This window comes from Lycorma delicatula, chromosome 1, assembly GCF_047948215.1.
Source record: "Lycorma delicatula isolate Av1 chromosome 1, ASM4794821v1, whole genome shotgun sequence".
Lineage (NCBI taxonomy): Eukaryota > Metazoa > Arthropoda > Insecta > Hemiptera > Fulgoridae > Lycorma > Lycorma delicatula.
Genome location: NC_134455.1, coordinates 333,778,730 through 333,986,146, shown reverse-complemented (window position 1 = coordinate 333,986,146; position 207,417 = coordinate 333,778,730). Strand labels below are relative to the sequence as shown.

Here is a 207,417-nt window from a genome sequence, read left to right as displayed (position 1 = left end):
GGGATCCTGAAGGTGATGATTTCATTTATCAGATCAAACCAACGGATAATAACACTTCTTACACTAAACGTTCGGTTTTATCAATTATTTCTTCGATCCTTTGGGTCTACTTGCTCCCGCAATCGTTTCCTTTAAGGTGTTCATCCAAAGTTATGGTGCGCTAACCTTCAATAGAATGAAGTTCTTCCTGCCCAACTAGCTGAAATATGGAATTCTCTGTATCCTCAACTCAAATCGTCAAGTGATTTTAGGATTCCTCGATTAGTTAAAATCAGTAGTTTCAGTATGAGTTATCAATTTTATGGATTTTGTGATGCAAGCAGCAGTGCATATGGTGCTTGTCTTTTCATCAGATCTGTTGATAGTAATGAAAACGTTGAAATCCTCCTGCTGTGTTCAAAATCTAGAGTTGCGGCTGTCAAACAAATCTCTTTTCCAAGGCTTGAGTTGAATGCTGCTCTTCTGTTATCTCATTTATCTAATAAGGTAAGTGTATTTTTGGTATAAGATTTGATTCAATTCATTTTTGGTCGGATTCTAAAGTAGTACTTTACTGGTGGTCTTCGCTTCCTAATAGATGGAAGATATTTGTCGCAAATAGAGTTTGCGAAATACAAGAGTTAACTAAAGAATGCTTATGGAAGCACGTTCCTTCAAAAGATAACCCTGCAGATGTCTTGTCACATGGTTGTGTACCAGATGTTTTAACCTCATTACCACTTTGGTGGAATGGTCCGTCGTTTCTGGAACAAAATGAGGATCCCTGGCCATCCAATCAGCCTATCATTTCTACGACTCCGTCAGATTCGCTCAAGGAAGAGAAGAAGCCTAGCAAAATGTTTTCAGCTGCTTTTTAAACAACAGAAACTTTAGAACTTTCAATACCATTTTCTTCGTTTGTACGAACATTAAACATATTTTCATATTGTCGTTTCATTTACAATTTAAAAAATAAAAATAATCGTATATTGTCAGATCTTTCACCGGAAGAAATCAATTTCACGTTGGAAATTCTTATTCGTCAAACTCAAGAATTGTATTTTGTTAAGGAATTAAGCGATTTAAAGAAAAATACGGCTGTATCGAAAAAAAGAAAATTAGTTTCTCTTAACTCATTTTTAGATCAAAATGGTGTTATTCGCGTTGGAGGTCGTTAAAATTTTTCAAATTTGTCGTTAAATTTATTATCGCATGTCGTTATCGATTATCGCATGGAGGATTACAAGTAATTCATTCGTCAGTTAGACAGAAATATTGGATTGTCAATTCTAAAATCATAGTTCGTTCAGTCATATATAAACGTTCATTAATAAAAACAGACTTACTAGGTAGCAGCTTATATAAAAAATATTGAAAGACTTTTGGAAAACATGGTCACACAAAAATTTATATTCCTTGCAGTAGAGGAATAAATGTAAAATTTCTAATAATAACATTTGTGTTGGCAATGTAGTTAGTTATAGTAAAAGAGAGTAATCTCCCTCCACTAATGTGGAAATTGGGAATAATTGTCAAGGTATAACCAGGTGATGATGGATTAGTTAGAGTAGCTGATGTAAAAACTAACAATACAATTATAAAAAGAACTATTAATAGATTAATTATTCTTCCAAAGTCAGATGTTTGTAATAACCTGAGTCATGCCAAATTTAATGAATAAAATTGTTTAATGTTTTGTCCATGTATTTGTTTATTTTTAATTTTCTTTTCTTTTGTAGTTTTTTGCCTTTGGCAATATTTGATTTATATTTAAGGTAGCTTCAATTTCTTATGCACTTTCAAGAAGTATAGTAAGATACATATAGTATAGTACAGTATGGTATAGTATAGTATAGTATAGTAAGATATAGTATTGTAAGAAGTATAGTAAGTAAGATTTTTATGTAATTATTTTTATATATTACTTTTCTTTTTTATATTACCTTTGCATTTTGTAATAATGTATCTTAGAATTATAATTTATTTTAATTATAATTAGTAGGCGGTGTGTTCCGGTCCTAGTTTGAGTCAGCTAGTGCTGCGCTCTAGTATCTAATAGCGCTGGCCTGCGAGTCAGTTTCATACTTTCATTCGAGTGACAAATCCCATCTGGCATGGTCATGTATTTCTTGGTCTAATGTGACTAGGATCCATTCAAGAGAAGAATCCCATCTGGCACGGTCATGCATTCTCTTAGTCTAATGTGACTTTTTTGTGTAGTATTTTAAGTGTGTAATGTGACAAAATTAAATTCAACTATTCTAGAAGAACATGGTTTCATCATTTCATCCAAATACCAATACAGTCCATACTAACTCTAAAGACTTAACACTGTTTTATCGTTTTTGGTACTGATTTTGTACTTAGGCCATTTTCCATCTAAATATCTGTGTCTTACCTCGAATCTGTGCTGGGTAGTTCATTGCTATTTCAGCTGGTCTGGAGCTGGTAACATTGCTCTGGTTTTTTCCAGTAGAGATAACCTTCTGGTTTTCTTCTCCTGCAGTACCACTAAAAGGACCATCATTTCTTGAGGTTTGATCTGCTAAAGCCTAAATTTCTTATTGTATATTTTCATCTTTCCCAATTGGTTTATAACTTTTTCCCCATTGGGTAGGTTGTGAGGTCAAACCTTTTTTTGATCCTCTTTCAGGTCAGGGAAGTGATTTCTTTTTTCTGCTGGCATTTGGCCAAAAACTATGTTTTTTGATTTTTCAGTTTTTGTTTCCCCCCTCCCCAGACACTATAATTACTTACACCACATAAAGATTTTATACCTGATGTCTACTCTGTAGTTAATTTTTAATTTTAGTTATTCTTAGATTACGTCTTTGGCTTCTTTATGAAACTTCAATATGTTTTAAGTGTCCGGAATGTAATAAGGGCTTTTACGGAAAGCAGAATCGGCTATACCTTGCGAAAACTGTGATGAAATGTTTCATGCATCTTGCATAGGTGTCAGGAATGAAGAGCTTGAATTCTTCTTCAGTGAAGATGGCAAGACGAACTACATGGGTGCAAATTGCAAAAAGAAGCCCAAAGATGATGGAATCCCTATATCAGGAAAAGAACTGTTATTAAAGAGATTGAAATGAAGAAAGTAGTTTATCCATTTTGATGAAGTGTAATTTCAATGACATTTTACCAATGCTTGTTGGCTTAAAAGAAGAGTTAAATAGGAAAGTAACGAATTTGACAACATTGTTGTCTGTTTGACAGTATAATCAAAGTTGAATAAGGAGAATAGTAGTTTGAAGATAAAGTGACTCAGCTGATGAATAGTAAATCAGCCATGATAAGTAATGAAGAAATTGGGTCTATGGTAGGTATTAATTGACAAGACAGGAAATGGAAGGCTAAGAGGAAAGAAAGACTTGAATTACCAGAAACAATATCTGGCTGCAGACATTTCTTCAGTATCGCTTGGTAATACTTCAGAGATTCATATTCCCAAGCTGGAGGGATTTTTTGCATTGGTATTTGGAACCGCATACAATGTAATACCTGTAACAGAGACAACATTTAATGAGAATTTGCTTACATCTGACTATTTTCCAAGTGGATGTAGTATATACTGTACATGATGCAGACAGGGATTTTGTGAGAACCAATAAAAAAACATAAGTGGTGGGCTTCGCAGGCAATTAGGATGTCGGTTTAGAGTTTCAGAAGGAAGAACTTCTTAGAACTTACTGCAGAATGTTTATGAGTGGAAATTAAAGCTAAGGAAGACTCTCATTTTTTAATTGAAAATTACTAAATCAGCCCAGATATCCATCCTGATATATTATTAAAATATTTTGATTTTCTGGAAGAAGCAATAGCTAACTCAATTATGGGTGATTTTAATTGGCAAATGGAAATCTGCTGAAGTACTGTACATCCTAATGCACCAAGCACACCTTACTACATTCAGTAAAAAAGTGGCAGTAATGTTTGATTTTATGGATAATCTGAACCTGTGCCAGTACAATGACTGTGAACCAAGAAGAGGGAAATCAATTCTTGACCTTCACCTTTTAAATTCAGATATCTTTGTGGATCTTGAAGACTGACTGGTAGCTATTATCATGCTCCCCATGATGCTCTGGTGATTATTGTACAATTTGAAGAAGTAGTAATTGACCATGCAAGAGAAATGTTGGATTATAAAAGAGTAGACTATTATGGGGGTTATATCAGATCATGAAGCATCTTGACTGGGCTGTGGTTTATAATGCTTCTTCTGTAAATGAGGCTGCAGACATTTTTTCTGTATCACTTGATAATGCGTTAGAGATTCATATTCCCAAGAGAAAGGTTTGACCAGGTGAATATCCTTCCTGCTTTCTGTAGAACTGATTAAATGCCTGAAGAAGAAAAAGAAAGCACATATGAAATGCAAGAGAAAAGCTTGGGAAAATGTTATGCGATTTTCGTGGAGTTGAGGAAGTAACTTAAGAGGTTGCTAAATACTGATCTTCAGAAGTGTGCTGATGAAGTAGAAAATAAAATTTGTATGAAGCCATCTAATATATTTAAATATGTCAACTTCTTTTTGAAAGAAGTAAGATGTGTCCGAAATTAAAAACAGACCATGAAATAATAACCAACAAGAAGAAAATAAGTTATGAATTTGAAGGATATTTTCAGTCAGTTTACCAAGCTGAAATATTGGATACTAACTCTGAGCATGACGGAATGCAGTGGGATATTGATTTACCAAGAGTCATTGTAATTGATGTGATTAAGGTAACTGGCAATTTGAGATTGCTTGCAGCTGCTGGTAATGATAATATTCTGCCTTATATAATTAAAGTTTTATGTAAGATAATAGCACCTGTTCCTTACACATATTTACAATAAGAGTCTAGAGAATGGAATTGATCCGGAAAGCTGGAAATTAGCAATAGCTTTTCCTGTCCTGAAGAAACGTGATTTGCAGTGTTAATAATTATCAACCAGTACCTATTCTGTGCATTACATCTAAAATACTTGAGAAGATCCACAGACATTTGTGTGACAAACTCAGTGGTACCATTAATAACAGGCAACATGGATTTATGGATAAAAAGGTCTACTACAACTAATTTGAATCAGTTGTTATCATTTTTTGCCCATGAACTTAAGAACAAAAACAGGTAGACACAGTTTCTGTAAGGCCTTTGATTCAGTTCTGCATAAGATATTGCTGGTTTTGGAATTCCTGGTAAAATGGATAAGAACTTACTTGTAAAGGAGAACATTTAGAATCAAGATGACTGGAGAGTTATTTGATGAATAAAATTCTATCTCTGGAGTGTCGCAAATCCAATTTAGGACCACTGTTTTTTATTTTATTTATCACTGATGTAACTATGAGTATTAAGAATAATATTCTTTTGTTTTCTGATGACATTAAGATTTATGGTTGTGTGAATAATACTGCAGACAAAAATAAATTACAGGAAAATATAGATTGAGTACACAAATGTTAATTGACAACAAGATGCCCTTAAACTTTGATGAAACAGTTGTAATGACATACTGATTGTTAAATATGGGTACTGGATTGCTAGTGAAAATACTAGAAGAACCATATAAGCAATCTGGATGTGCTTTTTGATACCAAATTGTTATTCACTGGCTATGTTGATAATATTGTCTATAAAGCCAGAAGAAATTTATAACTCCTTTGGATGGTAAGACAATTTTCCATAACAGATGATGATATTTGTGTAAGTCCATTGTCAGACCTGTGCTGGAGTATTACTTCACAGTGTGGAATTACAATAGTGACTACACTACAAACAAGATAGAAATAGTCCAGATGCTTGCTCTTAGCACTGCACCATCAAGGTTTGTATGAAAGGAGTCCATCGTATAAACAAAATTGTCAAACATTGGACATCTTCACTTACAAAACAGAAGGATTTCATATAACATAATGTTTACATACAAAATGTTTAACGATTATGTCAATGTTGATATTTCGAAGATTGGAATTCAAATTCCCAATGTAAATGTAAGAAGAAGGGACTTCTTTGTCTACAAAGATACAGGAAGGCAGAGTCCACTTGAGAAATGTGTCCAAGATTTTAAAAATAGATGTAAACAGAGTGACGTGGATTTTTTAATTCAAGACTTACTGAGTTCAAGAGGAGGCTGCTTGATGAAATTGTAAAAAGAAATTGCACAAAATAATTTATTTTTCATTATTTTTGTGTCTTTGAGGTTAGTAGTCTTTTTCTACTAGTTCGGTGTTTTTATAGAGTAGTTTATTTCTGTAATAGTTTTGTTGCTAATATCTCTTTCCCAATAGGTCAAGTGTAGTACTTTAAGGTTTTCAACTGTCCTACTGCACTTGCTTCTACATTAGTTACGTCACTCCACTTCTCTGTTTAGAGAAGAAACTCTTTCTTGGAGGTCGGGGAGACTATAATGGTTGATGTGGGGACCATCAAATTAAAGAAAAAAAAATGTAATATATTCTAATCTTTTGGTAAAAATGCTATTTCATTACACAAATGCAATTTCATTTGAGTTGATAAAACTCATTTGGACATCATGTTGGACTTAGGATTTACTTTTATACACCAAACATTAAAATGTATTAATTGTGCCATGTGAATATTGGTTTATTAATAAACGCTACAGAGGGTTTAGCCACATTGAATGTACAAATATAGTGTATATCTTTTTGATACAAGTCAGGTGAAGTCTTTATTATATTACCTGTAGAGATGTAACAAAAAATTCAAAAGTGATTTGTTTAAGTACTTGGATTTAAAGGCCTATGGTATGTTCAAATGGGATATCTGATAATTAGATTTACTGAATATGTCCTGAAGTATGCATCTTGTTGTTCAGTGAGCAATTACTTCATTCATTTACCTGAAAAGATTTGTTTGTGACCACCCTAATATTCTTTGTGTGTTAAATGTTGCTTGTTTTTACAATAAGTTCAAGCTATTATTTTGGTCAGGTATTCCAGAAAGCATTAATTATTCATTTAATTTACTTGTGTAGTTAGTCTCACTTTTAATAAATTTTTCTTCTGGACTCTGAAAACAGGTTTCTAACATATTTTTTTTCATAACATATAATTTTTCATGGTGTGATCTAACTGCATAAACACAAAAAGGTGCTCTTAATCCATTTTGGTCTCTAATGTTACAAATGGTGTAGTGGTTAAATTTATAGATCTTGATCTGGTGAAAGTGTGCAGCAAGGCAGTTGTGCTCTGTGTTATGGCAGTTGTGCCATTAGCCATTTTTAAATTGCAATGCTTTCGTTGTTTGTAGGAAGATGAAATGTTGGCATCTTGTACTTTGTTTTTTTATCAATCTTCTAACAGTACTGAATGTGAATGGTGTTTGTTAAGCTTATAGTATAGTACCTGAGGATATAATGGGGAAAATAGTTTTTTCACTTATTTTTGAAATTGATCAATCTGAAAATTCTCAAGCATTTACTCAAAATGTATATTTCATTTGATTAAAAAATAATTGCTTCTTTTCTGTTTCAGATGTATTGATGAGATTTTTCACAACCTAATGGAGACCATTTCTGGTCAAAATGATTCCATCTGATTTGGAACATTTTTTTTTTGGGAATTGTTTTAATAGAATTAGCAAGTTAAATAGGAGTCTTCAGGGACATCAGATTGAGAATTTCTTTGCTCATTTAGTCTGGAGAATATTTTTACCTCAATTAAAAAAAAAAATAGCAATATTTGTGTTCAGTGTAATCAGTAAATGGCCTGTATAAATTGAAGATAAAATACTGGACTTGTTTTTACACCTCCATAATTAACCATAAGCATTGCTTTGTGTGGTTTCTAAATGGTGATAATAGATTTTAGTCTTTCATTGACTTTGTTTATTATTTTTATTACATGATTTTTCCCAGGTAGTCTACAGTCCATGTATAACTTCCATACTTATGCACCCACTTTTTAATAAAATGAAGTAGATATAATCAGTTCATGACTGGTAGAGTCATTTTTAATTATTGTGTTAATTTTTATGTTGAAAATATGATTTTTGAGATATACTGAGAAGTATTGGTAAATACTTTTGGAGGAATAATTATATGCTAATAAACCCACTCCATAAAAAATGTAAGACCACATTCAGTTTTTTCTTTGGTTAAATGTTGTTTGGCACTGGTTTAAGCTGAAGTCTGTATGACTTCATATCTTTGGCAAAAAATCTGTATACTTTGGTAAAAATTCCTATCTTCTTTTCCAGCATGTCCAGAGAATGTATTCCAATTATAGTGTACTCACTATAGGCCCTGTTAAGAACTTCAGTACTGGTTGTAGTCAAATTTATGCCACAAACAAGTTGGGATCTCAACATGGAAAAATATGGGCACATATGAAATTGTCATTTTTATCTTCCATCTGTTGGTAAATAAATTTTTAAAGTAGTGTAAGATACAAATATGTAGAAAACAGTAATTACTATAAAATTGTATAATATAAATTGAGTTTATATATCCACAACAAAAGGTAAATCAGACTGAAAAAAGGAGTGAGATATGGTATGCTGTTAATAATTTCAGTTTTATGTGACACCAGAGTTGTGTCTAATGTTTGTCAACAGCATGTAATAAATGGCCATCCTATATTTTTTCAGCTGCAATAATAGTATCTTAAGTGAAAATTAAGATTTGCATAGAATCATATGCTTATGGATGAGTGACGTAGTTATGTTAAAAAGGCAAGAATAAAGACAGGATCATAGATGTCTGGGTCCTTATCTGTTTTGAAGACTGTATGACTGCTATTCAGTATCATGGGTACTACACCCTGACAGGCAAATGTGTACTTATCAGTCCTGGAAATCAGATTTACACAAAGTTATAGATTAAAGCTTTCTTGTTAAACAAACATTCATGTTTGGTGTAAATGCTTATTAAAACAGTTTATTTTATACTTTTCCTGTTGTAAACTGTTTCTAATTTTTGTAGTTGTTTTTGTTTTTTTTTTTTCAGTTTTCCTCTACTTAGTACTGTAGACTTGCACGCAGGCAAAATAATTGGTTAAAGTGAATAAAATAGTTAATTTATAATTTATTATTTTTGTTTAAATTATGACAACAAAATAGAATATAAAAAAATATTTATGAGGCAAATCTTTTATTCTTTGTGAATCGTGGTCAGCACAAGCTTCAACTCTCCCGCTAAATCTGATGCCATGCGTCGTCTGCTTCCAAGAGGTGTTTTAGTTATCAATATCATTACGGAAAGTAAAGTGATGTGAGTTATTTCATTAATGTTACAGAATCTGCTGTTACTGGAGTGTGATTTAAGTTGTTTTATACTCTTTACTTCGCTTACAAACGTAATAATCGTCAAGAAATTAGCATTTATAAGGTCAAAGTTTAATTGTTCCGTTTCGTGAGGAGTCAGGATTTTAAAAGCTGCTATTGACGTCAATAGAAGTGGGCGTGGCTAACCAAGCACGTCGATGTAGCTTGTTTTCAATGGAGATGTTCTGTGTTTTTTCGAAAATGGGTATTTTTCAAATTACATAACCCAAAAATTTTAGTGCCACGGTTAAAAGATAATTCAATTAACCGTATTACCTAATACAATCTGCATTTTACTTATCTACAAGAATGGCTCAAGAAAAAATTACACAAGTCCTGCTCGTCACCGCTAACGTTGGGTCAATTTTTGAAGATGTAAGTAGTATTCAGTGTTTCAACCGTTATTATAAAACTATAAACAGAAGTTAGAAATTTTGGTTTGGATCAATGAAAATGGTATTAATCCTTAATTTTTCTTTTTAATTAAACGTGAATATGTCTTTTTATTTTCCCTAACCTTAATGTGTTGATAAGATATATAAACATTTAATGTTTTAACTACAAACAACATTGATTTGCAATGACAGATTAGCTCAACATTAAAGGTTGCATGAGCTATATATTAAATTGTCGGAATTTTTATTATTATAAATCCATTACTAAGAAGGCAAAAATTAAATTAAAAGATTTTGTATGTATTCTCATGCTCGCGCACATGTATATGTGTACGCGTGTTATGAGTATCGACATTCTTAAATGAAATTCCTCTTTTAGGGAGTATTTATTTATTTATTGTCGCCGCCCTTTTGATGATCACGTTTAATTTATCATGTTTACGGAAGTGACCCCTTCAGATTTTATTTTCCGAAGTAATTATTTACAAATTTTCTGAAGAAAGAGAAGAAAAGTCTGATCATGTTTCAGTCATACAGCCATCAACTATTCGAACTGTTTTTATTCTTAAGTTAAAATTCTGATTACACAGGATGAGTGGAAATTATACATGCATATGAGAACATTTGGTTGGAGTATTAAAAATTGTAGTACTAAATTTTATATTAAGCTTACTTTTTATGATCATTTGTTTACTGATGTGATGCTGATTTTAAATTATTTTATTTTTATGTTAATTTAATTTTAAATATTTTTTCCTTTTAATAATTATAGCAAACCCGTTTTTGTTATAAAATTTATCAAAAGTGTTTGCTACTTTTGTGCAACAGCCCCATATATATATATATATATATATATATATATATATATATATATATATATATATATAGATAGACAGAGAGAGAGAGAATATTTACTGTTCAGACAATTATATATACCCTATATTCTCAATCTATTGCATTTGTTAAATTTTATGTATAATAGTTGTCCCTTGATTTACCCTGATTTACCCTAACCTCCCATTGATTTGCATTATAAAATTCCTTTAGTGTTGAGAGAAAAATTATCGATTCAAACTGGTTAAGAAGTTTATGATATTTTACTATCAAATAAAGTTTTATCTGATATATTTGTACAACTATAGTCTTTTTTAACTTGTTCAACATTATTCCACTGATAAGATGCTCTCGCTTTACAATATATGAATACATTTTTCTGTCCTGTAGTATGCTAAGGAGAGCTCAGTGTTATTTTTTTATAGGTTTATGTATGTATAACCCACCGGGTTGGTCTATTGGTGAACGTGTCTTCGCAAATCAGCTGATTTCGAAGTCGAGAGTTCCAACATTCAAATCCTAGTAAAGGTAGTTAGTTACTTTTATATGGATTTGAATATTAGATTGTGGATACCGGTGTTCTTTGGTGGTTGGGTTTCAATTAATCACACATCTCAGAAATGGTCGACCTGAGACTGTACAAGACTATACTTCATTTACACTCATACATATCCTCTGAATTAATACCTGACGGTAATTCCTGGAGGCCAAACAGGAAAATAAAAGCTTTATAAATGTAGGTGAGATAATTTGTACTTTTCAAGAACCTGAACTTTTGATCTGATTTTCTTAAATTTGCTATCAAAACATTTATATGAGAATGATGATTACTGGGTATTATAACTGTGAGTCTTGCTGAAGTAAAGTATTTTTAATTATAAAAATTAATATCTTTATGATCAGTGAACTCGGATTTTAATTCTGGAATTCTTTTAAAACAAAAAAAAAACACATTTACTTGCAACAGCCATTATTAATGATAGTTGTTGTTGTTGCATTGCTGTTACAAGATAACAGTCACTGTTATCTTTTATTAATAATTCTCGCAACCTTGGATAAACCTTTTACTTTTCAAATTAATTTATGTTAGGTAATTTATAACATAGTTATTTTTAAAAACACACATGTATTTCAATTAATGTTTATTGTAAACAAAATTATTTTCAGTTGAACTAATTTGGCTTTACAAAATTTGGCCTTAAGTAATTTTCAAATGAAACATGAATTTCAAGTGCTTGAAATTATATTCCCAGAAAATATATCATTGGTGTGATCCAGTTTCTTCTTTACTGGTTGTAAATAGTTTTATTTTTAAAAATTCTGTTGTTGAACTGATAAAAAACCGTCTTGGTTTGTGGTTAGATCATATGATTTAATACCATTCAGCTATTGATTTAGTGACATTTACATGCTTTAATAAAATGCCTACATATTTAAAAAATTTAATTTTTATTTTTTATATCTTAATACATATATCCATTTTATATAAAGTTGTTTTCTAATTGTTATGTACAATATGCTTGATTCTATGGGTGAATGTGTTGGTCAATTTTTTACTTGTAGTATTTAGTGCAGTTCTGTGTTTGATTTGTGCTGCTAGTTTTTGTGTGTTTATTGTTATATGCTTTGTTTAATATGTTATGTGGTCTTTTGTATTTTTTTGTGATTTATTGATGCTATTTTATAATATGTTTATTAATGCAGCAGCATTTGGTGTGCGAAAGAATGAAAGTATAGAATTATTGTTACTTTTATCTTTCATTTTGTTAGTATGTTTTTATGTGATTATATATAAGTGGTTCTCAGGTTTATGAATGGAATGATTTTGTTTAGGACATATAGCAACAAAACTTACATAATTCTAACATACATCAACATGAAAAATTGTCTCAAAAATTTACAAAACTTTCAGGAAAGAAGGTTACTTCCCTTCCTTGCGTTATCTTTTATCTACCGAAATAAAGTGTACTTTTATTTGTCTGCTGAAGTTCAAACTAATCTCATTCATCAAGTATTCAAAAAATCTGATCTTCTCTTGAAATGTGATGTGAATGCAAAATAGGACAGATTAATTTGATTATCGAATTGGGCAAACACCAAGATATTTGTTTTTTTTTGTGGGCGAAAAACGCCTGGGCGTTATCATCGCCCGGTAGTTATTATTAAAAGGGTAAAATAACTCCAAAATAATAAACCATAAAAGGTGTAAACGTAATATTAATCATATAATAAAAATGTACTAAAACAATATTTGTTGGGGCTCCATCAGAGGCCTTCCAACAGGCAAATCACAATTGGCCAGTAAGAACGTATTTTCACTTTACACCAGAGATGTAGGATATTTTTTAAAAATATGTATGTACAAAACTATTTTAAAGAAATATATATATATTTCTTTATTCCATAGTAGCTCAAGAATTATTGCCCCAGTTGTAAGTAAAAGTAAGTTATAATAAAACATTTTGAATACACAGGGTTCTATCATGACAATGATATTCATGCACAATTTAAAAAAAGTAAGATACAAAATATAAGGTATTAACCCTGCTCTTGTTCCTATTTATGACAATGAGCAATGTTATTTAATAGTCATGAAACCTCTATAGCTAGTTTAGTTTAGCTCTATTGCTATTTTAGAGAAGCTCATGATTAGAAATTGTATGACTTCTTCCTTCTTCATTTGTTATAAATACTTTATTTACATTTTCTGTAAACATGTTGATAAAATTATTGCATGCATTATTTCTCATGTACTACTACTCTGCCGTACACTAGATAACAATAAACCCAGATAACTGGAAACAATTTTGCAGGTTTTTTTTATAATTTGTTCAAAATTATATTTGTAATAATATATATTTGATTATGCTGTTGTAAATAGCTAAAGTGCTATAGTTCGCTATATGTTGTTAATGTAAATAATTTATATTTAATAAATTAAATAGTGTTTTCAATTAATGAAATTTTATAAAGCACTATATTTTATCATAATATGCTGATTCTGATTCATAATTCAGAAATTTTCATTTACGACTGTTTAATAATAATGATTCATTTAAAGTTGGATCATTAACTGTGTCGATCATTAGTTAGTTGATCATTAACTATATTTTTCTGTTAGAAAAACTTTTTTATGGTTTTTCTTTGATACTTTGTTCACATTAACCCTCAAACTCAACCCATACTATGGCACAGTAGAATTTCTGATAAGAAATCCAAGTCTTTCCAGGAAAACAGCATGTAACACCTTAATCATCCTGAGGAAAGAAAACAATTAAAATAATCTTTTAACCTTAACTACTGTGTTAATGAGAGACTTATTAATTATTTTAAACAATATCTGTTAAATATTAATCAGTAAGGTGAGAGTAAGATATTTTATCTTACTCACATGGGGTACATCTGTCATTATATGGTAATACACATTTGGCATTAGTGCTCTCAATGTTCCTAGAGTGATTGTGAAACTGCTGACAAAAGATAAGTAACAGAGTATCAGATTCCTGCATATGGAACCTGAAAATCAGTTAACTCGGTAGTCATATAGACATGTCTATGTATAATATAAATAAAGAGGACCTCACCCACTCTCCTGTGCATGCAGTAGTTTGAGCCTTGGACAGATTGAATGCAGAATATTAATTCTCCTTTCACAACAAAAACTCTCAAAGCTAGGATCCCAAGAAATTTCTTTCAAATATCCTCAATTTCATTTTTGTAACATATTGGTAGTTTCATACAACTGAACAGTATTTTAGAATAGGTTTAACCACAGTTGAGTTTAGCCACGCCAGTGATTTTGAAGTCAACCCACCGGGTTGGTCTAGTGGTGAACGCGTCTTCCCAAATCAGCTGATTTGGAAGCCGAGAGTTCCAGCGTTCAAGTGCTAGTAAAGCCAGTTATTTTTACATGGATTTGAATGCTAGATCGTGGATACCGGTGTTCTTTGGTGGTTGGGTTTTCAATTAACCACACATCTCAGGATTGGTCGAACTGAGAATGTACAAGACTACACTCATACATTTCATCCTCATTCATCCTCTGAAGTATTATCTAAACGGTAGTTACCAGAGGCTAAACAGGATAAAGAAGAAGAAGAAGAAGAAGTGATTTTGAAGTCTGGAAACCTTGAGTTAACCAAATTATTAATTCTAGATTTTCGCTTGGAACAAGATACCATTATTTAAGTTATTATTTTATTATTCAGGTAACCTGTCTATTACCTGAATAATAGCTTACTTTAAAAAAAAAAACCCTAATCATTAACTTTACTCTTATACATATTTTATGGACATGTGTTGGTGTGAGAAAAAACATTTTTTTTATGTGAAAATGTATCCATGTATTACTTGGATGAATTTTAAAAAAGGCGTTCAAATTGTCTCAGGATCTTCAAGGTATTGGCATTTTTTATGCTTCATGGTTGTAACTTGCATTGTAAACAGAGATATAAAAGTGAAATAAAAAATAAATTTGGTAGACTCTAAAAGTGTTAGAGTAGAAACATGAAGTCTTATCAGTGAAGTCTGATCAAAACATTTTCTATATTAGAGGTAACAGTCTTCCATTTAAATAGAGATCCATTTTCAAGCCCTGCAAATTAGTATAAAAAAATAATATCGGGGACTGTCAAATGCCTTTCCTGAAGTCAAAATATTCTTACCACTTATTTATTTCAATTTAAGTAACGAAGAAAAACAAAAAATTTTAACCAAATTTGTATTAGTTGACCAACTATTGATAAATACACTCTGGAAAGAAACAGTTAATATTAAAAGTTTTTTTTTTTAATGCTCGTCAGGACAGTAAGAACAGAAATAGGTTGTGTGCATATCATTCCTCACATTTGTTTAGGATAGGAAAAGCCAACTCTTCCATTATTTGAAAATTCACTTTTTTCAAACTTATCAGAAACATTTACTGGAATAGTTGCATATAATTCTCCATTTCTTTAACCATAAAAGTAGGATGTCATCTAACCCCATCACAGGTCTTTATCAAAGTGACTTAATTCCAATCTTCACCATCTTTCCCATGATATATGAAACACCAAACAATAAGTCACTAGATTTAAAATCATCAACAGGAATCGCAGATCTGTAGATAAAGCTAAAGTAATAACCAAAGCATTCACAAGTCTTTTCTCATTGTTGATTAGCTCAACATGAATATTGATGGCAGTGAACAGATGTCGTAGTACTTTTTGATTTTTTTTTTTTCTTACATTCTTAAGTTCATCAAACATTTTAATCTGATAGAGTTAACAGATTTTCCTTACAGTTAGTGCACCATAAAATACAGGCCGATTATTTACACCAGTATAACTTTTGTGGCCATTTAATTAAACAGTAATTCATAGATTCTCATTGATAATGATAAAAATAATAATGTTAATGAGTGAAGTTTAAAACTGTTGCTGTTCAAAATGTATGATAATCATCTGATTAATTTGCCTGTTTAACTGTCTCAACTTTTAAATTAATGTTTATTCAGTTCAGTTATTATATAAAAAATGATAATTAACAATCTTCAATGTCTGTGTAATGGTTGATATAGGTGTGAGTTCATAAATAATAAAAATATAAGTTAATATTATATGATATCTTTTAATGAATTTTAAGTTAACTGTTCTATCAATATTAATATCATTAAAAATTGATCCAACCAAAGTAATTAAGTTTGACCTAATTGAATTTGATTTAATTTAATCATTTAAATTAGATTGTATGTCAATCACCCTATTATCAAATGATATGCCAAACTTGCAATCTGATATTCACACTTAGGGCTGTTCAGACAGCCAAATCCTTACATATGATTTTAATCCATATTTTGAGATTATATTTTTAATTTAATTTAAGTATTCTTAGCTGTTACATTCATATAATTATGTTTGTATAAATTATTATTTTATTATTTCATACAATGCTGTTTTCTTATACTGAAAAATTATTTGTAGAGTATTGGAATGTAATAGAATTAGGATGTTTCTCCACTCCTGATGAATAATATATCATAAGATACTCCTGAAAAAGAGAAAATATTTGGTTTTATTTTAAAAACTTGTAAAGAATGATAGAAATTAACTATTAATACAATATCAGACTTGAAGTAATTTAATTATTTACCACTTAACATTTTGCAAGTTGCACTAGGAAAACATTCAGTTTGAAAATATTACATTGTAGGAGCCCACCTTAATAATTAGCAGTTCATGTAACTATATTATTTTTGAAATTAAAAGAATCTGTAACATTTGTGAAGTAGACTTCAGTTTATCACTGCATAACATGCTCCACATGAGTATGAAAAGACATTAAATGCAGACCTTTGAAGTGTTATATTAAAATTTATATATATATATATATATATATATGTGTGTATGTGTGTGTGTGTGTGTGTGTGTAATTACATTCATAATTTATGTAGTTTAATATTAGTTATGTATAGATTATGTAGTTTAAGTCCCACATTGGTGTTATAAATTCAAAATTTTTATCTTGTACATTGTGAAAATGTTCCCATTTACAAATCTACTTGATACAACTTCAGAAAACTTACACAAAAAAACATTGCACGGGCTTCATAAATAAACCAAGAAACTTCAACATAACATCATTCAATAGCAAATATTCTGGTATCAAAACTTTTTTCACCTTTCATAAAAGATTAATAATGAGCTCCTGAGACTAAAAATTTGGAATTGAAATAAAGTTAACATTTTTATCTTGAACTGTATATTCATGTGGCCTATTTAAAAAAAAAGTTGAATTACTACTGACGGGTCTTATGTGTAGATGGACCTATCCTTTATTCTTGTATTTTTCAGTGCAATTAATTTAAAAGACTGATGGATTGTAGAGAATAGAAAATGGATATCTTATTGATTGTTATGTTATGCAACTAAAAAGATTAACAGCTTTTTTTTCAGGCTGTTTTAAAAAAGAAATCTTTTTAAATTTATACATATGAGAGTATGTAAAACAAGTTTTTGTTTTTACATTTTTTTAAATATAGAGCTTTTTATTGGCATTAATGCTTAAAAATACGAGTTATTTTTAAAGTAATAATTTACACTAAAATTAAGTAGTTTTAATTACACATTATCTTAATCACTTAATTTATAGTTAACATTACCATAATCGTAACTTATCTACAACTTGTATGTATCGTTCTGTAAATGTTGTAAATTTAACTGCTTTGACTTCATAATTTAATTAAGTTTATACTGTCATTTATAAATATAGGTAAAAATTTAAGCTTTCTTAGTTATGAAAAGAATTTGCTATCATATAATTTGTTCAAAATAAAGGTGATAATAAAGAATTTTATTAATTGATGAATTATTGTATGAAAATGGCTACTTGAATTTGAAGGGAACAACTAATTTTATTTATGTGTTGTAAATAATATCTCAATTGATCACTGTTATTTATTAATTTTACTGGTATATTCTGTTTTGTTGTGAAGAACTATTGATTTGATTTTGTTAAGTTTAAATAAACTTTTGTAACTACTATGTTGCTCAATTAAATTTTTTTCATGGCATATTTGTCTGTAGATGTAAATTTGACACTTATTTTAATAGAATTATCTATCTGGCAATGAATTTGGCTGAAATTTAATTGACTATTACAATATGATGGATGTATTTTAATTTTCTTAAATCAATTTTTTCTGGCTTATACATCAATTTCTCTAGTGCATCATTAGATTTTGTAAAGCAGCCTCTGTTGTCATTGAAGAGGCAGTCAAGACTACAGTCTGATGACATTATGAACACAAAATTAATGAAGTCTGATAAAAAATGTGTGTAAATATTTTAATTGTTTATAATCTCGGGTTTTATTTATGTTTTTATGGTCATAAAATGCTTTTAACTAATTTTTATTTATTTCTTAATTTCTATTTTTGTTTTATAAAATTGTTAATTGAAATTATATTGTATGACAATACAGTATAATTAAATGTAGTGCGGTAGTTATACGTGGGGTTTTTGTTGTGAATACATTTATCATTGCGTGATAGGTTTTTTCATTAATTCATTTGTTTACACAGTTGTATGTAATGGATATTCTAGGTTTTTATAATCAGGTCCGGGTTTTGTCAGCATTACACATATCACAATCTGTTCTAATTTTGATTACTTTTTATTTATTGACTTCTTAGAGCACCTTATAAATCTACTATGAGAATCACATTGCAAACATAACATTTCTTAAAACTACTAATTCCAAAAAATATTTTGAGAGTATTGCTCTTTATTTTTTGTGAATGGAAAAACTTATTTTTTTAACTTTCTCTCTTCCCATAATTTCATGGTGTTATTTATTTAGTAGCTTGTTTAATATAAATCGCTTTTTTATAATTTCCATACAATGTGTGACAACAGTTATGATGATAAAACTTATTTATACATTGTTGTTATTATTTTTTTTTTGTTTCTTTATTTTCAGATTTTTTTAAATTATTTCTAAGTGAAAAACTACATCTCTACTTTTTATATTTGCATAATGGTTTGAAATTAATTTTACTAAAAGTCAGCTATAACTGATTTATCTTCTTAGGGGTAATTGACCATATAAAGTTATTCTTGTTGTTGCATTGTTGCTTGATCCTTTACAAAAAAAAAATTCTTGCTGTATTTATTACCTTTCATGTTAGAAGTTTAAATTAATTATTATTTTTTGTATATCAGCTGTATTTTTTACACAATGTTTTTTTTTTAAATTCAAAGGATTTATGGAATTATAATTAGCTCATCTTCAGTTTGTCCTGTTAACATGGGGTTAAAAGCAATTATTATTTTTTTTTTTTAAGAGAAGGCTATAAGAATGGTTGTGTGAAATCTTTACCTAAACCAAGGTGTTGGGGTGAAATTTGAACAAAAGAAATTGAGACTTTTTCCTCCAAAAATATTTTCATGCATTTCTTTTAAACAATTATACTCAAATATTTGTACTTTCATATCAAAATTTTCTCATAAAAAATTTTAAAGCATATCAAGTCATGCTCCTCATTCCTTAAAAAAATTTACATTTTGTAACAATCTCCCACCATAGCTCATGGTCCTCTGCCATTCAAATCAATCTGCCTAACCTTTGTCCAGTCGCCTCTTCAGTTTGGTTCAACCATTTTTTCAGCAATCTTCTGTGTGTGACCTACTGCCCTCGATTTTTTCCTGTATGATTACCTTCTCAAGATTTTTGCCAGGCCTACAGTCTGTATGGCCAAAAAAGCCGAGTATGTGCTGGAAGCATATTGCAGATAACCTCTGTATACCCAGCTCATTTATGAGTTGTTTGCCCTCTTTTTTGCCCATGTAATACAGAACATTCTTCTATAGACACTCATTTCAAATGCATCAATTCTTCTCCAGTCTTCCACCTTGATGTCTAGGTCTCAATACCATATTTGACTGCTGGGAAGACTAGTACCTGAAGCAGTCTCAACCTTGTACTCCTCATGATTGCCCTTGCCTTCCAAATAGCTGTCATAAGCACCTCGTTCACCCAGATAACTCTTCATATTTCAGCCAGTGAGCCCCCAGCTTTATCTTTTGTTTATCCTAAATATACAAAATGGGAACGCGGTCCGCCTTTTCAAAATCACACAGCATGTCATTGACTGGAATGATGTTGGCTGTGTCTACGATCATAACTTTTGTTTTTTGGACATTTAATTTCAGCCCTAGCACCTCACTTTCTTGCTGAACTCAGTCAAGGATATGTTTCATTTCAAATTCAGATCCTGCAAACAGGGTCATAACATCAGCAAAACCTTAAGTTGGTTATACACTGGCTTCCTATTCGTACACCACCATGTCTTTTTCAAGCTCTTCTGCATGATATATTCGCCTTAAATGTTGAATAACATCAGACTGAATACATCCCTGTTATACTCCTCTCGACGAGTAAAAGGGCTCCACTGTGTCATTTTCCAGTATAACTATCACTCTGTTCTTTACATATACTGTGTAGGTTCCGAATGAGGGTAAAGAGATGATCAGGGACATCCATCTCTTTCAATACTCACCACAGATTTTTCCTTCTGACTGAATCGAAAACCTTGGTGTAATTTAGGAAGCATATTACAAGAGGAGTATTGAACTCCGGCTTTTTCTGTCAGCTGCATAATATTTAGAAGTTGCTCACATGTACTCTTTTCTTAGACAAATCTGGCTTGCTTTGCAGTTATTTCTCTGTCCAGGTAGTATCATAGGTGTTCATGGAGTATATACAACAAAATTCTACTTGCATGTGAGATCACAGAAATAATTCTATAATTTTCACAGCACTGTGTGCAGCCTTTTTTATTTAAGGGTACAAGCCCTGAGGTTGCCCACTCATCCAACCATTTGCCAGTTAACCATATGTATTTACAAATCTGGTGTATAATCGTAACGCCAACTTCATCTATTCTTTTTATCATTTCCCGTGTGGCACTACCTGGGTCGGTGACTTGTCTCTCAATTTCTTTATTGCTTTCTCCTCTTTGAGAATTTCTGGTTCTGTCTCGGCCACTAAATCTACCTCTGTGAGCTCTGATCGGTCGTCATGGTATAGTTTGCTGCAGTACTCTATTCATTTTCCTTCAATCTTCCAATAGTCTATAAGAAGTTTACAATCTTCATCTTTCATAACCCAAGATTTTGGTTTGAAGTTGTTCATAAGTTTTTTATTTCTTTGATCATAAACCGCATTTCATTATTCTTCGTGAGCTCTTCAATTTATTGCAGGTTTCTTTGATATGAATAAAAATTATTATGTCATCATAGTAAAAATTATGAAGACACGCTCTTTGGATTTCAGCTGGCAATCTCCAGTAATGTATTTAAGGACTGAGGGATGGTGGCTTTCTCTTTATTCCTATACAAGTTGGATAGTTGTTTCATTGGACAACCAGTTTTGTTTGCTTCTAGACTGCCGTACTTCTTCAGCTATCTTCTCTGGTCTCCAGGAGCGTGTTTTTGAATACTCATTTCTTAAAAGGCGCTTGTTTGCTCTAGCCATATTTTTCACTGAATGTTATTTTAGTTTCTAAAGGTGTGACGTAGCTGTGATATTTAGTATATAGGTATTTAAATTATATGTCATACAAATCTCTATTATTGTTGCACCCTGGGCTCAAATATCTGTGAAGTTCTTTAGCTGTGATCTTTTTCAAAATGTTGTATTAAGATACTTGAATCTAGTGATACCTGATTTGGAAAGTTTTTTTCTACTATCAGATTTGGAATAAAATTGTATGTTAAATTGTTTCTTGTTTTATTTTATTTATTGAACAATATTGTGTTGCAAATATATTTTTTGTGTTATTTCATTTTATTGTTAGCTTAGGTCGTCTATGTTCTTTGCCATTGTTATTTTTATTAGATGTTTTTTTTTTCTTCAGTCGTTTGACTGGTGAAAGCAAATTTGACTGATGCAGCTGTCCAAGATTCCCTATCTAGTGCCAGTCATTTCATTTCAGTATATCCCATACATCCTACATCTCCAACAATTTGTTTTACATATTCCAAGCCTTGCTTACCTGCACAATTTTTCCTATCTATTTGTCCCTCCAGTATCAAAGCAACTATTCCAGGATGGCTTAATATGTGGCCTATAAGTCTCTGTTCTTTTGACTATATTTTTCCAAATGCTTCTTTTTTCATCGGTTTGCCCCAAAACCACTTCACTGTCCTCCCATCTGATTTTTAACATTCTTCCATAACACCACATTTCAAAAGCTTCTAATCTTTTCTTTTCAGGTACTCCAATTGTTCAAGTTTCACTTCCATATAAAGCTACGCTCCACATATACTTTCAAAAATGTTTTCCGACATTTAAATTAATTTTTGATATAAGCAAATTATGTTTCTAACGGAAAGCTTGTTTTGCCTGTGCTATTTGGCATTTTATATTGCTCCTACTTCATCCATCATTAGTAATTCTACTTCCCAAATAACAAAATTCTTCAACCTCCATAATGTTTTGCTTCCTATTTTTATATTCAGTGGTCCATCTACATTATTTCTACTACATTTCATTACTTTGGTTTTGTTCTTGTCTATTTTCATGCTCTTGCGTATGAGTTCATCTATGCCATTTGTTATTTCTTCTAAATCTTTTTTACTCTAAGCTAGAGTTACTGTAGCATCAGCAAATCATAGCATGTTTATCTTTTCACATTGCACTGTTACTCCGGATCTAAATTGTTCTTTAACATCATTAACTGCTAGTTCTATGTAAAGATTTTCTAAGTATAAATGCCAAGTATGTTGGTTTGTTTTTCTTTAATCTGACTTCTACTATTAATCTGAGCACTAAGATTGCTTTCTGTGTCCCTATACTTTTCCTGAAACCAGATTGACTTCTTCCATTTTCCTCTCAGTTCTTCTGTACAAAATTCTAGTTAAGATTCTTTTATGTACGAGTAGATAAGCTAATTGTTCTGTATTCTTCACAATTATCACCTCCTGCTTTCTTTGGTATCATGACAATAACACTCTTTTTGAAGTCTGATGGAACTTCCCCTTTTTTGTAAATACAAGGGTTATTTTTTTTTCAAGGTCCGATCGGTCACAAAATAAAAACCCGTGCAAAAATCGGATGAACCTTTACACATATGTGTTGCATAGTGTCTCTAGTATGGCCTTCAATCACGCCGCATCACTTCGTTTAGTTCTGAACACGCAGCTAGCACGTAAACATGTCTACAACAATAGCATCTCCCGCCAAGTGTGAAGTGCGTGCGGTAATTCGATTTCTTCAGGCTGCGAGGTGTAATGCAGCTGAAATTCATCGACGAATAAGTAATGTGTATGGTGAAACTTCAATGAGTGACAGCAAAGTGAGACAATGGTGCAGGAACTTTAAAGCAGGACATTCAGATGTTCATGATGCAGGCAGTCAGGGAAGGAAGCGAGTGTCAACCGATGATCTCGTTGAACGAGTGGATAAGGCAATTTGAGAAAATTGTCAGTTCACAATTTCTGTATTGAGTGATTCGTTTCCTGAAATTTCAAGGTCAGCTCTCTGCACCATTGTGAGTGAGACACTTCAGTACCGCAAACTGTGTGCGAGATGGGTTCCCAAGATGCTGTCCGACCATCACAAAACAACGAGAATGGACGCCTCCTTAACGTTTCTCCAGCGCTACAACACAGTGAAGGAGAAGATTTTTTGAACAAAATTGTCACAGGGGACGAGACATGGGTCCATTTCGAAACTGAAGAAACAAAAGAACAATCCAAACAGTGGATGCATTCTCATTCTCCCAGTAAACCATTGAAGTTCAAGTGAACCTTCTCCTACAGAACTTGGTGGAATTCATGGAACGTGGCACGACCATCATTGCAGCCTCATACTGCGTGACTCTTCAACGTCTATGAAGGGCAATTCAGAATAAGCAGAGAGGAATGTTGTCATCAGACATTGTCTTTCTCCATGACAATGCACACTGCAGCTGTAACAAAGAAGCTCCTGCAGTGTTTTCGTTGGGAAGTGTTTGATCACCCACCATACAACCCAGACTTGGCTCCATCACCTCTTTGCTCACATGAAACGCTGGCTAGGAGGACAATGTTTTGGCACAGACATCGAGCTGCAGATCAGCGTAGAAACAGGGCTTAAAACACAGGCGGCTCCGTTCTATGACGAGGGTATTGGAAAGTTGGTACCACGCTATGACAAATGTCTAAATCAGAGTGGCGACTATGTAGAGAAATAGCGTAACTATGTACGTACTTGTTACAAATAAAAAAATTTTTATTTTCACTGTGGTTTTAATTTCATGATCGATTGGACGTTGAAAAAAAATAACCCTCGTATTACGCACCAGTTTATAATCTATCTATCACTTCCTCACCTGCACTGCACAGTAATTCTGCAAGTATCCTGTCTACCATTAAAATATTTTAATGCTCTATTAAATTCAGATCTCAGCATTGTATCTCCCTTATTATCCTCTTCAACTTCCTCTTCTTCCTTTATAACACCAGTTTCTAATTCACTTCCTTCATGTAACTCTTCAATATATTCCACCCACCTATTGACCTTTTCTTTCATATTATAAATTGGTATACAATCTTTATTTAACACATTATTAGATTTTAATTTATGTACCACAAAATTCTCCATAACTTTCCTGTATGCTTCGTCTATTTTACCATTGTTTTCTACATTCATTCATCTGCTGCAATATTCTCTGATATCCAAGGTTTTCTACCAGTTCTCTTTGTTCCGCTTAAGTTCACTTCTGCTGATTTAAGAATTTCCTTTTTAACATTCTCCCATTCTTCTTCTATATTTTCTATCTTATCGTTTTTACTCAGACCTCTTGCAATGTCCTCAAAATTCTTCTTTACCTCCTCTTCCTCAAGCTTCTCTAAATATTACAGATTCATTTGACACCTTTTCTTCAGGTTTTTAAACTCTAATCTACATTTCATTATCACTAAATTATGGTCGCTATCAATGTGTGATATCATATCAGGATATGCTTTCTAAATTTTTGTTTAACCATGATATAATTATTCTGATACCTTGCAGTATCACCAAGCTTTTTCCATGTGTATATTTTAATAAATAAGTAAATAAAATTTAATGCCTGTTAAAACACTAATTGCCTTGTTAAACATATAAATTTTAATGGTGTGACTCTATCCTTTCCTAATTGTTAGAACTGCCAACCCCCATAGGGGAAGACACCGGCCTTGTGACGATTCCAGTCACCACACCACCAGGGCATGCAGGGCTAGGAATGGCAGGGCCTGCCGGGCCTAGTCCTGCTATTTGTTAAAACTGTAAAAAGTTAAGCAGAGCATAATAAATATGAAGAATTAGTGATTTAATGCACCATATATGATATCTTTTATTACCTAGCCTTAGCTATCTGATTTTTTATGAAGGGTATATTCTGCTACTAGTTTCTGTAGTGTACAAAATTGTGAAAGCCTAGTTCTTTTATTTTCCATTCATACTCTTGAACTATCGTTTTCTTTCTTCCTTTTCTTATTGCAGCATTATATCAGTCTCTTTTCTATCTGCTTTATTAAATCATCTTTATAGCCCTTACAAATATACGGTTTTGGTGAATTCTGGGTTTTAATATACTTTATGTTAATTTTCAATTTTAATAATAGTATCTTCTGACACAACATGATACCTATTCCTATTTTTCTATTTCTTAAATATCATGCAATCTTCTTGAAAAGAAAAAACAGTCTAGCTTTTTACTCACTAATTTCTACTATATCATATTCTCATCTATTCATTTGCTGTTTAATTATTACCTTCTTTTGTTTATTAAATCTTCTAACATAACTCCATAAACCACTCAAAGAATGTCATGGTTTTTGTCATGAATATTTTGCTTAAAAGATGTATTGATACTAGAGAGGAGGAAACATAATCTGTTTCCTTTGAAAATATAATTGCTGCTCATTAATAAAAAAAATGCTGCTATCCAGAGCCAAACAGTTCAGGATATTGATCTTAAGTCAGGTGAATGATGGCATGCAGTCAGTCCAAGTTCAAATGTAAATATTACTGAAATAAAATCTCCTACTAATGTTTTGTTGACAGATATAATTATAATTACAATCTATCAGCAGATAGGTTGTAGTTATAACCTATCCTACGCTTTTTTTTTATGACTAAATGATTATTAGTAATTTTGACATGACTAATAATTATTAGTCATGTCTTAATGAAATAATTTGTGAATTATTTAGCTTTAAACAATATTTTCAAACTGCATCCTATCTGTGTAAATATTTTCCCCTGGTTTTTAGTGAATAGTAAGAAATTAGGAGAAAACACATAACTTAGTTAATATATTGTTGATTGAAATCATAACTTTTTCTATTGTTTCAGTCATTTTTTCCAGCAATATTACATTCAGTATAGACAAACATTTTTTTTAATTACTACATTTAATTTTTATAGGGATGTAACATTAAGATTTGAGAACATTAAACACAGCTAGCAATCATTCAAATTATGTAGCTTTTCTTTTATTCTTTTAATGATCAAATTTAAAAAACACAACCTTTTTTTTCTCTGACTGGTTAAGTATTTTGCATCAAAGATGTAGTTTATCTGAAAAGGAATAAAAAGTAATGTTAGGGATTTGGTAGTCTGTAGATCATTTATTACAGCAGGTTATATTATATATTTTTAGGTAGATTTCATTTTAACCCACTGGGTTGGTCTAGTGATGAAAGCATCTTCGCAAATCAGCTGATCTCGAAGTCAAGAGTTCTAATCCTAGTAAAGGCAGTTACTTTTATATGGATTTGAATAGTAGATCGTGGATACCGGTGTTCTTTGGTGGTTGGGTTTCAATTAGCCACACATCTCAGAAATGGTCAACGTGAATCCATACAGGACTACATTTACATACATACATATCATCCTCATTCTTCCTCTGAAGTAATACCTTACGTGGTTCTGGAGGCTAAACAAAAAAAGAAAGAAAGAAGGTAGATTTCATTAGAAAGCTACCTATTGTAATGGATACCATGATTCAATTTCTGGAAAATTTTGACATATCTTTGCGTTTCACATCCCCCAGACCCCAAAACAACCGTCAGCTCAAAAGTTTATACATTTATATATACATTTCACGTTCTTGTGGACAAGATAACTGCCATAATTTTGCACCAATCACTTTCAAATTGTTCCTTAAAAATAGCTTGTTCCAAAATTTTAATCGAGTTCATTAATGGGCAAAATCGAACCATGGGGTGGAAATGAGGGGCTTTTTTGAAAAAAACAAAATATTGCTATAACTTCTTATTCAGTAAAATATCGAATTCATTTAAAGTTCCTACTATTCTTTGGATAAGGGCCTAAAACTTATGTAAGTAATGTTTTTTGATATCACCAACCATTGGCCCGGGGGGTGGAAAAAATGGAGTTTTGAAGACAAAAAAGAATCATACCACCCTTAATTGGCACAGTTAAGGAATCATTAGTCCTCTGAACATTACCAAAAACCTGTCTGAAACAATTTTTGATAAGACCAACCCTTATAGCGGGGATGACCAAAATGTTGCTGGAATTTTAAGATGGGGCTTATCATATGCTAAACATGTGAAACTTTTTTCACATGCAAAACATTGTCGTATTGAGTAAATTTGAAGTTTTTCTTAACTTTAAGGTGGATTTCTTTTTTATCCCCACCTTAGCAGTGGTGAAACCTACCTCCGCCTTCCGATGTGCTGAAAGGGATTTTTTTATCAGATTGCCATGCAGATTTTTCAAGTCAGCTTTTGTCACATTGTTGTTAACAATAGGATAGATAGGTTTATATACTAAACAGTGTAGCTTCTTTGCTGAAAGTGTTACTTGGTCATATTTAACATATTTTTTTCTATTAATGCAGACATTTAGTCTATTTTGTTTAATGTGTTGAAAGTTTTTCTCTGTATTGAAATATCTAAAATTAATCAAAAAAATTTAGTTGGCATTCCAGCATTCTTTGAACCAAATGAGAAAACTTATGTTTAAGTTTGTTTAATTCTATAAAATTTACCTATTTGGCTGGATTATGCAGTAATAGTGAAACTTCTTAAAACTTTAAATTGTTCTTTGGAATTTTTCTGAAACTGTTGATCCTGCTTAGAAAGTACTTAAGGCATTTGTTACAGAAAATAGCATTGCAAAAAAACCTTATACTCCAGTTAAAAAAAAACTAACATAAACACATAATTTCTGGTTGGTAATTTATTTTGTTTTTTTCTGAATAACAATATTTGAGAATGAGTCAGTAATTTCCTTTACATATGAGTTTATGAGTAAATAAAAATTGGAGTAATTCCTATGTTTTTAAGACTACACTTTTTATTTTCAAGTCACCATGTTTTCTACAAATCAATTTTAGTTTTTTTGTTGGATTTAATTGGTAGATCAGTTTTTATCATAATTTTTGAACTGTCATCTAGATAGATATATACAGGAGATTATCTCTGAAAACATTAGCTACATGTAGAAGGAGTTCATGCTCTACATCTGATACCCTGCTGTGTTTGAAGAATATAAATTACTCATGCATTTTGAACTACAGCCAAGCTTAATTCCTGGTAGAACAAAATTGGAGGTATTTTAAGTTTTTGAAATTAAAAACCTTGACTTTCAAGCCTGTTGATCGAGATCTAACCAGTCATAATTGATATTAATTTTATTTACGCTCATGTTTGGACTGTTTAATAGTAACTATTAAAGTTATTATTCACTTTTAATTTTAAGTTTTTATGTTATTTGAAATTAATGCAAATGTCATAAGATTATTTCCAGTGAAAATATAACATGAAAAAAGGCAAGTTTGAAATGTTAGTTGTTTTATGACCATACTTTTTATTGTAAAATTATCTATGTATTTTTTATTATACAGTACATTTTCCCTGGAGTTTAGACATATATTATGGCTTCATAAAAAAAATATATAGTCTGACCACCTTTACTTAACTGCAAACTGCCAAATTTTCTTGATATATGAAAAATAAGATCCTCTGTTGATAATAGAATATTTGAATCCAGATCACTGCTGTAGATCCAGGTTTTTATTTCACCAGTAGAATTATTAATTTTAAGAAAGTGTCACCAGATTTGACATTCTAGAAAATCAGTGGCAGTCTTCTTCAATTGTCCTTTCGATTTTCTGTCAGTGTCGTGGGAGAAACTTGACCACTATCCTTCTTGTATCCAGATCAGTGCCTCAGGATATTTTGAATTAGCTGATTAAAATATCAAACTAATTACTAATCACCATGATCATCAGATGGTAATTATCTGAGTTGCCATGTGAATTTCCCTGACATTTCATCATTGTGGATTTTGAAGGATGTCCTTCACTTCAGCATTCCAGTACTCATTTGACCCTCTTGCATCTTTGAAATTACTCAAAAACATATGTATGTGTCTTTACATAAGCCACTGTTTACATTCAACAGTTTTCTTGAGTTTTTGATAGAATTTGATGCATACATATTCCATATTTTTCTCAAAATAAAAACCGACTAGATTTCTCTCAGTTGGTTATAATGACTGACTGTGGAAGTTGGGTCAAATCTGTGATCAGTTAGTTATCTTTTATCCATACTTCAAAGGTCAGTAGCCGTAGTACAATTTCCGTACCTCAACTAGTTTGCTCGCAATAAAATCACAGCCCTTTTACTTGTTATTTTATTAGAAAACTGAAGCACTGGCCGTAAGATCACCAGATTTAACTGTGAATTTTTAATTTCAATAAATATGTATACCCTCATTGTCTGAAAAACTGACAAGCTTATTACGAAAAAAAGAAATTTTTAAAATCCTGAGTATTTTTCTGCAGTATACATTTATGTCATTTATTAAATCTGTGATTATCAGTTTGTAGCTTTTTTCTTTTACAGTTATGGTTAATTTTCAGCTATAGATATTACTACTGTCAGCTTATTTATCATTAATACCAATTATTTCTCTTTAAAAATTTTCTGAACTGTTAAAGACTGGAGTTTTATTTTAAAAATTGGCATTTAGTTTATAAGCAGCAAAAAAAGGTTTATGTTTTTTGTGATTTTTTTTAGTGTCCAAGCAAAGCATATAAATTTATCGTTTATTTCATTAAGTTTTATTATTATATTCATTTCACCTCTATTACACTGTTTCATTAATAAACTGATTGTTATTATTTTTTTAAATTACATTGTTTTGTAATCATAACTCAAGATAATAAATAATGATTATTATTCATGAATAGCAAGATTTGCAGTGATTTAAAACAGCTTCAGGCAGTTACATTAATATACTAAATGTATTTATGATAATTTAGTAGCATTTGTAATGATGTAGAATCATTTTTATGAAGTTAACAGTGTTGCTGTTTGTATATCATAATGTATAAAATTAATTTTTAAATGGAGTAAGCTATGTATGAAATAAATTTACATAAATATACTTAGAGATTTGATTCTGCAATAAAGTTACAGTTACAGGTTATCATTCCAATAATTTCCTACCATATCATCCTATAATTAAATTTAAAAATGCATTGATTCTCAGTGAATAGGTTACCGCCCATATATATATATATATATATATATATATATATATACACTGCAGAAGTATTACTTGCTCATTAATTTTATTTATTCATTGATTGAATTTTTACATTTACTTGGAGTTGGTGTTGATTATCTTTATTGTAATTAGAAAGCTATCCACCAAGCTTTTGTTCTCTTCTTTCTATTGATTTTATGTGAAGAAATTTTTTTATTTTATTGAATTACTCTGTCCAGTTATTTTTTACATATTAATTAAACTCATTTGAATAACCAAGAATGTCAGTGCTCAAAACTTTTAGTCGTACAGTTAAAATAGGTATTTTTTTGTATAATTGGTAGCAGCATCAGTCTTTGGTCAGAGAAGAGAAATGCTGCCAGTATTAATGTTCAAAATTAAAACTGTTAAACTTGAAATACTATGCTAAAAAATTCAGATGAAATCTTTTCTAAACTATAATTCTGTATGAAGAAGAGCTCTTAAAGAAAAATTAGCCGATTAGAAAACTTGTTTATTAATTAAAATATAATCATTATCAGAAATCTGAAAATAATATAATAAAATAAGCCTTAAAAAATAATTAAACAAACTTCACTAATCTGCAATCTTATAAATAATAGTAAGAGATGAAGCTCAAAAGCCAAATTAGTGTTCAAGAAAAATGTTGCTTCCTTCAGTAAGTGAACCGTTCTAGTTTTAATAGTAATTTTTCAAAAAATTTTGAACAGATAGATGAAAGGTCGACTGTCTGGAAGATGTGATTTGATCAAATTGTTTATCTGTTTTTAGAATTATTATATTTTAATGCCCATTGTATAGGAGTAGTTGATTTTAAAAATTGCTTTTGAAAATTTTTCGTAGGAATTCAAGGCCATTTTGAAGGAAGTTATTTAAGGATTTCAGAGGTAATAACGTCTTAACCAGTGATTTTTTATTTAGCTAAAATAAGCTTTGCCTTTTAGACATCATACAGATAAAAGAGAGTTAGAATAGACCGATTGAAAGAAGAGGATTTACCGTTTCTTTTACATAATCTTCTTGAATTAAGTTTGATATGTTATTAGGTTTAAATATAGAAGAAAGTCAGAGTCAAAAAGCATGCTTTTTCACGATCAAATTTTGCAGGGTATTATCAGGATCACATATTGGTGAAGAAGGGATGCTTAAATGAAGTAGTTTTGTGGTAAAACCATAATTTTCTTCTTCAAAATGGATAAAACAAAATTTTGAAATTGAATTTATACTTGTGGGATGTTTGATTATAGAGATGTTTATCATCTACAAGATATGTAATGGTGTGCTTCCCATATATGTCAATTGTTAAATATGCTTTAAGCATATTTAAATAATGCAAATAAATTAAATTAAGCATATGTAAATAATTATTTGTGTAAGTTGATATATCCGTATTGATTTTAATTCGTGGTTGACATCTGTACATGTTGATTTAAATTGTTATTTGATTACGTGACATTGTGGTTTCCTGTATGTTAGTTATAAAATTGTTCAATCACACCTCACATATTAATGGAGTAAGGAGAGGTGTTTAAAGATCTAATTTATTTTCAGGAATTTCTCTATATTTGAATGAATTATATTTGATGAAGCGAGTTTTAGGTAGGAGAACAACGTTTACTCCTTCAGAATGTAATACTATTTTAATTTCAGATTCCCTTTTCCAAAATCCATTACAGTTAAATAAAAAGTTAGTCAAATGATGTTTGAGAATTACAGCCGTATTGATTGTTAGGTTGGCCTTGTAAGTAATGCAGTTTGTGGGAATATGAATTTTTGCATTTCTATAATAAAGGTATTGAGTATGAAAATGTATGAATAATTTGAGGGTAGTTGTGATAGCATGTGTAAGCATTTAAATTTTGATTGTGAGTATTATATTCTGTACAAGATTGTGTCTGACCTAGTTTGCTTACGTAAAATAGTTTGAATTCTGAGAAATTGGAAAGATTATTGCTCATCTGTGAATTGTAATTGTTATTGTTATCCAGAAGCGTATTTGATTCAGTGTGTATTAGAGATAGCTTATAATGTTGAATATTTACTCTACTTTTAAATCTTATTGCATTTGAGTACTGAATCTGTTTCTGCACATTGCGGTCAAAGATTTGATATTGATTTAAATTTGAGTATTTATAAAAAGTTCATTGTGAATTTTGAGAGTTCTGGTTTGTCGATAAGTTTAGAGGTGTACCTTGCTGCAAACTGATCTTTTGCAAACTACAACCTCTGTAGTAGGCTGGGTTGTTTCCTTGATCCAGGTACACATGTTAATAGAGTTGAAATATCTTTAGTACATTCTGATGTTAAATGCATCCAGTTGTGATATTCGTAGTTCTTTTAGTAATTAAAATTCTGGCATCACATTTACCATAGTGAGGTTCTATTTGTAGGATACAGTTCAGTAAATTTTTATTATATGTGCCTGTTTTGTTGTCTGAAAATGGATCAAAAGCAACGAAAAACTGCAAAACTGGAATATATGGACGATGAAAAGTATGAGGAACTCTGTTCTTCATTATTTGTCTCTTTAATCGATAAATTTTGGTCATTCTTGGTTTGCTGTAACAAAGATAGAAAACAGAGTATAGATATTTGCTGTTAAGATTTATTACTAAATGATATTGTTTTATTAATTTTTTTAAACATCATTATTATTAGATCTTCTAAAATTCTAAATAATCTTCTGGATCATTTTTACCAATCGGTATTGAGAATGATTGAAGAGTAGCTGTTTTATTGCTTATGAATTTGTATTCTACCATGCATGTCATCGTCTGTTTCATCTGTACTGCTATTTAACATTTTCTGAAAACACATTATTTAACCTAACTGAAAAATAGAAATTGAAAACTAAGAAAAATAAATTTTATTACCTAAAACCAAGGTCCACACCTATTTAAAAATAAAAATACTTGTAGTGTAGTTTTAAACTTGCAGATATTAGTAATGGCACTGAATAAAAATAATTTTTTAAAATTGTAAGAAATTCACACCGAACAATTAAATTTACAGTAATGGAAACAGAATGACTTACAAACATTATACTTAATCTAATTTGTTTTCATTTTATATTTACAGCGCTTTTATATTTTATTCATAAATTGTTTTATTATAGGAATTAATTATAACTCGGTACAAAGAGTGATTCTTGTTATAAATAACTAGCTAAGGGAATTAAAGAAAGCAAAAAGGAAAATGACCACAGTGAGGAGACCTGAATGAGAATAAAAACCGCCATAGTAAAAACAGCAGTGGAAGAAGTAGGCTATTATGAACTAAGTAGAGCCAAGAAACCAAATGTACCATAAGAAATGCTAAAGAAATTGAAAGAAAGAAGGTAAGTAGAAGAATAAGACAATATAAAATGAAAGAGAAATTTTTCACAAATTAACTCAGAATAATGGGTTAAGGAAAGAAACATAAAAAGCTAAGGAAAGGTGGTATATTGGGAATGTAAAAAAGAAAGGGTAATATGATATTATGTGTAGGAAAGTGAAGCGCATTACATAGGATAAACGGATGGTAAATGGTAAAATGAAAGAAACTGAGGATAAGGATGGTAAAATGCTACACGAGGAGAAAGAGTTAAGAGAAGTGGAGGAGCTGCATATGACAAAAGAGAAACTTGAGTAACTGACCGTAAAAAAGGAGTGGAAGGTAGCTGAAGATGATAAAGCACCATTGATAATAAAAAATGAATTAAAAAAGTAATTAAACAAATGAAGAATAAAAAAATCGACTGGAATAGATGAAGTTTCCGTATAATATTATAATGCTTATATGAGAAAGGAGTAGAAGAAATTTTTAAACTATTAATAGGTTATACCGTATGGGAGAATGGCCTAAAAACTGAAAACGTTAATGATACTAGTTCCGAAAAAAACTGGTACCGGAAAATGTACAGACCACAAGGCAATAAGTTTAATAGTCCATAGTCGTTTACAGATTCCGTCTCACTAAATTTATCTGTTAGCGCTCTTACACTATGTAGATTAGGAACCAGTGTATCTGCAAATCTAACGGAAAAATTGTCTTATACTGTCTGGGTGTATGCATGCTGCTGGAACACATATTCATCTTGAAATATTCGCTGTTCTAAAGTTAACACTATTCTAACCGACAAGGAAAGACACGGTTTCAATCGCTCAAAGACGACGAACACGCTTTTAATGACAAAAAACCAGACACACCTCGTATTAAGGTCACCAGTCTGACAAGCTCGCGGAAATAAACTGCACACAACGCAGGATTACCGACTTTAAACCAACCCTAACAGAAGAAAAGTATAAATTATTAAGAATCAATTCTGGAAATTTCAAGAATCATTAGTCGGATTAAAATTCCAAAATATTTAAATTATTTTCTCAAAAATAGTATAATGTTATGTTTAGAATTAAATCCGGCGTAGATTGAATATATTAAATAATGCACGTATAATGATTCCCTAAATTTTTTTTTAAATCGAGTGCCAATAACAGCGCTACCGGTAATTCTACTGCACAGAGCTGGTACTCGTAATTAGCTCCAAAAGGTTCTTGGAAGAAAAAGTGCTTCAGAACTTCAGCAAGCGAAATCCAAATACGAATTTGAAACAAAGCTGAATAACAAACGAAATTTTTCATAAAAAACGATCAAAAACATTGATAGAGTAGATAGAATATATAAGAATATCCATAGGGTATCTTAACCCGGCTAAAGCGTGAACGTTAAGAAATTGAGAGGATACACGGTTTACGTGATTTTAATTTACATTAGAAGCTAAAGAAACCAACTGGAATATACGGATGAGATAGCTCTTTCAACCGTGACGGATAACAGAATACCTGTTGATGCCGAATAAAAAGATGAACTTTTGAGAAGATTGTATCAGAAAAATGTTTTCAATCGAAGATCGTCCGTTAAAGATGAAATCGGAGAGGATTCTAAAGCACGAAAGATCTGATCATAAAAGTTATAGTCTAATAATAAGGATATCAAAACAGGTGGCCGAAATTAAATTCCTTTAAAACTAATCAGACTTAGATGATAGAGAAACTATCCTTCATGAATTGTTTAACATTATCTACGATACCGGTTGTAACCCTTATAATTAATTTTAATTCTTATTCCTTTGCCTAAGAAAAGAAAAGAAATTATTGTTAGCGTTCATTACCCGTATTCAGATAATAACATTAAAATCATACTTCAGAGATTTCTAAAGAAATGTGAAAGGATTATCAACGTTTTCAGTGCTGGTTCCGTCAGGACGTGACAACTCCATTGAAATAATAAAAAAAGTAAAGTTACAAAATTGTATACTTAAGTTCATCTTGTTGGTATACACATATTGTCGAGAGATATAACAGGAGACTAGGTATAGTTTCTGAACTGTCGCGTTTTAAATGTCGAAAATAAAAATGCTTTAAAACTATGTTATACCTCAAAAGTAATAAACATTGCGGATTTCTTTTTCTTTTTTTAAAATTAAATATTGGAAATTTGCATAAAAAATGTTAAATCTAGTCAAAAATTGTGGAAAAGTTCCCGGTAGCTTTTTTGTTTACAAGATCCCAATGGTGGCAGTCTTAAAATGAACCTCTGTATAACAAGAAAAAATACATTTGAAAACGAAAAGAAAATTAATACATATTCAATTTGTATTAAAAAATTAATATCTCAAGATACAAGACTAAGATTTATCGTTTAAAATTTAAATTTAGAAAGGATTTTTCTTTTAAAGAAATAATTACTAAATTTTTGTTATAATATTCGTTTTGTCGTGGTATTTATATATATATATTCTAATTCACTTGTACTATTATTACATAAATTACCATAAACAAAAGGAAATAATGATTTTCGGAGATCACTAAAATTTCTGAATTCTGAGGAATTAGCGTCAATGAACAATTACCATTGTATGGTTTAAAAATGACATGGAAGTTGATGAGGGAGGTTGGCCGTGTGTGAGACAGCTAGCAGTGCAATCCTGTTCAGTTCTGTTACCTTACGAAAACTTCCTACAGGTCGTTACTGAACGACCTGCACCTGCCTAGCTTCAGTTCTGCGTGTTTGTAATCCCGTAACCTGTCCCTTCTCCTAAAACATACCTGCTACGACGGTACACAATCGCGCGTAGCGGCGAAAACTTCACGTCTCGGTTTTTTCATTCATTTAACAACTCGGTCCTTTGAATTCTGTTTTGTTGTAATCTCACGTACAAGATCTTGTGGTACAGTCTTATTGTTTTTAACGAACCTCAATTTATCGCTTACCGTTAATATCATCTTTTTATTTTAGTTATTTCCTTCATTAAATCGATGAGAATTTCTTTAGTAGTTATAAATCAAATTTTATTTATTTACTTAGTAAAATTTGGTTAATCTGTTAAAATGGAAATTAAAGAATTGATAATTTTAAAATGCGTTTTATTTAATCTCTTTATGTATGAATGTATTTTTAATCTATTATGTAGATTAAAAATTAAATCACTCGTATGTGAGCGATTTATAACCAGCGCCCAGCAAAAACTACGGAAGATAATTGATGAAAATACCTTATGGTTTAAGTGCACCCTAATAGAGGATTTTTTTTAAATCGCCTGTTTAAAGGTTAAACAGAAAAGGTTAAAGGATCTTTGAATTTTTTGAAACCCGGCTATTTTTTTTAATTTTTCGGTATAAATGAAGATACCAATTAAAAATTAAATCTTTGCTGTGAGTAATCTTCGTGTAAATATCTAAAAATCAATTTCTAGATTTCTCAAAATTCCACCTTGAAAGGAGTGAAGAAGCATAAAAAAATGTCGAACGGTGATTGCAAATTTTTCCCATTTCCGACTATATTATAAATGAGATTCACTCGATTTTAGCTTGCACATACTCTTCAGATAAATATCAAAAACCATTTTCGGAGTTTCTGACTTTTAATGTTTTAAGGGGTTAAAAAAACAAATTTTAATGTTTGACGTTTTATGCTACCGATATTGAATCAATCTTCATGAGATTTGGTAACATGGAGATGGGCGGTCAGAATCATCTTCCGAAACTTCTTGCGCTAGGTGTAGCGTGTGGGTGAAGAAATTTGTTTTAAGAATTTTTTGAACTGAAAAATAACTGTTGTGTTGGACAACAGCTTTCCCAATCAATGAAAGAGGGTTTTCAACAAAGGTCTGCAATACATCTAATGAGTTTCCATTAGTTGTGACAGTTCTTGGTCTACCGGAGCGAGGACAATTCTTTACAGTACCGGTTTCATCAAATCGCTGTACTGTCTTGATCATAGTTGATTTACTTACTGGTTCTCGTTTCAAAATCTATTATTAAATAAATCGCACACCTCTTGTAAAGGCTCCATACCCGTACATCATAAACAGTTATTCTTTCGGTTTCACTTAAAGAAGGCATTGCTATTTGGATATTTAACGTTTAATAAAACTAAATAAATGAACGGGCAAACTAATAATAAAAGTTACACCCAAAAAAAATTTGAACCGCTAGGCTAACAACTTAATTTTTACTATTGCTATCAAATTTTACCATTACAAGTATGTTAAACTAAAAAGGTGAAATACGGGGTTAATGAGTTACATTAATACTAACTGCATTGTTGTAGATTAACAGCCGATGTACCCGACGAAACTTTTAATAGATTTTTTAAGTATTTCCAGCTGATTTGTTTCATTTACGATAAGTAACAAATATCAACTGATATTAACGCTGTAAATTAATTTTTATTTAGAAAATATCAGTTGATATAGCCATTTAATTTGCTTCGTTGTTAATTATCAGTTATTTTTTATTATTATCAATATTGTAGCGCTGTTTAGAGTTCGTTATTTTATGCATTATGAATGTAAAATTCAATAAAATTGTTCATGCAGCGCGTTTTACCTCTTATTGATAACACGATTTTTCCGTCATTGCAACTTTGCATGCTTATAACTCGATAACGAAGGCATTAATAAAAAAACGGGATTCGCCATTGTTTTTCTTGTAAAATTGTAAATCAAAATCTTGTGTCATATGTCTACCTTTCTATTTTTAAAAAAATTAAGTGTAATTTAATATGGCGTACAAAAATTAAAAACCCACCATAATGTAGATTTTTTTTTAATTATGTAGAACCCCATTTCTTTCTTTCTTTCTCCAAATACCTCTCAGATATGCAGTATAAAGCAATTTCCAAGCTTAAACATCCCTCTCTCCACTCTCTCTCTCTCTCTCCCTCTTTCTTTCTTTCTCTGTATCTATCTCTATCTGTATGTGTGTGAGTTTGTGCGTAATTTTTTTTGAAAATACGATTTTATTATTTTGGAAATATATTTCTTCACTTATTATTTTATTGGGTGTATTATTTAAATTTTAATAAATTTAAAAGTAGTCCTGTTTTGGGAGTATGAAGTTACGATGTACTTTTGGAGTTATGCGGTTATAGGTACAACTTGTGCGTCAAATATTTGAACAAGATGTGCTAATATTTTATCTTCATATCGTTCTTATATAACGAATTGACTCTTAAATCGATTTTTGTCGCAAGTTAATATGTTCTTCGATCATCGCTATTTATTAACTGGCATTCGGCGACAGGTCTGTTTTGTGCTTGACATTTCAAACTATGAACGTTTTAATTTCTGTTTTAGGTTCTAATGCATTCTGTATGTTAATTAACTTTTATAATGAACCTGTAGTTCAGCCAAAAAACTTTAGTTTGTTCATTCGCGTACAGAAGAGTTCAATTTAAATAAAGCGTACCGATGGGTTTCATTTCAAATCGATTGTTAAATAGATCTTGTAAAACGTTCTTTTAGAAATCTTCAATTATGATTTAAAAGCTGGTGTAATCTCATAAAGGGAATTTAATGCAGTAACCCGTTCCCGTATAACGTAAGTTAATCTTAACAGCTTTAAGAATACGGATATTTTATTTCTGTACTTTTGTTATCTCTCGTTTCCTAATCTTACTAGAAATAATGTTGAATTTTTCATTTTTTTATTTTTAATTTGGCGAATTAACATATATTTTGTCCTCTGACGGGAATGAACCGAAGGTATACGTTAATCGACGAGTCGTTTTTTTTTACAGTAGCAAAACATTACCGGTATAATTTTATCTTTTATTATTAACAATATTTGATTAAAAGATTGGTTTTAGCGATTCTTTAAAACTTAAACGTGTATGTAATTTTCTTTTTTTTTTATTTATCTATTTAATCATTCGCATTAAAAAAATTCTGAATTGTTATCGTATATATTGTTCTTTCTTGCACACTTTCACGTATTCCTATACGGAAACACACACATATGTAGTTTTATTACATTTAAATCTACGTTTACGGTTTGTTTTTAAAAGTAAATAATCTGATCGCTCACTTAAATGTTTCGTAATACATAATCTCTGTCGTACAAAAATTCTGTTTATTTAATATATAATTTACATAATGTATAATTGTCATTACAATAGACTTCATAATCATAAAAATTCGAAGTCAGTTTATTTTCATTTCTAGCTCCTGCTAATTTAATATAATATTAAACAACATGTTTTAGGAAACAAAAAAAGTACCTTTTTCAATACATTTTTCGCCCGTGCGAAACGAACAGAAGATTTTCAAAATACACTGCTTTAGGCTCTAACTGCTTAATTTTTTATTATTGTTTTCACTCGAGTCGGACGGTTTTAGAACAACGGTTTTCCGGTTATCGCCTGTTTTCCAAATAATATCGTTACTTCATTCTATCAGGAACGGTTATTTTTGAAAATTATAGAAACCTTCATGTTTATTTTTATGATGGGATAAGGAAAACATTTATAATAATAAACATACATACATTTATAATTTATCTCTAATATGAAGAATACCTGATATTTAAGATAAAAAAATATTTTGAAACAACTGCAGAATTAAAGAGAGTAAAACGACTCTTTAGAAAACTAAACAAGTTACAATTCTATGTCTATAGTATGCACCGTATTTCAGAAATCCATTTTTGAAACCTTGTATTTTAATTAATACAAAAAAATTATTATTTTAATAAATGCGTGAAAATTGCTTGCTGATCGCGAAAATATACTTAAAAAAAGGCGATCTTTAACATAATGAAAGTACTCAAAGTGTATTTTAAAATATTGGTACGAATCATGATAATACTACTAGTACGACTATATTTGGTACGAATTATTTTTGAGAAATTATGATCTGAAATTTTCAACTCATTATATGGCGTGCGAGCGGGCGGTATCAGCAGTTAGTATAGGAACTGCAGGTTCCCGGTTCTTACTCGTTTTCGGGTATTTTTACTTGAGTATTCCGCCGTATCGGTGTAAGACGGCTATCGGGATCCGCTAATGTCTCAGGAACGATCGGAAAAGGACTTCCGAATTGTTACTTGACTCGCAGCTTGTTGTGGTGTGGGTCCCAAAGTTAAGAAAAAGTGAGTAAGAAAATTAAATTATACTCACTACAGATTGTAAAAATTAGTCTTTAGTACGGTACAAATAGATATTGTATACGGAAATAGAGGCCATCGGTTTTTTCTTTGTTTGACATGAGTAGTTTTACTTTTTACTTTCTTAACAAGTTTTTTTTACAACTATAAGTCAACCTATTGAATTTTTTGAGTGGAAAAAGGAAAGGAAATTAAATAAGGTTGTCAACAATTTTCATATTGTTTTTTTGCTGTCTCTTCAAAAGTGACCAACTTACGGATATGTGCAAGAAATCATTTCTTAAATGTATTTTTTCTGGATAACTCTGTTAGTAGAGTTCAAAAATACATTAATATTTTTAATCACTTTTTTGTTGTAATTAAATTATGTGAATGTGTTTGCTTGATTTTTAATTTTCCATTACACAATAAGATAAAAACGGAATTTTTTGGAGAGGGAAAAAATCACAATTTTTGTTCGTAATACCCAATGAATGTTCGATAAATATTTATTTACAAAACTATGTTTCACTCATGTTAATTCAAGCGATCACACTAGCAGTAGGATGTGTTTCATAAATACATTCGTTTGTCTAAAACAGTTGTTGATGTTCATTCTCATATACTGATGGAAGATCGTTTTTATATTACCACCAGGCCGTAGAAAATTTTTTTAAATAATCAACTCAATAAAAAATGTTGCATATTAACCTAGTAAATTATACCGTAAAATTAAATTAATGTACAGTAATTAATTTATATCTAAATATTTTACTTTTGTAAAGACATTTCATATTAATCTGTGAAAAATTAATTACAGCGACCAAATAAAATAAGTTAATGTCAATTAACTTATTAAGATATTCGACGTAAAACACAAAATTCGGTATCAAAAACAAGTTTTTTTTAGGTTTGTAGTAAAATAGCTTTGTTGACTAATAAATGCGAAACATTTATTGTCTATGCGTTTATTTATGTGAAACTTGTAGAGAATTTAATTCTGAGAAAGTTAATGTAAATACAGCCAATAAAAAGTATATAAAAACTTTTAAAAATAGTTTTTTTTTTTGTTTTTTTTTTTGTTTTTTTTTTTATTGAAGCTAAATGGACAGCAAATCGTATTATTCTTTCTGTACCTAATAAACATTCATTTTAAAAACAGAAATGCTAATTACTGAAAATAATTTTAAACGAAATACAGTATTTATAAAACAATATTTTAGCTATGTATATTCAATAATTTACACAGGTAAAACAAAATAATTACATAAAAAACTAAATTGAAATGTATATTACTTTAGAAATATAAAAAAAAAAAGATTGTATAGGTTGGCAGTAATAACAGCAACAATGAAAATTGTGTACTTCGTTTCAGTCCATCGTCATAAATTATAATATAGATAAAGGAAGTGTAGTGCTATATCATAGTATAAAAATGCTGTTTCAATTTTCTACGGAGGAGTATGCTGATATAGTTTTTGTTTATGGATTTTGTAATGGAAATTATGAAACTGCTCAATGTGAATATCAGGAGAAATTTTCTGGAAGGCAGATTCCAAACACGGAAATGTTTTCTTTGGTGCATCAGCATTTATAGCTTTGTGTTAATGATAAACATTGTGTGATTCAGCATACTCAGTGTAGCCCAGGCACTAGTACAAGGTGACTTTCATGTTGCACGGGCTTATCAAAAAACAAAGTGTGGTGCATCATTTCCGCCCACAGAAGGTTCAAAATTTGTGGCCAACAGGTTACCTCCAGCAGTTAAACTTCCTGTCATTGGCTTCTATACAACGTTGATGAGGTAAATTCAATTTTATATACTGATGAAGCCACTTTTACGAGAAACAGAGTCTTCAGTTGTAAAAATAGTCATTTATGGATTAAAGAATCCACATGGTATTGTGGAAACTAGTTTCCAACATAGATCTCATATTAATGTTTGGTGTGGCATTATTTATGACAAAATTCTGAGACCATTTGTTTTCAATGAAAACCTTACGAGAGATGCATACGTTCATTTCTTATAAAATAATTTGCTGGCTCTTTTGGAGGATGTACCTTTACACTAGATTCAGATGATTTTTCAACATGATGGTGCAATGTCACATTTTTCTTTAGTAGCTAGAAATTATTTGAATGCTAATTTCTTAAACTGGATTGAACGTTATGGAAATCACTTGACAGAACACCACTAGATTTCTTCATTTGAGGCCATATGAAAATGATAATATACCAACAAAAAGTTTAATACTAAAGAACTCATTAAAAAAAATTGAATTTATATGAAACGATCCTAAGATAATATGGAAAGCAACCGGAAATATTTTACATCGAGCAGAGTGCTGTATATGTTGTGAAGGAGGCAATTTCAAGTAATTACTGTAACTGAGGTTTGTTATTCTGTTACCGATTATTGTTTTATTTTTTTTGTTTTGCTACATTAAGAATAATGTTTATTAGGTGCAGAAAGAATAATATGATTTTCTGTCTGTTTTTTACGATTTTTTGTCTGTTTTGATTCAATAAAATACTAATTTTTAAAAGCTTTTATTGGTTGTATTTACATTAATATTCTTAGAATTAAATTCTCTACAAATGTTGTTAGTAAATCTTCTACATTTAACAAAGCTAAAAAAAAAACTTGTTTTTCGACACCAAATTTTATGTTTTCGTCTGATATTATAAAACCTACCAGAGTTAAAATTCTGGGACCTGTTTTATCCTATTTCCCAGCTCAAATTACGTAAGAAAACACCAACCTTACTACGTAGTTTGGGTCCCAAAAATTACAGTGGCGCTTTTTTTTATTAGAAGAGCTGAAATCCAAGCAAACTTTTTCACTAGCTATAACTGAAAAACAAAGTGTTTCTAGACCTATGTTTATATGAACTTTTTTTCATTATTTTCACCAGTAGAACATGTCCTGAAAATTTCTCCATTTCTTCATGGCACACTGAATGAGTGAGTAATTGAAATACCCACTTACTTTTTCAAAAATAAAAAATTAATCTTTAAATTAAAACTATAAAAATCTTTAAGGATTGGGATGTTACCAAAAGATTTAGTGTATAAGTATACATGCCAACAACAAATTATGAAGAAGTTATGAGAGTATTTTTGAAAATGTAAGAAAATAAGAAAAGACTGTAGAAAATCACTGATGAGAGAATGGAGTACTGTGGTCAAAGAAGAAGGTGAAAAAGGAATGCAATAGGAAAATTTGACTTAGGGGTAAGGAATAATGAAAGGGAGAACAAATTATTAGATTTTCGAAGAGAAAAGTTATTTATTACAAACACTTCAAAAACCATGAAAAAGGAGATGTACAAGGGTATACCGTGGAGACTATGCATGCTATGTGATAGACCATTTTCTAGTAGATAAAACGTTTAGGAATGCTGTTAAAAAAGCCAATGGATTACCAGGTGCAGATATCAGTAGTGATCATGTGCTACTTTTGATGGATTTGAGAAAGCAAAGTTAGTTAAGAAATGGAACGTAATAAAACTGAAGAAATTGGATGAGGAAACAATGAGAAAAACTAGCTTAGGCAATTAAAGAAAGCAAAAAGAAAAATTAGAACAGTGAGGAGACTTAATGAGAATAAAAAATGCCATAGTTAAAGCAGCAGAGGAACAAGTAGGCTATAATGAGGGAAATAGAATCAATAACCATGTATATCTACAGAAATCTCAAATAAAATTGAAGAAAAGGTGGTCCCATTGCTTACAAGACAAGGCAATATATGACAAACCTGAGAAAATAAATGTAGAAGAGGAATGGGAGATAGTTGAAGGGGATAAAAGAAAATCAGTATTAAAATGTGAAGTACTGAAAGCAGTTAAAGAAATGAATAATAAAAGAATCAACTGAAATAGATTTTCTTCTCAGAGCATTTTATAAATTCTTACAGGAAGGAGGGAAAGTAATAGTTTAACTGTGTAATAGGATATACAGTATGGAAGACTGGCCTGAAGACATTTTAAAAATATCAGTGATGTCTATTCTGAAGAAAGCTGATACCACAAAATGCATAGAATACAGGACAATAAGTTTAATAGTCCATGCCACCAAAATATTGTGTTAAGAGCCTTAAGTTAGTTAGAGGTTGCTTTGAGTAATGGAAGTGAGTGAAGTAGAGGAACAGTTTGGCCTCAGGAAATGGAAAGGAACCAAAAATGCTGCTAGTAGGATGGTTGGAGAGAGATATTTAGAGAGAGGAAGAGCAATGAGCCTGTATTTTGTAGTTTTAGAAAGGCATTTGAGTCAAATGGGAGGAAATTATGGAGATTCTTAAAGAGAAAAAAGCAAAATGAAAAAACAGAGTTAATTAAAGAATTTTATATGAGACAGCAGCAATGGAAGTAAATAAGAATATGACCGTTTGAGTGGGTCGAAGTCGAGGTGTTAGGCAAGGATGCTGCCTCTCATCAGTACTGCTCAATTGAAGATACAATAAGGAATATAGTGGAAGAAAGAGAAAATAAAGATTATAAAGAAAGAGAAATTCATAGAGTTTGAAAAAGAAGAAGAAGAAGGAATTAAAGAATTCATAGAGTTAAATTCATAGAGTTTGCGGATGATAATTCCAACCAATAGTACACACACGCTTCAAGGAATGTTAACAGCCTTAGAGAAAGGAATGAAAATAAATATAGGAAAAACTAAAATAATGAAGTAAATAAAAAAGAGAATTTAGTGAGTGGTAAGAACAAGTGAAGGAAGAATAGAAAAAATAGAAAGTTACTGATATTTGGAGGCTGTGGTGACAGAGGACTGGAAAAGCACAACGGAAATAAAAGGAAGATTGTGATGGCAAAGGAAGCCTTCAATAAAAAGAGAGTGTACTTACTGTGTAGTAAAAGTATGGAAGAGTTAAGGAAAAGGTTATGGATTGGCTTGTATGGAGATGAAGCATAGTCAATGAGGAAGTGAGAGAGGAACTGAATTGAAACTTTTAAGGTGTATATGGAGAAAGTAAGATGGATGGATACAGCAATGAGGAATGAAGAAGTAATGAACAGGATTAAAGAAGAGGATTAGTATGGGAATTACACAAAAGAAAAGGAAACTGGTTAGAATATGTGAATAGAGTAGAATCTTTATGATCACATTGGAAGGATCACTAAAAGGAGAAAGGATGTGAAGAAGAAGGATGAAGTTAAAAATGAGGTGAAGATAAGAAACTACTAAGGGACAAAGGAGAAGACTTGAGACAGAAATGGATGGAGACAGTGACAGCATTACGGATCTGCCGTCAGGCAGAACACCAGAGAATGATGAAGTAAATATAATTATGTCTTGAAATTTTCTGACCGCTAATTGAATTATTAGATATATATTCAGTGGTAATTCTTTAGTATCTCTTTAGATTATCTTAGTTTGTAATTGATCATACATTATATTTAAGGAAAACAAATTTGCGCGTACCTAATGAGAAATATTTATGTCCTTAAACTGTAGATAATGTGCTTAAGAAGTTAATTGACATATTCCTTTTTTTTTCATCAAAAGTGAAATGTTTTTATAATGGCTGTGCCCTTAACAAAATTTGATATTTGTATCAAAATCAAAGGTATTTAAAAAAATTTATTTTTTAAATAACTATTATTGTAGAAATTTTTTTTATATTTTAATTCACTAACGTAGAAATTTCTGCATAATACAGTATTATATGTATGTTCTTTGTGTCAGTTTAATTATTATAAAGCTTAATCACTTATCATTTTTTTGTTAAAGTTTAGTTTGCTTACTAAATTATATAACAAATGGTTTTTTAACAACTTTTACAATTTATCAGTAATCTCCGATTACCTTCATTGTGATTAATTTATAAAAATCAGATCTGTTCTGAAAAACATTTGTTTTTATTGCCTTAACAGAGGCTTAAACTTTTTATTTGGATTTTATTGTTTATTTTATTTATATTTAATATTGTGTTATTGATGATTTTATTTCATCTCATTTCAAGAGAGATGCAGAGAGAATAGGAGAAATTTAAAAAACTTTGTGGTGTCAGTTTTTACTTCCTTGTATGAAGTAAAGGAAGTATTGTGATCGTGAAAAATTTCAATTTTCAGATTTCAGTGGAAATATCCATTTTGACAATCCTTGAATGTACTTTGACTAGTTCAATGTGACATCTGTACGTACGTATCACGCATAGCCCAAAAACGATTAGCCATAGGATGTTGAAATTTTGAATTTAGGACTGTTGTAACATCTAGCGTGCACCTCCCCTTTTGAATGCAATCAACTGAACCAAAAGTATCCAAAAATGCCCAAAATCCCCAAAAAATTGGATTTTGGACTTTGTCTTAACTGTAACAGTAAGCCCTCTTTGAAAGCTTTTCAACGATATAGCATAAGTGTTATTTATTTTCATTGGTTCCGGAGTTATAGCTCAATGAAATTTTAATTAATTAAATATCTGGATCTTATAAGGGTAAGGCACATTAGTTCGAGTCAGACTTCCTTTTTTTTTTTTAAGTTAAATATATTAATTTATTAATAATTATTAACCTCTGATTGTAAAAAGAGTATTACAATAAATAATAATTCAGTAATAACAATAAAAATAAAAAAGTATCAGAAGTTATTAATGATAAGATTTTATGTACTTTACATTTTTTTTAAATGTGTATATGTAATTTAATAGGCATACAAGGAAGTCATGTGGTGTTCACATCAGATTTTTATTTTATTCGTGATAACTTTCTTGAAGCATGGGCAGTTTAATAAAAAAATGTTATAACATTTCATGTTGACCAAGTAAGAAATTACAACACCAAATGTGTTATCAACACATTTCTTGACATAGATGTATTTCTTTCCTGGTTTTTAAATTGTTGATGGTAAATGGATTTTACAAATGTACGATTTTTGAACAATACAGTGAATTCTTTTTATACTGGTTTACATCCTTTTGAAAATGTAATAAATTCCTAACAAAAGAATTATCAGTTTTAATAAAACTCCCTTTTAATTATAATTTCTTTAAGACAAATTTATTCATGAAAAATTTATTGCAGGTAGCTTTATAAATAATTTTTTGATGTTTTAATTATGCTGCAAATTAATAATACTTATTCAGTTAATTTCTATATATGTATTAAATACCTGAAATTTTTAAACTGAAAACATAATTTTTTTCTGTAATAAATAATTTTTTTACATGCTGAGAAACAGCACGTAAAAGCGGTGACTTATATAATATATAGTTATATGAATTCTAAATTGTCTACCCTAACACTTTTATTTAGGTTTCTAACATTTCACACCCTATTGCTGTTGATATATTTCATAAACAGTCCCCTCTTAGAAATCCAGTTGTGGTAGTTTTTTCTCAACCCCTACATTGATTTATAAATAAAAGAAAAGGAATAAGAAAGAATATTTTCTCTGAAAACAATTTGTAGTTTTCTGTGTTTTCATTTAAACACAACTGCTGTGGAGGATTGACACAGTGGCAGAATTATCCTGCTTCTCAAAGCCATGCAAAATAATTTGAGATAAAATCAAAACATTTATAACAAATAAAAAGAATTTGAAATCTTGTTATAAACCAGTTAACAAGGTTTAGGTTAATAAAAAGGAAACCTGATTTAGCTTATTTACTGGTGGTAAATACTTTTTTGTGTTAAAGTGACATTGTCAGTTTTTTGCATATTTTTAGGTATCCTCTCCCTTGCAGGTAATACCCCCACAGTATTACAGATACTGCCTCCCCATTTCTATGACTGTTTATTTAGATTGTTTCTTATTATATTTGACTAATATTATTTGCTTATTGTAACCCAGAAATGTGCCTCATTGTTTGAATAGGGTGGAGCAATTTATATATACAAAATAATTATTTGAATAGTTTATACAGATAGGACAAAGGACATGTACTTGATACAATTTAACTGTATAACCTTCAATATTTTATATAGTATGAGGATGTATTGTTGCTGATGAAGTAGCATACATTTCTTCAGCAACAAAAAAAAAATTTTAAAAAGTAATATGACAGTGGTGTGTAAGATAAGATATTAATTTATTACGTATAATATGTCTGTATTTTTTTATTGTTTCAGCCAAATGTTATGCTGAAGCTTTGGACTGAAGAATTTTTAAGTGTAAGTTAGAAATAATTTTTCCATTTTTAAAGTAAATATGATGAGGGCTATTGCAAAATTTACTTCCAATTGGCTGTTTAGAATAAACTAGTTGCTACAGCAACAAGACACTTGTGCATCACCTGTCTATAACATTAACTTGTTACATTCCCAACTGCTATCACTGCATTGAACTGCTAGTTCAATGTTGATAAAGCAGCAGTTACAGAAATAATGGAGACTTATTTTCATTCCTAGCACGAGTGGTTTTTTGCAAGTAGGTCTCAGTGCTGCAAGATCCATACAAGTCATGACATTTTTATTATAATTATGTAATGAATGGTGTGCTCTGAATAACTGGTCTGGGAAATTCAGATACACAAGTGCACAGGACAAGGGGGAAAGGAAACACTCAATCATAACAAACTTTTTAAAAGAAATTTAACAAATCAAGTATTATAAATGTTTCAGTCTCTGAACTTTTTAATGATTTTTTCTTTCATTTTAAAAAATAGCAGATGTTTGTCATGTCTTGAAAGTTTTCAAGAATTACTATGTGGATATTCTTAACAAACAGCCTGGCATGCTTACAATGTTTGGCCCTGTTTCACAAGTTGTACAAAGGCTTTATGTAAGGTTATTGGTTTGCTTGGCATTTCTCCCCCCACCACCCCATTCGGTCGCCCTAAAGCATAAGACCGAATATCTGTGCCACAAACAGCTACTCAGCCTCGAAACAGTTTAGCGACCAGTGTCCTAAACAGTTCCTAGAGTTTACCTATCAGCGTGAGCGGACTAAGCGCGGTGCCATACACCACCGACTTACGTGTCCCAACCGCTCACTTATCATATATTTACTAAAATGGGTAGGCGCACCCCGTCAACTACTAAAAATATATATGACATCCGTAAATTAAAATTTACTTTGTCTAGACAGCAATTCGCTGCCACGCCTAGGTTGCTGAATGCCAGCAAGTACCTGTCCAGCATATTAAAGCGCTTAGAGCCTTAATTGGCTAGGTTAGCTTCCCACAGCAGTACAGTAGGAGTCTTTTCCCCTTAGGTAAACTACTGATGTCGTTTAAACAAAGTAACTGCATCAAGGAACTCCCACACGGTCCGACAATGCGGCTCTCGCCACACTGACTCGCCGCTTGTGAGTGGCCGATTTTCCCCTTGACCTCTAAGTTCCAGGGTGGCTCCCCCCGAGAGCAGGGCAGTCAAACATCAGGTGTTCATTTGACTGGACCTCCCCACAGACGAACAGCTCATCAGCTGCCAGGCGGAACCGAAACAGATATTGGTTTAAATTAACATGGTTGGTGAGCACCTGGGCACTCGTTGCCCTTAAAAACGAGCTTGAGGCATATCATCCCTCCAGATCCTGTATAAATTTATACAAGGATCTTCCCTTGTATAAATTGTCGTGGTGTGCCATTCCAGCTGCCACGCATTCATCGCGAGGCTCTTCCGCAGAGATGGGCAACTGAACGATATTTAGATCCGGTGCATTGTGGTCGTCGTTCCGCTCCGGTTTTGGTCCGGCTCGAAACCGCATCCCAAATACCTCGGCCTCCCGACCTCTTCGCAATTTCCACATGGCTGCCCGAACTTTCACCACTAAATCGATTGGGAGAACCTTTCCCAATATGGTGGTAGCCTCGTAGGAGGTTGTTTTAAAAACACCAGTGCATACAATTAAGGCTCTGCGCTGGGCACTCCTTAAATTTTGAAGAAGTGCTCTATTCATATCCAACCTATGCGCCCAAACGGGCGCCGCGTAAGAAGTCATGGTTTCAAAGACACCTCGGTACATCATGTACATTTGACGGCCCGACAACCCTTAGTCTTTCGGAGCAATCCTCCTAAGTTTGTGCATTACTGAGACGGCGTCTGCCGCTACTTGCTTAATGTGGTTGGTAAAAAGCAACTTCTCATCAAAGAAAACACCTAGGTACTTATGAACTCTCACTCGGCTGATTACACAGCCTTTATAATTAATGTAGTGGTTACGACTGTATGATAATTTGTCTGCACCCTTGAGAAGCATGTACTTCGTCTTAGGTACAGAAATCCTTAAATTTTGCATGTCCATCCAGCCTTCTGCGGTTGACAAAGCCGCCTGCGCTCGATCTTCTAACTGCCGTCGTGAGTTAGCACGAACTAATTGGAGACAGTCATCAGCGAAACCCTGGGCCGTGACCCCTTCTGGGAATGTCAATCCCAGAAATCCGTCAAAGAACAGCTTCCACAGCAAGGGACGGAGAAAGGAACCCTGCGGGCTTCCCCCGGTGACGGATTTTTCCACAAATAGATGCGCATCTTTAAACGGAGCCGAACGGTTGGACAAGTAGTCACGCACTATGGCCTGTAGAGCTACGGGAATATTGCGGCGTTCCAACTCAGGACAGAACTCCAACTGAAGGAAGGAAATGCTGCCTCAATGTCAATAAAAATTGCCAAAACATATTTACAGTCGGCGCTTTCCACCTCGCCAAGAGCATTTAAGATGCAATCCTCGGTGCCAACCCCTTTCATGAAGCCGTACTGGCCTCGATTTAGAATGGTATAATGGTAGATTTAGAAAGTTATGTAAGGTTAATTTGGTGATTTGCAGCCATCCTCTTCAGCCCTGATTCTGTCCTAAGGTACCCCATTACTTCACAAAGGTGGATTATCTGGTCGGCTAACATTTTGAAATCAATGAAGAGCTTGTGATTGTGTCAACTGAGTTACTCTTGTGGTTGAATTCAATGAAGAGTCTCCGAAAGCTGGTATTGCTGTATAAGTTTTCCTGAAGAAAACATAGTTATTAGAAAATCTTTTTATATATTTTTGTTTGTTTTTTTTAAATCAATTCTTTTAAAAATCATACTCCTCTGTACTATGTACAAATATATCTATTAGATCAACCAAAGTACAGAATAAATAAAGTAGAATGACTTAACTTAGTCCACGATATATGCAGGAGCGCTTTCGAGATTTACTCGCATCATCAGCTGCATTATTTATTCATCTCAAATTACATTACAGACTTCGTAAAATATAATTACATATTATGTATTTATTTATTTTATTTAAAACCTTTAATCTTTTTAACTTTTTTCTACTTCCTTATACGAAGTAAAGGAAGTATTGTAATCGCGAAACATTTCGGTTTTCAGATTTCAACGGAAATATCCATTTTGACCATCCCTGAATCCATTTTGACTAGTTTTGGGTAACGTCTGTACGTACGTATGTGTATATATCACGCATAATTCAAAAACTATTATCCGTAGGATGTTGAAATTTTGGATCTTAAAGAGAGGCACATCTGTTCGAATCAAGTCTTCATCCGCTTTTGTTTTAGGTAGATTTCATAAGAACGATACCTATTCTAATGGTTCCATGATTTGACTTCCGGAAAATTTCTACATATCTTCGCGTTTCACATCCCACAGACCCCAAAAGTTTATACATACTTTTATATATATATTTATATATAAAACTCGACCCAAAATCTCGGTCGAGTTCGTTAACGGCTAGAATCGGACCATGAGAATGGAAATGGGGACTTTTACGAAAAAAACAAAATATCGCTATAACTGTTATTAAGTAAAATAACGAATTCGTTTAAAGTTCCTACTATTCTTTGAGTAAGAGCCTAAAACTTATGTAAGAAAAGTTTTTTTGATATCACCAACCATTGGCCCAGGGGGTGGAAAAAATGGGGTTTTGAAGACAAAAAACATCATACCTCCCTTAATAGCGCAGTATCGAATCCGTTTGATGTAGTCGTTAGTCCTCTTAACTACCTAAAACCTTTGTCTGAACCAATTTTTGATATGACCAACCCTTATGGCAAGGGATGACCAAAATTTTGCAGGAATTTTAAGTAGATGGGTTTGTCGTATGCTAAACATGTGAAACCTTTTTCAGATGCAACCATTGTCGTATTGAGTAAATTTGAAGTTTTTCTTAATTTTGAGGTGGAAATCTTTTTTATCCTCTACTTAGCACTGCTGAAATCTTCCTCCGTCTTCCGACGTGCTGAGCTGAAAGGGATTTTTTTTTAGCTTTTTTTAATTTAAATATATTGATTTAATAATTATTAACCCGTGATTGTAAAACAATTTAAAAAATAAATAATAATTAATGATAATAAAAAAAATGAAAAAAAAAATTATTGAAATAAAATTTTATGTACTTTTAAGACTGTGTAAATGTAATTTTATAGGCATTACATATGTTTGTATATAATAGATTTGGTGAAACATCTGATTATTTAATATTAACTGAAAATTATAATTTAGAAGTGTGTTATTTTTTAATTTTCTTAGCAAGTTCTTATAAAAAATGTATATTTATTTTTTTTAAATCATTTTATTTAATTATTTGACAAAAAAAAATACATTTTTGAATATATTCAATTTAAAGTGATTACTGAAAATTTTTTTTCACATGTGCATAATATGCACAAGATTTCTGGTGTGTCATATAAATAAAAATTAATAATAATTAAACTATTCCATTTAATGAACTCCTGTATACCGATTACAAATATTAATTTTGATCTTACGGTGTAGAATAATCGGTTTTTATTATTGGATTATTTTGTCAACAATTTATTTAAAGAGTAATCAAGGGACTTTTACTTTAACCTAATATTTCAAGTAAGATTGTTGAATTAATAATTGTATAAATATTTGATGTTAATAAAAACTAACATTTTAGCAATTGCATAACTGTCCACTTTTATTAAAGAATTGGAGGATCTAATCTCATTTTCAAACGAAATAAGTTTAAATTAAGTGCAGCAAAAATATGTATATGTAATTTAATTGACATACAAGGAAGTGATATGGTGTCCACATCAGATTTTATATTTTTACTTTTTCTCAGTTAAATTAAAAATTAAAATGATATTTAAAAATTAATTAAAATTAAAAATTAAAATATGACGTCAAGGCATAAAATCAAATTAAAATTAAAATCAAATTAAAATAATTTCAAGTAAAACAATTATGCATGTTGCCCATTTAATTGAACTTACTTTATTTACTCTTTATTTGATTTTTAAGTTGAATTTTTATGCCTTAATATCATATTTTTATATATGTAAAAATTTTTACAATGTAATTTTTAATTTTAATTAATTTTTAATGTTGTTTTAATTGTTAATTTAACTGAATAAAAGTTTTTAAAAAATGAAAAGATTAAAAGGTTTTAAATTTTAAATAAATGCATGAATGTTATATTTTACTAAGTTTGTATTGTAATTTGAGATGAATATATAATGAAGATGATGCGAGTAAATCGCGAAAGCGCTGCTGCATATATAGTGGACTAAGGTAAGTCATCCTACTTTATTTATTCTGTAGTTTGGTTGATCTAATATATATAAATAAATTTATTTGTGTTTGTATTTTGCAATTGCCCTCACATTAATTACTCTCATGCAATATATTAAAATGATTAGCATTAATTACCTAAATTTAATTTTCATCATTTTTTGATAATTCACATATACAACACAAATATGTGGGCTGTAGTTTAAAATTTCATTAATAGTTTTAAACTGGTTATTGTATATTTTTGTGTTGCTATTGTTTATTTAGCTTTAATTTGATGGCTTCTTTTTATAACAGAAAATGTCATGATTTATTTTTATCACTGGGCATAAAAAAAATCATTTACTCCTTAACACAGTTTAAGAAAAGAGATTATGTAAAAGTAAGTTATACTGGGTTTAACTTTTCATTAATATTCTTCAAGTAAAAGAGAATAAATATTGTGCACAAAATCCAATTTAATTAACGTGTTACTGCTGTTTCAAAGTGTTGCAGTATTTGGCTCCTACAGAATAATTCTTTACCATAGTTGTTATCCGGTACTCTCAAGGTTACACAGGATACTCATCGCTCTCTTTTTTATTTGCAAAACCATTGCTGATTTTAGTGTAAAGAGCAGCTGGTAACATGTGTTTGGGTGCGTGAACGACGATGCAAAGGGAAAACAATGCCACAGATAATAAATGCATTTTGTAAATGTTTAACATTGATGTCTTATACAATAATTATGCTTGATTAAACATCCATTTGCTGATAAATGAGAAAATCATCATTTTGTACACAAGTTAGAAAGGAATTCACTGCGTGACATTATACAAACCAGGATGACATCATGATGCTTATTGAGACCACATTTTTTTAAGAGTATGTGACTGGTGATTCGTATTTGCAAATCTTGAAAAAAGTTTTAATACCCGGACTTCAAGGGAAGGGTACCATGGAATGCACTGAATATAGCAAGACAGGGCACCAGCAAATTTTACTTGTCATCTTCACAATTTCCTAAATGAACAATTCTGAGCTGCTGGATTAGTCATAGTTCATGATTGTCACCAGCCTGCTGCAATGACCACTCTGAAGTTCTGACCTTACTGTACCTAACAACTGATTGTGGAGAATAATCAACATATCCCAAAAAATAAAATGATCACTTTATCTCACCGTTGTTATGCAACAAATAAAAAGTTGAACAATGTGAAGTAAGCCTTTTGAACCACAAATCCAGAGATGCTTGGCAACATGTCAAGGAGAACTTGGAGACACGTAGCTCTGTACCTTCAGCACGTTAGTGCTTAGTACAGATCTGCTGGTTAAATAATTCATAAGTACAATTGTATATAATTGTTTAAAACGTGTAATAAGACCTATAATGTTGTAAAAAAAAATTTTTCAAATCTTATTACAAGATTATATTATTTTTTTTAAATTTGAATTTTATTTTCACTAACAGTACACTAGGCATTACACGATTTCCTGTTTATTATAAATGTTCAAAAATGAGCCTACCATTTTCAATACTGAATACCACCATTGTAATATTTTCAATATTATAATTTATTACACAATAACATTAATAAAATTATTCCAGTTCAGATCATATCAAGTTATTTAATTTTATTTGGGAGGAAATAAAAACTGGTTTTTTAATCTAGAATGACTCATGAAGAGTTGTTGCCATAACTTTGTTATTTATGAACAGATTTGAATAGATAAGGTGTAATTTTCTTTATCATAAAACGCTTAATATTTTTTGGAGAATGTAACATTTAAATAAACCAGTAGTTGCAGAGATATTAATTAAAAGGTTTATACGAGGTGTGATCAAAAAATACGGTGAATAATTTTTTATTAAAAAAAGTAATAAGGTTACATAGAATACGATTTAATCTCCTTCAAAGTACTGTCCTTGGCTAGCAATGCACTTATCCCAATGTTGACTCCATGACTGTAGGCATTTCTGGAAGGCGTCTTTCGGAAGGGCTTTCAGCTGCTCGGTCGTGCTCATCACAATGTCAGCAATGGTGTCATAACGTTTTCCTTTAAGCACAGTCTTAATTTTTGGGAAGAGCCAAAAGTTGCATGGTGCTAAATCCAGTGAGTATGGCGGATGTGGACAGACAGGAACACTTTTTTCGGTCAAAAACTCGCAAATGAGAAGCGAGATGTGACACGACACGTTGTCGTGGTGAAGAAGGAAGCCATTGGCCCATTTTTCTGGTCGCTTTCTTTGTACGTCGTTTTGCAAACGTTGCAGTACACCCTTATAAAATTCAGAATTTACAGTTGTTCCCCTTGGAACGAACTCTGATCGCACTATGCCTTCCCTATCGAAAAAAACAACGAGCATGACCTTGATGTTGGATTTTGACTGACGTGCCTTTTTAGGGCGAGGAGATGAACTGGTTTTCCATTGGGAACTCTGCATTTTGGTCTCAGGGTCATAGCAATAGACCCAACTTTCATCTCCAGTTACAATTTTGGCCTGTCCGGATCTCCATGAAGACAACCCTTCCACTCCATGCAAATTGACACACGATTTTCAAAATCCATGTTGCGCAACAGACACGATAAACACAACCTCACTCTAGCGGCTCTGGCATCTGACTGGCAAGCTCGAACGTGTTACAACTTGTCCCTGCCTGTCTCAGTTGATCATGCTATTGGAAAAATTACAGCATATGGATGTAGCAACGGCAGTTGCCGCTATAAAAATTCATTCACCATATTTTTTGATCACACCTTGTATGATCACCACTTTGAAGTGGATTGAAAGATCAGGTTCATTATTTTTATATAAGTAAATCTGTAGGTAACCTAGTAGTAAATGAAATTTCAGCTTGATACAACAAAAACTTTTTCAGACAAAAACTTGCAGTATAATAAAGTTCAATGTTTATTGTAGATCTGATTTACAATAAATGTTCTACTGGGTTTAGGACTGGTCCTAAACCCATATATATTGTAAGATTATATTTGATCTTACAAATATAATCTTGTAGATTTTGTTTGAGATTATGTATGGAAAATGGCAAAAACCTATGCAGTTATACCTTACAGTTCAAATCATCACATATCACATAAAACTACTGCATTCAGATATTTATATAACAGATTAAAGAGAATGAATTCAACAGAAAGTGTAAAATAGGAAAATAGCCGCCATAAAACAGATCAGTAAAGAAACAACAAATCTATCATGATAAATATATTAATAATATTATGAACACAAAAAAATAATAAGACAAATCAAAATAAAAAATTTACCAATTGAGTGGTCACCCTTCCTTATACGAATTATTTTAGCGTTAACAAAATAGCAAGATTATTTCACAAGAATGATAAAGACATCGTATATCAAAATAAAAATAAAACCATCTCAAACATAAATGTTAATAGAAATGATAATATGGAAATTGTATTTAAGAAATAAAATGTCCTTCTTGCAATAAAATTTGTACCAGACAAACAAAAAAATTTAATTTGGATAGGTATGAACAACGAAAGAACACACACATAAAATCTGAAATTTATCAGTCAAATAAGGCAGTCCATTGTTTAAAAAATAAACATGCATTTCCAGAACATAATAATGTAAGACTGATTTAGCAGATAAATAAAGGAAGGAAATTGACATTATTTGAGGATTTATATATTTAAGAAAACAATCAAAAACAGATTAATTAAGGAACAAAAACAAATAGGTTTATTAGGTACAAACGTAGATTTAAATTATTAATATAATCAGTTGAACAACAAACAGTCTCCATAGAATACAGATATTTAACCTAATTTGTATTAAAAATAAATAAAAATAGTGGCAACGTGAAGTGCTTCACAGAGTTTTTATAGTAATTTATGGTTAGTTGTATATGATGAGTCTGATTTTAATGTTGCATATTCATTTTGAAAGATGTATGGAATTTACAGATTAATACGAGTATATTGTATGTGACAATTGACTAAGCCTGAAATTCTTTGTACAGAAAATCAAATTTGCTATGTCTAATTAATAATAAAAAAATCTAATTGTATTAATATAAATAATTATATTGTAAATATTAATGAATATTTTGCAGAAATTAAATTTAAAGAAATAAAAGACCCCCTACAAATACTTAAAAATACTTATATGACTTATAAGTATTTAATACTTGTAAAGTATTAAATACTTAAATTAATACTTAAAAATTACTAAAAATATTGTAAGTGAATACCGTACAACACTCAGTTATAATAATAACATAAAATATCATACAAAATTATATGCTGTTATATCAGCTGCCCTAAAAAAAAGTAACAGGTTTATCAAAAATACATAAATAAAATTATCCAACAAGCTCTTATTAATTTAAAACACCACCTTCTTATTATATTGCTAAAATAATGGATGAAATTTTGAGAAATAAAATAAACTTTTCTTATACTTATAACATAAAAAATGAATTTCAATCAGTAAATAAATAAAATTATTTAGTAATTAAAAATAACACTAAAGTGGTTTTGTATAGCAAATATGTACTGCAACTACCACCGATATCATCGAAAAAGTTCACCAAATAGTGCTGGACGATCAACAAATTAAGGTTGGAGAGATAGCAGAGGCTATGGGCTTTTCGAAAGAACAAATTTTTCATATATTAACTGAAGAATTGGATATTCATAAGCTATCAGCACATAGGGTGCCACGTTTGCTCACTTTGGACCAAAGACTCATTTGATTGAACATTTCCAAGGCCCTGTTGAAGCAGTTTAAGCAAAATGAGTCGGATTTTTTGCGTTGATTCATAACTGTAGATGAAACGTGGATCCACCACAACACTCTGAGACAAAACAAGTGAAAAGGGTGAATCTGTTCCAAAAAAGGCGAAAACGGTTCCATCAGCCGGGAAGTGATGGTGACTGTTGTTTGGGCTAATAATGGAATTTTGTTTATAGATTATTTTCTAAAGGTAAAACAATAACAGTACAGTATTATGCATACTACTTGACAAGCTGAAGGCAGAAATTGCAAAAAAATGAACACAATTGAAGAAGAAAGTGCTTTTCCATTAGGAAAATGCTCACACTTTGATGGTCGCCATGGGTAAAATTCACAAATTGCACCTTCAATTGGTTGACCACTCACCATATTCACCAGATCTGGCTTCAAGCAACATTTTCTTATTTCCTAACCTTAAAGTTTCACTTGGAGGAAAGAGATTTTCATTGGATGAGAAGGTTATCTCATACGTAAACACCTATTTTCCGAAAAAAGATGCCAGCTACTATTTAGAAGGGTTAAAGAGGTTAGAGCATTGCTCTAACCTCTAAAAGTGTATCGACTTAAAAGGAGACTTTGTTGAAAAATAAAATTATATTTGAAAGAAGTTTTTCTGTGTTAGGCTCAAAACTTTTCAGACAATCAAATGTACATACAAATAAATATATCTAGAAATATGACATATAGGCATTCATATATACTAATAATAATGATGTTAAAAAATTAATGAAGAAATTGAATATATAAAAAAAATATTACTAATATAAATGGATGTAATAAAAGATTCATTGATAAATCAGTTATTAAGTATTCAAATAATAAAAATATATCAGAAAAAAACCGTATTAATAAATAACAATAATCATTGAAAATTATTATAAATAATGATAACACTGATAGACAAAAAAAATTTTTTAATGTTTCTATAAGTGTGATTCAATTTCTTGAATTGCTTTTTGGCGTACATTACTGATGTGTAAATACAATTTTTTTATAATCCTTAGTTTTAAGTAAATTACGCTTTAAAAAAATTAAGGGAAAATATAATTAAAATTTGTAAAATTTATAATTTCGCATGGACATACCTGTGTTAGAATGATTTCACTGATAATTTTCTTTTGTAAATAGCCTTTCTGTCTGATTCTTTCATTTTTCTTTCACTTACATTCGGAAGTTTCTGCCTGATGTACAAAAATCCAGGACTATCCTTCTTCATTGCTTTTACAAAATTTTTTATTATTCCTAGTTTGATATGGTGAGGGGGTAAAAACACTTTTTTGGGTTCAACTAAGGTTTCATGAATAATATTTTTCCCATTTGGAGTTAAGTTGTCTTTTTCTTCCACTCTTTAATAACATAACATTTATCTTTAGCTCAGCTGTCCCATTTGCAAAGAAAATACATCTACTTAGGACAGCCTAACTGTTGCTTAACAAAATAGCTATAATTTTCAAATCGCCACATAAGTTCCTGCTATGTTTTTTATAATGTATTTTTTCAAAAACGTCTTTTATCACATCGTATGTCTCTTTCAAATTAATACCATAAGCGTTTGGTATCAAAGGATATTTGTTACCATTGAGTAGTAAAACCACTTTTAAACTATACGTGGACGTATCTATGAAAAGACACCAGTCCTCAGATTTATGAACTTGTCCTAAGTGCAACATAAGCTAATCAATATTTGTGCAATTTGTGAAAATAAACCAAATTATTTTCATCAATAAAGTAGTGAGAAAGTTCTTTTTGTCAGCTTTGGAAGCCTGAAATTTTTGTATTTTTTTGAAGTAAATTCCAACCTTGCAGTCTTGATCCTAACAGTTCATCTTGATTTTGTGATAAATTTAAATCCGTAAACAAGTTATTTAATTCATCTTGTGATATAAGATGTGGCTTATTGGAAGATAATTGAAAATGAAAATCATTGTTATCTTCTTCAGTACTGCCTGATTCTTCATCGCTGCTTTCAAAACATAGATTCACAGGTGGCTTAGGAACTGGAATAATTTCACTGTGAAGTACAGGCCTGATTGCAGATTGCAGATTGGAATGAAGGATATTTTACAGTATGTTTAGATTTTTTAGAAATTCCAGAGATACTTTTTAAACAAAAGTAGCGATCGGTTACATGATCATTTGGTTCACACCAATCCATAGGTACACCAAATGGCAAAGCCTGTGTACCTTTCAATCATCCTCTTAAATATATAGAACAATTAGTACATAATATATGAGGGACCCACGTCTTATCCTGATCACCTATTTTACACTGAAAGTACAAATAATATGTTTTTTTTAATTAAAGGTGTAATGTTTTTTCTATTTGATCTTACAGTACTCACCACATATATAGCAAAAGGCAACCACATCATTTACACAATTACGAGGCATTATGACACTTCACTATTAATAAACTTAAGACATCAATAAGACTGAACAAAATTAATTCATTCCTAAATCCTGTGCTTAATACAAACAACACAGCTGTGTTTTCAGCTACATGTTTTGACCTGCACAGACACGATTAATCTTGTCCATGAAGGCTCACTCTTCAGTATTAGATATGATGTCATAATATGTGACTATGATATGATTTAATTCTTTGTCTAGTATTGTTTATTTATAGCTTACAAATTACGTTAACAAAGTTAAACAATAAAACATGAGCTAACAAAGTACAGTATAGGAGTTAAAATGCTAACTATATGTTGAAAAATGAAAAAAAATCCTTTAATAAAAATTAAAAAATTTTCCAAAAATGCTGGGTGACAGAAAAATTCTGAGTTGATGCGTTTTCAGCATAAAAAAACAGATTAAAATCATGTATCGCATGTTAGGAAACTAAAACTATATTTATCATTTAATATTTCACATAATAAATATATTACTTATAAATATCATAACAATACTACAAATATCTCTGGAATATATAATACTATGATATATTTAATAGAAAACAATATAAAATTCCATATATATGGTAATAAAATATATTTTACAAAAAATATCAGTTATTAACGAACTTTGTGGAATCTATAAAGTAATTGTTACAATTATGATGACTGATGATATATATATATACGAGGTGCGACAATAAAGTAATGAGGCTGATGTGAAAAAATGTTGCTTACCGTTTTAGTCATGTTTAGTGTTGTCTCCTTTAAAGTAGTTCCCCTCTGATTGCACACACTTATTCCAGCGCTTCTGCCATTAATAGTAACATTTCTGGAACTCATCTTCTGTAATATCCTCCAAGACCCTCGTCACAGCTTTTTGGACATCTTGTGTTGTTTGAAAATGGTGTCCCTTGACCGCCATTTTGACTCTTGGAAATAGGAAAAAATCGCATGGAGCGATATCTGGTGAATAAGGTGGCTATGGTAGTACTGAAATTTGTTTTGAGGTTAAAAATTGCTGCACTGACAGAGCAGTATGGGATGGCGCATTATCGTGATGCAGAATCCAATTATCAGCAATGTTGGCACGGACACGAAGAACTCGTTTACGAAGTCTTTCTAAAATTTCTTTGTAGAAATATCGGTTAACTGTTTTTCCTGGATGCACCCACTCTTTATGAACAATTCCCTTGAAATCGAAGAAGCACACAAGCATGCATTTTATTTTTGATTTTGACATGCGAGCTTATTTTGGTCTGGGTGATCACTTTGAGCACCATTGCGAACTTTGGCGTTTTGTCTCTGGATCGTATTGAAAAAACCAACCTTCATCACCAGTGATAACACGGCTCAACAAATCTGGATTGATTTCCGTTTGCTCTAACAGATCAGCTGCCACATTTTTCCGTGTTTCTCGCTGTTGTTGTGTGAGATTTTTGGGGACCATTTTTGCACAAATCTTTCTCATACCAAGATCTTCAGTTAATATTAGATCGTTTCTCAATTGATGTTGAGTTCTTCTGCAATCATTTTCACAGATAATCTTCGATCAGATCGTACGATTTCACGCACCCTGGTCAAGTTGACATCTGTCCGTGAGGTTGATGGTCGTCCACTGTGGTCTTCATCTTCAACATTCGTTCTGCCTTCACTAAAAATTTTATGCCACCAAAAAACTTGAGCTCTTGACATAACCTCCTCTCCAAAAGCCTTCTGAAGCTTACCATAAGTTGTCGTTGTGTTTTCACCCGATTTAACGCAAAAAGAAATGGCATACCGTTGCGCAATATTTTGCGATTTCATTTCTGTGACGAGAGACACAAACACGTGTTCACTTATTACAGCACAACTCACGACTGAGCAGTTGCATTAATGTGCCGCTTGGACTAGAAGTAGCTTATAGACCAAGGTCAAAGATGGTGTGCCTACACAAGCTGCAGGGTTGCCACATCTTACAAAGAAAAATCAGTCTCATTACTTTATTGTCGCACCTCATTGATATAGAGGAAAAACCACCAGGTCATTCACAAAAACATTTTCAAAGCATTACAATTATAAAAAAAGAAATATTTTTTCAAGTGTTACTGAACATCTATTGAAAAATAAACTTAAAATTACAGTAATAATAATAATAAAGAAATTTATATATTATAGAAATATTATATTAGTAAATATGATAATAAATGCAGACTTATTAATAATAAACAAATTGAATATGATAACACAATGTTTAAATTGGTAGACCTAACATAACAATTGAACATTTTCATAAATACTATTCACATTATCTTACCATGGTTTATAAAATATGTTTTAACTATGACATTAGTATCTATCTACTTATGATTTATTTTTTTTTTAATTTTAATTTATAAAATTTGTCTGCTGTTGGAGGAGTAAAACTCTGAAAGCCGTACAGATAGGTTGGTGTTCTTACTTTTTATTTGAACTGTATGTAGTGGATTTAAATAATTGTTTTTAATTATATATATGTATATAGTTTTTTTTACTATAAATTAATGATTTAAAAACAATTTTTTTTTTTCAGACTGTATCAAGACTTGATCCAAAGTTTTTAGCTCTGCACTGTCAAGAAGTGGGTGGAAAAAACTATGAGCAGAGCATGAAACATGTAGAGTATTTTGTCAGGTATGAAATTTCTTAAAATTCTGACTGTCTGTAACCGGCTAGTGTAACTATATAATCTTTCAGCCACTGATCTGATCATGAAAACCATTGATGTTAGCCTAAGTACCTTTTATATAGTTGTTTATTTGTCCCCATATTCAGTACTTTATATACACAATCATTATTACTACAGTACATTTGTCCATATTCAGAAAAAAATGATAACTAGTCTTATTGTTCTAAATGTTAGTAACTTGCTAGAAACAACATTGATACTTATGTCTGCAACAGTTCAAAGCTGTTTTGATCCTGTTTGCATTCTCTTTGATTTTAGGAATTGAATAACATGGAATAATGGAAGCTACTCTTTCTGAAAGTTTTAATCTCATGTCAATTGTATCAAATGTTATAACTTCTCAAAGTGTGTATTTTTTTCAATAAGAGTGTTGGATCATATATCTGTGATATTAACAGGTAGAAGCATGACAATATTGTGACTTAATAACACAAGGTTGCCAGTAAAAATCAATAGTTACTGAATTCAATACTGAATAGTAGATTACACATATTTACCTACTGTCACTGTGAATGCATCCACTGCTAGCTTATTTAGATGCTTACTTGGGAATTGATATGTTGGTGATGTTAAATGTTTTTTTTTTTTTTTTCAGTCATTTGAATGGTTTGGTGTAGCTCTCCCAGATTTTCTATCTAGTGCTAGTTATTTCATTTCGGTATACCCCCTACATCCTACATCCCTAACAATTTGTTTTACATATTCCAAATGTTGCCTGCTTGCACAATTTTTTTTCCTGCTACCTGTTCCTCTAATATTAAAGCGACTATTCCAGAATGCCTTAATATGTGGCCTGTCTGCGAGTTCTTTTAACTATATTTTTGCAAATGCTTCATTCTTCATCGATTTGCACAACACCTCTTCATTTGTCACTTTATTCAACAATCTGATTTTTAACATTCTCCTATAGCACATTTCAAAAGCTTCTAATCTTTTCTTCTCAGGGACTCCGATCGTCCAAGTTTCACTTTCATATAAAGCGATGCTCCAGACATACACTTTCAAAAATCTTTTCCTGACATTTAAATTAATTTTTGTTGTGAACAAATTATACTTCTGACTGAAGGCTCGTTTCGCTTGTGCTATTTTGCATCTTTTATCTCTCCTGCTTCGTCCATCCTTAGTAATTCTACTTCCCAAATAACAAAATTCTTCTACCTCCATAATCTTTTCTCTTCCTATTTTCACATTCAGTGGTCCATCTTTGTTATTTCTACTACATTTCATTACTTTCATTTTGTTCTTGTTTATTTTCATGCAGTAGTTCTTGCATAGGACTTCATCCATGCCATTCATTGTTCCTTCTAAATCCTTTTTACTCTGCTAGAATTACTATATCATCAGCAAATCGTAGCATCTTTATCTTTTCACCTTGCACTGTTACCCAAGATCTAAATTGTTCTTTAACATCATTAACTGCTAGTTCTATGTAAAGATTAAAATGTAACGGAGATAGGGAACATCCTTGTCAGACTCCCTTTCTTATTTTGGCTTCTTTCTTATGTTCTTCAATTATAATTCTTGCTGTTTGGTTCCTGTAGATGTTAGCAGTCGTTCTTCTATCTCTGTATTTGAACCCTAATTTTGTTAAAATGCTGAACATTTTATTCCAGTCTACATTATTGAATGCCTTTTCTATGTCTATAAATGCCAAGTATGTTGGTTTGTTTTTCTTTAATCTGAGGCCTAAAATTGCTTCCCTTGTTCCTATACTTTTTCTGAAACCAAATTGGTCTTCTCCTAACACTTCTGCTCCCTTCTCAATTCTTCTGTACAGAATTCTAGTTAAGATTTTTATGCAGGACTAGTTAAGCTAATTGTTCTGTATTCTTCACATTTATCTGCTCCTGCTTTCTTTGGTATCATGACTATAACACTCTTTTTGAAGTCTGATGGAACTTCCCCTTTTTCATAAATATTATACACCAGTTTGTATAATCTATAATCACTTTCTCACCTCCACTGTGCAGTAATTCTACAGGTATTCCATCTATTCCAGGAGCCTTTCTGCCATTCAAATCGTTTATGCTCTCTTAAATTCACATCTCAGTATTGTTTCTCCCCTTTCATCCTCTTTGACTTCCTCTTCTTCCTCTATAACACCATTTTCTAATTCATTTCCTCCATATAACTCTTCAATATATTCCACCCACACGCCTATATCGACTTTGCCTTTTGTATTATAAATCGGTGTACCATCTTTATTTAATACATTATTAGATTTTAATATAAGTACCACAAAATTTTCCTTACCTTTCCTTTGTGCTCCGTCTATTTTACCAATGTTCATTTATCTTTCCACTTCTGAACACTTTTCTTTAATCCACTCTTCTTTTGCTTGTTTACATTTCCTGTTTATAGTATTTCTTAATTGTCGATAGATCCTTTTACTTTCTTCATCACTAGCATTCTTATATTCTCTGCGTTCATCCATCAACTGCAGTATATCGTCTGAAATCCAAGGTTTTTACCAGTTCTCTTTGTTCCGCCTAAGTTCGCTTCTGCTGATTTAAGAATTTCCTTTTTAACATTCTCCCATTCTTCTTCTATATTTTCTACCTTATCTTTTTTACTCAGACCTCTTGCGATGTCCTCCTCAAAAATCTTCTTTACCTCCTCTTCTTCAAGCTTCTCTAAATTCCACCGATTCATCTGACACCTTTTCTTCAGGTTTTTAAACCCCATCTCAGTGATGTTGATATGGCCATTTAAGTCGTCCTGAACTATGCCCTTAACTACTGAAAGAGCTGCTGCCCTCTTTCGGGAATCATTCCTTAGTCTGGCTCTCAACAAATACCTCTCCGATACGATTGCATCTTTGGTCCAGCCCTGTTTTCATTGTGAATCTGTTTATTTATAGCTGATTTATTGTTTTTATTGATTGCATCTCATCCATGTTTTGTTGTGCATTTGCTTATCTTATTATTGTTGCATCAGGTCATCGATTATCTTCCTTTTATTGTTTTGAATTGGGGAAATCTATTGCTAATTTGTTGATAACTTTGTTAAGATTATATTACTGTTATAACCTTATTGTCATTACATCTTGTTATAGGCCTATAGTTGTTACTTATTGTTGTTAGCATTTTATTACTGTTATGTTATTTTGTTATTGATACTTTTTATATACTTAGATTGAGCCGATGATCAGCCTGTTATTATTTATTGTATCTGTTGTTCTAAATAAGTAATTGTTAGTGGTTTTTTGTTTTTAATCCATCTTGGACCTCACTTTTTTTATAGTTTTAATTAAATTTTGTCTTACAACTTATGTTTATTATTGTGGTTGATTTAAAAATATTTTTTTCTTGAACAGGCTCTTGATGACAAGTGAAGAACTGAGATTATTTGATAAAGTGCGGATTTTCCTGGATGAAGATCATTCATCAGCTGAAAGTTTTACTGTAAGTTATTTACATGATGTAATTTATTTCACAAATTCTATTAAATCCAATAAAATATATAACTCATGATTATTGTTATAAAATGCATCATTACTAAATCCAGATAATTAGTAAAGATCTGAAAACTACAGGATACTGTAATTTTAATGGTGTGTAATCCATTTCACTTATTTGGTGGTGATGTAAACAAAACATTTCATAGTAAGTTCAATTAGTAAATTCACTCATACCTTCTGTTAGTAATAGAATTTGTGTATATTGTCTCTCATTGTGACCAGCTATCATCAGCAGTAATAACATAAAAAAAGAAAACATTTATTTCATATTATTTAGTGGTAGTTGATAGACAGTAGATTTTACATTGCAAGTTTATCTGTGTATGTATGTATTTCTTATACATAATGTTCATTTATTTTTATTTTTAATGCATAAAGGTTAACATTTTTCAGTTTAGTTAAGTTGGTTTCTTGTTTGTCACAGTCTAAAAATATTGTGTTTCTTGCTTTTTGTTTCATTCAAGGTCAAAAGTAAGTTTTCTTTTAATTAGTTGTGTGAAATGTTTTTGTGTTATACAGTATAATTTTATTGTGGTTAACCATGTATTCATAATCTATTTTGATAAATAGCTGATAAAATTAGCAATTAAAATATGGAATTCATTGTATAACAAGCAAGGAGAGAAGTTAAAAAGTGCTAACAGCATTATCATAACAAATAGACATTTTAGTTTAAGAAGAAATAATCCTCATATTGTCTCAAATAAATTTGTGAATATGATAAATAGCACATGGATTAAAGCTAATATTTTAACTGTTTAAGAATTTAAGTTAAATAATTTGTCTTATTAACAAGAAAAATTGTTATATAAAATTAGTCATTCAATTAGAAAATCTATTTAAAGAACATCCAGTACTTTTATAAATTTTTAATTGTATAAAGGAAAAATATTTATTTACCATATCCTTTGTAGATACAGCAATTATAAAATGGGGAAAGTTTAGGTCCACGTGTACGTAAGCGGTGCATAAAATGTTTTTCTTTTAAGGGGCTACAAACAAATGTATGAAAAGAGATAAGGGCAGCAGCTGCTACAAAACACTGATTTCCATTAGAAATCACGAGGAAGATATTATAAATAATATTGTATTTTCAAAGTGGTTTATAAAAATTTTAAGTTGAAAATAATTCTTATTGATAATGTTCCATATCATAGTTTTAATTCTGAAAGAATTACAGACTTATTAAATCATTTGTTGGAAAAAGTATAGTCAATATGAAATAATTTTTAAAAACAGGTGTTACATGGGATGTGAAAAATATGCAGATTAGTTAATTTTTTATAGTATTATTGTCATCTTTGAGAATCCTTTGAATCATGTAAAGCCAATCCAAATCCAAATACGGTAATTTATCCAATTTATAAATGTTTTTAAAAAAATTTTGAAACTAGTATACAAACCTAATAACCATATCTTAACTATTTAAAAAACAAAAAAATAAAGTAAACAATTTGTGCGGGATTTACAAAAATTAAACGTAATGATTGTAATGTTTGTTATTTATGTAGGAAAAACAAATAGACTGTTAAAATTAGATTTCTTGAACATTGTAGAAATTACAAAATTAATAAACAATGAAATGTTATTCCCACTATTAACACAAACTTAGAAGTGTTAGAAATGAATGAAAATTACATAAAATTAAATATCTTAGAAAAATATTACATATACAATTCATAACAAAATTTCAGTTTGATAAACCATCAGACAGTGTTTGAAGAAGACAGTCTTATAAAAACTGGAAGAGATAGCTCCTGTATAATAAATTAATATGCAATTTTCATTATTTTAGTATTTTAAACTTTTAATATGCAGTTTAATTAAATATTTCAATCATTATTGAGGACGCAGGATCCCACAAAAGTACTTTCATAGTAAAATTAAGGTAATTTATGTCTTATCCCAATATTCTGTACTAGATGTTTATATATTAATGGAATTTAAAAAAATATATATATATAAATATTGTTATTTAAGATTATCAATAATAGTATCTATCTCAATTTATTTTGGATCTAGTAATTTTTTGACTCCTGGGGTTGTGACACGATTGAAACAATTTTTGTAGCAGAAGTTGTTATAGACTGTATATACTAACTAGAACATATGAATTATATATGATAGAATAGTGATTATATCGAAGCTGTAAATTAAAAGTGTAAAGGTTACTTCCTTTTATGAAATAGGTAGGAGTTTTGGAAGTCTTAGCTATATCTTCAGTTCTTTATTCTATAAATATGTTATGCATAATTTTAAATAATATACAGTGTGATGAAAATATTAGAAAAGCTGTTTTTACTTTATAAAAGTTAAATAATATATTATCTAATTCACAAAATATGAAACAAGAAGGGAAGATGTTATACAGTAACATAAAATAGGGTTATGTGAATAATTGGACATTGTATAGAAGACTGAAGTGTAAAACCTTTTGTTACGGCTATGTTAAAAATTGAAGTAGAGAAACAATCTGAAGCGATTAGTTTTAGGAAATTGTTAACTTATACAAGTATTGTACTCTGAAAATGTTTTATATTCTTGTAAAATTTCAAAAACTTCCTTTTACTAGATAGCATTTGTATTACTTCATTGTACCTGTTAAGTTACATTTAGAATTACCTAATAACAAAATTGTATTTTGATGAGTATATCAAAATTAATGACAAATGAAATTTTAATTTCAGGCATTAGGAAATTTCTACTTTATCCATGAATCTATAACAGATGTACTTATATGGGATTTTAAAGGTATGTAATTATTTATCTGTCTAAAATTACTATTATTCAAGTTCTGTGTTTTGGTTTATATCATGTGGTATTTGAGCTAACAAACTATTAATTAGATTTTAAATATGAATAACTTGTATTTATAGTTACTGTTAGTTATATGAAATCTTTGATTACCTGTTTTACTACAGTATATTTGACATCTATGTATTTATAATTATAACTGCATTCTGTTCTGATCTTTCTTTTTGGTCTCTTTCTTGAATGTTTTTATCCTGTTAAAATCATAAAGTAGTATCTTTATGATTCATTTTGATGATAAAATTCTTAATATATTTACTTGCTTGTGGGAGTTGTCGTGAAAGAAAATAATAAAATGGAAAGAAAATCTTCCAAAATAGAAAGAATGAATGTTGAATATTACAACATATTTTTTCACAAGAAAAAGGTTTATTGAATTTGAATATATTACTTAAAGTTGAGAAATTGACTATCATTTGAATGTAATTTTGAGAAAGTGGATTAACAGTATATAAGTGAAATTTAAAAAAAAATAATTAATTATCATTGTGAATTAAAGAAATTTTTATGAATATCTTTAAAGATCTGAAATTTAAAAAATATAGATGTGATACAATTTTTTTCTTTAATGTTCTTCAAAGAAAAATTGTATTGACGCATGTTCTTGGTTCAACAAGGTAATTGAGAGATAGCAGACAAAATAATTTCTTCAAAATACAATTTATTACTCTTAGATGACTTACACTGGATAGCAATTCAAATTAAATATAAGATTATTGTAATAACAATACAATTATAAATACCAAAATACAATTTTAAAATACGATTTAATACACGCTTTTTAATAAGTAATTGAAACTAGTATTGAGTTAACAATAATATAACAATCAAAAAATGTACAATTCACTTTCTGCAAGTGTTATAAACCGTTACTGTTTACAAAAAAAACTACCTAAATTTTTTGAATTAATAGAATAATGCCCCTTTCATTCCTGTTCACAAATTACTTGCCAAATAGCTTCTTGTTTTGCACAACCACTGTCCAAAATGGAATACTTATGATCCACTCTTTGTTACCAAGCTCTTACAGTGATTGCTTTTATCGCACACTGTACTGAAATCTAACTTGAAAAACATTGTTCTCAGCTGGTCCTCAGCAGTATTTATATCTCCTGACCTGTAGTACAGTATCCTACCCATTCGTTTGATTATTCAAGGATATTAATTTTCATTGTCCACTATACTTTTCTAAAAAAAATCCCTTTGTTGTTTCTTCTAGACTCTCCTTTTTTTCTTCTTTCTGGAAGCTTCTCTACTTGTTAAAATATTTTAGTTTTATAAAATAATTATTATCTGTCTGCTCTTTGCTTTTGGTTATTTAGTATGTAGTACCAAAATTATATTTCAAACAAATAATAAAAATAACAGTTAAAGGAAATGTTAAATTTCTAATATCCTAGACACCTGATGTAAGCTGTATTAGCATTTGTCTTTCTACCTATAGGGTTACTACACTGTTTGAGAATTTATCTTTGAGGTAAAAATTATTTAAAAGTGAAATTTGGTAGAAATTTTTACTTGTAAGAAAATCCCACTAAACAGTCTTTCACTATTTCAGACTTACCAAAATCATTCTTGGTCCGGTTTAACCAGAAGTTACCTTTGAAATCCCAGTTTACGTTTAAAGTTGCGCTGTTAGACTTATAATTTCTTTACTGAACTACTTAAGTTAATTTAAAATAAATAATCATTTCTTTATTCTCAATCTAGAATAATCTGGTTCCAAGTGCATAGTCACAAAGGAATAAATAACTTCTCCAAAGATTCCTTATCTTCTGTGATAACATGTTAGACTTTGCAGATGAAAGAAAAAACTAGCATTCGATAAAAAAAATTTTTTTACAGCTCATAAGGGAATTGTTTCTAACCTAGTTACTTTTTTCTCAAAATTATTTTAAATATTTCCACAAGCCTGAATTAGATCAGTGAATACCTGGTGGAAAGTCTGAGAACTGTCAATTAAAGTCTAAGGACTTTCCATCTGGTATGTTCCCTTTCCAAGTGAATTGTTTTGAAACAACCCCCATAATAATGATTGCCAGAGATAAGGAAGAGTACTAACTGAATATTTTTTTAAAGTTTTTTTCTTATTAATATATACTTATCAATGAATGTATAAAATTCAGCATTTATTGCTAAATCTGTGTATATATTGAAATATTAACAAAAATCATCTGTGTTTATACCAAAATGCAGAGGTTAATATAAAATTAATCAATTTATATAAAAATCTTTTCAAATCCATTGATTCATCGTCAGTTATTAAATAATTCATTAGGCAATGCATTACCATCATTACGTATATAGGCTGAAACATTCAAGTCTTTTTTTTATGTATTCTTTAATCTGCATATTTCTAAATTATTCGTTATGTCTGTTGTTTAGTTTTATTTTTGTTTGCTCGTATATGTTCTAAAAATCATAATTTAAAGGATGTATTTATTACTTTTGTAAAAATATTTGCTTGTAATCATTGCAATTTATTCTTCAAATGCAACTAAGTTAAATATATCTAGAAATGTAATTTTACTTAAATATTTAATCTATATAAAAAAAAAATATTTGTTTAAAAAAAATGCTTTAGAAGGAAATATGAATTTAATACTTCATTTTTAAAAATTCTTTAAAATTTATAATAAAGAAATAAATTTATTTAAGTATTATAAATTTATTGACCCTTTTTTTAAAAGAATGGGCATTCAGCAGTAATAAAATAACAGAAAAAAAATTTCATATTTTACAGTTGACTTTGATACTTGAATAAATTGTAAATTAAAAACCAAAACCTATTTTGTTCAGTTCATTTTAATTTATTTTTACTGTTGATTAATAATGAATTTTTAAAATAGCAAAATCAAAAATTATAAAAATATATTTAGAATAATGCCTCAAAAAAAGATATAGCAATGAAATTAAATTTTGCTTTAAGTATTGCTATTAAGTATTGTGCTTTAAGTAAAACTAATAGTCTTGCAAAACTTTTCTGGGAGAATTTAAAAATATCTATTCAGTGATGGAGATTACTTGTAAGATGTCATATTACACATAAATTTGGAACATGTAATTCTTTTTATAATTTTTATTATTAAATGTTATGAATATTAATGTATTTTTCAAAAAATATAACTTTTTAAATTTCCTGTTTCTCTGAGACACCTTTATAAATGGAAAATTAGAACCATTCATTACAGTAATTCCCATGACTGCAGACCCAGTATACTCAAAACTTGCAGGTTAAAGCCATTCACTTTCTGCTCACCTTCTGAAAAATTTCAATTTAAAAATTTGGCTCCTAAAGATAACAATATGGGGTTGAACTCGCTGAATAAATAATGCTAATTATTTGATTTTATACTAAACAAGATAGCAGAAATTATGAATGTTGATTTATTTCACTTAATATTCGTGTGATATTTAGAATAACAAATGTACATTTATGTAAAACAATTTAAAACTTAAGTGTATAAATAATTTATTGTAATGGCCCAGTCCCTTCTGTTTCATGTGATTTCTCAGTTTCACTCTCAGTTGATTCAGATTCTTCATTACTACTGTCACCATCATTCTTGAGTCAGTTGACATAATTCATTATATTTTGTAGAATGATGATCAAATTTTCCCAGAATTGATCATTTCAATCTTTTTTTCTTGCAACTTAACAGGTTTATCAGTCCATCCACTACATATCATATCCATCGAATAAATATGGGAATATCAGAAAGTATGAACTTCCTTTCTGTATTCTGAAATTCTGTTCAAATATGCGATTCATTTAAACTGTGTAAAATGTTTTTTGATAAAAAAACATTATTTACTTGGCCAGATATGCCTTGGCATATCTTTAAATTAAGGATAATGTAAAAATTATGTTAACAATTCTGAATTCAAAGAAAAAAGTACATATAGAAGACACTCGGCTATTTTTTACCAGTGTTAATTTAAATTAAGTATAGTGTTAATTAAAAAGCTGCAGGTGACAATTTTGTATATAGTAATATTTTTTCAATTTTTTTAATTTATTTAAACATATATGTAGCCTATGACACTCCCGGTAACATAAGGATTCCAACACATCTAAATTGGTTCAGCCATTGAGCTGCTACAATGGAACAAACATATGTACAACCTAAATATATTACACTCCTTTTTGGGCCTTCATATAAAAGCTGCTGTTTTTAATTTTTTACAAGTTCATAACATTTTACTGTTAAGTTTTGTTCTTTTTTATTTTTAATGATAATAGTTGATTCTCTTTTTGTTTTTTATTGACTTTATTATATCAATTTTCTCAGAATTAGATTTTCTACTAGTTTTGATAATATTATTTACAGATTTAATAGTCATTTAAAAAGTTATTGTACTTCAAACCTAAGAATAGTTTTGTTTTGTCACCAAATGTTTCTGTTTTACATTGAATATCATGGAAACTATAGTAGATACAGTCCTGGGACCTGTTTGTTTGATTTTTCAGGTCAAAAAAATAAGAAACTATCAAATTTACCCATTTATATTACCTTAAAAATTTCAGTATGATCTCATCTGAGAGCTACTGAAATCAGGACCAAATTTTTCACTAGCTGTAACTAAATAAAAAGTATTTTCAGACTTATGTCTGTATGAACTTTTTTCCATATTTTAAGCTCTAGAATCAATTCCTAATTATCTCCCTTTCCACCCGAATCACTGTATATTTTATCCTGCTATTGCATTAATCATTGTAGAAATATATGGTTACAGTAGAAGAGATTTATGTTTTTATTATTATAAAATATTTATTTTTAGAATTAAACTTCCATGCAGTTGAAGGAAAAGAAGTCCATTCAGGAAACATTGAAGACATCACTACAAAAGAAAAATCAAAATTTCCTCAGGATTTTTTCCCAGAGGTTAGTTTTCAGTTTAGATTTAGCTATAAAAGTTAATTGTAACTTACAGGTATCTTGATAACCAGCTTTATTTTTGTTAAACCTTATTGAATTTTTCTTGTCTTTGATTGTTTAAAAGAACCATGGGTTAAAATATTTATTGATAGGATAACATACCACGTGATTAGAGAGAGTCATTGAAATAGCAATTACATGTAAAGAAATATTAAGATAACAATCTTGAAGAATTTGAAAAGCTGTAAAAAATATTTCAAATAATATCTAAGCATATGAATAATACTAGGTACAATGAAAAATGACTTAAACATAAATAAACACTTTAATATGTACTGTAATATTTTTTCTTTGTAATACGAGGTGTGTGAGAAAAGTAATGAGATTGGTAATGCTGTGTCTACCAGTCTGTGCTAGACCAGTTTGTTCATCCCTTCCACATGCTCAGTACGAGTTTCAACTCCGTTCAGCCAACACATTATTTTTGACAGTGTCATCAGTGAAGTTGTGTGTTACAAAAATGGAGCATCAGAATTTAGAGCAACGTTGTGCAATCAAGTTTTGTGTTAAACTTGGGGAATCCGCGAGTGTGACCTTTGAAAAGTTGAAACAGGCCTACGGGGAACATTGCTTATTGAGAGCACAAGTTTTCCGCTGGCATAAATCATTTTTGGAAGGCCGAGAACATGTTGAAGATCAACCTCGCTCAGGGAGACCTTCAACTTCAAAATCTAACGAAAACATTGAGCGTGTGAGGGTTCTTGTGAGATCAGACCGTCGTTTAACAATAAGGATGATGAGTGAACAGTTAAATTTAAACGCTTTCACCGTACATCAAATTTTGACAGACGATTTGGAGATGCGAAAGGTTTGTGCAAAATTGATGCTGCAAAGACTCACAACGGAACAGAAGGACAATCAAAGAAGCGTGTGCATTGATTTTCTTGAGAGGATTGACAAGAATGGACTCAATCGTGTGATCACAGGTGATGAATGCTCGATATTTGAGTACGATCCTGAAACAAAGTGTTGTTTGAAACAATTTTGTTATTACTTTATCATTTAAAAACAAATTAAAAATATTTAAATTTTTTAATCTTTTGATCCCATTGGCAAGTCGACCAATTTGCTACTGATACTGATTTCTATCTCTCTCACTCTAAACAACTTCTATTTTAAGCCATTTCACATGGTAAAAATAATTAATTTTACATCACATAATTCATATTTCCTTTTCTACATTGGCATTCTGCATCACATTTCCTCTACAGTTCTTTTATTATTCCATCATTTTATAGTCTTCCTAAGAATGAATTAATTTTACTCTTTTCTTTTCCTGTTTAGCCTCCGGAAATTACCATTCAGGTATTACTTAAGAGGATGATATGTATGAGTGCAAATGAAGTGTAGTCTTGTACAGTCTCAGTTTGACCATTCCTGAGATGTGTGGTTAATTAAAACCCAACCACCAAAGAGCACCGGTATCCACTAACTATTGTTCAGATACATATAAAAGTAACTGCCTTTACTAGGACTTGAATGCTGGAACTGTCGACTTCCAAATCAGCTGATTTGGGAAGACCTGTTCACCACTAGACCAATATATTTTAATCTACTTCGTAAACCTAAAATTTTATTATCTTTCCTTTTCTAATAACATGCCTGGCTGTCAATGTTTTATCCTCCCAACTTTCCATTAGTCTATCCATTCTAGGTATTTTTGTACTACCTTATCATTCAACCTATCTTTACCTTCATTTTCCATAAGTACTCATTTCAACAGACTGCACTGCTTTTATTCTTTCTTCTCCCACCCTCCATTTTCTGCCTCTTAGATCAAAAGCAGGGGACAATACACAAATTACATTTCATTGTGCACTTCTGTAAGACTTCTTTACCCTAAATCAAGTTCTTATGCTTTCTACATTAATATTACCTGTCCATACCTTTATGTATGGAAACCTTTTTATACTTTATGTTTAGTTAAACTGTTTTAGTTTTCAAGAAAAATTAAATGTATATATATTTTTTTTAAATTCATAATCTATTCTTTCTTTTTGAGGGTTCAGGTAGTAATAATAATAATAACATTTCTGATTGTTGCATAATAAAAATTTTCTGAATTTTTCCTTTTATGTCTTTTTCCGCCTTCCAATTGTCTGGGTTTACAATTATATAACATATTTTACGTTATTTAGTTTTAACAATTTAGCATTACTTTGTATATTTACAATCGTTAGTATTTCCTATGTAAGATGAATAATAAAACATCTGCAGATATTCTTTATTTTTGAATACTATAATAAGAAAAAGGTTTTTAACAGATTTGTAGAAATGCCTATTATAAATGAATATGAAATGATGATCAGTTTAAATAAAAAGTAGTAATTTACGGTACTTATAATTTATTTTTTTATTAAAAGCTGAAAATATACCTCTACACAATGGAGGTTGGCATTACTTTACACTAATTTTAAATAAGTAATTTTAGTACATTGTTTATCTATTCTTGGTGTTTAATCTCCCCCATGTAGTAACTTTAAGCTGTTTAAAATTTATTTTTTTTTTTAATAAGAATAAAATACTTCAGGATAATATGGATTTTTATTCCTTAATTTTGGTATTATTTCAGTCATTAGAATTATTCAAAAATATGATAAACACATTTAACAAATTAAGGTGAACCTGTTCCCCAAAGTATAAATTAAAAAATCAATTAACTGACTTAGTGCTCACACATAGAGGTGGTTATAATGCGTGACAGACTTTTTAGAACCATTCTTAGTGATTATTTTGACATATTAATTCTACCTTTTGCGTAGATAAAATATTTTACAAAATTTTTATACATATAAATAAAATTTTTATAATTAAATTTTATTTCTCAATGTACTCCCTTAAATTTATTGTCAGACTTTTTACAAAATTTGCTAACCTCACTAAATATGAATTGAGTACAGTATGTATTGTTGTAATTTAAAATGTTAAAACATCTTTAAAAACTGACTGTCATGATTAAAAAATTAATCTTATTACCTATATCTTAATAAAAAATAAGAAAATACGTACAAAATGATTTATAATAATTAAGTTTCAGCTATTTAGTAGAAAAATATACTTTAACTTCCATCAAATAAAATACCACTATGGAAGTTAAGATAATATTTTCCTTAGCAACATTTACTGTATATTTTTAAATATGTCAATGAGAATTCTTTAACAAAACAGTCCATATTTTGCAAGTTTAAATTAGTTATGGAACGGGGGTACAATTTTAGTGTGTATAGTTGAGTATAAGTTTATGTTGAAGGCCAGGGCCAGTTGTTAATTGTTAATGTTGCCAGTTTGTTAAATTTCAGCAATCCAGTCAGGAACTACACATATATATCCTTCTTCACCTCAAGAATTTTCTTGGTTTTTAACAATTTGAGGAAAGTGTAAAGTTGAAAATGGCAGTACTGAACTGAAAAGATGAATTAGTAAAAACAAATGCGATCACTTAACTAGCAAAATCAATTCAACCAGGCACTACCAAACTGGAAAATTTTTAGAACCACAAGAATTTTGCTGACAGATTCACAAAATTGGGATCATAATAATGCCATAGTTTATTGAAAAGTACTGAAGAAACTTTAGAGGTCAGTTGAAAACAATTGGTGTGGAGTAATCAAGTATTGCTCCTCTACATGACTGTGCGGATGAAAGCGGGTTGAAAATTTCTCATTTGAACACATCAAGTGGGAAATTTAAATCTTCTCCTTAGAGTTCAGACTTTACACTGAGTAACTTCCTTCTCTTTGCCAAGATGAAGGTCTGATTAGGTTCAAGATGATGTTAATTAATCTGGGTTCCTTGCAGTGGCATTATATGATGAGGATTTGTAAAAGTTGGATTTCATTTTTCAGAAAACCATTGTTGAGTTATAGCCTTTGTTTGGTGGTAGTACATTAAACTAGATTTTGATTTTTACATTTTACATCTGTATTCCACATTTAATATTAAATTAACTTTCTATATCGGGCTTAATATATATTGGTGTAATCTCACCTTTGTAGAAAAGAAATTCAGCACAGAATTATTAAATCTACTGCATACTGGTAAATTTACTGACAAGGAAAGAATTTCATTTAGAAATTAGTTTCTGTCTTTAAGAAAATTCTAATCAATTTAATTTTATTTCTAATCAAATTGGTACCTAAACAATTGTAAATGAAAAGACAAATAATCAAGCAAAATTAAAAATGTTTGTATTTGCAGGTTGTTATTTAGTAATCATTTAAGTTTGATCTTTCTTAAATCTCTTTATAATGAAGATGACTTTCCCCATAACACATCTGTAAAGATAAGTGAAGAATGAAATGCTGATTTTTTACCTTATACTTCTTACACGCTATAGTAATTTTATCCTAATATCCAGAACATATCAGCTATGTTCCACATTCAGGGCATAACAGTTGTACATGTGTACAATACATAAAGCGGGCTGACTGGCCTCCCAAGTATTTCTTTGGACATGTGATTATTCTTTTGACATCACTTCCATCATCAGGTTACTATACGGATTGGACATTTTGATCACCTCCAGATCATGTATAATGTGAACAATTTTGGAAACAGATTTACATCACTCTTAGAGCTGGCAGTTGTGGCAGCCAGGATTTATGTGATAACAAATGTAACAAAGATCCTACAATTGTCTACATGCCTCCTATAATGGCAAGCACAAGGTAAGGTGATGTATATCAGTGCATGGGAACCTTGAAACTTTTGATGATTAGGGGCCTGGTGAGTGCACATCCATTCTGTCAGGACATACCAGTTCCACCATAGGAGCAGGGTTGGTAGCCCTGGAGTGGGAGAGGTATACCTGAGGGTTCACAAAAACAACCTCATATAGAATCAGCCTTGTCACCAGAAGCAGAATGAAAGAAGAGTTTTGAGTGAATACAGATTCATAATAAGGTAAGGAATCTGCAGAGAACTGACAAGAACATTTCATCCAGACCCTTGCCCAGTACCGAGTACCTGGTGGTTATAAAAATATGATAATTTTGTGAAGATAAGCCCTTTTCTTATTGTTTGTGAAATAACTAATTGTGCTGATAGTTCAGTAAAAGAATGCAAGACATTCAATGGTCTTTATGTCAAGACAACCAATGACATTGAGTCACAAAAGATTCTTGCTTTAAATAAAATAGGTGAGTATGCTGTATGTGTTGAGTCTCGCAGCCCTTTCAATACATCAAAGGGGTTATAGTTTGTCATAACTTACTTAATTGTTCCAAGCTGGAAATTGCAGAGGAGTTGTCAATGCAGGATGTAATGGAATACCGAAGGCTGACTGTGAAAAGAAATGGTGAAGTTCTACCTTCTGATTTTCATATGCTCCCTTGTAACAGACCTTGGCTTGTGAAAGTGCACATGGGCATACTACTTGTGTGGACTTTTGTGCCATAACCTATATAATACTTCAGATGCCAGCCTGCAGTTTGATGTGAGAGACAGATCTGTGTGTTTGAGATGAGGTCATCAATGTAGGGATCGTCCTGTCTGCACGAACTGCAAGGGACAAATACATACTGCACAACAAACTGTTCTGTTTATAAATATGAAGTAACTGTTCAAGAAGTGTAAACATTATAGGTCAGCTATTTTGAAGCAAAAATAAAAAAATACCAGCATAAAACTAGAGCAACAAAAACATATTCTTAGGCAGCGGCCTCTGTTTCTCCAACAAGTATTGATCTGAAATCTAGATCAACTCCTTAAGACCTAGCTCCAAAGTAACTTTTAAGAACTGCAAAGTTACAGCCACCAGTAAATACAAGGGTTGTCTGAAAAGTTTTAAGCCTAACATAGAAAGATGAATTTTTTCTATCAAATATAGTTTTATTTTTCAACAAAGTCTTTTTTCAAGTCTATACACTTTTTCCAGCAATGCTCTAACCTCTTTAACCCTTCTAAATAGTAGCTGGCATCTTTCTCTGGAAAATAGGTGTTTACGTAAGAGATAACCTCCTCATCCAATGAAAATCTCTTTCCTCTAAGTGAAACTTTAAAAAAAAAGTTAGGAAAATAAGAAAAAGTTGCTTGGGGCCAGATCTGGTGAATACGGTGAGTGGTCAACCAATTGAAAGTGCAATTTGTGAATTTTACCCATGGCGACCATCAAAATGTGAGCATTGTCCTAATGGAAAAGTACTTTCTTCTTCTTCAATTGCCATTTTTTTGCAATTTCTGCCATCAGCTTGTCAAAGGCATTATACATTAATATGCATAATACTGTACTGTTATTATTTTACCTTTTTGAAAATAATTGATAAACAAAATTACATTACTAGCCCAAACAACAGTCACCATCACTTCCCAGCCGATGGAAACGTTTTCACCTTTTTTGGAGCAGATTCACCCTTTGCAGTCCACTGTTTTGACTCTGATTTTGACACTGATTTGTTGATGAGTGCTGCCATCTTCATGTTGAGGATTAAAACGTTTTGGACAACCTTTTTATCGTAAAAACATCTGAAAAACCAATCGCTCCTTTAACAACTAGTCATATGGTGAAGAAAGATTTGGCAAGGATGAAGAAGAAATCGACTTAATGTGATACAGGTTGTAATTCAGATGGAAAGAACTCCCAGTCAAGGGGTTGAACATGCAATTATGAAGCCTCCAAAAGCACAGAGAACTCCAAGAGGGAGCACGAGTATTTCAGCAGGGAGTGCATCCTGTTTAGACTTGGATCCAGTACTACCCGCTCTACTTTAGTCCATATCATCTGATATCAGCCACAAAACATCCTCTAAACCATCATCAGTGTTACCAGAGATAGATGAACATTCCATTTCTGAGGCGTTCAACACTCTTGTCTGAGCTGGAGCTGTCAAAGAGGACGGAGAAGAGAAAAAGAAAGGTTGGCCTAAGGAAAAATCTATGTGATATATATAACATCAAGAGAACTGTTTATTGAATTTTTTTTGTGTATTTTGTGTTTCTAAACTACCAACAAATTTATTTTAATGATGTGTTTTTAATAATTGCAACCCTTGTACCCATTTTGATAGTTTTCACAACATTCTTTAAAGATGGACTGAATGCTTTTAAGTCATAAGAACATATACACCCTTGTCATTTTGCGTTCTTTTTTGGTTTAATATCTTGTGACAAATCTGTTTTTTAGGATGATCTATTTGACAAGATTGGTCTTTTGACTTTGTTGCTATTTTTGATCTTGGTGGGAAAGCTTTTTCTACCTTGGTACAAGGTATGACCCCAGTACACCTGGTGCACCTTGGTAAAAGGTACCCCCAAAAAAATTTGCATTTTTTTCATTTCTACCTTGCATATTATAGTGTTAATTTTTACTGTATCTCCCATTCCTGTATTTTGTAGGTGCATGTTGTACCTACGAAATTGTAAATACTTAAAGAACAACAGCAAAAATATAAAATTTTGTATTTTAAACTAAAATTATATTCGCTATTAATTTCTTGCGGCTTCTTTTTCTTTTACAGTGTAAGTGGTCTCGCAAAGGTTTTCTTCGTACTAGATGGAATCTTAACGGCACTATATTTGATTTGGTTAACATTCACTTATTCCATGATGCATCAAACTTTATTGCCATGGAAACTGTAAGTATTCATAACTGACTTGTTGCAAATCCTGTTTATTAAGAGATATTTTCTTTGAAACAAAATTCATGTAACATAATTCATAAGTATAATCTTAGAGTAGGAGAGGAAAAAGAAGTGTTGTTTATGTTTTCATTTTCCTAAGATATGCATAATATGCATTATAAGTTATAAAAATAACATCATTTTATATTATAACATAATTTTATATATTATAAGTTATAAAAATGTTCTTATACCTTCACAAAGATATAATATAAAAAATCTGCTAAAAAATGTCAGATATAATCTAATTAATTACACCTGCCTCTGAAGATATGCAGTATCGGATTAGGAAAGTAGTACTTAGAGTTGTTATCTAAGAATTCTTTTACTGTAATAGGACATTTTATCTTAATAAACTGATTACCATATTATTTTTAATCTTAGATAATTAAGCTTCATAGTTAATTTCATATATGATAATTTAATTGTTCTATTCAGAGATAGTTACAACCGAAGTACACCATTGAGGCATGCTGAAGATAATTAGACAGTCAATCAACATAAATTTTGATATAAGGGAATTTTAATATTAATGACCTTAATGTATCCATTAGAACTAAGTATTTTATACATCAGTTAGCGTTTCTAGTGTTTATATATTGTATTGGTTATTTGCCTAGTTAATTCTTTAAATTCAGAATATTAATTTTCAAAATGTTTTACCTTTAGTTTTAAAGGCATGTTACAATTTTTTTGTTCCACTCTATTTTTTATGGGTGGTGCACTATATTTAATGTTTAGTTTTGAACTGGAATTTCTATAATCTCAGAAGAATGTAAATAGAGCTCATTCAATATGTCATTTACTTGCTTGTTACAACTGTTCAGTTTTATATTCGAGTTTATTTTTTCATAATGCCATAAATATTACCTAGAATATACTTCATAAAAATACAATTTTATTAATGTAAAGATTCTTGAATTATTAGATTGTTAAAAAATTCACAAACAATATACAAAACGGGTTAATGGGAATCAGCTTGTAGTTGCTTAAACAAATAAAATTTCCAGTAAATGGATTTTCACCTTCAGTTGTTTATTTTATGGTATCAAGTTCAGTCAGCCATTGCTATGCAAGATCATTTTCATCACTATTATAATTAATAACTCAGAAGTTAATATTAATACCACAATGAAGTAAAGAACAGATTGGCTCCATCACATGAAATTTTTTTTTTTTGTCAGTCATTTGACTGGTTTGATGCAGCTCTCCAAGATTCCCTATCTATACATGAAAATAGAGAGCATAACCCCTCAATATATTTATATTTATGAAGGATGTAAAATTACAAATTATGAAGAAAATTAATTGTATTTATACCTAAACTTTGTGTGTACAAGTAGTAATAACAGACTAAGTAAGTACTAATACATAACAAAATTTGTTTTAGCAAAAAAAAAGAATTCAAGAAATTCTTAAACTTTAAGTCTTGCCATTCCTATTCATAGATGTCAATCAGTCAATCCAGAAGTTTAGGCCAGGCCCCACATTTCTGTAACTAAATATTTTTTATAGTGCTTCCTTTGAAATTAGTAAATTCTTCCTTTGCAAGGATAGGATTAACTTTTTTGTTAAATTTTTTTATTAGTTAGTTATCCATTTTGATTCTCAGCAAACCGTCAAACACTAGGTAAATACATCTGATGTTTTCATCATGTTGTGGTAAATTAACTAAAATCTTATCTGATCAGTTAGTATTCTCAAATCATCAAACGTTTATGAGTAAGGAACATTAAAAACAAGAGAAACATCAAGCAATTGTGTAAGATTTACAATTAAACTTAGCTGATGTTTTGCTTTGGCAATCTGAAGATAATGTAAGAACAGGAGGAATTGAATTACAATGCAATTGTACCAAAAGAAGTACGGAAACACTTTGAAGGTGATCATAACCAGGCTACCATTTAAATGGTAGCCTGGTAATTACATTTCTTTTTGGATTACACTCAGAATACTAAGTATTCTGATCAGTTGTGAATGCTTGTATAATGTATACTCTTTATTAAATGCAAATATTTGTATGGTGATTTTAGTTTTCATAAAATAACTTATTTTATTGCACTACTAAAGTATTTATAATCAACTGTAATAGAAAAACTGTTAATATAAATATTTGCTTGAGTGGAAAATAAGTGTTTATTTTTTCTTTAAATCTTTGAGAATATGTCATTTTAATCTGAAACAAGTAGAAGCTGTTTTAAATATTAAAAGAAAAATGTGTGGATAATAAGACACAATTTAGCAAGTAATTTGAATAAAAGTTGCTTGCTCATTTTAAAAACCCTCATGTAGGTGCTCACAAAATCAGTAGTAACTGAACTTTTGATGCCAATAAAATGTGCATGAAATTAGAAATAAAATGAAAGGACTGAATTTTTATGAAAAACTAACACTTGTGTTTACTAATGATTGCTTCCTGAGAATCTGGATTCACAGGTAATGCTGTGATTGGTAATAAATTGTGATAATAAAGAAAATATTTGAAAAAGATTATACTGAAACTTATATAAGTGGGACATAGTTGTGTGTAGCATTATTTTTTATTGTAGAAAAAATGAACACTGTTAAAAACTAATTAATAATGATTGAATCAGTGAAAAAAGGAAAAATGATTGTGCATTTCTCATTTAAGGTAAAGCTTGAAATCTTTCCTTCTATTTTATAATGTTTAATTACCAAATTTTTTAATTTTTTTCTTAAACAAGTGGTTTCATATGTACTACTTTATATCTTTTAGAAACTTATAACTGTATTATAACACAGTATCTATCAATCTTGAAATAATTGTCTTATGTAAATTACTGTTCGTATTTTATCAAAAATCTAAACAACATACTATCTGCATCATTGAAGTTGTAATATTGACCAAATTCATAAGAATAGGTATTTTGAAGATAAATGTTTAAACCATTAAGCTTTTACATTGCTCTTGTGAATAACAACTTTACTTCTCAGCCAGTTCTCTATAATTAAGTTTATTCCAGATAATCTATAAAACCCTGTTTGTTATTACCTAGTCAGGACAAAATAACACTGTTATACGTATTAAGTTTTCTTGATATTTGAGTACCAGAACATATATTTAATCAGAACAATGAATAATGTCAAGTGTATATATTTAACTTTTATACAATTTATATTTATTTTTTTTATACAGATTGTCCAGGATATATTTGCAAAACTTGGAGAGACTGATTTAGGACTCAAAATAAGCAAAAATATTTATCTGGGCAAATGCACATTTCGCCCTTCATTTTGTCTTTTTGTGTGTTTTCATTAAAAATGTAATCTTATAAATCAGTTAAGATGTTTTGATAAAATCAGTGCATAATTTACCGAGTAAAATCTACAAGATAAATAGGTTTGAAAATGTTTCTTTGAGAAAAAAGAATAGATCATTAAAATTTTTCAATCATCACAGCTCCATAAATATTTGTTTTATAGAATTATGTTTTTATCATATTAAAGTAAATGTTAACGTATTTTGTCATCAATAGAGTTGCTTTTTTCAAATTGGGTGACAAATAGCTGAAATATGGTAGAAATTTGTAAAACAGATCTACAGTATACTTATGGAAAAATACTGAAAAAGTTCAAGAAAAACTTTTGTACTTGTTTTCATATTCTTCAGTTGAAGTAAAAATGATTAATAATAATGATAGTAAAAGTATGTAGAGGATGTTGTTGGGTAAATTTATATCAAATTTCATTAACATGCTGGCTGTGGTTCCAGTTAAATATGTCCTGTAGAAGCATTTATAATGAGGTGTCCTATTTTCCATTGTGTGTGGTACTTGCCCTAGGTAGTTGGTGAAAAAAGGTAAAATTTATTGTACTTTGGTTACAGTACCTGACATGTAGGATTGGTACGGTTAAAGCCTAAGCAAGATAAACATTGCTAAGTAACATAAATAGTTCTGACAGTGATTAAGAGGTAGCATTAGAAGAATTGATAGCTTATAAAGTACAGGTAACTTGTAACACAGAGTGGAAACCTGAATACTAGACAATGGTGACTCAATGTGTTAAAATACCTTAATCTGTTCCCAATATTGTTTTTATTTTTATTTTTTGGAAAAATATAAAATCACAAGCAGACAAAAATTAAGTTAGATAATAGGGCAGTTTTTTATTTGTATGCATAAACCTTTTTTATTTATTTTGATGCTCTGAATCAGTCTCTCAAGTAACACTTCCAAGGACACCATATAAAAATGTAATAATAATGTACATGAAGTAAAAACTAAAAATGGTAGAATATTGATTTTTTTGTATTGTTTTCTAATAGTAATTATTTGAAATTAATTTTTTTTATTTTTACTCTAAGAAATAATTGGAGATTTAATTATTTGTCATTTTCCTCATGCATTATGTACCACTTTATAAAATATTTAAAATTATTTAGAAACTTTTTTCAAATCTTATAAATTGCTTTGAAATTTTTAATATAGTTCCTATCTCCACAATAGAGTGGTTGCATCTCTACCTATCATGATGTTCCTCGTTTATTCCATAGATGTTCCTCGTTTGAATCCTTGTCAGGCTTGTAAGGCTTTTTTATACACTACAAAATTCATTTTTCACCTATCAGCAGCTATTATAGGATTTTTGTTGTTGTTGAATAAGTTAATAAACAAATAATTAATACAGTAACCTAGCTGAAAAGCATTGCAAAAACACATTTGCTGCTACTTATTTCCTTAGTTTCTACAGTATTGATTATGAATTAACAATATAATTTGTATTATAATTATTGATTATAATCATGTTAATAATATTATTGATTAATATATTACTGATTATAATCAATAAAATTTAATAATATTAAGTTAAATGTTGGTGTGAGGGATTGTATGGAGTTTTAAGTTTTAGTGAAGCCAAAGCCTTTCCTATATGAACTGGAAGTGCTGCAGATTAGTTTCAGTAAATTTAATTAAATTAATTATTCTCTGATGCTGTTTCATGCAGCAGAAAAAAATTTTCATTGCTGTCCAGATAACTATTTTATTTAATTTTTTTAATATCATTATTTATAAGAACAATAATTTACTATTTTTCCTGTAAAGAGATGTGTTTTTTTTTTTAATTCTTATCTATTATATAATAACTATTAAGGAAAGTTAGAATAATAATTAAGGTACAGGTTTTCTATTTTACTGTCTTTACAGTAGTAAGCTTTACATGAAGTGAGATAGTTTACTGACAATAGGTTAAGTCAAGTCATTAGCTACTTGGAACCTCTAATCAGGTCCAATCTTCAATAGTTTAATAGGTAGTTCATCATTAGCCAGTAGCTTTCTCCACTCCCTGAGTTGACACAATAAGAGTTGCAATGAGTTATTCACTTAGAAAGAATTATACCAGTTATTATTTTGTATAAATTAGTGTAATTAAATTGCATATCAAAATAACCACAGTAAAAATAAAGTAACAGAAAAAATAAAAGCAATACTACATATGTTCAAATCTCTATATATATAGTACATATCAGGAATTCCTTCTAAACTTTACTCACTTACATCTGATTAAAATAATTAAAAAATTTCAAATAAACATGGTTCCAGAAATGTTTTATTTACGAATAAAAAAAAACTTTGCCATGCTTTCTGTTACTGCAGTAAATTGAGGCTGTACTGAAGTTCTTGGAACAAATTATGCTGCAGAATTGGTGGTTTGATGTTTTTTAACCAAAAATTATTTTTAGAAATGTGTCCCAGAAATGTATAAATTGTAGTTTTTGAAAACTTTATTACAAAGCTAAAAAAAAGTTAGTCAAAATATCATGCTTTTAGGTATAGCATAAATTACTTATATTGATAATAAATAAATAAAATTTACCGAGAATTTAATTCAGAAAAAAATTCAAGTAAGAAAAGTCAACTAAAAATAAATAAGGCTAATGAAATTTGACTTTTATTAAAAATAAAACTTGGGAGAAAATTGTTTTAGCTTTAAATCAAGCCAAAAATCTTTTATGTATTGTGAAAAAATTGTAGAAATAAAATTTTTTCTTAATAAATTAAAATTTCAGAAAATCATATTACAAATTTACAAGTACAATGGTCACTGGTTATTAAGATCATGTTGGGATTTCCAGTTTTGATCATAATAACCGGCAGTTTTATTATCCAAAAATGGAGTCAGCAATTGCATAGTCGACGGGAGTAGGTTATTACATATGTGTAAGACCCACACTTTTGTAATTTTTATTTTCAATATGAAGCAATAAGTTTCATAGAAAAAGAACTAAGAACATCAAAGGAAATAAGTCACTTATTGAATAAAAAAATTCCTTGTCCCTTGTATCCCATACAGAGACAACAAGACTTTATTTTTTTAATTTATATCTTTTTTAGTTTATTTCTGGATTTGTTTTATTAATAAATTTTGTTGAGGTAATAGGTAAGTTTTTTAAATCTTTATTTTTTTTTTTACATATTAAATTAAAAAATACAGAACATAACTTAAAATAAAAGATTATACGTATTATAAAGATTATTACAGTTTGTACATATTAGTTTTTCGATTTAATAATTAGGTTAATTAACAATTGAATTACATATATTTTTTTTAAATCTAAGAGTTTATTACATTTTTTACTAAATTATGAGCTCTTAAAAAAGCCATTTATTTTTGTCTGTTTTATTTAAAAATGATTACAAGTTGTACAAATGTCTATATTCTTTGCCACCGCCACATTCCTCCAAAGCTCTTCAGATAGTATTCAAGGATTTCCCAACCTTCCTTTTACTTAATGGTTCTCTGTCTGGCTCTTCCCCTTCATCATCGTTGTCTTCATCTTGCAAATCTTTAACAATGGATTGCATGTTGTCTGCATTACTCATTATTTCTCTAACAGGAAGATCGTTGTCAATTTCTAGCCGTGCACTGAACTGTTCTTCAATAATTGCAGGCCTTTCAAATTTGATAAGTTGTACCATTTCTTATGGAGCACTTTTTTCCGGTCTCTTAAAATTATTTAAAATACATTCTTCTGAAACCATACTCCAAGCTTTTGCTGTCAAGTGTAAAACATCTAAAATCACAATCTTCATATGTTGCGATGTTTGTATGTTCTACACATTCCTTCACTATTGGCTATCGTGTCAATAATCTTTTTGCTGAAATTAGATCAATAATATGTTTTGAAGGTTTTAATAATTCCTTGGTCGAACGGCTGTATGATCAATGTGGTAATAACACAAGGTTAATACTCTCCAGAGACAAATTTGGATGTGCTGTGCAATTATCCAAAATTAAAGCAATTTTTTTATTCTTCTTACAAAGCTGTGCATCCCGTTCACGCAAGTAACCTTCAAATATTGGCCCACTCATCCATGCATTTGAATTGTTCGTATAGTTAATGGGCAGATTTTTTACACCTTTAAAACATATTTTAATTTGTGCCGATCACTAATGGTGTCAGTTTATCTGATCCTGTCATATCACAAGTAAGAGCTACTGCAATTCTAGCTTTCATTTTGTTACCAGCAGAAGCTACAGACTTTTTGAAAACTATGCATTGATCTTGTATCGGTCTGTAGTAAAGTCCTATCTCGTCTATGTTGTAGATATTTTCTGGCGCATATGTTTTTAGTACAGTTTTTCAGATTGTTTCTGCCCAGTCATTTGCCGAATTAATATCATAATCTTGTTTTTCTCCATGTAGTTTTTTATAAATTATGTTGTGCCGATCTTTCCTTGTAGTTAACCACCCATCCATTGTGTAAACTGCTCACCCATTTTTTGTGCAAAATCATTAGCTTTTTGCAACAGGATGCTGCAATTAATAGGGACATTTATAGAGCTGGCCTATTTAAACCAGATCAGTAAAGCTTCTTCAACTGTTTGATTTTTACAGCCACACTTTTTTTTCAGTCAGTAACATCAATGTCCTTGAACTTAATTCAATTTTTTAGTATACTGCTTAATGTTGATTGTGGAATTCCTAATTTAGCTTCTGCTTCTCTTTGGGTTTTCATTTTTAAATTCAATTCATCTAATTGCTTTAAAATTTTAACTTTATTTACTAAACTTAAATCTCTTCTTTTTTCTGTTTAGCCTCCGGAACCCCACCGTAAGGTATTACTTCAGAGGATGATATGTATGAATTTAAATAAAATGTAGTCTTGTACAGTCTCAGATCGACTGTTCCTTAGATGTGTAGTTAATTGAAACCCAACCACCAAAGAATACCAGTATCCACAATCTAGTATTCAAATCCATATAAAAGTAATTGCCATTACTATGATTTGAACGTAGAACTCTCAACTTCAAAATCAGCTGATTTGTGATGACGTTAACCACTAGATCAACCCAGTGGACTGCTAAACTTAAATCAGTTTTTTCTTATTACTGAACATTTTAATACAGTATAAAACAATTAAACAAAAAATAAACAGAATAGTATGTAAATAAAGTACATGGACTACGGTATGTGTTGCAGTGTACGTGATTGGATTGCTGAACTAAATAAATTCGAGTTGGATATGCCTAACTATACATTATACGTACACTACTGCATAAAGAGAAGGAGAGTATTGAGGAGGGGAACATACAATGTCTCTCTCTTTCAAACATGATGGTACAGTGTAGTCAACAACTTTGTGTCCCTTGCAAAACTTTCTTATTGGGTAGGAAAAAGGGACTGTTTATTATTTTGTGCCCAATATATAATATGCCTACATATTCTTATTTACACTGAATACTTTACTAACAAACATACCTCCTATTGCAGTAAAAATAAAAAATTTCAAATTTTCATTTAATCTTTGAATGTAATAAACAGCGAAATTAATATGTTTGATCATAAAAACCAGTAAAAGATAATCTAAATGTGTTATTGAAATTGGGTCTTCTTAATCTGTAATAAGCAGCTGTACATTAATATTACCTGTAATACTATCTGTATTATACCTGTACTGTAAAATACCTCTGTATATTAATATTTCAAAATGATCTCTATCGCTTTACACAATGCTTTACTTCTATAATTCCTAATATAATTCTCAATGTTGAATTCAGTTTGTTTAATGAAATTGTTATATATGTTTATAATAATTTACTATACACATATAATTTGATACAATATATATGTATATATATATCTATGTCCATGTATTCTTGGTCAGAATTTTCATTGTTTATTAGAACCGAATTAAAATTCATTCAGTCTAAATACATATGCATATACATATAAATGTATACATTCAGTCTAAAAATGAATTTTTAGACTGTGATATTTGCAAGCTTATTTTATGCACTTGTGTAAGCTTACAAATTTTTCAGACAATTACAGAACTTAAAAAAATCTTTCAACACTGTCCAAGTATGAAATAAATTTTTTCAAATATTTAAGTTTTTAATATGAAATATGTTTTACACAACTTAATTAACTTCAAAGACTCAATTACACTAGAATTATGTTTGTTTTTTTAAATACTTTATATATTTTCCTTAAGTTTTCTGCAGTTCAAAAAGGTTTTTGGTTTGGTTCAAAATTATAGCATTTTCAGCCACATCTGGCATTTTTTGTTTTTAAATAAAATAGAAATTTCTTATATTTTTATATGTATTCAGTTGACTTGACTTAGTACTCAAAAATAAATGAAAAGTTGACTTATTTTCTCAGCAGCTGGTAGTACATTTCTTGAACAATTTTTTTTTTCAGGTAAAAAATATTTAAATCTGCAATTTTTCCCAATAATTTGTGTTCAAAAACTTCCATTGTTGGCTTAGTTTACCTTTGAAGCAGAAATTGAGGGGAAAATTTTTCATTAGTCATAATTTTAAAATAGAATGTTTCTGGGCTTACCCTTATATGTACTTGTTCATTTATTTTAGTCAGAAGAATATCTGTAATATTTAGCAGGAACCTTTTGAAATACTGTTTATAAGGTATGTTTTTTAAAGTAGGTCATTTATAAATTAAAACAAAAATGAAAAATATGAACAACTTTAATAGTTATGCATAAAAACTACATTTATTTATTACTATTTTACATAGCTAACTTGTACACATTTTCCATAACATTTTACTAACTTCTTCATTTACTCTAAGAAATTCCACTACCAGTGACTTAAACCACACAGTAATGCCATTTTTCATCTTGTCAAATCTTTGTGATCCAAGTAACTGCTTAAGGTGAAAAAAATAAAATAATCACTGGGAGCTAAGACAGCGTTATAGGGTGAATGATTGAAAATTTTTCCAGTTGTTCTCTTCCGATAAGACTATTGTAGGACTACATTTATTTGCAGTATTTGACTTATTTGTTTGTAGTTCAAAAGTAGTCTTTTAGTTGTTTTTTTGTTTCTTCTTTTATTTATGTCTTTCTTAGTTATTTTATTATGTAATCTGTATATTGAATCCAGATTGTGTTAAAGTCATTAGAATGTAAGTTATGCATAAATAAAGTAAGTAGGTACCTATCACAAGTATTAATAACAATAATAAAATCCTTCATTAGTATCATATTTTGATTAGTATTATTATTTGAGAACTAACACTACTAAAATTTTCTCGTACTGCATGTACACCTACAGGTATATTGTAAATACATAATACAAAAAAATATATAATAAAAAAAAAAGAACGTAACAAAGAATATTCACTAATTCTGTGCTATAAATACTCTGTCATTTATCTCTGATTGTTAGCATTCTTTGGCTGCCCCATAATTTACCATATTACTATTTCACATATATATTTTACCACCACAATTACTATTTCATAATATCCACCACTACTTGTTATTCAATAATATCCTTTGCTTTGTATTGTCCCTACAAGGCTTATTTTAACTTATAATATTCAAAGTTTCCACGTAGTTTCCTCCACTTGTGGAAGTTTTCTTGGTTCTGTTTCCTATTCTTTTTAATCTAGATTTTGTCACAGACCTCCAAAAATATATATTAACTAAGAGTAATGCAACTGCATTACTGTTTTTTTGATGCATTATTGTTTGTCCTTGTTTTTGACAATATAGCATACTACTCACCTGAAAATGGTCAGTGCTATTACTTCTGCACAAAGTAAGTCTCCTTGCAAAGTAATCCTCTCTCATTAGTTATTAGAATAATGAAGATGAGGATAGAATTAATATTAATTTAATATTGATACAAAGTAGCTCATTTAAGTGATTTATTTGAGAAATCCTAACAACACACACAAAAAAATGACAAAACATGAAATATTAAAATCATGTTTTGTCAGGTGTTATTTTAGAGAAATCACAAGAAATATAGAAAAAAAATGTTAGCAAGCAGTTGCATTTTGATGCCTTTTAGCAGCAAGGTAAAAATTAAAAAAAAAAAAAACTTAATTTAACTTCAATTATTACTTCAATTACTATTACTAATTACTATTACTTCAATTATGTCTAGGAAATTGACCTCTATCATCAAAAGTGCTGAAGATAAGATCTGTTTAAAGAGTGGGCATCTATGAAATTTATTTCTAAAAATAATTGCAATTTAAAGTAGGTATCAAAAAAAAGTAGAATCTAGAATAGAGAAGCATTTGGTTCACTTTAAGTATAAAGAAAACTAGCTATGGACCAATGTTACTTTGAGACTGTCATAAAATAGATTTAACAGAAACCAAAATTAAAAAAGGTCCATTATAAACAGAAATTAAATTATGGGGACTTACTTTTTTAAGAATGAGAAAATCTATTGTTAAATGATGGTAGAGGCAATATCCTCCTCGTAGCCTTTTAGAATTTTAAAATAAGTAAACATTTCATGAATATTAAACATTCATTACTGCTTTTTCTGGAAATAAATGTTTATTTTATCTTATTTTTATGTAAAGGAAGTAAAAAAAGGGTGATTGTAGAGTTTAGGGTGATATATGCTATATTAGAGTTAACATTTTGCTCAACACTTGGACTGCTTGTAACAGGTTTTTTATTTTGACTTATGACTTTTTTTTTTAAGCAAAAGTAACATTTTTATTTATTGCTTTGTAGGTGTGTTTTTTATGTTTAGTTTTGTCTGTTAATTTTAACTCTTAATTTAACTACTTAGATAAATGTTTAAAAAAAATACATATGCAGCTGATAATTTTTACTTTATATAAATGTTTCCTGATGAACTTACACTTAGTTATTTTATTCCAGTAATCAGTTAGCATATATCATGTAGTATATGAACTAGAATAGGACTTGTGCAAATGAGATTAAACACTGGTAACAGCAGTATTGTAAGAGTACATGTTGTTCCTTAATCCTAAATTAATGAATCGTTTATCTGCTTCATACTAACCACTGAGAAAAGGTTTTATCAGCACCCTCCAGTATTATAACTGCAGGTGATTTCAGTTACCTTAAATAACAAATTAATCAATAGATTAATTAGATCAATGTGTTGTTATTAAATTAATAACAAATATCTATCGTCAATTCAGATTCATCGTGAAGCTGTCTGTAGCCTGAGAATCTTTCAGGTAGCACAGTGTGGACATTCAGGGCCCTGACACAGGAATTTAGGACTACTTGGAGCATTCAAGCCATTTGACAGAAGGACAAGGAAAACCATGTAGGTGTAACTTTCTTACCGAAAGATAGAACAAACCATTGCAAGGATGGAACTTAGATATTACATTGTTACCATAATACATAATCCAATTCATGATATAGAAGCAACTTCAATTATGTATTGTCAAAATATTCAAGACCTACTGGTCCTGAGAAGTGCTGTTATTGCATGACATGCCAGCAGCCGCAAACAATGTTTGGTACATTCACTATTTTAGAAACAGTAAATGTAAATTTGTAAGCATCTAATCTGAACCCCCGATCTGATACCTTTAGATTATCACTTCTTTCAAACTAGTAAATAGTACCACTTAAGCAAATAGTACCAAATGATTTCAAGCATACCTTAAAATCTAAATTAGACTTAAATATGGTTCTCACTACTCATTAGTTGATTTATAGTTTTCCATGAGCACAAATACCTCAGAAATAGGGAAACTGTGTTAAAAAGTGATGTTAAGGATGTATGTTCTTAAATGTTTAAGTATTTTTGTAAAAATAAAGTTTTAAAAATGTCTGTGGGTTAAGAGCCCCCTTATTTTCTGAATACTTGATTATAAATGATGTAACAAAATTCTATTAAGAAACACAAAGCACTGAGTGCATAAATAAAGTAATTATCTTAGAAAAATGTTTATTGCAATCTTTAACCAACAAAACTTAAAGAAGATATGCTATTAAAACTCGCCTAAGGCAGGGAAATTAGCAAAGAAAATTCAACAAACTCTCATTTGAATTCAGTCAAATGTGTTGGCACCTCATTTGACCTGATGCAAAGCTGTTAAACTTTAAGAATAACATTTGTTCAATGTAAAACAAAGCTACTTAAGTGCATGTAGGCAATACACTTTATAAAATTGATAAAAACTAAATAAATTATTGGTTAAAAGGAATTTGGGAAGACATTGTAGATCTTCTGAGATCTTAGGTAACAGTGAATTAAAAGAAATAAAAGTGAATTATTTTTACACATTAACGAGTTAGCCGTTAATAAAAATCAATATTACACTTTATGGAAGTTTTGTTAAAAAGTGAGACCCTTAGTGTTACTGAAGGGTTTCACTGCCGTAGTACAAAAGTGCACAGTGACACTATGGTAAAACTATTCTGTGAATCATGCTAGCTAGTTATGCTGACCAGCATTAATAGGAATCAGTATATTATATTGAGGCTATATACATCACAGAAGCCAGAATTCTGTTTAATATATGTTTTCATTATTGCACTAATGATGTTCATGTTAGTCAGTTGAGTTTTATCCGTTGTGCTTATCAACTAAGTAATTAAATTTGGTAGTTATGAATTTGAATGATTACCATACAGTTTAATTTTCATAAAGAAAATTTGATTAAATAATTGATTTTTTACTTGGAAATAAACACTTCAAAATATTGGGAATACTTTGTAAAATGCCAGAAATATTGGGAATGCTTATTAACATCTAGTTTTTATTCAGATAAGTACAGAAGCATGTTTCATTTAATTAATTATACAGATAACTTAACTACTTATAAAATTGTGAAGTATAGGGTTAAGCCATTCCCTTTAAATTGTATTTAAAACCTGAATAAAATGATTATTTGGGGAATGTAAATGTGTAAATGTCATATGTTTATTTTATTTAACTAGGATTTATGCCATCTTATTTTTTTAATGGATTGAATTTTTTTCAGTTCCCATCTGTTTATTCCAAAACGAGACAGAGAGCGTTGGAATACACGCTAGAAAGGTATAGTTATTTTATAATACTATTTTGAGTCAGGATTGTTTTCATTCATTCACTCCTTTTGTTGTGTTGAACTCTTTACTTTTCTCTTATACCTATCTTTATTCATTAATTAACAAATAATTCTTATATAGTTGGGAAGTTTTAATTTTTTTTACTTTGCTTTAAACAAATGAAATTGTCATCTTTATTTCTTCTTGTCAAATAAAAATAAATATTTATTTCTTATCTTTAGAGTTTCATCTGTTGATGGGCATGTTGTAGTTTCTCTTTCAAAAATATTTAGGTTTGATTAATTTGACTTCTGTTATGTTGGCTGTGGTTACAGTAAGCGGTTTCGAATAATATGAACTGTAGTAACCTCGTAGTTGCCAAATATGCTGGCAACTATTAGAGCAATTTTGTTTATAGAACAACACTAAAAAATGTAAAATGTTCAACTATAGTAACTTAGTTAAACTTGTGTTTTAGTTATTCTAATGATGGCTTTTAGGTTGTTGGTAGCAAGTACAAAGCATGTTTTTATTCCAGTATGTTCATAATATTGCAAACCAAAAATGTAAAAATAAATTTTTATTTGAAGTTAGATGAAATAGTTAAAAAATATGTACAGGCATTAAAGTGTAAGTCAGAACACCTTGGTATAATTTTTTTTTTAATATAAAGTTTTGTTAAGACCTACAAAAAATGAAAAAAGAAAGTAATTTTTCTCTACTTTTTCTCATATTCCACTTAATGAAATGAAATAATAAAAAAATGTTTTCTTATTTAGTTCAGAATGATTCTCACAGGAACCAAGAGGGTTGTGCAGTAATGAAATGATGATTTAATTAATTATTTGACAAAATTATATTCAGTCACACTGAGAATCAATCCCAGTATGTTGTGAAGAAGAGGTCCAATCTAGAGGCTAGGTTTTATTATTATTTTCATTATATTTGTTTATTTACTTTCATTTTAGTAATGATTGTGTAAATAAATAATTAAAATATTTTTTTCTGGTAAATATCTAATCTAATAAATATTTTCTAGTTTCTTCATTGCTTTTGTCAAATTACATTTTTGTAAACTACATTATTATTATTTAACTAAGTGAAAAGTGATAGTATGCAATTTTTATTAAAAAAATATCTTAATTTTATACACTTTTTTTTTATATAAAAAAAGTGAAAAACAAAAGTTTCATCTCCACTTTTCCTGGACTTGGCTATTTTGAAAATGCCTCTTAAAATTAAGTCCAACATAACCTGTTTTGGTGGTACCAGGTTCATATTTTTATTTTTAAATATGTTTTACATTCAAAAAATGTGATTTACACTTTCTTTATACCAAAACATTTTTGACATAATAACATTTCACAGCCTGAAGTACACTTAGAAAAGTTAAGTTTGAAGCATATGTAATCCATCTTAAATCAGAATACTACTGGATATTAGATTAAAATTTCAGAAGTTAAATATTATTTAATATATATCTATGCCAATAGGTTTGTTTATTTAAAAAGAAAATCGTGATGTATTACTCATAAAATCTGATTTAATTAAAACTGATATCATTTTATTTACGTAAAAGTTGAATGCTGGGTTATCAGTTAGTTACATGTTAAAAATCTAAATGAAACTAACTAAATTATGCAAACAATTTTTCATATTTTGAATATGTGCTGCCAAATAGTTTTTTGGTTAACAAACAAAAAATTATTTTATAACAATGTTTAACTAATATTTATCACTTTATTTAAGAAGTATAATTAAATTGAAATTGATTCTGTTACAAAAGCAAACTTGTAAAAAATACAACCTCTATATAATTCAAATTTAGAAGATAATAATAGACTAATCAACTCACAAGCAATATATTACTTTTATATAGTATTAAAACATAAAAAAATTAATCTACATGAAATCTATATCAGATATTTCAAAATTTTCTTAATGTAGAGCATTGATTCCCAAAGTGGTCCAGGTGGACCCCCAGGGGTCCATGGGAGACTCGACGGGGGTCTACGTTGGCGTGACAAAAAAATGGGGGTTCACAATTTGTAAGTGGGGATCCATGAAAATTCATCTGGTTTCGATAGTGAAGAACTAAAATGTTGGCTTGACTTTGCATATCAATCTAGGCAGATAATGTTTTGGGAAGCTCAGCCACTGTTACTTCTAAAAACTTGCATATTCCATATTCAGTACAACGAACGTGTCGAGACTTGCAAAGCGCCGCCGCCGCCATCCGCAATGCCTGTTCAGACGTGCAAAGGGATGAAATACGATTTGTGGTGTGTGTGCTAGCAGTCTTGCATGAACTTGTTTGATTCTTCACTAATATAAATACGATTGCCAAGGGTAAACGTTACTCATTTGTTTCCGGAATTTCAAAAAGAAAAGTAAAATGAATAGATGTTAGCGTTTGCCAATGTCAGAAAAAGTAGTAAGTACTTACCTGCATGGGGTCCACCGGAGCTAGTACACTAGCTGCAGGGGGTCCACCGGAACCAGCAAAATTTTGAAAGTGATCTATGAGAAAAATAAATTTGGGAACCTCTGATGTAGAGCAACACCAGAAAATTAATTACTGAATCTCTAGTGAGCAGCAAGTAAGGAGCACAGACGAAGCTCCTGCGTAACATTGTTTCTTATTTAAAGTAATAGGGATATACTTACTATCAATGTCTTGCCTACCTCTTCCATATAACCAAAGCCTTAGTGTTAATGATATGATTATTTTGAAGTTTGTCTAAGTGCAATTCTTAACCTGATCTACAAAGAGTATGCTGTAAACTTAATGTTAGATCCTGACTTTTATTCCCCCTTTGGTTCTTGTTTTGCAGATAGCTATCAATAACTAAAATATTCTATGTCAGTTAAATATATCTAATGGCATGTGTAAAAATCGGTGAAAATGTGATCAGTAAAAACAACTATCCAGAATACTTTCCTTTTATAAAATATATTCCACCAAGTATTTTCATTAAAAATCTACACATAATATACACTATACCAACAAAGAACACACCTGTTTATGAGCCCCAAATCAAGAAAACTACACTAGATTTAGATTTATGGAATACCATATGAGTCAGTCAGTTAGCAGGTGTAATAAAATTATGAATTACACAATTAGTTACATCATTCCTCCAAAATAGTTATGGCTACGTAAAAAATCAATTTTTACACCTTTAAAGGTTGTCCTTAGACATTATTATTCTAGGTTTTCCTTTCAGTATTAAAGACAACAAAAAATATTTTAGTTTTTTACTTTCTTGCTAGCCCTCATACCCAATGTAATGTTGGTTTATATAGTTAATAAATTTAAAATAACAAAAAGGAGGTAATTATTCTCATTTACGAAGATTTAAAATCTTTACTAGAATAATCTATATCTTGTGCTGGCTATGACTTTTTAAATTAAATAATCAAACAAGCATCTTTGAAAATGTTTTTATTGTGACACATTTGAATATCCCTTATATATAAATAATTGTATCCAATTACTTAATTTTTTTCATTGTAATCTAGTAATAAACAACTATATGACAACAATTTCTTAAAAAGGTGGTATTAGGTAGTAGAAAAAGGCTAGCCAAACTTAAGAGTAGCATCAGAGACAAAGGTGATTTACATCTTGATATAATCTTTAATGAAGGTAGAGTTAAGTGCTACTTAATTTTTTAAAGTGAAAACTACAGATAATAACTTATTCAAACAATAAATGCCACTTTTACACTTGCAGAGAAGATCATTTTTGTGGCCATTATTTTATTTATTTTTTTTAATATGCTATTTATGACTTGTAGGTCTTAAAAAAATATTGTAGAATTGCAGATTTGTTAAAATATGGGCCCCTATCTTGACTCTCATCAAATTTCATATTGTCTCATCCAGTACGCCTGCAGTGGCTGGACTTAAAAAAAAAATTGCTATGTTATTCTGTTGCAGTATCAATAATTTTTTGGCACTAATAAAGAGTTTACAACTGAAATTCAAAAATGTAATCATTCATAAGTTTGGACTTTATGTTAAAAGAAAGGAGTAATTAAAAACCAAATTCACTTAAAAATTCCTTCAGCGGTCTGTTCCATTTCAAGAGCACGGCTTCCCCACATTGAAGGTCCAGTCTCCAGTCTCTGATAAATACTGCTTACTACATTATTTTGATTATGTTGCTTGTAAACATGCATTAACTTTTTTAGGATAGTTATATCAGTATTAAAGCTATAATAATAATTTATAGGTATTTATTAAGCTATAATAATATTTATTTGTTTTTATTCAAGTTTTATAAAATTATTAATTTTTAAGTTATTTCATTTAAGCTTATGTGAAAATCTGTTTATTACCCACTAAAAGGTGAACCTAAGTAAAGGCTTTTAGATAGATTAATAATTCAAAGAGTATTGTGGAAAACTTCTCTTTTGATAAGTCATATGTATTACATTTATTTATTTAAGAAAAGGAATAATTATATTAACAAAAATGTAATTTATATATACATATATATGTGTGTGTGTGTGTTAACATCATCTAATAATATCACCAGCTTTATTGTAATGTATAAAATGCTCAACAACTTGTTTAATATTTTGGTCTTGCCATTAACAAAACAAACTTATTTCATAGCAATACATGTTGCAATATAAACAAATGTGAATAGTCAAGTCAAGTGTGAGTACAATGTAATGTGTTACCATTTTCAAAAATCAAAGTTCTGTCTATATAATAAAATAACAAATGTGACTACAACACATCTGCTGTTGTCATAGCCTTTTTTCTGTTCGGTTATGAGTAAACAAAACCAAACTTTACAATTAAGTTTAGTTTTTTCTTGCTTGTATGTGGACATATGCAAATATATACTAAGTCTCAATTTAGCAGTTTATGTGAATAGTACAAAATTGAAACTAAGTTGTTTCGTTACTGAATGATTTGTATTTCAATATTTTTTATTAATTGTGTTAGGTTTAAAAAATATTTTAAAGAAATTCATTCTATTAAACCAACTGTTACATTGCTATTATTATATTTGGTTGTACCTTTATAACTATTTTTTTTATGTCAGAATCTGGATCCAAAACTTCAAATAAAAAATGGTGGTACATTAAATTCATTTTTCAGGCTGTGTGTTTTGAGGATAAGGAACTATTTTCAGAAAGGAAAGAACATTGGTGGGCTTATGTGTCCATACAGATTGCAGAAAGAATGTATGATGCTCTGGATGTTAGTAAAACAATAGTTGTAAAAGTTAGAAAAAGAAACAGGAAGTTCTGAAGAAATCATTACACTAGGAAATACAGAATTTTGCAGTAGTCCACTTACTAACATTGACAATTTTCAAGAAGAATTTTACCAAATCACATTTGTAGCTTGTACAAAAAGCAAGCAAACATTACTATCAGACATTTATTAGATAGTTTGCAATTCAGAGATTTATTTAATAGTTGAAGACAATCTTTAATTTCACTTTTAAAAAGTTAGGTTTTGAATGCACAAAGAGTGATAGTAGAAAAATATTACCAGAAAGAAATGATGTTGTAGACTTGAGATGTAAACTTGTAAGGAAATTAAAAAAGTATAGGTTTAAAATATAAGCGATTTTTTTTTTTTTTTTTTTTTTTTTTTTTTTTGGACAAAATGTGGGTTAATTTAAATCATTGTTCACTTTTTCGTGGATGGTTTATACAAGTTTGGGAACAGAAAAAGAAGTAAAAATCAGTAAAGGAGAATAATTGCTTGTCGTACAATTGTTTATTCAGACTTCTTGCCTAATTTCCTTCTTATTTTTAAATCTTAAAAAAACTATATATTACCGTGATAAAATGGATGTCAACAGATTTGAAAAATGGTTTTAAAAACAATTGCTCCCAAAAATCCTGACTAATTCCATAATTGTATTGGATAATGAACTGAATCATAGAGGTCAAATAGATAAGCATCAAACTAGAATTCAAGAAAGCAAGAGTGCTGAGAAAAGTATTGAATACCTTTCAATGCTATATTTATGCCATAAATATACCTATTTATGCCTTATGATGCTATATTTATATAAGGTGTAGATATCCTCAATTAAGGTAAATGTAAACTTACAAGGTTAAAATAATAATAGTAATAAAACAGCACCATAAAAATTGTAAAATATATTTTATTCTGATAGTATTAATTATGTCCTTATCTTTGTTACTGTTGATTATGTAATGTTTAATGTGTAAGGACCTAAATTAGTTCATATTATACTGGGGTTATGATCTTTTTAAAGTTACATAAAATAATTTTGTTTCTCATTTTGATTTTTAAAAACTGCTACTTATAGCATGTTGTTGATATTTTGATGGGTTTTCAGTGGTATGCTGCAGTTTATACAGACAGTGAGAGTACTTTATTCTTTATGTGTATGATCAGGTCTTGGAATCTGTACAAACATTTTCATTTTATTTTTTTCCATTTTCTAAAGAAATTTGATTCTTCTTTGTAATTCAATTCAGCCTTACTGTAATAAGGCCTTGGTCAACTTTATTATTAAACCTCTGTTCCAAGACTGCTTATTAATTTGAAAAAATATTTTGACACTATAATAGTATACAGAAATATCAACTCTTTTCCAAAGGCCAGGCATTGCTAAAATATTGTACTTAATGACCAGAAATTTGAAGAGGGCCAAGATAGGAGTTCATATTTTAGTATACATTAACTGTACATTCTACAAAAAATTATTTTTATCTAAGTTCTAGAGCTCAAAAGTAGTGTATACAAAAAAAGGCAACAAAAATGTTTTATGTTTTTCTCAAAGAGGTAAACATTGCATTTATTGTTTGAATAGGTTCTTTATAGAACTTATTCTTTTGTAGAAAGGATTAAGCTTTGGTTTTTTTATATATTTTTTCAAATGGTTTATTCAGAAATTATTACAGTCTTTTAAGTTCAGAGGCATTCCTTCATTTGCTGAACTACAGTTCATTGAAATAATTGCTTCATTAAAAAATGCATTTTAATGACATATTTATTATTATATTATTCTTTACTCTGTTACATTTATTATTATTGATTTATTACTCTTTTACATTTTTTTTTAGAGTTACAAGTTATTTAGTTTAATTAGTTAATTGGCCTGTTTTATAACAAAAGGTCAAATACAAATATTTCATTGACTATGGCAATACTTCAATGTTTAATTATTTTAAATCAACTTTGTATGTTCCTTTTAAATTATTTTGTTATTTTTAACTAATAATTCATTCAGTACTTTCAAATTTTTCATGATTGTACAGCAGTCTTATATTTTTCTTGCTTATTTGTATGAATTAGAAACCATACTACATAACATAATTGCTTAGCAGTTATTGACAGGAAGGGTTATTGTATACCAGTCATTCCCAGTATATCACTGGTATATTGTATATACCAGTGATAACTGTGTGCTGCAGCCTCTTCACAGAGGCGCCATGAAATATTGTAAAAGCTTCATAATTAATTGAACCAAGGCATTTATAATTATTAATTTAATGTTAATAAAGTAAAAAAATAATGAAGATGCATGAGTTTTATTCATTTTTAACTCTTACTTATGAGTAGTTATACTTTTACTAAGGGTAGGGTGCTATGGAAAAATTTTAATTGAAAAAGGCCACTGCAATTCGGAAAATTTTGGGAACTGGTATTTACCATTAGCCAAAGTTTAGATTAAATAAAGCAATAAATTATGCATTTGTTATTAAAACTACACAAATCAATAATAGATATGGACCTAAAAGGTAATGTAAAACTGAAATCTGAAATGGTTATGACAAAGTGCCTTAATGGAAATAATTTGAAAGCATTGATCAAATTACTTTTTTCTTACATCCTTATCCATGATTGATGGAAGTGATATTAATTTAAAAGAGTAAATTTTCATGATGAAAAAACAAATTTTTTTAACATTTTATTTTAAAATTTGGTTTGTCATTCTGAAATCAGGGCCCATTAGACATGGCATTTTTCATATACTACAAAGTTCATTATAATCCATCATAGTAATTGGTTACTATATCAATAAATAAATACTATTTTTTTTATTCTACATTTTATTGAAGGTCAAAGGCTCAGTACAGAATTTCCATAGAATTATCCTTGAAAGTGTTATCATTTGATTTTTGTAGTGTACCCAAACCAACTGCCATTTTTGATTAATAATTTCAGAGAGGATTTGTCTTTATTTCAAGTAGAACATATGTTGGAGCGTTTTTGTTGTACATAACAAGTGTATTCCAGGTAGTTACAATAGTATGCAAATTAATCAAAACACGGGGATCTTTTATTTCTTTGTTGTGGCTATACTGCTTGACCCCATCTATTCTTTAAGTTGTCTGTCTAATGTGAGGTTATTGTTCTTTAGTTATTTAGCAATCTTCATGTTATAGAGTTTTGTTAAAGTTTATTTCATTTTTTATTACAGAATCATATTTTTGTATTCTTTGTTCTGTCTGTCTTGAACACATAATAATGGACATAACTTCAAGAAAGCATTTGTAATTTGTTTCTCTTTCTGACCATACCAGTATAATGCAACAAATAGTTTCTGAGTGTGATGTTGGACTACGGAGAGTAAATACTACTTAAAACAATTTAAAGAAACTGGTTCCTTTTCACCTTAAAGGAAAGGCAAATTTAGCCATAAAAGAAAAACTGTTTCAATATAGGATAAATTAGTAAAAAAAAAGGTAAACTTGATCCAGAGTTATCTGTACTTAAATCAAGAATTAGCAGCCAGTGGAACAGATTTACACGTGGCAACTGTTAGATGCCAACTTCTTGTAGCTGGATGGAAAGCTCTACACCCAGCTAAAAAGCAGCTTTTAAACACCAGTAATGTCCAAAAAAAGGCTCTTGTGAGCCAAAGCGCATGCTAAGTGAACCAAAGAAGACTGGAGAAATTTATGTTTTCTGACAAGTTATATTTTATGTTCAGGGACAAGGGTTGCATACTTTAGAAAAGCAATTAGATGAAAATAGATCATTGGCTCATATCAAACAATTGGTTAACATACCCAGAAAAGATCTTTTGGGATTATTTCATATTTGAAGACCTTTGTTCATCACTTCCAGTTGATGTTGAAAAGTGATGGATGTTTTTAGATTCTGAAGGAAAAGGTTCTGATACAACTTCAAAACAAATTCCCACAAGGCAAAAAGTGTTCCAACAAGATTAAGTGCCATGCCATACTGCCAAAAAAGTGGAAAATGTTTTCAATTAACAAAACATTAAAGTCCCCTGTGGCCAGGCAACTCTCCAGACTTAAACCCATGAAAATCTTTGAGCAATAGTCAAAAAACGACCCTCCAAACGAATTGTACAACAAAGATTGACCTCATTAAAGCAATAATATTGGTATGGTTTCGTGATGAAATCAAAAAATTTGTAGTGCACATGTTGAATCAATGCCAAATTGCGTACTTGAAGTGGTTAAGAATAAAGGTGGATATATTAATTATTAGATATTCGCAAATTGTAAAGGTATGATTTTTTTTCTAAATTAAGTTATTTTTTATTAAATAACATCTGTGTTCAGATTAATTTGCACACTGGTGTAGTTATTTTTCGTCATTCATATTTGAATGAGATTATTTTATTCTCCATTTTAATTGATATAGTCCTATATTTTTTAGTTTTAAGTTTTTCATTCGTGAAATTTAAGTGATTATAATGATATATAGGTTACATATGCTTAGTGTAATTTCTTTTAAAAAAATGGCCACAAACGATTGCAAAACTCCAAATTATGATAATAAAATTTGTGAAAATTATATTCAAACGAAATATCTTGAATAAATATTCATCTGTATTACATCTTGAACTTTTGTAATGTTTTTAAAAAAAATCAGTGGTCAATACGCTTGTCTTTCTTGGATGGCATTTCAAACTTCATTAAATTAACTGGTAATCGTTTGGGCTTCAAAGAACTTATTCAAATTGTAAATCTTTAGTAAGTTTTACTATAGTTGTTCAGTAAATTATTAGAGTGTCACTCAAGAAAAGCCCTTCATACAAAGTATAAGAATTTCCAATCATCAAAAGAAAGTGCTTTTGATTAAGAAATTTTATTGTAGTGACATATGTTCATTGTCTGTTTTCCATTTGCCTGTAATGGTTTTTGAAGTAGCAGTTTTCAGTTTCCCATTGTTATAATTTAAATTTTGTGCAGTAATAATTGCCACTCTAACATACCGTAGGCCATAAAAATGTGGCAGTTAATCCATTCTCATATCTTACAAAATGTTTTATCTATTCCTCTTTCATTGTTTTATTATAAACTCATAATATATTCTTTCATTAGTATTATATACATTTGATTTAAGTTAGTCAGAATTTATCAAACCAAATATTTTTTTAATTCTGACTAATTCTTTTATATTAAGCGTTGGAAGTTTTCAAATGTTAAAAGTCAGCAAAATTGATGTTAAATTGTAACCAGATTATAGAAAAGAAGAAATTTGAAATGGGGTGTTACTTTCTCTAGAAAATCAACTGATTCTGCTTTATGTGTTTTGTCAAAAATTTTATAATTAAAAACAAATTTTTTAAATTCAGTTAAATTTTTTTGTAATTATGACTACAGAGTCAAATGCACATTTTACTAGGAATCTACAGCAATGAGTAAAAATATTCCAAGCTTCTACATAAAATCAATTCAATCCTCTCTGCATTAAATAGTATAAAATAAAGAAAAAGTCAGGGTGATACTGTCACTTGTATAGTTTTACTGAAATTAAAAGAAAAAATAGCATATTTAAAAGCAAGTTACTTTTATGTTTTGTGTTTGAACAAGTAAGCTGTGCTGTTAGTGTCTTAACTCTGTTCTGATGAATGTTTTATCATTGCACTGAAGGGTGTTTGCATCATTCAAAATTTATTAAAAAAAAATTATCTACTGTTTTTACATATTGGTCAACTTTTTTAAATGTAGGTAATTTACTTTTTTTGTTTAATTATCTATAATGTAAGTTTTTAATGAAACAACCGTTTTTAGGTTGTTACCAAAAAAATAATTATAACAAACAAATAAGTATTTTCAGCCAGAGTTGTGCGTTTTGAACATGAGAGAGACCATTTCATCTACTGGATGTTGCGAGTTAAAAAATAAACATTTCTAAATTAACATAAAAATTCAGTTGAAAAAGTTTTGTAACTCAATTCTCCACCATGACAATGTGGTAATGAAATTAATGATTAAAACTGAAACTATCAGTTTTATAATGTTATTGCAAAATATTGAATTGAACCTAAGAAGATACTTTTTTGTAAATTACTGAATTGTTTGAAACCAATTAATCAACCTCTATCTTTGTCATTTAGCATTCTTTGTTACCCAATCAATAATTGTTTTTAATTTGAAATAGTGAATATTAACTTAACTACTGGTGTACAAGTAATAATTCAGTTAAAAAGACAATAAATTAAACAAAGCCTGTGCCATACAAACCTGTTAAGCTAGACTATAATTGTCTAGACTGTTATCTTACCTAAATTTATTTGGACTAATCATATGAAATTATTTGCTGCAATTTTCAGAAGTAAACAGTTAAATAAAAATAACTCATTTTTGTTGATGTATACCCAGTTTAATTAATAGCTAATGTTTTGGTACCTGTATCATATTACACTTGTTAACAATGATGACTTTTTTTTACATGGTCAATATGTGCTGAATTTGATGTATTTTTGAGTACTGATTCCAAGTAGTAAGTCAGAATTTCCCCAATCGACCTCAGACTTTTTGTAGTTGCCCTTACTATTTTACTTCAAGTACAATATTTTTTTTTTTTTTTTTACAATAGTTAAGTTTCTAAATAAATTATAATTTATTTGAGTTGATAAGTAGCCATGAAAAATAAGTATTATTGTTATTTATTCAGTAATTAAAATTATTAAAAATTACACACATATGATTCATGTCATATTTTTTTTAATAGTAATCATATCACCCATTAGCCACACATTGCGCAGCATATATGAATTTTATTTTTGGTGACTCAGTGCTGGATGTAACACTGTAAACAATAAACAATGTTTCATGCTGGTTAAGAAAAATCTTGAACTACATCAGTTAAGTGCAAGGTGTCTCATGTGCGCAACATTTAATGCTGCAGCTGCTTTTCCTACCAATTTGTGATTTTATTTTTCCTTGTAAAACCAGTGAATATACTACGTTATTATATGAATAAAGTGTTTAATGTTTTGTTATAAGTGTTTGTGAGTGTATTGCAATGTTTTTTTAATAAAAATGCCACACAGTTGAGTTAACTAGCCAGACAGTTTCTGCTACACGGGTGATGATGGTGATGAGGTAACATTAAAATTTATATTACTCCATTAATAAAAACAATCATATGAAGTATATTTTGGATGTAAAGTAGATGATGAGGATAGGTCCTGGGTTCCTCATGTTTGCTCCAATTAATGATAACACTGTTGACTGGGTGGTTGAATGGATCTCATCACATAACATTTACATTTCCAGTCGTTGGAGAGAACTGAAGGATCACTTCACAGACGTCTACTTTTGTGTATCAGGAATAACAGCTAAGACTAGACATACTGTTAAATATCCTTATATTCCCTCTGCTATGATACCAGTGCCTCACAGTTCACAGTGTTAGTTTTTTAAAAACAAGTTCCCTAATAAGTGATGCTAAGTTAAAGGAAGGTATATTTCTTAGACTGCAAATTAACAAAAACAATGAATAATATTGAATTTAAAGGCAGTTTGGATGACTGTGAGGTTGCTATTTGGAAATCTTTTAAAAGGATTGTAAACAATTTCCTTGAAAATCATAAGGCAGATAACTACAAAGAACTTATAATTGAGCTTTTTAAAACTGTGAAATACTTGGTTGCAATATGTCACTAAAGACCTACCAATTAGATTCTCATCTGGGTTTTTTCCTTACCAATCTTGGAGCTGTGAGTGACAAACTTTGTGAACTATTTCACCAGGAAATATCCACCATGAAAACACACAACCAGCAAAAATAGAATCCAATAATGTTGGCTAGCTATTGCTGGAATTTCAAGACTGATGTACCTACAGCAAATTACACCAGAAAAGAAGCAGATTTTAGGTATATAGAAATTGCACAATGCATTTTGCTTGCAACAAAAGATTTTAATTATAAAAAAACTATATCTGATAAAAAGAAATCGCTTATATATTTGAAATCATTATTAAAAATACTGTAAGATTCAGCTATTAACAGTCTTGTAACAGACAACAACCAAATTTTTATTGCCCAGTGTTATCAAAAGTAATGAATGTTTGTGAAAACGATGTTTACTCATAATCTAATCACTTCACTTCTGAATTTAGGGCCAAATATAATAAAAAATATAACAAGATTTTTTTTTTAATTTGATATAAAATTCAACTACCTAAATATATGTTTAGGAAAACCAGTGCAATATTAAACGTTTTAATACTGAAACTTTAATTAATGAATCGGACAGGTGTAATTGTTTTTGTTATATATCTTATTTATGTTATCCTTGAACTTGAACCTTGTATATATATTGCGTGTAAAAAACGGAGTCCAGTGTTTTGATAGCATGTTCCTTGCACATCAGTGATTGTAAAGATTTTTTCTCATCAAAAAATGTATGTATATGAAGTCGAATTCGAACCGATATGCTTTCCCCTTGTAAGAAACAAGTATTTCATTAATTAAAATTTTATTTGGCTATAACTGTAGAACCAATGAAAATAAGTACCTTTTATGATATGTTATTGAAAAGCTCTCAACAAGGGCTTATTACTGCAATTAAGAAAAAGTCCAAAATCCAAATGTTTTGGATTTTGGTCTTTTTTGGCCCAGTTGATTGCAATCAAAAGGGGAGGTGCTAACTAGATGTTACAACAATCCTAAATACAAAATTTCAACATTATACGGTTAATCATTTTTGAGTTATGCGAGATAACGTATGTACGTACAGACATCATGCCAAAATAGTCAAAATGGATTCGGGGATGGTCAAAATGGATATTTCCATTGAAATCTGAAAACCAAAATTTTTCATGATTACAATACTTCCTTTACTTCATACAAGAAAGTAAAAAGTATCTTTGATAGGTAAGATGCTTAAAGATCTGTTAAGACCTGACAAAAGATTATTTCTTCAAACTTTTTTTCACTGTTGAAATTTGAGAATTGATTTATTCTTACTAAATCCAACCTTGTTTTAGTAAATGAGGTGTCATTTTGTTTACAATGAAATACTTAAGATTTTTTGCTAGTAATGAATAATTTTTAGATATTAAAAAGTAACAAAATTGTTTAAAGTAATAATTCAAACCTGTTTATAATTTTAAAATGTTCTCAAATTTTATTAAATTGACACGTTCCATGTAATTATCTAAATTAACATTTCCGAAAAGACCGAAACAAGCAGCACATGGAAAGGTAAATATTTATAGATGTATTATTTCTGTGGAATTTTTTTTGTACTTGTATGAGAAACACAATACCAAAATAATGTGGAATACAGTATATCAATGTTCATAATTAATGTAGTCATTAAAATGTCCATATTCTATTGCTGTATTATTTAATAAATACACTATTGTATGAACAGTATGGATGTAATTATTATATCAAGAATGTTGGCTACTTTCCAGTATTGCTAACTCAAGTTGGACAACTCAGCATTTAATAAAAATCTATAGATAATGTTAAAATGTATGAATACAAGCAGGAATTCACGTTAATAAACTTCATAATTTTTGAACAGGCTTGACTGCACCAGCTGGCAACTTTAGAAAATATTGTATAGTTATAAAATAATGCAGCTCTCCTTTCAGGACTGATCATAGTATAGTGTGAAGACTTATTAAATGTTAAATAATAGTTGAGTTTACTAACATTTTAAAGCAGATATTAATAATGTTATTTGTTGATTGGTAAGACAATTAACAAGAAGTAGGTAATGAAATAATTACTCTTTCAAAGTAAGATGAATTCATATTACCTATTATAAAGTTGTACTGAGTGATAGATTTATTTATTTAAATATTAAATTGAATAAAGTAGTGTATGTAAATGTGTATATTAAAGTAAGCGTATTTTGTTTTTTTTTTGTCAGTTTATTAATATATATGGTTATTTCATCAAATTTATTCTTGCAGGTTTCATACTGATGATTTTGGTCCTGCTCCATTTTTCCTATTTGGAGATTTTAATTTTCGAACAGACACTCAAGGTGTTATAAAAGTAAGTTTTTGGTTGCTTAATTAAGTCTGTTATGTTCTTGATCTGTGATATTCTTTTCGGTTTCTTCAATTCATGTTAATTAGTTTTTAAAGAATAATTGAAAGACTGCAACATAACATCATTACTTGATGTATGAAAAATTCAAATTAACCGCAGCAAAGATAATTTATAAACTCCATATTTGAATTGCTCTAAAATTATGTTTCTTGATGTGATGAAATTTGTGAAAGAATTTTAGGGTGTCATTTTTTATTTGTAAAAACCTATTTGTTATTGATTAAGAATGGATGTTAATGAAATAGCGGCTGTAAGCTGGTGTAGAACGTGATTACTGATGTTTCAATTTAAAGGTTCCAGGTTCAAGGACTTCTTAGAATTACTAAGTATGATCTGTGATCCAGCCTGTAAAAAATCTGTAACATTTGCATCAATTTCCATGTTGCCAGTCTCCTGATACAAATCAACAGTAAAAAGATTACAAATATTAATAAAAAATAATTTTCATAATTCTTTTCAATGCTAAGCATTAAAAAAATAATAAAAGTAATTAAACACTTATTAAAATTTGGAAACATGCTTAATAATTGAAAGACATTACAGTATCTGTAAGGAACAGTTGAAATGGGTTAAAGAAACTATATGTAAACCGGCTGAAAAGTTGGAAAGAACTCGTAGAAGAAAAACTGTTTTTTTTTCCTGACATAGAAGAAATCTCAGGTGGGAAAGTCATATAAACAGCCTCTTTTGGTCCTACCTTAAAACTTACAGTACCATTGGTAAAATTGAGTTCTGTCTTCCCCACAGAGCTGCCCCACTGAAATACTTTTACTCTTAAATAATATATGAAGTAAAAAGATTATAATATCCTTCAATAACTGCTGTCAGATAAAACCTACAAATGAATTAATATGGTCTAGCACATTAATCTTGGGATCAGACCTCCCAGAAATATTTACTTACAAAGGTAAATCCCACATTGAAAAATGTTTACTGTTTTTGTTAGGAGGAATTGGAAATTAATGCAACTAGTAAAAAGCAACCTAGAGATGATCATAACAAAATATAGATATTGTTACAACCATTGGAGCAAAGCGTAGCCCAATGGAGTTTTTTATAATAAAAATGTGGTCATGAAATGCAAAAATGAGAAGTTTTTCTCTAGCTAATAGAAAACAAAAAAGCATGTAGATTATGCCTTCTGTAATTCTGTAAAGTGGCAGTAATTCAATGTATTTTAACTTTTTATGGTTGCTAACAAGTGTTGTAATAAATATAACATGTGAAACCAGTTGGTAGCTAATTTTTGTTGCAATATATTTAAGCTGTATAACACATCATTGATCAGTATTATACTGTACCTATCCTACATAAAAATGTCCCAAAAGCTCAAGGATTTTAATAACTCTTGGAATCTTCTAGTTCCTTTTGTCTATTTTTGTTCCTTTCCTTTTATCATCATGCTATAAGCCAATTTTTGATCTTGACATGATCTGATGTGAAGGAGTGGTTGCCTGAGATCTAGTCCAGGAATTTTATTCTTGTTCAGTGGACAGGAATAAATATACTTTAGTCGCCCAGGAAAAAACAGACATATAATTTTAGTAGCATATGGTAAGCATGTTACTATATTATGGTTTTAAAATGACTTAATGTTTTAAAAAATAAATTCTAAAGATGTTTAAAGAGAAGGAAAATGTTAAAATCTTAATTTAAATAATGAATTACCACAAAACAAAGGAAATCTAAGACAAAAATTAATGCATCATTTAAAAGAAAAAGTAACCGTATTTTATTTATTTAAAATTTTTGTTTTATATATATTCACAACAATGAGTTTATAATATAAAAATTGATTGCAAATAATCAGCAAACATTTGTTTGAAGTTTAATTTTACTGAAAATGATGCTTCCAGTGGAGTGTATTGAATGAATGTTCTGTGTGTTTAATTGGGTTTATTGATGTTTTAATAAATGTGTTATTAAATAAAATATTTTCTGGGTACATAATGTGGCATTTAATAACCAATCATATTCCAGAAACTATCACAAGGTTTGAATGCTGTTAAAGTTCAGAGTCCAAAAAACAATGAAAACACCAAAGTCCTCTACAGAGATGACTCCACAAGTCAGGTCGGTGTCTCCTTAAATAAGTATGTAATTAAGAATTGTGTTATAATTATTATAGTTTGATTATTATTGTACTAATTAAAATCTTTATGTTCTTTTGAAATATTTTTTTCTGCACAAGATTCTGTTGTTTAACATGTAAATTAATAACGTGTAGTACAGTACTGTAAAGAAAAATGCCTCCTTGGTTTTTTCTTAATTATTGCAGGATTATAGTGTATTGGACTTCTGAAACAAAATGCACTTCATGTATTGAACTGGAACATTGCTACAACTTGATACATAGATTAGGGTTTAGGTAATTATAAAAAATAGTTATATTATGGATGTAGTACTTTCATAAGTAATTTTTGTAGATCGTATTTAAGGTTTTAATTTTCATTGTACTTTGGAGTAGAATATCTAGCTTTTAGTGTAGATATTTATTAGATTTAATCTTGTTTATTGTAGTCTACATTGAGAAAAAAGTAGAATAATTTGTATTGTTATTTTATTTTATTCCACAAATGTAGTTTACTATTTTCTGTATGAAATTTAATTGTCCTTTATTGAAATTGTTGCACATATAAAAATGTAGTTCATATATATGTCATGCGCATAAGCCCTTGCTGTTTTTGTTGTTTCTTAAGTCTTCTGTATAAAATAATAAATAATTTTTGGCTCTGACGGGAAATTGTTTGTGATGAATAATTTAAGAAAAGTTTTAATTAAAACACCATAACTTTAAAGCAAGAATAGTCTCATTTGACACTGATTAATATAACCGATTAGATAACTACTAAATTAGGTAATCTAACTCATAAGTCTTACCACTTCATATAGCTTTAACTATTGTTTACTTAAGATCAACTTAATAAAAACTGATGTTAGCCAGTTTTTTTATTTTAATATTTAGTACAAGATTACAGTATTTATAATACATATAAACCTTCACATTGAACTCTCACCATACTTCATTTATCTACTTGGAGCAGATGATTGTAGAATAACATGAATTTATTAATCCTAAAAGTATTTCCTCTTCTTATAATAAACATACTTATGTAAAACTTTTTTATTAAAAATAAATTTTGTCTGAATAATTAAAGCATTAAGTACATTAAAATAAATTAAATAAAATTGTTTAAAATTACCTTTCTTTTTTATTAATTTTTTTGTTTCTTAAATACTTTCTGTTTTTCATAATCAATAATTTCAGTGTATGAACTATATGCTACTCTGCCAAATATGTTTATTTCTGCTCTCAAACTGTTGTAATTGTAATTTTTCTTTAATCCTCTCCTTTAAATGGTTTAGGTTGCGTATTTTTTTTATAAACAGAGTTTTAAAATCCAACATGATGAATTTAGAAATGAAAAGTCAGACGCCTTGGAGACCAAAATCTGAGTCTATTATAACTTGCCCATTAGAAAATTTTTCATTGATAAAAAATTATATTAAAATGTAATGATAGAATTTCTTGACTGAAGTAAGCTATTTGAATTATAAATACATTTAGTTGTAGAAAACATTAATTATTCATATTTATACTTCCATTAGTTTTTCTGTAAAGCAGAACGTCCGAATCTAAACCAAAACAATGTTAATTTTAGATATGTCGTACATTTTTAAATGTTTATCTGGATTTTCAGTTCATATCAATGAACAGTGTCTCCATTAACACATCCTTCTAAGTGAAAAGTAATTTTTTCTGTAAAAATCATAATTTAACACTGATCCAATTACTTTATGTAAATTTAAATTAAAAAATTGGAAAATTTCCTTTATTAATTAATTTAATTTCGTAGTCATTGAATCTCATTTGTAGTCATGCGAAGCCTCTTCTGTAGAATTAATGAATTATTTTTTTTGGAATTTACAATTCAAACTTTTGCGAGTTTTTAATGAGAAAAGGATTATTAGGATTCCTTGTGGAGAACTGCCAGATTCTTCACTACTGTTGTTTTTCCTGGTAGTTACTTTGTGGTAACTGATGCTTTTACTCTCTTAAACTGATTGTACTAAATCTTTCCTTTCATGTAATAGTTTCTTAATGTTTGTACACTGAAATGCATATTGAACTAAAGTTATAAAGTAGAGTTATTTATACCACAAAACGCATTATGATTAGAAAAGTTCTTGATTAGAAAAGTTAGTAACTGCAATCCCACATGATAATACTTTTTACTGTTATGAGCTTCAAACATCACCATTATTTCGATGATGATGCTTTGTGTAGGGTGTTAACTATGATTGAAATATTTTTAAAGTTTTTTTTAATTATTACTTAAAATTAGATTAGAGAGCTTAATAATTTAATCGCTTGTTAGTATAATTAATTAATTTATAGGAAGAATTACTTTGTAAAGATTTTTACATCAATTACTCTTGAGTGTTTCGAGATGTTCCTGCTGAACTTTTACAGGAGTTTTGCTCCAATTGAAATCATGAAAAATAGTCATTTAAACAACAGGTTGAATTGAAAGTTTTTTTTTTTGTGAGTTAGAACCTGTCAAGGAATTTTCCCCCTTTTTTATATCCAAGATAAATCAATGCAGTACTGCATTTATGTAGAAGCAATTTGTAAGGGCTAAAATTTATGATTTTATGTGTAATTTTACAAAAAACTGGCCCCAATGGGAAAGCATACAATAGCTTTGAAGGAATTAGAAGAAACTTTTTATGGAGAAAAAATTTTTTGTTGCTTAAAATCATGAAAAGTATATAATTTTTTAACAAATTCATTTAAAGAAAACAACAATAAACTCACCACAAGTGTAAATAAGTTGTATTTTCTTTTAAAACAATAATTTATAAAAACTTCACTGAATGACAAAATCAGTTTCTACATCTGAAGCAAACCAATTTCATGAAACAAACAATATTATTATAAAATTAAGTAGTTAATTACAACTGTTCTATTGTTCACTAACAACCATAATGCACATTTCAGCTTTGCTAGTTATAGATATGATTTCATTCTTCATTATTCTTGAATTGTTCTTGGTTCCTTTGGCAGTAGAATGATTATTTGTAAAGATTTACATTCTCTGGCTTTTGAGCAGACAGAAATGTTTCGTATATTCTCACAATAAGAAGTCAAGGACTCATTTCAGGAGAACTGGCTAGCAATACATGTAGTCCACCTTAGCCAGTTCACTGATTGGGAAATATTCGTTTGAGATGATGAATAAAAGGCAATAAAAATGATGATCATGTTGGAATAGTATATACACATTCATACAATTAGTGGGACTTCCTCCAAAATTTGTGAAAGCACATTTTCTGTAGATAATTATGTCAAGGAGTAATGTATTATTTTCTATTAACTGTTAACAATAATTTAATCCCTGATTATTATCATCTTCTTCAAGATGAACTGATTGATAATATAGATGCATACCTTCTTTTTTTAATACATCTTAATTCTTATATACTGATATATGGAATTTTCAGATGTGTAGAGAATTTTCATCATAAAGGATGGATGATTCGTTTGTTCTAATTGTGATAATATTCACTTCTTTAATATTCTTTCTATATTATTATATGATTTTATTTTCAAACATCCAGTCTTATTATATCTTCCTGTTCATTTTCCTCTATTATTAAACTACCTGTAGTAATCCTGTTATTGTAGAAGTTACATGTTTACAATAGTTAATATCTGTTGCACCAATGTACAGTAGATATTCATTTCTAACATACAGCCAATATGTTCTATTGTACTCCTTATATCATTTCCATGGGATTTAGGTCTGATCTGGGTAATAAAGAGAAAGACTTCATGTTGTATAGTTTTTATATCAGTTATTAGTTCTGACTAAAAACTAAAAAATGTTTAGATTTTAGTTGTTAAAAAAAATTTTCAAGTGCATATTTATTTTTAAATTATTTAAACATTCTTATCTTTTGATTTTACATCAGCACTTCTGTTTTTAGGTAGATTTCATAATAAAGCTGCCAATTGTAATGGGTACCATGATTCGACTTCTGGAAAATTTTGACATATCTTCACGTTTCACATCCCCCAGACCCCAAAACCACTGTCAGCACAAACGTTTATATATATATATATTTCGCTTTCTTGTTGATAACTGCTGTAATTTTGCACCAATCACTTTCAAATTGTTCCTTAAGAATAACTCATCCCAAAATCTCAGTCAAGTTAAATTAACCGCCAAAATTGGACCAGGGGGTGGAAATAGGAGGATTTTTTCAAAAAAAGTATTGCTATAACTTTTTTATTAAGTAAAATATCGAATTCGTTTAAAGTTCCTACTATTCTTTGGATAAGGGCCTAAAACCTGCATAAATAAAATTTTTTGATATCACCAACCATTGGCCCAGGGGGTTGAAGAAATGGGGTTTCGAAGACAAAAAAGAATCATACCTCCCTTAATAGTCAAAGTATTGAATCAATTTAAAGTGGTTTTTAGTCCTTTAAACATTACCTAAAACTTTTGTCTAAAACAATTTTTGATATGACCAATCCTTACAGCAAGGGATGACCAAAATTTTGCTGGAATTGTAAGAAGATAGGGCTTGTGTCATATGCTAAACATATGAAACTTTTTTCACATGCAACCATTGTCGTATTGAATAAATTTGAAGATTTTCTTAACTTTAAGGTGGAAATATTTTTTATCCCTTACTTAGTACCGGTGAAATTGCCTCCACCTTCCAGCATCCTGAAAAGTATTTTTACTCTCTTGTTTTACATGTACATATTCACCACAGAATTTGGTGGAAGATTGATTGAAAATTATCCAAATTTTAATCCATCCATTCATTAAGTTGTGTGAATGCCTAAATATGAGTTGTATTCTGTTATAAACTGTTCTGTACTATCATCCTTATCTCTTTCTATTATGAAGAAATCATTTAAGAATTATTTGATTAAAAAATTTGCCATTTTAATTGCTTACAGTGAATTACTTTTTTTAATATTCAGTTTGCTTTGTTTCTTTTTTGAAATAACAATTTACGACTTCCTCTAATTTTTTTTATTTTTTTTATTACTCTTTGTTAGTTCTACAAATAAGAGTTGTTACTGCTAGAGGCCACTCCTTCTGATTAAATGTTGATCAGAATTGTCTAGATTTTTCCACAATATACTGGTTCAAAGTTTGAAAAGATCATTTCCCTAATTCTAAATCTTTTATATGTTATTCTTTTGCGTGTTCAAGAACACAAACACATGTTTTTTTTGTATTCATTGGTCTGAACATATATCCAATTCAGAGATTCTGTTAATAAAATTATTTTTTGGATTAAACTTCTTTTTAATCCAAAATTTATTAGTAAAAATATAATTTAGCATAATAATAATAAATCTGAATTTAAGAAAAGCCAATACCAATATTTTCTATTTTAACTAAGATAAGCTTAACTCATACATTTAAAGTAATATATATAATGATGACATTTAATATATTTAAGGAAATGTTAGTAGAGCATTTGATAAATTTTCAAGGCAATTTATTTACTACCCTGTAAATTTACCTACATTGAATTGATATTGGTATGTTAGGTCAGGTGCTTACTGCATAATTTTGGAGAATGGCTACTAAAGATGAAACCACTGCTTTAACAAAGCAACTTCAATAAATTACATAATGTACTGAATTACTGGAAAAGAATGTCGCTTAGCATCTACAATGAACCCAAAAATTAGAATTAGTTTGTCACTACTATTTTCAAAGGTTATTGCTGAAAATGATGGTTTAATCATTACTAGTGTAGCAAATGTAAAAGATATTAGGTGATATTGGTGAGAGAAATAGATAGAAACTGATGAACAGAAAGAGGGTGGTAATGAATAAAAACTTTTACTTGTTAAACAGTAAAGAAGCAATGAAAGTACTAAAAGGTTTACAATCGTACATCTAGGTTTGCATGAGCTCCCTTTGTATTCTCTTTTCTTAAAATCTAGTACTTTTTGTTTATGGAAAAACTCACAGGGAACAAAAATCTGATGATTTAGGTGTTGTTGAACTTTTGGAATTTCCTTACCACAATTTGTAACACATGGCATTTGCTCATTCCCATGGTGGAGTTGCCATTCATCATTCATTGAATGCTGATGTTAGCAACAAACTTCAGTTCTCATTTAGTTCAGAAGTGATACAGTTTACTCCTTTTTTATTATCTGTTTTAAAAAAATTCAATATTATCTTGACATTGCTTCAGTTCTACTCTGCTTTTCTGGTTCTAGGATAATTTTCTACTATACACTGTTTATTAGAACTTCATTTTGGGATCCAGTATAAACATATCACCATCTACTATTGTAATAGTTTGTAAAACTTTAATTGTTTTTAACACGTAAGCAACTAAACGCAGGTTTCTTCTGATTATTTAAGACAATTTTGTACAATTTTCCCAAGATGCACCTCCTTTAAACCATATGTAAGATTCTACTGAACTGAACGTGATATTGTTAGTTTTTAGGATACTCAGATAATGATTAAATAAAATGTCTACCCAGCAAGCTGTGTACATAATTTCAACACTTTTTTCTTTTTTACTACTGAGACCCTTCCAGCCATTCATTAGTTTCCTAGATTTTATAACTTAGAGCTTTTATACCAGTTGTAATCAAGTGTCTCCTCCCTTTGGAATCTAAAACTTTAGGTGAATGCCTTTGTGTACTTCATTTGTTTTTGATAAAATCTGTATGAATTTGTTGCTCAACATTTTTTTATGTGATGAAAATGACACGTGGGTTTACATGTATCCTTTACACTGTTATTATTTATAATAATACTAGCGGACAACATCCTGACGTGGCATTGTTCTGTAATAAATTCACAACACATAAATATAAGTAACTTAATTAAGTTAAAATTAGCAGGAATGTGGATGAAATTTCATTAATATGACTATTAGTATGACTATTATCAGTTTGTGATTGTTGTATTATTGTAATGGGTTTATTGATTAATTATGTGTAGTATGGTTAATATTTATTTTCACTAAATATTGAGATATCTGACGAAAATCGAAACGTTGTAAAATTAATAATTAGTGTAATTAATAAATTTAATTACTAAATTAATTTTTATTTTATTAATAAATTAATCAATTTTGGTACTTACGTATTAACGCCACCGCAGCTACAGCTTTATTTAAAAAACAAAGTAATCAATCGGATTTCGGTGGAAAATGGGCCGATATAGAGTTTAACATAGATTCAAAACAGTCTCTTTATTAATTTTAATAATAGTTATTTATATTTATTTATTTTATAAATATAATTTAACCAAACTTAGCATACGCTCGCTAACCTTGACTAATTAACAGAAGTGTTTTGATTATTTAAATAATAAATAATTGCGATAATTACTGAATTTATTAAATAAATATTCAAAAAATTACGGTATTAATTAGTCAAGGTTAGCGAGCGTAGGTTAAGTTTGGTTAAATTATATTTATAAAATAAATAAATATAAATAACCATTTATTAAAATTAATAAAGAGACTGTTCATCTTCCACCGAAATCCGATTGACTACTTTGTTTTTAAATAAAGCTGTAGCTGCAGTGACGTTAATACATAAGTGCCTAAATTTTCATCCACGTTACTTCAAATTTTCACTTAAGATCATTATAAAAAAGTACCTCTTGCATTTTTTTTTTTTAATTTATCATTTTGAAGTTTCATAACCATGTGATAGCTTAATTAATCAATTAATAAAAAATTAAAGCACTGTAAAAAAAGCAGTGTTGTTAAAATTTTAGTAGAAATTTTTCTCATTCTTTATTTTAGCATCTATTTTACCAAATTTTAGATAATTGTAAATTAAAAACAATTTTAGAAAACTTTTTATAAAATTAATCAGCTACAAAAATTATAACTTAAATTTTTTAAATATACTTTAAACTATAATTATTATACGTAAATTATATTTTAATTTCATAAATGTTATAATTTATTTTACAAACTGACATTTTTATTTTCAAAGAGCCGTTCAATACTTCATAAGTTGCATAGAATCAAATGAGAACTGACAATTTAAATTTGTAGGTTAAGTTGATTGTTATTGAATGCAGGTGTATACATCATTAAAATTCATGTAAAATACTCACGTCAATACTGCATCTTACAAATTTGCACAATGTATATTTTTTAATTACACTTTAAAACGTTATTTAAATAAATAATATTCTCAATAAGCGCGCAATTCTATCAGACTTGGCAATGCTTTGCTATTGCTAGATTTGAGTATACATACAAATTAAATGAACACAATTGAAAGTTTCATAAAACCTTAAAAACAATGAACATTAGGAACTTCACAAAATTTAACCTTTCACTTTATAAAAGTCAGAAGGTAAATAAATCCAAATGGCAAAACAACAGAACAGCACTACCTATCGGATTTAATTTACACCACTCTCTGATCACAGTATTCAGTGGAAAATAATTTTTTAACAAAAAGGGTTGTGGCTTCAAAATCATAACAATTAATACTCAACATTAAGAAACGTACAAAACATTACGGAACTTCATAAAATTTAACCTTTCACTTTATAAAAGTCAGAATGTAAATAAATCCAATTGTCAGAACACTACCTATCGGATTTAATTCAAACTACTCTCTAAACACAGTAGACTGTTAGAAATATGGATTTTAATGTAATAACAACATTAAGCTACGATGCAAGTAACTGATATGCGAAAAAGCAACAAAATAAAAAAATTTCCTAGAATCCGATCGCACCACCAACTACCGGTTCTGACTGATATGCCAAAAATTTTTTAAAATTCTAAAACGCGATCGCAGCGCTGCCTACCGGATTTAATTGTGAACCTTAACCATCGCAACCACCTTAACCTAAACAACAACACATAAATAAATAAATTAATTAAAAAAACATTTCTATCGGATCAAATTGTGAATCTAAACCATTCTTGAATCAACTTAATCACACACAAAATTTCATCAAAATCAGTCCAGCCGTTAGGAGAAATTCAGTGACATCACACACGCGCAGAAGAAATATATATATAAAGATGTGCATTATCATAAATAATTAAATATCATAATATTATCATAAATAATTATTATTATTTATAAAAATAATGAAATTGTTTATTCCCAGACAGTAAATTACTTTTTCATTAAACTGTAACCTTTGGGTTGCCGTAGCAAACAATCCAGATTAAAACCATTGACATACATGCATAGCTATTTTGAGCAAAGCATTTATCGAATTGGTATTCAAGTTGATATATCATTCAGTTGTTCTGCAACACAAGAAAACAGTTAAAATTAATACCAGTACAAATACAGCTGTGAGAGCCACACAGCAGTTTTCTACCAATTCAGTTATCAGGAAACACAGTTATTTTACCCTTTTATTAATAAAATTCCGGGCGATGATAACGCCCACAAACAACAAAAAAAAAGAAAAAAGGAAACACTCACTGTTTCCTGCTCACTCAGTCCAAGATGGTTGCTGGTACTTAAAGCAATTCATGGTTGACTTGTCATAGGTTTTCTTTTTTTATTAAATTGGAGCATATTTTTTTGTTAAGTTAAATTGCAATAATTAAGAACTTTGGAAAAATGGGAAGAAATTATAATAATGATAATAGAATTAATTTTTGCTTCTATATTGTTGGACAATTTTATAATTTTTCCTGAACTTCAACGTGCCTCCTTTCATTCCACAATCAGATTACTTACTACTGTAACATGACACATTAAATGTAATTATAAATAATAAATATGCCACTGCTATTAAAGAACAACTTGATAAATCCTGTTGTGTGTGTCTACAGCCTTTCACGAGTTATATCTGGTGTAGTAAAGTACATTTTTTCTGAGTCTATTTCTTCATCTCTGATTCTGTCTTGGACTATATAACTAATTTAATACTTTTTTCAATCTATCTCATACTTGGTAACAAAATTTCAATGTTGTCTTGCAATCATCAGTATTGTAACTATGATTGTTTTGGTAACTTTAATGAGTTTACTTATATGCTGTTTGAATTACTCTCAAATTGTTTAAGATCACAGTACATCAACAGAAATATTAAAAAAAATTATTATAGAAACATTGATAACCTCCCAACTCAACACTTTGCACTAATTTTTAACTTAGGTACTAACTATATTTTAATAACTTATAATATTATTCACATGCAGTGTTACTTTCTGGGTTAATTCTTTTCTTTATTTGTCTTATTTTTAATTTTGTCACTAAAGTTTGCTTTTTCAACATCAATTTCTATGACAAGGATACAAAGTAATCAGATTTTTAAGATTAAAATTTCAGTTAGAATTTCATCAGCTTTTACTCCACTCTATGCATTAAACAGTTTGTTTAAATGGTTGATTGTTGTTTCAGAAAAAATAATATAGATATTTAATATACCAAATGAGAAAATATTTTAATTGTGCAAACAGTAAAATTTATTTTTAAATAACTATGGATAACATTAGAAAATTATTACTTTTCTATGATTATACTTAATTTTATAATTTAATTTTAATTTTATAACAAAAATTGATTTTAGACTCTTTTTTTAAATACCACAAATATTTGCTGATGGTATCTTCAGAAACTGAAACTACTTTGAGTTCTTTGCAATTCATATTACTTAGTTATTTGGTTAACTATTGTAGAACAGGGTATATTTTTCTCCTTTTTTTCGTAGTTTAGATTATTTGATAAGCTGATAATACCAATAAACATGAAAATGTGTTATCAAATGCTTTACAATTTTTCTTAATTTATTTGAGAATGCAGAAATTTAAAAATTTAATGAATGAGCAATTTCAACTGAGTTCATGTATTAATCATTTATGATTCTCAATTGAAGTATTTTATGCTGTGTAAAGAAGATGTTTTTTTATTCTATTTGGTTAATAGCAACTTAACACTATGAAAAACTTAAGTGAATAAGAAAGTCTAAATTTTAATTAAAACTGAAAATGCTAAATGTAGTTTTCTTAATTATTTTTAGATTTTTTTATAACTTCATATACTTTCTTATTTCATCAGTACAGTTTCCCACTTTGTTACTTTCTTCAAAATTAATTTTGTATTTTACATGATAGATTTTTTTGTTATGGCCTTGATCTAGTTTGGAGGTATTTTTTGTCAGAAATGTTCGACGTGTTTGCAATGCATTAACCAGTTCATATTTTACTTTACTGTGAAAACAAACAAAAAACCAAATAGTGAAAATTATACAAAAACTTTAATCGTAACGTTACTGATTTTGTGTTTATGTGTGTGTGTGTGTGTGTGTGTGTGTATATATATATATATATACAAAAAATACATCTACTTTTAAGCAATTTTTTATAATTTGTTTGCCATTATAAATATGACTGATCTTGTTGCAGATTGTCCTAACATTGGGCAAGAAGGAATTCAAATATTTTGATCATCAGAATATGTTTATAAACAATTCAGCTGATTGGGTAAGTTTACTAGATAGAATCAAATAGCATGAAATTAACCAATGTGTGAAAATGCTATCAGATGAACGAAAGTATTAATTTTTATCATATATATATAATAAATTGATGTCTAATTTGTACACCCGTTGTGTTAATAAAAAATCATAATGATTTTGGCAGCTCATTCTACGTGTAAAAATAAAGAAAAAAGTGCATATAAAGATTGGTCCGGAAATGCTCAATAACAAGTTATGGCTGGCAAAAAATTTCTCCCAGATTTCATCTCCTTCAGTTAAATGAAGCCATACAGAAATTCTTGAGACAAAAAAATGTAAGTTAATTTGATGGTTTCATATACGAGGTGCGACAATAAAGTAATAAGACTGATTTTTCTTTGCAAGATGTGGCAACCCTGCAGCTTGTGTAGGCACACCATCTTTGACCTTGATCTATAAGCTACTTCTAGTCCAAGCTGCACATTGATGCAACTGCTCAGTCGTGAGTTGAGCTCACGACACGTCTTTGTGTCTCTCATCACACGTCTTTGTGTCTCTCATCACAGAAATGAAACCGCAAAATATTGCGCAACAGTATGCCATTTCTTTTTGTGTTAAATTGGGTGAAAATGCGACGACAACTTATGGTAAGCTTCAGAAGGCTTTTGGAGAGGAGGTTATGTCAAGAGCTCAAGTTTTTCGTTGGCATAAAATTTTTAGTGAAGGCAGAACGAATGTTGAAGTTGAAGAACGCAGTGGACGACCATCAACCTCACGGACAGATGTCAACTTGACCAGGGTGCATGAAATCATACGATCTGATCGAAGATTATCCGTGAAAATGATTGTAGAAGAACTCAACATCAATCGAGAAATGGTTCGTCTAATATTAACTGAAGATCTTGGTATGAGAAAGATTTGTCCCCAAAAATCTCACACAACAACAGCGAGAAACACGGAAAAATTGGTTATTGATAAGAATCATTTTCCAGTTAAATTTAGCTTTGTAAATTCCATATATAATTCTCTAAATAAAAGTCCATTTTATTTAACTGTTATTCACTTTCTGTTTAGTTTATTTATACTGTTCTGTTTAGAATTAAATTTTCTACAAGTATTATTAAAGAATTTTATCTGGTTTTTTTTGGCAATTTAACAAAGTTTTTACTAGTTAAATGTAAAAAAGGGTGTTTTTTAACACCCTTTTTTTGCATTTTTTCACCAGTTTTCTAAAAACTACTGAAGTTACAGTTTTCACTCATTTTTTTTTAATTTGTTAGATCGAATTTTATATAAAACCATCAAATTAGCTGATAGTTTTACATCCCAAGAATTTCTGTATGGCGTCATTTCACCGGAGAAGATGAAATCTGGGCTAAATTTTTCGCCAGCCATAACTCATTAACAAACTGCTTCCAGACCTATGTTTATACGTATTTCTTTATTTTTTTCATGTAGGATGAACTACCAAAGTATCTGCTTATCCTAGTAAATCACCTTGTTTGATAGTACTATTTGAATCCATGCTACTGAATAAAATGCTATTTGAATCCATTCTTAAAGTTTTTATTTTATTACTCATAATATTGTTTTTTTTTTATTCATATTGTTGCAGTATTCTCTTAGTGAATAATTCTTCTGTTAAATGTATACAATTTTGACTGTATATCAAAATTATTATTCTTTCTGTCTTATGTAAATTGTTTATTTTATTTATATACCTCTTATTTGTTACTTTAAAGGAAATGTGCTGAACAGCCTCTTTTATCATCTTTAATTTTTTTTTTTTAGTATACTAGTTCTTTAAATCTATAAGAAATTTAATTTTGGGTAGATGCATTCAATTTTATTTTATTCACCTTATCACCCAAAAAAAACATGGAAACCATTGAAAGCTTTATATTTATTAATGACTACTGCTATTGCTCTGGTTAAAGTTACTATTAATTGTAACAATTAAATTTATAGTATGTGGAAAGGTACCAACTAGGATTCACTTAACCTAGGATTCAAACTCAGAACCTTCCAAATTAGAGGTAGAAACATTACCACTCTGTCACAGAGTTTGCCTGATTATTATAAGGTAATTAGTTTTTTTTTTTTTTCATTTCACTGATTCATTTTAACAATATTATACTCGTGAAAATAATCAGTTTAATCTGAATATCTCCCTCATTATGATTCCTAATATTGCATCTCTAATAATTGAGATGTGTATTTTTAAATATTATACATATGTCCTTTATTTGGTTATGATAGGGTATTTACCTTTAAGTGTCATTATTTCTCATTATTTCTATTTGGAAATATATTTCAATAATGAAGGGTGAAGCAGAGGAAACGCATGTTTTTCAATACTGAATAATTTTGGTTGTTTTAATTATAGAAAAAAAATTTTACATTAAATAATAATATTTTTATTCCTTTTTTGAAATCAGCATACTTTAATTAGGTTCAGAAAATAATGTCAGTAAGTTGACGTCCTTGTTGGATGCAAATTTGGAGCCTCTCCTCAAAGCTCTGCATGGTTTTTTCCAACATTTCATTCAACACAGCTTCAATTTCTTAACAAATGGAAATTTTTGACTCTTTGATTTTGTGTGGCTTGTTCATGTACACTCTTGATTTCAGGTAGCCCCATAAAAAGAAGTCTCAAATCGATAGATCGGGAAAGCGTGGGGGTCAAGAAACATTGCCAAATCGTGAAATGACATGTCCAGGAAACATTTATTGAATCACTTTAATTTATGCTCTTGCCATGTGAGCTGTGGCAACATACTGTTAGAACCACATTTCTCATGTTCACCTGATTGATGCCTTTCGAGTTCTGGATGCAGGAAATTGTTTAACATGTCAATGTCATGGGACTAATGTCACTGTAACTACAGTTCCACCCACCCCTTCTCCAAAAATGTAAGGACCAGCAATCCCTATCTTGGAGACACCCAACCACACTGTTGAGCTGTGGTGAGTTTTTGGTGTAGTTCATGTGGGTTCTCCGACGCCCAGTACAAACAGTTGTGTACATTAATACAGTCATCCAAATGGAAATGGGCATCATCACTCATCATTATTAGAGCATTTACATCTTCCATAAGAATGACATTTATTTTCACCATAAAATTCTTTGCAATGCACAAAATCCCTTTCAGTTAGCTGCTGGACGATCATAATTTTGTGTGGGTGAAATTTGAGATCATTGTCTGTTGCAACGTCGACAGGACGCCCTTGGTCAACAGCTTTGGGGTAGATTTTAGAGCAAGGGTGGACTGTATGTGTTCATAGGTGATGAATGAAGACAACATCTTGTTGATTACTTAAGGATTGTTTAATTTTATGCCATCTTGGCGGTTTAAAATAATTTTATAACATAACACATGTAACTTATATTTTAACATTAAAGATAGCAAACATAAGCTAAATAAAACAATGTTCATCCGAACAAGAATTAAGAGAGTCCATCCAGACGTGACTGCCTTAGGTCTGGTATGAGTGCAGACTGGTTAGAAGACGCTACATACAGTGCTCGAGGGAGCAGCTTGTGATATAGAGTGGCGTGATGGTCTGGCAACCATAGTTTGCCGTGGGCACCCTAGCCATCGCTAGGTTTCAGCACCCAACAGCAAGAGAGGGTGAAAACATAACACTGTCTAAGATGTGATGAAGCAAAGGATGTGACATAGCACTACAGACTTAAAATTCATTAATAAATTAAAAACTGTTGCCAAGTGGATCATTTTGGACTAGCAAGAACTGCCCTTCTCATGCTGTCTACGTTTTCTGAAGTTCAGACTGAACAGGGAAGACCAGGTGGTTTTTTTTCATCATAGATCCAGTACTTCTAAACACCTCAACCCATCGGAGTATGGTGTATCAATCTGGAGCTGCACCTCAATGTTCGACATTAAAATTTCTATGGAAAAGAAGTTGAACCATGACCACAGAATATCATTGTTTCTACAAAAAAACTGCTCAACAACAAACATACAATATTCTACACTCCAGTGCTCCAAAGCAACTGAAACTGCTATGTCCACCAGAGTTGCCGAAGGTCAATACTCCACTTGCCACTGAGTACTACCAGTTTAAAAAACATGCGTTTTCTCTGCTCCACCTTTTACTTTTCAAATCTTGTTAACTGAAAAATTTTATTAATCTATTATTCAATTCAAATCCTGCAATTACAGATACATTATTAACAAATTAATCTCGTATTATTTTAGTAAATCATATTCTTGGAACATTTTGTTTTCTTACTTGATTTTATCTCCACATAAGCTTGAAACTTGCGTGTGGGATATGGAAATAGAACTTTTTAGCAAATGAAAAATGCCATGCCTGACTGGGATTTGAATGTGAGACCTCCAAATTACCAAAATAATTATAGACATGTTTATCAGTATATAATTCTTACAGAAAACATAACTATTTAGCTTTCTCATTTGTAATTGGTTTGTAATATACTGTGAATAAAGAAAAATTAAAACCAATAGTAGTAAATTTTAAAATTTATTAAATGATTCACTTTCAAAATACTGTATCTTTCCAAATACCTACAGAACCTTACTGGAGCTTATTAGCAGCACCTTCTTAAGTTACTGGTAGCACTGATGTTAATTGCACCAGTATTAAAAAGAATAGGAAACCCCATAAAAATATAATCAGATCATTTATGAAGTTTGTTGTGTTTGTACATTTAATCTATTCTTTTTATTTCTTAAACCAAGAGACTAAATCCTGAACACAGGAGATTCAGTTTCTGGGCCCAATATTAAAAGAAATTAAGACTAATATTTGACAAGTTATTTTTATTTTCAATATTATTTAAATTATTTCATGTTACGTTATATTTATATTGTGCAATTTGTATTAAAAAAAAAACCCTGAGTAATAATGAAATGTCTTCAGTTAATTAGTTTTCAAAATGATTTTGAATGCTTTGTCAAGATGAAATATTTTTTTTGTCTTCAGTCATTTGAGTGGTTTGATGCAGCTCTCCAAGAATTCCTATCTAGTGCCAGTCATTTCAGTATATCCCCTACATCCTACATCCCTAACAATTTGTTTTACATATTCCAAATGTTGCCTCCCTGCACAATTTTTCCGATCTACCTGTCCCTCCAATATCAAAGCGACTTTTACCTATTTAACTCCTGCTAATGAAAGTTATGAGTAAATCTTGTACTTTTGATAACAATTTAACTAAAATAACTTATTGCTCCTGCCATTTTTTTATTGAGTGGAACTGATTAGTCCTCATTCGTCTTTGGTGTAATGTTGTGTCCTCTTCCAGTAGTTCTTAGAAAAAACTCTGAAAGCGTGAGAATCTTTAAAATATTTTCCAGTTGAACACTTGTTTGATTATCCCTCAATGATTTTTTGAATGAAGTACCAGGACCCAGCAAATGGAAAAAGTGTATTCGATATTTCTGTTAATTTTCATGTATTTTGACTTATATGACTTACCTAACCACCATTTGCCATCGTATACACAGCAGATATAATTTTTACATTTTGGCTTTGGTAAACCTATAAAGCTATCAGAAACACTAATGTCCTTATGTACCAATACTAACGCAAATGTTTCTGATTCAAAGGTCGCTCAGACTTTCAGAATACATTTCTGACTTGTTGGAACATAACTGTGAAAGGTTATTGTTTCTAGGACTGTTTTGATTACCTGATAACAAGAACCGAGGTATTCTTCAGTCTCTTGAACATCTTTTTAGAGCAGAAAATAAATGGTATATTTTTAATATTGTCTTTGCAATAATTGTACATTTCAGAAGGTTTAACAATTTCATTGTTGACTATCCTTTGAAGGCTTGCTTTAGTCACAGTCCTTTTTACAGTTCCACCAAGACCATCACATGGTTCTTTTCCATGGTATGAGGCAAAAAAATGCCATTCAGCTGCGATTTCAAAATTTTCTTGATGGTAGCACAAATTTATTAAATTTTTCTTGTTTTTATACTGGGCTGAGGAGCTATCAAAAAAAATTAAAAAATAGTTTAACTTGTGGTAACAGTGAATATGTTATTTGCTGTTCAGTTTACTCTAAAATATTGTCCAATATTGAAGATCTATAGTAAGTCAATTTGTGACATACTGTTTCAGTCTGAATGCCAGTTGAACACTCCATAATCTGTTTTTATAAAATGTGAGGGTTCTTATAATGATAGTACAGTTAGTATAAATTATAAAACTACCAATTGCTCCTCACTTTGTCTTATCCCAGTTTCTCCACAGCTAAAGTAAAAATTTCTCTAATTAATAAAATTAAAAATGAAAGATATCGCATAAAAGAGAAGTTCACTGCTAATAAAATTACTTTATAAACAAGTGTACATTACCTAACCACAGTATCAGCACTAGCAACAATATAACATATCACATTGAAATCAAAACAGTAACTGAGCTTTCTACAATGTTTACATTCAGGATTTCGCAGACATTCATGTCCATGCATGTTTATTCACTTTTGTGTTTAAACATGAGTTTGTGTGTATGAATCATACTTTAAGTAACAAACTGTCTAGTATAAGCCATCTTATTACAGAAATATCAAAATATTTTGTATAGTAGGCCTACATTATTATCTGAAAAAATACATGCTATGAATTTTTTGGATACACTGTTCACAGTTAGAAGGAACAGTGTTTTAGCAGTTTTGATGGCTTCATTACTCAACCCCTTTGAGTAACAAAATAAAAAGTACTTACTGCTGTAAAAATTTCAGATTTTTGCCATTTCAAATGCTTAAATCCTGTGTAAACACGCTCAGTCACCCAAAATTTGTGAATTGTGAGTGGGATATAAAATACAATCTCTACAAGAAGATACTTTGAAGCATTCTTTTTAGTGGGTTTATTTTATCACATTTCTCCTGAGTAGATCATTACCACCTTCTATTTTTACTTACCCTTAATCCCTTATTTCCTGGATTATTCTTTTGGCTAGGTGAACTTGTCAACCCATTTTATTAATTTACTGGAAAACACAGAATGAGAGAGATAATTAATATAATTTGGTGATAATCATCATAAAAATAATTCATTTAAATTATTTCTTCCTCTTGATAAATTATTAGTCACGTTTATCTGTAGCTACCATCAGTTTCTGTATTTCAGAAATACGAGCATTTATGTTGAAACCAAATATTCATTGCACTTAATCATAATAACCACTTGAAATCATTAAATTTGATTAGAAATTTGTTTGTCTTAGGTTATAGTTAAATTTATGTTCTTAGATTACACTGACAGACAAAAAAATATATAATAATGTTTCTCTAAGTGTGATACCATTTCTTAAATTGCATTTTTGCGTATATTACAAATCTCTAAATACAATTTTTCTATCACCCTTAGTTTTAAATAAATTACGCTTAAAAAAAATTAAAGGAAAATATAATTAAAATCTGTAAAATTTATCATTTTTCATGGCCATACGTGTGTTAGAATGATTTTGCTGATGCTTTTCTTTTGTAAATAGCCTCAGGCCATCCTGAATTAATGTCCAACAGTAATCGGCGACCATGTTAATATTCCATTTCCCTTTATAGCGGTTTTCCATCACCGAAATGTCTTGGTAGAAACGTTCAGCATGTTCATCACTTACGTCTCCAAGGGTGTCTGGGAAAAGATCCAGATATGAGCGGAGAAAATGTATTTTCAAAGACATATTACATCCCATAGTTCTGTATGAAGTAAAATGTTGATTAACAATATTGTGGTAATTGTCGAATTTTTGTTTGCCGAGAAAAGTTTTGCAAACGTCTTAAATAAAGCCCAAGTTGCACTTTCTACATTATTTAACATTGAGTTAAATATACCATCTCTGACCAGCTCTTTTAATTGAGGACCAATAAATATTCCTTCTTTAATTTTTCCTTCACTTACATTCAGAAATTTCTGCCTGATATACAAACATTCAGGGCTATCCTTCTTCATTGCTTTTACAAAATTTTTTATTTGTCCTAGCTTTATATGGAGAGGGGATGAAAATATTTTTTTGGCTTCAACTAAGGGCTCATGAATAATATTTTTTCAATTTGGATTTAAGTTGTCTCATTTCTTCCACTCTTTGGTAACTAATGTTTATTCCTAGCTCGGCTGTCCCATTTCCAAAGAAAACACATGTACTTAGTATAGGCTAACTGCATGCTTAACAAAATAGCTATAACTTTCAAATCACCATGTAATGTTCCAGCTATGTTTTTTATAATTTATTTTTTCAAGAACGTCTTTAATTATATCGTATGTCTCTTTAAAATTAATACTATAAGCGATTGGTTTCAAAGGATATTTGTTACCGCTGTGTAGTGGAACCACTTTTAAACTATACTGGACGATTCTATGAAAAGACCCAGACCTCAGGTTTATGAACTTCCTAAGTGCAACATAAGCTCATCAACATTTGTGCAATAAACCTAATTATTTTCATCAATAAAGTACTGAGAAAGTTCTCTTTTGTCGGCTTCAGAAGCCTGAAATTTTTATATTTTTTTAAAGTAAATTCCAACCTTGCAGTCTTGATCCTAACAGTTCAGCTTCCTTATTTTTTGTAAATATTTTTTCTGTTAATTTTTCTAATTGTTTAAAAAATATAAATTTTAACAATATAATTAAAGTTTTGAAGCCAAATAAGAATAAAATTTATATTATAAGCTATTATACTGCAACTGCAATCCATTTCTATAAAAGCATTTGTTATTAAACAAATAATTATAAATTATTTATATTTTATATTATATTAATCAGATCAACCTAAGTACAGAATTAGTAAAATGAAATAAAGTAGGATGACACCTACCTTATTCCATAATCCAAGCAAGACCACTTTCGCAAGTACCTCGCATCATCAGTTGCTCTATAATTTTTCAAATCCTGCATTGCAAATTGCACATAAAATTAAAATTGTTAAAAAATCCTTTTCCAATTAAATCAAAACAGAAATAGAGCTAATCTTTTTTTATATTCAATTTTTTTTTTTAAATTGTAAATTGAAATTAAAAATATATATATACAAAATATGAAGTCTTTAATAAAAAAATTAAATTAAAAGTCAAAATTAATAATAAAAATAAAATAGAAATCCATGTAGACTGGTGATGTGTAATTTGCAACGAAAGATTTGAAAAATTATAGAGCAATTGATGATGCAAGGTACTCGTGAAAGTTCTCTTGCTTGATTTATGGAATAAGCTAGGTGTCATCCTATTTTATTTCGTTTTATTAATTCTGTACTTGGGTTAATCAAATTAATATAATATAGAGGAATATGATTCCCGAACGATCAATTTTAGAAAAATAATATTTTATATTATATAATATTTATTTATATGTATATATTTTATTATAAAATTAACATGTTTACTTGCTGGAACTCCTCACTTATCTGATTTTGATTGTTTAGTTATAATTGTGTTTGGTAGCAATCTGTATTTTTGTTTGTTTACATATTTGTAATATAAATAGGTATATTTCAGCTGAAGGAATTCGATAGAGAGATGGAATTGTTTTCAAACCAGTTGTTTGAATTTCCCATATCATTTCAACCTAGCTATCCATTTGAAGAGGATGCCACTGGAGGCCATCAGTATATGCAGACAAGGTGTCCTGCTTGGTGTGATAGAGTCCTTCTGAGTGAAACTGCTAAGCAGTTAGTTCATAATGTAAGTATAAAAATTTTCTCCAATTTAAGATTGTGTTTTGTTATTTACCAGGTTTTGAGCCTATTTATAAAAGATAAAATTAAAACATAGTTTTAATGCTCCAACTTATTTTGATTAAATGTAAAATTAATATAAAACTTCATTTTTAATGAATCAGTGAAATTATGAATTTTACATAGTGAAAGAGAATTAATGATGATATAAATCCACACATATTTTTTAGAAGAATGTTGTTTTTCTAATTTCAGCCTTTTCAGTTTAATTTGCAACATTGGCAGATTAACTGGAAGGGTATTACTTTCCATTTAATGAAAGTAATATCCTTCCCGTTTCCATTTAAATAAAACTCATTTCTCTAACTCTTATCCATTGCATAAGGCTAGATTACATCCCCTTCTTTCCTCCTTGTCACTTAATTAATTAGATAAATCTATTTCTCTATTTATTTCTTTTATATCTTAATCTTCTATTGAACAAATGTTCATAAAAATTGCAATTGTTGGTTTAGGCTTTAAGTATTCATGAAAAATAATTCCCTTGTTATTTTTCTAATAATAGATTACCTTACTCTTCTTTTTATCGTTATCTTTCATGTATACTTATGTTTCTGTTATCTTGTATTTACTGCAATTTCCTGGCAAAGATCCTGCTTTTCCATCTATGCTAACAACATAATGAAATTATTGGGAAAATGTTAATTAATTCATTTTTTACTAACTTAACTTATTTTAATTCATTATCTTCTAACATTAATTCAATATAAAAATTACAAAACACTTAACTATCTGTCATATACATTTTTTGCTAAGGATTAATAAAAAGACATCCCAAGGCAAAGTTATTCAGGAGTGGTGTAAAGATATATGATTACTTAGCATTAGAAAGTATATATTTTATTTTTTGACTCATTATAAAATTATCTGTAAACCAGATTCTCAGTAGTTTTATATCATTTTGCATATTATTTCTTAATTCTTCTATTGTTTTTTCCTTAACTTAAGGCACTGTTGTCTGCAAATTACGTTGCCTTTAATTTGCTATTGCGTAGATTGTTATCTACACTAGAAACAATGGGCCTGACAGAACAGAGCTCTGCAGTATGTCGTGCTACAACTCGGCTTCTTCACTAAATTCCTCTCTCACTATAGTAGATCGGGTGCAACTTGAAAGTAAAGCAGTAAACCTTTGATGTGCATTGTACAGTCTATGTATGTAGCAGGTTTTTGAAGTCTGCCGAGTCAAAGGCTTTCATCACATCATTGAATAGTTCAGCATAATATTCTCTTTTTTTGAATCCATCATACAAGGTCTGTTCAGAAAATAACCAAACTTTTTTTTTTATCTTTATTATTCATTTTACAGATTATTGGTTCGTGTCTCCTTTAAAGTACTCCCCTCCACCGATTCACACACTTTTCCCAGTAATGTTTCCACGTCGGGAAGCAGTCATGGATAGCTTCATTTGAAATAGCCTTTATGGTCTGGGATGAATTCACTTTAATGTCATCAATAGTCTCAAGCAGTTCCTTTCATCATTGATTTTAATTTCCAAAATAAGAAAAAATCGCAAGGCACCAAGTCTGGCGAGTAGGGAGGCTGAGGGAGGACAGTCATCTAATTTTTCACATAAAACTGACAAATTAACAAAGCTGAGTGTGTGGGCGCATTGTCATGGTGAAGGAACCATGAGTTGTTTGCCACAACTCTGGTCTCTTTTTGCAGATTTTTTCACATAATCGTTGGAAAACACCTTCACAGTATGCACAGTTCACTGTTTCACCTTGAGGCAAGAATGCAAAATGCACAATTCCACTAAAATCAAAAAATAGACGCATCACTTTGACATTGGATCGAGACTGATGTGCTTTCTTGGGGCATGGAAATCCTTTGCCAATCCATTGTGATGATTGAGCTTTTTTCTCAGTGTCATAGCTGTAAACCCAGTTTTCGTCTTCTGTTATGATCCTTTGCATGAATGTTTCATTGTCATTGGCTTGTTCAAGAATTTGCCAACAAACATACACTCAACGTTCTTTCTGCTGTTCAGTGATCAAACAAGGAACAAACTTTGCTGCAACATGATGCATGTTCAGTTTTTCAGTCAAGATGTCATGGCATGATCATATTGTGATGCTAACCTCTTCTGCAAGTTCTCTGACAGTCAATCTGTGATTTTTGTTACAGAGTATAAAAAAATTGAATTCTGAATATAATTTTCTCTGAAAACATAATCATGTCTGTCAATAGATGTTAATGCATATCTATCATTAGTTATTTGATTCCCAAGGTTATTAGCTATGTTACAGAAATACGTATTAAATATATTGGAAACCTTTTTTTGACAAGTCACAAAAGTATTGTTTTCATCTTTCAGAATGATTTCCTCATTCAGTTTTGAATTCTCCCGTAGAACATCTTTAACAACATTCTATTGACATTTCAAGTTAGGCTTTGCATTTTTAAATATAAATTTTAATAATAATTTTTTGTATCATTAAATTTATTTTGCAGTTCATTTTTGTACTTGTATAAGTCTGTTAATCGTAAATCATAAAGAAGGTTAATTGATATTACATTAACATTAACTTACCTAGTTGTTTTAAATTATCTGTTCTGCCCCTCTTATTTAAACTCTGACATTCATCCTTTTTTCTTTTTTATTTTCACAACTTCCTCTTTTATATCCACTTAAATCTACTTGAGGGCAGTTTTACCATAGCGGAAACCATCTTGTACTGCATTCAGTTCAACATGAATGATGAAAATGTTTTCTCAAAAACACATCTGCAGTTTTCCTTTCCTTGCTTTACAGTATACTTTGTGATCTGAAGGTTTGCCCCTGTCTCTTTCAGCTGAACAATTGGCTGGCTTATACAGGACAGGCAAGCAAGGTTTGTTGTACTACCTAACCAGATGACATCATCCAATTACTAATAGTATGACACATTTGTATATAAAATGTAAACACAACAGCCTGTTATTTATAATTGCAATCTAACCAGATGACATTATCCGATTACTAATAACATGACACATTTGTACATAAATAGCAAATTCATTAAGAATCTTATTATTACATTTTAATTGTGATGTAGTGTGTGCCATATAAAGTTAATTTGTTTATACTCATCTGTATTTTGGTTTTTCATATGTTGAGTGCATTATCTTGTATATAATATTTTTGTAGTTATATTTTAATATTAGTTATTATATTTATATTGGTTATTATATTTTTTAATGTTACTTGTTATATTATTATTTATTTTCTTGCATATTTTTAGTAATCTCTGAACTGTTATATAGGGTTTTACATCAAAACCCTGCATAGTTTGGAGGGAAACTCACCATATTTAAGCTCAAGAAATTATATGGAATGTTAATCAGTTTATGGAAAGAGAGATCAGTTAAAAGAACAGGCTGTTCTAAGTATATCATTTTTAGAGATAACTGCAGCTCCATATGGGGTTTCAGCCAGGACTGTTAAAACTATTAGAAAAGTAAAAAATGGAGGGTGAATGCTCGTTTCAAACCCCAGAAAAATGTAAATTGGAAAACAGAATTTAGACTAATTTAGATGGTTTCGATAAATGTTTAGTAAGGTGAATTGATTATGATTTCTATTTGCAAGCAAAAGTGCTTCGTACAGCTAAACATATTTGTAATAAACTGAAAGAGTTTTCTGGGTATGTCTGGAGCATCAGGAAAATTTTGAAATCCTTCGGATTTCAATGCAAAAGAATAAATAAAAAATAAATGAATTGTTTTCATTGAAAATGATAAAATACAAAGAATACATTTTTTAAGATGTATTAAACATTACAAAGAAGAAAAACATCCCATTGTTTATGTAACAATGAAACGTACATTTTATCTTCTCATATCTCAAACAATTCTGATCTCGGCATACATAATCCTATATCAAAAGGAAACCGAGCGATAATCGTACATGCTAGCAGCGAGGTGGGATTCATAAAAACTCTGCTGATATGAAAAAGTAGCGCATTGAGTGGGAATTTTCCCGACAACATGAACCCCAAAAATTTCATGAAATGGGTAGAAAACAAACTGTCTAAATATCTTCATTACGGGTTGTTGTGCTAGATAATTTTGGCTACCATAATCAATACAATAAGGACTACCACAAAATCTAAGAAATCAGAAATGGTAACCTGGTTACAGAAAAAGCAAATATCGTTTCATCCTAAAATGCTTAGATCGGAACTTACGAACCAGTTAAGCTGCACTAACCAAGACGTAAGACTTATATTTTAGATCACATTTTGGAAGCTCACGATCTTGCGTATTCACCTGACTTAGCTCCTTATAATTTCTGACTGTTTCCAGAAACAAAAACTATAAATAAAGGTTAAAAGGTCAAAAAATTTTCTTACATCACTGATATTCATGAAAATATGATAAAGAGTAGTCCAAAAAAAAGTTACAGATATAGGATTAACACCTAAATCAGTGAAGAGGCACTTAACGGAGTACTTCTAAATCAATAGTAGCCACTAATCGTAAGTATAATATTCAGAAAAAAATGTTTTTTACAGTTGCATTCCAAGAATTGAGATTCCATACCTTATACTTACATAGCCAGACATTTCAGTTAAAGTATTTGAAAAGAAGCCAGGAATTAAAGATAAATTTTTAACGGCTTTAAATTATATAGTGAATTTATATACATTGTTGTTTTTTGATAAATTTCAGATAGATGACTCTTCTGGTGTTGAGTATGGATTGATGGGAAGTACCACTTGCATGGGAGATCATAAGGTTTGTTTTATTTACTCACAATTCAATAATGCAATAAGCAGTTATATTTCTAAAAATAATTTAAAGATTTGGATTACGTATTTGAAAGTCTCTTTTGTAATAATTAAATTTTAATGGAAAAGTTATTTTATGGATGTTATGTTTAATTTTATTGCAAATTATGATTAATGTACAGGTTAAACAACACTAATTGACTGGTAAATCATGTGACTAATTTATACATTTTTTTTCTAGGTCCTGTCTGAATTTAAAAAATATTAATTATACTCAATGACGCATTTAGTTGAGATTATTGATTAGAATACACTGACATTCTTTCTACAGTTTAACATTCTCAAATAATTTGTACAAACCTAGATAATAGCGACGTAAGTTTTTACTGAGTACAGACTTACCTGATTCTTTTTTCATTTAGATTTAAATAATGAATTTTCAAAAAAAACCTTCAGGGTGGCTGTGTTAATTCAAGATATTGAATTTTTTTTCACTTTTCATTCGTTTATATTCCATCAGCACACACAGTACACTCTTTTATACATTTATAGAATAAACTTAAAATAAAAATGTTACATTAATTATCCTAAATATTTACTGAGCACTCACTATCTGCATTATCATCGTCTTGACCTTTAAACTCATTATTGTTCAGCTGAATTATTAAAGGTTCATATTGTCTTGCATAAGAAAATGAAATGCGACTTGCCACATTACATTTTCTTCTTTTTTCACATGATTGCAGTAATTTTTCCATTGTGAAACACTTACTGTAGCAAATTCCCTGGTTATTAGTTCTTGTTCATCATCCATTTCAAATGTGTTGTTATATTTAATCACAAACCATTTAATCTGACTCCATATGAGATCAATAGGATTAAGGTTGCAGTGATATAGTGGTAAACAAAAATTATATTTTTTTGTCTTTGCCATTTATCAGTGACACGAGTTTGAAATTTATGTTTAACCTTGTTTACTTCATTAGAAGTTCTTTTTAGAGCATCTTCTGGATAACCGATTTTTTTTATGTAATGTAAGCTTAATGTAATCCTTTGAAGCAGTATTAGGAATGTTTTCTTTCTTCCTTGAGTGATAGGGTCATCATCCATAACAATAACACTTCCTTTGGAAGTATTCCCATAATATGAGCTCTGCATTTCATCATGATAGTCAATACTTTACTTTTTGGCCAGGAAAACTAAATTGCCACCTTTAAGAAATCCTTCCTCTTCTCCAGCATAGGTTACAAAAAATTGAATCCCATTAGAAACAATTTTTTTCAGTCCAGTCTATAATCCTGCTAAAAAAGCATCTTTTGGTGTTTTAATCGTGACATCTTGCCACACTTTATTGCAATTATGACTTACATGCACCCAAGTTTCATCCAAATATACTATTCTTCTTCCCTCTTCCCTATATTTTTTAATGTCTGTTAAATATGAATGCCACCAGCAAATTATGACATCGCGTTCAATCATAACAGATGTTCAATCTCCTTTTCCAAAAACAAATCCAATATATTTCACTAATTAACAGGAAGTCCTTAAACTTAGATTAGGATGATTTCTGTCATTATTTACTACTGCTAGAATCTGAAATGGTTGGACGTTGGTTTCCATAAAATAATTGTGAAATATCCTTCGTATGGCAGTAATTACAAATTCACTATATTTAACTTCATGGCTAGTTTTGTAAACAATTTTTTCTTGTTTTTCGCAGCAGGATTACCCTGTTTATTTTTCGCCCATTTAGAAGTCTAAAACCAGTAGCCCAGCTAGATGGAGTTGCCTCACAAGTTTTCTTAACTATAGAATTAATACTGCCCTGAGGATTTGTTTTTAAGAAGTAATCGTAAATATTAGCCACAGTTAACCTTTCCCCAGTCTACAATATAATATAAGTATAAAAATATCGATTAAGAAGATTTAAATGTAAAGGAAAAGATTTCTGTATGAATCAGAACATAATCACAATTAATTGTCAAAATCTGTCCACTATCTATAATAAATTCATATATATTAAAAAGAATGATGGAATTACATGTTAATGATAAAAATAAATACACATGGAAATTTTAAACTGTTTGTGATATCAAATGTAATCATTTCATTTCCTTTTACCATGAATTGCATTTTTTTTTTTAATTGTATTACCAGTCATCTCCATTTAAACAACAGTCTCAACTAAATGTATCAGTTAGTATACTTGTTAATATTAAGCATAATTTTCAAGCGTATGTGATAGCCTACCTAATATTTTTATCCACTTAGCACAATGTTTCCAAAACTATTTTGTAACTATTATAAACCCTTTTGTGTCATTCTCTGAGTATAAGCTAACAATAATTTGTTTTTTTTTAATGATATTGTAGTATTCATGAAGCATTTCTTCAAAAAATAAAAAAATTCACTTTTAACTACCTTGTATTGGTCTAGTGTTTTCTTTACAGTTCATTCAAATAAAAAGAAAGTTCTGTTAAATGCTGTAGTGAAAATTTCTTAATTTGAGGAATGTGTTGTATGGTATTATGAATAGACATCTGATTACCTGTTTAAAGGGATTTAAACTATCCTTCAAATGCAAACTACTCATATTAATATACATAATAATTTGTAATAATTAATGTAAATTATTAGTATCTTTTATACTAAAATTTCTAATATTAAATTGCTTTCAAAATGTTGGTTTTGTTTACTTTAGTTCTAACCATTGTAATTATAAACTTGTTAAATTACTTTTCATTTATAAACTCTGGAGTTTAAATTTTATACTTAGTTACTTTTTCTTTGGTTACACTTAGTAGAGTGTAAAATTAGAGTTCATAATTATTTACAAAAATAGGGATGCAGTGCATAATATCCTATTACAGTATTTGAGATTTTTGCTATTTGAAATGTGCCCAACTGTTATTTAAGTTGTTTAAAGGAGCATTCTTCCCCTGTGGTAAAGGTTTACATGTAAGGTATTGTTTTATGATAGAGAGAGGTATATTACTTTATACTACCTAGCCCACTCTTTTAATGGCTTTAAGTTAAGTACACGAGATATAAAAGGCATAATCAATTTTCTTTCTGTGAAAGTAATGTTGTTTACTTTGTAGCCAGTTTTTGTGGTAAGTATAGTGAAAATGTTATTTGTAGGGCTAAATATTATCTGAATTTTTGTGTGAACTGGTTATTCAGTATATGAAGAAAACAAAAACTTCTACTGCATCTGATTTTTCCTAGTATCTCCAGTACAGAATGCTTGAAATCTTGAGCACAACTATACCATTTTTTGGTATGATTTCCAAAAATCATACAAAAAGTTGGCTGTGGGTGTCACTCATGATCCCCAGAGCCATTGTTTTTATAACAGCGATAAAAGAGAATTTTACCTTTGTTAAGATAAAAGTTATACTTTTTATTATTTTAAAGCAAGATAAAAAAGACAGTTTTCTTTCAAATTTCTTAAGTTTTACTTTTATAAAGCCTCATATGATACTCACCTGAGTCTTCCGGACATGAATGATGTTTAAATAAAACAAGATTACACTCAAAAAACAATCTACAAAAGTTTTTTAAATAAAATTAAACTTAGATGGCCATTTCAATTGTTAAATAAACATCATCAATAGTTACTGCAGAAGAAGTATAAATAAAATAATTAAAAAAATATTAATTGATAAACATAACTTACAAAACTGTATAAAACAACTTTTGTAACAGGAACAGTGTTATTGCTTCAGGCAGCCGCAGTGAATGTGTAAATTCAGCTTTAAAATATTAAATGATCTATACTTCTGATTCTAACTGCCGATCACAACTTAATTGGATGTTATTTTAGATAACAACAGTTGTTTCTATTATAACAAAAGTTCTGTAGTGCTACCTTAGTACTGTTTGTCAGTTTTTTCTTACTATTTATTTATTTGCTTATTTATTGTTATTCTATTTATTCTTTATTTATGCTTTTCAAATATCTACTGATGATTTTTCAACTATTATTAAAATAGCCACGTATGTTTAGATTTTATGTAAACAATTTTTTCCTGGCAAAATTTTACCATCCAATTCCAATTTAATTACTGTTTATTATAGCTCTTTTTCATAATCTTCAAACTGTTATATTTTATGACTGTTACTAAAATTATCTCCTTCTAAACTAGTATATTCTAAATTTTTTTTAACTGTTGATTATTTCTGTTTAACTTAAATTTACAATTTTATGTTGAATGAGTCTATTATTCTTCCATTTTCCCAAAACATTTAAAGATATATTAATAATAATATCAGTAATAACAGTAATATATATTAACAATAATATTGTTAATATAAAATAATATTAGCAGTAATACAATATCATTTTATTTATTTCAGTGTGTGATTTTTTTGAATTTCACAGCTAACAAAACTTTATAAGATAAGACTGATTTTTAGCAGTTTTTATTCATAAACATAGTGCATGCATGCCATATTTATATTAGTCTAATTTTGAGATCATACCGTCTCATAATGAGCTGTAAGTCCAGTATTAATTTTTCAGTTGCTCTTTATGCAGCAATTTTTATTGCACAAAAGCTAATAGGAACTTGCACCTAAAAAATAGTTCACTTGTTTGAATAATTGGTGTGTGATAAAACAAAAATAATTACTTTAAAAGAAAATAACATTATGTATTGGCAACACATTTATTGTTCTGTTAAACTAATATCTGAACTTATAATGTACAGTAATTTGTGTTTGTGCGTTTTGTATTGTTATGTAGTTAAATATGCTTGTCTTAATCACTTACTGCTGAAATTTTAGTTATAAAATCTTCTTTGTTAAATTTAATTTTCTATTAAATATATTTATGTATAAGTTTTTTCCTGTTCTATAATTTTTCCTCATACTATTTTATCTGCTTAATTCTTATTACTTCTTAGAAAGAATCTGCTTACATTAAAAATTAAATCTGTGATATATACTCTATATATATTTATTTCCTGTGTTTTGATAGCATAAGGCAGTGTTTATAGTATTTAATGAAATTAGTAAATGATTAATTTCTTTGTGTTTTTAGTAAATGAATTTAGTGTTGACTTTGAAAAATTAACTTATTACTTTTGTTTAATGAATCAGTTTTTTAAATGTATTTTTAATCATTTAATGCATTGGGAACTGTTGATTCAAAAATTTTACTAGAATTTGATTACTTGAAAATATTTCCATATAAAAATTTTATTCTGTTTAATAGCTTCTGGAAAAATACCAAAATTCAGAGGTGTGTTGAAGTAAAACATTGACTATAAACAGATTATCATAATTGAATATGTTAAATTTTGGACCATTATTGAATGCTGCTATTAAATTAATATTAACGATGATTAATAAAATAAAAATTCAAAGAGAATCACTTCAGAAGCATTCAGAAAAAATGAAAATTTATTAATAAAATACATTTTGATTTTTATATGATCACATCAATTAATAGTTAAAAAAGAAATAAAACAAATTGATTTAAAAAAATAAAATATAAAAACGTGCTCTTAAGCATTAAAAAAGTGCTTAAGAGAAAATGTGTGTTCATTTTTCTTACATCCAGTTTAGAAGAAACTGAACACAAACTCTTATCCAGAACTTCTCATTTATACTCTGCCAGTAACTGCTTTATAAACTGAGGAATTTAATTATTCAGTACTTGAAACATTCTTAGAATCCTTTTGTTTTGTAAGAATTAAAAATAAATATATATAGTTTACTTGTAAAATTCGCTTCACTTGGCTTTGCATACCATTGTGCAATTACTATACAGTTCTAGCTCCATGAGAGACCACTTCACTCAGCTCTTTCTCTAGTACAGCTACTGCTAATTCTTGAGCACAGCTAGCAATTTCATTTTCAGGAATGTCCTGTTCTCATATAATTTCACCACAACCTTTTCAGTTGTAGTACAAGGAAACAAGTGAAGTAAAAGGTATTTTTTATTTTTTGGCTCATACAAAAACTGGTAAATAAGATAAATCTTTGAAGAAATTAAACTGATTCCACATGTTTACACTCTAAGGAATACCATTGCGCAAGATAAAAGAATATAAAATAAGGTATTATGTCATTAAATAAATTATAACATAAGATTGATTTTAATCATCATTCTTGTTAATTTTAATTTTAATTCATACTCTTAACATAAAAGTTAAAATTTTAATCGACTTCATTTTCATGTCATATTTATAAATAGTTGTATATTTTTAATATGTTTTATTGTATTTATTAATTACTGATTTTCTTAGTAACATATTTTCCCTTATAGTTGAAAAAAACTCACTTTAATGGTACAGAATGTATAAACAAATATGAACAGATTTTAAAACTGAAATGATAAACATTTTAAGCCTTTTCTCTTTGAACATGTCATATAGATCCTAAACCAATAACTGAAACTTAAATGACAGCTGCACTATTAGTAGCCGGTACAAATTCTTTAAAAAATTAAAAGCAAGTTCTGATTAACATCAGTTTGTTTAAGATGATTGAATTATCATTATTTTAATTTAAAAAGAGATTTAGCATCATTTGTATTTAATTAATGTAACAGTTCTCATAGTTTATTGTTTCCAAAATTCCATTGCAATTTTTTATCATTCTTATTTCAATTTATTTCATTTTTTTAATAAATTGCCATTTTGTGCCAATAAATGAATAATTTTGAAATTGAGTAAAATTAAAAGCAATTTCACATTAACGCATGCAGCCTGTGTTCCTGGTATTTTCTATGACACATTAAGGGTGAGTTTAATGACTTATGTTTACATCATCATTATCACCCTTGGTTGTTTTATTTTTTCATTCGTGTAAATTGACTTCCAGATTTTTTGGTATGTTATTTCAAAATGCTTGTAAAATAATTATGATGTGTGTCATTTATTATATGATTTAGATTTTTTGAAAATAAATCAGTGTTTGTCAGATTCACAGTTAGTTGAAACATATGTAGATATCTTTCTGAAAATTTCAAAAGCAAGAAACTAAAAATTTGTGAATGCAGTCTTTTAAATTTTCTCAGCCATAGTATTGCCTGTGTTGGACCTGTACTTTTAACCCGATATTATTTTCTAAGACTTGAAATCAATATCATCCCGGTCTTCCATCAACACATTTTCCTAATAGCTACTTTTTTAAGGCTTTCCCTCTTATTTTCTGTATTGCATCTGTAATCTTCAACCTTAATTACTCTGGGATATAGAGATTGCCCTTAAACTCATTGAAATTACACACGACATACAATAGCATACAAATTAATCCAACACAGATATTTTTTATTAAAAAGTTGCTTTATTTAGAAAAAAGTCATATCTGTACAATTTGTGAATATCTAGTACTTATGTCCTTTATTCTTAACTTTACACTTCATGTAACAATTTGACATCGATTCACCAAGTGTACTACACATTTTTTTGATTTCTTCATCATTAAACCATACCAATATTGTTGTTTAATGAAGTCAATTTTTATTGTACAATTCATTTTGAAAGTCATTTTTTGACTATTGCCCAAAGATTTTCCATTGGGTTTAAGTCTGGAGAGTTGCCTGGCCACAGGAGCACTTGAAAATGTTTATTTTATCAAAAAATTTTTCCACTTTTTTGCAGTATGACATGGCACCAAATCTTGTTGGAACACTTTCTTGCCTTATGGGAATTTGTCTTGAAGTTGTTTCACAACCCTTTCCTTCAGAATGTAGATATATGTATCACGTTTCAACATACCATCTACTGAAAGTAATGAACAAAGGCCATCAAATGTGAAACAACCCCAAAACATCTGTTTTCTGAGGATGTTAACTAATTGTTGTTTATGAGTTGGTGGTAGTTTTCATCTGATTGCTTTTCTAAAGTATAGAACCCTTTGTCCCTGAACATAAAATGTGAATAATCGGAAAATATACAATTTCTCCAGTCTTCTTTGGTCCAGTTAGGATGTGCTTTCGCTGACAAGAGCCTTTTTTACACATTACTGGTGTTAAAAGCTGCTTTTTAACTGGCTGATGAGCTTTCTGTCCAGCTGCAAGAGATTGGCATGTATCAGTAACATGTATATCTGTTCCACGGGTTGCTAATTCTCGATTTTAAGTGCACAACTGATAATTTTGGATCAAGTTTACTTCTTTTTTTTTTACTAAAATAAAATAATCCAGTGTTGGAGCTGTTTTTCTTTTATGGCTAAATTTGCCTTCCCTTTTAGGTGAAAAGGAACCAGTTTCTTTAAATTATTTTAAATCGTATTTACTGTTTGTAGTCCAACATCATACTTAGAAGCTATTTATTGCATTATACTTGTATGCTCAGAAAGAGAAACAATTTTCGAACGCTTTCTTGGGGTTTTATCCAGAACAAAATATATGAAAATATGATTTTATAATAAAAAATAAAAAACTTAAAACACTATTTATAACATGAAGATTGTTAAATAACCAAAGATAACTTAAATAATTGGTATGGTCAAGCAGTTTAGCCACAACATAGGAATAAACAAAAAGGTCCATGTCTTCAGATTACTTTGCATGTTATTGTACCTCCATTTTTTTTCCTTTTTTTGTGAAGGAAATCAGATAAATAATTGTGTGGTATTTCAATATCCCATGTCCAGGTGACTTGACTAGTGACACAATTATTAAGATAGAATCATACATTTAGTGTTTTTATCTGTAAAAACACTAGGTCTAAGATGTAAATGACTCAGATCAAGACCTTAAACATTGCCCATAATCTTCTTTTAACATAATCAGCAAGGGTTAGTTCAGCAAGAGCTTGCAATTCAGCATATGTACAATAGGAAGTACAACCTTGTCTAGCAACCAGCCAGTCCCCAGTGTTAGCTAATTAAGCTCCTATGTCTAGTCTTACATGCCATCATCAATATTTTTTTTTTAAATACAATTCATTGTAAATAAAAACTGGAATCAAATATTCATGGTTGAAATATTAGTCTACTTTTAAGCTGAAAACCTACTAATTTTATGACTTCCATGTGGTTCTTTCTCCTTCCTAGATAGTCCAAATAATCTTCATTCAATTATTTTTTTATCTTTTCCATCGTTTTACAAATTTAATTTCACACCCTTTTATATTGTGTTAGTTACACCATGTCTACTCCATTTGAATATTAACCTATTCAATTTTATTTTACCCCTTTGGCAAAATGTCCGTGCAGACTGTTTCTGTTGTTAATCCTTTTGGCTTCATAGAATACTTTTTCGTCTTATTTTATGTTTTGTTTGAAGGTACAGAATTTATTCTGTGTTCAGTAATTATTTATGGTATATTTATTTTCAGTAATCTTTTTATTTCCATTCCCAGGCAGTGCATTCTGTTTGTATTATTTACTCTAACCTTTACCAATTTATTTGGCTGTTGCCATCTAGTTTCAGTTCTCTTATCAATGGAATTATTTAAATTATTGTCATATGCCATTGCTGATCAATTTGGAGAACATTCTACTACTCTCATTTGTGATACTGGTAGACAAGTACCAAGTTTTGCTAGAAATTTTAATATTACAATTTCTCATACACAAATTATTTGTGGTCAAAAAATTTTCGACATTCTGTTAAAACATATTCAATAATTTAAAATAAATTTCTTTCATTTTTACAGAATTTTGTTCTTACTGTTTTTATATTGAACAGTTCCATGATACTGAAATGGTATTATTGATGTTTGTTTCAATTAAAGAATTTATTTACCCAATTTTTAATTTTTCTGTTCAACTTTTTGGAAAATGCTCAATAAGTTCACACAGTACAGCTTTAATAAGTGTCCATATAGTTAGTATTTTTTTGTTAATTATTATATTTCTTAAAAGTAGGTTTCTTGTTAGGATTGCTAGTAAGTGCAAGCAAACCAATTATTGTTGATCAAGTTTCACAAATGAGAATTGTGATGTTCTTCTTTACTACCTTCCTAGTTTATTGAGTATCCATTGATGATTATAGGGTGTGATTTTTTTAGCTTTAGTTATACCATCTGCCTGTGAAAATATCTTTTTGATGTTGGATCCTTACTCATAGTCTTGTATTATGATAAGTTCATTTTACCTTCTGTTGTGTATATGTATTTTTAGTACCTACCATTTATGTGGATTCATTGTTTTAAATCAGTGTTTGTGTTTTTAAAATATTTACAGTTGTATTTATATTTTTGATTAGATTTTTTCTTTTCTAACCAGTTTGTAAACTTTGTGACATTGTTTTATGAAATATATACGTACATTAGACTTTATTTTCAGTTTATCATTTTATAAAGAAATTGGTTAAATAATTTATGATAACAGCAGTAGGATGGCAGTTAATTACCATAATTTAGTAATTTTTCATACAAATTATAAAAGTATTTGAAAAATACTAAATGTTAAAATAGTTATACCAAAGTTCAGTATTTTGTAATTTTTACTTTCTTTTCATGCTTTAATGGTAGTTAGTAGCATGATGCCGATTACCTGTTATTTCATTTTAGTTTTTTCTCAGAGTTATTCTTTGCATGCATGCATACATCTGCATCTTAGTGTTGTGTTGTGAAATTAAAAGATATAAAGAAAGGCATAAAATTACTACACATTTAATTTAGTTAAAATTTTTGTGAACAGTAGAATGATAAAAATGTTAATATTTAATGGTAAGGTGATTTTTCATCATTTGACTATCAGTTTTAATGAAATCAATTGTCTGTATCACCAATCTAAGTTACATGAACTTCACGTTTTTTTGTAGCAGGTGTTTTACATAATACTCATCAACTTAAAAATAATTTCATATTGGGAAGTGATATCTGACCTTCATAATACCCATGTACAGTCAGTTTGTAGATAATTGAAATGGTACTGGTAATACACCTGGTAAAAGTGTCAGCAGCATTTTTACACTCAGTTCCACATAAAATACAGAATATTGTATTAAAAACTTACATTCCACATTATAAGTTGGAAATTATACCTGATTGCTGTTTTATTAACGTGAAAAATATTAATGGATACACTCCATTAAGGTAAAAAAAGTTCACATAGGCTAATTTATTGAGCATCTCTTTTTATTGATGTATAAAACAAAGCATGTATATGACTTCATCCATTTTTTTATCTGACAGCATCAGTAATCCATTCAAGTAGTTATCCATTAAAGTTTGAGTACTTAGAACAAATATTTCTACTTATTTAGAATGATGTAAATAGGTATGCGTTTATCAGTGTTAAAACTCCTCAAGGAATCAAAATGTTTGTAATTGCATGATAATCTCAAGTTTATCTATAAGCTCTCATTGTTTATTTAGAGAAAATGTTAATCAGTTGGTCTTTAATTATAATAAACTATTTATTTTAATACTACTTTATTGTTCACAGCTCTGTGCAAGGTACTGTTCATACCTTGCTGTTCACAACTTTACAAATCCCTAGATTTTTAACACATTTAGTAGATTTAAATTATATTTAGATTCTAACCCAGAAGTCCTGGGTTAAATCCCAGTCAGACATGGCATTTTTCATATGCTACAAAATTCCATTTCCACATTTTACCCTCAAGTTTCAAGCTTATATGGCAATATCATCAAGCACAAAAAAAATTAACATGGATGCATGATCACAGATTTTACTCTGGAGAAACTGGTTACCATAACCTACTAGTTAAATTTTCAGTTTGTTAAATAAAAATTAACATTTATTTTACTTTAAAATCCATAATTATTTACATCATTTTCCATTAATTATGTTTAAATAATTATTCTTTATTTTAAAAAAATTTTATGTTAATTTTTTTAAATAAATACTTTTTATTGTCGTTTAAAAATATTGAGACAGCGTTGCATGGATATCAAGGGGCGTAACTAGCCCCCCCTCTGGCAATTATGACAGGTTAACAGAGAGGTGGTGACACTACCACTTTAATCTGTAAAATAGTTTTTTTTATCACCTTCTGTATCATCAAATTCATTTTATTAAATAAATAAGAGTGATTTTGGATATGTGAATTTTGTTTAAAAATCCTGAATAAAAATGCAGTCTTATGCATAAAAAAGTTTTTTGATTAGCATTCTTTTTCTTTTATTCGAACCTATCAAAGTCCCAACTACTCTAAAAATATTCAGACACGCAAGCGGTGTTCAAACTCGTGTATTATTTCCTCCTTATTATTTTATAAATAAGGAAATTAACTAACTACCTTCTTATTTATGTAAAGTAATATAAGTTGTTACAATTCAGTTGGCCTTGTTAACAGCTGATATTTTATATTAATAATGTATTTAATTCTAATATTATTTAGTCCAAATTTACACTTCATACAGTTAACATTCTTCAAGAATGTAATACAAATTAAATTAAAAATGCGACACATATAATGATCATTATAACTTATGAAAATATTCTTTAAAGATAACTGAACAATGTATTTTATTTACTACTAAATATGAACCAACAGTTGAGTTAGAAATTCTGTTGAGTTCAGACATATTTTTGTGCGCTCTGTTTGTTTGTTTTTGGTTTTATCAGTTCAACGGTTTTTGTTTCTGGTTTGGAGGATTGATAGTTGGTGGATATTACTGGAAGCATCTTCTAAATTTTTGTGATTTTTCAATTTAGTTTTTTAGTTGATCAACCTTATTGCCTTGGCAGCAAGTTAGTGCTAGTGATAGTGTGTCAGTAGGTTGACTTGTTTACTACTGGGGAGTTGTTTTTATCTTTAGTAGATAGTATAGTTATTTACAATTTTTATCAGTTGTGGATGGTTGACTACCATAGCTTAGACTGATAAGTGCTGGTTAAAATTAATTTTTATTGTTTTGTTATCTTCTGATAACAGACTATCGTTGCTTTGTTTAATAAGCTATTGTTTTTACTGGTTACATATTTGTGTTATAAAAGTTGTCATGTTTTCATCTAGTAGGTATACAGCATCGATAATTGCTGTGCTTGTACTAAATTCATAGTAATTGAGACGTTGTAGAAGAAGATTCCAGCAAACCAAGTAGACAACGACCTAGTTTGTTGGAGGCGAGTACCTGTAGGCTCATGGAGGTTGTTAGGACCGTGTCGTCAATTGAAACAGAGGCAGTACAGGAAAAGTCCCTAAAAGAAAAAAGGAAGTAACTCAAGACAGAAGACAGCAGCGATGGCAATATCATCGAGGGGACTGATTTAGATCATCTGAGAAGAATTAAAGTTGCTGAATAAGCTTATTAATCAGAATGTTAATACAAAGGAAGAGGTTAAAGAAAGTGCTGCTTGAGCCCTTGAGAAAGCAAAGGACTTAGAAGTTGTAGTAATTTGCTGTACAAGTAGTCACACTGTAAGTTGATGGTCAACAGGGATATGCAGACGTAGACGGAGCAGCTCTGGGAGCAAGATATGGTCAACGTCCTCACTACATGGCTTATAGATGAGGAGTTAATACAGTAATAATTTGGTAAGGAAGAAATGGCCGAGATTTTTTTTTTAGAGGGTGGAACAGGTAGTTATCCTGCCAAATTAGAGAGAAATATGTTACTTTAAAGAAATAGCAAGATTCAAAGATGGTATAGGCACCTCGTCACAGAAACTGGTGAATAAACTTAGAAAGGTGACTATGGAATCTTCAGCAGTGCTAGGGTTGCTGGTGCAATTGAAAAGGTTTAGTGTTTTTTGATTCATCAGTTGGGGAGGAGAGTGGTGTTGCACAAATTATCTCTGGGCTGAAGAAACTACTACTGCATGAGGATTAGTATAATCCAGATATTTTTGTCCTGCCAGGTGGAAGGATTGATGAATGTACATGAAAAATGTTAATACACAGCTCGAGAGGGGAAAAAAGAAAGTTAAGGTTGTTTTACCTACAGAGGTGACCATAAGGAATTACAAAAACGTGGTCAAGCAAACCACTCCATCTGTTGCCAACATCCGACTGTAATAGTCAAATCCCAAGGAAAAACATATGCTGATCTCCTTTGAACTGTGAAGGAGATGGTCGCTAGTGAAGAGGCTAGTAAGATATTGTCCTTGCGGAGGTAAACAGGCGAGGATTTACATATTTGAGTGATGGTGGTGGCAGAAGCAGAGGAGTTCCGGTTAGTTATTAAAAAAATCTACCTTTATGTTCTTTAAATGGTACATAAAATCAAGACAGAATGAATTTAGTAAATATGGAACACTATTCAGATACTATTTAAAAATAAGTTGAGACATTTTTTCATCACATTCTTTCATTTAGATTTAGTATATAAATGGTTTAAAAAAAATCATTAGCTCAATACAAATATGTTTAGTCGTAGAGTTGTATGTAGAAAAAAAAGTCTTATTCTGAAAATATAAAGGAAACTTCATATAGAAGGAAAATGGTTGAATGAAAGTTAAGCTTGATTGAATGTGTTTTGATTTCATTCTTGCATAGAGTTGAAGATGGAATTGTCCATAGAATTCCATGTAGAATTAATAAAAAACCCTTATGTTGAAATGAAAAAGAAACTTTGTGTAGTAGGGAAATTATCAAATAAAAGTTCTCTCTATGAAGTAGTGCGAACCATAAAGTCATACTTGCCCATAAATACTTTTTTTTTAAAAAAGAATGATCACTTATTTTGAAAATAAATTCTGGGACAAATTTCTATTTTAAAAAAGCGTGGTTGTATGTGTGAACATTGTTCAATTTAAATATTAAATAAATTGTGAAAAATACTTGATGGGATATGTTTTGATTTCATTTTTTTGTGTAGAGTTGAAGATGAAATTCCCCAAAGAGTTTCATGTAGAATTAATAAAAATGTCTTGTACAGAAATGATAAAGAAACTTTATGTAGTAGGCAAATTATCAAATGATTATTTTCATTATTAATTTGTAATCGGTATATTTTTTTTCAAATTGATTGTTTGTGTGACATTTTAGCTCTTATTAAATTAACTGAAAAACCTTCATTGATTTTGTTTATGTCTACAATCCATTTTTATTGTTTTTATGAGAATTTTACTTTTGACATTTAATCTTATCAAATCTTCACTTATCTTTCTTACTTTTGCTACTTTGTCATTTTTATGGTCTTGGAACATATTATATATTTTTATGTGCCTGCTATTCCATATTTATAGTTTTACATATCTCATTGTGCTGAACAACATACTAACTGTGGTCAGAAAGGTATGACTTCATCTGATATTTGTGATAAAACTTAAATTTTTATCATTTACTAGATTATTCATAAAATGATTGTACAAGGGTGGTTTGAAAAGTCCATGCAAAGTCTGAAAGTTGGCACCATTGCTGCATATTGAGAGGATTTTCAGTTAGTAGCATCTTTTGAAACACACACCAAGTTTCAACCTGATCACTTAATTTTTCAGTACTTATGTATTAGCCCATTAACCAATAAATTGCAAACTTTTGGGTTATTGTTAATATCACCCGATATAACCATAATATTACCATTTTTATAACCATTTATATTTATTTATTTTATAAATACAATTTAACCAAACTTAACCTACACCCGCTTTGCTCGCTAAACCTTGACTAACTAACACAGTAATGTTTTAAGTATTTAAATAATATTCAGTAAATATTTCAATTATTAATTATTTAAATAATCAAAACATTACTGTTAATTATTCAAGGTTAGTGTTCAAAGCGAGCGTAGGTTAAGTTATTTCTATAATTATAAGTAATAATTCTTAAATTTTTAATATGTTAATGATCCTGTAACTTTGAAGTATTTTCAAAGTTATGTGATCATTATAGTTATGGTCGACAGGCTAATATGTAAGTATCAATTTTTCTTTGTTTGGCATCTGTTTGAATCAAGAAAGTCAAGTGATTTCAAAAAAATAGATGATAGAGCAAATCACCTCAGGAGATTAAAGAAAAACTGAATAAATATTATGGTCAATCTGCACCTTCGATTAGAACAGTTTATAAGTGGTTTCAAAATGATCAAACGAGCACAAGTGACACCTAACTCTGGAGTAGTGACCTTAACAAGATGCCTTGTTAAGGTCACTACTCCAGAAATGATTGATAAAATTCATGGTATGATGTTGTATGATAGTAGAATGAAGGTGTGTGAAACTGCTGCTGCTTTCAACTCAACAGGTTTATAATATTTTGCATCAATACTTGAACATGAAAAAGCTGTCTGTAAGATGGGTGCCACTGTTACTCACAGTTGGCTAAAAACGAAATCATGCAAGGTATTCAATAATCGGTTTCAGTGAAAACCACAGGATTTTAAGCTTTATTTGTTTCATCACTGAAACCAAACATGGATTCACCACTACACTCATATACCAAGGAACAATTCAAACAATGAGTTGCCAGCGGGGAGTCTGTACCTAAGAAGGTAAAAGGTAAAGGTGAAGGCCTTTCCTTCACCTGGGAAGATTAAGGCAATTGTCTTTTGGGATTTGCAAGGGATAATCCTTATCGACTATTTAGAAAAAGGTTTAGAGATTACAGGCAAATACTATGCATCATTATTGGACTGTTTGAAAATTAAGTTGCATGAAAAACGTCCACGATTGACCCAAAACAAAGCCTTTTTCTACCACAATAATGCACCTGCTCACTCCCATACAGATCTGGCCACTAAATTGATATAGACTTTTCAAACCACCTACATAGACATCCCTCATGGTAGCTCAGCCAGTGTAGATTAAGATGGGCTTATCCTTATCCTCCAAATGTTTTGAGACCTTTGAAATTTGGCAGTTTTATACAGATTTGTTATTAATAATGTAACATTATAATTTTTTAACTTATAAGGCTGCTGCTGCTCTTACTATTGTAATGGATAAATACGCCTAAAATTAGCCTTTTTTAAGAAAGTATATCACTCAAAATTCATATTAGCTGAAATTATTTGTGTTAAAAAAACTACGAAGATGTTCTTGATAATTATCCTATTGTGATAACATAATATTGATACGAGAAGCATGATAAAGTGTTTATGTTCTTGTACATCTTAAATGTAAACAGGATAGTCCACAGATTAGAAATTAGACGTGTGTTTCCCTAACATCTTAACTGAGTGTACATAAGTGTTCTTTCTCTTATAACAAATAAAGATTTTTCAATCCAATTATAGAAAAATAGTAGAAATTATTATATAAACAGTGTGCTTTTGTAATATTGGTTATACTGTATAAATTTAAGAAATTGCTAGAATATCAGCAATATGTTTTTGAGATAAATGATTATAAAGAATTATAAATGATAAATTGAGATAAATCATGTAGAAAATAAAAAACATTACCAGTACAGAAATATTTATTTAATTTTAAGTAAACTGCTTTATATATTGGCCTTTTGGAAAAGAATCTTGTGGTTTTAAATTAAATTTACTCTTATTACATTTAGAATTACAAATGTGTATGTTTTATTACATGAAAGTTCAAAGGCTAAAGTTTTTTTACCACTTAATCTAATTTCAAAATGCACAACGTTTACAGTGCTGCAGATGTAAACTGATAAATCTACCTCATTCCGCACTTTGGCAAGCATGTCTGCAGGAATCTCTTCCATGAATGCTGTTATTTTTTGATGTAGTTGGTCAAGTGATTGAAAATTTTTCTTTGTGTACTACGTCTTAGATAGCCCCAAAAAAAGAAATCTATCGGTATCAAATCAGGACTCTGCAATGGCCAAGCGAGTGGAGCTTCTCTACATATCCAGCCTTCTTGGAACCTGTCCTTGAGCACAGGCTGTACAACTTCTACATGATGTGGAGGGGCTTCGACCTGTTGGAAAATTAACCCTCCATATTTTCAATCTTCAGAAATACATGTCCCAAGAACACTATGCCTGTAATAGTCTGCTCAAGGAAAAAATAGGCCAAAAATCTGATTATGCATGGTACCACCCGAAACATTCACTATTGGAAAGTTATGGATAAATTCTACCAATTTTGTGGATTCTCTGAGCCCTAAACTTGAAAATTATGACAATTAGTGATTCCATGAATGTGAAATGTTGCTTCATCAAAAAATAAAATACACTGCAGGTAGTTTTCATCAGCAGAAATAAAATCTTAATATAGTTGTTTCAATCTGAGTACTTTGTGGATTATCATTAGCTTTAATTTCATGGAGTGAGTAATTGCATTTATAACCACAGTTTCAATTGCTAGTGAACTACATTGTAGACAATGCTTTTAGGAATGTTTAGTTGATGACTAACTTTATGAACTGAACATTTTGGACTTCATTAGAAAGACAGTAGATTTCTTTCTGTGTTTTAGGCCTTCCTGATTAGTGTCCTTTCAAAACACTTCTGGTGCCCAAAAACTGTTCCCATCACTTGTGTATGCTTTTATCTCTTGGAGAATTTTTATTATAGATTTGCCAAAAATCTCTTTGTACAACAATCACTGATTTTGTTTCTGCAAACCAGTACATGCACTTAAACTTAATTGTTGTTGCTTTAAGATTACACATAAAACATTGTTATGTGTTGCAAAATAAAAATTATATTCGTTCTTAAAACTGCAGAGTTCTTTTTCAGTCGCTGGTAGTTTATCTCTGTGATGTTTATTAAAATAATTGCTATTCAATAGTACTTCCTGATTAACCCTTTCTTTGATTTTCTCAAGCTTTCAATTCCATGGAATGGTTTGATTTTTTTTTATAGCAAAATTTCTACAAAAAGTTATTATTTTGATTGCTTAAAGTGTACTGGTACTTAAAGCAATTAAATTAAAGTAATGAGAGAGTGGTTGTTAAATACACTTGCTTCTAAGCTTAGTGCTACTAAACATTCAGTGGAATGAAGTTCAAATACTAGATGATCAGGTCTCTTCATGTTCACATAATGAATTATTTCAGATTCTGTGATCTAATCAATTCAAAGAATTTACTTGTTCCTGTATTGTGCTCAGTAACTCCTGTTGAGCCTACCTCTGAAGAAAATATTGAAATATTCTGAGTTTCTATGCCTTTGTTCGTAGTAAAAATAGTGGGAATGTCAGTTTTTTGGTACTGAATCGGTTGTAAGCATTTTGTTAAAGAAGAAAAAGGGTTTATTTCCAATAGATGCAATTAAATTTAATAAACAGGCTGGCCATCTAGTATCCTTTTTCAGGTATGTTGTCTTCTCTGTATTTTCATCAAGTAGCATTGGTTCCAAATTACACAACAGCAAAAACTGATTTAAAACTGATTAAAAGATTGTTTGCTTTTATAGGCGATGCACGTAGCTCATATTTAGGATTACCTTAGATACAGGGAAAGCATAGATCCACTTTAAACTCAAATATTTACATTATTACTAGACCCTTATCTAAAGACATTTTTATTTATTTTCTAAATTCATTTACTAATTTTAGGAGAATAGTTTTACAGTTGACTGAAGCTTTCTTTATTACTTTTGACTTTGATGCAGGGCATAATTGCCTGGTTTGATGCAGCTCTCCAAGATTCCCTATCTAGTGCTAGTCGTTTCATTTCGGTATACCCCGTACATCCTACATCGGTAACAATTTGTTTTACATATTCCAAACGTTGTCTGCCTGCACAATTTTTTCCTTCTACCTGTTCCTCCAATATTAAAGCGAATATTCCAGGATGTCTTAATATGTGGCCTATGAGTCTGTCTCTTCTTTTAGCTATGTTTTTCCATATTCATTTATCACTTTATCCACCCATCTGATTTTTAACATTCTCCTATAGCACCACATTTGAAAAGCTTCTAATCTTTTCTTGTCAGATACTCCGATCGTCCAAGTTTCACTTTCATATAAAGTGACGCTCCAAACATATACTTTCAAAAATCGTTTCCTGACATTTAAATTAATTTTTGATGTAAACAAATTATATTTCTGACTGAAGGCTCGTTTAGCTTGTGCTATTCGGCATTTTATATCGCTCCTACTTCGTCCATCTTTAGTAATTTTACTTCCTAAATAACAAAATTCTTATAACTCCATACTCTTTTCTCCTCCTACTTTCACATTCAGTGGTCCATCTTTGTTATTTCTACTGCATTTCATTACTCTCGTTTTGTTCTTGTTTATTTTCATGCGGTAGTTCTTGCGTAGGACTTCTTCATCCATGCCATTCATTGTTTCTTCTAAATCCTTTTTACTCTCAGAATTACTAGAATTACTTTATCATCAGCAAATCGTAGCATCTTTATCTTTTCACCTTGTACTGTTACTCTGAATCTAAATTGTTCTTTAACATCATTAACTGCTAGTTCTATGTAAAGATTAAAAAGTAACGGGGATAGGGAACATCCTTGTCAGACTCCCTTTCTTATTACGGCTTCTTTCTTTTGTTCTTCAATTATTACTGTTGCTGTTTGGTTCCTGTAAATTTTAGCAATTATTCTTCAATCTCTGTATTTGAACCCTAATTTTTTTTAAATTCTGAACATTTTATTCCAGTTTACGTTATCAAATGCCTTTTCTAGGTCTGTAAATGCCAAGTGTGTTGGTTTGTTTTTCTTTAATCTTCCTTCTACTATTAATCTAAGGCCTAGAATTGCTTCCCTTGTCCCTATACTTTTTCTGAAACCAAATTGGTCTTCTCCTAACACTTCTTCCACTCTACTCTGAATTCTTCTGTATAGAATTCTAGTTAAGATTTTTGATGCATGACTAGTTAAACTAATTGTTCTGTATTCTTCACATTTATCTACTCCTGCTTTCTTTGGTATCATGACTATAACACTTTTTTTGAAGTCGGAAGACGGAACTTCCCCTTTTTCATAAATATTACACACCAGTTTGTATAACCTATCAATCGCTTCCTCACCTGCACTGCGCAGTAATTCTACAGGTATTCCGTCTATTCCAGGAGCCTTTCTGCCATTAAAATCTTTTAATGCTCTCTTAAATTCAGATCTCAGTATTGTTTCTCCCATTTCATCCACTTCAACTTCCTCTTCTTCCCCTATAACACCATTTTCTAATTCATTTCGTCCGTATAGCTCTTCAATATATTCCACCCACCTATCGACTTTATTTACTTTCTTTAATTACTTTATTTCGTATTATAAATCGGTGTACCATCTTTGTTTAACACATAAATGGATTTTAATTTATGTACCCCAAAATTTTCCTTAACTTTTCTGTATGCCCTGTCTATTTTACCAATGTTCATTTCTCTTTCCACTTCTGAACACTTTTCTTTAATCCACTCTTCTTTCGCTAGTTTGCACTTCCTGTTTATAGCATTTCTTAATTGCCGATAGTTCCTTTTACTTTCTTCATCACTAGCATTCTTATATTTCCTACGTTCATCCATCAGCTGCAATATATCGTCTGATACCCAAGGTTTTCTACCAGTTCTCTTTGTTCTGCCTAAGTTCACTTTGCTGATTTAAGAATTTCCTTTTTAACATTCTCCCATTCTTCTTCTACATTTTCTACCTTATCTTTTTTACTCAGACCTCTTGCGATGTCCTCCTCAAAAATCTTCTTTACCTCCTCTTCATCAAGCTTCTCTAAATTCCACCGATTCATCTGACACCTTTTCTTCAGGTTTTTAAACCCCAATCTACATTCGTTACACTAAATTATGGTCGCTATCAATGTCTGCTCCAGGGTAAGTTTTGCAGTCAATGAGTTGATTTCTAAATATTTGCTTAACCATGATATAATCTATCTGATACCTTGCAGTATCGCCTGGCTTTCTCCAAGTGTATATTCTTTTATTACGATTTTTAAACTGGGTGTTGGCAATTACTAAATTATACTTCGTGCAAAACTCTATAAGTCAGTCCCCTCTTTCATTCCTTTTGCCCAGTCTGTATTCACCCACTATATTTCCTTCCTTGCCTTTTCCAATGCTTGCATTCCAATCTCCAACTATTGTTAAATTTTCATCTCCTTTTATGTGTTTAATTGCTTCATCAATTTCTTCGTATACACACTCTACCTCATCATCATCATGGGCACTTGTAGGCACATAGACATTAACAATCGTTGTCGGTTTAGGTTTTGATTTTATCGTTATTACAATGATTCTATCGCAATGCATTTTGAAATACTCTACTCTCTTCCTATCTTCTTGTTCATTACAAAACCTACTCCTGCCTGCCATTATTTGAAACTGAGTTAATTATTCTAAAATTACCTGACCAAAAGTCGTTTTCCTCTTCCCACTGAACCTCACTAATTCCTACTACATCTGCATTTATCCTATCCATTTCCCTCTTTAAATTTTCTAACCTACCAACCTTTTTTAGACTTCTAACATTCCACGCTCCAACTCGTAAAATGCTATTTTTTAATTTTCTGGTGACCCCTTCCTTAGAAGTCCCCACCTGGAGATTCGAATGGGGGACTACTTTACCTCTGGAATATTTTACCAAGGAAGGCATCTCCATCATTGCTATATGAAAATGCAGAGAGCTACATTTTCTTGGAAAAAGCAGCTGTAGTTTTCCATTGCTTTCAGCTACGCAGTACTCAGAGGACTGAGTGATGTTGTTGATATGGCCATTTAAGTCATCCTGACTTACGCCTTAACAACTACTGAAAGAGCTGCTGTCCTCTTTCAGGAATCATTCCTTAGTCTGGCTCTCAACAGATACCTCTCCGATATGGTTGCACCGAAGGTGCAACCATATCACTGAGCAATCACTGAGCACTGTATCACTGAGCAATCATGCCCCCTCACCAACAGCAAGATCTCATGATTCATAGAGGGAGTTTCTCTCTCATAGAGGATATTTTTCTTAACAGTCTAATTATACTGATAATAGTTGTTCATTATAATCATGTTAATGAAACCTTTTTTTTACAGTGTAGTTATTGAATTTTAGAGCATTCATGATGTAATTTTCCAATAAAAATGTTTTCTATTAAACATTAAATTTTGTTATTGTTTTCAATTAACCTTCATAGCTAATGCAATGCATGTTTTGCAAAAATTGATGCCAAAGAAAGAAAAAAATTTCTGAATCATTAAGCATATAATAATATAAAATAATAAAATAAATAATTTATAAATTATTATAAAATAATATAATAATAATAATAATAATCGCTTAAGCGTTTCTTATAATCCTTTTGATTACTCATCAGTTTTATCAAGCAATTTTACCTTGACATTTACTAAACGTCACACTGTTTCAGAATTATGAAACAGTTCCTCTACACTGGTGATGTAGATTGTTTTAATTTTTGAAATTTTTTCTTTTAGTGGTAAGAGCAGGTTTGATATGAAGTCAAATGATATGTTTAGTCTCTGTTGTGTTTATTCATTAAATTTTCTTTTGTCATATTTTGGATGTTTGAAAGTTTCATGCTGCCTTAGTATGTGAAATTATTTGAATTTGTGACTTTTCCATGCCATTTTAAAATCTGTTTTTTTTTTAATATGATTTTGTGTTTGTGTATATGTGTGAGCGTACCGATTTTCTACGAGGTGATTTTCAAAGATTAATTCTGATGCTTGTTACATGTTCTTGTATATACCATATTTATTGCAGTCACTGCAGTTTAATTTGTTTTTTCCTCGGTATTATTAGGAGTGCTTTGATAGAATGTTGTATGATCTTTTTTTTATATTTTTTTGCAGTTTTAAAAGTAACATGTTAATATTTTTTCTTGAAAATTGACATTACGTATAACATTTGCATGAACACTGATCCACATGTACAAATCAACCACACTAGCCATATATCTGATATCGCTACTCACAAATCGATTTTATAAGTCGCATGATTGGAATAATACCCTTTTAAAAATAACTATAATAATAATATGTTGATTTATAGCATGTAAAGTTACAAATGCAACTCAGTCAAGCAAAATTAAATTTACAAACTCACTAAATTTAATAAAAATAATATACTAGACAAAAAAAACATAGTACCACTTATTACCAAAAAGGTTTCCACTTTTAAGAACATCAATGAAAATGCCATTTTCAATGTCACTGAACAAGGAAGTGCTTCATAGTTGTAAAAACTCTTCTAGGGCATATTTCCAGGTATTTATAAAATGAATTTATATTTTATAACAATTTATCATAAATTTTATCATTTTTTAGCTTAATGGCATACAAAAAAAATAACTTATTGGAACTTCTAACTGTAAAAAGGAATTTCATTACAGATGAACAAAAGTACCACTAAAGAATTAAATATCACTTAAAAGAAGAATTTTTTTTCTTAAAGTGGTTCCAGTCATTAATTAATCATGTTATATGATTTTAGCTGATAATATAATTTAGTCATGATGCATTGGCACTAAACCAAAATTAGTTCCTATTTTATATTAATATATTAACAAACAATTTTTTTCATTACCTTACTTGTTTATTTTAAAACCATTTATTACTGTAAATCTTAGTAAAATGTTGAGATTACTGTAATAATAAAAAAAATGATAATTACTCAAGTAAAGATAAATTCAGTAAAAAACAATATTAATGAACAAATGTAATTTTAATGTTACAATTTTGAAAAAATTCTTACAAATGTAGCTAGTTTGTTTATGTCAGAATATTGAGATACTGCAATATGACATACTCTTGACTAATTTAAAAACTTCTATAAGTGTTACTCTTTTTTTTTTGTTCCATCATATATGTCTACAATAACAAATAACTCCTGAATTTTTATTTATTCGTATCAGTTATTGATCATTACACTGAAAATTTCCTAACCATTTTTCCTGTTATTAGTGGGTTTAATTTTTTTTAATTCTCTTATAATACTAGTCACATTTATCCTTGTTCATGAGTTTAAGGCTACATGAATAACACAGCCTCATTAATGATGTTAAAAAGTAGAAAGAGATAATATTTATTTCTCTTCTTTTAGTGTTAATACGTTCAGTAACACTTTTTACTGGAATTGTTCTCGAAACAAAATATTTTTTAAATATCCTTTTTTAGACCACATTTTAATCTAATTTTATACCTGTGTGAAACTAAAAAAATTGTAACAACATATCCTATTCACTTTCTAATATCTGATCTTTTCTCATTGTCCTTGCTCAGATTGGAGATTTTTGGACCAACAGTTTCTAGTTACTGATCATTTTTTAATTATTTACCATGTCTGTCAGGAAATAACCTTTAAAAATTAAAAAATAAGAATAAGCAGTATGTTCATTTTGGTAAGATGAATAAGAAATAACCGTTATTATATTGAAGATAATAGTAACAATATTATTGTAAAGATGAAGTAGTGTTTGAAAAAAGTATTTTTAGAATAATTGTTAGCAAAGGAGAAAGTACTTTAACTATCCCCAAGGTTGGATCGACTATATGAGCATATAGTCAGTTGCAGTCATTGACTATTGTTAATAAGACAATGCATCAACTAATAATTTTCTTGTAAGAGACTTCAAATATCAACCCATCGAGACTTGCCACATTGTTAGACCAGACATATGAGTTTCTTTCTGATTTTTAAAAATAACACTTTCTGACTAAAATAGTTATTGCAACAAAAATTATGGATTACTAGAAAACCGTCAGTTGATAACTCCTCAAATTTGACAAGAACAATAAGAAAAGATTATTTGTGTGGGAATTATTAGCATACTTTTCAGATTTTTTTGTACATTTTACACAGATGTAAGGTCAAAAAAAGTTAATCGGCTAAAAGGATATAAATATATTAAACTAGATTTTTAACTGAAATTGATATGAAAAAGAATTAGTGAGTAACATCCTTCATAAATTTATAAACCTCTTAAAAAAATGCAGTATAGATAAAACTAAATATTCCAGTAATAATAATAATAATAATAAATGTAATGCAAGCCAGACAAGATAAACTTAATGACAGTGGTAGCAAATACATCAGTAAATGATACATTCATTCAAATGATGTTCTCTGAAGATTTTAGGTCACAACAGGGATACATAATTGTGTAATGTAGCAAAGTATATAATGTTTAATTATCAAAAAAATAACTAGAAATGTTTGAGTTAATGATGATAATTATTATAAATTAAAAACTTTAATATTAACTGTGAAATAACATATCCGGAAGGCATAAAACCATTTCTAAACCAACTATGAGTTTATTTTGTCTAAGATAAAAAAAGATTGATTTAAAATAAAAGCTACCTCATACTAAGATTAGGTTTTTATAATGTTTACCTTAAATAATAGTTTGACAAGTCACTTTTATTACCTTTTTTATTATAAATTATAATAAATATTTGTTTTGTTTATTAAAAAAAAAAATTTATTTTATTATGATCTGATCTAAAATATTATTAAAATAAAATTTATTTTGATTAAATCCAACAAAATGTTGAATGTAATTTTTTTTATAATATTGTAAAAAGTTAAATAAATTGAACTTTTTAAGGTTCATTATTTCATGTTCAAGTTATTAATTATGATATTTTTTTATAATGGTTCTAACATAATGTTATTTGTTTATTAACATAATGTTATTTTTATAGGAAATAGGTTTTAAACAAACAGTCAACATTATTATTTAAGGTAAACATTACAGAAACCTAACCTTAATACGAGCTAGATTTTACTTTAAATCAATCTTATTTTACCTTACCTTAATACAATCTTTTTTTATATAGTTGGTTTAGGAACGGTTTTATATCTTTCAGACTTGTTATTTGGCAGGTAATATTAAATTTTTTTTTTTATAGTGTTCATTGTATGAATATTTGTTCAATTTATAAACACAAAATGTCTGAGAAACATAAAAAGATTTTTGGAAATAAGGTCCACATAAAAAAAACCACGAAGGCAGAAATTTACTGTTTGTATAGATATCGGCAGTAATTCTCTGTGCAACATTAACACAGGGAATGAAAGTAGCAGCTGTTAACATTGTGTGTAAAAAATTATAATCTCAGTTGAGATCAGCACCATCTTTGCTTGTAGATTTTCAAAGAAATTAAAACAAAGAAAAGATTAGAAATGATAGTTGTTTGCAGACTATTATTAATTTTTTTTTTCTGCTAAGATCATCATAATTTTTATATTTATTACAATTATCCACCTTTCTTGGCTTCAGATCCATGATGTGTTTCAGATATATTCCATTTTCAAAACATATTTTGAAACTACTCAGCTGAGTACAGCAAGTTTTGAAAATGGAATATGTCTGGAACACATGAACATATGATTTAATTATAAAGAAGCCAGAGTGAATAATTATTGTACTAATATTATAAAAAAAAACTTTACAGATGTTATTATTCATGTCCTGAATAAATTTTCATTTATTTTTTTAGAATTTACGAGTATTTTTCAGGAAAGAAAAATTTTTCAAGTGGGTTTGGTGATACAGTCTATATTATAATAGCCTTTCCCTTGACTGCAATGAAACATACCTTTCTGTTGTTACGTGAAAAATCAGGACAAAATTATTAGTTGAATGAGGGAATTACTTTGAAGTGAAAAAGTATATATTTTATTAGTAATTACTTAAGTGTCTTATGCTTTTAGATATAAGAGTTTTTACTTGAATTTAACTTATTGTCTTTTTGCAAAAAGTTTTGAAATTTGGTTTGTGAATTCTCAAGTAGAAGTCATACTAAGTTAGACATCTCTTTAAAGTGAATTAGTTTTTTTAGGTTTGCAATAATTACATGCCACACAAGCAACATAGTGGGAAGCACATAGATATCTAAGGATTTTCTCGCCAAGATTTTAAATAATGTAGCATTGTTGTATCAGCATAACATATTGTGGAGTTAGTATTCTCTTCCATATATTTATATATATAAAGCTTCTCCGTCACGGCTTCACCTGCTCTAGATGATCTTGAATTTCTTGTTGCATTCAATTTTTTTTTTTTTTTTTTTTTTTTTTTTAATTAATGCTTTTTAATCATGTAACCAGAGGCAGGTGCAGCTAGTTGCGTTGCACATACAATGACATTGGCTGTGTCGATAGAGCCACAGCACTGTACATTCTTACACTCCTTAAATAATAAAAATTAAAAAACCTGAAAATGGTTTTTAGGTATTTATCTGAATAGTATTCAAAATCCCAGATGTACTAAATATATAATTTAGTGTAGTTGAAAATGGGGAAAAATTTGCAATCATTGTTTAAAATTTTCTACCTTTCTTCATCCCTTTTTAAGGTCGAATATCAAAAAATCTAGAAATTGGTTTTTAGATAATCACATTAAGATTATACACACCAAAAATCAAGTTGATATTTTCATTTGTTAATAAGAAATTCAGAAAACAGCAGGTTTCAAACAGAATTCAAAAATTCATTTTAATTTTTTAAACTCAGAATTTCAAAAATCAAAAAATTGGTTTTTAGATATTCACAAGATTACACACACCAAAAATCAAGTTGATATCTGTATTTGTTACCGAGAAATTAAAAAGTAGTAAATTTCATTGTTACTCCATTTTAACCTCGGAATTTCAAAAAAAAAATACTTCCCTGTGTGCATTTATATCATAAGAAAAATGTGTATACAAATTTTCATCAATTTATCTTCAGTAGATTTTGCTGGATATTGATTATGATTGACTCACTACATGTTATTTACATATATATATATTTAACTTAGAAAAAACAATTCTTTTGTTATTGTATTTGTTCATATTCCCCTTTGTACTAATGTCCCAAAGACAAAAGTATAAAAACTGTTTTCCACCAAGAGTGCAGAATTTGATAATGCTTACCTTATGCTTATTATTTGTTTTCTAATAGCACTTTTGAGGTTTTCCCTCATCATCAGTTAAGCTTTTTCTTCCAAATCACACATTAAATTCAAACCATTAAAATTATAACAAAGAAAAAATATGTAGTCATAAATATTAAAAAATATAATATTTATTATGTCTAGCCACACATACAGTAATGTACTCAATATATATATATATATATATATATATATATATATATATATATATATATATATATATATATATGTATGCATACATATATATATATATATGTATGCATACAATAAAATTTGAGTGAAGTATATGAACTGTGTTATTCTAGCTCTTTATTTTATTTCTAACTTAATCTATTTTTTGTTACAGCCAGTGTACCTGAGAGCAGATATCATCACAGGAGCAGGTAGAGTTGTTTGCTGTGAGTCAACAAACTTGCCTGCTGGAATAGTTGATTGTCCGATGCACCATTCCACTCCCATTCACTTTCCATTTGAACCTCCTAGTTTACTGGCCAAGCGTCTTGAACGCACAGATTCTGGCAACAGCTTGTCCCTCGTTAGTCTTAAACTTCTTTCTCCTGTTATATCTGAAAAATCGATTGAAAAACTTTATGAATCTGATTCTGAAATTCATAAACTCTCCAGAGAAGATAACCTTGGAAATGATCTCAGTGTAACTTTTAATATTAATTCATCAAATGATAGTAGTATTGTAGTTTATAATTCTCAAAAAGATTTAGATTACAGGATATTGCGTAACAACAGGCTGCATTCTGATGGTAACATCGGTCTGCAAACAAGCATCGACCATATTGAAAAACCACGGCTGAATAGTCTCAAAGAGGACTCTACTGTTAATTCTCACAGGTCATATAGCATTAATGCTCAGGAAGCCACAATAATCGAACGTTATGTTGTTAAAAGGGTTAATTCAGCATCTATAGTTGAAGTACCACGCATTGGTGCTTTAAAACAAGGCAGTTGTCGTTGCTTAAGTGAGTCTGGAGGATGGCGTACCAGATCTGCATCTGTTTCCAGTCGAAATAATTGGAGAAGTAATTCTAAGGTGAAATTGATATCTGATCCTAATCTTCAGTCTTCACTGCTTAGACTGCAAAGCCATCATAGTTCCTCTGAAGAAGATTGGTTTGAAGAAATTAATGATGAGATTAAAGAGGAAAATGATGATGTTTACAGTATATCAAAAGAGGATGACATTTTTCAATTAAAACATAATGAACCGGATGACAATCATAGTAGTGAAGTTGCCATTAGAAAATTAAATTCTGAATCCTTACACTCATTAACATCACGTTATTGCTTTCCATTCCGTTGTAAAAAAGAAAGTAATAAGAGGCCGTGTAAACGAAAGAAACTAAAAGACACACTGAATTGTAGAGATGACACGGGCATAAAAAATTGTTGTATTATTTTTTGATAATACTTCATTTTTTATAACTACTAATCAAATATAATCACACTAATACATCATACTTACCTCATTTGAGATTAGTTATGAACAGTTTTTATGAATTACACAGTATTTTTATATTCAGTTTTCTGTGGCAATTTTAATTTCCTGTAGCTGAACAAATTTCTGTGAAACTGTACCAAAAAGGAAATCATTCAAGGTTCTTTGTAATTTTTCATAAGACTTTAATTTAACAGTTCTTACTCATTTAAATTTAACCAATATATTCTAAATAACTTTCTTTGTGTAAACTTATATTAGATTTATTAGTTTAAATTAATATAACTACAAAAACAGACTAAGCAAAATTATAATTGTCACAGTTTAACTGTAATTAGGTATTACCAATTCTGATATTATTAAGTTTCTTTTTAGTTAGTATTTATACTCTTGTAAATGACCTATCATTGCAGGAAAAGAGATCTAAAGTTAGGAGAAATGATATGTAAAGACAAAACATTCTGAGAAACAAGACCAACATTTTTTTTTAAACGTTAGGTCTTTGGACCGCGATGAACTTTGGCTTGATGAGTTTCATCTTTCTTGCTTCCCAGGTTTTCTTCATTTGCTCACTACTAGTCTTCTTCTGTTTATCAGTCCACTTTAAACATGTCCCGTGTACCTGTTTTTGTTCTATAAATTGCTTCCAATTACAATTATCTATCTTTTTCCTGAAAACATCCCTGTCAGCCTATATCTTCTTCCAGGATGACCATTTCCACTAGATCACTTCTGATTTCCTTAATCCAATTTGTTATGTTTCTGAGTTTTATAAGATGATCAAAAATCAATTTTGTCAGCCTGTTTGTGTCCATCCTCTTTAGGTGGTATTAAAATTTAGCTCTTCATTTTCTTGCCATCGTGAAAGTTTCTGTTGTAGAATTCCTCATTGTTCCGTAGTCAACACGCCTTTGTTTTTCCGTGGCCCTAAAATTTTTCCTAGTAACAAGACCAACATATTATATCTAGTCATTTTTCCTAATTATTGAGATCCCAGATCAGTACTGTAATATATTTAACAAGTTTCAGATAGTATCATCAGCTGTGACAGTAATTTTTGTGATTCTACAGAACTCAGATAAATGAGGTTTAAATATTTATGTTATTTTTGAACTTTGACTATTGTACTTTTGGGAATTCAGTTTAATGGCTTATTTCTAGGACTGCATAGCCAGTGTATAAACAAAAAAAACTTTTAAACCGACAGCATGATGTAAAACTGTGCAACTAAAAAAAAAATCAAAAGATGCCATTTGTATGTGATCATCTGATCCAGTTTTAATATTTTGTTTATGTGGTTTGGTTTTACCTCAGATACACCAGACAAAAAAAACTTATTTTTTAAGTAAAAAAATTTTGATCGAATTTGTATTTGAGATAATTAAATGAAAATTGCTAGTTAAATTGACCAAAATAGTTCTTTTTTGTTCAATAATTTATTTCCATTAATTTCTTACAAAATAATTTAAATGTAATAGGTGTTAAAACTAATTTTTACAAATATAAGAACAAAAACAAGACATATAATTGATATTTATTCATAAAGTTTTCATTATAAATAAATAATACATAACAGATTAGTTATTTTTTGCAAACCTGTGTGCTGGCAAGAGTCGTAATATATAACAAATAAGAGATAGAAACAAAAATAAGAATGTGTAAATTTAATCGTGGTAAGGAAATAATAAATACCAAACTCAACGGATAGAAAAGGAATCAATTAAGTAACTACAGTTTAATAAATGAAAGTAAATAATCACTGCACAGTCAGTAAAATGAAAATCTACTTAATAATTATATTGTAATATTTAAAAAGTTTCTTACCACTAAACACTAGTAGCTCTGTTTCACTATAATAAATTATTCATATTATCAACTACCAATACTATGAGTACCTGGATGAGACAAAAAACAGAATTCTTAATAATGAATTTACCTTAACACCTACAAATGGATTAAGTAATTTGATTTGCTTCATGTTGTCTTATTTAAAAAAGCCATTTTAGTACTTGTTTATATGAAAATGACTCAATTTCTATGGTTTATCATTGGAATATTACTACAAAACCATACACAATATATAGTCTGGTCTTTGAAGTAATAAATGTTTTTGTTAACTTTTGAGTACGTATTACTCTTCTATTAATAGTAGTTATAAGCCTAATTATGGATTCTGTAATTGTATTTATGAATCTTTTGTGTGTGATTGTGTAAATCGTGGTGAGATTTTTATTTGTAAATAGGAGCAAGGATTTTAAGAACTTGTTTTACATCAAAGATAGTTTCATCATACATATCTTTGGTCACTTTTAATGGAATTATAAAGTGGTTTTGTAGCACTTTTTCAAACACCATTGTTGTTAAAAAATTGGATATTCACGAAGTACAATAATCTTAATTCATGAAATGTCAAAACATAATGTATGTGTTCAATATGTGGAGCCCAAGTTAATCTTTCTAAATGATTAATCCCAGACACTTATGTATAACAATCATATTCAATTCTGAGGACAGTGTTATAATTATCTTTGATTTCAGTCCAGGGAAAATTTAACTTTGGACTGATCTGAATACTTGACAAAAAGTTATCAAAACGGCTTTCTTTATTTTATCTACTTTATTAGTTGCATTATTATATTATTACAGCTTAAGAACCCGCTCTGGTAAGAACATTCATATACAGATTGATAGAAAAATCAATTTCCTTTGTATTATCATTAAGAGTATTTATATCATCAAAAAATAAGGATGTTTTCCTAATGTCAAGGTTATAAAATTCTCTTGATAAAAAACAAAATTATTTTACATTACCGCCATCATTAATGAGTAAAATTGATTATTTCCAAGTTTAAATAACAATTTTATTCTGAAAAAGTTAATATTTCTTTAGCCTGTACAGATTAGTGTTTATGTATATGATTACACCATCATTCTTACTGTACTTATAAGTAGTTTTAATCATGTTATAAGTAAAATTTTCTGTGATGGAGTGCTCAAGTTTCAGCCAGGACAATTACATCAAATCTCACTGTTAAGTCATTTAAATAAATTACTAAATTATCAAAATTTTTATTAAACCTAATATTAGTATGTAAAGCTTTAAATGTGTTACCATTATTTTTTGTTTTTAAATTATTCGTTTTACTCCTACTGCAGTCTGACTTTAAGAATGTAATATAGTTCGATTCTTTGTACAGTTGTAAGGTCCACATAAGAAATGTACAGGATGATCATAAATTATTCAGAGCATTGTAGATGTTAATAAAAAAAATCAAAGAAATATATTAACATGCATGTTTTATTGTTGAACAGGGCATTTCAAACAGTTCTATGATTAATTTCTAACAAGTTCCACATGAGTACCTTTTGTGTCACATTAAATGTCTAGATGATATTCAGTTTCACATCACATTTTACTAAGAATATCTGGAGTTATTCCTTTAATCACACCTTCAATTCTTCATTTTAATTCACTGTGTATATCCAGTCTTTGACAACCCCCAAAGAACTAAATCAGCTGACATAATGTCAGAGACTCGTGGCCTGGTATTTGCTCCATCACAGTCAATCCAGTGTTGAGGAAATTGTTCATGTAGGTAGTCCCTAACCTGTGAACTCCAGTGTAATAGTGTGCCATCTTGTTGGAAGTAAACGTTGGGTTGCCGATGTTCAATTTGTTTACTGCATACTCCTCCAACATGTCTAGATAACTAGTCCTAGTAACCAATGGTTCAGCAAAGAAGAATGGTCCAATCACTTCATAAATAGTCAATGCACACCAAACGTTAATTTTCATGGAAAAATTGTATCGTCATCTTTAACTATCTTCACCTTGCATGCACCAACTAAATTTTGTACGGATGAAGTTTTAGATGCTAGTCGCCTAAAACCTTCACAGTTGTCGATTACAGTATTCCAGCTCTAAAATCACATGACAAGTCAGTTTTCTCGGGCTTCTCTGAAATGTTTCTCATACACAGGCCACAACTTCCTCGAAGATGGAAGTTTCACCAGCACTTTTTTGTTGTACTGTACTTCCTGTATCCATAAACTGCTAATACCAACTTTTAATTCAGAGCATTCTAGGTGTTAATAAAAAAATAACAAAGAAATGTATCTACATGCGTGTTTTATTGTTGAATGGGACATTTCAAACAAGTTTCACATGAGCACCTTTTGTGGCACACAAACTGTCAAGATGATATTCAATTTCTATTGAAAGTGGAGCAATTTCTATTGCTTTAAAATGCATCGATGCAGCAATAAATTTCATCAGACTTGCATGAGAGTGCAAACTATTTATTCATAAATTCAGATAGCTAACAGCACAAAAATCATTGGAATGTGATGACTGTATACCTGAAATTAGCATCCTTCAAAATGATATAACATTTAAAGTGATTAATTTAAATCTGGAGATTCAAGACAGCATACCATACTCGCAAATGCAACTCACCAAGCTCAAGCTGTGCTATATAAGGCTTTTAACATCCCTTTTTACATTTCACAGTATTAGAGATTGTAATCTGGGATACTTTGGAGGCCTTTTTCTGTTAGCACTAAAAGTGTGAAATGTATATTCTCATCAGAAACAATCTGAAAACTAGGTCTATCAGAACAGAAAACTGTGTTTTTTTTAATGAAAATAAACCCTACCAAGAATCAACGCATGATCTCCTTGCAGTGATTAACCAATTATAATATAAGCTACCATGTACTGATTTATCACCCAGTAATAAATAATGGATTTAATGAAGAATGTAATACTAAAGTTTAATATAGAAGAATATTAAACTTGATGTCACCTTTAAGTAAAATAAAATGGTTTATAGATCATGAATGACAAATAAATCTTAAAAATTATATAACTTTTTTTCAAGCAATTTGTAAATGTCTTTCTTATGCCACGAAGTTTTGATATTCTCAGTATCAAATACATACGTAATCCACACTCCCCTCATTCACAGTGTAAATTATAAAAATCTTCTGTCATAGGTTCCACCTCTCAGAAATGAAAATTATAACGAAGTTGATATTTTACAAAGTTCAGAAGATGAAATTAACATTATAAAAATGTTTAAGATCTTCAGAAAAATATTCTCTAACTCTTTACCAACTCTGAATTTAAAGCTTTAGATTTCTTTTCCTGCATTGCAGTACATTTGTTTGATGTAGAATTGCAGTACACTGATTTCACTCTTAGGGTTACCGTTATTGTTATATTATCATAAATGTTTACCTATGCATAACTTTTCATTTACTTAGTACTACCCAGCATTAAAAAAATATTAATTCATCAAAAGACTGAACATTGTAACGGTAAGTTTAATATTGATAATTTCCCCGTGCACTCATAATAAATATTCAGCTGTATCAGAAGAAAGCATAACTGTTTTATTTTAGTTAACTGATTTATATAATAGTTATCTTTCAAGTTCAATCATTAACTAAGCTTTTATAAGGTTGTAATTCCATTTCCATTTTATTTAAAGTTGTTAAGTTAGTTAAGTGAATTAATGGTAATGATAATGAAACTAAGTAAAACTATTGTGTGCGTTATAATTAATCAGAATTATTGACGACAGTATAATTTTTTTTCTTTTTTTTTGTAAATAATCAAACAAATAAATTTCACTATCATGTATATACTACTCATTTTTTTTATTTTTTTTTAATGGTTGATTTAGTTACTTTTCTTAGTTATATTTTATTTTAATACTACTTGATTGAATAAAATATGTCCGGATTGATATATTATCAAATTATTTGTAAAAGTTTTATTATGACTGCTGGTTGCCAGAACATTCTGTCCAGTGCTCCTTATTAAATCATTTACTTTCATTTTGAATTTCATCTGCACTTGACTTATTTCTTTTGATTTTACCAATCGTAGTTGTGAAATCTCAGTTATAGTGTACTGCTATAGCCTGTTTTATAAATAACTTTTATATTTTTATTAGCAAATTTTTTTAAATTTTAATATTAATTTATATTTTGGTTTATGTTTTTTTATTTAAGATTGGTTGTTATTTTACATTTGTAAGTTTTATTAACAGATAAATGGTACTTGAATGCAATTTAATAATGAATTAAGAAAAAACATAGTAGATTAATAATAATCTCATTAGTGTATAAATTGAAAGTTTGATCGCCTCAATTAAAACACTATAAATAAAATACACATTTTTTCATAAATATTATAATAAATTACTTTGTAGGATTAGGTACCGAAACTCATCGGAAATTTTAATGAAAGTCTGGTATGTTATATTATTACTATCGGTAATAATGTTACATTATTATCTATTCCTTCTGTATAAATTTTTACATTTCTTACTTTACTTCAAAAGTAATCATCTACAGATTTTTTTAATTACTTATTCCTGTTATAATATTACCATACACCAAATGTTTCAATATGTAGATTTCACCTTTCCAATGTATTGGCAGTTGTAGTACTACACTATTATGTAGCCATCTCGCATTGAATTGTGTTCAGAAAGTACTTTATGAGTCCAGTGCACATATTTCAGAGTGAATTTTAGCAAATTTCAATAGAAAATATATGAGTATTTTGTTGTCATTCTACTAAATGTTAATTGATTTTTGTACTAAATATTTATTTGACTGATTCAGTTGAAGTATCAGAATGTTGATTCAAAAATTATTATATTTTATTACTGTTTTTACTTAATGGAAAATATTCAGTAGCTTTATGGCTTATTGAGAACAGAAATTCCAGAGTAAAGAAATAAAAAATGTAAGTCAAGGTAAGATGTTTTTATAAAAAAGAGATTTTTTTTTGTTTTTTATTTCCATCTTACAATCCCAGTTAGGTAGGCAATCTTCAATAGCCTCTCTGTAATACATTAACAAATTCAATGAAGTGATAGGCTTTATGTATTTGTTCATCAGTTATTTTACTGTTCACTATTGATCAGCAAAGATAATGCTGTAACCTGTCACCACTTTTTGAAGTTACATACTGATAAAAGTGCTTCAGTATGCTGGAGACTTGATGTTCTTCAAAGTTGAGCTCTAACATGAGAAACAACTTTTTATTTGCAATATAAAATTTCATCTATAATGTAGTTTATCATCTCTAAACGTAGTTGTAATATTTTAACTTTCACTTTCTATTTCATACTGTTTCTATGAACTGTATTATTTGAATCTTAATTGGTTATATCCAAATAGTAATAAAATTTAGCTTGTTTTGACCTCTTGTTTGAGCATTCCTGTGAGCATAAATTGAACTTTCACAAAATTTTAAGGATATATTTTTTATAACAATATCAGACTATACCTTATAACAGAATTTTAGTACAAACACTCCTAAACACATATCTTTGTGTACTAAAGGAGCAGCACAAAGTATTCCATAATAATATTCTTTGTCCAGTTATACAATAAATACTCCCAATTTCCAGCATCTACATATCAGAATAGTCTATTAACTACCACTTTTGTTACCTAATGTCTTGCTTGTAAGTAGAACAGTTTTGTGAAAAAAGGAGGAAATTTATTTTCTGTGGCCGGTTATGTAGTGATTTCATGCTTTTATTTGTCACATATGTAAAAAAAAAAAGATTAATTATTTTGAACTCAAGTTGCATGCAAATTGAATCATCAGGCTAATGCCTTGATAAAAGTTATAAATTTCCAATGAGAACAGTATAACACTTGATCGTATTTTTTATCCATATTTTATTTACATTAGTATTACTTTTCCATGAAGACCCTTATTGGAAAGTACAAAAAATGTGCCTACTTTGGTCTCAGAATAAACAAATATACAGAATTCCCCTTTGTTTTCCAAAGATGCTTGCTTCTATTTATTATAATGTTGGGAAATACAGTCTTCACCAAATTATTAAATTAATGTTATTGATGCATAAATATAATTCTTTGAATTACACAAGTTGCATTATGTTTCAAAAATACATTGTAATGACTAGAAAATTCCAAAAACAAAACTTTTACTATATTCTGATTATATTAATCACACAGTTTGCTATAATTATTATTACACAATTCCATTTTTATTTTATTTTTCAGAGAAGTATACTATTTAATCTAAAATAATATTAAATCCAGTAAGAATTTGTGTCCTAAATGACTATCCAGATGCATATTTTGTTAAATACTGCTGCAATAAATATAATTTTTATTTCCGTAGAATTTAAATAAGCCTAACTTCCACAAAAGTTAGGCATCTGCTAATCATTAATTCCAGGATAGAATGGTCCTTATTCAAGGTGCAGCATAGTGATATAAATATAAAGGATATTTATTTGTCCTTAAGAAAGATGTTTAATCTTCTGTGCTCAAAATCCATGAATTGTACAAACCAAATGATCTTCATCTTAACAGTTTGCCAACCTACATGCAATGAAAGCAAATTCTTTTGTTAAGGATTGAATTTTATGTTTTATTTTGCATTTGAAATTATCTCCTTCATGTTATCATTAAAATCTAAAGTAATATATGTAATGATAACTTGATTTTTTTACATTTGATGCAAATTGTGTTTTTTATACTGACTGCATTTGTGTTTCTGAACTGTTTTCTAATTTGTTGTGTATTTCTTTAGTTTTGTTTTTAACTGAACATTAAATCCATATTACATTGCATTCTTTTTCAAATGCATGTGGAATCATTCCAAGAACACTTTTTTTTTATTAGTGCAAATGTTTTGCATGATTTCAACTAGTCATCTAATTTTTAAGATTTTCATAGCTTATTTTAGTTGTATAGAATTGTATACTAATTCAACATTGATGTTGTTTTTATGTGTTAAGTAGTTTAAATTGGTTATTTAGAATTGTGCATATTGAAATAAAAATTCTATCCTTAGTATTGCCTTTTACACTTTTTTTAAAATAAAATTTATTCTAATTCAGTAATTTAATATGTAAAAGCAATCAACTGCTACTACAATCCTTTTTATTTTATTTTTTTTAATTATTTTAAACAGTTTTGTTTGTAGGAAAACATTTTGTATTGACATTACTGTACAACTATTTTACTAAATGATTTAATGGGAGAAGTTGCTTATATTCACAGATTGATTATGGTCATTCTCCATTTACAGATAGTACCTGCCAAAGGGAAACTGCATCCAGCATGTTTTAAATCTTATTATCAATAAGGTGTCACTTATCGATCAATTGATGGCAAATTTTGTCATTAACTTTAATTGTTTTTTGCTGACATCTGATTGTTATGGACTTCTGGTTGCAAAGATTCTCCTTTATAATTAAAAAGTTATATAAAAACAGACATCTGAAACAACTTTCAGCCTTTGGTTGTTGACAGTTTTTAAATAAACTTTGAGAAATAGTGAAAATTCTTGACAGAATATCCTAAATTTTTAAGTGCTCTTTATAAATTCACTCAAAAATCAGTTATGTTTTTTAATCTTGTTTGAAAATGATTTTCATTTTTAAGATAATTTTTTATCTTCAAAGTGAGACCATTGGAGATTAATTTTAAAAAATATTATATACATAAAATAAATATTTTTGAGGTGTAGATAAGAAAAATTAATAACTTACTGTATAAAACTGTTTTCCCATCAAGCAGAGAAAATTTATGAAGCTATATAATATATCAGTTCTATAAATATATTTTATTATATTTAAGCATTCCATTTTCATATTAAATACTCAGTTTTCTTTATTAAATTCACTTTGTGAAAATTATGGCATACAAACCACAGTTTAACTCTAAATGTGGCCAAGCTTTCTGATAGGAGTATTTTTGCCTTTTATCAAACATCTGTGTATAAGCCATTATCAGGCTTGGCATTTTCATATCTAACTAATATTTCCATAAACACGTGTAAGTATATGCCTTTTATTCATATTATCATCCAAACAGAAGGTCAGATTCAGTTTTTCAAGAACATCTGCTATTGCAGTCTATATTTAAATTGTGTTATTATAGTATCAGTACTACTGATTTCTGAAATCATCTATCAAGTTTTTGTAGTAGGTTTAAGGTCTCAAATGAACAGAATTCAGAGTATTCCCCAACTAGATAATCAATGTTATCAAAAAAACCAGCTTCCAAAATAATTTAAGTTTCCAAAAAAATTTTCTCTTAAGATTCTTCACAGATAATCTTTGACTTCATAGTTCATCCAGTATTTCTGTCCAGTGGTTTGGTTTCACATCTATAATATTTTCTTACCTAATGATTCATCCTGCTTTAGTCTAGTTTTCTTATTGTAAACAATGAAAGCCATATGAATTTTGTTCAGTGTAATGTTTTCAGCAATTAAATCGCTGACTTGGTTTAATTTTATTGACACAATTTGAAGTACATGACTATTTAAAAACATATTGATCAAGAATAGCTGCAGGAAACAAAAAAATTTTGAAATATTTATAGAGGGGTGATTATGTAAGTGGGGAGAATATCTGTTCCAAGGAATTCTTACAAAATGTCTGAAGTATAATTTGTCTGAACATCAAAAATTATTTGAAAAATTACAAAGGAATTCATTGTAAATTTATTCATGATGCTAAAATATTGTTTTAGGAAAATTTAATAATTAAACAGTTAATTTTTTCATGATGCTAAAAGATTGTTTTAGGAAAATTTAATAATTAAACAGTTAATTTTAAATTTTGTGAGGAGTTTTTAAAATTAGTTTTTAAAGATTACATTTTCAATTTTTTGTAATTTCACAGGATCATTTGATTTAGTTCCATCATTTCTTTATGATTAAAATAATTAGATATTAAGCAGTTACAAGAGCCTTTTACAATTGGTTAAGTCATACATTACCAAGCATAGAAATTTCATTGTTTAATAATAATAGTTTCTTTGTAAAGTGTAGGTCCTCACTTCAAGATGTAGAATGTATAATGCCACTGGGAGTGTCCTCAACTACGTACTTTTCTTATAACTCATTATTGATCTCAAAATCGTGAACTATTCATTATTACACTCTTCACTAATTACACCTGTATTGTCTAAATTCAGAGATAATTATTTACTGGATGGATTGTAACCATCTAATTTCAAATATGGATAAAACCATTAGATTGTGACTCTCATCTAGACATAACATTGCTTTGGCTCAGTAGAATCTCCGTTAATGATAATGATAGCAATTTAGTTGCCCTTGGCCAAAGTTGGTTGCACAAAAGTTTTGGGACACTTTTAGATGATAAATTTTTTCAGGATGATTAAATTGATTTCATTTCCAACAAAATGAACTGTTTTTATTAGTGCCTTAATTAAATATGGTACCAATAAATATGAATCATATAGACCAAAATTTAGTAACTTAAACATTTTAACTTATTCTTAAAAAATAATAATTTCTTCTAACAATATGAACCAGACAACTCATCACAATATGTCAGCTTATGAGAAAGGGCCTTATTGTTATGTTTTCATTTTGATTTTTAATAAATTGTTGAATCATTAAAAAAATGTTATTTTAGAGAAATGGTATTAATTTGCTAATAATTTTTAAATAATACTAATTAAAAGAAAAAGAAATGAAATTTTTGCACCTTCATTCATCACATAAATATGTGCTCAAATAATTTTCATTTATGTCCTCTGAATTGTGATTTATTTTGTACTTATTTTATATATTTAACATTGTTTTTAAATAATTAATATGAACTTAAACACATATATATTTTATTTTAATTAAGTGTGCATTTTGTGATCCTGATCAAGATTTTACCATGGGTTCTTTCCCTATAAGTGTGTTTAATGTATTATATAACAATCAGTATCAAGGATTTATTTATTTTATAATTTACTACAGATTTATATTTAAAATGTAAGAAAAATTAATTTTTCCCCTAATAAGCATCTCAGTCCTAGTTCATTGTGCAGTCCATGGGAACAGTATCCCCAGACAAGCACATAAATCACTCATGAAGCACCATTTACTTTTAAACATGACACTAAATTAAAGTCATCACTACACCTGATTTAATTCCCATTCCCATTCCCAAGGAAAAAGGAAACAAAGATAGGAGGAGGGTGGATGATGATTTCATCTTTATTAACCTTTACATTTATTCTTTACATAACCAAGCACGAGGGACTTGGTTTGCTAAAAACATAAGACTTAACATTGAAGTAATACATTATTGCATGTTATATTGTAATTTAAATTAGTACAAAGACATTGCAAGAATGTTTCAAGTATTTATATGTTTATTTTTTAATTTGCATCCATGAGCCATAGAAAGTTTGTATTTATTATTAATATTATTGAAGTTTTGTATCATAAAAGGCAATATTAATTTATTACTTTTTATAGTGTATTTTTCTAAGTTACTATTATTTTCATTTAATTGTTCAACCAGTAGTAAGTAAATCATTAAGAATGTAATTTCATGATTATTTTAGTTTAGTTAAAGGATAATAATTTTATAAAGAATTTATTCTATTTGCAATTAGAGAGAAATGATTAGATAATATTCTGTTTTAAATGAAAGAAAAATAATTTAATAATATGTTTAATGATTGTACAAAAAAGGTTACTTTATTAAATTAAATAAGAGTAATGTTTAAAAATTATGTTTGTGAGAATATTTGTTTCTTTATGCACAATGTTTTTTTTAAGTTACATTAGATAGTTGTATTTTAATGCAACACACTTGTTACCTCATCACCATTATTAAAATATAACTTAAATAATTTTTAGTTTTTGATTTAATGTGTTAATTGTTTGTTTTCCTTGTATTTTTTTTTTTTGTTTCTTGACTTTTGTGTAGTTATTTTCTGATGTGTTTATAATTATATTTTTTATTTTCATCTTTATTTTTGTTATTTTATTTTTCCTAAGTTTTTCCTTTGTTGTATTAGTCCATATGTTTGTGAAAGTGTGTTTTTACAGTTTTGATCATTGTGTGCTTTTTTAGGTACTTTAATAATTACTTTTTTAGTTGTATATATTGTTGAATGCATTTTATAAAATGTAAGGTCATAAATTCAGAGAAAATTTAAGATTCAGGCACAGTGTGATATGCCCTACCAGATGCTCTACAGGCAATTTTTTCCACCCATATTTATATTTTCATTTCAGAAGTGGAATGAAAATACAAATACTGTCACTCTTTTGAGATGTTAGTAGCATGAAATTGAGATTGATGATACAGATGCATTAATTTTCATTAGACTTTTAAACATTTAGAAACCTTGTCCTCTCAGAAATGTAATATCACTTCACAAATTAATGCTTTAAATGCAATATGTTACAGGAATTTTATGAAACTTAAGTACTACTCGCTTAACAGATTTAAAAAGTTCATGCTAAACAGTACTCTACCTCTTTGTGCATCTGCAATCTAGTTAGATGAATGAAGTGTGACATCATATCATTTCTGTCTGTTTAATATTATTGAACCTGCATGTAACTATTGTATGTCATTTAAAGTTAGGCATTTGCTTAAAGATTTTAATTCAACACAATATAATCACATTTCTTCATTCACATTTTTTAAACATACAATCTGATCTGATAAAAATGTAATTATGAAGTACCTCTAATATGTAAAACAATTTGATAAAAATACAAAAGTGATCTTTTTCTCTGTAAGGAGAATCTTGGATTAATCTATTGTTAGGGTTTTTTATGTTAAATTCTCTTAAGCTACAGATTTTATAAAATTTACACGTGCATATTTTTACCATTATTGTACAATAAATATGCTTTTACTTCTAAATTCCCATGAAAACATTTTTACAGAGTAGAAATAGGAATTCATATTCTTGAAATGTATTTGCATAATAAGTTTGGGGGTTAATATTTCTTTTATATTCTACTTTTAGAAATGTTTGATGATACATTACTCAGGTAAGTCCTATCATATTAGGAAGTAAATAATGAAATGGTCTAATACATTTTATAGAATTAGAGTTTTCTTACGTTTACTATTTCCTATAATAATGTTTATTGTTTTGTATGATTACAAGTTTGAGGTGTGAATAATTACATCACTCACTAATTGTACACCAACTAACTATACTCGGATAATAAATTTAACTATACACAATATACGTATACTCAAATTAAATATATGTATATGTTCAAAATTATCATATTTTTATTAACATCACTGAAATAATTTACAACTTTATTTACCTGACACTATCATTTAGTTAATATAAAAAATTAAACGTTTTAATAAATTTAATTACAAACTCAAACCAGACACCATTGCAAATAGAACGAAGTATCCAGAAATTCTTTAATTAAATAAAAATAGAAATGATAATGAAGGAATGGATCAAAAACTGCCCCCAAAAATAAAAATAAGCTAAAAAATCAAACGAAATCAAATCGTTGGTTTCGCCAACGATTTGGCACTGCTAGCAAACAACATTGCAAATAAAATTGGCCTCAAAAAATCATTCGAAAGGACAGAAATTTTACCCCAAAAACTAACACGAAAGAAGTAAACATAAACAGTAATAAAATTAAATAGGAACCCAATTTAAATACCTCCGAGAAATAATAACAAACAACCTAAACAAAAAAAACCTCAATCCTAAAAAGAACAAACAAACTAGCTAAAGCACAAAAGTAATCTAGTACACCTACAGTAAAAAACATCTATCCATAAATGCAAAAATAGAACACTACAACACAGCTGTAAAACTAGAAATATGGAGTTGAAACTCTTCTATCTGAACAAACAATCAAAGACCAACAGACATCAGAAAATCTAAAGAAGAATTGGAAGAACTTCCATCAACAAAAAGTACCAGAAAGACAGGCAGTGGTGGATCGTGTCCAACAAAGAGTTAAAACCCATCACTGATACATGCTTACGAGGAGACTAGGATTCTTTAGATACATCTTGAGGATGCAATATTCAAGACTTCTGAAACAGCTGGTACAGTACAGTCTCGACTCGAAAAACACCAAGACAGGATGCAGATGGATCAGAGAAATAAGAGAGGATCTGAAGGAAATTGGCCTTACATCAGAAGACACCACAGACAAAATAAAATTAAACAAAAGATCAAGGACAAAAATACTCACAACATGAACAATTTTCAACACGAGAAGGAAACTTTTGTAACTACGAGACAATTAATCTGTACAGAATTGCCTTCTCAGCTGCTTATCGATCTAAAATTAAAATATATCAGTTTCATATTATCAATAGAAAGATGTCGCTTATCATGTTGTGGAATGTCGTGTTGTTTTTTCTAAATTAATTAAAGGTTTACAGCATTAAATCACAGGCACACTTTGCTGACCCAAAAGCATTAATTTTTGATGTTCAATGTTACTAGAGGTGTGAAGTAGTATTTTCAGAGTAACATCATATTAATATGAGTCAGATTATCTTTCAGATTGTCAATATAAACATCAAAAAGAAGTTTCCCAATACAGAACACTTTAGAATGCCATAATTTACTTTCCTTAAACTACATTTCTGCAATGTATGGGCAGATCAAATATTGAATCGTTTTTAACAAACGAGACATAAATCCATCTCAAACACTAATTTAACAATAAGTATTTATTAATTCCACACTTTCAAGTATTTTGATTGATTAGGCTATGTTACAAATGAGTGTTCATTATTTTCTAAATTATTTATCAATAAAATGAATGATGGGTGATTCATATCACTAATGATTCTGTCATTAGAAGACTTCAACCACTGCATCTTTACTTATTCAAAATGTATTTAAGTAGTGCTAAGATAAGTTAGTAAGGTGTAATAATCAGGAACCTTTTTACCAGACCAATTTGTTATGCAATTAAAATTTCTTGCTGCTACAGAAAAAATATTAAATGTTACATGGAAGAGGTTTATTTTTACATGTACAAAGTTATTATTAGCCAGTTAGGAACTGTTATATGAACCCTAGACAGCATTAATGAGGTTTATAAAGAAAAATAAGGGGTGAAAGGTTACTTCTTTTTGCTTCAAAAGCATATACAACCATTATTTGGGTGTAACATTAACTGGAAAAATTTATTTAAAACAAATTTTGTTGACTAGTAATTACTAATCATTTAGGAGCACAATTCAAAGGTAATCGTATCTTAACGATACATATGTTTCAGTTTTAATCATCAAAATAAAAAATAATGCATCTGTTCCAGTGAAATTTAATCATAGTGATTAGTTTTATGTAGGCAAGTAAATTTTGTAGTTTTAAATGTAGGCTAGTGAGTGACAGAAGAATATAACTCCCCTAAAATTCTGAATAAAATTAAATTGCTTTTTATGCTACAAAATATTCATTTTAAGTACATATCAAAAATGATAGTTGATATCCAATATTTTCTACCCTTTCCCTTTGTTTCTTGAAGACATGACTACATTGTATATTCATACAACAGATTGATCATCTGTGATGAATTAATTGTATTAGTATGTTAAAATGCCAAGCCTGATCAAAATGTTAATTCTTAACTTATTTTAAATTACCTAAAAAACATAAATAGAAATTTATCTAAAAATAGTTAATGTTTTGATTAAATAATCAAATCATATCAGTATGATTTAGAGAAATATTATATACATAAATTATTTATTTTTCTTTAAATTAATTGTTTTCACTTTCTATTTTTTTTTTTTTCATTAGTTTTATCAAGTGCTTTTGCAGAGATCTCAACTTCTGAATGAAAGAATGAATTACAAAAAATAACAAAATGATTGAAATGTAGATCTATTGACAATGTTATTTAAGTGAGCAACTGTGCCGTCAATCACACTATATAATATGTTGATTAATAAAACTGTGAATTTATTGATCAATTTAGATCACAAGTTCTCTTTAAAACTAAAATTTTGTCTTAAAAAGTTATACAAACTTTAACAGACAACAAACATCAATAACTTATTTCAGTTTTTATTTATCAACACAAAAAAAAGATTAAAATAACTTAAATCTAGATGTCTATTAAAAATCAGTGTTTCTTTCAAATGAGGAGTCGAAGTTACTTGTCAAAATGGTTGATTCCATCATTAATTTGTGAGATCTTTCAGATACATTATGATTATATCTAATAATTAATAAAGCAAATAATTTAATATTTCCAGCAAGTAATAAATCAATAGATCCATACCATAAAAAAATTACTTCTTACTATGTATGATTAATAAAACTGTAAACTACATAAATGATAATTTAAGAGTAGATGAAGAAACAAAAGTTCACAATGTTAGAGTTAGAAAATAATTTTTATATTACTTTAAATAAACTACTGGTACATTATTTTTTTTTAAATTTAACTAATTATAAATTTACTTTTAAAACTAACAACAATAAATTAAATTTTTTAATTCTAATTCTAATTATCGTAATTAGTGATCCTTCCAAACATTAAAAAAGGGTTGCGACAGGGCTGTACAATATAGTTATAATTGCATAAAGCAAAGAGGACTAGCAGTGAATTTTAACTGTTATGGATAGGGTACTGAAAGAAGAATTTCACTTGTATATTAACAGTCATAAAACCAAAATACTGGCATGCACTGAGAACAGGACAAATAGAACAACAATAAAACTGAGAGGTGAGACTATTCAGGTAGTGGAAGAGTTTAAATATTTGAAAAATAAAATAAAACAGGTGAAGGAAGAAACAACAAAGAAATAGTGAGTAGAATACACCAGGCAAAGAATGCCTTTACCAAAAAGAAAAACCTTTTTACAGCAAATAGTATAAGCCTTGAGTTTAGAAAACAATTACTGAAAACATGTGTGTGGAGTATTGCATTGTATGGGAGTGAGTCATGGACGATTGGAGGAAAGGAAAAGGGGAAATTTTGACTTGTGAAGTATGGTGTTACAGAAGGATGTTGAAGATAAGTTGGATGGAAAAAGTGTCAACCAAAGAGGTATTTAAGACAATTAACGAAGAGAGAAGCTTTTTGAAACAATTAAAAAGAAGAGCTCAGCTAATAGAACACATTCTTAGGCACCAGGGTCTTGTTAAGAGGGTGATAGAAGTACAGATGAAAGGGAGAAATTATAGAAGGCCTCGCTTGGAGTACATAAACAGATAATAGATGATTTGGACTGGGAGCTAAAGAGAAAGGCTGATAAGCAAGAAGAGTGGAGAGCTGCTGCCGACCAGCCTAAGGGCTGTTAACCAAAGAAGTGATCCTTTCTCCATGTTTGAGAGCTGGTTACCTGATTCATTTCCACCATGCACACAGTCCTCTGCCATTCGAATCAATGTGCTTTACATTTCTCCAGTTGCCTCTTCAATTTGGTCTAGCCATTTATTGGGCGGTCTTCTGCGTGACCTGCTACCCTCAATTTTTCCTTGTACGACTAGCTTCTCAAGATTTTTGTTGGACCTATAAGTATTTGGCCAAGAAAGCAGAGGATGCACTAGAAGCTTATTGCAGACAACTTCCTCTGTACAGCCAACTCCTTTATAATTGAGTTGTTCGTCTTCTTTTCCGTCTATGTGATGCAGAGCATTCTTCTGCAGACACACATTTCGAATGAATCAATTCTTCCGTCTTCCTTCCACCTTGATGGTCCAGATCTCAATACCTTACATGACTACTGAGAAGACTAGTACCTGAAGCAGTCTCAGCTTTTTATTCCTTGTGATTGCCCTATCCAAACAGCTGTCAATTTCTTAAGTGCCTCCTTCGCCAAGTTAATTCTTCTTCGTATTTCAACCAACGAGCCCACATTTTTATCTTTTGTGGATCCTAAATATATGAAATGGTCCACCTTTTCAAAACCACACAGCTCATCACTGATTGGAAGACCGTTGGCTGTCTACAATAATAAATTTTGTTTTGTCAGCAAACCTTAAGTTAGTTGTATACCAGCATGCCAGTTTTTCAGGCTCTTCTGTATGATATATTAATCATAATGTTGAATAAGAGTGGGGACAGAATATATCCCTGTTGTACTCCTCTTAAGGGTTCTCTTCTGTCATTTTCCAGTCTAACCACCACACTGTTCTTTATATGTAGGTTCCGAATGAAATTACAAGATGATCAGTAATATCCATCTTCATTATTCACCACAGATCTTTCCACCTGACCTAGTTGAAGAGCTTGGCGTAATCTAAGAAGCACATTTCAAGAGGATTGTTGAACTCTCTGGCTTTCTCTATTAGCTACCTAATTCTAATACTTATACAAATTGAAGAAGGTATCTGTAAAGTAGAATTAGGGAACAAAACAAGATTTTGATAAACAGAAACTTTAAAAAAATCCTTTAAGGAACACTTATAAATGTAATAAACAAAAAATTGTTACGGAAAAAGCAACATGTTTTCAGTAATAGAAAATGTGTCATCAGAAGTGTATTTTTCAGATTAAATTCTTTAAATTTGAAAAATACAGCAACATAAACAAAAAATAGCAATGAAAATGTAATTAATGAATAAGTAAAATGTGACCATTATAACTGGCTTAGAGAAATGTTTCACATAATATCAGTTATTTAAAAATATATTAAAGTAGGATAAAAAACAATAGTTTGATTATCTACCATAGATTATAATTTAACATTGACACAAAAGCATTTAAAACGAATACCATAAATAACAGAATAATGTCAGAAAAGAATTATTATTCAACAGATGAATTTCTGAATGATACAGCAGCTGTGGGACATTATTAAGTGCAACTATTGTTTTATGTACTTTTGTGCATGTTTTTTTATATGTTTTTGATATTTCTCGTATTGTTTTATTTTTTGTACTTTGTTATTCATCAACTGTGTTATTTAGACTAGTATATAGTGTTTGTGTGTAGGAATAGAAAGTAAAAAAAATAGCAGCAGTGTGTCATTTCACTTTAATGACTAAGCCAGAAAACATATACCTTAACAGTATACTTTTTTTTAAACTCTTTTATAAAAAGTCATTCTGAAGGAAATGAGATCTCTGTGAATGTACTTAACAAAGAACAAAACTAAGAAAGAAGTGGTTTTAACAGATTAATTATAATCTGTTCCTAGGATGCAAATCATTAAGCTACATATTTTATATATAAGCAAAAAAACACCTATGAACACAAAAATAGCAAGCTTAATATAAAACATCATTTGTATAATAAATAATATATATACACGTCATTTGTATAATAAATTTTCAAATCAGTTGATTCATTATCAATTAAAAAATACTATTCTGGTTGTCAGAAAACAATCAGATTTTACATGTAATATGGATTACCTGATGCTATTGTATGACTGACGATGAAGCCTTAGTTAGATTCAAAAAATGTATTATATAAATTGGTTAGTTTAATAATAAACTTGTTTAAGTATGTTTTTAGATAGTTTTTGTTAATTATTAATTACAGCACACTAGATAACAATTATATTTATATAATACAAACAATGTGTGGAAAATACATTCATATCAGTCTATTACATTAGAACATATTACTAGTGATATGTGTGGCCTTTCCTAAATAGTATTTTGTATCTATTTTTTACCATACTTTTTTAAATAAAACAAAAATAGAGATTTCAAGAAAAGAGTTTTCAGCAGAGTTACTAATTATCCAATGGCTGAATAATAAGCCAATAATGTTATTAGTATGAGGTTTAATTGCTTATTCATCTTCTCCACTCCACATATCAGAATTCAAAAATAACATTATTATTCAATTTAGTTAGCTGGTTAATAGTAAATTATTCTAAATGTACCATATCATTCATTTAAATTACAGGTTGATTTGTCATGTAATTATGATCTGATAATGAAATATTAATAATGAGGTAGAAGAGTTTTGGGCAAACAGAATAATCTTTACACAGTCCACAAACCCTTTTAGTAACCATTATTTCTTATCATATTCATTGCTATTTTTTCATCATGCTCACCAACTGCTAAAAATAAACCACTTACTCTTCTTTTGCTGCTATAGTGTCCAATCTCATCTACAACCAGTCTAAGATATTTTTAATGACACTACAAAGTTTTCTTGCAGAAATAATCGTATTTAGCTAGAATTTTTTTAACATTTATCATTAATACCACTGTGTTTTTTGTAATAATATTACAAAATTTAATGAATTCACCTAAGCAGTAAAAATTTAAGAAAGATACTCTTAATACAATGATAAATTCTTATTTTATATTTAAATTGTTTTCAAGATTACTTTCACCACTTGCTTGATATTTTAAATTATATGAGTTAATGTATAAAAGTTTAAATTTAAAATAGCTGTGTTACTTTGTCAGAAATGTACATGTTATTGAATTCAGTTACCAGCCCTTATAAACAGTGAAGTCAGCATGTAAGATATTTGGTACCTTCCTTACTAATTAAAACAAATTATATCTCTACTTACAGTCTAACTTCAGATTCATTTACGTTCAATTTTGAATATACAAATTCAACTCTCATGGGTGTTGTTCAAAATAAGTTTTGGTTCCAGACTTTATTGTTAAAAAATTAATCTGTCAGAGGGGAATTTAGAATGTATTACAAAATAAATTAAAACATTTTTTTTTTAATTTTAAATACAGTCCAACCAGTGGCATGTTATGCATAAAACATTCTGCTTGATTTTCCTTTTAAAATACTGTATCCTTTAGATTTGAATTAGTTTTCATCTCGATATTATGTTTCCTGGACTGTTAATATGGGGGACTTTAAATGTCTAAAGTTAATTTTTTTTCAGTGTGTCCACCTTTAAAGAGACTTTATTCTAATCACACCCAAAAAAAAAAATTGTTTACATTTAAATTTGGATGATGTTCCAAGAGACTCTGACTCCTCGAAAGCATGATGGTTGGGCTCTCCAGAATCTCTGCTCAGCTACACCAGTCTAACAAAAGATGATTTTCCTGATTGATTACAATCTGAATAGTTTTATTTCTGAAGAGCTTGACCATCACACAGAATATTCTAGGATACACAGATTCCAACAAATGTAAGAAAAATGATTAGATCCAGAATTTTCCATCTTTTTAGTTCACCATTTTTCTTTTGAAAAATGGCTATCCAGGTACACTGTCAAGCTGTCAATACTAGCCTGACACAATCTTATTGTGTATTTTCAAAAATTACCATTAAATATTTTTATGGCTACAGAAACCCATCTCCTTCCATTAGATGTATTAAATTTGTTGACTTATTTTCTGTATTAAACTTATTGTTATAACCTTTTTAAATAGCTGTTTGTTTTATGTTATGCATTTCCACATTCAGATTTTTATGATTTTTTTGGTGCAAATGAATGCTCTATGGAACATGCTGTGATGTGTTACAGCATTTTTTTTTTATTATTAATGTGAAACTTTATGTATTGTAATGTTTTTAATTTGTTTTCTGTACATACTAGTTACTGCTTGGTTGATTTATTAGAGTACTTTTTTATATGTAGAGAAATGGTTTTATAATTATATATAAAAATTTACTTTATCATCAAAAATAATAATTTACTTAATATTATAATGTGTTTTGTATAACAGGATTGTAAAAAACCAAAATTTTATCTATTTATCAAACCTGTTGTAGAATGTAATGTGTGAATTATATGCCATGTACTGAGTTATTTCCTGTATATTTGACTCATTGATGACAAAGTGGAATCTATATTATAAATTAAATTTTTTTGACAATATTATTAAAGTGTATTCTTTCTATTGGTTTTTAGATATTCACAAAAAGATTACACACATCGAAAATCAAGTTGATATGTCATTTGTTGCAAAAAAATTCAAAGAGTAGTAAAATTCAATGTTATTCCATTTCAAATTTTAAAACTCAGAATTTCAGAGCCCTTTCTTAGTGTGTACTGTAAGAAGAATGTGTATACAAATTTTTTCAACAATTTGTCTTCAGTAGTTTTTGGTGGGTGTTGATTATGAGTCAGTCAGGACGTGTTTTATAGGTAAAGATACATATGAAGTGAAAACATGCTTATTTCAAGCATTATGATTTTGTGTTATTTTACTCTTTATGCTTATATTAGCAAAGCAAAACATATATTGTTCAATCGGGTTCTAGCCATAAATACACACAGTCCATAAATTATTTTACTTAAAATTTCTGCAACCTTACTTAACTTAAAAAAAGTTATTTTATAGTCTTATAGGCTTTCATATTGATATTAGAATATAAGAAATTCATGATCTTTTCATTAGTGGTTGTTTAGACAGTCAAAACATATTATATCTGTAATACTTAATGATTACATCAACAGCCATGGTGAGTCAGAATACAAATTAAGTTATGCTTAGAACAGGTAATTGTTTTCTCTGTTTTTGATTTTATTCTACTTTTTTGAAATAAAACAAATTTTTTTGTCTTAAAAGAAGTTTTTATTATTATTTTCTTTTCATTTGGACTTTATGCTTGTATTCCGGAACTATATTTTTCATTTAAAATTCAATATACTTGTGTCACAACAATATAAGTAGACACAACAAGTTGTGTAGAGTGTAGTCGTAAGTTTTAATATTACCAGCATCTAATGGTTTTCAAAAGAAAAATTTTATGTTCAATGATAAGAATATCATTGTGGGGTTATTTTTAGTTGAATGTGAGTGTGTTTGTGAATTTTACTGTCAAGAAAATTTTCTGAGTTTAAATTGAATTGTAAGAGTTTAAAAATAAGGACAACTATGAAATTATTTTAACTTGTCGACCATTCAGTTTATAAAGAGAGGAAAAATGTCTAGTAGAGGTATTTGTGTACTATTGGCCATTAAAAGTATGCACTTTTTCATAAATATCTCATACTGTTTTTATTTTTGTGTTTTTACAATCTATAACTTGATGTTTTCAGTTGACCAGAAAAGAAGCATTTATTCTACTCATTTAAGTGATATCATATAAGAAAATATTTACTCTTCATAATTTATAAGAATCTTTTTTCCTAATGTGTATGTTGCAATCTGTTTAACTAGTGAACAATGAGTAACCCCCCCCCCCCCCAGCCCAGTGAGATAAGAATAATATGCATGACATGTAAATGAGGTATAGTCTTGTATGGACTCAGACTGACCATCCCTGAGATGTGTGGTTAATTGAACCTTACCACTGTCTAGTATTCAAATCCATATAAAAGCAACAATTTTACTAGGATTTGAACCTATGAAAATCAGCTGTTAAACATTTGCAAAGACAAGTTTAAAAATGAATTTGAATTCACTATGTGAAACATCAGTAGAATTTGTCCCTTCATTTTTAAGGATTAATTTCGCTCAATGAATAGAATTGGATGTGATTGAAGGTTTTAATGTAGGGAATAATCAGGGAGGAATCCAGGACTGTGATAGTTTATCAGAACTACAGATACATAAAACCAGTGTCAATTGGACATTGCTTGGTTAATTGTTAGTTTTGTTTTATAAATGTAATTGTTTCTATCTAATAACTGTAGACAAATGTAGATAAAAATAAAATTAAAGTAAATGTAGATTACTTTGATTAACTTTTACATTTTCAAATGAATAGTCATTCATTATTATTGTATCAACCAGATTATTATAATTGATTCCAGGATAAATGTCTTCACTGCTTGATTACAGATATTCTGTATAATACTAATAATTTTTTTAATGAAATAAGTTTTAATACATACCTTTTACCATTAATTTGAACCATTTTTATTTCTGAATTTCTTCTTTTGTTGATATAAAAGAATTTTTATAGTTCAATTTTTGTAAGAATCTGTAAAAACATATTCTTATGTAACTCATAGTAGTCATTTCAGCCAATAGGGTAAGAAATGTTCATGCAAAAACAATAATACTCAGCATCAAACTCGCATATATCCTAATATGGATTTGATAAATAAATGAAATTTTGATACTTTACAATCCTGTTACACAAAAATAATGCATTATAATATTAAATAAGTTTATTATTTTTTAAACAAAATAATTTTTATTTATAATTAGTAAATAATTATTAATAGATAAATAATAATGTAAAATTTAATATGTAATATATGTATATAAAATATGTAATATATATTTATTATTTAATTTTGAAAAGATACATTAATAATAAAAGATAATAAAGTTTAAAAGTAATAAAAGAAACAACCAAATAATAACAATTATTGTGTACAGGAAACAAACAAATAACATTACAGTGCTACAAAGATTCACAGCATCCTTGACACATGTACACCAAAAAAATCACAAAACCTTAATGTAGAAATGCAAAACATAATACAAATAACTAAATAAAAAGGTTATAATAATATTGAATTTATTTAGTGTAGTATCAAAAAGATATTAATAAATTTAATAAATTTAGTGTGATTCTTGCACTTCAAATAAAATTACTTTTAAGTTGTTCAGTTCATTTTTCTGACTGTATTGAAAGTAATGCCATTTAAATAAATAAACAAGAACAAATTTTTATGCTTCAGTGTTGATGCAAAAATAATAAAAATACTACACCACCCATGAAGAATTTCACAAGAAATTAACTAATTTTCCATCACCGTTCTCTCAACCTTCATGGAAGTTGAATATTTGAAAATACCTTTTCTGTTTGATATACTACGCAATCAGATGAGCCTCGAACTGATTACACTTTAAAAAATAAACAACTTATAGAAAAGACATTATAAAGTGCCATCTTATGTCCACCAGAAACATTTCCATTAGGATGGAAATACCAAAGTTTACAAAACATTCTAAGGAACTGAAGTCTTAATGTTATCAGTTAAGATTGCTTTATGCACTTTTTGAAGAAGTTTTTGACTGAAGAGTGAATTTTGTAAGGAATTTATTATTTTTTGTTAAGTAAATTCTCATTTTTTTAGGTACCAGTGGTATGGTCTGATGAAGCATGCTTCAAACTGAATCTGCTTATAAACTAACATAATTATGTATATTGGAATGATAAAAACCCTTATATAATAATGGAGAAGGAACTATATCTGGAGTTCATGTTTCAGACTTACTTCTTTGGTGGAAGTGTAACAGATGATTCATTAAAGATATGAATATTATTTGATATTACTTAATGATAATTATTCGTGAGCTATTAAACAACCATGTATTTGACATCAGCCATATCTTTGTTTAGTATCTAGATGGGCCACCTCCTTTTATGCTCTTCAAGTTAGAGAAAATTTCAGCCTTCCATATGTTTAGTGCAAAGATGGGGCATCTCCTCTTTATGCTCTTCAAGGTAGAGAAAATTTTAATCAAATTTTTTCTGAATAGATAGAATGCTGAGAAACAATTTCATGGTTTAACCGTTTGATTGTGGTACAACCTCAACCATGTAATTTGACATATTATGATTTTTTTTTTGTATTCTGAGGAATCTTCAGAGACATGGCACTTTCTTCAAATTAAAATGATCTGAACTACCAGAAATTGTTGATTGAAAACCAAGTTGATTTATAGATTAGGGCAAAGAAATTTATTGGAGAAAATGTGTATTATAATGGATATGTAAACTGATTTTAGTCTACCTGAAATAGTACAGAGGAGAATGTGGACATTTTGGAAGCAAATAAATAATATTAGGGATTTAGAGCAACAAAATGAACTATTACATAGTTGGAGCAATTAGTAACCTAGGAACTGATGTAAATAAAGTTTTTGAGTTTAGCCATAAAGTCATTGCATGGGCAACGAAAGTAGCCCTTAGCGCCAGGGAATTGTGTTAACAGTTCACAGAACCAAGAATTAGGGACATCCTAAGATGGTGATGTCATTCAAGTTTGACCAAAATACATCATGGGCTTCTTCAGGCACCATGCAATCATAACGATTGGACAGCACTGGAGAAGGCCACAAGTGAAAGTGACAATATTCCATTCGTTTATAAACTGTAGGATAGTTTTTCTATAAACAGTAAAGTGAATAATACTTGCATTAAGTGAATTATAGATTTTACAATTGTTAACTCAGTGTTAGTTCCTATTAATTATTATAAAGCATTTACTAAATCAGAATTATGTTTTGGTATTTATAATTTAATTATTATTAAATTAATTTTGTATTTAATTTGAATTACTATATTGTATAAGTTATTTAACAGTAATAAATTGTATTTATAAGAAATTTGTTCATGTGCTATCTCTCAATATACTTATCGAAACGCAAACGCACAACAATATTTTACTTTTGTTAGTAAAGAAATTATAATAGATATTTTGTTGTTTCACTGCTTACAATGTATGTTTGTAATTTAAATCAATTATATGTATACTTCTGACTAAGTAAAATGACTATTTTATATTTTAAGCTTTCAAACTTTGTCATTTAATTTTAAAAACTAAATATTTTATATGGAAGAACTGATAATGGAGGTACCTATTGAGAACATGTTTTTCAATAAAATTTCTAATGTCTCACAAAGGTAAGACACTTTTCTTGGTGAATTCAGTTAATTTGTACAATATTTTTATATCACATATCTACATTAGTAGTCAAACCCCTTTTCACAGGCGTGGTAGCTCATTCAACACAACCACTACCACTGGTTCTGTGTATGCGCTGCACCACACCATAACTGCCTGCACCTGCTTCTGACTGCTTGACTAAAAAATATAAATTAAAAAATGAGAAAGTTTCATGGTCACCTCCTTGTGGTGTTTGTTGGGTAACATTAAGCACCATGCAAAATACTCTTTTATCCATACACAGGTCAGATAACCAGCTATAACTACTATTTTAAGATGGATCTGACTATTCTAAAACCCGTACACTTAAGATCACTCAAAATTTTGAATCCTATGATGGCCAAACTATTGCTCTGAAGAAATTACAATACACTGATTGTTTTTATAAGTTGAACAAGCTTTAGTGGTTATTTATCAGCATTACTTTCGCATGAGGATAATGAACATGGTGGTGATCCAGGAGCTCTGCACCCTGGCTAAACAGTAAGGGTGAGCAAAGCAAGCCCTGACTAGCTAGTATTTTATAAATTAAATATTCTTTATTTATTCATAAATTATTTACTTTTCTGTGAATTGTGAGTGATGTAATTTACTATTTTATTTGTCATTGTTGTTTTGAGTACAGTTTTTTATGACACATTCAAAACAATTATTCAAACTGCTAATCTGTTTTTGACTATGGGTGAAAAATGTTTGAATGTCTGATACATAGTTGTTAAAATGTTTTATTTCTTATTTAAAAAAAAAAAATGTAAACAATGACTGTCAGTTTTATTCTTAATTTCTAAAAAAAAAAAAAATAGTAATTTTCTGTTTTGACAAATAGTTTACTGCCCTGCCCGTCCTTCCTCTTTAATAGAGAAGTTACTCGAGAAGTTAAATTTTCAGTTGTGGCTTTATTTCTTTTAGCAAAATATGGATTTTTTATAACAGTAAAAATGTAGTGGCCTAAATACCTATTATATCCATAATTAGAACTTTTTAACGTCAGCAAGCAATAGAGATAAGAAGGTGAACCTTTTAACCATGAGGTTGCCTTATGAATGAGAAATTTGTAGAGAATAGTTATGTTCAGAAATTATCTGACTTAGTGCAAGTATAATTGCTGAAGATATACAAAAAAAATATGTGCTGAGTAAGATATTAAATTAAACAGTATCCCTTATAAGCTAATAATTCAGTTGCTATGTTCATTAGTTTGTAAACGGCCTCAATATAAAATAAACTATATCCTTGTTTTGTTTACTGATGATCAAAAGTAACCAATTTATTTATTTATTCTGTGAAACTGAGATTTTCATCTTTATTTTACTGTTTCCTGAAGCATTCCTAGTGTTGAACCATTAGGTTGTAAGGAATGTAGTTTATTAGTTGATCTCATTCAAGACCAATTTTTTCATCTATTTTATGTTTTTGCACATCTTCTAAAATTATAGTTTTAATATCATTAATTAAAACAATCAGTGTTTGCAATATTGAACTTACAGAAGCATAACAGTGTTGTTGTTTCTTACATATAGACATATAAAAAGGATAAAAAGACAAATCTCAATTTTGTCCTGAATTAATATAAAATAACTCAGTGTGTGTATATATATATATATATTATTAATGGTTTTTAAAGAGCAGTACTCAGGGTATTTCATAATTATAAAGCTCTGGGAAGCAGTCATATGTGCAAAAAAAAGAAAAGGTTCTGTAAACGTATGTTTGAAAATACTTAATTTTCTGTTTGTGATTTTTGGAATAAATTTAAACCTAAAAATGAATAGACAAAGATTTTTCTCATTTAACTTTTTTTCTCACTTATAAGAGGTGAGAAAAGATGTTAGATGTTTTGAAAAAAGTTCTATTTACCAATAAAGTTCCCTTCACTAGAACTTCTTTAGTCATCTTTCACAATTTGTATTTGATCCAAGGAAATATAACACTCTATCAATCATTACTTTGCCACCTGTGCTTCATTTTCTGGTAAAGAAGTTGGGCATAAAACTCAGTACTATTACTGATGTCTTAAGCTTTTAATCTACTCTTATTAAATTAATTGTCTGTATACTTTTTTTATTAGTAACAGAATAGTGATTGCCTAACCTTTTTATTCATTTATTCATTCTATTGAATTTCATTTATTAGATTTGATGTTAATTTTTGTACTGTTCCCTAATAAATAAAAAATACCTGTTTTTTATACCCTACCTTTATACTAGACCTAAATATAATACTTACTAAGCATTATAATCTTCCACTTCTTTTTATAAGAGCAATAAGTATTTACATTGTAAATAAGTAACATTTTATACTGTAATAAGTAATTAATGCAATAAGTATTTTTATTATAAAGTCAAATTTTTTCAGTAGCAATAAAAATTACTGAAAAAATTGCTACCGTTGTAAATTCTAAATGGTTACACAACCATACACACTGGAAAATAGTTTTAATTACCTTATATTATTTACTCTGTATTAGTTAATTATTAATTTACACTATTGGTATTTCTTTCATTACAACTAAACAAGTGTGACTGGACCAAGCATTTGCATTGTTTTTTGCAATAATGTACTTTATAGTACTTTTTAAAAAATTTATGAATGCATTTTGCATAATATCAATGTAATTAGGTTTTAAGAATTGCATAAAAAGTAAAATTACAAAAATAAAAATAGTAATGATATTTTTAATTTTAATTTTAATAAAATATTGCTGTATTTGTAAGTAATTATTTTTGTTAAATAATTACTTACAAATACAGCAATATTTTATAATAAACTCAACTTATTTACATTGTTAAAATAGCACAAAATCAAGAATTATGAATTTAAACTGTAGTATTTACAAATGTTTATTGTATAAATAAAATATAGTTTTTTCTCAAATCATGAATCCACTTATTAGCAATATAGAATATTGTTAATATTTCTCCCACTTTACTTAGCAGTAGATATTAATTGAAATATATTTTGGAACTAATTCCACTTCATTTTTTTTAAACTTTTTCATTTTAATGGCCATTTTATTAAAACATAAATTAGTCACGTTCATTCTGTTATCTGTTTCTAAACATGGTTAGTTCTTCACTAAAGTGGAGAACTAAAACTTTGCCACTAAAGGACTGGCACACCAATATTTTTATGATAATAATTTTGTACTAAAAATTAATAGTATAGTGGATTCATTTTCGAAAAAACTAAAAAATTCATCTTAACTCTTGTTTAAAAAGAAAATATTTATAAAGTATATTATAACTATATTTAATTTCAGGATGTGTGAAGACTGATGTTTGGGAACGTTCAAAGTGTGATGAAAGAATGTTAACAGATCCAGCAGCAATCACAAGATACATACATATAAGAGATGCAGATGCTCCTATGAAAATATTCAAAGAAACAACAGTCTAGCTGCATAATATAAGCAGACAATTATAATTACAGTTCCATCCCTAATTTGTTTTTTATATAAGTGTATGTTTAATCCCAATTATAATCACTATTATTAATGGATTAAAAACTTTTATTTTCTAGTCAAATTATTGTAAATTTACAACTATTTAAAGTAAGTTATTAGCGTTTTAAAAATATTTATTTGTGATGATTTATTTAAAACTTGTTTACAGAAAAACATTGATTCATAATTTTACAGAATTTTTTTTATTATTACCAGATGAGTTTTTTGGTGTTAGTTAAAATTTAAGGCCAATACAAACTCCTTAAATTTTATATTTATCTCTTTCATTTTTAAAACTCATTCAGTTCTACTATTTTTTTTTTTTTTTACAATAATTCATCTCATAAGCTTGAAGCTTCTGAGGAATATGAAATGAAAATTTTGTAGCGTATGAAAAATACCATTCCTGACAAAGATTCAAACCTGAAATCTTGGTATGAAAGCTAGGATGCTATCACTCTGCCATAGAGATTGCCAATTAATTTGATAATTAACTATTAATTTAATTAATAATTTATTTATTATTTACTTTGATAAAATATACGAACTTATATGCGCATATGCGAACTTATTAAATTTAGATTATAACACCTATCTTAAAAAATAACTTTAGGCTATTTTTAATGACATATACAGACTGGTATGACCACAAAAACAACTAAAAGCATTCTAAAACATTATTTTAAAATAAATCTGGTTAGATCTCTCAATAAAGATTAACAGTATTTTATCATTTTTACCACTTATCATGATGAGCAAAAACTTTACCAAGTTTTTGCTCATCAAAATAATAACTTTTATTATTTTTTTAAAGAAGTTTCCTAATTTTTTGATTAGATTTTATGCATATTTGTAAAATAATAAAATTCTTACTTTCTAAATATTTTGTTACAGTGTAAAACTCAGTAAATATAAATTATATTATAATAAAAAATTCTCAAGTTAAACTGATTTTAACATATTTTTTAATCTGTTTCTAAATTAAAAATCCTATCAATGTTACTGTAATAGTAATCTTTTCCTTTTAGTTAATACATTATTTGTGTCGTGGATTTATTACAAATTGTTTAGATATTTTAGTAGGTGAAGTCAACCCTAACTTTATAAACACACATAACATGTGTATATTTGATCTATATTGTGTTGATTATACTCTGTTCTTGTCAAATTTAATGTCCTTGTAACCATATTGTTAAAGTGAATGAGCCGCTGCTGAAGTGTCTGAACTCAAAAAAACTTACTCTCCACACCCCTGATGAAGGAAGAGGACAGCAGTTCCAAAAAAAAGATGTAGGAATATATTTCCAAGAACTAAGAAAATTAGTAACATTTTTATTTAGTTTTTAAAATAAATTTATAATTTTCATTTTTTGTTATCCTAATTCAGAAATAATGGATGTGATAACAGAATTATTATATTTTAAAATTAAAATCTGAGTTTGTACTAGCCTTAAATTGTCTAAATGCTGAATTACTATATACCATTATTTTAATCCATTGTAATATAGTATTTAAAAAATTCTGTGTGTACTATTGCCATCCAGTTATCTCAGCATTTAAAAAAGTGATTTGTTTAACAAAGTTATTTACTATGAAAATTAATTAGACTTTTAGTTAGTTTATTTAAAAGTTTTTAAAAATATCATCTTGCTACAAATTATTACTAATATAAAATGAAAATCTCATTGTAATCATGTTTAATTTGTGTACAAGTAGCCTATAATGGGTTTTTTTTATAATAATTTATTTTTTTTATTGAAATCCAACCTAATTTTTTTTTATTGTATATAAAATCATTTTTTGAACTACAGATATGTTATCTGGGATGGTTGTTCACATCATCTGACAAAAGTAACTGACCGATATGTTTACTTTATGAAATTTTTTTGTCTTAGTTGTTGAAAAAATCAAATTGTAATGAGTTCTTACTGAAACATAATAGATATAATATATAAATATTATCAAAAAATGACATTTTAGCATTGATTATTTTGAATGTTGACTACCACTCTTCCTGCTAATCATATTCCATGTGTTAACTGAATAAGTGCACTTTTTTGATTCATAATTTGCTGTTGATCATTCTTCAAGTATTTGCATTCTTCTGCTTCCAACATACTTCTGATTATAGCTACTACCAGTAATTAGGAGTTACTCTCCTAATATTGCTTATAGTAAGACACACAAGATCCAACCTGTTGAAAAGTTCAGAAATGGTTTTAAATTTTTATCACTGTTTATTATAAGCCCCATTAAGAATTAATGTAGTCTATTTATAGGAAATTACACCCAGATTATAATCTATCATTATTCTTATAATCTTTAATCTTCATTTTATCTCATATATTAAGTTAATCTACACACCACTATAGAACTTACTTTCTGTATCCAGCAATTGATTTTGATCTCAATATATCACAATATAATGATCCATTAGTGTTAGTATTATCTAAATAACTTATTTTAAAAACAGTTTAACTTAATCTGTAGTATTATTTATGAAAACATTGAAATGTATTCCACATTAATGTAATAATTGTATTATATTTAGAATATTAGTAAGTGTGTTATTAATATAGTTAAATGTAGTATAATACCGTCTAATCTTCCTTTTAATGTTGATACTGTATCTATATAGTGATAACAGAAATAAGTTATCAGTTTAAGTTTATAGGTGTTATGTAAATAAGTTTAATTAACCATATTTTTAAGTTATATAAGATTAAGTGTAACAGAATATTTTTATTTCTTTTGATGGCCACACTACTATATTTCACACAAATCAACACTGAAGAAAAAGTGGGTTTTACTTAATCTGTGATCAGTTGATTCCAGCTTTAGTAGTGCAGTAATTATTAACACATTGAAACCAATTCTTAGATAAATATTATTAAAATAATTTAAGCTTTTCAAATAATTTATTTGTAAAAGATCTTTGGAAGGAATCTCTAGAGCCTTTAGCTGTACAAAATACTGGTTGAACTATTTCCATCAATTAATAATTTACTCATTTACTATGCATTATTTCAGATTTATTATTTGTTATTTTATGCTTATCACATTAAGCATTCCCTTAAGTATCTCTAAACCATTACATTGTTAGGATGTGTTTCATAATGCATTCATTTTTCCCTCTCTTTTTTTACGAAGTTACTTCATCCTGTTAAAAACAATAATGATTACAGAACCTCTGGATTTGCAAATTTTTAAAATTATATTTTTTTAATTTTTAAGAGTATAAAGTAATCTTAATGTATTGAAAATAAACAGTTATGGAATCTTTAAACAATAACAAATATTTTAAAATATCTAGAAAATTTACATTTATAAATACAAACAAAAATTTAAATTAATGAACAAGCAGATAAAAGTTGAAGAAAATTATTTGTTTGTACACTTGTTACAGTGATACAACAGTTTGATTAATTCTATAATTAACTTTCTCGTGCTGGCAAAAAAACTGATTGTAATTATAATATGATTACAGATAAAATTACAGTGTAACAATTATTAGGCAATTCATGATGTTTTAATAAAAAATAAAAAACATTTTAACATGACCAAGGATGGATCCATGAATCCTAGTAGGCTATATTGAGGTAAGAAAATTTCATTCATTGAACTTCATAACAAAATATGAAATGTTGAACAACTATTAATAATTAAATGAATAATTTTCAAATTAATGGTATTTTTTTATTCCAAAGACCTTTAGGAATTAATTTTCAGCACTGCACTGAAATTCTTTAGAATAGCAAGTAGTACTGGATTTTTAATTTCTGGTGGTACAGTAATGCTAATAATAATATTCTAAATTAGTTGATACATAGGTGGTCTTCAGAATACATTTGTAAAAAGTAAGTTATTTTTTTTCTGTTTAGCCTCCAGAACCACTGTAAGGTATTATTTCAGAGGATAAATGAGAATGATATGTATGAATATAAATGGTGTAATGAAGTGTAGTCTTTTACAGTTTCAGATCAACCATTCCTGAGATGTATGATTAATTGATTCCCATCCACTAAAGAACACTGGTATCTATGATCCATGATCCAGTATTCAAATCTTTATAAAAGTAACTGTCTTTACTAGAATTTGAACCTTAGAACTCTTGACTTATGAAATCAGCTGACTTGCAATGACATGTTCACCACTAGACAAACCTGATAGATTAAGAAATTAAGGGATAATTTTAAAGAATGAACTGTCACGATGTGGGAATGAAGCAATTTTAGTCATATAAATTATTCATTAAGTAGATCTTTACATACTTTGTGGTGTAATAAGCATTCATTAGTAGTAGGCATTACTTTTATCGAAGATCCTTTTTTCATACTGTAATCAGAAAAAAAATGACTAGAATAACTTCTTCACTAATACCACATCATATAAAAGATGCATTTATTCAAGAAATTGAATATATGAATTTTACATACTGTACTCTCCTAGCATAATTATTTCCATCAGTAACGCATAAAAATGTATTAAAAATTGTATAAAGTTATTGTATTAATTTTATTAGTTTGAATTTCAACATTTTTTTTTTTCATTTTTCATTTTATTATAAACTTTTATGATTAATTACACTGGTCAACAAAATTTAGTTTTTTGTTTGTTAAATGAAAGTGAATGGCTGATTCTTTTAGTATTTTTTTATGGTGATTTCATATATGTTAATAGATTTTTTTCTATCGAGCTCAGTTTTTTTTTGTAATTGAAATTTCATTTGAAACAAAAAATCTATGGAGAATGTAATATGACAATAATTACATGCATTTTGTACCAACCCAAAATTTATTTCTTTTGGATTTTCAGCTTTAATTTCCTGTAGGTAGATCACTCTTTAGATTCCAACGGTAGTCAGCTAACATTTTTGGGTTCCATTTTTCCTGGTGTTTCCATTGTAGATATCTCCTGGTGAAAGCGTTCTTCTTGTTCATCACTGATAGCACTGAGATTTTTAGGAAAAAAATCCAAATGTGACTGTAAGAAATGGATTTTGAGTGACATGTTACACCCGAGTTCTTTGTAGTTTTGAAGGAGTTCAGTCAAAAAATCTCTATAGTTACTGGCCTTATGGTTTCCAAGGAAGTTGTTTACCATATTTTGAATGATTTCCATGCAGCAACCTCCAAATCATTCAAACATTCTTCAAATGCCAGATCACTCATTAGTTTTCTTATTTGTGGTCCAACAAATACACCTTCCTGTATTTTAGCACGCTTATATTAGGCAATTTGTTTTTTATAAGCTGCACCATTATGATCCATTACTTTAACAAAATTTTCGAATAAACCTAGCTTAATGTGTAGCGACAGAAGATAAACTTTTTCTGATTTTAATAATGCCTGACAAGCAACATTCTTCTCTCCTGCAGTCAGTACCTCTCTCTTTGGATATTGCTCTTTTATGTAATGGTTTTTCCTACCCCTGCTGCCCCACTCACACAAAAAGCAGCAGTACTTGGTGTATCCAAATTGCAGTTCAAGTAAAAGCGCTATTATTTTCAGATCTCCAAAAATATCCCATAAATATTTCTCATATTGAATTCTGCTCAATACAGGTTTCATATTTTCATAAAACTCCTTCATGTGAACAGCATATGCTAATGGTATTGATGGGTATTTATTTCCAATGTGAAGTAGAACACCTTTTAAACTACGCTTTGCCAAGTCAATAAAAACGTTGCCATTTGTCAGAATGTACATACGTCCAAAGCTTCCAGTAAAGAGTCCACATCATTACAATGTAATAAGTTTTCATACTAAGAGAACAAATGTTCAAATTCTGACTGAGTCATATTCTTGTTAATTTTAATTAGTGTGTAAATAATAAACACGATGACTAATGTGTAACAAATCAATGTGGCAATAGTTAAAGGACTGTAATAAATAAAAAAAGCTATTTAATTGATAAATAATGTAATAAAATATGTTCACAAAATGCTACGCTTATTGAGCTCATGCATGATACTACCTGAAAATAAGAATGGTAGTTACAAAAAAACTAAGCCTGATAGAAGAATTCTGATTTCATATTTGAAATCAGCATGAAAAATACTATAAGAATCAGTTAATCACCCTCATTTAACAAAATCATTGT

General features: G+C 29.2%; 1 protein-coding gene across 1 annotated transcript; it reads left to right on the top strand.

Moving 5' to 3' along the window:
- Positions 1 to 9,400: 9,400 nt before the first annotated feature.
- Positions 9,401 to 170,818, top strand: 5PtaseI (inositol polyphosphate-5-phosphatase A). Its single transcript, XM_075354957.1, has 14 exons — positions 9,401 to 9,629; positions 49,023 to 49,064; positions 64,080 to 64,180; positions 67,552 to 67,639; positions 70,383 to 70,446; positions 75,289 to 75,392; positions 82,901 to 83,017; positions 97,275 to 97,330; positions 112,470 to 112,554; positions 114,592 to 114,684; positions 126,025 to 126,102; positions 135,568 to 135,753; positions 140,464 to 140,529; positions 169,446 to 170,818. The coding sequence occupies exons 1-14, from the start codon at positions 9,564 to 9,566 to the stop codon at positions 170,514 to 170,516; spliced, it is 2,217 nt and encodes a 738-aa protein (XP_075211072.1). The 5' UTR covers positions 9,401 to 9,563; the 3' UTR covers positions 170,517 to 170,818.
- The last annotated feature ends 36,599 nt before the right edge of the window (positions 170,819 to 207,417 follow it).

What these genes read in the sequence shown, in the direction of transcription:
- 5PtaseI (XM_075354957.1), top strand. Translation starts at nt 9,564, where the DNA reads ATGGCTCAAGAAAAAATTACACAAGTCCTGCTCGTCACCGCTAACGTT. An exon ending in GAGATGACTCCACAAGTCAG is followed by an intron (nt 114,685 to 126,024) that starts GTCGGTGTCTCC and finishes ATCTTGTTGCAG; the next exon opens with ATTGTCCTAACATTGGGCAA. An exon ending in CTAAGCAGTTAGTTCATAAT is followed by an intron (nt 135,754 to 140,463) that starts GTAAGTATAAAA and finishes GATAAATTTCAG; the next exon opens with ATAGATGACTCTTCTGGTGT.